Source organism: Melanotaenia boesemani, chromosome 18 (assembly GCF_017639745.1).
Source record: "Melanotaenia boesemani isolate fMelBoe1 chromosome 18, fMelBoe1.pri, whole genome shotgun sequence".
Lineage (NCBI taxonomy): Eukaryota > Metazoa > Chordata > Actinopteri > Atheriniformes > Melanotaeniidae > Melanotaenia > Melanotaenia boesemani.
Genome location: NC_055699.1, coordinates 24,963,085 through 25,204,156, shown reverse-complemented (window position 1 = coordinate 25,204,156; position 241,072 = coordinate 24,963,085). Strand labels below are relative to the sequence as shown.

General features: G+C 40.7%; 3 protein-coding genes and 2 long non-coding RNA genes across 8 annotated transcripts; 4 read left to right on the top strand and 1 right to left on the bottom strand.

Annotated features, from left to right (window-relative positions):
• Positions 1–8,019: 8,019 nt before the first annotated feature.
• On the bottom strand, positions 8,020–176,752 carry mpp7a (membrane palmitoylated protein 7a). Of its 3 annotated transcripts, XR_006008187.1 has the most exons (18): positions 176,486–176,752; positions 144,022–144,190; positions 125,069–125,187; positions 104,441–104,518; positions 92,685–92,765; positions 79,741–79,872; positions 64,386–64,467; positions 63,859–63,944; positions 62,931–63,005; positions 60,123–60,319; positions 59,441–59,505; positions 34,882–35,052; positions 29,272–29,352; positions 26,580–26,673; positions 21,195–21,303; positions 20,079–20,222; positions 11,277–12,721; positions 11,005–11,035 (listed from the first exon to the last, which is right to left on the bottom strand). XR_006008187.1 is itself a non-coding variant. In XM_041967556.1 (17 exons), the coding sequence occupies exons 2-17, from the start codon at positions 144,056–144,058 to the stop codon at positions 12,542–12,544; spliced, it is 1,731 nt and encodes a 576-aa protein (XP_041823490.1). In that variant the 5' UTR covers positions 144,059–144,190; positions 176,486–176,752; the 3' UTR covers positions 8,020–12,541. The 3 variants fall into 3 exon arrangements, 2 of the variants coding, with proteins under 2 accessions (XP_041823490.1, XP_041823491.1); XM_041967556.1 differs by having other exon boundaries at positions 8,020–12,721; XM_041967557.1 differs by lacking the exon at positions 176,486–176,752 and adding an exon at positions 150,971–151,034 and having other exon boundaries at positions 8,020–12,721.
• On the top strand, positions 66,897–80,262 carry LOC121628513. The gene is made up of 3 exons (XR_006008188.1): positions 66,897–66,909; positions 74,503–74,507; positions 80,161–80,262. It is a non-coding gene; the product is annotated as an uncharacterized LOC121628513 (long non-coding RNA).
• Positions 156,283–172,463, top strand: LOC121628514. The gene is made up of 3 exons (XR_006008189.1): positions 156,283–156,410; positions 166,223–166,228; positions 172,453–172,463. It is a non-coding gene; the product is annotated as an uncharacterized LOC121628514 (long non-coding RNA).
• A 1,957-nt stretch (positions 176,753–178,709) lies between the features above and the next one.
• On the top strand, positions 178,710–207,814 carry waca (WW domain containing adaptor with coiled-coil a). Of its 2 annotated transcripts, none has more exons than XM_041967559.1 (13): positions 178,710–178,967; positions 179,162–179,192; positions 180,387–180,579; positions 190,903–190,994; positions 191,616–191,731; positions 191,839–191,954; positions 197,334–197,588; positions 202,830–202,952; positions 203,037–203,185; positions 204,031–204,155; positions 205,614–205,809; positions 206,083–206,210; positions 206,292–207,814. In XM_041967559.1, the coding sequence occupies exons 1-13, from the start codon at positions 178,927–178,929 to the stop codon at positions 206,359–206,361; spliced, it is 1,635 nt and encodes a 544-aa protein (XP_041823493.1). In that variant the 5' UTR covers positions 178,710–178,926; the 3' UTR covers positions 206,362–207,814. The 2 variants fall into 2 exon arrangements, with proteins under 2 accessions (XP_041823493.1, XP_041823492.1); XM_041967558.1 differs by having other exon boundaries at positions 203,034–203,185.
• A 6,869-nt stretch (positions 207,815–214,683) lies between these two features.
• bambia (BMP and activin membrane-bound inhibitor (Xenopus laevis) homolog a) lies at positions 214,684–219,112 on the top strand. Its single transcript, XM_041969040.1, has 3 exons — positions 214,684–215,264; positions 216,402–216,683; positions 218,104–219,112. Exons 1-3 carry the CDS (start codon positions 215,189–215,191, stop codon positions 218,517–218,519), a joined length of 774 nt encoding a protein of 257 aa, XP_041824974.1. The 5' UTR covers positions 214,684–215,188; the 3' UTR covers positions 218,520–219,112.
• The last annotated feature ends 21,960 nt before the right edge of the window (positions 219,113–241,072 follow it).

Sequence of the window (241,072 nt, the reverse complement as noted above, 5' to 3'; positions counted from 1 at the left end):
GCTCTAAAAGCCAAGAGAAATTAATCAAACCTTGATGCAGGAAGGCTGCATCAGACATCTGAGTTCTTGCCAATGACTTCAAAATTGCAATATTTAGAACATTAGTGCTTTTAATTTAGGATGTTGCCAGTGGTTTTTGTACACTGACCAAAATAACAGAATACGGGCTATTTTAGCCTTTTTTCTTTTACACAGGAATACAACCATTATAGGGCTGTTAAAGCTCTTGCATAACTCAACATCTTGGCTGAACTGTTCGCTCTCAGGTCTTCAAATAGGAACGTTTATAATGATAAGAGTTGAACCTTTAGCATCAGGTAACAGATAATCATTGTTCCCAAAAGTAGACTCAAAAACCAACCAAATGGAGTATTCAAAAAGCCACTTTGAAGTTTAAGAATATTAAGTGTTAAATGCACCTTTAAATGCTCGCCCCTTGAGCTGCTACAGCAGCACCACCAAACCCTGCTAAATCATGACACACAGGCTCAGATCACCCACCCAGAACATTCTCATTGGCTCTGCTGCTTGCGTCTAACAACATCCTTCCCTGACGCCTCTTTTTTGACCTCCTGCTGCATTTCAAACACCTCAAACTTCTGAAATCATCTCACTGGAGAACGACACTGTTATTAGCTGACAAAGGCATGCTGCATTACGTTTTGTCAGGGTTTCTCTCCTGTGAGTAACGACTGCTTTGGCAGTTTGAATATGTTGTATGGACGTCCTCTGTCCCCCCAGTCTGGCCTGGCCAAGACCTTGTAGCCCAGTCTTCTGTCTGCACAGCACATAATATATTGGCGTCCTTACTGGACCTATGGCCCTTTACTGGCTATTACATCACCTCATAAAGAGACACAACCCATTTCAAATCACATTGCCACATTCTTTCTTTACAAAGTTAAAAAACCTCTCACTTTACTTTCATCTGATCTCCTTTTAAATCTTTCAGGCCTGATTATGTTTGTTTTTATCAGGTGAGTTTCCATCGTACCTTCATGGTGGGCAGGCAACTCTTACAGGACATGAACTTGATTAGAAATGTGTCCTTGTGTCTAACCATCCTGAAGCAGGATGACAACCTGTCAAAACATTGTGTGTTCTACATAGGTTCAAGGGCCAAGCATCGGCTTTAGGCCCTGAGAACAAGCTATGAGATACGACTGTCAGCCCTGCACTGTGTTGATTCAGAGACGCCAAAAGCTCCCAATATGTCAGCCTGTTTCCCAGAACATGCTTAGCAATAACAATGTGATGTCTGCATGTCTGTTACAAGGTTTTGCCTGCAGCTAGAGCGCTTGCCGGTGACAAGATATACATTCTCTAAACCTCTAGGGTTTCGTAAGTGCACTTGTTGCATCCATGAACACGGCTCATTGAGTGCATGTCTATTTTTTTAAATGCACAGATTCATAATGTGGTGATGTACAGCCTTGTTGAACTTCGGTGTATGAAATCAAACTTTTGTCTGCATAGTTCTGCACATTTTCCCCTCATTAGTGCACACATGTATCCAAGCTGTTAAGGCAACGCATGACCTTCATGTTAGATTTAGAAATCCAGGCAGCTGTGCAAAAAACTTAAAAACTATGAACGTAAATGATCTGATATGTGTTATATGATATATTCCCAACAGAACAAACATTTTTATCATTTGATGGAAAATATGAGCTGATAGTGAATCTGATGGCAACAACGCTTCTGTAAAAAGTAGATCCCGGGTGATGTTCTGCTTCCATGATGCTCCAGATGTTGAGTATTGGTGAAACGTCTGGACTGCAGGCAGGCCAGTTCAGCTGCTGGACTCTTCTCCTGGGAAGCCATGCTGCTGTGATGGATGCAGGATGTGGTTTAGCATTGTCTTGCTGAAATCTGCAAGGTCTTCCCTGAAAGAGACGTTGTCTGGATGGGAGCAGATGTTGCTCTAAAACCTCCATGTACTTTTCAGCATTGATGGAGCTTCACAGATGTGGAAGCTGCCCACGCCATAGACACTAATGCAGCCCCATCCCATCAGAGATGCAGCTTTTCACCTGTCCACTGATAACAAGCTGGATGCTCCCTCTCCTCTTTAGTCTGCAGGACACGCCGTCCATGCATTCCACAAACTAGTTCACATTTTCATCCAGGTTTCCACTTTGCCTCAGACCATTTTAAATGAGCTTCTTTGCATGATGGAGCTTTAACCTGCATTTGTGGATTTCAGGGTGAACTGTTTTCACAGACAGTGATTTCTGGAAGTCTTCCTGATGCAGTGTGTCTCAGATTGGTGAACCTCTGTCCATCTTTCCATCTGAGAGACTCTGCCTCTCTGAAATGCTCCTTTTATACCCAGTCATGTTACTGACCTGTTGCCAATTAACCTGATTAGTTGTCAAATGCTCCTCCAGTTGTTACTTTTTTTCCAGAATGTTCCAATGTTTTGGTGATGTGAACTGCCATAAATCAGAATAACCTTTCTAGGTTGCACTTAGGGCTTTGACAATGAATAGTTCCAAGTCCTTCCAGAAACATTTATCCTAATAAATTGTCAAATTCTCCTCTAGTGGCTTTTTATTTCACCCAAAGCCTTGTGTTGCTCTTTGTTGCCAACCTTTTAAAGACGTGATGCTGCCATAAGATTCAGAATCAGATCATATTTTCCATGAAATGGTAAAATGTTTCAGTTTCATCACTTGATATGTTGTTTATGTTTTACTGGGAATAAAATTAGTGCTGATGAGATTTATAAATCAATGCATTCTGCTTTTATTTAAATATATTTTATATATTTAATAATTGCAAGGTTTGATTAACTTGCAAAACAGCTGATAGAGGTAGGAAAGCCAGTCAGACTTTAGTCAACAGATTATTATTAACCAGCCACAATCATAGCTTTGATAAGTCCTCAGCTAGTCTGCTTATTGTCAGTTGGTAAACTTGTTACACAAACATACATTTTTATAACAACTCCCATCAGCAAACTATCAAACCTTCTTCTTATGAAAAGCAGCTTAATAGCCGATAAATTACTTCTATTGTGAACTTCTTAAATACAGAAAATTTCATCTCTGATCTTTGATCTCTCACAAGTCTTTTTCAGTTTTGGGTCTTCCTGCTCATCTGGGGCCCTACACAGAGCAATAAGCTTCTCAAGTATCATGGAGGGTCCGGGGCTCCCTTCCTGTGGTGTAGCTGCTGCCATATAGAAGTAACTCTAGCAGACTCAGTATTAATGACCAGTGACCAGGGGCTTCTTGTAATCCACTTACCATCATTACTCAGGGTCAGCTTGGCTGCTGCTGCGGGGCACTTACTGCACACCCCAGCTGGACACTTGGATACATTCCCTTTGCCTGGAAGACAGAGGAGCTACATTTTACTGCTAAGTAGCATGAATTTATCCAAGTGAGTGTTCTGCAGTACACCTGTCATGTTAATACAAATGATTTGAAGAATGTGGGGATTTTTTTTAGTCTTTCACACAATCATGGTAGTGTTGAGACTAATTTGTAGCACACACAAGGAAGGTCCTAACCTCCCGAGAACTTTAACTTACAAGATGACAGGTCTGAATCTGTGTAATTACAAACTGATTCAATAACGCTCAGGGGAACGCCACTGCGAAAGTTTAAGAAAATACAGGTGGACAGCTCTGAACTCCTCTACAACACAGCTGATGGCGCTATGCAGCCTCGGCCCCAGGACCCTGCTTTCACTCCACATGTCAGAGGAATTCTTCAGCAGCGAGGACCCTACACATGAACTTCTATCCCTTACTCTCATTTCCAAATGCACACACAGTGTGGAGTTAACCTCCACAGCCCAGCAGGCAGCGCATACATATGCCACCACGTGTTAATGACCAGCTGAACCCTAGCTATTAGACCAAGCATGTTGTTATGATTTCCATATATTCTTTTAAAGGGTGAAAAGGCATTTTCAGGCCAGGAGAGAATGAAGGGCATCCTCTGTTCACTTCTCACTTCCTATTACTGCTGTTGATTTAGTCTTTTAATTGAGAAATACGTCTCATGATAACATGGCCTAAAGACCTTTGCTTGCAGACATGAGGTAATGCTGAGGCTGATTAGGCTGAGGAGACGTAGTGGGCGGAGGCTCCAGACCTGCAGCCCCATCCGTCAACAGTATAGTCTCCCTTCGGTCAAGGGCATTTACCCGGGGATGAGGAAAACAGAGGAGCATCGCAGGCTGGTTCCTATGGTAAAATAATGGTGATGGGCTGAGTAACCACATGAAAGGCTGGGCAAGAGGCTGGATGGTGGAACGGCACAGAAAGAGCAGCAAGCAACTCAGAAAGAAAGGTCCTTTCAAGAAAAGACCGGAGCTCTCAGCAGGAGTCCCGTCTTTCATGCCCAAACTAGAAACTTCTGAAGCTTACGCTGAACAATTACAGACAGGTTTTATCAGACTGAGCCCTGCTGAAGCTTTCGGTTCTGCCAGTGTGTTTGCAAAGCTGTAAATCAAAATGATTGCAGCATAGATGGAGACGTTTCCATTTAATGGTTCCCGAAATGCTTCAGGAGGACATTGAAGGAGCCCTGAGGACAAGTTGCTGGGTCTGGGACAGGCTCTCTGAGTTTTCCACATCCTGTTCTCCTCGTCTGTATCTTGACCTCTTCTCCTAAACAATGGGATCTGTTAATGCATGGATTTATGGACATTAAAATAAATACATCAAAAGGAAGGAGAATGATTCATGAGGCCTTTCTACGGCGCAACGGGGGTCGTATGAATCTCCCAGATCTGAGATAAAAGCAGAGCTTTACTTCCTATAAATCCTAGCATTTCTTGTGCGTTCTGTTAAACTCTTATAGTCATCAGTAGGAGTGGGAAATTAACTCAGAGCAGGTCTTTGATTCAGGCATTGGTGTTCATGTCGAAGCTGGGGAAGCCATCGCTTGGCCTTTACTCACATGGCGGCTCACTCCTCAAGGGATGTCAAAGAAACACGAATAAAGGGAAAGAGAGAGATTTGTTATTTTAACTCAGTTAAGGCCAATATGCACTTTCATTGAGTTATGTGAAGATTTATCTGCCATTTGCTGCTTTGTTTCTTTGTCATTTGTACAGACTTCATAATGTATTTTTTAGTAATACATCATCAATCATCTAAAAGTATCTTGGCATATGTGGCTGATTCCTTATTCCTGATTCCATGTCAAGGGCAACCTCATCTGTGAACATATGTTTCTGTCCTCCTCAGCTGGAAGCACATTAAAAACAGCATCCAGGCCGATGCTTTACTTTTTTACAGGCCGCTGTTGGAGGTGCAAACTGATGGCGTGTTAATGAAACAAGAAGTGAAACAGTATGTCCATCCAAACCGCTGATGACACTACAATAGAAGCTCATCAGTTTCATGGGAGTCCAGGCATCGTCACTCCCTTTTAGGGCTGTTGGAGTGCTATGAAAACACAGCCTGAGACCCATGACACTTGATGTGGAGCATAGTCAAATAAACACATGGAAAAACTCCAGCAGATAAGACAGCTGGTGATTTAAGACATCAGTTTGTCAGAGTGAGGAGAGAAATGATCTCAGAAGAAAATGTCAGGACTGCAGGACACCTTTACCCACATGCTTCTGGCTAGAAAGGTCCACAGCACTGGCCCACTTCTGGTTTTCCAATGGGAGAAGAAGCAGGTCAATTAATACTCTCTTGGAATCCCTTGGAACATCACTTTCCAATCTTTTCCTAAAACACTGAACCACTTAGGACAACTCAGGACTGCATTTGCTGTTGATCTTGTGTTGTGGATCATTGGATTTGATGGTTTTTGGAGGGGAGATTGCTGTTTGCTCAGCCTGCCTTGGCTCAAACACAATAAGAACTAGCGACACATTGGTGTTTGTAAAGGCAGCAGCCTCCCAGTCTCCTTTCTACACTCTGTTATCCCAATTAGGAGGAAAAAGTGAGAGAAAGATGGGAAAGGAGAGCAAGATGTGGAATAACTGCTTCCTCCCCTCAGTCTGAATGAGTGCCATTACCTCCTCCTGACCTTCCGCACCACGTCCTCTTCCCCCCACCTTACTGTGTCCTTATCCATCGTGGCTGTAATCCCCTGTACAGCTATCACAGTGAGCACTGGGAAAGGATGAAATTTGAGGGCTGGGCGACCTGATTTGGACTGGTGGGGGATTTTTTTGGAACATTATCAAGCAGATGTCGGCTGAATTCACCGGCTGATTGCTGGTTTAAGGCCATGCTTCTCAAGAGTCCCCTTAACTACCCCCACTGACTCCACCCAATCATTTCCACTGTTTTCAAAGGGACATCTGAGTTAATACTTTGGCCCAGAGCACCAGCTGGACAGTGGGGTTTAATCAGGCTGAACTGCTCCAGGAGCTTCAAGAACCTTTAATTTAGACATCTGATACAAATTTATTACAACAACTTTTTAGTGTCTGTTTCCAGGTAGAGAATAACAGAAAAGAGATATTCCTGATCACTACTTAACATTAAAAACTCGCCAGGGTCTCTGGGCGCTATCAGTTCTACCATCACAAGTGTCTCAGGAGTGGTAGTGTGGATCTCTGTGGGGTAAACTGTGATGGATAGCTTACCCTGTACGCGATCTACAGAAGTTTTCCAGACATTTATATCCCGTCCAGGAGGTTTTACACTCCAGCCACAAAATGTAGTGTTTATTCAGAAAGTATCTGGTAAATCACCAATAATCCATGATAACAGCATTATTTATCACATTTTAATGAAAAATATGTAAATTTTCTAATGAAAAAAAAAATATTTCCATGTTTCCACTTTTTCCTCATTTCCAGTTATTTCTGCTACTATTTACCTGCTATCCTCACTAAAACAACTCCAGCTCAGCTGCTTTGTGGCGCCACCGTGCATCAGAAACGTCTTCTTGGCTTCATTCCAGCCATAGAGGAGCATTATTTTTCTTCTTTTCAGACACACATAGAACTTTCTGCTCACTGGTTGATCTTTGGCTGCTCCTGAATGGACATTACCGTCAATCTAAGCTCTCTGATTGGTGGAAAGTTTGACAGGAAGTGGCTCCGTCATCATGTCCAGGTCTGAATAGAGGTCTCTTAGCAACATAGTAGTGATAGTGATCTTTTTATGATGAAAATGTGATAAATAATGCTGTTATCATGGATCATTGTGGGTTTACTGATTAAAGAGTACATTTAGTGGCTGGATTGTAAACCTCCTGGACGGGATAGAAATTACTGTTGCTGAGAAAGTGCGGATGATATAAGTGATCACGCCCAGGGGCGCCAGCAAACTAGCCGAATTTCAAAGGTTAAGTTTCTCCTCAGATGAAGCTGGTTGTCTGATTTTACTTTTTTTCTTTTATCTTTTATATTGTTGTCTCCCTGTTTAGTTGGGCATTATTATATGATTTAGCAATAAAGAAACAAAAGTTTTAAAGTATTTGGTACAACACTGACATGATGCTGGACAGGACCGGGTAAAAATCAATTAACAAATAAATAAAAAGACACACCCATGGTCAGTTTTTGATTATCAGTTTATCAACTGTATGTAATTAGTAGCAACTGGCCTCTGCTTACTCTCTTCATTCCTATGAAAACGGGTCATTAACAGTGTGGTATGCCATTTTTGATTAAACAGATTTTTCAAGACCTGCTGAAGATCAGATGTTTTTATTATACCTTCAAAACTGAAAGAGGGAGTATTTTCCCATTAAGACGACAGGTTAAACTGTAGAAGCAAAGAGGTAGAATGCCAAGTAACAATACGTAATTCATAAATTAAAAGTAATTTCATTGTAGGGAACATATTTAAATTCAGTTGGGATTATGTGAAAGTGAGAAAAGCATTTTTATTGCTCTCTTGAGCTGCCATTTAAAAGATGAAATGTGTTAGTTGGATTTTTTTCTAAAAAAATCTGAGAAAGACAGGTCTGAATGGCACTCGTGAGCATAAATTCCTGAAATCCCAGACAACGTTCCTGAATCCGTTCCACCTCACTCATCACCGGCCTCCACCACCGCTCAGTTAAGCACATAAATTAAGAACTTGGAAAAGCTGAGGAATTTTCTTTATTATAAAATGTAAGCATAAATTCATACAACTTGCCTCATAAACATTTCATTTACAGAGAGAAATTTAAAAATATTTCCCAGAGACTGTACAAATCTAATTCTGATCAATGAAACAGGCGACAGTGGGGAGATATATACTTATACTATTAATAAGCTGACATAAACGTATTGCATGAAGTCAGTAATTTAGTGTTTGGTGGATAATGTCTTTGTTGTATCAAAGCGTCTTACATCTCTGGATGTTGTCTATTACTATTGTAAAACATGGTAATTTCCCTTTTAAATTGAGCCATATTTGTAAGGAAAATGCATTTGTGGGATGAGCAGGAGGGTTGAGTCTAAAAAACTTGCCAAATCTTCTCTACCAACTTATAAACCGAATAGCTTACTAGCAAGAGTCAGTAGGAAAATAAGCTGTTTGGCATTAGCAGAGAATGCCAATGCCAAATTTATCAGGTATCAGATTGATATAAAACCTTGCAGTATCACTCACCCTACTGTTTGGTATTGGCAGAGAAGTTCATTCAGTTTGTCATGGGAACAACCCACATACTCAACCCTGCAGCTCATCCCACAAATTAACTTTCCTTACAAATTTGGCTCCATTCAAAGGGGAAATGAACAGCTTTCCAATGGTAAAGGATTTATAACAAATAAGGTTTTACAACAAAAATCCACCAAACACTCATCTGATGTGTATGTTCAGCTTAAAGGCTAAAAACACTGCAAAAAATTTGCTATCTTAATAAAAAAAACAACACTTTTCTAGTCTTTAGACAAGTGAGAAGCATTTTGTAACAAGTTGTGAAACACTTGTTCCAAGTCCTTTATTAAGTAAAAACAACATCCAAACCAACCTGATGATGCTTCTTTTCAGTGTAGTCTTGGTCTACACTAAAAAGACGAATCTACACTGAAGTTGTTTTTAATATGAACGTTTCTCTTGTCTAAAGCTTAGTATTTTCTTATTTCAGGAAACCTTCCCGAGTGTAAATATCCCACTGACCAGCAGATTATTTCACTTTATTATAGTTTGAATCTTCTCAGTTTAAGTGTTTTTCTTTTCATTTTCTGCAGTGTAACAGGACAGTACAGAGTTGAATGTTATTAATCACTGAAAAGTATAAACATTAATATTACCCTTTTTAAAAACAGAGATAAAACCTGTAGATGTCACAGTTGGTGGAAAAGGTTTGAAGAAATATTTGGGAAAAGCAGCCTGATGATAAATGGTAATAGGAGTTTAAACTTTATTGGTAGGCTAACACCCCTTTCTTTCTGTATGCTAGGTATGCAGCTAGTTAGCTTAGCCTAGCATAAAAATACACTTAGCATTGAACTATCTAGAGTTTAAAAAGGAAAAAAGTAGCACAAAAAGCTTAGAAGTGTTGCACTCGTGTTGTAAACATCTCTGAAAGGCTAACCACTTACATTGTGGCTCTAAGACAGAGTTTCTCAATCCTGGTCCTCAGGGACCACTGCCCTGTATGTTTTAGTTCTTCCCAACTCCTGTACACATGATCCAGATTATTTTGCAAACCTGCTAATGAACCATTAATTTGAGTCTTGTGTGTTGAAGCTGATTACCTCCAAAACGTGCAGGGCAGTGGTTCCCGAGGACCAGGACTGAGAAATACTGCTCATTTAGATTAAACCTCTACACACATATCAGCTATCTCATCTTAGCAAACCCTAGATCTATCAGAGAATATGCTAATCAATTTCCCAGAAATTTAGGTATTTCTATGATAAATGAAATGTGAAAAAGAATTAAATTAAAAATAAGTAGCAGTTAGTAAGACTGGGTGACTCAAATAAGTCGTAAATTCTTGATCCTCATAAAGTCTGGAGTGGCTTCTTAAGTTAAAGTCCTGGAAGTGTGCTATGGAGTCACTGCTAGGAGCCTTGCTGAAGCCATTTTTATGTGAATAAAAATAAAGACTCCACCCTAATAAAACACAGAAAGTGAACACTTTCTTCTAGCAGTCAGCCAAAAGGGTCCAGTACTGGAACTGTAAACGGTGAAGCTGTTGTACTGGGCACCTTCTGTGAAGGGTGGCTCTTCCAAACTGCTCCCAAATGAAATATACAACACCTAAATAAAATAACTGCGTATGTCCTTCACTGGGGAAAAAAACTGGGTCGGGGCAGTGAAATTACAACACTTCAATGAAAGAAAAGATGCCTCAGGTGTAAAAAAAAGAGTTGTGGCTACAGTTGAGATCAGGTTGCTCTTAAAGTCAAGATTTGGATATAAAATCTATTTAAAAACCACTGGAAAATATTAAAAATATATTAATTTCTTTTAAATAAAATAACTGTTGCCCTTTCATGAGAATAATGTACCTATTATTGTTTTGTCTAACAGTCATGGATGCATTTCTTTTTTAAAACAGAAACATAATAAGGCATAATTTATGTTCTTTTCTCCCCGTTTTTCCCTCAAAGGCTGTTCTTTTGCAGTCATACATCAATCCCTTTGGTTACTACAGTTTTAATACAGAAAATATTCTAAAGTTCGAATCCTGGTTGATTATACTGGCAGAGTTGGTGGGGCTGTGATGGTCTAAACTTGTTTATCATTCTGATTTGGATCAAAAAGCTCCACATTGTAGCCTTAAGGCCCATTTTAGATCCCTTACATGCGTGAATAGCGACGTCCGTTTCAAACGTTGTCACATGACCTTATGCATCTTTTGCATTGCCGTTCTTTTTAATTTCTCCACTAGTAGGCAGTGCTGAGTTTAGAGTTCAGTCCCATCAGCTGACATCAGTTTCAGACTGTTTAGAAGTGGTAATGCTTCGCTAGAAAGTTGTTTCTAACTGTACACACTCGAAACACTTGCATATAGCCTTTCTTCAAAAGCTCACACAACTTCTACTGTTGTTGTCCTCGTCTTCATTCTTCTTCTGCCTTTTAGTTTCCTTTCTATTTTTCTTCTTCTTCTCTGGCTTGTTTCTTTCACTGGTCACATGTTAGCTATACTGCTCAGCACTGCCCCCCCCCCAATTTACGGTGGTATTGCTCCGTCTTCTGCGTCAAGCAACGGATAGCTAAGCTCCCTGAAAAAGGAACCAAATTATGTACGTAACTGACACAGGAGACGGACGAAACTGTCTGTCCATCTGCATATCCCGCTTCTACATCGAGCATAAATGGGCCTTTAGTTGTTAGACCCAGAGCCAATATTCTGGACAGAAGCTCTTAGTTGCAAACCTTTGAGGCTTGGACAGACATGGAGGTATACATCCAGACTGCAGCTAAAGTCTAAATCCAATCTGAACTGAAGCAAAAGCTTATTTAAGCTAGGTGCAGCTCAGGTACACTCTGCACTTATATGTTTTATTGGTGAAATATGGAGTGAAATTAGTGTTATAACAGCTACGAAAGCTTAAAAACTTGCATATGTGTTTATAAATCCACACACAAATATCAAGAAATTTTAAATTGTGTAAAATAACTTTACGGATGGACATTACAAACTGCATAAACATGAATATTTTACATGCCTCACAGATTAATATATTTTTGTGCTCAAAAAGCTTCATGTGCATGTCACAAAGTGCATGAATGAGTTTGCGTTTGGAGTTTAGAGGGTGTGAAAGAAACTCCTCACAGTTCCATTCAGCCAGGTAAAACAGAAAGTGGCAGCAGCACCCTGGACAAGTGGGCACAGTCACTGGTCACTATTATTTGGTTGATGGTTGATACAGGAGATACAAATGAAAACAACATATGGAAAAACCCAGTTAAAATCTAAATGACCCAGCTTTCTACCAGTACTTAAATGCAGCATGTATTTCTGGAACTGTGAGGAGTTGTGAAGTCTCGAATCTTCACATGCACAAACAAGCTGCACATAGAATAAAGTAAAACATTATTGTGTAGACTTTTTTTGTAGGATTGTTAGTTCCCATATTAGCAGCTAATGCTAACAGGCTCAATTATCACATCTGTGATCTAAGGGAAGATATTTGAATGGAAAATATTAATATTTGTGCAGTTTTTGTAACATGTTCATGTGTAAAGTTAGTTTACATATATTTAAATGCGCATTTATGAAGACCTTAAATTACTCATAAATTGTTTTATAAGCTTGTAATCATTTTTGAGGCTAATTGCACTCCACAGGTGAAGGTCATTTCTTATAGAACTTTTTTAGCCTTGTTGGAAACTTGAAGTGGTTTTATACTACAAGCCGCATTAATAAATTCATACACATTCACAGAGCACTTCTTAGTCGATACAGTGTTTTTTTTAAGCCTTACTAGAGCTTTTTTAACTAAACACACACAGACATGAATGCTTTGGGGTCTATGAGGGGCTCACTGTTTTCAAGGACACCAACATGTGGACTGGGGTGGCCAAAGATCAAACCCCCGACTAGTTGATACCCCCTAACCCTACAGCACCAGCTCCAGCAGATAAAAAAAAAAAGTTACAAAAAAAGCACATGATTTGAAGCCCTTCCCTTTTCTCCTTTTACAGCCAGGATGAATCTCAGGAGTAAGTCCAGCTGACTGAAACCCAGTGAGTTTCCGTCTCCACTTGCTTTAGTGCCAAATGCAGCTCGCTAAAGGCCACAGAGAGGTCATCGTTGACTATGACCTTCTCAAACAGATGACCATACTGACTCTCCATCATCTGGGCTGTGCGCACCATTTCCTGAAAGTCTTCCTCCTGAAGTGTGAAAGATAAAAACAGAGGTGCAAATCAGCAGATATTTAGATGGACACACCATGAGAATCTGTTTATTTAAGGTTGTCTGTTTACAAAGAGAAGACAAGAGTGGGGATAAATTCAGATATTGTAAACACAAATTATGTGGCCTCTATTGTGCAGATTGACAGAGTAGCCAGTGTGCAGCCTGTTATAACCTCCCAGAGACATGTACCCACATATGAACCCTGGCACAGAGCATGGATTGAAACCTCAAGGAATTTTCATTATTCTCTCCAGTGAATACACAAGGTTATCCAATTCACAAAGAAAACAAAATAAAGCTCAAAATAAGCCGAGGACAAAACATAATCCTAATTTACAAAAGGCAGGCATGAAAAACATACATTTTGTTAGTCTGCGTTGTGTGTGTGAAGGGGGAAATGACAGCTTGTGGACGGCTCTCAGCTCAGCCCGCTTCATCCACTGGAGAAAACCTGACAGAAATGGATATGACACAGATCTGGTTTGAGGTCTGCTGGTTTTTCTGGATGCAGTAGTCATTCGGTCTGACATGAACCTAAACCGGAAGCTCCAAAAGTCATGAATTACTTTGTTTTTGATCTAACCCCGATGCTAAAAGCTTGAAGTATATCCTCCATCTGGTGCACTGAGGTCTGCAGATCAGCTCCTCCTCCTCGTTCCTAGATCCAGACTTAAAACTAGAGGTGACCGAGTTTTTTCTGTACTTGCTTGCAAACCCAGATCCAACTGCCCCCCCACTCTGGAAACTTTAAACCCTTTAATACTCTATATATCATCTTTGCTACATGCCGTTTTAGAGACCTTTTGCATCACTTTATGATAAAAACTAGAAGTTTCTCCCCATTTTTTCTTGGGTCAGGCTTTAAAAGGTTAAATCGAGTCGTAAAACACATTTTTACTGTTTCGATTGGCCCAGCATAGACTGTGTGTCTGTCTTTTATTACATTCTAGTTTTTTTAAATTTCTTTTAGTGTATTTTTTTTATTTTTAGATTTCTTTGGTCTATTTCAGATATTTTAGTGGATTTTCTTTCTCAGGTTGTTTTTTTATGTCTCTTAGGAGTGCAGATGTTCTGACTGTGTGTGGCATGTCTCAATAATTAGATTTTTATATGTACAGCACATCGGTGAACATGTATTTTATAATGTGCTATATAAATAAAGTGGATTGGATAAAAAAAAAAAAAAAAATGAAAAAGTAAATTTCACCCTCAAAAGTATTAAATAGAGGTTTTTCATCCCTGAATTGCATTTTTATGAATTTGTGGCTTTATGGACAGAAAGCGGATTTCATGCATGTCACATGTCTGAAACAACATAGCTCTCTATGTTTTAAAAGGGGACTGACTTCCACCTGCTCCATCTCAGCTCATCTGACTCCAACTTATCCAGGAATTTAATCATTAAGCTGAGCTTTATTTGTTTTACTTCTTCTATAATATCAACAATATATAAAAAAAAAAGAATGGCTTAATGTTAATGTCCAACAGCGGCCCTAAAAGGTGAGATCTATTTCTGACTAATGTTTGACCACAAGTTTTCTTCTCTACCGGGAAGATGTTCACACTGCAGGTCTTGATGCTCATCAGTGTGATTGTTCACATTATCATTTGCATCACCTGCATGCACAGAAGAAGACATGAAGTCATGCAGCACGCTGTGTAAATATGGATGCTACACATGTTCGTGTAATCATTTGGAAGTTCTTAACCAACAAAATTATGACCAACTTAAAAAAAAAAGAATGAGATTGAGAAAAAGAGAGAACAGATCTCAACAGCGTTTTCAGTTCGTGTTCAGCCTGAACAGTTGCTTTAAAAAAGATGGGATATGTACCAGATTTAGTAAAACATACAAAAGTGTTCTGGGTCGGATTTGTGCTTTTCAATCTGTAAAAATAACAACAAATATCTTCACGTTTCTGAGGAAAATTGAGGAGGAAACTAAAACAACACACTGCACAGTCTTCTGGTCATAAATATTGCATGTATTACTGATGCATAAAGTTAATGATATGACAAATATGATGCTCAATGTTGGATTTTTATTAGAAATTCACTTGCAATCGGTTGAAACGTTTATGGGTAATAAATATGGCTCACTGATGGAATACACAACATGCTCTGCATTTGGCTGGGCGTCAGATATTGGCCAGACATCCACATTTCATCAGGAAAGCTTTTGTCCGTGAACATGGAGTCTCATCCTGAGGTGGAAAGTTTTCAAGTTGATATTTAAATCAGCCACCTGGCGCAGTGCTTACTGTGAGGAGCAGCTAAACAACATATTTTTATCAGTTTGGGGGTAAATATTTCTGACCTGGGCTCCTGTATTCACAGAGCGAGTGTTCAGGTATCTCTGCGGTGGTCCCTCTGAGGCCTTTCTGGTTTTAGCTTTGTGGGTTCTGGCTGATCCTGCCCTCGCTGCAGCAGCAGGGTTAACGTGGCTGCACTCATTTAGCCTTCTGTTTTTACTGGGAACAGCCAACTTTAGATTTCTGGACCGATATGGTTTTATAGTGAACTGCTTTGCCAAACAGACAATTTTAAATGCACACAGATGCACATTCATGCTCAGAGAGTCAAACACAGATGCACACACCACACACAAACATGTAAAGTGGAGCTGAGTGTGCGCAAAGTGTGTACGCACATAAACACAGACTCGTAAAAGCTTCAAAATCCTAACCAGTTCAGTTTTTAGAGACGCTCCTTCCAGCCAGAACTTACTTCAGAATGTTTCTGGTGGTTTTCCGCTTCATAATGGATTAGCTGTGCAGCTAAATATAAACACTCACTTGCAGTGACGGTCAGTAAAAGCCCGTCTGCTGCTTCTGCCCATCTGTCTGGCATGCATCAGCCTCACAAACACCACGCCGTGCCATCATATGCTCCACTGTCTCCGATGATTTCTTTAATCAGTTCTTTTTGTACTGAAGAATGACAGAAGGAGCACATTAGGACACGTCTGAGGGAGGAATCTGTGACTCTGCAGCGTTATTGTCTCCGTCATTTGCACCGAAGCAGCCGCAAGGCTTCCCTTGTTGGATCAAGGCTTACTGATGACCACTGCAGCCAACATCAGGAAGACAACCCTGCTGACCCTCTCCTAAACGAATCCAGGACACTGCGAGTTGTTTTGTGTGATGTTTCCATGTCTACGGGCAAATATGTGTTGAATTAAGCTATTCCAGGTAAAAGAACATGAATCAGAGCAGGAAAGCTGCTAAAAGAACAAAAGCTGGAGAGAGAGTCGGAAGAAGACAAAGATAGGAAAGATGGCAAACTGAAACTTGAGTGAGCTCAAGAATGTGGACATTTCTTCGCATTTCCTCTTATTTCCTAGCAGAGAGAAAAGTGGAAGAAATTCTAAGCATTTCTTCCAACTTGTCTGATTAGAAATGTTAAACTAACAACAGTGCTAACAAGGACACACTTCACTGAGAAGTGGCTGCAGGATCATTTCCTGGTCTCCAGTTTGTGCCGATTGAGACAGTAAAGTTGGCAGAAAGCTAAAAGTAGGAAGTCCTGCAGCACTTTTCAACTTGGACGCATCACAGTAGAGGAAAAGATCTGCACCCGGGACGTTGGACTGTTTGCAGTGAGGTTTTGTCCATAATATCTTTCAAGAATGAGCATCAAGGAGATCTGGAGCTCCTGAAGCCCAGAGAAAAATACTGCAAAGTTGAACATGATGGACAACACAGTGAGGAAACAACAGTGTTCAGCCAGAGGCTTCTTCAAGTCTCTTACAGATCACTCCTACACTGCAAAATAATCAAACCAAGTGTGTCTTTTATATCCAATTTCAATGCCTCCCACACTCAATTCACACACAATGCAATCATGAACTGTTTTAATATAGGGGGGGGGGGGGGGGGGGGGGGGGGGGGGCATATTTATTGCGCTTTAACACTACACATGTTTCTATTAGCAAGGTCAATGATCTTCCTACAGATGATTCAAGTTGATTTTAGCCTGAATCTTTTCAAGTTAATTGTTTTTCTCCTTATATTAAGATCGATGGAGACTAACCCAATTAAAAATTTATTTGTTTCCATTTCTATTACAATTTTAAATTATTTTAAATATAGTTTTTATAGCCACATGGGGTTTGTAATATCTGTTTTGGAGCTGTGGGCTATTGCAAAAGCATCTTGTTTTTTGTTTTTATTCTTTTGTATTTTTTTTGACGTTCTTCTAATTTTTTTTACCCCAAATGGGTATTATACATTTATATATTTAGGATTTCTGCTGTGTGGCTGATGGTTGCTTGTAGATTCCAGTGGTTTGTTATTGGGTTGCATGGTGTATTGATGTGGTCCAGGCAGCTAATGTAACAGTAGGGACAATAAAGCGTATTGTAGCTCAGCCATCTGCATTATATATTATATAAGAAATGATAATTTCCCCTCGTGGGATAAATTTTTTTTTATTAAGTATTTTTAATTTCATCCCATGATTTGTGCTGATCATTCTCCAAAGATGAACAGTTTGAAAACATCCAGGATTTATTTGTTTTTCTTTTGACTCTAGATGTGGTTTAATTACTGATGTTTTTCTTCTGCACAACATTTATGAAATTAAGTGTATTTCTAATCATTTTTCTGTTGTATTTTGTCTTTGCTGCGACTTTATGGTGCTTTCTTCACTGTAAAATCTCACCAGTCAGGAGAATTGTCCTGGTGGGACTGTAAAACCTTTCAGCACATCAGTGTCAGCTGAAGGTATCATCTTTTAAAAGCACCACACAGGTCGTCCTCAGCGGGACGTCAGCTTTATTGTTTCAGTAAAACACACCTGTCCAGGTCGGTTTCAAGTCCTTGTTGATATTTCTGATATTTTACCACCTTTAATGCAGCCTTCATTACATAGCCTGTTTTTTTTTATCACGCTTTCAGCTCTAAAAACCTACTTGGAAGAGTCTCAGTCACAAACAACCGTGCAGACGTCAGCCTGAAACAATGACAGCCCTGTTTCTCAGGTTTTAGCACTAAAGCAGACCCGTTTCTGTCTCAGAGAAATGCAGCTGGCGGGGGACACAATAAGTCTGAGATTACTCTCCCAACAACACCTTGTAGCAAATATGTGGTTTACATCCCGTCAGCGTGCATGAACATTTACACACAGGATCTGGTTTGTTACCGGCTAAAATATGCCTCTCTGTCACAGTTTTATGGCGGGCGAGTTAGTATTACTGGAGAGAATAACAAAAAGCTAATAAAGGGACAGTGAGTAATAACAGCAAGGGATTGTTAGCATTCTCATCTCTGAGGCTCAGTGTTCCCAGGGCCTCGGCTGGGAAATGAGTAACAGACTGAGGAAAATTATATTTACCTGTGGGAATGATCCAAGCTGACATTGTGTCTGTATCAAGGTCAGAAAGTTGGCGTTAGAGCCGACAGTCGACTGTGAACTGACTAAAGGCTGAAATTATAATACAAGTTTCCCATCCTGTTAACACAGAACATGTTCAGATCTAAGTGTTGTTGCTCCTTAGAAGCTTTTTCATTAGATTTAGGTACCGAAAATAAAGCTATTGATGTATCACATAACTTCGCTGATCTGCCGCTTTGGTTCAGACATTATCTTTTATGGAGGGGGAAGACATTATGGAATATTTTCAATTAATAATAATGGCGTTTAATTCTGTGATTACTTGTGAAATTAAGTGTTCTTGACATCCCTACTCCAGGATGACAATGCTTCCCCCCACAGAACCAGGATCATCAGAGGATTCAATGACCTGCTGGGAATCTAGACCTCAACCCAAATGAACACATTCAAGCTGGGATCAGCTTAAACGTCAACCAGGCTGGCTGACATTTAACCAATCCTGGCTGAGCCATTCCACAGCTATGTGACCAGCATGAGGAGGCGAAACCAGCTGTTGTGGCTGTGTATGGATCTTCGTCACTACTGAGGTCCCTGACAGTGGCAAATGAATAAAGTGTAAACATATGTGTTGTTTTTTCATTCAGTCCCACTAAGAAACCAGAGTGAACACCAACAGGAGATTATTCCAGGTGATTTTGGTGCATTTTGGAGTAACTGCTCCCATGTTTTGCTGTGTAGCTCATGCCACAGAAGCTCCATCCTTACCGGTTCTAGCTAGTGGTAAAGGTAATCAGGCTTTTTATCCATGTATAAAACAACACCAGCTAAGAGGATTAAAGAGGAAAAATAACCCACTTAACATAAATTTCCTTACTTTTTCTGCTAAGTTTATTATATAACTATTCCTCTATTTGAGCTGCATTTTCACTGTAAGTCGATGATATGAGCAAAGATTTTGTACTCGTTGGACCTTCAAAGTGATCTCTGAAGATGAGGAGTGATGAACCTCAAACAGCACAGAAAATAACTCAAAGCAGCAGCCAGAGAGCTTTATTCATCTGTTCTGTAGAGGCAGAAACTGAAAGTGACTGAAGGTTGTAAATATGTTTACATCCACCTCCACCTCCCGGTTTTGGCTGTGGCAGCTGTCATTGGTAAGGAAGGGGGTTCCTTCACAGCCCTTCTCATGTCCAAATTCAGGTTAACCTCCTCAGGGTGGTGATGGAGTCAACTTTTAGCTGCTATCAGTCCAAACTGGTGCTGCAGTTTTACTTCTATCTGCTGCTATCTCCATCTCATTCTGCAGAGGTTTCCAGGACAGGCTGGCATCCTTCCCATTCGGGTCCATCAGAACCCTGCTGCTGTTTTTCTAACTCATAACAACAATAAGTCAACATCTAAGGTGGGATATTTCCAGCCAACGAAGAAGTTAAAACGCATTACCAGTTGTAAAATTATTGAGTGTTTGTGCTTCACACTTCCTCAAAAATAAGATGTATTGTCCAGTTACATGAAGGATTATGCTTTAAATCGCATCTACAGACCGTAGTTTGCACCCCATGGTCTTCCGTACACTTCCAGACAGCTGTCAGTCATTCTCTTGGCAGCATTCTCTGCTTTCTGGACATGCTCCTGACTGGGATCTGGGCTTTAACACCGTCCATGGTGAGTGAGACATGCGAGTGAGACAGCTCAGAGCCCGATGGTGCTGGGAAACCCATCATCCAACCTTACTCCCCCCCCATCACCTGTCAGCTTCACAGCACACTGGCTAATTGGTTTCATGTGTGGACTCCTTCAGGTGTGGAAGGAATGACCTCATCACTCACACAGCGAAATGTGGACACAGAGGGTCCAGATAGCCTTGGTGTAACACCTCATGTCAGCCACTGACTCCCTAAGATCCATGTTTGTAATTTCTAATCACACAGAAACTATATCTAAATTTGTCTGGACCCTAATGGATGCAAAACCTGGCAGAGATTCTGCGTGTCTCACCGTAAATGGCTTGGCCGATCCCTTGTCATCTTTGCCTGATATGATTTTGGCGTTCTTTCTGGTTTCCCTCAATCTCTCGATCGTTGGAGGCTTGACAAACACCACAAATGGCTTGAACTCAGCAACTCGAAGATGCTTTATTGTCTGAAAGAAGAACAAATACGAAGGTAAAAAAAGGAAAAAAAAAGGCTTTTTCCTACTTGGGAGAGACAAGCTTAAACCTGAATGCTAAATACTTTGAAAAAATAGAAATTGATGAAATTGATGAAACTGATTGATTGTATAGACGTTTAAATGAAGGAAAAAGTTGATTTATACAAAAATAATTAAATTATTTGGTTTTTATTAACAGATTTATTTTGCTAATGAGATGTGAAAATGTGCAACTGGACGTGAAATGATTCATTAATCTGTGAATAAACAATGAAAGACGTCTAATATTTGTACATTTAGCTTTACATTAAATAAAAACGTCAATATTTTCACTTAAATTAATATCTAATCATAGCCACTTTAGCCAATGTTGATTTTTTTCTAATTCTGCCATAGAAACATGGCTTTCTGGTGTGTCCACACCTAAAGAGGATGAATGAAAACCAGAAGCTTTCAGCTTTAATCTTGCCACTGACATGATTCATGGATCATGCTGGGAAAAGGGTTGTAGTGAAGCTGTGTAGTATGCGTTTATTTTTACTGGTCAAGCTGGTGTAGTTTAAAACACTGATGGGTATGTAATGGTGCTTTTAAGCCTGTAAATTATAATTCACTAAACAAAAACAGAGAAGGGAGAAGCTCTATGCTTACAGGTTTGTTGGGACTCAGCTTTAAGCTAGACTGTAGGGTCTGATCACCACCACCCAAGACATATAAGCCAAAAAGGAAGTCTTCAAATAGAGGAAATTAGCTGTAATTTGCCCTTGAAAATGACCCCTCAAATCCACTTTAGAAACTCAGCAACAGCCAAGGCCTTTAGGAAAGCCAACAAAGAGGGAGATCAGATCCTGAAATCAGTGGGGATAAAGCAACCAAGGGGCTGCAACCAAGGGGCTAAAAATCCAAGAAACGGAGGAATGGCATGGAAAAACGGGAAGCAGAGGAAAGGTTTGAGCCACTTACATGAGGCTGGACATCCAACAGGCAGACTTTCTTCTTGGAAAGGACGGAGCGTACCGAGTCCAGGCTTGTCCCGTAGTAATTCCCTTTGTACTCACCATATTCAATGAACCTGAGATGGAAAGAAGAGAGACATGCACATGGTTGAGCATTTTGATCTGAAATCAATGCAAAAAGCATCCCAGTGGGAAAAATTGGAAAAGTGGGTTGGAATCTCCAGCCCAGTTCTACATAAAAGACAGAGTAACCATAGATCATGTGGAGCTCCCCAAGGCTTTATGTTGGGCTCCCTGTTGTTCAGCATCTACATGCTCTCACTAGCTCAGATCATGGAAAGAAAGAAAATATCTGATCATAATTATGCTGATGATACTCAGCTCTATATTACTGTCTCAGCAGGAGACTCCCAGAGATGGTCCCAGAGAAAGCTTCAGTTTGACATTGGTCAAATCAATATGTGTATGTTCTAAAATTTTCTTCAGCAAAACAAAGATAAATCTGAAATTATTGTGTTTGGAAACAAAGATGAGTATCCAAAGATTAATGTCCAGCCTCAGTCAGCAAATGGATTAATGAAGAAATCTTGGTGTCGTTTTGGACTCTGAGCTAAATGTTAACAGCCACATTAAAGCAGGAACCAAATCAGCCTTTTACCACCTGAAGAATATGTCTAGAATAAGGGGACTGGTGGCTCAACATGTTTAGAAAAGCATTTCTTTTACAGGTCTCTCTAAAAATCACTAAGACAACTGCAACTAATCCAGATGCTGCTGCTCGTTCCTTACAAAAAACATGAAAAAGGAACATATCATTCTGGTTCTAAGATCTCTGTTCTGGCTTCCTGTGAGACGAAGAGTTGATTTTAAAATGTTGCTGCTGGTGTACAAAGCTCTGAATGGTTCTGGTCCAGAATCCGATTTGCTGACGTCATATGCGCCATTGAGACTTCTAAGCTCCCCTGGGTCAAGTTTGTTTTCCATCCTAAGAATGTAAAGGAAACATTTAGTTTTTCTGCTCCTGATATCTGGAACAAACTACCAGAAAACCTGATGTCTGATCCAAATCAGAGTTCTTTAGACCCTTAAAACTCTGCACATCATTCTCTCAAGTCTTGGCTTTCAGGAGAAAAAATATTAGCACTGAAACAAACACATTATTTACACATTTCCACTTTTTCCTCATATTTAGGTATTTCTGCTACTATTTACATAAACCACCGTGCATCAAAAATTTCTTCTTGGCTCCATTCCAGCCATAGAGGAGCATTATTTTTCTTCTTTTCAGACACACATAGAACTTTCTGCTCACTGGTTGATCTTTGGCTGCTCCTGATTGGAGATTACCGTCAATCTAAGCTCTCTGATTGGTGGACAGTCTGACAGGAAGTGGCTTCATCATCATGTCCAGGTCTAAATAGAGGTCTCTTAGCAACATAGTAGTGATAGTGATCTTTTTATGGTGAAAGTGTGATAAATAATGCTGTTATCATGGATCATTGTGGATTTACCAGATAGTCTCTGAAAGAAAAACTTGTAAAATAAACAGCCAATTATCTATTTTATCAACATGTGTTTACTTTTGCTGCTAAAGGTCTTTTATCACTGCTGCACAGACATTTACATTTCAATGATAAAAAGAAAAACCTGATTTTATCCAGGTCATCAGTTTACTAGAGTTTCTTCATCAATATTTGCTTATGAATTTTAATTTGGTGTTTTTATGACAGATGTTGCCATGCAGATGGTTGGTGAAATGATGCTGGATGGTGATTGCTGGTGATTAATCATGATAAAGTATTTTCAAGCTGTGATTAAAATTTTCAATAATTTGACAGCCCTAAATATAATATAATATAATATAATATAATGATTGTTTGTATCATGTGTACATTATGGATTTTCTTGTCTGTTTCTGCTGTTTATGTACAACACATTGGGTTTCCTTATGTATGAAATCTGCCATACAAATAAATTTGCCCCCAAAAAATGATCCATAGACGGGAGAATACTGTCTTAACCACCAACTGACCTGAAGATAGCATTCTTCTGCAAAACTTATATTATCTCCTATGCCACCAATTCAATCAATAACACCAGTGTGTTCCAGAAAAACCTCAAAGCCCTTAAATACCAAGACCTGCCCCGATTAAACCTTAAAGGATTTCAGCTCAGCAAACAAACACTTTTTCCACCAGATCCTCTTCTCCCTGTCACAGAGCAGCCACCAGAGGATTTTTTTTAGGCTGGACGGGGGGAGGAAAGAAAAAAAAAAGGAGAGTTAACGGCGTGGAAAGAATTTTGAACTAATAGGACGGGATGGTATGCTCAGTCTGCTCATGACGAGGGTCAGACAGAATGACTGCCTCTGTGTGGCTGATGCCATGTAAAGAGAAAGTTTTATAGTAATTGCCCATGTTAGAAAGTTTTACTCTGCTTTTAGTCTGAAACAAACCTCGTATACATTAATGGGAACTTCATTTAAAAGCTTACAGTAGCCTGTGTACAAAAACTCACAACTTGGAGCGAGAAAAGGTACGTAGTTTACAGCAAAGCATGCCAGCAGAGGGTTGGCTGGACTCACAGAATGGATATTTGCCATTTTTACACAAAACAGGGCTTCCCTTGGGAAAATAGTTCAAGCTAAACACATGTTGGTGTGGCTGCTTATTTCGGTGCTGAGCGCATTGTTTCTGCTGCATGCAATGAGGCACAACGCAAACAAGTTCATCTCGCTCCTTCTCTGCTCTGCTGCCTTGTAATTTCGGCGTGGAGTTTTCCCTGCATCCACCCCACATCACAGCTCTGTCACTCACCCCTCCGACTCCCTGAAAAACATTGCATGCCTCGACCTGCACCGCAACATGGCCAAAATATACAGTTCCCCCTCCCGTTCTGTTCTCTGCATGCGCTGACATTCTATATGCATTCACTACCACATGCTGCCCTGTGTCACATACATGTGTGTGATTGCGTGTGTGAATGTTTTGAATATGCACCTAAAAGTGCGTTGTCGTCTTCTTCTTTTTTCCAGCTCATGTGAGACCAGCAGAAAGCCATCAATCATTCTTCCGACCATTACAAGCTGCATTTCAATTTGTTGGCCACAAATGTCAAGGCGGGCCGTGGTGTGGCCGGAGTCGGAGAGTGACCGAGCAGAGACAGGAGCCCTCGTGGGCCACCGTCTGGAGATCTGTTACCAGCGCTGGGCCCGGCCCTGTCATCACCAGCTCAGACTCAGTTACAGAGACACGCTGACAACAGCAGGGAGTTCATGTTTGACTGGCTGCTGCTCGCTCTGCTGCACGCTGCCTCCAGCGGTTTGAAGGACAAAACAGAGTGGGACTCAAGGCTCTCACAGCTTACATAAACTGTAATAAGGGCTGGAAGATGAGGACGTGTAGAGTTGACTTTGACAAATTGTTACATGTAAGATGATAAAGTATAATACCAAGATAGGTGCTGTGTTAGTATATAGAAATAAACTGGATAAATGGTTCAATGTTCCTGTGATTAAACTGTCCGATGAAAGTCCTGAGGTCTGTAAAAAGAACAGTGATGTGCGGTCAGGGGAGGCAGGTGAGGCAGTGCCTCAGCTCTGACTGTGCCACCCAATACAAACTGGGTTGCATGACACGTGCCGTTTTCTGTTCCTCAGCATATGGCCGATATGAACTTAACAGAAATATTTGTTATACACCATGACTCTCAACAGTATTAGTAGTAATAGTAATGTATTTAATGTATTTGTGAGAGAAATATTCCCGTTTATCGTACAATAAAGTGCAGAGAAAAGTCAGCAGGCGAGGCAAACGGTACTCTGCCTCACCTCAAGGGGGCGCACTCACACATCAACACGATGTGTGAGTGTTGCCAACTTAGCGACCTTTTTTGTTTGTTTGTTTTTTAAAGCTGCTAGCGACAAATCTAGCGACTTTTTCAGTATTGGAGACTTTTGTATGTATATGAAATTATGTGTTATGTATATGAAATATGAATATTGACGTATATGAAAGTAGTTTATTCTTCTGAATGAGGAGCGGGTGCTGCTGCGCAGGCCTCTCCTGTCCAAAAGCAACCAGAAGAGGCTTCTGGCAGCAGCAGTAGCTGCATTCAGAGCAGGAGATGATCACCTGTTTCATGACCAGGCTGAAAATGAAACGTTCAAAGCTGGTGCAGGATGATTTCGCGCTGTCTTACAGTCAGATATTAATGTCTATTAATGAAGAGTGTGCAGGAAAAGAAGTGTTCTGAAATGTTGCAGCCTCCTAATTAGAAAACAACCTACACTTAATAAAATTAAACTAGAATAAAAGAAAATATTAACCAAAGAATTTGTTTTATTTTTATTAGTTTTGCCTTTTTAAACATTTTAGCTTGTCTTTTCGTCCATTTTTGCCTTTTCCATAACATTCCTCTCCACAGCAGCCTCCATGTACCAGGCTATTATGCACATTAGATGATGTCATTTAGCGATTTCTAGCGACTTTTAGGACAGCCAGTAGCTACTTTTCTCACTGAGGAGTTAGTAACAGTGGGTGTGTGAGTGTAATTGAAAGAGGAATGCTGATAGGATATGAAGCATTACCAGTTGCATGCTGTTGAATGAATATTGAAATAAGATGCTCTTTTCAGTTCTTACAATCAGTGCCTCGCCAACCATAAACTTCACCGCACGTCACTGAAAGAGTAATACTTGGTAATTTCATTAGAGATGATATGATGATGATTTATAGACAGTTATGTGAGTTTTGTACACCGGCAAACACCACTGTATGTGAATTTAGCTTCTGTTGTAGTCAAGTTAAAGTGTCTTTGTTTAAAGCAGCTGTCAGCAACTACATTTGGCCTGGGACCAAAATATTTTAAAACCCACATACTCAATCCTGCTGCTCATCCCACAAATACATTTTCTTTCCGAATGTGAATGTTTAGAGAACTAAACAGACTCCAGATTTATATTTGACAAGAAATAACAACCAAACCCTCATTCATTGACTTTTTGTGCAAAGTTAATATAAAAAGTGCTGCTTCTTTACAAGACAGATGAATAGAAGTTGGTTTAAATGCAGATAAACATATTTTTTTGTCTTTTTTATGGTTTTTTGGATACTGCAAGGCCTTTACAATCGGCAGTGTGAAAAAATTGACATCCTGTGTTTTGTGAAAATCTTTTGAAAGTACCTAAAGAAGTACAGTCTCAGACTCAGCTTCTCTGCACCTGAAAAGATGGAATACGGTCTACAACATAAATAAAATAAGCTCAAAAAAAGGTGTTTCTTATATATTCATATCATTTTGATGAGTTATTTTATTCACGTATAACCTTTATTCATTTGTTAATATATAAACATTCGCTTGCAGCCTTCACAGGTTCCCTGTTACAACTCACTTGTTGTTGAGGATGTCGGTCTCAAAGAGATGTTTGGAGATGAAGTGGTACTCCACACCTTCACTCTCGTGGGTTTTCTTGGCCCGACTGGTGTCTGAGAGAAAGAAGAAGTGAGTACATCAAAGCCAGACTTTCTGACTCACTGCTGGGACACAGCAGTCACATTATAACAAACCTGGAAGTCTGAAAACTGGCCCTACGGCTCATGCTGCCAGCTTTTAGTAAATATTATTAACAGAACTATAAAATACACAACCTGTATTTGTGCAGCACACTTATAATACTTCACTAACATGAAGCAAAGGTTTACTGTCTCCTCTAAATGCTGCAGCAGTGCCTGCAGAAACGGAGGCTGCAGCCTTTGTTACTGCTGAAGCTGGAAACTCTCCTTTAGAGCAGGTCTTTGCATTTATTTGGCCAAACACCATTAAGTTTAGCTGTAAAAGAGGCGGTAGGGGCGGCACGTGGAGGGAACGTGAGCAAACAGCCCTGCTGGATTTCTCAGGGTCAGGGGGGCGGCTCACACTCCGGCTGCTTGCAAGAGGTCAGAGGGGAGAGGTTCGCGCCCGTCAGACACTCCAACCTGCTCCAAGACAAACTATTAAACTTTTATCACCTGCAGCCACAACGGCCAAGTCCTGCCTTCCTATCCTCCGAGCCTCTCATTTCACCGGCATGTCGACGGTGTGGTGTTGAGGCTGTGCCCCCATGGTGGACTCCTGCTTTTCCTTCCAGTGCTCCAGAGCTTTCAGGGTTATTGGAAAAGCAGTGGTGTGATTTATATAATGTGTCACTTGCATAAAAAGGAAAGGCAGCCATAAATCCAACTTTCGCGGGGAAGATACAGAAGAGGATCAGGTTAACATTTACTAAATATGCACCTCCCATTCCTAATGTTCAAGATGCAGTGCAGCCTTTCAGTTCGATCAACACCATCCACCATGCATTATTTCAGCATCTGTTTTGTGGCACAGGAAATAATTACAAAGCAGCAAAAGAATGTGAATCCGTTCATTCGCAAATCATGGAAAATATCTGCAAGCTTGGATGGGAATCCTAATGTTTAACCTCCTCCCCATCAGCTCTAATGGCTCACTCCTGTTTCTACGATGGCTGGTGTACATTTAACAGCAAGAAGTTAAAGCTGGGCCACGAGCTGGTCTCCGAGGCTCCGTTTTCAGATTAATCAAACAGACTAACAGCAGCTGAACACATCCATGTGTCCACAGGCAGCAATCAACCAGAAAAAATAAAAAAGAGAGATGAGAAAGCCTGAGTCTCTTTTCCTCTCAGTGGATTTGTGCCATACATCGTCTATATGGGTCTGAATCAGACTGTCTGGGCTCTATTAAGCAGCACCATCAGGTCACATTTGAGAACAATTAGCAGGGAAAAAAGGCCTCGCCGATGGGATTTTAATACCACAGAGGTTTTAAAGTGTCAGACTTCCACTGGGTTACATCCATTATGTGACAAAGCATGTAACAAACACAGCAATTAATATCAGAAGTTGCCACATCTCTTTTAACCCTTAAAACTCCAAGTTGATTTTTACTAATTTTATGTAAAAGTACGTGTAGAAGCTGAAGCCTTGTAATCCCAGTCAACATCCAGTAATTATTTCTCAGGACAGCCTCAGATAATGAGGCTAAACTAGTAGAAATAGGACCATTAAGGCCAACCAAAACAATTTATTACTAACTAATTTCTCCTTTTATTTCAATCCATTATCAATAAGTTTATATTATTTTTTATATGTTTTTGAGAAAACAAAGTGCAATTTTACACATTAACATAACTTTATTTGATCTATTTACATATCATTTGATATTCTTTATATATTTCATATATAAAATATATGAACATATTAATAAAAATATCCTAGAATTTGTAATTAAAATGTATTCATAAAATCAATTTTATCATTTTAAATACATTAAATATATTTTCAATTTTATTAAAAACATTTCTATTTTATAACTTTATCTTTAGTTAAATGATTTAACATATTTACACATGCATTACATCACATTTAATCCCAGGTACCTGGAACTGAAAATATCCAGATCTAGAAGTCATTTATAAAGTACACACATGTACATTTACACGTATGGAAAATCTGGGCTGACTCAGCTCATCATACAAACTGAAGTCACAGCTATTAAGTAAGAAAGATGTAAAAGCTGTTGTTAGGTCCTTAAAAGGAAAATGGAGGAGGCATCATGGGAAAGCAAGAGCAAAAAGTGGGAACTGAGCTCAGAAAGACGGAGTGAGAAGCTCGGTGCCAGTTCATGAAGCAGTGGAATGGCATGTCTTCAAGAGTTTCCTCCATGATTTGGAGCTTGTCAAGCAGACTGTGAAAAGCTGACAATTATACAGGAGGAGAAGAAACTGGCCGGGACGTCTGAGAGCCAGAAATCTCCCTCTGCATGAGCGTTTAGGTCTCAGACCGAAGCAAACTCAGCTGGAATAAGTCAAGTAAACATCCTTCACTCAAAATGATTATTTAGATTTTTCTCTGAGAGCAGCAGCATGTTTGTCTGAATGGACAGATGTACAGAGATGTTCTAAATAAAGCAGAATTTAAATGTTTTTCTCTTTTTACAACCATTTTTTTTATCTTTATAACACAAAGAGCTCAAAGAACCATTGTTTTACCAACACAAACACAGACAAAGTGAAGTGAACTTACGTGGGATAGTCACACTGAAGTGTTGGGGGTCACTGATCAATAGCTTCCTCTTAAGTTCATTCAAGCCAACACCTGTGGGTCCTGCAAAAAAGCAGAGAAGAAATACACTTTATGAACCTCCATCAGTGTTTTCAGAGTCTGTTTCACTCGTTTTAAATAAGAAAGGAAGACAGAAGAGATGTGGATGTCCTCCAGAAGGACAGCTATAACTGGTGAAATGAGCGACTGCAGCATGACAGTTTTTATGTTCATTTTTAATGTAATGGGTTATTTTGTGCTATGTGCCATCTTCCTTCATTCTTCACCAGCAACACATGTTGATATTTACACGTCCTAACAGATCTCACCAGTGTTCCCTTTACTATGGATCCAAAAGCCTTCAAACACACCTTGTGGTTGTAGAGACATACTCATTTCATTATGGGCATGCTCAGACCTTTGAGCAAATCCTTTACTAGAGCTAAGAACTCTTTAGTTCCAGCTTGAACCTGCTTTTCTCTTTTCTTAAGCAGAAGATGAAACCAGGTTCACAAAGAAGTAAAAAGAAAAAAAAAGGCTTTTTCCTGGTCTGTTGTGGATCAGCTGGGCTTTCCATCTCATTCCCAGTGGGAGAACAGAGTGGAGGTAATGAGTGGGAGAGGAGACAACAGGAGAGACTATTGAATATTTACAATATATTGATTAACGAGCGTCTCAAAAGACTGAGTTCCTTCCTTCAGTGGAACAGGGGCCAGAACGGGGAAAGAAACAAAAGTGAGTTCACTTGTTATGTTGAAGAACATGGATGCAAAGATTTCATCTATTTTTGTATCTTTGAATACAGAACATCATTTAGACTTTTTCTTTATCCTCGGCTCTTTTGCACCTCTTTTCCAGTAAACTGGTATTTGCATCTTTAAAGAAATGAACATGAACTGGTTTTGGTATTTCAGAAACTCCATGTATGGACATCTCTGTGTGTGGACATCTCCGTGCGTGGACGTCTCCGTGCGTGGACATCTCTGTGCGTGGACATCTCTGTGCGTGGACATCTCAATACATGTGTGTGCCAGGACAGTTAAGATGCAGAGTCTGATTTGGGCAGGAGATTCCTTGCATGTCTTACGTTCTGAACAGGCTGCACAATTCGTTTCAGGCAAATGTGTTTAACAGGCTGCTCCTCTAAAACAAAAGGACAATCAATTCAGTCCGTGGTGTGGGTAAGGTGGAAAGACAAGAAAATAAACAAGCTCCCAGCAGAGCGAGAGCTCCTCTTTTTGTTGGAGAATGATGGTTTTGGTGATCTACAACCTGATAAATAGGTGTGGACATTGAGGCTCTTTTAAGTCTAATCTTGAAGCACTGGCGGAGTTCAAGTACAGACAAATTCACACCCCATTCTTTCCCTGTCCTTCTTCACCGTAACACATGGTTTTAAATCTGATGGTGTGACTGCTGGAAGTGATAAAAGCTGCTTTGCCAGCGAGCTTGTCGACTACTGCAAAACGCAGGGCATGCTGGGAATTCTGTGGTTACCATCACACATAAACAGTCACATGCTCAAGTGAAGACAGCCATCAATCTCCACTGGGAAAAGACGCCTGTTCAGAAAGAGAAAAAAGTGAAGCTGAGGGCTGATTTATTAACAGGAGGAAATGGAGTTCATTGTTTCGGGAGTGCGGGAGGAATTCTGCCATGCTGTTTGAACAAGTTACTGGTCTGATGTTGTTGTAGGTGCTGGAGGTGGCAGAGCGTGGTAATATGGGGGCTTTTATGAGCCCGATCACAGCGGTGCAGACAGTCCACCCAGCAGGCTTGTTTTCCCTGAATCTGAGCGTGGCTATCGGGGCCCTGGCACCAGGGACCAACTCTACCCTTGGGATGACTAATGACTGCAATTCCTCAAACTTGTAAAACCATTTTCACTTTGTTCATCACTCCCTTGCTCGCCACTCGCGATATCAATGATGCATGGCAGCAGACCTTCTTCAAAATGCCTCAGACGGCGATTAAAGCTTATTCCAGCTGTACCACCACTTGCCAAGGAGGCCCAACAGGCCCACCGCCGGGTCTTTTACAAGCAGAGGCAGTGCTGTGTTCCACCGTCTGACCTTATACAAGGCACCTCTTTGTGCATTGTTTGTTTTGAACAATGCTCCGACACAGTGGCAGCATTGTAAATCTGAACGCCGCAATTAAAAAAGGCAGAAGTCTCCCAAATCTTTTGGACCGGGTTGCAGTATTTACATTGTGTTTATGCCTTTCTCTCCCCCTCCTCCTGCCTCTCGCTGTCCTCACAGATTACTTTGCCACTAAAAGTGTCAGACTTCATTACCGCTCTCATTAGAGAAACTGAGTTTAATATTGGGAGTCTAATAACTTCCAGGCCTAATGGGGAGAACATCATTTGGATCGTGCAGAAAGGCCGAGGACAGGCCCGGACGGGGTACGGGTCTGGGCCCCATGAGCCTTGACCCAGCCTCAAAGCTCCTCAATTTCTTCACATCTAGGGGTGGTGAGGTTTAAGATGCCAGCTCAAATGTTCCTGCAGTTAGTGCAGTGGTTCTCAAACTTTGTTCAACATGATATTATATTATAATAACTTTATAATAAAGCATATTAACCCCAAATATATTAAATTTTTGTAAATATTTAAAATACAGTTTAGTTCAGGGTCCACATTCAGCACAATGTGATCTCCAGGTGGGTCGGGGCAGTAAAATAACAACATAATAACCAAGAAATCATGAAAACTCCTAAATTCAACCTTTGTTTTAGTGCAAAAAAAGAACATTATCAAGATATTTACATTTAACAAACTATCCTTGTAGAAAACATTATGAAGTAAATTTAAGTTTTAACAATATTTTACCTTATTTACACATTAACATAATTATTAGTTATTTTATGTATCGATATATTTCATTTTGTTATTATTTTTTTTTTAAAATATTAGATATATTTACTTACAAAAATATAAATTTACTAAATAGAATTAGTTTATTTAAATTTTATTCCTAAAATTGATAAATTTTATATATATTTAAAATATATTTTGTAAACTTTATACATCAAATATATTTTAAATTTTATCATATAGTTTTATTTTATATTTTATTTATATCATGTTTTTACATTACTTTATTTTATCATTTATTTTATGTATATATTTTATTTATTAAACATATTTCCTCATTTACATTTGCTTTACAACTTTCAGATCACAATGGAGCTATAAAAAAATAAAACAATTCATCCCTGGTGTTTGGAAAAGAAGAAAATCCAGTAGTACAGACTTACAACAGGGAGAAGTTTCAATAAAGAATTCCACTTTTATATATTTAGATAAATTACACAGTGGAGAAACGTTCACTTATAACATAAAATAGGGCCCAACCCTCAAATTAAACCTTTTAATTCATCTAAACCCAACTCTGAGTTTGTGGTGTAAAGTCAGAAGGAAATGTGGGAATCTGAACAGCGTTTCTTCAAATTAAATAATCAGATTTCTCTCAAAACCATCAGTGGTTTAGTCAAACTATGCATACAGCATGTAAAAATCTATTTCCATTGGCAGTTTCATCTGAAAAAGCCCAGATAAGCATCTTGATTTGTCTTTGAAACAGATCTCAGACTTCATTCATCCAGCGTTCCTTTCATGTCGGAGAGGTGGGCGGCAGGCCGTTCATTAGTGGGTACGATGGATCCCGTACAGACATTAATGAAGCAATGCCTTCGTGCATTAGTAGGAAGCTTTAGAAGAGGGTGCTGCTTGATGAGGGCTGAAGCAGGGGTCCGGTGCAGAAGGGCCGAGTCCTGTCTGGAGCCCCTAAAGCAGACTGTACTTGGATTATTTCATAGTTTCTTTGTAATAAATCTTATACTGTTGAAAAGTCTGTTTATTTCTCTTTTAAATGGAGCCACATTTGTGAGGAAAATGCATGTGTGGGATGAGCAGCAGAGCTGAGTATGTGGGAAAAATTTGCCAAAACTTCTCTACCAAACAGCTGATTCTGCTGTTGACTCGTGTTTGGTGTTTTTTATTGGACTGGATGACTGAAGTTTGAAAACACAAGACATCTTTAATTCAACCAACATGTGGAAGAACCATACACAGCCCCAGCAGCCTGGTACCTCCTTATTACGCTGGTCCCCAGTCGAGAAGGAAGAGCTGAAAATCAACCAGTGTGGTTGTGCCGGTCACGCATTACAAACATGTTTTATTCCTTTAAACTGCATTTATTAACAGCTGTTGATGTGCTGAAGGTTTGTAGCTCGGTGCAATTTTTTTTAAAAAGTTTTATTTATACATTATAAATAAATAAATAAGATTGAATAAAATAGAACAAAAAAAGAGAGAAAAGTAAAATAAAAAATACAGCTTTGCATGATTTGCCTGCATGTGCATACTGTATTGATTGCCTTCATCTGACAAGGTTGAGCAGTTTCAGCACCTAGAATTACATTTAGCTTTCTTCATAACTACAAGGTTTGCTTTCGTGGAAATAAAGAGCAGTTATGAGAGAAAAGATTTTCTGAGGAGGTAAACACATATGCCCTGAGTTACGCAGATGAGTACAGTCACGCCATGAAAAGAAAAGGAAAAACAGGACAAAGCAGCAAAAGAGAAAAGGTTTTGTGAAAAATGAAAATGAAATAACTCCTGGGAGAAGAAGACGGACGTGGGGAGCCTGAGAAACGAAAAGCAGATCTTTTCTTGGCCCTCTGCTTCATTTTGTGTGAAATTGTCCACAGATTGTCCTCCAAATTATGGAAGTTAATTGAAAATATTTACATTAGCGTGACAGGTGGGAGAGGCTCCGTCTCCTCTGCGTAAGGCAGGAAAATGGCTTCGCTAATTAGCAATACGCTTGATAAAGTCCAGCGCTCCGTGTACCAAGGCTCGGTCAATCAGGAAGGAGCGTGCACGGAAAAGAAAACAATTCAACACCCGACCTTGTTGCCTGTGGTCTTGGAGTATCTAAAATTAAGAGATGAGGACTGGAACAGATGCTGGACTTCGCATTCCTTTGATGATTCATGGAAATATTAAAAGCAATCCCAGTGAAAATTTGGGGAATGTGTTGTTCCACCTTTGTCCGGGACATTCCTGGCGTATTTTATTAAAAGTAAACAACCTATAAAGGGAAAATGTGTAGAAGCCTTGAAGTGTCTGATGCTACGCTTCGTCCTGACAAAGATTTAAATCTGTAGTGCTGCACCTGGCGCGGCGTATTGTTCCACCATTCAGTGGCAACGCTCGTCTTATATGAGAAACCACTGAATTCATTCGGAGACCTTGGCACACACCCACTGCTCCAGGAGAGCAGGAACAATCCCATCGGCTCGAAGAACTCAACAGACACGAGAGTGAAGGTGCAGTAAGTGAACGTACTAAATGGAACTGATCAATACGAGGTCTGCTTCGTCCATTCCACCGGGTGCTAAATTCTGGGTCACGGGAAGCCGAGGCCGAGCCACCTGAGGGTTCTGAAGGAACAATAATCTGAGTCATCGTCATTTCGGTGAGGATTTTCATTAAAAATCTGGTCCCTATGGGGCCAAATCTAACAGCTGCAGAGTGTGAGGAAAGCAGTGACACCAAATATTAGTTTGATCAGTTTTACTCACCCACTAAAACCACGAGCCGGTGTTTGGCTCCATTCTGCCTCTGGTAGGGCGCGACCTCCTCGTACGTAGGGACGTCAGCCATGTCGTACATTTCGCTCTTCTTGGACTCATACATGGACTTGTTGGTCTTCTTGTCTCTTCTGCTGAGACGGAAGCTTTTCCTGAAGCCAGCTGGAGGTCAGAAGAGAGAGACAGACGTTCATCTGCAGATTCAGATACAGGAATCTGTAGCTTCCAACACAGCCGTGAGCACACGCGAGCCTGCAGCTGTGCACTTGGATTTATGCTTGTTACAGCGTCTTGGCAAACACCTCCACACAGCTCCATGTCCAAGAGCTCATATTATTTTGTGCAGCTCGGTTTGATGACAGCTATCTTTGCTGTAGGTGAATGAAGTGCAGAATAAACGTCGGCCAGTTTCCCTCAATATCACACTCAAACACCTGCCTCATATTTTCCCCTGGTGACACGTAGTCAAGAGGGTAAAATGATTATCTCTTCAACTCTGATGAGGATTTGACCTTTTTTAGAAAAGTTTCTTCATGCAGAACTTTATTAGATTTATGTTCAAAAGAAACAGCGTGTTGCTATTGAACCATCTGCTTTCTAAAGCCAGAAATTTTATGTACTTTTCAGCATTGATGGAGCTTCACAGATGTGAAAGCTGCCCACTAGTTCACACTTTCATCCAGGTTTCCACTTTGCTTCAGACCATTTTAAATGAGCTTTGGTCCAGAGAAGATGGCACTGTTTCTGGATCCTTTTCACATCTGGCATCTTCTTTTTTCTTTTTTTTCTTTTTTTAAATGGCGCTGCAAGAAACGGCTGCCTTACCAGTGTCTCTTACGCACCCGAGTGATTCTTTCTTTCTTTCTTATCGTTTTATTCCTTATTTTATATATATATATCCTATTTTTGATTCTATTGAATATTTTTTAACTCTAGTATGGCATTTGCACATCTTGTTTATTCAAGAGAGGAACTTTTTTCATGGAAGACTAACGTCGGAATGCAGCACAACGTACCGACAGAGCTGAGGAGGAAGTACAGAGGCTGCAAGTCAGGATCTAAGCTAAAGGCTGCTCGACGCCGTTTTAAGCCAGTGATCCCCTCTGTACTAATGGGGAACGTCAACTCACTACCTAACAAGATGGACGAGCTGTTGGCAAAGAACAATCAACGGAATTATCGCGCGTGCAGCTTATACATCTTCACAGAGACATGGCTCACTGATGCGATACCGGATGGTAACGTGGATCTACCGGGTTTCACTGCTGTGAGAGCTGACAGAGACATGAACGCCTGCGGTAAGAGCAGAGGTGGGGGGCTCATCATATATGTGAACAAACGTTGGTGTTGCCCAGGACATGTCTCAGTGAAAAAGGAACTGTGTTGCCATGACTTGGAACTGTTAGCCGTTAGTCTGCGGCCATATTACTTGCCGAGGGAGCTTAGTCACGTGATCGTGCTCTGTGTTTACATCCCGCCCAGGGCGGATCCATCAGCTGCCTGTGAGAAGATACACACAGTAACAGCAAGGCTGCAGACAAAGCACCCCGAGGCGTTTATGGTCATATCTAGGGATTTTAATCATGCCTGCCTGGACTCTACCTTGACCTCCTTCTACCAGGCTGTAGACTCTCCCACAAGGAACAACAAAACAATAGACCTGCTGTACTCCAATGTGAAGGATGCCTACACAGCCACCCTCCTCCCCCCACTTGGAAAGTCTGACCACAACCTGGTATACCTACAGCCACAGTACACCCCCCTGGTCAAAAGGATGTCTAAAACCACACGCTCGATCAGGAAGTGGTCACCTGAGGCAGAGGATGCTCTGAGAGACTGCTTTGACATCACTGATTGGGATGTACTGCTGAGACAACATGGTGAGGACATAGAGGAGCAGACTCACTGTCTGACGGACTACATCAACTTCTCGCTGGACGTAGTCTCCCCCAATAAGACTGTCCGTTGTTATCCAAATAACAAACTTTGGATAACACAAGATGTCAAAGCTGCCCTCAACAGGAAGAAGGTGGCTTTCATGAACCATGACAGGGAGGCAATGCAATTAGCACAGCGGGAGGTGAAACAAAGCCTGAAGGTGGCGAGGGACACCTACAGAAGGAAGGTGGAGGATAAACTGAGTGAGAGCCGTATGAAGGACGTCTGGGATGGTGCCAACACCATCACAGGCTTCAGATCAAAGGCCATAACAGCGGGGGGGACAGTGGAAGAAGCAAACAGGCTGAACATCTTCTTTAACCGCTTTGACCAGCCCACTGTCCCCCCCTCCCCCACTGCAGTACACATCCTCCCTGACTTCATCCCCTGTGCAGCCCCCCTGCCAACCTTTGCCCCTCCCCCCATCTCAACACCCTCCACACATAACAGCAGAACAGGTGAGGGGAGAACTGAGGAAGCTCCACCCATGGAAAGCAGCTGGCCCTGACGGAGTGCCTCCTCGTCTGCTTAGGACCTGCGCTGCTGAACTGGGGGAACCACTCCAGCATGTCTTCAACCACAGTCTACAGCTAGGGAAAGTGCCTACCCTGTGGAAAACATGCTGTATTGTTCCAGTTCCAAAGAAAAAACGTCCTGGTGAGCTGAACGATTACAGACCGGTGGCACTTACATCCCAGCTGATGAAGACGATGGAGCGGCTCATTCTCAATCTCCTCAAGCCCCAAGTGCAACAGGCCCAGGACCCCCTACAGTTTGCCTATCGCGCAGGTGTGTGTGTGGAGGATGCTATTCTCTACCTCCTACACCGTGTCCAAGTTCATCTGGATAAGGGGAGGGGCACAGTGAGGATCCTCTTCTTGGATTTTTCAAGTGCCTTCAACACAATCCAGCCCCTGACGCTTCTGGACAAACTGAGGGAGATGCAGGTGGACCCCTGCTTGGTGTCCTGGATTGGTAACTACCTCACAGAGAGACCGCAGTATGTCAGGCTAAAGGACATCACATCTGACACTGTTATTAGCAGCACAGGAGCACCCCAGGGGACGGTGCTGGCCCCCCTTCTCTTCACACTCTACACCTCAGACTTCTGTTACAACTCAGAACTGTGTCACATCCAGAAGTTTGCAGATGACACAGCCATCGTGGGGTGTATCAGGGATGATGGTGAGGATGAGTACAGGAATCTGGTCAGTGACTTTGTCACCTGGAGTCAAATGAACCATCTCCAGCTTAACACCTCAAAGACTAAGGAGCTGGTTATTGACTTCAGGAAGTCCAGCCCACAACCACGTCCAGTGACCATCAGGGACGATAAGGTGGAGATTGTAGACAAATACAGGTACCTCGGGTTGTGGCTGGATAACAAGCTGGACTGGACAAGCTGTACAAATCACCTGTACAAGAAGGGCCAAAGCCGTCTGTACTTCCTGCGAAGACTGGGATCTTTTAACATCTGCAGGAAACTCCTGTGGATGTTCTATCAGTCTGTTGTAGCTAGTACGCTTTTTTATGCTGTTGTTTGCTGGGGGGGTAACATGACAAAAAGGTGTGCTAACAGGCTGGAAAAACTCATCAGGCGGGCAGGCTCTGTGGTTGGCATGAAGCTGAACTCCCTGGTGACAGTGGCAGAGAGGAGAACACTAAAAAAACTACTGGCTATTGTGAATGATGCCAGTCACCCTCTGCACGCTGTCATCAGTGCACAGAGAAGCCTGACCAGTAACAGGCTGCTCCTCCCCAAGAGTAGGACCAACCGGCTCAGAGACTCCTTTGTCCCCCGAGCCATCAAACTGTACAACTCTGCATTAGGCAGGAGGGGGAGAGGGAGGGGGGAGAGGGAGGTGTGCAGTCCGCCTGATACAACACATGCACAATAACCCATACAAACAGTTGCAATAACTTATACGTGCAATAGTGAACTGGGAATCTGTACCACCTCTACTGTGTGCAATGCTTGTTTATATTGTTTATTAACTTATCTTATTGTTATTATTGTTATATTTATTGCATTCTATTTGCCTCTATTTTGCTTTGTACCTGTATATATTGTGTCTTGTGCTTGTCCTGCTTTATTGTTGGTGTTGTATTGCTACTGGTACCCAAATTTCCCTGAGGGCTCTCTGAAGTATTTCTATTCTTTACATGATGGAGCTTTACAGGCTGAATAATTAGGATTTTTTTGCTGCGAGGGATAAAAGGAAGCTTCCCTATAAACAATCTGTCTCCTACATCAACAATGTCTTTGTCAAGTTTTTCTCCTTCAAAATAAGAGTTCCATGCCGGAATAACATGGGTGCAATGTGTTGCTCTTTCCAACTTCCTGGTTCCTTAACCAATCATATGCGACTCCCCACGGTTGCCTAACAACAACAAGGTAGCGTTTGGTATTCTATGTTGGCAAAAGAGCAGCAACATGCAGGTATGGAAGCTAGTAAAAGAAGTGGACCAGAAATAGTTTCAGAAAAACCTAAAAAGCATCGGCATCCTGCTAAAAAAGCAAACGACCAAAAAATGGAATAAAACGAGGATCAATATTAGAGCATCTTTTGAAAGGTGGAGAAGTCTAAGATGGCAAAGTTTCTCCCCGACAGTTAAGCACTGGAATTTTTATTAAATTAACCGAAAAGTTTATCTTGATTTACAAAGATTTTAGTCTAATTCATTTCTCGGCACTCATTAAATGAATTTGTGTGACTGTATGGATATATTAGTGGAGTAAATTGGTGGCCTGTTAGTTTACAACAAGAAATGTAATGATGTTTGGGCCAAGTGAATAGTGTGTTTGTCCTTATAAACTTATGAAATTACTATCAAATTAATTTATTAAGTCAGACTAAGGGAAAACTGCGGCTGTGTGGCATTTGTTGATTAATGTAGCTTTTGTTTACACTCTATTTTATGCTAACGTCAATTAGCGCGTGAAATTTGTGCAAGCATCGCAAAGCATTGCAACTTACTGTGTGTGAATCACCTTCGCTCCTCATCATGATGTTTGCTGGCGCTATGTTCTCCGTCCTTCACAGACTGTATAAAAGAACCGTCCTCTCACAAACCGGCAACATACACGAAACTCTCCGAGGAGAAAGGGGGGAGGCAGGAAAAATGCTCTCCGTGTTTTTCTCTTTCGGCTGCAGTTCTGATTTGAAACACTAGGTGTCAGTGCTACTTATTTTGCCTTTAACCTGCATTTGTGGATTTCAGGGAGAACTGTGTTCACAGACAGTGATTTCTGAAAGCATTCAATAATGTCATAATGGTCAATATTTGTCAATTGTCAATGCTATAAAGTCTTTTATTTGATTTTTTCCTTTTTACATTTCTAAATTAGAGCTTATTGTCTTTGTTGTATAAGTGAGATTATAGTACCTGTCTAGTTAGTTATGAGGTCTGAACAGTTTTAACAAGTTCCTCGAGAAATCCTTCAACAAAGTTTGTAATTCAGTGTTTGGGAAAAATGTAATAAATCTATTTGACAACACCCAACAGAAACTCTGACATGAAATTATAAATAATACATATTCTAAATAACAATACCGTACAACAAATAATTCAGGAATTGTCCATCACAACCAGAATTAATAGGAGAGAAAGCTGTGAAGCACATTTCCATGATGAATGAATATAGCAACGATGCCATTCAATATACTTTTATGATAAGCAACTGCAAAGCCTTGTCCCACACACACAGAGATTCCTTCAGATTCTCTGAATCTATTGATAATATTAAAGTGTAGATGGTGGGATCTTCAAAGTCTTCATAATTTTATGTTGAGGAACATTTTTCTGATATTGTTCCACAGTTTTAGAGCCAGTTTGTCTCAGATTGGTGAACCTCTGTCCATCTTTCCATCTGAAAGACTCTGCCTCTCTGAAAGGCTCCTTTTATACCCAGTCATGTTACTGACTGGACCCAATTTGTTGTCAAATGCTCCCCCAGTTTTTACTTTTCCAGCCTTTTGTTGCTCCTGTTCCTCTTCTATCTAGAACACAAGCAGCTTTAACTGGCAGATCTCTTTAAACAGGCATGTCATTATCCTCTCTCTGCATTCTACCACTTTAATCCACCCTCACTTTCATTATTTTAGTTTTTAAATCAGAAACAAATTAACTTAAACATATGATGCAAAATGCCTCAGGAAAGATTAAAATTATGAGCTGAGAGATTCCAAATATCCCCCCGTTTAATACTCATACACCGTGCTGCTGTGCAGACAAACAGCTCAGAGAGTCTGCATTTTTCTCAGCTTGTCCTTTTCCAAACAGTCATTTAATAAGAGATGGAACTGCAGACCAACGCTGAGTTACAAATGAAACACGCTGTAAGTCATGGGAGCATAATAATAATTATGTTTTTTACATAAGTGTGCCTGTATAAGCAGGAAAGAACGCACACGCTTTAGTAATAGTGTTACTCTGAACATTTAGGATAGACTTTGTTCCACTGTGGGCTAGTTGTGGCTTATGCCATATGTGCCATCTCTCCTGTGGTTGATCAACTCATTCAGCACCGTCACCCCCACACCTCCCCAACCACGGATTATTACCCACAGCTGCATGGTGGAAAATGCACACCAATCATCTACATTTCTCCTGCAAAAATCAAACTGTAACCAATATTTCCAAAGCTGATATCATTACAATAAACATTAAGAGTGTAGTGTTGATGATATGCTATTGAAGGAAAGAAACCAGCATCTAAAAGTTCAATCCCAAACCCCCCACCTCCGGATTTTTAGGTTAATATATACACTGTTATCAGGTCCACCTTCTATTACCAAGTTGGACCCTCTTTTCCTCCAGAACTGACTTAATTTTTGGTGTGATAGATGGAACCAGGTGGTGGAAACCTTCCTCAGAGGTTTTGCTCCATGTTGACATGACAGCATCACACGGTTGCTGCAGATTTGTCGGCTGCATCCATGATGAGAATCTCCCGTTCCACCACATCCCAAAGCTGCTCTACTGGACTGGGATCTGATGACTGTGGAGGCCGCTGGAGTCCAGTGAACTCATTAGCTCTGTTTACATGGAGGACACCTGACCCAATTGAATGTCCTATCAGAATGAAAATGTGTCATGTAAACACCTCGCCTTATCCGATCGGCCTCGATCAGAAAGAATTATTAATCCAATCTAGGGGGTGGTTTAAAACTTTAAACTACTGGATCAGCAGGAAACAGAAACAAGTGGAGGAACAAACGTTGAGCATGCTTAACATACTCTGCAAACATAAGCTGTCTGCACACATTTACAAAGAGATGCACAACTAGTTGCTGCCTTCAGCCCTCCAAGCCCATTTTCCAGTCCTATAATGTCCTGAAGCCACGTAGGAAATTTGGCAAGTGTGTAAAGTAATCCCTCACAGGCCTCAGAGGCAAATTGTAATAATCCAGACGTCAATGGCTACAGGCCTGTCCCTGTAAAAGAAGTTTCTGAAACAGAGACAAATCTTCATGAAGCCTTCCTGAAACGGAGAACACTAAGAACGGGAGAAGAGGAAAAAATTGCTAGTGAAACCACCTGTTGCGAGGCCGCACTGTAGTAAGTGTTGCTGTCTAAGGGCCTGAGGCCTAAGTGTAGGAGACTGTACTGACAGCTCCAATGCCATCCTGGCTCTCCAGCAGGGGCCCTCTCTCCTCCTGGGGGCTAATGGAGATGACATCTATGGAATTAACCAGGCATGGCAGCTGGAGATTAAGCAAGTATTATGCTCTCGGCTGAACCCTGCATGCTGCGGTTTGACGCTGTAACACTTAGTCCAGTCTGTGGGCAACAAATGTGGGAAGAATTACCAGCCCTCTCTGCCGTGTTATGCATCCCCATTACTGGCTTGGCTGGAAGGGATGAAGAGGTCCCATGACAGGCAGCTCAGGGAGGAGCGGGACACTTTCCACATCGTCAGCCATTATTAACCCAAGGTTGACTAAAAGGAAGACGAGTGTTGCAGATTATAAAAGCCAGGAAGCGACCGAAGAACTGCTCTGCTTGATTTAGCAATTTGCGACGCTTAGATGATGGAGACAAACATGCCAGACTGTGGAGACAGAACATGACCAGTTTCTGGAGATTTAACATCGTTGACAACTGAGCTGAGTCATGTCACCGTTAAACAGCATCACAGAGACCACCGTCATTTGGAGCGAAATTATTTCAGTTCAATAAGGTTTAATAGGGAGGTAAAGACGGGAAAGAAGGAGGCTAAAAAATGAAAGAAGGGAAAGAAGGAAGTGGACATCCAAACAAACACTTAAATTTAGGTTTTGGGACATTTTAGGCATTGACAGTTTTACCTCAACCAAGGAAGAAAAAAAAAAAGGTCGTTGGCCTTTTGATAACAAGACAGAACAAAAACTACCCAGATTAATTTAATTAGTCTTTGTGTAAAGTTGACAAACAAGCAAAGGAACTAAACCGTTGCTCCTGTTGGAGGACAGGATCATTGAGCTGATTTAGGGACTTGAGGACTTCAGGGTTCCATCTTCACTGTCTGAAGACAATTTTTGTAACCTGTATTTTACCAGGTAAGTCCTGTTGAGATTACAAGATCTCTCTTTTCAAGGGAGCCCTGGCCAAGACAGCAGCTGTCCAATTTCCATTACAGACAGTACAAAACATACTAGTTTTGAGTAGTAACCAAAAGAATAAGATCCAGGGCAGACCTAGGACCTAATGTAGGGATTATGTATCTGTTCTGGCCTGGGAACTGCTTGGGACCCTTCATGGAGGAGCTGAAGTGTCTGGGTCTCCCTTCTGAACCATGCAATGCTTCACTACATCTGTTCTAAGTTACTGTCTCTTTGTGGGCGTCATTTAGGACTGACAGCAGCATGCTGGTCATATTTTTTTCCTTGTTTTAAAGATGCGCTGTCTCTTTGTCATGTTTAAAGTCAAAATTCTAGTATTCAGGGGCAGATCCAATGTTAGCCACGACAACCCCAAAAGTAAAATAATTCAGAGGGTAATCCGTCTACTCATAGAACTGGAGTCCAACACCTTCAAATCCAAGGCAATGAAAAAAAGTATAAGAGACAAAAGCCCAGCGGTCCCGAGGAATCAGATTTTGATGTGTGAATTTGGAATGATGGGGCAGTAGATAAACAAATAAAATAAAAGGTACCAACTTACATGAACATTAAACATGAACAAAATAGCATGAAATAAGACAATAATGTCAAATACACTGAATAATAAATAAGGAAATCCAGACAGCCTAAAATAAGTTATAATTAAAAAATATGCACATGAAAAATTAGCTAATAAACTGAGTGAAATAATCTAAATAATTAGTAGTTCTGTGTTTTAATTGTCAAACTGTAATGATTTTTATCAGAAAGCTTTGCATTAGGAATTGCTCTGAAACAATTTAAAGTTTACATGATCACAGTGTACTTGTTCATGGCAACCATGCCCGTGTACACTAATGAAAAAATATTAAACTGCATACCCAACAGCTCTGCAGGAAAAATATCAACACGATGTCAGCTCAGCAGGAGGCCGTGAGGGTTCTGGCACTCCACTTAGTGAAACTTTAAAACTGATCAAAGTCTTAATTTGGACAATCATGAACATCATTATTAAATCAAATCTGATTTAATAATTATAAAATGCTTTTATAAAAATATAAAATGCTTTTCCTGCAAAAGGCAACACAAAGTGCTACATGGTAAAAACAAGTTATGCATATTAAAGTAAAACAAGCCTTCACACACCAACGTGAGCAACATAGCAATTAAAAAACACTTATTACCTTTTTCACACACAGTCACACAGACATCCACACACATGCAACAACAGAGCAGTTAATCCCCCACCATTCTACACAAACATGAACTCCCCAATTTCTGTCTATTAGAGTAAAAGTAATAAATATCTGGTTTGACGTTGCTTTGAGAATATCTTGGGGATCTGATCACACAAGGAGCCAGCCCACCATGTCCACAGAGGCCGCCACCACAACCACCCAGATCAGGGCACGTCAGAGTCCACACCACAGCCGCAGGGCCGCAGTGCAAGACCCCCAGCCACCCGGTGCAAAGGATCCCCATGAGGAAAACACTGGTGTTAACTAACTAACTAAATAAATAAATAAAAAAATAGGACTTCATAAAATTATGTGCTAAAAAAGTAAAAAGATTAATAAAATAAAATAATAAAAAATAAAACATGAATTAAATAAAGATCAGATAAAATTCTGTTAAAAGCTAAGCTAAAAAGGTCCTGAGACTGTTTTTAAAATCATGAGCAGTCTCTGCAGCCCTGAGGTTCTCTGGCAGGCTGTTCCACAGACGAGGGCCGTAATAATGGAAAGAGGCCTCGCTGTATGTTTTGGTCCTCACCCTTGGAACAACTAAAAAAAACGGTACCAGAGGACCTCAGGGTCCGCGAGGGCTCATAATTTAAAAGCAGGTCAGATAAATAAGAAGGCCCAACACCCTTTAGGCATGTATAAATAATTAAAAGAACTTTAAAATCAATCCTGAAATGCACAGGGAGGCAATGCAGTGATTTTAAAACGGGTGTAATGTGTTCCCTCCCTCTGTCCTCGTCAGAACATGTCCCGCTAAGTCCTGAAGTAACTCTAGGTTTGAAACACACTTTTTATGAAGACCAGAGAGCAGAGGATTACAGTAATCTATTCTACTAGAAATAAAAGCATGCACCAGCATCAATATTATTGATTAGTCCATACATACATAGCTTGTTTTCTCTAAATTCTTCTAAATGTATGCTAGAGTTGTTTTACCAGCTTTAACGATGAATAAATAAAGGAACATCCTGTTCCCCCAAATCTAAAACAGTCTGCACCTTCAGCCTTTGTTTATTTTTTAACTGTAACATGATTATGTTTTGGTAAATCCCTGAAAAAAAAAAAAAAAAGAAGTCATCATCCAGATATTTCCGGCGCTAACTGGATGTGTTCTCCACTGCAACAACAGGCATCTGTAGAAATGATTGCGGGGCTGTAATAAAGCGAGCTCCATGACTTCTCTTAGGATATTCGATTGCATTAAGCATCTGTTTTTAGTAGCAGCCTGGATATATGCTACAGTAACTATACCAGCCTTTCAACGCAGCAGATTCAGGAGGACAGGGGGGAGGGGGGGTCACCCAAGTGATGCACTTTACTCTAATAAGTTTGTGTAGCATTCAGCAGTGGTGAACTCATCAAACGTGCCTTCTGGGAGAATGCCATTCTAGGAGTAGTTTCCACGTTCCCTACAATAAGAATTTGGAAAATAGTACCCACCCAAAGTGTTACAAGCTCATATGGTGGAAGAGAGCTTTAGATCTTTAGCTGAGAGAGGTCCTGTGTCAGCCACTATTTGTTTTTCCCCTCCAACTTATCCAACAGCTCTTTGGGTTGAGGATTGTCAGATTGATTTAGTTTGCTTGTTGTAGGAAAAGGCTCATGAGTGACAAAAATAATCTGGATAAATCCTTTATTCTGTTGGAAAGACAAAAACAATATACAACAAATACATATAGATGAATTTGGACTGACATTAACTGAAGGTCTTAAAGTTATTTTGCTTTTCATGTCAGACATCAGGGCATCAATGTAAACTCTGCTTCATTCAGAAACTGCTTTCAATCACTAACTATTACACACATTTACAAATCTTGTTATAATAAATTATCAAAAGTTAGTGATAGCTTCAATTTTCTATTTTGTTAGATATTTGATAAAAGTGTTGTTGTCTCTAGTCTTTACTCCACAAGACTGTTAAGACTGTTAGTGATACGTTTGATCTGCCTAACCACCTCATCATGAGTGGAATCGAACAGAGAGACATACCGGCTCAGACGTCTCCCGGTCAAACAAGGTCTGGGTCAGGTACTGAGGAAGATGGGAACAAGGCCCTGTTGGGATGCTACTACTCTAGTAACCCTAGTGAGCAAGGCTACATGAAGAGAATGTGGGATATATGGATACTCTGGTACCCACATTCCACACTGACATGAAAACAACGCGTTGCTCAATGTTCCAGCATCCACAAACGGCAATGAATGAAAGAGCAACAGACCTGAGGGATAAGATCATGACCAAGATGAGAGCCTGTCAGCCCCGACACCGAGGAAGGAGCAAAGTATCACCAGAATGTCTTCTAGCTGATATGAATGCAGCACTGAGAACAATCCCTACTAAGACCATCACTGAAACCAATGAGTTGACATACAGTACAGCAACAGTGATCCTGGAGATGCTTGATCATAACATAAATATGAAGGGCAAGAAGGAGGCACCATGGAGGAGGCTGGAATCCAAAATTCAAGGAAACTCGGAGGGAGTTAGGGTACAACCACAAAAGGGGTACCCAAGAGGTACACTCAGGGGTCCATGCTCTGAAAACTGCCAAACAAAGAAACTAAGCACTGGCTGCACAACTGGGGAGATACACAAGAGAAATAGAGGCCAGCAAAATAAACCGGCTGTTCTCTACTAACCCAGCTAAAATGTACTCCAAGTGGCAGGGTAATACCACACACGCTAACCCACCAAAGCTGGAAAAACATGGGAGAAGGAGGCATCACATAACAATGAAGCGGACCAAAGAGTGGACCACAGCACCCTCCCTGTACAAGGCCCAGTAACCATCACAGTGGCAGACATCCAGCCAAGAATCTCAGGTATGAAGAACTGGACATGATCCATGCCTACTGGTTAAAGATACTAACTTCAATCCATGAGCGCCTAGCGATACAAAAGAACCAACCTCTGAGGGATACGACCAATGAATGGCTGACCAAGGGACGGACAGTCCTGATACTGAAAGACCCCCAGAAGGGAACACTCCCATCCAACTATGGGCCAATAACCTGTCTCTCCCCAACATGGAAGCATGTCTCCCGCGCTTGGGAAAGTAGCTCCAACAGATACATGGAGAAACATCAGACATCTCCATCCAGAAGAGTGTAGTCCTAGGAACAGCTAAGATAATGCGTAGGACCCTCAAGCTCCCAGGACATTACATCTTTACACATCAGGTCCCCCAGACCAAAAACGCGCGAGTAACATGTATACATGACATAAACACACACACATGTACATAACATGATGTCTGTAACAGCGCTGTCTTACCCATCACCAAATTTAATTTAAACCCAGTTTAAATGAAAATAAATAAAACATGACTCTCAGCTACACTGCAGCCTCTTGACTCTTAGTTCATTAACATCGATTAGCATAACAAACTGTTAAACTTGTTGTACCACGATATCTTTACACCAAAATGGATAGGTAAATTTATAGTCGAACTGCTTTCAAAAATTTACTATGTTGTTGTAGAATAAAATTCAATTACTACCCCTTGTTTGGGGCAGACTGGGGCAATGACTGTGCAAGTCCCTCCAGATTTCCTTTATTTAGTTAATAAAATAGAACGATTCTCTTCTTTTCTGCTCTAACATGCACAGAAATGCCACTGCAGCTATGGTGGGGTGTCTCCATCTGGTATTTGACCAGATTCAACTATATTTAGTCAACTTCTATAAACAAGAAACCCACAAAGAAACAAAGTTCACATATTTTAAAAAGCTGGGGAATTAAATAATTTTTGTCCAAATTTTTTATACTTGCTCCACATTAGTTCCTACTTATCCAAAAAATTCTAAACTACACCTAATGAACTCGTCTCTTTTTAGAAAATAAGTACTTTTTCTTCCCATAATTGCAATGTGAGTGGCTGATAATGTCTGAACACTTATTTGGTAACCCTCTAACCAATTTGGAGTTTCTCTGTACCATAAACTGGTTGTCAAAACCTCTTTTTTTTTTTTGAATAGAAATAAATCTCTGGACCTGATGAGAAACTGCCATGACATATTTCCTTTTACTAAGTTAGGTTTTATTTCAAACTAATCTGCTCACCCCAAAGTAGTGCTCAAGGATCGCTTTTGGCAGTGGGTCTCACAGACGTTGCATCATTGAGTGAGGCATGAAGGGAAAACAAACCAAAAACTAAGGACAACAACAGCCTGCCTCCTCCTTCCTACCACCTCTTTTATTTCCCCATGCAACCTCAGTAGCATTGCAAAAGCATATGTATGTTCTAGGATTTCAAACTTTTAAGAACAGGCCAACTTTAAATCACACGACCACATCCAACAGGCTGAAAAGCCATGCAGCAAGTTCGCTCATAGGGGAGATGTTATTATAACTCACTGTTTTTTTTCCTTCTTTTTCTCCTGAGATTCTCTCGTTTCAGTTAAACCTCGTTCTGGGCTGCTGGAGTCGAGAAATGCTGCTAACCCGCTTGAGTGTTGGATGTTGTTTAGGTACTAAAGAGGAAGAGGGGAGGCTGAGGTCACCGACCTCAGGGAGCGGGCAGAGTGGCCGTGAAGGCAAGCCTGAACAGAAGAGGGTTTAGCTGGGCATTGCAGAGTAAAAATTAAGCTCAAACCTGGGATTTATGAACGCAGATGAGCTCTGGACGACCTCAAAATCAGAATATAGAGAAAGAGAGACCAAAATAAAAAGAAATAGACAGAGAGACAAAAAAAACTGATTTGCATACGAGCCAGAAAGGACGGCCTGTGGTCCTCCAGTGGGACGATACCTTATGATTTGACAGTGGTAATAAAAACACGATGGGGAACATATTTTTTTCTTCAAGCCAGGGAATTGGAAGCAGCTCCCTGGGAAGGGCTGCAGAACCAAAGCCGGCAATGGTAACTGTCATCAAGTCTGACCAGGACCACATCAACGAGACTGGTCCTAGAACATTCAGAGCTAAGCTTGGAAAACGGGCCATTCCTTTAACCTAAATTCATCCAGAAACATCCTCAAAGATGTCTCCAGACCCACAGCAGAGGCACAACAAAATCTAGCATACGCTGCACTGTCATGACATGATTTTCTGTCTGCAAGGGAAGAAAAAAGGTTCGGCTGTGCTGCTGTAATGTGTACAACTTAAGAACTATTTTTAGATGTGAGTCCAAGTCAAATAAGTGGTGATAAGAGTGCTCCAAGAGTTAGAAAAATAAGTCAAGGATGATACAAAAACCAGGTTACTACTTCTAACTGGAACAATTTATCTGTGTCCCATGGCAAACACAACATTAAAAGGCATAAATGCTGATGTATGAAGGGAGAGCTAAAGGGGTCTGGGGGGGAGTGATGGCGAAGTTATTTTTCTACCAGACATAGCCAGCTACTTTAAATGCAACAATGAGACAGCCACATCTGGAAAGAAGAGGACACAATGGAGGAAAAGAAGATGATGATGTCTCACCTAAGTGGAATCCGCTACTATAGTCAGCTTCCTCTGGTGATGAGAAGAGAAAGAGAAAAAGAAGCCAGAAGAGAGGCACACCACATGTTAAAAAGAATGACTACACGATAGAAACGGAGTATTTAACCCCCTCAGAAGACATTACAGTGATGTGGATGAAAGATGATGACAATAACGCCTCATTAACAAAAACTACAACCCCAATTCATAAAAAGTCGGACCACGGTGTAAAATGTATTTATAAATCTCATCAACTCATATTTTATTCCAAATAGATGTTAAACAACATATCACAAGTTGAAACTGAGACATTTTACTATTTAAGGGAAAATATGAGGTTTTTTTTAACTGGGGTTGTATTTATAGATAAATATGAGTTATTTTTGCAATGGAAATTGACATAATATTGACACCCATTCTGGTGTCTGTTTTCTATACCTGCTTGTTACAATGCAGGGTTATGGGGTGAATTTGCAAAGCGAGAGGCAGGAACACCCTGGACAGGTTACTAGTCCATCGCAGGGCTGACATAGAGACAAACAACCATTCAAATTCAAAATTTACAGAGAGCAATTAACCCAACATCACAGATTTTTTTGGTACGATTATTTTCAAAGAAATACTCATGATTTTATGATTATCAAGATTATTATGCATTAATTAATTATCCAACACTGTAAATGTGTAAAGTCACATCAACACTCCTGAAAATCTCCTTTGTCTTTCCCATGACTGCAACTCACCTTGAACACCTTCATGGGCGGGGTTTATATTTGCACCATAGTTGAGGCATTATTAAGTTCTCACAGGCTTAATTATGTTAAGCATAGTAGCATTTTGCTTTTATTTGTCACTCAACTGATAAATAAGTCTTCCAAAAACAGGACATTGATGAGTACTTTAAATCTTTGGGGGGGGGGGAGGAATTTCTGAGTAACGGTGCACCATAAGTGAGTTTGGCAGATGGGAATTTATGACGGGATGATTTTCACTTAGATGAAAATTAGCAGGCGAAAGATGTTGCATGGTAAAAAGCAAGAGACAAAAATGACCATGATGTTACTCGGATGTTACTCTTTATAGGCAATTGCACACAAAATGTATGAAGAGAGGGTGGGTCATGGGTGCTTTAACTGTGTGTTGCGGTGTTGGTTGGATATGATGGACAAGTAGTACCTTCAATCTCTGCAGCTGTGAGCAGAAGCAAGGAAAAGGCATTAATTGGCTTTAGAGAAAATATTAAGTAACAATAAGCAGAGGGAGGAGGTAAGAGAATAAGAAGAAACCTACCGAACTCTACTGTCACATCATCTTTGAAAAGCAAAGAAAAGACAAAGAAAATGCAAGAAGAAGAGTTAAATGTGTGTCTCTTAGGAGAAACATTATAAAACTGAGCTATAGTCCCAGTAAATAGCTACTATTTAAAGCCTTCAGCTCCACTACACTGAATTAATGAGGTTATTGCTATTGTGTCTACAAGTAAAATAACTTCACTAAAAGAAAAAAAAACTAACTCAAGGTCCATTCGTTTGATTCTTCAGAAACAAGTCATGGTCTTCAAAGTAGATGCAGATGAATTTTCACTCAGGCTGTGACAGCTGAGAAAAACCCCCAATAAAAGAACCTGAGTTAAGTTTCTTTTTCATACAATTACTTGTATGAGGCTACAAGAATTCAAATCTACTTCTACAGAACATTTACCTAGTGAGATACAGTGGGTGGTGGATGTCTGTGGAGCAGCCACTAAAACATCACAGGAAAAAACAAAACAGATTTATCAGCTTCCAAATGCCGACCTTATACAACGCCAGTTCCAAAAAACCTGGGACACCATACAAAATGTAAATAAAGCCACAATGCTATGATTTCCACATCTCATCAACCCATATGTTATTCCTAATAGAAGATAAACAACATATCAGATGTTGGAACTGAGACATTTTCATTGAAATTTTGAGCTCATTCTGAATGTGAAGCCCTGCTCAAGAAAAAAACAAGGTTTTAAATGTAAATAAAAACAAAATGTAATGATTTGCAGATCTTAAAAATCCATATTTTAGTCCCATGTGAAGCCATGCTGCTGTGATGGATGCAGGATGTGGTTCAGCATTGTCTTGCTGAAACCTGCAAGGTCTTCCCTGAAAGAGACATTGTCTGGATGGGAGCAGATGTTGCTCTAAAACCTCCATGTACTTTTCAGCATTGATGGAGCTTCACAGATGTGGAAGCTGCCCACGCCATAGACACTAATGCAGCCCCATCCCATCAGAGATGCAGCTTTTCACCTGTCCACTGATAACAAGCTGGATGCTCCATCTCCTCTTTAGTCTGCAGGACACGCCGTCCATGCTTTCTACAAACTAGTTCACATTTTCATCCTGGTTTCCACTTTGCTTCAGACCATTTTAAATGAGCTTTGGTCCAGAGAAGACGGCGCTGTTTCTGGATTCTGTTCACATCTGGCTTCTTCTTTGCATGATGGAGCTTTAACCTGCATTTGTGGATTTCAGGGTGAATAGACAGTGATTTCTGGAAGTTTCCTGAGTCCATGCAGTGGTTTCCAGTAGAGAATCATGTTTGCTTTTAATGCAGTGCTGCCCAAGACCACCAGCACCCATCCTTGTCCAATGCATACAGAGATTCCTCCTGATTCTCTGAATATTTTAATATTATTCACTTTATATGTGATGTGCATATCACATATGTGTTGCTGCCATCAGATTCACAATGAGCTTTCATTTTCAATAAAATGGTCAAATATCTCAGTTTCAAATGTTGTTTATGTTCTACTGGGAATAAAATATTTTGTTACATTCTGTTATTTTATTTACATTTTACACAGCGTCCCAATATGTTGGAATTAAGCAGTACAACAGATAAAAAAAAAAAGAAATTTTTGAATTTACTCCAGATGTTCATGCTTGCTGTCAAAACTGCACAATGAAGATGGTTTCAAAATGCTAACTTAAGTATGCTTGATTTAAAGTGTTTTGAACATTTGGAGACATTTACAGATGATTCCTCCCCTTCCCATTTTCCCTTTCCCATGTTCCTGTTTTGGCCAAACAAGGTTAAATAAAAATATATAGAACACCCTCCACCTGCATATGAGGCTCACCTTGCAGCATCAAAGATCAGGGAGATGCTACATCACAGCCAACATGAACAAGCAGCCAAAAGTAAGTTCAGAAGCTGGTTTGGGGTTAAAAAATGTCTGTCCAGAGAGCAGAGAGAAAATGTGTCTGCTTTTATCTGACATCTTGTTTTAGATGTTTGTGTTCACATCAGTTTTCTCAGTGAAGCTGCCTTTATGTTGTAACATGACATTTTAAGTCGAACCGGCACCTAAACCAGATTTAAAGTAGGATGTGAGGTAATTGTAGAGGGGGAGGACAAAGGGAAACTTGAAAGAACCAACAACAAGGGCAATATGAGAATGATAAAGATATCTAACGTCCCTCTTGGTGCTGCCTTATTACACTCTGGAAGGCTTTCATCTGGTGCCTATCTGCCACTGAAATGTCTCTAATGTCCTTGTAGCCTTGTATACCAGCATTCCTCGTCTAATGAAACACCATCCGATAAGGCGGAGAGGGGGGGGGGGCATGGCCTCACTAAGAATATAGAGAGTAAAAGCTGCACCTTCCCATTTGCTTTTTTCTGAGAGGAAACATCTTGAGAGCAGAGACAATGAGCTGAAGTCATGATCTGATGCAAGTTTATGTGGATGGCCGGGCCTGCAGCGAAGGTGGCAGCCAAGCCTATCATTTACAGAGTGCAGGGAGCACTGGCCGCCCAGGCTGCGGTTGCAGACTTTAGCAGACATCCTCTGTGTGCAGTAAACCAGTCAACCACCAGTCAGCCAACCAGCCTCACTGGATGCTGCATGCCCCCCCTGCCCCGCTGGAAAATCATACATGCTTAGAGGACAACACATGTCCCCCTACATACACCACAGAAGAGGATAAAGAGGTTGAGATGGGGATAATGATGGAAAGGAAGGCAAAAAGAGAGGAAAATGAATGGGCTATTTGTTAGAGGTTTAAACATATAAGCAAAATGTTAGACAGTTAGACATATTACACACTTTTAACTAGGACATCCTCAGATTTAATCTGACCTTTCTATATTTCACCCAGTTCAGATAGTCATGGTTATGTGTCAGTGGTGCACAGCTGTTAAAATCTTGCAGCTATCTCCTACCAGGGAGGAAAAGACAAAAGCATGACCCCTCGTCATTGCTCTGGAAACGGCACTGAGTTACGAGCTGATGTCACCCTCGCAGACAGCCAGCGTACAGATGGCCTTCAGCTTGAATCAAACTGGACGTTGTCACTTTGTCTTTTTCAACCAACATGAGCAACATTTTCCAGAGTACATGACATAAGATCTGCTTCATGCATCTTTTGCCCTTAAAATACAGAACTGATAAGCTGGGATGAGGAAATGAGAGATAGAGAGGAGCTGATCTACATTAAAGGAAAAAAAAAACTTCCATATATAAAAATATATGTGTGGCCTCCACAAGTTTACCTGTCCTTCTCCCTTTAAGGGGGAACTTTTCTTCTGCACCCAGAGCCAAAGTAAAAAGGGGTAGTGTTGTAATGTACAGAGTGAGACGCTGAAAGACCCCAAGGTGAGCGATAAGTGCGTCCACGTGTTTGGCAGGCTGTACAGCAAACTAATCAGACACTGCGGGTTTACATGTCAGACAGAGCGACCGACATGCTGTAAGAAAGCTGTCAGGAGGTTCAGAGAGAGCAGATGGGGAAGCTGGAGGGTAGCCAGGTATGGATGGGAGGGAGCTGGGGGGGCAGATATTACAGGATGATGTGTGCAGAGACGTAATCTATTAATAATCAGTTTAAACCTTAAAACTTCACTAGATCTCCGACGCCCCCCGAGTGCCATCATCTCTATAATCACCAGTGTCTCAGGAGCGGTAGTGTGTTGGATATTTTACCCTTTAGGTGATCTACTGAAGTTTTCCAGGCATTTCTATCCCGTCCAGGAGGTTTACAATCCAGCCACTAAATGTACTCTTTAATCAGTAAATCCACAATGATCCATGATAACATTATTTATCACATTTTCATCATAAAAAGATCACTTTCACTACTATGTTGCTAAGAGACCTCTATTTAGACCTGGACATGATGATGAAGCCACTTCCTGTCAACCTTTCCACCAATCAGAGAGCTTAGATTGACGGTAATGTCCAATCAGGAGCAGCCAAAGATCAACCAGTGAGCAGAAAGTTCTATGTGTGTCTGAAAAGAAGAAAAATAATGCTCCTCTATGGCTGGAATGAAGCCAAGAAGACGTTTCTGATGCACGGTGGCGCCAAAAAGCAGCTGAGCTGGAGTTGGTTTAGTGAGGATAGCAGGTAAATAGTAGCAGAAATAACTGGAAATGAGGAAAAAGTGGAAACATGGAAATAATGTCTGTTGTGTTTTTGTTTCAATACCTATATTTTTTCTCCTGAAAGCCAAGACTTGAGAGAATGATGCAGATGAGAAAAGGCTTGGTCACTGTTGATCTGTGTGTTATTTCTACAAAGTTCTGTTAGTAATAAATTCTGCTTTATTCTTCTGGTCGGTCTTCATGCTGCTATATCTATTCATACATTCATTTTACATCATTTTAGCTTCATAGTCTGACAGCTGAAGCTGGAAACATCATGTCTGCATGATGACTGGGATTAAAAGCTTCAGCTGCTGCTGGCAGTTTTACATTAAAAAAATTAACTGATGGCACTTTAAATTCCAGATTTATAAACACAGAATGTTTAAATGAAAGTAGAAGGAGAAACGGTGAGGAAAGGGGATTATTTATATCTTGCAAATGTTGGGCGTAAATGGACACGGTTAAGCAGCGTTCACTGCAGCCCCTCGCCAACATTAATATTGTTCCAGCCGATAGAGCTCCCGGACTGGAGAGAAAGAGAGGGCAGACCCCCTCTTCAATCACCACCTCTGTCTGCTCACTAACAGCGGGGTCTCCATGGTATCCTTCAATTAGGTTGTAGTTTATGGCCCCAAGGCCAAACTGGGACGGCCCCGCATAGGGGGCCTCGAGCCAAACGCTATCTCTCTCCATCTATCCTGACCCGGCCGCCGCTGCTCCACAGGACCACATCTGCTACCGAACGTGACCCCTCAACAGTTTTTCTCATCTGTTACTCTGCGAGTCTCCGTTTGGTCCCTGCATCTTCTCCTTCATTACTTTTACAATCATCACTTTTATTCTTTCAGCTCCTTGTTCAATAATCCAAAACTTTCCTCAAGATGTTTTTTCTGAATGTCCTACAATGATTCCGTGCACGCCTTCCCCAGTTATTCATCATAAGCACCTTGGGCTACATCAGGGGGACGTTCACTCAACTAATCCTTACAGTATGTTTGACTTTAGGAATAAAGTGCTGCGACAACTCAGAGGGAGACTTATACCCACATACTAAATTTTACACCTGCCCCCTGTGCATAGAGGGAGGAGGGATACAGATCCAATAACTCATGAGAGGAACTGGGTCATTAAAATGAAATAGTAAGGGAACAGCAGAGCACTGTCTGTCGAAAACCTTTCAGCCGTCTATTTTTGGCCGTCCAGCTCCACGTATGCCAGCATGCGGTTGAACATAACCAGGAAATGACTAAATCTATAATTCACTCATGGGGTTGCACCAGAGGTAAAAGAGGCTAATACTAAGTTTAGAGGTGGTCAGCGTAGCGCTGAGGTTTATTTCAGAGCTGCATATTGAAAGAGTCACGTTTCATTAAGGGCTCATGTAAAGAGACGCGAGTCAAATGGACATGTCCGACTCAAAGTGGTAATCTGCAGGGAAAATTATTGCCAGTAAGAACCAACGTTTGGTTCATTGGGGTCACTGGGAGACCAAAACAGACCCATGAAGCCAATTACAAGCGTTGTGTGTTTATCTGAGGGTTTGTATATTTGGAACAGACGGAATAAAAGGAAAGAGATGAACTACATATCAGAGGATAACTTGGATGCTTTTATTAGGACTAAATCTGTACTTCTAATTGGCAGGATGAAAACAAAATGAGTGAGGGATTAAAGAAGGGAGGAAAGGAAAGATTTGGAGGGAAGAGTGCAGCAGAGATGTTTTTACAAATAAGCTTGTAGTGGATGAGAAAGAAAGGGCATTTACACAGCATGTTAAAAGGTGGTGAAAGTGGATAATGTTATCACTATCACTTTAATATTACAGAAGATCAACCTGAAAAAAACCCTGATTCCCACAAATGTTTGGCTACTTTAGAAAATATTTATAATAAGAGAATGTGATGATTTTTAAATTTATTAACTCATATTTTATTCCCAGTACAACATAAACAACATACCAAATGTTAAAACTGAGACATTTTATCATTTGGAAAAAATGAAAGAAAAAATGAGCTGATAGTGAATCTGATGGCAGCAACACGTGTGTAAAAATTTTTGGGTAAAATACTAAACAACTGGAGGCGCATCTGACAACTAATCACATTAATTAGCAACAGGTCAATAACATGACGGAATAAAAGGAGCATTTCAGAGAGGTAGAGTCTCTCTGATGGAAAGACAAACTGGCTCTAAACATTGCGGAACAATTTTAGAAAATATTTTTCAATGTAAAATTGTGAAGACTGAACAGAAGAGTTAAAGAATCATGGGGGAATCTCTGTGCGCATTGGAAAAGGCTGGATAGTGGTGATCTTCTGCATTAAAAGCAAACATGATTCTCTACTGGAAACCACTGCATGGTCTCAGGAAGACTTCCAGAAACCACTGTCTGTGAACACAGTTCACCCTGAAATCCACAAATGCAGGTTAAAGCTTCATCATGCAAAGAAGAGGCCAGATGTGAACAGGATCCAGAAACAGCGCCGTCTTCTCTGGACCAAAGATCATTTAAAATGGTCTGAGGCAAAGTGGAAACCTGGATGAAGATGTGAACTAGTTTCTGGAAAGCATGGACGGCGTCTCCTGCAGATTAAAGAGGAGAGGGAGCATCCAGCTTGTTATCAGTGGACAGGTGAAAAGCTGCATCTCTGATGGGATGGGGCTGCATTAGTGTCTATGGCGTGGGCAGCTTCCACATCTGTGAAGCTCCATCAGTGCTGAAAAGTACATGGAGGTTTTAGAGCAACATCTGCTCCCATCCAGACAACGTCTCTTTCAGGGAAGGCCTTGCAGATTTCAGCAAGACAATGCTGAACCACATCCTGCATCCATCACAACAGCATGACTTCACAGGAGAAGAGTCCAGCTGCTGAACTGACCTGCCTGCATTCCAGACCTTTTACTAATATAAACATCTGGAGCATCATGGAAGCAGAAATCCAGCAACCAAGTTTCAGGACTGTAGAGCAGCTAGAATCCTGCATCAGACCAGAATGGGACAACATTCCTCTCCTAAAACTCCAGCAACTGGTCTCCTCACTTCCCTTTTATACTCAGTCATGTTACTGACCTGCTGCCAATGAAAGTAATTATTTGTCAAATGCTCTTTTTTGTTGTTCCTGATCCAACGTTTTCCAGACGTTTTGCTGCCATCAGATTTACTATCAGCACATATTTTCCATCAAATGGTAAAATGTCTCAGTTTCATCATCTGATATGTTATTCATGTTTTACTGGGAATAAAATTTGTGCTGATGAGACTTGGAAAACATTACATTCTGTTTTTACTTACATTTTAAACGGCGTCCCAACTGTTATGGAACTGGAGTTGTATTAAATATCCACCAGTTTTAAACTGAACTCCACTGGGTTGATCCAAATTTGTAGCCATGTCTTTTTTCTGTATTGGTTGGTGGATAAACAGACTGCCCGTGTCTCCTGTCATGAAACAATTAAGTCTTTGATTTATAAGAATAATTCAGCCATAATCCTTTCATTTAGACAGGTTATGGCACAGAGCAGCTAAGTGCATCCATGAATATGCTCCTTAGTCTTCATTGCAACTACAGGTCTAGTATTAGATCATTACGACATCATCAGGCTCTCTGATTAGCGAGGTTTAGTGAAGGTGAAGATGCTGAAGTGTTCCAGCAGGCAAACCTTTTTCTATTAAAGCTTCCAAATGACTTTGACAACATCAAAACATGGAATGCAGAGGGGGTCAGAGGAAGGAAAATCATGGCAAGACTGTAACACGAAGCAGACAGAAATACAACGAGGAAGGTAAATCATGACAGAGGACTTCCTTTGATGACAAGTGAGAAAGATGAGAGGAAGTCAGTGAACCTTCCTCATCAGCTTCCTTCATCTTCTGCATCCCTTCCTGTATGTCGCTCACCAACTCCACCCACCCACCTGTTTGAATGTTGTGTTCTGGTTTGTTGCATGCTTACACAATCGCCTGCTGGCGGTCCGCTGGACTGGGAAAGCTGCGACAGGTCGTCGCACTGCGAATCTCCTGGAAACAGAGACAGATGGATAAAAGAAGAGAGGAAAAAAGAAGGAAAAGGCACAATAAAACCATCAGTTTTCATGACTGCTGGGGGAGTAATAAACACCCTCTGCTACGCTACAGAGAACTCACCGTACAATAACCACCAGTTTCTTTCTGTCAACTGAGACTGGTGAAAGAAAAGAAAAAGGGGAGGTGGAGAGCAAACCTAACTTTGCTGTTAACACAACTACACGCATTCCTTTTAATATAAAACATTCTCAGAATTTCTTTAGTCTTCACCAGTTCTCTTTCTTTTCCTGCTGGGATGCAGGTGGATGAAGCCAGAAAAGCCTCCCGAGCTCAGTGTCGCACATCAAGTGCGACACAATGATGTGCAGTTTTCCATGGGTTTGCTGTCCAAAGTGGATCGGTACCAGCACTATCATTTTCTGTCATTATTCATTTTGGGCCAGACATTGTGCGGAAATCCAGATTATTTTGGCAACGTGAACTCAGAAAAAGGGCGGGGAGAAAAAGAAAGAGCGTGAAACTTCTGTGACAGAAGAAAAGAGTCGAATCACGCTTGTTAAGAGGATCTGGTAAGCCGGTTGTTCTAGGGAAGGGGGGGGGGGGGTTCTCACCTCTCCTGGAACTGCTTGGATGGGATCAGGCCGGCACGAGGATTGGCATAACCCTCAAGCTTGGCCTGCCACCAGGTTGGATCCTCTTGGCTCATGATCTGAAGGATGAAGCCTTTCTTGAAGGCCAGTCCAGCCTCCTTACATGGGATGGCTTTGTCGTCCACTGGGTCATAGTCAAAGAGTGCCTTCAGGAAAACCTGCAAGTTCAAAAGTGGAGGGAAGGAACTTGATTAAATGAGCATGACTGTCCCAATATTTACAATGCATGCTCTGACAATAAAATGCTAAACAGAAGCAAATCAGAGGTGAATGTCCACACAGATTTATTGGAAACTGGATGCTGGATTGTGTGTAATCAAAGAAAAGCAGCTGCAGAGGTGACTGCTGTTAGGTTTTCTGGCTTTGCCTCGACCAGACAACTTAATGTGGTTGTTTTAATTAAGCTCTGAAGGCGGAAGTTAGAACTATTAAAACCACTTCACCACTTTCTGCAGTTTCCTGAGTGAAAACACTCACTTCACCCTGAGAAGTTGTGCATTGCTGCACCCTCCTCAGTTATGGAGTGGGTAAAGCCTCCTGTATGCACCATCAGCTTCCCAGATAGCAAGATGCATTAAATACTGAAGTTGCAGCTAATTAATCTCACCACACACAAAACAGGGGCTTCCTACAGGTGATAGGAGTGTCTGATGTGATTTGCATAACAAAAGAATAAACAAATATTTGACTAATCAGCCAATCACATGGCAGCAACATAATACATTTAGTCATGTAGAAATGATGATGACAACTTGGTGAAGTTCAAACAAACATAACCATCAGAGGGTTTACAGAGAATGGTCTGGAAAGATGATAGAAAGGCAACAGGAAGTCCAATAAGCACTGGTTATAACCAAGGTCTGCAGAATAACAACTCTGAACACACAACATGTCCAGCCTGGAGGCAGCCTGGTTTAACCACTATAGTCTACCTGAGTATTGTTGCTGACCATGTCCATCCCTTTATGACCACAGTGTAGCATCTTCTGATGCTACTTCCAGCAGGATAATGCACCATGTCACAAAGCTCAGATCATCTCCACCTGCTTTCTAGAACATGACCATGAGTTCTCTGGACTCCAACGGCCTCCACAGTCACCAGATCTCAGTCCAGTAGAGCAGCTTTGGGATGTGGTGGAACGGGAGATTCTCATCATGGATGCAGCCGGCAAACCTGCAGCAGCTGTGTGATGCTGTCATGTCAATATGGAGCAAAACCTCTGAAGAAGGTTTCCACCACCTTGTTTAATCTATCACACTGAGAATTCAGGCAGTTCTGAAAGAAAAAGGGGTCCAATCTGGTACTAGAATTTGGACCTGATAAAGTGGATGGTGAGTTTAGATATAAGAAGAATTCAGAGTGAATTGGTGAATTAGAAACACATGTAAAGTGTTTTTTAGAACCTAGAAAAGGTTAAAAGATGTTATATAAATGTGGACCATTTACCATTCATCATGACAGATGCCAGGACTGATTCACCAAAGCCCAGCGGTATTATTCTTTTAACAGCAATTAGAAGTTGAAGCCTTCAAAAGTGAGCTAACGTAGCCTCTCCACGATGTCTCATCAGACCTTTGGTTGTACTAAGCCCACCACCTGTGTTCTGTTCTGCCTCCAACTTTCTTTAATCTTTCCACACTAAACCAACACAGAGAAAAGGTTGTTTTCTTGCTTTAGGTCCGATTTACTTTGGCAATGAGGTTTGTACACACTTAATCAACAGAAAGAACGTTGGACATAACAGTGGAAAACTCTCTGAGACTTTTCCTGTCGTGAAGAGCAAGCTGCATCCTGAAGCATCATGCTGCATCTTCCGTTTGAATTAAGTTCTGTCACCATGAATTATAATTCCTTGCACACTTCAATACATGTGGGGAGAGAAAAGAAATGCAAAGAGGGGGTGTGTGTCTGAGAGAAAGAAAGACTAACTTCCAATTTACAGGGTGCTTTTGTGCCGTAGAGTGAAATTGTGTTTCAGCAGTGATGTTTTGTTTGGATCATAACAGCTGCTCTGGCTGCTAAAACCTCTAGCAGCTTCTACTCAAACATCTACACTCTAAGATGTCCTGATTTTCTTCCCTTAGCTTGATTTTGCTTGGCCTGTACATGTTCAGCCACTTAGCTACACTTCCTGATGCAAGCCCACAGGGTCTCTTTATTCCAGTGAAGGAGCAGCTGACCAAATATCAAACAGATTCACCGTCAAACATCCATTAATAAAGGATGCATGCTGTCTTCTGCAGCTCTCCTGGCTGCATTATGAGAGATGATCAGCAGTTTTTCACCTTGGAGCTTAGATCCAGCCTCTCCCTGCTACTGATACATAAATAAACTATGCTAACTAAAAAAAAAGTAAATGCACAAGGAAAAACACTTTGAAATGTAGTGACACTTCCATCAACAAATGACAACAATATAAAAGCTGGGCAGAAAAGACCCAATCAGAGCTGATTTGTCTGAGTGGAAACGTGGAACAAGTTGGGAAGATCCAGTCAGGGTTAAAGTCTGTTTGTGGCGCTAACTTTAAATCACAAGCTATGGGTGATTTTGCAGGACTAAACTTAAAGATGCTACAGCGCTTTATATTGCAGGGCAATGGGCCTTAAGTCAGACTGCTCGACTGGAGCTGCTTCGTAATGCTGCTGCTTAGTTTCTGACCAGTACAAACAGTTAATTTTAGCATCACTGGTTTGCAGTTTATTCTAGGATTGATTTGTTCTTATTAGCTCTGTTGGGAAGCAGCATAATGATTAAACTGCACGACTTACCTTTGGTTCTTTGGTTGGCGGCTCTTCCTTCATGCCAGGGACAACTTTAAAAGTGATGGCTCCTTGTGATTGGGCCTAGAATAAAAGGTAAGTTCAGTATAGTGGCACAAGCATCAGGACTCCGGTGATGCATGAATAACTTTAACTTGGTTTGTTTAACTTTTTTCTCTAAACTTAGGCTCAATTTTCCCTTTTTGGGTGCGATAATGGTGAGAACTATGAAATCTTTACCATGCAAAATCCATTTTATTGTTGTTTTATGTAGCTTTTGCTTGGTTTTTCAGAAGGCTACTCCACTCCTCCCCCTCACATGCAGACTGATGTTTAACTCCCATCCCATGAGAATTGAGAACAGATTTTTTAATTCCTCAGTAAGATTTTAATGGAAATCCTTTCTATGTTAAAAATCAGACAAGTGAACATTATACTTTCTAGTGATGATTTCCCCATTACAATCATACTGAAGCTGCTCAGCAGTTTTGCTGTGCAAACTTGGGCCTTGTTGTGTATTTGTGTGCTTGTTTCAGGAGTACTGTGAGCCACCGTCTGCTTGTCTGAAGGATTTTATGTCTGAGAAGGCACAGAGTTTAAGAGACTCCCTCTATACTCTCCAGTCCACCCTTGGCAGCGTTTAGAGCCATAATGGAGCTCATTTGAGGCCTGCGGAAAAGGCTGCTTGGAGGAACTACACAGACTCAACCCCATCCAGGAACACCGTGTGGCCCGATGCATGTGGTCTTAAGGCCAGGAAACACTAGAAAAGAAAGGCTAGTATTTGGCTTTCAGCACAGTGATGTGAGGCCTGGGGTCCTGGATGAGTTCAGGGAAGTTTTTGCCATCACAAACAAGGAATCTTATTTTGACCAAGGGAGGGGAACCGAAACACCGGAGAAACCTCTGGAATAACACACACAAAGACAAGGCATACCAAAATATGAATGATTTCCTCTGGTTTCTTGTCATCCACAGGGATTCCATTAACCTCCTTCAGTTCATCCCCAACATGGATGAGCCCTGGTGCAGAAAAACAAAGATTACATATGTACGATCATTTTTATACTCTACTATCCTTGTGAAGATAAACTACTGTCTAAAAACAGCGTGTAAACAGCCTGAGGATGTATACAGTGCACTACATGAGTGTTTACAGTCATGGTGGCATTTAGGGTCGGAAAAGAATCAAAATGTAATTGTGGACATGTGTGGAAATTTGCCTTTGGTCTGACTAAAAAACAGTGGACACAACGAACACGCGCTCAAATAGCAAACATGTGGACAAACAGCAGCGCTGCCATGGATACTTTTCAATTTGGATTAATTTCATTTATGGAACAAAGATCTTTCTGAATCCATCCCTTCTTCGGTGCATGCTGGATGTAATCAGTAACTTTTTAAACTTCCACATATGCACGCACACATTGATAGAACAAAAGAGAAGAAACTGTTGGTACTGACCGCTTCTGTCGGCCGCCCCTCCCCTCATGATCCTCGCCACGAGAATAGCTCCTGTGTGTTCATCCTGCCTTATGGTTGCTCCCTAGAAAGGAATCAGTAAGAGTTTTTAGACAAGAGTTGGCTTTTTTAAATATAGTTTAAATCCCAAATAGCCCTAAAAAGACAACAGAAGAAGAAATGTGGTGAAAATTCAAGGACCTTAAAGTGCTTATAGGATGATTTTTACCCAAAAGGCTGATCACAATCCTCAAAACAAAAAAAAAAAAAACATAAAGAGAACTTTGTTCTATTAATGACAAATAGAAATTTCCCTAAGGACTCTCCAAAGGGATTAATAAAGTATTTCTATTCTATTCTATCTAATCAGGATGTTTTATTAATGAATATAGAAACTTCTCACGTACATTTTCATGACAAAATCAAAGCACATGAAAGCCAGTTCAGTTCATATATTCTCTTGAAAACAATGGAGACCTTATTCTGTGATCACACTGATACAAATTCATTATTTTTTCTCTACTAATAAAACTCCAACTCCAAAAAAGTTGTGACTTTGTGTAAAATGTAAATAAAAACAGAATATAATGATTTCCAAATATCGTCAACTCATATTTTATTCCCAGTAGAGGAAAAACATGTGAATTTAGAGTGACCAATTAATCTAACACGCATGTCTTTGGACAGGGGGAGTGCCCGAGTACCCAGAAAGAACCCACGCACACACAAACTCCACGCAGAAATGCTACCTCCCCCTAGTTCAAACCTCCCCCCCAGCTGAGGCTCGAACCAGCGACCTTCTTGCTGTGAGACCGCAATGCTAACCACCACACCTAAAGACTGAAGATCCTACCATCTACAGTGTTTAATATCATAAACAGATTGAGAGAATCAGGAGGAATCTCTGTGTGCATGGGACAAGGCTGGATGCTGGTGATCTTCTGCATTAAAAGCAGATATGATTCTCTACTGGAAACCACTGCATGGTCTCAGGAAGAAATCCACAAATGCAGGGTAAAGCTCCACCATGCAAAGAAGAAGCCAGATGTGAACAGGATCCAGAAACAGCACTGTTTCTCTGGACCAAAGCTCATTTAAAATGGTCTGAGGCAAAGTGGAAACCTGGATGAAGATGTGAACTAGTGTGTAGAAAGCATGGACGGCGTGTCCTGCAGACTAGAGAGGAGAGGGAGCATCCAGCTTGTTATCAGTGGACAGGCGAAACGCTGCATCTCTGATGGGATGGGGCTGCATTAGTGTCTATGGTGTGGGCAGCTTCCACATCTGTGAAGCTCCATCAATGCTGAAAAGTACATGGAGGTTTTAGAGCAACATCTGCTCCCATCCAGACAACGTCTCTTTCAGGGAAGACCTTACAGACAGAAAGGATGGAGGAATCTGTTCCACAGAAGATGCCGATTGTTGATGAAGGGTGAGACAGGAGATCTTAAAAGTGAAGAGGACTCAAAATACACCCACAAGTCTTCCTGGTCCTCCAACATGAACTTGATGCTTTGACAGAAAAACATAGAGAGGAGTGTAGTGTTTCATCCTGTTCAACGCTGATGCATTTACCAGTAAACCCAAAAAGTCTTCCTTCCTTTACAATAAATAACCCAATATGCCTCATGAGTGCCAACCAGTCACACAAACACCACTTGGGCATAGGTTTAGCTGGGAATTAGGATGGAAAATTACAGAGAATGTGAGACATTGTCCTCGCTCAGAGTCAGACACGAGTGTCGTCTAGGCAACACATAGTTTATAATGACTGAACTCATCCTTCTGCCCTTTTCTCACTGTTATCGCCATCATTCTCGAAGAAAATGATTAGTGGTGATTATTGGTGGTTATTGGTGGTGCTTTATTTCCACAGTCCGGTGCAACAACAGCTCATTTGATTTGCATCACGCCACTCCAGTTTGAGTCCAAACTACTTCTAGCTACCATCAACATAAAGATCTAGGAAAAAAAACCCTTCAAAGACCAAAGGAGCCTCTGGTTAGCTCTACTTTGGTGATACCATTAGCTTGTCATCCTGGTTGTTTTCACTACATATTCAAACCTAATGGTTTTCCCTCATAGATAATGGTTTCCTCAAGGCCTTTGAGGTGTGGAGAGATGTAAACGGGGAAGAAGACGTCAGGATAAGACAGCGCTTGGATCTGCACAGAGCTGCAAACCTAATAGAATAATTGAGCTAATTAAAGAATTTAAGGCGGTCTCAGCAGGAGAGGAATGAGCGGACCTGGTGTCAGGGTCACATATAACCCCGGTGATGTGACTTAAAGCAGCCGTCTGTGGGACACCGGCTCCAGACAGACACAGAAACCTTTTCAGTTTGAGTGTCTGAAAGAATAGAGTGCTGCAGGGGAAGAGGCAGACTGTGACGGACAACAGGGTGAGATCGGGAGTCAGCAGGAAATCTCCAAAGCATATTCAGACATGTGGTCATTACATTTCTCGCTCTACTTTTTTTCTTTGACTTTTTCTTTTAAGCTGGCTGATTGCCAGTGTTGTGATGGATGTTTTTATTGTATCCCTGGAGGTGCCTGCTGGCTGGTGGCAGTCTAAAGGCTAACTAAACAGCAGAGAAGCAGCAGCCTTGGACTCAGTCTGTAATGACAATGGGCTGTCTGCACAAACTCCACAGATACACGACACCAGAAGACTATGGCCGTCTATGGAATGTGCTCACATATGGTCTGTAGATATAAATCGTGTTTTGACACATATGGCTTAAATCACATGTTGAACCCCTGATGCCATTTACAAAGAGCACTTTTATGACTTTTATTGCAAATGGCAATAGTGATTATAAAGCAGCATATTTAGCATGTAAATATGAATGAACTGGGTCATGAACCCAAACGTCTGGGAAGCAGAGATAATTATATCTCAGTTTAAAAAGTAAGCTTTGGGTTTAACAGAGGTATAAAAAAAAAGTGATGATGGGTAAACGGAGTCTAACATTTTCCTTTTCTATCAGATTTATTTGAAATCGAGACTCTAAAAGGTGGTGTGTCCAACTCAGACAGGCAAACAAGAAGCAAAGGCATTTAAGATTTATGCGAGAAGGTGGAACGTCTCTTTATAATCTGGCCAGCCCCAGTTTGAACTCACATTGGCAAGGTTGCCAAATAAACTCCTTCTGATAAGGGAGAGGCCAAAACACACCAGTGGCAACACTACAGAGGCTAACTAGAAGACCTGAGGAGAGTCAGGACTGAGAACCTGCCTAGGTGAGGAGGAGTTAAGGCTGGGAGTGAAAAAGAGTTGGATATAAATGATGACAGGCAAAAATAATACAATCCCAATTCCAGAAAAGATAGGATGCTGTGGAAATTGTAGATAAAAACAAAATGCAATGATTTGAAAATCTCATAAAGTCATATTTTATTCCCAGTAAAACATAAACAACATATCAGACATTTTATTATTTCATGGAAATATGAGCTGATTGTGAATTTGATGGCAGCAACTGGAGGAACATTTGACAGCTAATCAGGTTATTTGTCAACAGGTCAGTAACATGACAGCAGAGTCTCTCAGATGGAAAGATGGACAGAGGTTCACCAATCTGAGAGAAACTGGCTCTAAAAGTTGTAGAACAGTTTCAGAAAAATGTTTCCCAGACTTTAAAGATCCCACCGTCTACAGTGTATAACATCGTCAAAAGATTTAAAGAATGAGGGGGAATCTCTGTGCGCACTGTCTCAACTCCACTATTCATAAGAAGGTCAAAACTGAATGAAGTGTTCTGCATATTTAATTTCACACAGTGTCCCAAATAAGAAAAATAAAGATGAGATTGAAGGACTACCCCACCCCCCCCAAAAAAAGAGAGAGAGAGATAGTTATAAAATTATTCTATTGATGTAACTACCCAATATGTGTAGACAAGCTATGAACACACAAACAGCATGGGTGTAAGGTTTGTCTCTGCAGACACATTAACATTCAGGGGAAAACAAGTCTAAGAGGAAAGAGAAAGGAAAGACTTCTGTTAAACTGAAAATAAAGAAGTGTGATGATAACTGGGGCTCTGGAAGTCATTATCTGCACACAGTAAATAAGAGACGAAGGTAGCAAAAGACAGAAGTACAACTTTCAAATACAAGCTGTTGCAGATTCATGTTTTTCTTTTATAATTCCCAAGATCTGGTCTACCCAGTATTTCTCAGGCCTGGATGCACTGCGCCCCCCCTCAGCTTCATTACAATCTCCAGTCAACTCTCACTCTCTCAAACCTCCGGGGGTGTATATCAGCCTCTTAGGGAGGCCTGACGAATACTCTGGAAGCACTGAGAGGCAGTTGGAACAAAGCAGGACAAATCCAGCCTCCTGAACTCAGCATCGCCTTCCCCTGTACGGCGATACCCTATGGGTGCTATCATCAGCATCCAGCCATGCGTGCCCACTAATGAGGACTGCCTGCTCAGTTAAACAAATACATAAACAGTGCAAGCAACAACCTAAATAAGCTCTGTGATATGTGTGCACCAAGATGGGCTTCTTTGTGTACAGTTAGGCAAGTCTTCAACACCCGCTGGCACATGGAAGCCATTTCAGGCTTTAACTTGTGCATGGTACCAATGCAGGAAGTCAGAATGGAAATGTCCGCATCTGTCAAAGCACATGTACGCATGAGCGACAACATGTGTAGGTGTGTTTTTGTGTGCATGGAAGCGTATCTGTGTGTGTTTCTCTGAGAGCGCAGACATGAGCTTCTACCTGAAGTCAGGCCAAGCAGGATGGGCAGAAACCTCAGAAGACTGAATGATTGATGCTGGACAGTCAGTAAGCCTGATGAATTGGCTACGCTGTGTTAGTAATTAGAGACAAGGCGCCACTTAACCATCAAGTGTCTCAACTCCACTATTCACATGGAAAAAGACAGCAAAGTGAGCACAAGATGGTTAAACAAGTTGTCTGATTCTCTCTTTTTAGAGTCTGCAAAACTTATCTGTTTAAAGAAAGAAAGTCTAGAAATATAAACCAAGATAGGGGTTATCTTAGTCTGTCAGGCTTCCCAGCAGTGGCCAATCAGTGCCAAAGTCTCCACACAACATGATAAAGTCCATACGCAGCTGTGTCCTAGCTCAGTATCTCCACTGCAAACACATAAATGTCTCAGACTGTTTTTGTTGGGCCGCACCGAATTCAGAGGCTTATTCTCTGCAGCGTGACGAAGAGAAACAGAGCGACACTGTCCGTATCACGCCGACACCCCTCCCAGCGCTACGCACACACATTGACATGGCAGCAGCATTAAGTACGTGATGACAAATGGCTAACACCTCATACAGAGCAGAAAAAAAGAGAGAATATGGACTAAAATTTGGATCCGCTCTTGTATGAGAGGGAGTGTTTATCAAAAGGGATGGAAGATCGTCCAGCAGGCTGTCAGCGCGCAGTAGTGCCATGAAACTTTAGCAGATAAAAAGTTAACTGTTGGATTTAACCCTGGTCTGCAACTACTGATCATATCCAGTGTTTCCCCTACCATTATATATCGACGACAATTCCTGCCCACCCAAGAAGTTCAAGTTCAAGTTCCATATTGGGTGTAATTTATGTTTCATTTCTAAGTTTGGTGTTATGACTGATTACAGGACATTCTGTCAAAATAACACACACTACTGTGTCTAATGAATCTTTGTTACATATATTTTATGTCAACTGTTTTTCTCAAAGTTTTGTAAGAGAAAGAAAATAAAATCCACCATATATTTAAACATGGAGCTTTTCCCACTTTGTTCTTAGCCAAATCACACAGGAAGTGATGAATATTTCGTCCAATTAATGGACAGCAGTGTGTCAAGCTCCACCCTTCAGAGTCAGATCGGTAAGATTAGGACCCCCAACTGAAGGGTCTAAATGAGTATATATTCTGGCATTCTTCCTAGTTTTTACCTGTGGACAAGCAAAGAAAAATAGCACACCATGCCCAACCCGTTGGTTTAGGTTAGCACTCAGAGGGCGTTCTACCCCCTGTCTGGATGAAAAGATGGAAGCTGGTTGAATGGATGATGACGGGGCTATGTGTGGCCTTTCCTCTGCTTCCTCTGCAGCAGAACAGATGGACACTGGATCTTTTTTACCTTCCCTACGACCACAACTGAACGGACTTGACTATTCCTAAACCGCCAGGGAAAACAAACAGAAAGCTCAGTTTAAAACTTGCAGCACCCCGTCCGTAACAACCACTCAAAACATCAACCTGGAGCATTTGACAAACATTATTTCTCCCTCTAAATTGAGAGCGACAAGGGAAAACAAACGCGAGCGGCCGGGGCAGAGAGGTGGACATGTTTTGACATGATGTCACTTAACAGCGAAAGTGTAACGCGACAATAAACTCCCGCTGACTGCTGTGTTGACTGCTATGTTTAGAGGTATAAATGTGAGTGTAGTGGAAACACATGCTGGCATCCTTCACACCAGATGTCGACCATGGAAAAACCAAATGCAAAGTGGGAACGGGCCTCCTGGACATTAAAATACAATTACCTCTAATCATATCTGGTGTTGGAGTGTGTCATTTCGTCTTACCTCACTGAGATGGCATAGAGCCCCCCCTAAACCCTGCTAGCACATAACACCCATGACCGTTCCACACACTGAGCCCAGCATATTTACGAGTTCTTACAGACTTCCTCGAAGGCCACGGAATCTGCTGCTGCTCTTAGAATAAAATCATGTAATATTAGTGCATTTGGTCAGGATCACAAAGCCCATTTAGTGTTATGGCCACCATAAAGATTAATACAGCATTGTAAAGAATTAGCAGGAGTCCAAATGAAAATCTACATTATTGCAAAGAACAGTCAGAAGTACTTGAAGTTTTATGTCAAATGATTTTCCAAAGTGATGCAACAGGGCCGCCACAGCAGGCCAATACCTGCAAGCCTCTCCACCTGTTTTATTAAATCCCCAGTCCTTGTACCCTAACCCTACAGTCTCCATGTCTGCATTAAAACAGGCTCTGGTTTCACTTTTATTTCCTTAACCTCAGTCTTGACCCAACAGTCATAATGAACAAGTATACTGGGGAAAAAGGAAAATTGCCAGCTCCTTATTATGATAATTATAAGGAGCAGGAGGGATTCCAGGAGAAGTCGCCAGGAAATGCAAAGCAGAGGGTTCTCTGACAGGTCAGCTTACCTTCATTTGTCTTCCTACCCCCCCCTTCTCTGTCTATTTAAACCTTGATGTTAGAGTAAGTCATTACCTGGTTACTATGAAAACACACTTAGCAGCCCACCTCTGTGCTTCAGACAGGTGGCGGTGAATGTGCGAATCTGTGAATAAACTTGCGGCTATCTTACAAAGTGTGCATTTTTTTCCCCATACTGTTCACCATGACTCACCTTGTAAATAATATGGTGATTCATTCAGGTGGAGAGGACCTGCCGTCCCCGTGCTATAAGCTGGACGCTGCCAGAGATGTTGTCATTATGTACAGGGTGAGAGCTGTGTGAGCACATACAAAGAGACAGTTGTGTGACGGGGAAGAGGTCTATCTCTGCTCTGGCATTGTTTCCCGTTTTCCCCGCCGTTATCCCGAGCAAAGAAAACATCACTTTCACATGTCACTTCTAATTTCCAAAGTGTGCTGGGAAACAGGGCGGCTGAGCTGTCGGCCCGACGGGCAACAATGCCTTCATTCAGACTCTGAGCTCTTCGGCTCTTCGAGTGCAGAGCGGAAAAGGCCGGGATGTGTTAGCATTCATGATTACACATGAAGGGAGGAAGACATTTTATTGAAGAGGGCTGTAAGATTAGGATCTGGGAATGTCTCAGATGTGGCTGTGGTAGCTGTGTTTTTATATTCACAACTCAACAGGCTGCAAGGGTGTTGAGACAGACACTGAACTAAGGATTGTACAAGGACAAACACAGAGGTTCTTCACCGACTGCTTCAAACAATGATGTTATTCACTATTAAATGTAGTGCTTAGGACAAATATGTACTTTATATAAGCAATCAGGACCACCTGCTTACCATGTTTGTTTTTTTTTTGTTTTTGTTTGTTTTGTTTTTTTTACAGTAGGCGTTTTTATCCAAAGCGACTTACAGTGGTTATCACATGTTGGTTAGGTTAGGTGCCTAAGGACCAAGCTGGAAGGTGTGAATGTTCCCTGGGGGAATCGAACTCTGGTCTCCTGCATGGGAGAAAGATTCTCTGCCAACAGAGCTATGCAGCCACCAACCAAGGTTAACCAACCAACTTGTTAACTCAAATCAGCCAATCATATGGCAGCATTTAGTCATGTAGAGATGGTGAAGAAGATTTGCTGAAGTTCAAACTGAGCATCAGAATGAGGACGAAAGGGGATTTAAGTGACTGAACATAGCATAGTTGCTGGTCTGAATATTTACTGGGATTTTAACCCACAACCATCTCTAGGGTTTACAGAGAATGGTCTGAAGAAGAGAAAATATACAGTGAGCAGCAGTTGTCTGGACCAGAATGTCGTATTGAGGTCAGAGTAGAATGGGCAGACTGATTGGAAATGATAGAAAGGCAACAGGACGTCCAATAAGCTCTGGTTCCAAACAAGGTCTGCAGAACAGCATCTCTGAACACACAACACGTCCAACCTTGAAGCAGATGGGCTACAGCAGCAGAAGACCACACTGGGTGCCTCCTGTCAGCTAAGAACAGGAAACTGAGGCTACAATTCACACTGACTCACCAACACTGGGCAATCGAAGATGGAGAAACGTTGCTGGTCTGATGAGTCTCCATTTCAGCTCCACATTCAGATGCTAGGCTCAGAATTTGGTGGAAACATCATGAAAACATGGATCCATCCTGCCTTGGATCAACAGTTAACCACCACAGCCTACCTGAGTATTGTTGCTGACCATGTCCATCCCTTTATGACCACAGTAGAGCATCTTCTGATGACTACTTTCAGCAGGATAATGCACCATGTCACAAAGCTCTGATCATCTCCAGCTGCTTTCTAGAACATGACAATGAGTTCTCTGGACTCCAACGGCCTCCACAGTCACCAGATCTCAGTCCAGTAGAGCAGCTTTGGGATGTGGTGGAATGGGAGATTCTCATCATGGATGCCAGATGTTGTCATGTCAATATGGAGCAAAACCTCTGAGGAATGTTTCCATCACCTTCAATCTATCACACTAAAAATTGAGGCAGTTCTGGAGGAAAAAGGGACCCAACCCTGTACTAGAAGGTGAAAGGTGAGTGTAGGTGTTAGCTTTTGGTCACATTAAATTCAACCATGTAATGCCTTAAATCCTTATTTTTAAGCTGAATTAGTGACACTATAAAAAAAAAAAACTAATAGAAACACTTGAACAAGCAAAAACTTTCAACACATAAAGATGCTCACAAAGATTTAAACCACATATGTCAAACTGGTCCAGCAAAGGGCCGTGTGGCTGCAGGTTTTTGTTCCAACCAAGCAGCAGCACACCAGATTTGACTGATTCAATCAACTGATCTCAGTCTTCAGACAGCTGATTGGTCAAACTGTGTGCTCTTGGCTGGCTGGAACAAAAACCTGCAGCCACACGGCCCTTTGCTGGACCAGTTTGACATGCCTGATTTAAACAAAGCCAAATGAGCCCATGCTGCAGCTAAAAGCAGGAGAAGGCAGTGCTCTCCATCTTCTTCTGCAACACCTACCCTCCTAGACGCAGCCCCCACCCCCAGACACTGTGGCCCAAACCATCACATATAAGATGTATTGCATTTAAAGCACATGGGTCTATCTGTAAAGCACTAACACATGGTGCGCGGTCTGCTTTAATCTCATTAGCTGCCCCATTTATTCCCAGACAGCGTCATTACTTTTCTTTCAACATTCTGGTGTAAACAGACAATAAAAAACGTCACCTTTCTAAACAAAATTATACATTTATCAGCTCTTTTCTTTAATAACAGTCCCATTTAAGAACTTTCTCCACTCTGGCTTTATTGATTGTGTTGATCTGTGTTTGTATCGGCCATAAAATGAGTGGCATTCAGGTTGAGTCAAAGAAGACAACGGCTACAACGATGTGAGTCAATGTGTTTGGCTTCCAGACAAATGGAATTGGGGCAGCTCTGATCCAAATGCCCTGATTGTGTCATTGAAGAAGAAGAGGTCTGTCTACCACAGATGGGAAAAGCATGGCATGTCAGCTTACCTATAGCTCATTCCAGGGAGCACCATTCATGGAAAACAACGTCACAAACCGAATCGATCTCGTTTTATTAAGTAAAGAAAATCCACACACATCAATCATGCAATTGGAGCCTTTACAATAATAATGTTGGACATGTCGTCTACATTCATACATGCAGTGACAGCTAAAGCTCTGAAGTCCAATCGGTGCTATTTGTGGGTCCATAATGAGAAGTCCAGCTGATTCACTGGTATCCAGTAGGCGGGGGGGGGGCTGGGTGGCCAAGCCTAGTGGTGGTAGCTGGATTGATTGGTACTAGCTGATGCCAGGCAGGACCTTATGTAGGACTGGAGTGCCAGCTGGATGGCATGGACCCTGAAGTCTACGGTTTCCACTTAGCTTCAGCCAGTGAGACTTAGTCATAATGAGAGAAGCAATCGTGTGTGCGAAACGACAGAGAGAGAGAAAAAAGGAAGAAGAGAGGAAGGTGAGTGATAGAACCTGATGCTGGTACTGTCACTTTCCTGGCAGCAGAGTTTCTATGGCAGAAGTTGATAAATAAGGAATCAGTTTTGCACCAGAATCTAAACTTCTGAATGAAAGAAAAAAAAATGCACAAGAACTATGAGGGAGAGTAGAGCCGATAGAGAAACCATCTGAAAAGGAATGGATTAAAGAGTGGGAGGGAAAGGAAGAGAAAGATGGTGTGCTAGTAGGAGGATCTCTGAAGATGAACTGAGTGGGAGAAGTGAATGAATGCTGCTCCGACAGCAATGAGAGGAGGCACCAACTGAGTGGCACTGAAATCCAACAAGAGATGCACTAAAGGAACGAGCGCTCAGCGGGGCAAACGCAGCGAGCATCTACCAGTCTGCTATTTACATCTGCGTCACAGAGCTTCCAGTGTGTCCAAACGAGCCGAGCAGAGTCAGCCACAGCAGGCTTGTTGGCCACTAATGTTCTCACAACATAGTGATGGTCACCCTGAGCAGATGTGGTCTGTGGCTGTCTTCCTCTGTGTGCGAGGATTCAGACTTCAGAGGGATGCTATGACTCCTCAAGCTGCCTACACTGTAACTGGCCAAAGTATGTCTCAAGGTAATCCAAGCACTTTTAACCTCTAAACAGCTGAATGTATTGACAATTATATAAAAACAAAAAAAATAATGGAGAACAAAATCAGGAGAGAAAAAGACCAATAGAAAAAGCCTGGAATAAAAAAAATACATCATAATATAATAATAATAATAATAATAATAATTAATAATAATAATAATAATAATAATTAATAATAATAAATAAATAAATTATATAAAAAAAGATTATATAAAATGTAATACAGAAATATGAGTGAAAAAAAGCAAATAAATAAATAAAATAAAATAGTTTGATGAAAAGAAATAAAATAAAAGACCAGATGGTTTGTTGCAAATTTGCGCCACCAGGCGTCAAGCGTTCAAGCCCCATTGGTCTTTTTGGGGTTTCGGCTGGAAAATTACTTATTATATTTTTATTTCTAAGCTATAATAAACTCTGTGTAAACCATCTTGGTATTGAAATAGAGTTTTTAAAAAAAAGAAAAAAAAGTGGAAGCATCACTGCAGATTCTACTGTTGTAAAGTAATTGAGGAAAAATTAAATCTTGGCATACTTTTTTTTTTTTTTGCATATTATAACCCCCTTTGATAATTTGCTGCATGAGACAAAAATTCCAGAAAAGTGTGATTGAACATGTGGACATTATCTGTGGAAAGATTCATGGAGCTTAAGTTACAGAGGTTTTAGTAAACAGATAGCTAGATGGTTTTCAGTGAAGTCCTCGTGATCCGATGAGGAATCTAGAACACAACAAGTTTCTTTTAGGAAGCAATTTTATCCTAAAGTAGCTAAAAAGTGGACAAAACACTACAGAAAGGTGGATCTGCGATTAAAAATTGAATTATAGTAAATACTTTGTTACTCTGAATTAGGAGGGGTAAATCTCCTTGTAGCTCCAGCTTCGATCGGCTGATTTGTACGACTGACCCTCATTCTGACTGTGCGATCCAATAGAAATATGCTGATATCGCCATGGTTACATCCATCTATAAATCATCAAAAGAAGGCAGGAAATATTTGCAATGCAGATTGATTGACACCTGCCTTCAATCAAATCCATGTAACTGGGCAGAAAATCGTTGTTTTAGACGGGAAATTGCTCTCCAACGACATTAGGGAAATAGAGCTTTTCAGTAAATGTGGTTTTGGAGGCCAGACAGCAAAGTTAAGTCACAATTCATGATTTTTTTCTTTAAACATGAAACATAAATTCAGTGTCTTCTGCTTCTGGTTCAGTGAATCTTGTTTACAAATTTGTACATGCTGTGGGATGAGTTGTGTTTTCACCTTTTTGCAGGTTTTATTTACTTGTATTTTTAATTGTTTGTTGTCTCAACTGTGTTTGGCGGTGATAAAAATGCTTTTAATGAGCTTTGATTTGAGATTCTGGACTTTTATTGGCACCTAAGAGGTTACATCTGGATAATTTGACAGCAGTAAAAGCACTGATGCTTTTTTAGGTGGATATGTTTGTAGCCTGTTACAGACCTTTGAGTTTTTTGGCTCAGGAACATGAATAATGTAACACCAGTGCCTTCAGTCACTCCAACTTCTGACTGCAGTTTCCTATTAGTCAGTCTGTACTCCAGCACTTTATCACCCGAGGCAAAGTTTCCAAGTGTATCAGCTACATGGCCTCATACTGACGCAACCCACTGAATTCTACACTTCAGACCCCCACCTGAACTATTCTGAAACCTTATCCAAAATAGCACATTATTTAAATAAAAATACGTGGCTGAGCTGATGTGTCTGCATGTGTGCACATGTTTATGCTGCTCTCCAAACCCAATTATTTCAATGCGCAAGACACTCGAGCTTGTAAATCAGCTCTTCTGGGAGAGCAGCAGGAGAGCTGGTGGTGAAACAGGAAAAAGAGGGAAGAAGACGAAGAAGACGACGAGAGTTTTTACAAACCCGCTTAAAGGTGGCATGAAGACACACAGAGAAATGACAGCAGTTAATCAGAGCTACTGAACGCAGTCCACTCAGCTAATCGCTGCTAACTTAAAGGACGACTAACATGACGAGGAGTCTGAGTGCCAGCTGCAGCTCAGTCTCTGCACGTCCAGCATCATAAAACCAGAAAGTGACACAAGAAGTAAAAAGAAATAAAGGAGAGCAAAGAAAGCACAGACTGTCAAGAAACTGGATTTTACATAACTCTGCTGTTATGATTGTAAGTTTGAACATTTCATGCTAATTATGTGGAGTTGTGAGTTCAAGGGCACATCCAAATCAATTTGGGGCAGCAGTGAATGTGGAACCTGCACAATTAGAGGGTTTTCTTGGTTACTGGGGTGGCTGGGACTTCCCCACGAGCTTCTGATCCGATGACTCCTTTCCCAATGTAAGATTTAAGAGACCATAAGCATCAGTTCCACTTGAAGGATGTACAGGACGACAGTCCAGAACGTAGACCGAAGAACCAGACCAGTCAACGTGAAATAAAAAGGTCACAAAAAAAAGGCTGAATTTACTTCCATGAAATATTTATAGTTTATTTAGATCCCAATCAGCTGCAGCACATTGTTGCTGCTGTTCTTCCTGGCCTCCAGCTCAAAATTCATTTAGTTACACTAGCACGACAAAACATGAGCAACCAAGTCACTGCAAAGCCAAACACAGGCTGCGTTCACACTGCAGGTCTTAATGCATCATCATCATCATTTAATGCAACCTTCTTCACACTTAAATGTGAACGGTACATGTGGATGGTGAGTAAAAACAGGATAAAAACAGCTGTGATTCCAAACATTTGATCAAAATGTGGCCAGAGTGAAACATCTTGTTCTTATTACTGTCATTTAGCATTCATTATTTTCTTTTATGTTTTAACAAAATACTACAATGAAGACAAAGGACGCAATCTGCTACAAGCGGGAGGTTATAATAAAAATGTGCTCTGCTTCGTTTCAAAGCTTGTAGGGAGAGAACATAACAGCTGTTGCAGGAATATTTTACTCATAATGTGGATATATATCATAAGAGCCACATTTAATGAAACCTACCATCCTGAGGTTGATCCCTGATCCCCAATGCCTTTATTATTGTGCAATAATGGACAATATAAGACAGTGTAGATGTGTTTTAGATGTTCTCAGGGGCCGAATCATTGAGACAAGAAAAGCATCACACTGTTAAATGGAATAAGATCAGCTGGATGATTAAGTTGGCTGCGGCCGGTGTAAATCAAATTATGGTTTCTGTGGAATGATCCGGCATCGGGCTGTGAAGAGGCTGGAAAAGGAAGCTTCAGCGACGACGTCTGTTGTCAGACAGAGAGGCTGAAAATTCCTCTGAGCCACATCACTGTGATCAGCAGCTCTGGAGAACATGCAACGGGCAGGAAACCAAAAATGGTTTAGGTGTGTTCCCCTTTCCTCTGGGGTGCGGTGAGAGGAGCACGCAGGCCTGGAGCCAAGATGGTGGTGAGGGTGAAAACCACAAAGTGAAAATAGAGGCAGCCGGGGCCAGGACATGTCCGGCACAGATCAAAGATGGGCAGGGCCTCAGCACACAACAAAGAGCTGGATGGAGGTCTTTGACAGGCCAATGAGGACGTTTGGAGATGAGGATATTTTCAGGTCAGTCAACAGTATCGAGAAATCACCATAAAAACACAACAGGGATGAAAAGAATAAAAGAAAATAGAGGCATGTGATGCAACCCAGTCTGGTGGTTAGCAATGCTCTGACAAAGGTCGGGGAATGTATGGAATGGTGACCATCAAACGACGCGACACCCAGGACGTCGAGGGGTGGAGTCAAGACGCGAGTGGCGACAGCTGGGGCCCGACGTCTGGTTGTTGACGTCTGGAAGGACGAGATGGACACGGGAGGCACGTTGCAATGAAAGAGCAGCGCTGACCAGGGAAGGAGAAGACGAAGCCGTTCGCAGACATCATGCCTGGTGTGGTTGAAAATACTCGTGGCCAAGAAAAGGGCAGCTTCGGTCGGCTTCGCTGTGTTTACAACTTCAAGGTTGTGGGTTGGATTCCCACAAGCTAGTACCTCGAAAGCATGTATGGTGTTTTGTTACTGCTTTGATACAAAAAGGCAGTGGGAAATTCAGAATTTCTTTTTAATATTGGAAAAACAAAATGTGACTTACAAGAGGCTCCTTGTTTTTGACCAGTCTTATAATTTTCACCGAGTCCTCGTCGTCATCTATGTCTTCAGGCAGTGGAGGTAGTTCAGGGTCATAACTCTTGAGGGCAATGGTGTCGTGGACGGACAGAAGGCTCTAGAAGAGGGAGAGAATAGAGAGATTTATGAGAGGAAAGGAACAACAGGCAGGGGTTATCAGTCAAACTGTACCTTGGTCCAATTAGCTAAACAAAGTTAAACAACAAAGGAGTTTCAATCCATCTTTTGTTTCCATGAGCTGAATGGAGAAAGAGCAGACTGCAGGGAGGATGGCTATGAATTCAGGTCTTTCCTTTAGGTCCAGGCTGAAGGATTTTAAAGGCTAAATAAGTAGCATTTTTTCTGTAAAAATAATTTAAAATGTTCTCATTTATTGCAATAAAAGGAAGCTTCCATATAAACAATCTGTCTCTCTACATCAACCATATCTTTGTCAAGCTTTTCTCCTTCCAAAATAAGAGTTATGTGACAGAATAACTTCGGTGTAGCTCTTTCCTACTTCCTGGTTCCTTAACCAATCATATGCGACTCTCCAAGGTTGCCAAACAACGCACAATTTGTATTTTATGTTGGCAAAAGAGCAGCAGCCTGCAGTAGTGATGCGCGGGCCGCCACCTAACCCGCGGGAAAAAACCCCGACCCGCGCATCACTAGCCTGCAGGTATGGAAGCTACTAAGAGAAGCGGACCAGAAATAGTTAAAGAAAAACCTAAAATGCCTCAGCATCCTGCTAAAAAAGCAAATGACCAGCAATGGAATAAAATGAGAATCAATACCGAAGAATCTTTTGCAAGGTGGAGAAGTCTGAGAGAGCAAATTAATTTCAAGATGGATGCAGAGCAAAGTTTCTCCTCAACAGGTAAGCACAGGAATTTTGCTTAAATTAACCAAAAACTTTATCTTGATTTAATAAGAAGGAAGAACGCTCTTCATGTTTTTTCTCTTCTGATTTCAAACACTTGATGTTAATGCTACTTATTTCGCCTTTAAAGTATTTAAGGCCAGAGGTTTTAGCTACATAAGTAAATTGCCATTAAGCTTGTTCTCTACTTCCATATCAACCTGATTAATCCTTAAAACAAATTATTTATCTTTGTTTCCTGTTTTTTTTTCTTTCTGTTATTTATTTAATATAAAACTGCATGTGGAAGTCTAACCCTGGACGACTGTAGCTCAGGGGGAAGCACAGTCGTCTTCCTGAACCAGGAAAGTGGGTTGTGGGTCAAAGTGTCCTTGAGCAAGACAATGAACCCCACGTGACCGCCTTATGTGCCTATTGGGGTATGAACACCAGTGAAGAAGAACACACTTATGATGTATGAATCAACAGAAGTGCTCTGTGTGTGTGACGTAGGGTTAAAATGCTTTGAGTGGTCAATCTGACTAGAAAAGCACTATATAAGTATCATCAATTTCCATGTTTCCACTTTTTCCTCATCTCCAGTTATTTCTGCCACTATTTACCTGCTATCCTCACTAAACCAACTCCAGCTCAGCTGCTTTTTGGCGCCACCGTGCATCAGAAACATCTTCTTGGCTTCATTCCAGCCATAGAGGAGCTTTATTTTTCTTCTTTTCACACATAGAACTTTCTGCTCACTGGTTGATCTTTGGCTGCTCCTGATTGGTGGAAAGGTTGACAGGAAGTGGCTTTATCATCATCATTTCCAGGTCTAAATAGAGGTGATGATGTTGTCATGGTAATGATGGTGTTATCATGGATCATTGTGGATTTACCAGGTAGAGTCTCTGAATAAAACTACATTTTGTGGCTGGATTGTAAACCTCCTGGACGAGATAGAAATGCCTGAAAAACTTCCGTTGAACACCTAAAGGGTAAAATATCCATCACAATTTACCCCACAGAGCTACAAACTACCGTTCGTGAGATGCTGGTGATGATAGAAGAGGTAGCGCTCAGGTGATCTAGCCGAGTTTTAAAGGTTAAAGGCAAGCATCTCTTAAACTGGAATTATGCATTAGGAGGGCAACTTAAGCTCAACTTAAGAGCCAGTCCTTTGCAGGGCAAGCTTGTGAAAGCTCAGAGCAGAAATGTTTAGCACTGCTCGGCGACCGGCTTTAAGAAATGAAGTTCTCAGCCACCTCAGATATTTCACATGTTCACAGGCAGACATAAAAAGACGGGATTCAGACAAGAATGATGCCATTGAGACATTCATTTTTCAAACTATTTAACGACTGCGTGTCCGGACCAAGATGCAGCTGGACGCGTGCTGCTTTTTCCGTGGTTGAAAGGGGGAAGAGAGAAGTGTGAAAAACATCTTCCACACCATGTGCCAGACAAAAGCAGAGGGAGGGGGAGAGAGGGATGTGGTGCAGAGAGAAGCGCTGTGTTTTATGACATGGGAGCATGCTGCAGCACAGCCTTCAAGATGTTGTTAACTTAGAGCAGATGAGAAGAGGAGACAAGTGGAGCTCTGTGTCCGGGATCCATACAAAGACAAGCTGACCAGAACCCTGTGTCTGGATCTCGTATGCAGAACTTTGCTAAAGTCATGAGCCGCCCCTTATTTTTCTACATGTTGCCAGGAAAAATGTGGTTCTGAGCTAGTTTGTCTGTCATGCACAGACACAACACTGGTTCATCTGTTGATTTAGGTCCCGTTTTCTGTGCTTGGATGCTTCAAAAGTCAGCATTGAAAGGATGAACACAAAACATTACTCTAAAAATGGTCACTTTAAAACACTTAAAAAAAGACTTTAGTGTACAATACTATTTTTTAAGGACTTGGATCTATTCATTGTCAAAGTTCTAACTGCAACCTTGAAAGGTTATTCTGATTTATGGCAGTTCACATCCCCAAAAAGTTGGTGCAAAAAAGTCTGGAAAATTAAAAACTACAGGAACATTTGACAAATAATCAGGTTAATTGGCAGCAGATCAGTAACATGACTGGATATAAAAGGAGCATTTCAGAGAGGCAGAGTCTCTCAGATGGAAAGATGGACAGAGGTTCACCAATATGAGGCAAACTGGCTCTAAACACTGTGGAATTTCAGAAAAAATGTTCCTCAGACTTTGAAGATCCACCATCTACAGTGTAGAATATCATCAGAAGATTCAGAGAATCAAAAGGAATCTCTGTGTGCATGGGACAGGGCTGATTGCTGGTGATTTTCTGCAATAAAAGCAGACATGATTCTCTACTAGAAACCACTGCATGGACTCAGGAATACTTCCAGAAATCACTGTCTGTGAACACAGTTCACCCTGAAATCCACAAATGCAGGTTAAAGCTCCGTCATGCAAAGAAGAAACCAGATGTGAACAGGATCCAGAAACAGCACCGTCTTCTCTGGACCAAAGATCATTTAAAATGCTCTGAGGCAAAGTGGAAACCTGGGTGAAAATGTGAACTAGTTTGTGGAAAGCATGGACGGCGTGTCCTGCAGACTAAAGAGGAGAGGGAGCATCCAGCTTGTTATCAGTGGACAGGTGAAAAGCTGCATCTCTGATGGGATGGAGCTGTGTTAGTGTCTATGGCGTGGGCAACTTCCACATCTGTGAAGCTCCATCAATGCTGAAAAGTACATGGAGGTTTTATAGCAACATCTGCTCCCATGCAGACGACGTCTCTTTCAGGGAAGACCTTGCAGATTTCAGTAAGACAATGCTGAACCACATCCTGCATCCATCACAGCAGCATGGCTTCACACTAAAAATTTACTCATATTTTCTATGAAATGGTAAAATGTCTCAGTTTCAACATCTGATACGTTGAGTCTGAGGTTTAGACTAAATCAAAAATACATTTAAATGACCAGCTTTACAGAAACACACATTAAATTATATTCTTATATCTCTAATTTCCCTCTTCTCGTAAATCCCATCAATCATCTTTGTTCTACTTTGCTTCTGTGGTTTGCTTCTTTTCCTCCAAATGATTCCCATTTTGTTAGTTTTTTTCTCAGAATATGCTTGTCCGAATGCTTTCCTGGTTTAAGCTGGCCCCGAACATAAACAAACATCTTGCGCTGCCTTGTGTATGTCTGGGAATCTTGTCATCCCAATACTGAAATATTCTCTTGGAACACCAGAAAGCAAAACATTTCGCAGATGAGAAGAAAAAATTTAAACTGGATGGGAATGGAATCCCAAACCTGCGCTCAATATAAATGATAAATCACACCAGTAGCACTTCAACGAGGCCTGTAGTGAGTGGCTGTAGCTTCCTAAACTTTTCAGTGTGGTCAGTAATTCTACATCCACCACGGCACATGTAAACATGTCAGAGCCAATGAATGGATCAGTGTTCCTTTAAGAGCGGAATAAAATATCAAAACGTGCAGATTTGTAGAAAATATCTAGCAGCTCTGAGGCCACTGTCTTTATATTTTCTTTACCTTCTTGTTCCTTGTTTTTTCTCCCACAAGAAAACCAAATTTAAATTAGCTTTGTATCAGGTTCATGTTTTCCAATAACATCCTCTAGTGAAAGCTGCACTGTTGGGTGATAGAACATGTGGAGAAAGGGGAGAGTTGGACTTTAGTCTGAGGTTGGATACATGTGGTGTTGCGGCTGCTTGACTGTCAGTCACACCACCTGATCTAGGTTGCACAAACATGAGGGTTAGCCAGCGCTATCAGCCTCTCAGCAGGGAGGGACGGACAAGCAGAACTAAGGTCTTTAATGCTGTTGCACGATCATTTCCAGAGGTGTTTATCCAACATATTAATGCTAGCTGCATGTAATTTATTAGATTTATTTATGCAAGGTGAATCAAACGCAAACAAGTTTGACTTAAATGTTCAAGAAATCTTCTTAAAAGAAAATAAAATAAAGCAAAATTTATCATTTTTGGGAAAGATTAAACACATTAAAATAAAAACTCATGGTAAAAAAATAAAAAGAAATGGCAATAATAATTAATAATAAAAAAAAAAAAATTAAACTAATCCCCTCGTTGTGTTTCTCCCATACGAACCATGCGGACATAACTCATAGAAAACATAAGAACAGATCCAGTTTACGTCATTCAGAACAATAAGAACTGAAGTCAATGCTGATTTCACACAACTCATTAACCCCTAACATCTAAATTCATTTACTGTAATATACAAACAAAATAAAACAGGAGAAAAAAAATAACAAAACAAAAAAGGCTGGAATAAAATAAAATATAACTAAATACTCAATAAATCAGTAATAATAAATATAAAATAAATAAATATAAAAATACAAAAATAAATAACTTAACGTCTTGACGTCTATAATTCATTGCCTTTTTGCATTTTTAATTAAATATTGAATTGATTTATTTCTCTATCATGTATGTTTTACTTTTATATTTGTTTTATTTATCCATTGTTATTAATTTATTCAATATGTAATAGTTTTTTATTTTATTCCAGTCTTTTAGTTTCTTGCTGCATTTATTTTATTTTTATATAATTATATCATTTATTTTATATAACAGCAAATAGTGGTGAGCCATTGCAACTATCATTAATATTATTATTTTATTTATTTTTTTTTCCCAATGATTGTGGGCATTATTTTAAAGTTAGAAGCTCTAATGGCAAAAATATACCCCATAGTAAAGAATCCTTTAAAAATTCCTGGATCCAGGTGGTGATCCGGATCACCCCCAAAATAAAATCACTTGTTCTTTATTCTATTTCTGAGGTTTCCTGAAAATTGAATCAAAAATCCGTCCATAACTTTTTAAGTTATGTTGCTAACAGACAGACAAACCAACGCCAGCGAATACAACAAACACAGGATGGAGACATAATGTAGACCTCCAGGAACATGAATGTTTGACTATAAATGACTTGTTCCTGTATGGGTGTATATATTATATCCATTAAATATTAATTTATAATGAACATTTGCATTAGTCCTTGTAAATTAAAACATTTACAACTACAAACACTAGAGTAAATGTCTGTTGGAAACTTTGATTATGTGCTTTGTTTTCTTTGTTTTCTATGTTATTGAATATGAACTTCTACTTCATTAATTTCGATTTCTTTTGCCTTTCCATATTTTTGCTTTGTTTTTTTCTTAATTATAAAATATGTTATATTTTAAATATTTCTAAAAAGAAAATTCTAAAAAGAAAAACATACATCCTCTGTCAAACAAAGCCAACATCCTGCCCTCTGAGTGGATTCTGATTAACATCCACGAATCTGCATTGTTGCCACATCATGACTCACAGCCACGCCAAACAACCTGTAACAGAAACGCCAGTAATTCCTTGTAAAAGCTCTCTTAGAAGTTGCAATAACAGCTGAATGTTAATGGGTAGCACATGGTGCACGGCCCGGCTCGTGACCACTGACATGGAGTGTAACACAGGCACAAATCTTTCTCTAACACTTGTTAAGCCTCAGTGTTGGTGGATTAGTCGCCTCATCAAATCTAGTTATATCCTCGTAAAGGCCCAGCAGCTGAAGCCTGAGGAGGAAAAAGAGGAAGAAGATGGAGAAGGATGGAAGGCAGGAAAAAACTATCCTTGTTTTCCAGGCATCCCTTTCTTTCTCGCTTGGTGTGTTTGTGTTCATTAGATATAATATAGATCCTAGAAAAACAGATCGCTGAGCTTGACTAAATAAACCTGCCTGTACATTCCTGGCAGTGGCCTCTCATTAAACACCCCCCAGCCCTGTCACCAGCCCACTACGCTTTCAGCCGGCGGCGTCCAACTGGTGCAAGGTAACTGTTTCCTCCAGGCCTGGGAGATCCTGCTGGGAATGTTCTACAAACAGGGATAGGATGCTCACCCCCACCTACACTGAGCCTTGAACCCACACCACCCTGAGTCCAATTCTACAACTCATGGACAGGCCCACAGAAACAGCTGGCCATCATAACTGGCACTTTCATCGCTGTCAATAATCGTCCTGCTGAGGGGGGTGACATGGATGAAAGTTGTTTTTTCATGTGCTAATCGTAAAAGTGAAAGTTTGAAGGAGGGAGGGGAAAAAGGAAGAGAAAGCGAGACGAGGGGTTTTTAAAGAGCCTGATTTATTTCCCCACCCAAGAAATGGACCATTTCAGCCATAATTAAGACTGATACAGTTACTATCGCACACAGACGCCATTCAAAGACAGCAGCCATCTGCTTGTGTTTTACACCCCGAGCGCTGTGATTTACACCGTGGTCGGCTGCTACGGCATCAAGTGCCCTGAAAGGACAGACAGGAACATTTTACGGGAACATTATGTACAGTCTGAACATTAAATCTAACAGTTCTGTGCAAATTATGTCTGCCTGCGCTCAAAAAACAAGTCAGAACATCAGCTTCATCAACCTCTAACTTGAAAGGACGTGGACTTGAAGCATTTAGGGAAGCTGAAAATAGTTGTTTGACAAAACAAAGAAATTTTTCTTACACTGAAAAAGGTTTTTCAGCCAACAAATACAAACCGTTGCCTTCTGTCCACACATCTGTTCCACATGCTGATCTATTTAGGTATTTAGGTCTATTATAATTGATTTAATTGCAAGACAACACTTTTTTTCTTTTTCAATCCAGTCTTTTATTCTCACTTCTAACCTAAAAAATGTAAATAAACTGAACTTTTAACTAGTTCATGAACATGCACAAAGCTGGTCTCAAGGTGTAGTCGCTGTGTATTTTCTCTGCTTTCACTGTCTTTTACTGGCTGGAGAGATCTCACAGTACAGGTAGGATGAAAGATGGATGCTGGATTAGTCATTATTAGGGTCTCTAAAAAAAGTCTGCCTAAGTTCAGTCATGCGTCTTTATGTCTGAGGCCATGGTTCCTAAATGGAGGAGGGTGGAGCGCTCCCTCCAGGCTGGGAAGGGGTCTTTGTCTCAAATAGGAGTTTAAGTATCTTGGGATTTTGTTAAAAAGTGATGTCAGGAAAGAGCGGTAGATGGACCTACAGACCGGGGCTTCATTACGAGTACAGAGGGCACTGATCTGGCCTCTTACTGGTCTGACTATATTCAGGCCCTCAGGTAGTGACTGAACGACGGGATTACAGATGCAAGCAGCAGAAATGAGAATGGTCCGGTTTAACCTGAGCGATCAGGTGAGGAGCGCTTACATCCAGAGGGAGCTTGGAGTAGAGCTGCTGCTGCTCTGTGTGGAAAGGAGTCAGCTGAGGGGGGTTGAATATGGTCAGGAGGCCTCCTGGTCGTCTCCCTCTGGAAGTTTTCAGAACACATCCTACTGGGAGGAGACCCAGGAGGGATTATATCCCTTCTGGACTGGGAATCCCTTCGGAGGAGCTGGACAGAGGGATGTTTGGGACTCCCTCTCCTTAATCTGCTGCCTCTGTGACTCAACCTCAGACAGGTGGCAAAAAATGAATGGATGTTATTTTCTTGTCCGTTATTTCATCCTAATGAGCTTCTTTTTTATATATATATACATTTATTTATTTTTCTATTCATCTTCTGTAAAATGAGAAAGGCTATTTCTCCTACACAGCTATGATCATAAGTCTCTTCCTCCACCTGCTGACAGATATAGTAGCTCCTCCAGTCTCACCTGCACCTCCTTTCCTTAGAAAAACCCTTCTGATATCTGCTGAGCAACTGAGCTACGCCAACATGCTAACAATTCCCAGCCGTGTGACTCTCCGCTGTGGCATGTAAAACACATGCATGCCAAACTTACAGTCTATGGTGCCAAGTAGTTTGAAACAGATGCTTCTTACATGCAACACAGAGAAACAGAAACAAGCCCGATTGTGTCTTTAAACACCATCATATTATTAATTCTAAGGTTTGAAAGATGACAATCTGTTTGGTTAAATGATTCTTCTTTAAATTCTGGGTTGAATTTAGTCCATGTTTCTGGGCGGTGGACCCGGACACCCACCCAAGCTTAACAGCCTCTTGTTGGAAGCTCTGATACCTTAAGGAGCATATTAAGAGCCATTATTGTTAAATAATTGAGATACATAACATTATACATAATAGATCAGGTGCATTTTTCATGATCATTTTAAATAGAGAGGGAAGGGAGAGGGTAGCTCTGCCGTTTGAATTTTAGAGCTAAACTGAAGCCCAGTATAAAAATACCTCCTGATAGTTGTAGTCCTGTTTAGTTTTGACCTAATAAGCATTTAGGGTCTCACAACAATAAAATAATTGAAAGATGGTTGTGTGAAATCAGAGCACAGTGATAACATGCCATTTCACTGCAGGTTGTCTGGCTTGGCTCGTGCTGCCCTGCTGTCGGCCAAGGTGCACCGGCCGACAGCAGAGGAAGCAGGAGCCCAATATTTTCCATTGTTTGGTGTGGAATGACTTGGCTGACCTCGATCTGCACTGGAACTGAGGTTGGCTTCGCAACGTTTGGAGTTTATGGGAGAACAGAGCCACAGCAGAGAATAGAGAAAGCAAGGAAAGCAGAAACAAATAAACACGGATGATGGAGTTCAGGTTTGCTTCTGCAGCAGGAACATTGCTTTTCTCTCACTTATGTCATCAAATGATTATTTTATTAATAATATTTTAAAAAAAGGGACATTTGATTAATTTAGACAGATTAGATTTCACTGAATTTAGTTTCATTCCAATCCAATTTGATTTATTAACATTTGAAGCGATTTAAAATATCTCTTTTTTTTTTGTTTATTCCACATATAATCACACAATACACCAGGAGATCCTTAAGTGGAGTGGTTTTAGGATTAGTCCTAGGTAACAGAAATATTTCTCATGCTGTAAAACGGCTCTGAATAAAAATAGAGTCCTGAAGGGAGATCAGCGCTACTCCAGGATTAAATGGGTGTTTTACTAACCAAATACATGTCTGGCATTTTAAAAAGTTTTTAGTGCCTTTAGACAGCTCAAACCAAAAACTGCTTCACACTACATTACCCACCATGCATTGCACACTCAAATCAAATCAAACTTTATTTATAAAGCGCTTTTCATGCTGAAGGCAACTCAAAGTGCTTTTCATAATAAAAAAAAAAAGGATTTCATGCATATTAAATATAAAACAAGATAATCAAAATAGATTACACAACAATTATTTAAAAAAAAACACTGATTAAAGTCTTTCACACAGTCGCACGCACACACAAAGCATTAGCAATGGGAGTGACCCCCCACCAACAGCCCCAAACCACCCAGATCACACTGCCTGCAGCCTTCAGGGGTCTGACTTCCCAGCAGGAGGCTAGTTGGTTAGTTACAGGTTTCTCTAGTTCAGTCTTTTATTCTCACTTCTAAGTTAAAAAAATTTAACTGAACTTTGATCGAGTTTAACATTGAACTATTAAAACTATTCAATTTAAACAGAGAACTGAACTTTGAACTAGTTCATGAGAAGCTTAACACTGATTTCCAGCTGCTCCTGAACGCCTCTTTAATCACAGCGAAGCTAAATTCATAAACGGTTGAGCTGCCACGTTTACATTTCTGAAAATAAAAATGATGTAACATTAACTAATTCAAACCTGAATCCATACGTTTCCACTAATACGGGATAAAAGTGCAGAAACCTGTGATCTGTTTCCCTCAATCAGGGGAAATATGAAAAAAAAACCACAGACGTCTATAATGATCAGAGACTAACTTCTACATTTGCCCGGCCCCTCCGTCCCTGCCGTTACCTCTCCTCACCTCATCAGTTAAAGCCGCTCGGCTTCCTGATCCATGACTTTCACAAACTCTGTGTTGTGATGGATTGAGCTTTGCCACGCCAAATCCCTTCACTGTAAGCGTAATTGAAATAATAAACGCAGATTTCTGACACGTGCATGCTTCACAGCGAGCACGGTGATTATTTATCAGTGAGTTTCACCTTGACAAAGTAAAAGCAGATCACAATGTCCCCATGAAGCGAAGCGGGAGAGAAAAGTCATGATAGATTAACACTATTAGTCTTATGGATAGAGACGTGTGAGTCAGTGCGGAGAGTTGCATCCACTATATGTTGACTGGAGATGCAGTATATACATCTGTATCTTCACTCCACCACTTGGTCTTTAAGTATAAATCATCTTTTAATTGCTTATAACAGATTGATGTTATTGTTGCAGTAAAAGTTAAGAAATGAATCATTGGCACAGACATAGAAAAATCTGAATCTTTTGGGATCTTCCATCTCTTCACATCCCTAATAATTGATATTTGGTGGGTACACATGTGTTATGGTGGGAAGGAACGTCACAGTGAGCTGTTATTTCTGGCATGAGCCAAATAAGCATGAGGACAGAGCGTCCAACTCCTCTATTATTCCACCATCATAAAGCCAGCTCTGTCTGGCTGAGACAGCTGGAGGGCCTGATGGATGGCTGGAGTAATGCATTATTAAATAAAAACATGTACATTTATTTTCTAACTGTCTACGTAAGGTTAACGAGGCCAGCGGCTGCAGCCATGAAGATACAGAAGGCCTGGATCTAAAAGCTGAGAAATCAAGCTAATAGCATCACTAAAATGATCCCAAACAGCCTGATAGTTGTCTGTTTGATGGGGCAAATCCTAATCATGTTATTATAAGAGTCTCAAGTCAGAAGATCATTACAACCTCCATTTCTTAAAAAGAAAAAAATAAGGTTTTAAATGTAAATAAAAACAAAATGTAATGATTTGCAGATCTTAAAAATCCATATTTTAGTCCCATGTGAAGCCATGCTGTTGTGATGGATGCAGGATGTGGTTCAGCATTGTCTTGCTGAAATCTGCAAGGTCTTCCCTGAAAGAGACGTCGTCTGCATGGGAGCAGATGTTGCTCTAAAACAGGAGTGTCCAGCTGCAGTCCTCAAGGGCCACAACCTGCATGTTTTTGATGTGTCCCTGCTCCAAAACCACCTGACTCAAATTACTGAGTCATTGTTCAAAACTTGACAGGCTGTTGGATCAATATAATTTAAGTCAGGTGTGTTGAAGCAGGAAACACTGAAAACCTGCAGGACAGCGGCCCTCGAGGACCAACTTTGAACACCCCTGCTCTAAAATCTCCATGTACTTTTCAGCATTGATGGAGCTTCACAGATGTGGAAGCTGCCCACGCCATAGACACTAATGCAGCCCCATACCATCAGAGATGCAGCTTTTCACCTGTCCACTGATAACAAGCTAGATGCTCCCTCTCCTCTTTAGTCTGCAGGACACGCCGTCCATGCTTTCCAGAAACTAGTTCACATTTTCATCCAGGTTTCAACTTTGCCTCAGAGCATTTTAAATGATCTTTGGTCCAGAGAAGACGGTGCTGTTTCTGGATCCTGTTCACATCTGGCTTCTTCTTTGCATGATGGAGCTTTAACCTGCATTTGTGGATTTCAGGGTGAACTGTGTTCACAGACAGTGGTTTCTGGAAGTCTTCCTGAGTCCATGCAGTGGTTTCCAGTAGAGAATCATGTCTGCTTTTAATGCAGAAAATCACCAGCAATCAGCCCTGTCCCATGCACACAGAGATTCCTTCTAATTCTCTGACTCTCCTGATGGTATTCTACACTGTAGATGGTGTATACACTGTATACACTGTAGATAGTGAGATCTTCAAAGTCTTCAAAATTTTATGCTGAGGAACATTTTTCTGAATTTGTGCCACAATATTTAGACCCAATTTTACAATTTTACATTACATTAAAATGCTCCTTTTGTACCCAGTCCTGTAAATGACCTGTTGCCTGTTGTTACCTAATTAGTTGTCAAATGTTCCTCCAGGTCCTTTTTCCAGCCTTTTCTTGCTCCTATTCCACCTTTTTACACATGTTGCTACCATCAGATTCAAAATGAGCTCATATTTTCCATGAAATGGTCAAATGTCTCAACACCTGATATGCTGTTTATGTTCTGTTGGGGAAGAAATATGAGTTGATGAGATTTGTAAGTCTTTGTATCCTGTTTTTATTTACATTTTAAACAGCATCCCAACTTTTCTTGAGGATTTCAGGTTTTATATCAACAAACATTGTGATGAACAAAGGAAGCCAAACTCACCTTCATGTGGGGTTTAGCCAGTAGGTTCAGAAGCTCTTTGACGTCTCCATTCTCCGATTTCTTTTCCAGCTCCTCAGACAGCTAAAAAGAAAAGTACACAGAATGTTCAGAAATATACAGTTACGATAATACAATGTTGTACTTTGAAGTATGGTAGGGGTTAGTTTCCATGTTTCCTCCCTTTTACTGACTTACAGAGTAAAAGTTGTGCCAAGCAGAAGATTTGCTGTGGACATTTTCCTATGAAGGTTTTCTTTAGATCGTTTATTGTTGTCAGTTTTTTTTTTATCTCCCCAGCATGGGATTTAAGAAGAAAACAAACCCCATGATAAAGAAAAGTGAAGACCGGTCCTGCAGGTCCAGAGACTGAACAGGTGCATGAGCCAAAAGGTCATCAAGAAGTCTAATTTAAATATCTACTGCACCTGATTTACCCAACACAGATTGTACTGTGACTGTAGCTGAGGTCAGATTTACTGCAGGACTTCATATTAGAACTTCATTTGAAGACACAAAGTTGAATAGGATGTGTGTTTACAGTGTTCACATATGGACACAGAGGATCTTCCAAGGGCTGAAGCTGAGGCTTCAGGTCATAACACCTCTTCAGAACTACGGAAGGAGAAAAGTGCCACAAAAAATACATAATTACAGCATTGAATAATTAATTAAATGACCAATTATTTAATCAAAATTGAAAAAAACATTAAATAAATCTTCCATATTAAATCTCCTATGTGGGAGACTTGAGTTTTAATCCCACGGGGTGAATATTAACACGTTTCAGTTGGGTCCTTGGGCAAGACCCTTAACACTACTGCCTACTGGAGAAAAGCGTCTGCTAAATGCTAATGTATTACTTAAATATGTCAGCAGTTTATACAAATTTCTCCATAAAAAATAATTAATAAAATTCAGAATTAATTATATCTGTTTTTAAGACATTTAAATTGACTAAATTGAAGTTAAAAATATTTTTTAATTATTTCATGTTTTCTGAGCTGCATCATGAACTAATTTAAACTGTCACTGAGGCTCTTTAATAGACCGTAACATCTGATTGGTTACTCTGCTTCACAAGGCACTACAAATCGATCCCAGATGAATGATCCCTGCAGAGCCAGTCAAAATATTTTGACATATTAGATGGCAAAATTTATTATTGGTGATTAGATTGATCTAAATTTTGATAATATGGATACCAACATTGATATCCATATTGATCTATAAAAGTGAAAAATATGGATAGTTTAGATTCAGTTCCTCTCCTCTATGTAGTATGTGGATTTTTAATACAGCACGAGTAATAACTTTAATTTTTATGCATTAATGTTTTAAGAAAAAAATTACCTTCTTAGAATAATCTCTGTGCATCAACACGTATCATTGATACAAAAGTATTGTGTCAGTGATACCAGCCCTTTATTTACTTGGTATCGGATCAATACCAAATCTTGCAGTATCGCACACCAATAATTATTAATACAGTTGATTACTATTGGTTACCATGATAAAAGAAGAAGAAAAAAAATATTAAATGAAGAAGAAGTAGGTCATTTCAGGAGTAGCTTTAACTTCAGACTAGGGCTGCACAATTAATCGGATTTTGATCGTGATCACGATTTTGGTGGCCACAATTAAATGAACCTGATCGTCAGCGATATTTACATTAAAAGCGCAGCTCTGCTGCTTCTCTGATCACACACATTCTCAACCTGCAGTCGGCCAACCACCAGGGGGCGAACGCGAGGCCAAAGCTTCATTAAGCTGCCTAAAGAACAAGGGCGTGCACCTTTTACAGTCGGCAGCTAGTTGTACTCAGTGTTGCTAGTTTTCACTCACCTCTAGCGACTTATTTTCAAAAAACGACTAGCGACTAATCTAACGACTTTTTCTGGTGATATTGGAGACTTTTGGAGACTGACGTGAAAGAGAGTATAGTTCACTCTTCAACAAGGGGGGGGGGGGGGGGGTGCTCCGACCCCTCCCCCGTCCAGAAGCACTCAGAAGAGGCTTGGTCCTCACGCAGCAGCTGGACTCAGAGCAGGAGAAGATCTGTTTCATGACCAGGCTGAAAATGAAACGTACTTAACTGCTGCTGGCTGGTCCCGCGCTGGCTTACCGTCAGATATTAATGTTTATTAATGAAGAGTGTCAACATTAACATTTAAAAAGTGTTGTGACATGTTGCAGACTCCTAATTAAAAAAAACATTACACTTAATAAAATTAAACTTAAAAAACAAAGAAAATATTGACTGAAGAATTAAATTTTTATTATTTCTTTACTGTTCTAAACATTTTTATGTTGTCTTTTCTTCAATGTTTGCCTTTCTCACAACATCCCTCCCACACCAGCATCCATTACTAGTGATGGATGTTCAGCTCTTTTCAGAGAACCGGTTCTTTTGGCTCCCAAACGGCTCTTGATTTAGCATCTTTTGTAGCCCCAAAGTTTACATTAACTTCTCAAAAATGAATGGTAAATGTATTTATTGCATTATTTATCATCTATTCTAATTTAAAGTTTACTTTTTCACAAAAAATTGTTGCAAAGTAGTTTGTTTATAATTGGTGCAATAAAAATACATGTTTTTCCAAACACAGTGAATAATCGCGATTAATAATCGTGATTACAATATTGATCAAAATAATCGTGATTATTATTTTGGTCATAATCGTGCAGCCCTACTTCAGACCAAAGTAATGAAAATCGTGGTTAATGCTTTTAATGTTAGCCCCGCCCACCAGGTTTGATGGGAGAGTCTGACACATAAAATGAATCCATGATGTACTGCAGCATTTGGAACCTTACAAAATTCATTACATGCCTAAAAATTATATAAATTAAATATTTTTTAATTAAATTAGTCATATATTTAATCATTTATTCATGTACTTATTTCCATTTGAATTACCTAATAACACATTCAGTGCTATATTTAATGTATTTCATTGTGGCACTTTTCTTCTTCCATACAAATGCTCACAATCTCTTGATTTTTCTTTTACTGAACTAGAGGGATGCTGGGCTGGAAATCCTTGATACCACGTCATGACACGTTTTAACTCTTGAATCCCATTTCAGTCACTGGCTTTTAACCATCCAGCCCTGTTGTCACAGCTGGATAGATGCTCTGCAGAGCACAGAAACATGCACATATGCTGCTGTACACATCTGCCTGAATGTTGTCACGTGTGAGAAATGTCCAAATTTACGTATCATTTATTACTGTGTGAGTTAATAGTAAGTCATTTTAACATTTGTGTTTTATCTTGTATTTCTAACATTACACTCGTGCACTTGAAATATGCACATTTAACTCTTGCACTTCACACAATATTTACTGGTTTGCACTTCATCTTTTACTGTTCGTACTTTGTTGCACTGTGTAATCAGATGCAAATTAGCTGCTAGGTTAACTCTGTAGCACATTTACATTTTCGCATTTGTAAATTATGTTACTGTGTAATTGTCCCTTTAAATAAATTCAAAATAATAATTTCCCCCTCATAGTGTCCATGGTCCTAAACTGTGGAGAAACCACAAGAAACCAGAACATTAATAAACTAAAGACTGAGCTTTACACAACATAATGTAAGTTCATCAATTTATGTTTGTTAGATTTTCCATCAGAGCCAGAAAATAAAAAATATTCCAATTAGAATATTTTTAACTAGACAAAAGTAGCCAGCAGATCAACCATCCAAACTTCATCAAATCGACTTAATTCAACTCCAAGCCAGTTAGTGTTGCTCTTAGTAGACTCTGATGGCCAACAACTAATGAAAAGTGTCTGTTTCAGTAAATTTATACTGTTCATCTAAATAATTGGCGTGATTTACTCTAAATGACCATACCTGGTACAGAAATGTGTAATATCTCAGATCATTCCCTTAAAAAGTAAGGTTGCAACCTCCTCTGGTCGTTTGGTTTCCTTTCAGGTAGCCCCATGCAGCGAAAGGAAAAGTGATATTGTGCTAATATAAGTAAATCGTTGTGGGAGGCAAGGTCACACTTTGTCATGGGGCCTATAGCTCCCACTTGCTGCCACCTTCATTTGATTAAATTTATGACTTTGGCAGATCATTTTTCTAAGCATATGTCAGGAAGTAAGGAAAACAGTGACCTACACTTAGAAACAATGGGATCAGAGCGAGCATCTCTGAGCTGTGGGACTCAGTTGGACTACATTAATGATGAATGTCTGGTAGCTCTGACATGGTTGACTCCACTTCAACAGGCCAAGTCACACTTCTCCATGTGTGCTCTGATGTATATGTAATCCTCCATGAACCAGTGTGGGCGTGGAAAGGAGCAGCTAGCTGGTCCTCAAAAAGACCTGCACACAATGAGGTTTTCTGGAAGCTGTAATCAGAATATCCCCATCTATAATCAATTATTATAGTTATACATTTATATTTATATGTTTTATAAAGAATCAGAAGTATATGCCTTGGCGTTATTGGTTTTTAGAGGGTAAAGTTGATATATAATTCCCATCAGCTACAGCTCATCACTGCTGATAGTCTTCCTGGGGTTTAGCTTTACCCCTTAAAATCCTTCAATTTTTTCCTAAAATGGGTTTTTATGGATAAAAGACTGGCTGTGGAGCAACTATTTTACTGGACTACTTTTCCTGGACCCTTGCTTATGTAACAGGAGTGTTTTTGTTGCAGTATCATCCACTACTGGAGTACAGTATGGCTTTAAAGATGAACTGCATTTCGACTGGTCTTTAAAAAAGTGTTTACTGGATCTACAGCTGTGATTGTAGTGTTATAAGAGAAAAGCTGAAAAAGGTAATCAAACCTCTGAATACAATGACTGATTTATAAAATGCAGTCAGATAATCATCAAGTTTGGAAACAATTAGAGATTTATTGGGTAAAGAGTCCTGTGGTGCAGGAGTCGTGTAAAGGTAAAATCAGGGGGCTGGAGGTCAGGTTGGAGTTAAGGAGGGTTGCTCTGTCACTTAATTCAGGAATGGGAACATGGGCTTCTGGCTTGGGGATGTGGGGGTCTTCATTATTTCCATTTGTTTTGAACCCCCTCATGGGGATGAAAGCATGGTATTAAATAGCAACGGAGGTCAGAGTTGGACTTAGTGAACCTCATTCAACCCCTGCAGAAATTCACTATGTTCAATTTACACAGAAAAACAAGTGAAAGGGAAATAGAAAAACTAAAAGAAATCAGACTGATATGTTGGATCAGATCAAACAAGATAGTATCTAGAAAGAAGAAGAGATGAAAGAGATGAAAGACCATCTTTGTCATCCAGTCTCCCATATTATCACATTAAAGCACACTGTCCTTTAATTCGGAGTGGACGGATGAGACATGTTTCTGCCTTCATGCTTCCCTGTTGGAATCTCATTTTCCATTCTCAGACCTTTAAAGATGAAAACACAGAGGGCAGAAAATGATGCTGCTCTCCTCCGAGACTATACTTCATTTGTCAATGTCATGGCACGCACTAAGGTGTTTAGATAAGTTTGATCCCAGCGCGTCAGTTTGTGGCTCTGTTGACCCAGAACAGCTGAGCGCTCACGTCTTTGATATATGGCTGCTAATACATCAAGCTGACCTTACAATTGAACACCATTTATTAAAATGTATTGAAATAGCTCAACGTTATGCCAAACCTGTGATCTATGCAAGCAGGCTTCTCTATGTCATGTGGTGAATAAAATTCACTTTGTCCTAATTTACTGTGTGACTGCTCAATAATGCACTGAAACCTTCTCATTGAGCATTTAGCATTCTAGGGTTTTACAAGGGCTTGCTTTATGATTTTTTTTCCCTAAATTCACTGTAAAATACTCAAAATTAAGGAGAGCAGGGGACAGATAGGCAGGGAAAATACATGCGGAGATGTAATCTAACATATATCATCCTTATCTTAATCAGTTTAACCCTTTAACATCTGCTAGATTGCTGGAAGTTTTCCAGACATTTCTATTCCATCCAGGAGGTTTACAATCCAGCCACTAAATGTAGTTTTATTCAGAGACTCTATCTGGTAAATCCACAATGATCCATGGTAACAGCATTATTTATCACATTTTCATCATAAAAACATCACTATCACTACTATGTTGCTAAGAGACCTCTATTTAGACCTGGACATGATGATGAAGCCACTTCCTGTCAAACTCTCCACCAATCAGAGAGCTTAGATTGACGGTAACATCCAATCAGGAGCAGCCAAAGATCAACCAGTGAGCAGAAAGTTCTTTGTCTGTTTCTGAATGTCCACCCTGCTCCCTAACCCCTCGTTCACTACATAGAGCTGCACTACATAGTCCAGTCATTCTCTTGACGATTCGGACACAAAGCTGCCTATTTCTTCCTCGCCACAAACTACGTGACTACCACCGTCACCACGACAACCACAACCCACGTCAAGATGTCATTCCAAATCCAATCCAAAGTTGTGTGTAAATATTTTTATTTTTATTCCTTACGTTGTATTTTTTTTTTTTTTTTTTTTTTCGCTTGTAGTTAAATTTGCGCAGCTCAATTTTTTCGCCTCCTTGAGCCATGTTGAGTATCTGCCCGCAATGCATTGTGGTCTATATTGACCCGTCTAGTGACCACCGATGCTCACTACTTTTTAAGATGCATGGGGGGTAATTTTGAGTGCCCTACTTTTTTCTCTCTGGACATTCAGACACTCCGACAAAATGGCGTGACCCCTATAGGGCACTATGTAGGGAGTTGGGTGCACATTCGGAAACAGCCTGTGTGTGTCTGAAAAGAAGAAAAATAAAGCTCCTCTATGGCTGGAACAAAGCCAAGAAGACGTTTCTGATGCACTGTGGTGCCAAAAAGTAGCTGACCTGGAGTTGGTTTAGTGAGGATAGCAGGTAAATAGTAGCAGAAAAACCTGGAAATGAGGGAAAAATGGAAAAATGGAAATAGTTTCTGTTTTGTTTTTGCTTCAATGCCAACTGGTTTGAGAAATTAACAGATGATTAATAGTCTGTGAGGCATGACCTTCATTAATCTGTATGATGATTTTCTCTCTTATATCATACTATATTACATTCTGATGAGCTTTGATTAGAATCTAGGTCTAAATCTGTGTCATTCTGGACCAACCAAAGCCTTGCAGACCTAAAGAGCCTGTCTCTCTGCCTACTTACGTGGATTACAGACTTATGCTCACTGGTGGCACCCAGTGGTCGTTCCCAGTAACAACAGAGTAGCCATAAAATTGTTGGGAAGCTGATCATTACAACTCAACGTGAAAAGGGACACAAGTCCGTCACCAGTAGAGTCAGAGTTCATATGATGGACACTGATCAGGGACATGAGGCTGGAATCCAGCTGACTGTTGATGTGGTGTGTCTGGGTTTCAACAGGAGCATTAAAGTCTGGTTAAAATCGACTGGAACATGCAGAGCTGGTCCGTATGGGAGGCTGAAAGGCCTGGTTTGATTGATGCAATGGGGTATTTTACATTGCATGATGAAGAAAGAGAGCTTCTATTTCAGTTTTGATGAGGCTTGGACAGGGAGCCTGCGCAATAATTGTGTCTGAACATTGATAAAAATGTGTTCAGTCACCAACTGGAATGTCTCCCTTTCACTTCAGTCCTCAGCCACCACTTCTGTATATGTTTGTAATGCAGCACGCATTACCAGAGCCCAGTATTGATCATGTTTCAGGCTGCACTGGTGATGCTGGTTAACTTGAGCAGTGGCAGTCACCTGCTGTGTGATCTAGACAGTGCAGCCTGGGCCAGACGGGACTGAAGTGTCATTTTATGTTAGCCTATAAATTAAGCCTCCATTACCTGAAATCCAAGCCTGAAATGAATTTCATCTAACTGTAGATCTCTCCCTTTTCACTTCAGTCCTCAGCCACCACTTCAATAGCGCTCATTTGGAGCGGTGACATGAGTGAAAAACAATCTGTTTTAGAAACACACTGCAACACTCGGGGTTGACGGGAGACTCAGGATTGCGGTGTGCTGCGAGACGCTTTGATACACCATCTCTGGGCTTTATCCCGTTACCTGATAATCCCAGAGAGACGCTTTGCAGAACATTTACCAGGAAGCATAAATTTGAAAGTCTGTAATTTGACAAAGAGAATGAGAGGGAAAATATGTAATGGGGAGGGAAGATGGAGGCTGATAGTTGGGGGTCTTTTGAGCAGACTGTGGACCCGTGCCATGACCTGGGGACACAGAGCCAAGGCTTCGAAAAGAAAAACAAAAGTGATTCTTTACACTGCTGAACTCTTGAATCTGGTGGGATTCTTGTCTTGGTGCTATCTGGTAAGTGGTGTGTTCTACTGGTGCTAACGGCGGGGATAACAAGCAGTTAGGAGGAGATATAATTCTATTCTACAGTCATTTATGAGACGTTTTTCTCCACAGCAGCTTACACCTGAAGGAGGTTAGGCAGTAGCATTAAGGGCCAAGGATCAAGATTTGAGCCTATCTAATAACCGAAATCCGATCGGATTACGTTTAAACAACCGGCCCTTAGTTATCGTATTGGTCAGTGGTTGTTTCAGAAATATCACCCCTAGAGAGCAGGAATTTTATTTTGTTTATGACTGCATGATTCAGTTCATGTAACTGCGTGACGTTCTCCAGGCCGTTTGGTTCGGTTGTAAAACCAAACCAATGGAAGGTGTGAAACTTTTTGTAATTCCCTGCTAAACTGAACTGAGTCTCCCTGACTATCCTGGTGTGAATGCACCCTTTTATAGAGAATATATTTGGCTTAATTGTCCTCATACTTTAATGTTTACTACTGGAGAATTCAACTAGTGAGCACACTGGCAAACTGGAATCGTAGAGAACTTTTTGGTATTGCATGATGTAAACAATGAATATGGAGAAGCATTTGGTTTGTTTTTGTAGTATTTAACAGAAAAAATTACATCTGGCAAATTGTTGTTGGCATTCAATCCTTTAGCTGCTGCTCAGCTGCACATTTTTCAGTGACTACAATGACATTTATTAAAAATATGTGGAAATAAACCTGCCTGAGTCATCTCTGCTACTTCACTTGGATATATGATAGCAAAAAGTGTTTGTTATCCCATTACTGTTTGAAGTTCTGACTATTCCATTATTGTTACTATATTATTATTGTATATAGAAAAAGGAAAAATGCAAAGAAACATTTTTATCTTACCATTTTATACTACAAACATTAAAAGGTTAAGGCCCCTACATCCATGATGCTGATTTCTTTTCTCCTTTAGCACTCCTTTAGCTCCTTTTCTTAGCACTAATATCTGAAGATGTGCATATTATGCTCAAAACTAGTCTTAGGTGGAATGAGCAAAACTATATATCACTACATTTTGTTAAATTAGAATGGCTTTACAGTATGTGATGCAATTTTTCCCATATTTTCCACTGTTTGAGAGAAGAATTACTGCAGTGGACTGGCTAATTATAATTTATGTCACTGCCATGAGAAATGCACATCAAAGTCAACCCTGATCCGCCTGAAAACGTGGGTCTCGGTTAACTGCAAGTGGACTACAACTTGTTTACTGTTTATCTCGTCTTCTGATTCAACAGTGCTTGATGCAGCGGCGCTTCTTGCAAGGAGGGAGTTAAATTATTCAAAAGTTTGCTTTGTCTAAATAAGGGTGCATTCACACCAGCCTTTTTGATTCGAACCTCGGAATTGGAATTGCTGGAGTTATTGTTTGGGGTTTTGTGAATGAGCAAAGGATTTCTGATTCGAATCAAGGAAGCAGACTCGGGCCGCCTAAAAAACGCAGGTCTCTGTCCATTTCAAGCGGATCAAATACAGGAAGTGGACTATAAAACAAAGTGCATTGTGGGTTCAGCACATAGCACCAAAACATATGCACGTGTGGGACGGTAGGCGGCTCTGGAAATGTCGACTCAAGACCGCTAGGATCTGATGCAGCTCCAGGTTTAGCTGTTATGTAGTAGAGACTGAAGTTGCTCTGCATTAACCAACAGATGAACATCTTTTCTTCTGGAATTCATGGTGCAGCTCCGCCTCTGGTGGAGAGTGGAATATATTATTTAAAAGGTGTTTGAGAAGTGCAACGTGAATGTAAACCCGGCCCGGAAGAATGTTTCATCCTCCCCAACTGAACCGAGTCCCCAACTGAGCCTAGTCTAGCGGACTAGTAGGTGTCAATACAACCATGTCACCTTTAATAACCCAGCTGCTCCGCTGCCAGTTTAGTGGTGCATCATGAAAAAGAGCCCCCCCCCCAAACTGTTTCCCATTGCACCATGTTCCCAACGTTGTTCAGGCTGATTAAACTGGTGTATGGCATTTGAGAAATCCATCATAAACATGCAAAGCAGAATTACAAGAACGTATATTCTCTGTCTAAGAAGCCTCAGTCATTCTGACTAAAGTCTTCCCCCCAGACTCAGTACTAATTAGGAAGATGTATGGCTGTAAGCTATTTATAAAAGAGGGAATGGGTGAATTCACTTTGATTACAAGAAATAGAGCTAGGGATTTCAAACAAAACCACACACCAATAACAGTGCTCTCCATTCACCATGCCAGGCTTAGGTTTACATAGGTGTGTGTAGTCAGTGTGTATGTACAGGACACTTGCAAGTCTATATGCACATGTGGCTTTTAATAAATAATGACTGAATGAAAAATACATAACCAAATGTCACGATACTGGACAATTAGTCAATAAATCAAACTTTATTTCTTTCACAGCTTGTTGAAGGCTGAAAGACCAGAAGAGGAAAATAATTCTCAGTTGGCGTGTTGGTAATGTTACCGTTTATGTAAAGGCAGTACAGTAATGCTGCGGTGGGGTTTGTCTCTGAGTATGAGTACTTGGCGAGTGCCCTTTGTGCTGAAATTATCGACCATTTATGGCCATTTATCTTCAGTTCTCCTCTTAGTTCTCATCCTATCAGGAGTAAAGAACAGGGTCAGTCTGTTTCTGCTAAGCTGGATGCTTGCTTTTGTGGCAAATGGTAAAAAAAACAAGCATAAAACACCAGGTTAGGTGGTGATAGAGGGGAAACCTTGTGGATGGACGTGTTTCACTGATGGATGATTGAACAGGGGCGGAGTTAGAGCGGCGGGGAGGGGGGTGGCGGCACTGGCCACCTCTGAAATCTGATTTGAACAGGCATCACAGGTGATTGACAGGTCACTGTAGGAGGTCTGAAAAGTCTTCCCAGACCTACAACAATCACCAGTATCACTACACCAGTTTGAAGTAAATTCTAAAGTAGTTTCCTTTACAAATATTGACATGTGGCTGCACAATTTCTAGAAGAGATTTTGTCCCCTTGCAAGTACAACTACTAATGTCATGTAAGGCCACTAACCTCATGTTAGCATGAAGCTACGTAGTGGTGCTAATCTATTTATATGCTAGCATAGATTAGTTTTAAGATAATGTGGGGAAACCATGTCATATTTAGCTTTCAGTGAGTGTATTTAGGGACTAAACATCAACTCAGTTCATCAAGATTTTAACACTGGAGCTGAAATAAAACTATAAAGATGCTCAAAGAGAACCACAGTTACTTAGCACTGACTAAGCACCTCCCTCCAAGACTGTTATATAACTCAGAGGTATTCAACAGTCATGTTGGACCCAAGCATCAAAACAACATCTCCATGAAAATGGCTCTCATTCCTCCTGTAGAGTTCCAGAACCTTCTGCAATGTATACCAAATGTCTGAAGACGTTCTATAAGCTCATGGTGGCTGTTGACTTAAATTCTTTACATTGCACATTGACAAACTTACTTCATGGGCCAGAGCTCCAGCACTGTCCAGCACAGGGGTGGGTTTGCTCTCCTCATAGTGCTGCAGCCGCTCATGGATCTGAAAGAACACATAGCATCCATCAGTATTTTTGGTTTGAAAGAGAAAAGGGTCCATTTGACAGCAAAGACCACAGAAAAACATCTTAAAGCAAACACAAAGCGGCAAATGTAAAATGCATGACTACATGTACAGCATCCATCCACACCTTCTTATTGACACACTCGATAAAGAAACCGTATATTATAAATCCGAAAGCACATACAGACTTTTTACTGCCTCAACTCAGCACAACACAACACAATGCTTTTAAGCGTTTCACTTTACTTAGCCGCTGTACAAACAATCCAGTTTTCCAACAAGAATTTGACACAGGCCCTTGTGGCCCGTTGAGGATTCCAAATCATTTCAACAGTCTGGTTAAACTGGCTAAACATTTCCTTATCAGCCCCAAGACTGCAGCTGCAGAGTGTTGAAAGACTAAACTGAACCTGTAAAGAGTAATAAAGATGGAAAAAGGTCTGACTCCTGTTTTAACATTTACTCATTTAAACAGAGAAACACTTCACGCAAAATCTGATATATAAAACACAACACGAGATCTATAGCAGAGATATACACAAATGAGAGCACACATCGTTCAGCCCTGACACAGACTCACCAAACCTGGACAACAGAAGATGGAAAAGCGCTGCCTGGTCTGATGAGTCAGCTCCACATTCAGATGGCAGAAATCCAAACAGTGGTGGGCAAATTTGATCTTAATTATCATTTTCAGAGGAATTCCTGTTTTATTTCATCATTAACTAAATAATGAATAGAGGTTCCTCAGGTGAATGCTGTCTGTTCTTTTCACACCATGAACAAACAGCTGAGTGTTCCTTTTCAGCTGTACTACAACCTCTTCTCTGACACAAGGAGTGGACAGTGCAGCAGTGAAGAGCGTGAATCCAGGTAAAGTAGATGGTAAAACTGCTCCTATTCGCCATTTGCATGTTCAACTCAACTACTCCTCACCTAAACACATAAACATGACAGATTGTAGTACGCAACCTCGGACATCCTGCATCATTATTCTCACTTGATGTCCTGGACGATGTCACTTGACTTTGTGCTTCTCCCTTACTGCTGTGGGTATGACTGAATGATACAATAACCTGAATGTGGCTCAAGTCTACATGATGGAATGATGAGGGAATTCATCTGATGTATTCCATAAGACGTATGATAGGTTTAACAACTTCTTTCTCTTTAAAAACCATCAGTCTTGTTTGCACAGTGTTAGCATAACTACATTCATAGGATGGACCCGTATCATTTAGGGTTTGGTGCCGCTTTGATGTGTCCAGTACTTGTCAAGTGGTTCAGGATATGTCTTGTAAGGGGACTGAAAGGTCTTTAACAACAGAAAGAAAGCCCAGTTACTTTCATTTACAAAAAAAAAAATCATTGCAGCATCACATTTCACATCTTATGTCACTTTCTGCTAAATATATAACATTATATAAGCGGCATCGTTAGTACTGATATTAACTTGGTAAAAGAGTGGAACTGAATGTATGTTAATGGTCTGTTTCTGTAAGGACTGTCTACTCGTCAACACCCCTATAGGATTGGTATGTCATACAGTATCATCTCCTTCAATCCATTTTTGGTCCTGCATCAACAGACTGATGGAGAACTATTGTTTACAGCACATTGTTTAGGATCTGATGCCATCATGTCAGAATTTAAGCCCAAATCCTACAAGCTGACCTAAGGCAGCAGCTCAGAAAGCAACTAGCTTTTCTACTCTTGGATTTTGATTAAACATCAATCTCACAGCAGTTGCAACCCTGCATGTTTATTTATACTTTCCTCTCCTAGTCTCCATGACCTGGTCTAGTCTACCTTGGCACAGACCAGAGCAGACCTGGATGGGTCGTGATACTGGATCTGCTTTGGTGACTAGATATAAGAACAGGAATGAGGGGAAGATGGTCAGCTTACCTGGTCAGAATATAAATTTTCTGAGAAGTGAACATTAACCAGAGACTTAAAGAGAAACTCTATCCAGCCTTGGATCTCCAAACCTTTATTTCTACTTCAATCAGCTCATCTTTCCGTCTCTTAAGCTTTTGCCAGACTTTAATATTACTTTGAGCTTTATAGAATGAGAGTTTGTGAGTCACGGTAAGCCTCAATGTTGACATCTGAGGCTGAAATGTAGTCGTTCTTCTTGTCCCATCTTGGATCTACCATGAAAAATCCAGTTTGAAAGGACTTAGAAATTTTTGACCTTGAATGCTTATCATCACATGGTGTCTGTGAAAGTTCTCATTGATTAGATCATGGTATAGATAGATAAATAGATTAGAGACCATTAATGATGACACACTTGTTTTTATCTCTGTCCAGCACTTTGCTGAACTAGAGTTGTTGGAAAGTGCTTTATAAATACATTTGTGATGGATGGATGGATGGAGAAAGAGCAAACTAGTGTGAATATGGAACAGGGGGGCACATGGGTCACTTACCATACATTATCACCGACATCACCCACAAATGGTGGAGGTGGCAATGTATAGCAACTGATAGTTTGGTTAGTAAATTAAATACAGGTTAGGGGGGTCACAGGGGTGACAGTATGTATGTGGGGGCAGAGTTTATCAGGGAGACTGCTGATGGGAAAAAAATGTTCCTAAGCCTGGTGGTCCTTCACCTACCAGTGGACAGGAGGGCAAACAGTTTATGTGCAGGATGATGGTATTCCCTGCATCTTGCTCACTCTGCTGAGGAATTTCTTCCTATCCTATCCGATCCTATCCTATCCTATGGTCTACACACACTAAAGACTAATATGTAGCCTTTCATCCTTTTGTTTTTCTGAGTCCTTCACGACATAATTTGGTCAGCTTTTAGAAAGCTTACTGATGCATAACTCAGCGTAGCAAACAAAGCAGTCCACCAGAAACCATCTAGGGCAGTGTTGAGCCATACATACCAAGCTAAAGGAACAAAGAAGTCATGATGTATATAACTCCCACACAGACCACCACCATCTATCATGCTACCTCTTTGTATGTCTCTTTCTGAGAATGTATATTATCTTCTCCATTGCCGTCATGTTTGCTATTGTTTGAAACTGACAGAACTAGGAAGGGAATTCTGAACTTACTCTGGTGGATGTATTAATTATAAAGACACTAAAGTCTGAAACATATGCTGTGATGTATTTAAACATGCATGTCAGCGTTCCACACCGTCTTTGTATATACTTGCTGTTGCACGATACAGGCAAAATGCTTGATACTGGAGGTCACCACTAGCACTTGGACTCTGAAATAGTGAAAAGGCCAATTTGCCGGTCACATTGTATTTCCAGGGCAATAATTTGGCAAATCAACCCCCAAAGTCTGTTGTTAACTGTTAAGGCACAAGTGTTTGTCACTGTGCAACGGGGAGGAAATAAAAATCATAAAGATGCCCATAGTTGCGGCAAGGTCCAAGAAGGGCATGCAACATGTTACCTTACATCAATGCAAGTGGCCTACATACCAAACGAACACATGGGACACATGGCAGCCATGACACACACCCAAACACGTAACAGCAAGTGTATTCCAGCCCTAAGAGTGAATAAGTGTCGTCAATCTCTGGGACAGCTGGAAGGATGCTATTCTAAGTGGTGGAGAAACAACGTCCCAGTCTACCTCCTTTGTTAAGTTAAGGCTCATTCATGATTTTTTTTTGTTTTTTTTTCTCCAGTCCAGCCTCATTGTAACTTTATTCTATTATTTCTTACCTATGTTCATGTTTCTACTCTATTTTTTGTCTTTACGTGTTGCTGTCTTTTTATTTTAGCCTGTGAAGTGTTTCTGGAAGCAAACAACTTAAATTTGAAGCCTGTGTAGAGATAAGTCACACACTACGCCTTCATAAGAGGGTTTTCATTCATTAATTCTTTCATTTACAGCATTTAAACCTTTTTTCCTGTTTTTTTTTTTTTTGTTTTTTTTGTTTTTTTTTAAAGGTATGGTCATAAATTTTGCTTAATTTTACTTAAAATTGCCACCAAATCCCATTTGAGAGTCTTCAGTAGCTCTGTCTTTGATTTGGCTGGATGACCTGAATTGCGCTGTGGTTTGAGCTAAGCTCTGCTTGGCTCAAACACACTGTCTCTCTGTTATTTTCTTATTTTTCCTTATTCCACAGGACACATTTCTGGTACTGGTGCCTGACTATGAGGACAGGGAATGCACTATGCAAAAAGTCGGGTAATGACTTTAAAACACACGACTGCGTCATGGACAGGCCATTGGAAATCGTCCTGAACTGTAAATAAAAGCATTTGAAGCTTGCTCACAGAGCAGAGGAGAAATTCCACAGTAACTAAGTAAGTGGAGGTGGTAGAGCAACAACTACCTAAGCAGATGTCACCAGGACTGTGGTATGTTGGAGAGCTATAGACACTGGCAGCCTTGCTTTTCACTTAATGTTTTCTTACAAAGATGATGGGGACAGATGAAGGAACTGGATCTGCCTGCCTGCCCTTTTACGGCCGTACACTGTAGAACAGACGGAGGACTCACTGCAGGGCGGAGCAGCTCAGACTTCAGGAACAGTTGAGTGTAGCAGCTCAAATATGACGTGGCCATGTGAAATTAAACAGATGAGGACAGAAATTTCCAGGAATTTAACCTGACTGGCAGTTTTAAATTTGTTATTCAACATGAAACACGCAGTATTTTAACTAAATACCACTGACTCACTGGGGCATCTTTGAGCTAACGCAGCAAACTTTTTTGTGTTTTTGTTTTAAATGTGTACCAACTATTATCACCAACCTTTCCATGTCATTCCAGATCTACTTCACTTTTCTGTCCACCACCTTCTGTTTAACTTCACATCTTGTTTTATGTTCCTGAGGCTTTTAGCATACTCCAGCTGAGTCTTCAATAGATTACCCCCACGACACAACTAATGCACCATGTTTTATAGCCAAGTAATGTCGGCTTTATGCTGGGATTTGAACCTCTAAACTGACCTTGAAACATGGCTGCTTTCTTGGCCAAGTCGCGGTCCTAACAGGACATGATTTATCATCAGAGACTGTTTGGATAAGTCCAGCTGAAATGGCTGTAAGTGTTTAAGGCCAAGCAGACTGAGGTGGAATGCAGATGGGCAGTAAGAGGCATATATCTGTAAAGACATTTCACACTTAGCTGTGTTTTTAAATACAAGGCGGTTATGAAACTACCTTCAAAATGCTGACATGTTAGTTTGTTTCAGGAATGTTATGAAGTGCTTGAGTCGTCTCACAATGTGCTCTGTCGCAGTGATCCCCAACCCTGGTCCTCAAGGCCCAATGTCCTGCATGATTTAGATGTTTACCTGCTACATTGCACCTGATTTAAATTAAACAAGTCTGCTATTGACCATTAACTTAAGTCAGGTGTGTTGCAACAGGGAAACATTGAAACTGCAGGATAGTGGACCTTTAGGACCAGAGTTTGGTATCCCTACTCTATTGGATTGAGATACATTGCTGTGTCAGAATCAACATATGTGTTACTGTGTCAGAGTAAATTCACCTGGAAGACAGTAGAAAATGTAAATGGTTATCTACTCCTAAAAGAAAACCACATTAATTCCAGTGAAAACCAAAGGATAGCAGCCCAGCTCTAGGAATGAGTAAAGTAATATCTGATGATGAACTGTGCTACAAAAAGTGAACCTGAGCAGGTTTCTAGATGTTTCATAGAGGTGTTACATCTCAGGAAACCATCAGCCGATGATGATGATGATGGACACCTCTGTCAGTGGTCAGAGTCAGGAGAACCCAGGGATAGCCCCCAAATTCACCTTAGAAACACCATAAAGATCCAGAAAGAAGTGAAGTGGTTTGTTTTATGTGGAGAATTTAGCAGAAGCTCTGAAGTGGACAATGCTGTTCTCGCTTTTTTTTTTTTTTTTTTTTACATTATACTATCTTGGGGTTTTAACTGTGTTTGGTTTGGATGCCAAAGATTGGTAGAGTCTATGCAGCATGCTAGCATTGCTGCTTCCAAAGATCTTCTGTACTGCAGATATCTCGTGTTGCCCACTGTGCAGGGGGCTTTAATGATGAAGAGGTTTAACAATAGCCCAAAGTGTGCCCCACAACATTACACCACCACTAGCAGCAGCCTACAGGTTGGATCCATACTTTAATGGCTACTTCAAGCAAGATAATGCACCATGTCACAAAGCTCAAATCATCTCCACCTGCTTTCTTAAACATGACAATGAGTTCTCTGGACTCCAATGGCCTCCAAGCAAGAAATCAAACAGGAGGGGATGTCATAATTAAGTGGTAGTCTGGCTGCTGTGAGTCCAGTTGGAGACAGGTGCTGTCATTTACTGCTAGAGGCAGTGTATTTTTTTGCTGTTGTTGCTGACCATGTCCATCCCTTTATGACCACAATGTAGCATCATCTGATGGCAACTTCCTGCAAGATAACACACCATGTCACAAAGCTCAGATCATCTCCACCTGCTTTCTAGAACATGATGGTGAGTCCACTAGACTCCAACGGCCTCCACAGTCACCAGATCTCAGTCCAGTAGAGCAGCTTTGGGATGTGGTGGAACGGGAGATTCTCATCATGGATGCAGCCGACAAACCTGCAGCAACTGTGATGCTGTCATGTCAATATGAATGAATGAAAATGAATGAATGAATGAATGAAAAATACTTTATTAATCCCAAAGGGAAATTCAATATTGTAGTAGTAGTAATTTTTTTTTTTTTTTTTTTTTTTTTAGTAAAACAATCACATTAATTAATTAAGGGCTTTGTTCTTCAGCCTGATAGCTGCTGGAAGGAAGGATCTTCTGTATCTCTCTGTCTTGCATCGGACTTGAACAAGCCTCCCACTGAACACACTCTGTTGTTTCGTCACGGCGTTGTGTAGAGGGTGTGAAGGATCTTCCATTATCTTCGTCAGCTTGTACAGAATTCTTTTTTTGATGATCAACTCCAGCGGCTCCAGAGTTACTCCAAGCACAGAACCGGCTTTCTTGATCAGTTTGTTAATTCTTTTCAAGTCTCTGGTTCTGATGCCGCTGCCCCAGCAGATTGCTGCAAAGCTGATTGCACTTTCAACAACAGACCTGTAGAACATTTGCAACATTTTGGTGCAGACGTTAAAAGATCTCAGCTTCCTTAAGAAGTAGAGTCTGCTCTGACCTTTCTTGTAAATGTACTCAGTGTTGCTTTTCCACTCAAGTCTGTTGTCCAGCTGAACTCCAAGGTACTTGTATTCCTCCACCACCTCCACCTCCTCTCCCATGATGGAAACACTTCTATGTGTGTTCTTGTTCCTCCTGAAGTCAACAATCATCTCCTTTGTTTTCTTGGTATTCAAGATGAGATGATTGTCACCGCACCATTTCACAAACTGACCGACCAGTTCTCTGTACTCTGCTTCTTGTCCATCACTGATACACCCAACAACTGCTGAGTCATCAGAGTATTTCTGCAGATGACAGAACTCAGAGTTGTACTGGAAGTCTGAGGTGTACAGCGTGAATAGAAATGGTGAAAGTACAGTCCCTTGTGGTGTTCCAGTGCAGCTGACCACCATCTCAGACATACAACCTTTCAGTCTCACAAACTGTGGTCTGTTTGTGAGGTAGTCGTAAATCCAGGTGGTTGTGGAGGGATCCACCTGGAATTTCTGCAGCTTCTCACACAGCAGAGCAGGCTGAATCGTATTAAAAGCACTTGAGAAATCAAAGAACATGACCCTCAAAGTGCTGCCTGACTGGTCCAGATGAGAGTGGGCTCTCTGAAGCAGGTATATGATTGCATCTTCAACCCCAAGCCCATTACGGTATGCAAACTGTAATGGGTCCTGAAAGGTGTTCACCTGCTTGCTGAGGTGAGCCAGTAAGAGTCTCTCCAGGACTTTCATGACGTGAGATGTCAGGGCGACTGGTCTGTAGTCTTTTGGTTCAGCTGGTTGTGGTTTTTTAGGCACTGGAACAAGGCAGGATGTTTTCCACAGCACCGGGATTCTTTTCTGGCTCAGGCTGGTGTTGAACAGGTGCTGGAGAATCGGACATAGCTGTTTTGAGCAGGTCTTGAGAACTCTGGGACTGACACCATCTGGACCTGCAGCCTTGTTCTGGTTCAGTTTCACCAGTTGTTGCATGACTTGGTTACAGGAGACAGACAGAGTGGAGGTGGAGGCAGAGGAGGTTTCAGGAAGTCCTGATGTGGAGGGAGATGAGGTTGTGTCCAGGTCCTTGACTGAGCTGCAGGGTGACAGAGTGGAGGTGTGACAGGAAAGCTGTGGGCTCATGGAGGGTGTGTGGCTAGTTGGGGTTGAAGCAGGAGGTGAGCTAAACCTATTGAAGAACATGTTCAGTTCATTCGCTCTGTCCAGACCTCCATCAGTCTGATCCTCCTTTATCCCGAAGCCAGTGATCTTCTTCATTCCTGACCACACATCCCTCACATTGTTTTTCTGAAGCTTACTTTCCAACTTCTTCCTGTAGTCCTCCTTGCACTTCTTCATTTGTGTTTTAAGTTGTTTTTGCGTGGACTTCAATAACTCCCTGTCTCCATCCCTAAAAGCTTTCTTTTTGATGTTCAGCAGCTTTTTCAGGTCACTGGTGATCCAGGGTTTGTTATTGGGGAAGCACCTCACTGTTCTTGTTGGAACGGTGCTGTCCACACAGAAGTTAATATAATCTGTCACACACTCAGTCAAGGCATTGATGTCATCTCCATGAGGTTCACATAGGACGTTCCAGTCTGTAGCCTCGAAGCATCCTCTCAGAGCATCTTCAGCTTCATTAGACCAGGTTCTAATAGCCTTTCTAATGACTGGTTGTTGCTGAACGATGGGCTTGTAGGAGGAGGAGAGAAGAACTAGGTTATGGTCTGATCTTCCTAAAGGTGGCAGGGCAAAGGAGCTGTATGCATTTTTAATATTTGCATAAAATAAGTCCAACGTTTTGTTTTCTCTGGTGGAGCAGCTGACAAACTGTTGGAAAGTTGGTAGAGTTGCAGAGAGGGAGATGTTGTTAAAATCTCCAGAGATCGCCACAAATGCGTTTGGATGTTGTGTTTGAAGCCTGGCCACTACAGAGTTAATGACATCACAGGCTGCGTCTGGAGCGGTACCAGGTAATATATATACCGCTACCAGAATAACGCATGTGAACTCTCTGGGTAAATAATACGGGCGGAGACTCACAGCTAGCAGTTCAATGTCTCTATTGCAGATCTTCTCTTTAACAGTGACATGTTCAGGATGACACCAGCGCTGGTTTACCAGCACCGCAATTCCACCTCCCTTCAGCTTCCCGCTGAGTTGTTTATTGCGGTCTGCACGGACCGTCCTGAAGCCGTGTACAGATGCATTACAGTCTGGGATGTGTTCATGCAGCCATGTCTCAGTGAAGCACATAATACTGCACTCTCTGTATTCTTTAAGAGACCTGGTTAGCACCTGAAGTTCATCAATTTTGTTAACTAGCGATCTCACGTTTCCCATAACAACCGTTGGAAGAAATGGTTTGAATCGCCACCGTTTTTCTCTCTGCCTCGCTCCTGCCCTGCATCCTCTTCTCTTTCTTTTCAACTCCGTTGGGATTTGAAGTGTTGTTTCACTGATAATCTTGAGTTTGGAGAGTTTTATCAGTTGATCCCGATGGTAAACAAGTCTCGTTGCCATGGAGACTCACAATAACAAGTCTTGCAAAAAGAAAAAATATTCAGAAAAATCTCCCGTATAGCACAGCCTCTGACCAGCGCGAAAAAATCTACCCGAACAGACACAGATTGACAGCTGATATCTTAAAAAAGACGGCTATATTGCAAAAAAATCATAAGTTAAAAACAGAGCTACTACAATTGCTGCTGCCACCTAGCGGCGCATTCTAGAACCCTATTCTAGAATATGGAGAAAACCTCTGAAGAAAAATGGGGTCCAACCCTGGTATTAGCAAGGTGGACATACAGTTTCAAAGGGATCCAGACTCTCAAATTGAGAATCACTTTTTTAGACTTTATGTTAATGTAGAAATATTCCCATCGTTGCTTTCTTCACATAAACACACATTTGCAGCACATTTCCTTTACCAAATCCCAATGCAGAGTAGCTTGTTACTTGTTTGTGGTGTACAGGATGTGAAGAATGTGCCAGCGAATTAAGAAGTGGCAGCAGATCCAACAGATGAGTGAGAAAGAAAAACCAGGGCAGCCAGCCAGCCAACTATGACAGCCATATCAATTAGACAGGGGATCCAGTTTCCTCCTGGAGCTCTTGGAAAACACAGCTGAGGCCCTGACATGTCACCATAAACTTGTATTTCACAAAACCAGGACAATGAAAGGTAAAGTCGTGCTCATGTACATACAAAGGGTCTCTTGAGAAACAGAAAAAAACCCTATAAGTTTTCTGTTTTCGTTTACTCTGTCTCCAAATTTTAAAAACCTAAGACGGGTGGTGTCCATGAATCAGGCAACTCATTCATATTATTTACAGCTGTCCTCATGTTAGGTAGCAGTATCAGAAATGATGGAGGGCCTAAAGACAGGACAAATGCATTAGACTTACTGAATCAGACTGGTTTCAGTACTCCTGAGGCAGTCAATCACATATATAAATTTGCTCAGGTCATCTTAAAATGCTCCAGGTGAGCACATTAAGTCTTTAGGCAGTTCCCAGGCCGTAAGGGAACAATAAATACACAAACAGGACCACTAACCTCATTTTCCATATTTTGTGTATTGCTCCTATGCTCCAGCTCTTCTTAACACCAGTTCTGACTTGTCTTAAATCTTCTGGCTTAACAGTGAGCCATTATTTTTCACAAAAATTCAAATTCAGGTTCAACAAACTGACCTGAAATAATTGTTATAGGATAACTCCAGATATTTTCCCCAATGTGCTAATATTCAACTAATAGTTGAGACTGATAGACTCGTCTACTGTTATAAGGAATTTTAGTTCTCATTTCCACTTCTCTATCACGATCTGGGCACTGAGTATAATCTTTTTGACTCCATGCTGCAGTTGACCACTATACGCCAATACAAACGTCTGGAAGGTAAATGAAGCACAGAAAGCTTTTTTTTTTTGTATATAAGGAGGTGGTTCATTTCACAATGATCTCCCAAGTAAAAAATTTTAATCAGAGTTTATCATTTTAACCATGCCAAAGCTTCTTTTGTTATCATTATTTGGAGTTAAACTTTATTTAACTACAATAAAATCCCACTGAGATTAAGATCTCCTTTACAAGGTAGATCGCAAGAGCTCAGCAGCACACATCAAGAAAAGGCATGCATCAAAATACATTATAACAGTAAATTAAAACAGCCAATAATTTGGCAATTTTTACGGTTTAACAGATTTTGAAGAAGCACTGCATGACTTTCTTTTAAACTTGTCAGCAACCCAAAGCCAAGAAACCAACTTTTTTTCCATCCCAGTACTTCATTTTACAGCAGTATTTCGCTTTGCAGCATCTCGTCACACATGAGCACCTGATATCAACACATTGGCCATTTTGAATGCACACCGTGGTTGATTCAGCAACAAAACCCAAGAGGGCATTGTTGGAGCAAGAGGGGAAAAGAGGGAGAAAGTGATAAAACAATAGATAAGACAAGAGTCAACATGGTATTAACTTTGACAGGAAGAAGATGGATGCTGGATTAACAGTCGTTAGGGGGCGCCTCACGGAGAAAATGTGCCAAAATTCAGTAGTAGGGCTTTAAAGTGTTAAAGTTGAGGTCAGCAACAAAAAACACAGACACTGCTCAAGATTCTCACTGTCTGGTAGGTAAGAAAGGAAGAAAAGGTTGAAACACCTTATCAGATGATGCTTCTTGCTAAATTTCATGGTGAACTCTTATACAATGACAATAAAGGCATTTTATTCCATCTTCTCATCTTATCCCATCTTCGCCTATCGTCTTATCTTATATGAAATGATTTTCAGTTTAGATTTGAAGGTGTTTCAAGCAGTGGGGGCGGCAAAACTAAAAGCTTGTCTCCCTAGTTAATTCTAGGGCAAATAAGTTACTGGTTCTTTCTGGATGGCAAGACAAATAAGAAGGAACCAAACTTGAAGAGCCTTTTACACCAGTGTTTAGGAGTGGGTGTACCTCAGGGAACTAAAAGAAGACCACCGGACTTCAGCATACAAGTCACAATGGCAAGTGAGAGAGTGATGGGACGGGGGTGGACTCTGTTGGAGAACTTGTGGAGAAGCACATAAGGAGCAAGTTGCAGGCCTTCCTCAGGAACAGTAGTCACCCCCTGCATGACACTCGCCCAGAGAAGCAGCTGCAGCAACCGACTCCTAGTCTCCGTACGCTGCTCTGGAAGTCGTTGATTCAAAGGTCGCTTTAAGATTGCACAAAAAATCATGTTAATGTGCACTTTAATCCTATTGATAGTAGTTTTTAACTTATTTTATTTACTGTTGTCATGGTGTTGTCGTCATGTTGTGGTTTCGTGTGGTAGAGAAAGTGCCTGATTATGATAAACATTGCATGCTGCTGGATACCTGAAATTCCCCCAGTTTAGGACGAATAAAGTAGGTCTTCACTTAACCTATGATAAATCTTAAAGCACAATAATAAACCATATTTAGAGATTGAATGCAGATGTAGCAGTCATCCAATGGCAAAAAGGTAGCCAAGTCAAGATGCATCTGAGAGGTAAGAAGGATTTGTTGTGATAGTAAAACCTGAACTACACTTTTTGTTTGTGACACAACTTGTGACATGAGCTTGGAAAGAAAGCTCATGATTGAGCAGAAAGCCTGGGTACTGAAAATCTGGAGACTAACCATCAAATTGCTTTGGGTAGTTGTTATTGGCTGAATGGTTTAGTTTTGTCTGCATCAGTGTTGTTTTTGTCAACGATGATTATGACGAATTTATTTTCTTTTTGCCACGACGATAACGAGACGGTGACGACCTGAAAATGGCTCTTTGATGACGAAAACATGAAGAGACATTTGTGAGATTTCGTTGACGAGACTAAAATGTTCACGGGCTGATTTTCCAACATTAAAAATGCACAACATTTCTGCCTATTGTGAGCGCAATCTGTCAGTCAGCAATGCTGCTGCACCTTGGCCACGCCCACCACCAGACGTGCAGCGTGCACACAAACAAGCAGTTCATTCATTCAAAGATGAATCATGGCAGCAACGTCGACGAAGGGGTTTGGTGGTCGGAAGCGAAGAATCGATATCTGGACATATTTTAATTCATCATAATTTCACTGGCAGACCAGGTCAAGTTGAGCATGTTGAGCATCCTTTGCTCATATTTGGGCATGTGTATGTACAAGGTGGAGTATTTCACTTCAGAAAATTCTCAGAGATAAAGCCACATTTACATTTAGTGAGGATGTTGTTGCTCTTTGCTTTTTTAGAGTAATTGATTCTACAATTAGCACTTTAACCCTAAGTAGATCAGAAAGTATTTGCTGCTGGTTGGGAAACCTTCTAAGTCTAAAACCATTCCTTTTAATTTTGTAATTATTGATAAAAATAACCAAACACGAACTGTTATTTTGTTGTGTGACATTTTTGTAGGATGAAGTAGGGCAACAATTCATGAAAAAAAGGCGAAATATAGAAATAAAAGGTTTCTGCCCATCAGCAGTTAAGTATAACACGGCAGCATTGCATCCCTGTTGATGGAAAAGTCTCGGCTAAAGCTGTCAGTCTGGTAAAGGATGTGGTTATTATGCATTAAGGTTAACTTGTTTTATGAATAGCAATACTTGTTATAACCCATCAACCTTGATTCCACTTTTTAATACGTATTATTGACCTTAATTAATTTGTTAAAGGTCCCATATTATACACTTTATTCCCAATCTGAGACCATTCATTAATATCTAAATGAAATATTTCCGCCATGGTATGGACAAATCGACCCTCAGTTTGAGTGCAGCGGCTTCTCTTCACCTCCCTCTTTTTAGCAGCTTCAGAATTGTGCCGTTTATGGTGGGCGGAACCCTGGTGGAGCAGCTCAGCTGTTGGCTCCGCCCATCGCATAGCCCGTCATGAGGTGATTGACAGGTTAATATATTTTCAAGCTATCAGACTAATAAGGCCGAAACGATAAAATAACTGCCAGCTCTTACCTCTCCAGCTGTGTCACGGACAGTTGGTATTGAACCTGGCTTCAGCTTCAAACGGTTGGCGAAGCCTGCTTTCCATGCCCCCATGTTGTGGAAACAGTCCTCTTTGAAATGCTGGCCACAGACATGCAAAACCTTTGGAAGTTTTCCGGGTCCATTTCCTCCAAAAATAAAATTAATCCACTCAGTCCTCGTGGGTTCAGTGGATGGAAGTAAAAAAACGTTTTCGTGTTCATTTATGCAGCCACAAACAGAACAGTGCTTCTGTCGCTTAGCCATGTCCGCTAACGAGGGTTGCCGAAGAGGGAAAAACACTGGGCGCTAGGTGATTTTTAGAGGGCGGGCTTTGAGAGCCGGTAGACGGGTCCATCGCTCTGTGGGGAGTGGTTATTGTCCCTTATGACGTCATAACGTACACGCTTTCAAACAAGCTCATTTCAGCACTTACTTCCCTAGAGGTGGAGCAGGGGGGAGAGAGAGCGCCTGAAAGAGTTTCACACTTACGGGTCTCCTACACATGCGGGGGGACCAGTATGACTGTTCCAAAACCATTAAAAAGTGAATTTTGCATAATATGGGACCTTTAAAAGACAAATACTTTTTTTTTATTTGACTAAAACCTTTCTGAGTTTTCGTCGATTAAAACTAGACTAAAACTATCAAATTTAGAAATGACTAAAATGTGACTAAAACTAATAAGCATTTTCGTCCTGAAGACTAAAACTGAGATGCCTGCCAAAAACACTGGTCTGCGTTTCAAATTCAGGTTTAGCTGACCTTAGTTTAATGTGCATTTCTGCAGTGTGAATAAGGAGGCTGACTTCTACAAAAAAAAACAAAAAACAAACCAAGGTTATTTGTTTTACTCTGTCTGCAGTCATGAGTGGATGTCCAAGGTAGTTTGGGTCTACAAGGTTAAAACAGAGCATCTTATCCAGAATTTCTTGCTGCTTACAGAGAGAAGAATGACTCACAAACGGACTTCTGCAACAAGGTGAGAGGTTTTGACAAGTTTCTTTTTTCAGGAATTCTCCTCTGAACATGAAAAATTGAGGATTAATGTGTGGAAAGGATAAGTGCCCAATAGGAGAGTCTATGGTGCATTCAAGGACTACAGTGGACAGACATCACGAGGTGAGTCATAAAACTGGGAGAGCTAGCTAGAGCTGGATCGTTATTCAGTCTGTCTGGTACTCAAGGAATACAGTCCAGCTTGTCTGAAAATTAGCTCATTCATCAAAAATAGCTCAAACTTTCCACTAGGGTTCAAGGATCAGCTGCAACGCCGTTACATATCATTAAAGTCCTGCAACACTAAAGACCAAACTGGCGAGTCCACATCAATAATGCTGAGAAACAAGGAAACAAAAGCCAAGGCTATTAGCAACTAGCAGGAGAGGAATTTATGGGAAAATGACTGACCACAAAATGAGGGATTTCTGAGTCTGCCTGAAGGCCCGCTGACAGAAACTTGGGATTAGAAAATAGCCCCACCTGAAGCAGGTGGAAATTGAATATTGTATTTTATTTCCTGTGGTTTTGTTGAGGAGCAGGAACTTGGCAGCAGAACAATGAGCGCGGAAGAATTTCTAGAAAGCAAACTTGAGTCGATGGGTTTAATTGAAAAGATTCAGGCTGTCTGTGTCGTTTTAGCTATGCTCGTATACACACCAGCACTCATCTTTCATGTCAGTTCTGATGAAAAGTGTGCACAATGAGGCAAACCGATGAGCGACCAGCCTTGCTGAAAGACGATATGAGGAAATATTTCTTTAATTTCTGTGACATAATCAGATTACAATTGATGTGAGGGGCTGTCCGAAGTATCTGATGAGAAGACAAAGTCTGCAGACCTAAATTCTCTTTTCTTGTCTCTCTTTCCATCTCTGACACCTCCTCCTCTGGTCCTATCCTCTCCCTTCTGCCAGTCTGACCAGTAACCGATTCACCATGATTACTCAGGTGAGGACTGAGTGATTCCATATGAGTAATCTGGGATGCAGATCCTGTCAGATTAACATGATGTGCGTGTTTTCTCTCTGTTTCCCTCTTCATAGTCTTTTGGAATGAAAGGTGGAATCTTTTGAGAGTTGGTGGTGGGGCTTCAGAGGAAGGAGACAATTAAGGTTTTATTAATGGTGTGCCACTGACGTTAGCCATGTTCACCTGAACGTAGCGTCTGATTGCTGGTCTCTGCTGTAAGGTGAGATGCTAGTTCTGTTACTTGTGTGTGTTTCACAGTCAGCCTGTCTCTACATTTGGCTGACTAGCTGACAGGCTGGCTTACATCTGAGTACCAAGTAAAAAGCAGAGGAAACACAGTTCTGCTTGTCTGGAGCAGGGCAGTCTCCACTTATGCCTCCTCATTAACTATAAGAGACGCTAAACAGCTTAGGCTCTCTTCGCTGAATGAAAGAGAAGAAAAAGGAGTATGGAAGTATGTGGAAGAAGCTGATTTCTTTGAGGAAACCATGCCAATCTTTCATATAATTGTCATGTAAAACTGATCATTTTAAGACTGAAATGTAAAGAGTTCACCACAACTCTGCTACATAAACACCACATGAATTACCCTGACTGATGCTTCATGACCCCCTCAGTATCTCATGTGCACATACAATCACCCTCCACTTCATCAGCTCCACCTGTTCAACTGCTTGGTAACACAAATATCTAATCAGCCAATCACGTGGCAGCAACTTCACACATTTCATCATATAGACATGGTGAAGACGACTTGCTGAAGTTCAAACTGAGCATCAGACTGAGGAGGAAAGGGGATTTAAGTTACTTTGAGTATTTCACACACAACCATCTCTAGGGTTTACAGAGAATGGTCTGAAGAAGAGAAAATATCCAGTGAGCAGCAGTTGTCTGGACCAGAATGTCTTGTTGATGTCAGAGGTCAGAGGAGAATGGACTGACTGGTTGGAGATGATAGAAAGACAACAGGAAGTCTAACAAGCACTGGTTCCAACCAAAGTCTGCAGAATAGCATCTCTGAACACACAACACGTCCAACCTTGAAGCAGATGGGCTACAGCAGCAGAAGACCACACCGGGTGCCTCCTGTCAGCTAAGAACAGGAAACTGAGGCTATAATTCACACACACTCACCAACCCTGGACAATAGAAGATGGAGAAATGTTGCTGGTCTGATGAGTCTCCATTTCAGCTCCACATTCAGATGCTAGGCTCAAATTTGCCGGAAACATCATGAAAACATGGATCCATCCTGCCTTAGATCAACAGTTAACCACCACAGCCTACCTGAGTATTGTTGCTGACCATGTCCATCCCTTTATGACCACAGTGGAGCATCTTCTGATGCTACTTCCAGCAGGATAATGCACCACGTCACAAAGCTCAGATCATCTCCACCTGCTTTCTAGAACATGACAATGAGTTCACTGGACTCCAACGGCCTCCACAGTCACCAGATCTCAGTCCAGTAGAGCAGCTTTGGGATGTGGTGGAACGGGAGATTCTCATCATGGATGCAGCCGGCAAACCTGCAGCAACTGTGTGATGCTGTCATGTCAACATGGGAGAAGGAAGGTTTCCACCACCTGGTTCCATCTATCACACCAAGAATTAAGGCATTTCTGAAGGAAAATCCGTTATCGTTACATCCCTTCAAAGAAAACCCCTTTTTGTTGATCCTTTAAGACTCAAGGCTTGATAGGCATGCCATGAACATCCCTCTCATGATGCCTTCCTCACCATAATAGTCCAGCTAAACACCACATTGATTTGTTGTTCTCCCAATCTGCATATTATCATTTCTTTTGTACATTCACATTCTCAACAATTGAAGGCAAAGACTTACACATACGGTTTATTCAAAGCTTTCAGTCCTGAAAGTAAAGAGCTGAACACATAATCAGTGGTAGTTGTAAAAAAACAGATTAGGCTCCACCCCTATGCCTGGCTAAATATCACAGAAACATAATGCTACCGTCATTAGTATTACTGTTATGCTGTGTTTTCTTTGGGGCCTGAGAGAACCAGACCCTGCCCATCATTATACATGTTCAACAGGCCTTATTCTTTGGCCATCCATAACAATCCAGGCATCAAATGAAACCCTTCTGGTTTCCTCAAGCTCAGACGTTGAAACTGATGTGTTACAACTTTGGATCCTGAACAAAAATGCCAACATAGAAAATGTTTCTTTAAAGGGAGGGTTGAAAATTATGTCAATTTTTCTCCCTGAACTGTCTCTGTGAGGGGCTGTAATGACTACAGCCTTAGAAAGACGAGCAAAGTGGGAAATATATCATGGCAGCGCATGAAAACAGAGTTGGGTATTCTTTCAAAATTAAAATAATATACATAAGGATCCAGCCAGATGTAGCTCTAACAATTACAGATGTTTTCTTAGTAATTGAGCAATAAAACATTCTCAGTTCAAAGACGAGAAAGAGGAAGACGAAAAAGAAGAAGAAGGTGTGTTACATTCATCATCGACCGCCTGCAGGAATATATAGTTGTCAAATTTGCTCATCTTCACTTCAAACTCTGCAACTCCATTCAGGCCCACTGGTGGAGGGAGGGGGGGGGGCGGGGGGGGCGTTAAAAAGCTGAGTGGGTAGACGAGTGGAATAACAATACTTCCTGTGTTGTATGAATGGAGGTGGTAGGCAGGAGGCTGTATAAAGGAGAATCATGTAAAGATGCATGAGTGTGTTAATGTGAACTTAAAAACTTGTCTGACAGGACGAAGGATGAAGGAGGAGGGGTTCGGATGCTGCCCCCCTCCCATAACAGGAAGGATGAGACAGGTCTCAAGCCAAAAAATGGAAGACCCTTTTATTCTATTGAGTTACTGGGAATTTAAAACTAATTAAAATGTTTCATTAAAATAATAAACAAAAATTTTTATTAACTTCCACAGAAGGTAGAATGCTGAAAAAGTTTGAGAACCCTTGCTGTAGAGGAACTTTACTCCCTATAATTATAAGCATTTTTTCTTTTTAAATTTGAGAGCAGGATTTCTTATTTCCCTCTGTTTCATCTCAACATTGTTACACAGAAATCTCTCCAGTTTAAGTCAGCTTTTTTTTTTTCTTTCTCCCAGGATTCTTGTTTGGGCCAATAAAACTTTTCCTCTTGGAGTTTCTCTGCTCACGCTCAGATTGCTGTGAAACAAAACTTCCAACTCACAGAGTGCTAAAAATGACACTGACATCACTGCATCCTTATGGGTCCACACACATTACATATTACAATACATAATCCCCTCCACATGATTAATGGTTAACTGAGTTCAGCAGATGTTTTGATTTGAACAGAGTTCAATTCAGTTGTTTTTACATGTAATAGATAAAACTAGATCTGAGTCCACTCTCATTTATTATAATCCAATTCAGTGCGGTTAATGATGATGTAGCTGATTCTCTGCACGTCAGTATTCATGAAATGAAGGAATGATACCAGCTAAAGTGTTGCTGGATTTCTGCTTCCATGATGCTCCAGATGTTTAGTATTGGTGAAAGGTCTGGACTGCAGGCAGGCCAGTTCAGCAGCCGGACTCTTCTCCTGTGAAGCCATGCTGTTGTGATGGATGCAGGATGTGGTTCAGTATTGTCTTGCTGAAATCTGCAAGGTCTTCCCTGAAAGAGACGCTGTCTGGATGGGAGCAGATGTTGCTCTAAAACCTCCATGTACTTTTCAGCATTGATGGAGCTTCACAGATGTGGAAGCTGCTCACGCCATAGACACTAATGCAGCCCCATCCCATCAGAGATGCAGCTTTTCACCTGTCCACTGATAACAAGCTGGATGCTCCCTCTCCTCTTTAGTCTGCAGGACACGCCGTCCATGCTTTCCAGAAACTAGTTCACATTTTCATCCAGGTTTCCACTTTGCCTCAGACCGTTTTAAATGAGCTTTGGTCCAGAGAAGACGGTGCTGTTTCTGGATCCTGTTCACATCTGGCTTCTTCTTTGCATGGTGGAGCTTTTTACACATGTGTTGCTGCCATCAAATTTAAAATGAGCTCATATTTTCCATGAAATGTAAAATGTCTCAGTTTTAACATCTAATATGTTGTTTATGTTCTGCTGGGAATAAAATACGGGTTGATGAGATTTGGAAATCATTGCATTCTGGTATTACTTACATTTTACACAGTGTCCCAACTTTTTTGGGATTAGGGTTGCAAGTCATATCAATACATCTAAGTTGGAGCCACCTCTTAAACTAAATGAGTACATTTGTATATGGGTTACTGGTACCACACACACTTGATAAAAAGATGATTTACTGCACAGCCGAGAATAAAAATGACCGTTTTCATGGTGTTTCCTTATAAAGTAAACTTACAAAGAAATGAATTGCCTCAAGTGCTGACAGAGTTCTGGCATAAGCCTGCTGGGTGTTAAACAGAGCGGTCTATAAATGAACATTTAACAAAACTTACAGTAAGTACACCTCTTGATACTAACTTCTTTTTCTTTACCTTAACTAGCAAGTGGAGGCCTCTCTCCCCAAACATGTGCTGAAGGAAGGTGTTGTCCTCGGGGCGGCTGACATGAGGCTGCAGTTGGGATGGCAGGGCTGCCAGAAGCTCATACAGACCTGCACAAAGAGAGGGGTCATCATAGCAGTGGGAGGTCTGATTGCATGCATGCAAAGTCACACACAGAAACATGTACTCACACAGATGTGCATACCTCTGGAGTCTGATAATAAAGGACAGAAGCTTTTTAAAGAACACATGTGCAGGGTCAACATGCATGTAACAGCCTGAAATTGAATTAATCTTTAGAAGAAATACAATCAGACAAAAGCTACCAAAATAAAAACAATTAAACTCTAATAAGCAAAGGAAACATCCTGTCACCTTCACTTCCTGCTTTTGTCCAAGCTTTTCCTGTTTCTGAGGAACACTGCTGTCCCCAATTAGAAAACCCCCAAAAACATCGATATCAGGCAACTCACAAGTTTCTGATCAGCTAAAAAGTTCAAAACAAACCTTTTTCCTACACATGCCTTCGGAGGCTTTAAATCTACACATCTTCTCAGCCTGTAAAGACAGAGGCGCATGTGGGCCTGCTTAAACAAAAGTTTTGTTCAGGATAAACTGTCTGCATTGCTGCTCTGATTGTATGTCAGCACTTTATTTTCTTGCAAACTGCAGAAAAGCAACCGAGCTTAGAGGAATCTGAAGCAAGCCAACTGAACAGGCTTGGCTGCAGAACAGATGACGTCATGACTTTTGTATTTATCCAGACCAATGTGGCCCATTTACAGATCATCACCATAGCATGACCCAAATTTGTTGGTGACAGTGAGAGAAACAGGGTTCACAGGGCAGCAAGACCACAGCTGAATCTGAATCGCTCAGAACAACACGTGCTGAAATCCACAAGGCCTTTTGGGGGTTTACTAACCCAGCTTACACAAGGAATGAATATTTCAAATTCATTTTAAAGAGAACCAGACTGGAGAGCTGATGGTTTCAACATTAAGCAGAGGGGGAGGCGAAACACTTAGAGGGAGAGGGAGCAAACACTTCCAAACACAACAGAGTCCTGCAGCCAAACTGATGGAGAGGAGTAGCAGATATTTGTTAGTTGTTCAGGTCTTCAGTGTCGCTGTGATCCATTAAACCAGGGGGTACGTTAAAGGTCAGGCACTGGAGCTGGGACATCAAACTCTCATTTACTAATGGATCTGAAGAAGGTTCCTCAGATTCTAACTCCTCAAATACAGCCACACTCTGTCTGAGACCCTCTGAATAAACGATCATCATGTGGAGAAACAATTAATATATTGATGGTGGAGCAGCCTGGCCAGCTCTGCAGGAGGATTTGATCAGTGAAAGGCGAGACAGGGACAACAATAATAACTGACTGACTCACCTGGCCGGCTCCGAATAAGTTAAAGCTGGTTGGTCAGAAAACCACAGTTAACTAACTCGGATAGATGGACTGTCATCTGCAGCTCAGATTAACAGAATGAAAGACTGATGCTCTGAGCAGAGAATACATCCCTGTTATAACATCTCCTGCCTTCCAGCTCCAAACACAGATCCAGTGTAGTGTCAGCGCTTCATACCTCACCACTACAAAGAGGATTACTCAGGACAGATTTAGGAACTCGTGTTTGGGACTTAGACTTTAGTTGCATTTAAGCTGCATGCATTGACCTTTTAACACACCTGGAGAGGTTAGTCATGGTAATACAAAAGCTTAGGGGCGGGAGGGGTGTGCTAGTGGTTGGAGAAGTGGACTTGGACCTGGTAGACTGGGAGTACATTCACACCAGCCCTTGTGATTTGCTTGGATTCGTTTGGAGGTGTGAATGTGCAAACTCTGATGCACATCAAAGAAGTGACAAAAGTACCTCTTGCGTTGCTTCAAGTGACCCAACTGCAGGAGGTGTACGATCCCGGCTCTATGATCAACTCAAGACCGCTAGAATCTGATGCAGCTCCATGTAAAACTCTGATGTGGTGGAAACACCAGTTGTCCTGCATTAACCAATAGCTGAAGGAGTTTTCTTCATCATTGTGTGTCTTCTCTTTCCTTAATTCTTGGTGTAGCGCCGCCTCTGGCGAAGACAGAAAAAGGTCCAGTTCGTTTGAGTAGTACAGCATGAACGCAAACTCTGGCCTAAAGAAGAAACTTTCACCCAAACTGAACTGAGTCCCAAATCGTACCAGGTCTAGTGGACTGTGCTGGTGTCAGTACACCCTATGGTGAACCAACTAATGTTAAGGACCTTGCTCAGGGGCCCTGAGCAGTGTGAAAATAACCTCCAACTGCTCCCTGGGTGTTGTAGCATGGCTCCCCACTACTCCTTGTGTAACTACAGTGCATCAAATTCAGAGAAAGAATTCGGATTAATCAAGAATCAATTATTAGAATTAATGTTAGCATACATGTTAGCAGGTTTAAGACCCTTGTTTTACTTAACTAATGTTAATGTCCATCAGATTAGCTTCATTGAATATGTTCAGAAGAAGAAAGAGACATTTATTGAAGCCTGAGTTTGGAAACTGCTGGCTGCTGGTTTTGTCATGACCCACGTCGGATAAGATAACATTAATCTGAGACCAATAAACCATCAGACCCAATGGAAGCAACTGGTCTTACTGGGTCTGTTTATCAGAAAAAAAGCTAAACATTGTTGCTGCTGTGCTAGTTAATGTTAACAATGTCTATTGGGCCTGGATCTAAATCAATCAAAATATTGAAAAAGATTGTTTAATTACATTTTTAAAAGTTTAATGTCCATATGTTTTTGTCATTCTTCCATTTTTAAAAATGTATTAGACGTTTTCTGATGCACTAGTGTGTAACTTTTTGGCCATCCTTTCTACATTCAGGATGAAATGCTATAAAGTAGTGTTAGTTTAAAAAACTCTTTCTTCTGGGTTCAGATGGATTTTAGTTCTCATTAAAAACTCTTAGTTATTTCATGTTACAAGCATGTTTACTAACCAGGATGCATACAGAAATGTTTAATTCCTTGTATATTATAATGACTTGTTTCCAAGCAGACCAGTCAGCAGAATACTTATTACAACTAAAAGTGACTTGCAAAAAATAACATCTCTAAACATCTCTGACAGAGAACATGAAAGCTTTTCTATGTGCATCTCTCTATAAAACTGCACAGAACTGACACTAGTGCACATGACGTTTAAGGATAAGGGGCTGGAAATGCAGCGCGTCAATGGACTGACCCCAGTATGACATATTATGGGAAACCAACAAGCTCCATAAACTGGTTGACAAATAACAATAGTAAAGGGAAAAGAGAAAATAGGAAAAGCTGTCATTGCACTTGCCTCATGAGGTTACTGTGTCAGTTTAAATCAGAGTTTTCTTTGGGTCACAGAGTTCACACAACAACTCAGTCTGAGAACTGAAATTAAATATACAAATCTAGGTTTGGACATTCAAAACGAAGAAGAGATGGAAGAAGGCTGGGAAAAGTGGGACACAAGGCTGAAAATCACTGTGTGTGGACACAAGCCAGTGTATGGACATGCTCATATGATAACTGTGTTCAGCTCGGACAATGGCAGAAAAAAGGAGAAAATAGAAAAAGCAACAAAGAGAGAGGGCCAAATCTTTCCCACTAAAGGGTGGACCAGCTCATTTCTTGTAAGGCTGGTCTGGCTTCATTTCCTTTGCTTTGGCCAGACTATTCTGGACCCTCTCATGCGGTGGCTGTGTGTAGTGGACCTGGCAGTGTCTAGTGGTGTGGACCACTACAGTTCTGTTGTGGCTAGAGCTAGACCAACCCTGGTCCAGAGGTCCTGGAGTCCAGCGTGATGTCGCGGAGGAAACAATCTTCAGAGAAAACAAGCGCGGCCAGGGCCTCTGAAGCGTCCCGTATGGAGGAAGTAACCACTTTAACTGCCAAACAGCACTTCCCCTCTCACACACACACCACACAGCACTCAGAACAGAACCGTCAGCTCCTTTATGTAAAACACAGACCATAAAAACAGACACAGTGTATTAAATATGATATGCATCAGATTACAAGTCACATATCTCAACGTCCACAGGGAGTTTTTAAGGGCTGTGCAAAACTCAGACTAATCTAAAACTGCAAAATTAATTAAATAAATTACCCAGAACAACTTCAGCACTGCTTACTTAACCTCTTCATTAAGCGGCCTATTTTTTCTGCCTTCTCTCCAAAATGACAAACCCAAAATAAATGAAGTGTGTCTTCACAACTACCAGGGCTGTATGTAGAATATTGGTCTTTACAGAAAGCTGAGACATGTGAGATTACTACAGAAGTGTCAGAATCAAGATATGTGTTACTGTGTCAGATTAAAAGTACCTGACCTGGAACACAGTAGAACATGTAAATGGTTATCACCTCCAAAAAGAAAACCAAATTACTTTCAGTGAAAACCAGAGGATAACACCCCAGTTCATCTAGACCAGGGTTACTCAGATCGGTCCCACGAGGGCTGCAGTCCTGCAGGTGTGTCTCTGCTCCAACAAACCTGATTGAAATAAATAAGTGATTGCGTAAAACTTTACAGGCTGTTGAATCCATTTAATTTGAGTCAAGTGTGCTGGAGCAGTTACACATTAAAAACCTGCAGGACTGTGGCCCTCCTAGGACTGGATTAAGTAGCCTTTTCTGAAAAGGCTTTTCCATTTTGGTTGCTACTCTTTGGTTACTAGTTAACAAAGTTTTTGTCCTACAATGATGAATTAGTGAAGTAGTCTTACATAATTGGCAAAGTAATCCTAGGAATGAGTAAAGTAATAATAGGAATGAGTAAGATAGCCCTAGGAATGAGTTCAGTAGTCCTAGGAATGAGTAAAGTAATCCTATAAATGAGTAAAATAATCCTATGAATGACTAATGTAACCATAGGAATGAGTAAATTAATCCTAGGAATGAGTAAAGTAATCCTAGAATGAGTAGGATAGCCCTAGGAATGAGTTCAGTAGTCCTACGAATGAGTAAAGTAATCCTATAAATGAGTAAAATAATCCTATGAATGAGTAATGTAACCATAGGAATGAGTAAAGTAATTCTATAAATGAGTAAAATAATCCTATGAATGAGTAATGTAACCATAGGAATGAGTTCAGTAGTCCTAGGAATGAGTAAAGTAATCCTATAAATGAGTAAAGTAATCCTATGAATGAGTAATGTAAACCTAGGAATGAATAAAATAGTCCTAGGAATTACTGAAGAAGTCCTAATAATCTGTAAAGTAATCCTAAGAATGAGTTCAGTAGTCCTAGGAATGAGTAAAATAATCCCAGGAATCAGTAAAATAATCCTAGGAATTGGTAAAGTAGTTCTAGGAATGACTTAAGTAGTTCTAGGAATTAAAAAAGTAGTCCCAGGAATGAGTAAAATAGTCCTAGGAATTACTAAAGAAGTAATAGGATTTAGTAAAGAAGTCATAGGAATGATTAAAGTAACCCTAGAAATGAGTTCAGTAGTCATGAATGATTAAGTAATCCTATGAATTAAGTAAAGTAGTCCTAGGAATGGGTAAAGAAGTTCTATGAATTAGTAAAGAAGTCCCAGGAATGAGTAAAGCAATCCTAGGAAGTAGTTCTTCTGTCCCACAGTGATGAGACAGACATCTTTGTGACCAGCAGAGTCTCTTTCATGTGACTCCTTGTTTGTGTGGTTTGCTTGAAGTGGAGAACTTAGCAGAAGCTCTAAAGTGGACAGAGCTGTTCTCATGGTTTTCTTACATTCCCATGTAATTGCTTGGGGTTTGAACTGTGTTTGGTTTGGAGGCCAATGCTTGGTAGAGTCTTTTAGCTGAGTTTCTCCCCATCATGTTGCTATGCTACATGTTAGCATTGCTGCTTTTGTTGTGTCTGCAAACATCTTCTGTACTGCAGGTAAGTCATGTTGCCCCCTGTATAGGTGGCACTCATGATGAAGAGGTTAAACACACCACAATAATGGCAGCTGGAAGACAAATATACTAGTACATCTGTAACTTTACATGTTGGACTTTATGGGTTGGATAATAAAAGAATCCACTGATACAAAAAGGCAAACTACATGCGTGTCTGGTGAAAATGAACAAGTTTAAAAACAGGAAACGAACGCTGGGTTTCGACTCCGTTTCCTCCGCCTGCACTCTCCCAGGTGCTGAATGAGTTACTGACCACCCTCGTATATCTTTTTATGAAACAGAGAGCGCAACGTTCACGGGGTTCACCAGACCGCTCTGCAGCAGCAGCGCTGCGACATGTGGGAGCTTTTTCAGTAGGTTAGCAAAGAGGACTGTCAGTGAAGAAAAACGGTGGCAGACATGGGTGGCAGCTGCAGACTGCGCTGAGTAATCTATTCAGGCCTTGATTTATTTCTTAGTCTTCAGTTGAGTGAGGAGGAAAGGCCACTTTAAGTGTAGTAAAGGAATATATAGACAGAGCATGAACTTCGTAAAGAAGCATAAAATTCAAGGTACACGTCAGTATAAATAAAAGAATAAAGCAGACAGAAGAATGATGACACTAGTCATCAAAAAGGGGAAGAATTGCATTCTGCAAGAGAAAGAAATAAAAATTACAGCAATGATAATTCCTGAACATACCCAAATATGCTTTAATCCTTTGGGAAAAAACTCTAGACAGACAGTGGGAGGGAAGATTACCAAAATGAGGAGCCAAACAAAAGGAGAAGTGTTTAGGGCCCCTTATTCACAGCCAACACAAGACAGGACAGAATATGTCATCAGTCCATCGACCCTGATGCAGGCAGGAGAGCAAATCTAATTCACTGACCATGTGGCATCACCAACCAGGCGAAGAAATATGTAGAATTATGACATGTATTAGCTCAGTAGACACTCTGATCTTTAAACACAACATGCAACGAGTCCAACGACGTTCTACTTGGGATACAACAGCAGCAGACCGTGGAAGAGCGTGGGGAGAGGTAATATATGAGGCCTGCACTGGAACATAACAAGAAGAGTTTGTTCTTCGAGCCCACAAGCCTCTAAAGTCCAAACTGCTTGTCCACATTTAAAAAGTCAGAGGGATGGAGCCCTCCAATATCATGTTCACTGATATTTCAATGTCACGCTCTCTGATAAATTCCACCCTTCTGGGAGAGAAGAAAAACCTGAGTGGCTTTTTGCAAGATGTTAGTTAGGGCTCCTCGGCATGGAAAAATGACTTCAGAGAGTAGCACGGAGCAGTCCAGGTGCAATCAACCGTCACTCCAATTACATACCGACCGCTTCACCACCACAGGTTAAACTTCAGATGCATGGCTTTCAGAATCTGAGACTGAAATCATGCATGTTGTATTTCAAACCGGGACAGGGTATGTCTCTAAAAGACTTTAATTCATCTCATTCTCAACATGCCATTAAGAAATTGCCTTACTCATCCATACTTCATCACATCTTTACACTTCAAAACCGAGCAATGGACGGGTTTAATAAACATCGGTGACTGTATACAGTCTGCAGGATCTAATCAGCACCTGAGGAGCCAGCAGTGCTTTCAGCTACACTTTTAATGGTTACACCATAAGTCAAGCTTAAGTGAACGCAAGTAGTTGCTGTGATTGCATGACTCGGTATCTTCTTCAAGTCTGACTGGTTCATCTGCCCTCCCTCCTAAAAAAAAAGTGATATATTATGTAAGGAAAGACAAAGATGGAGAAAAACAGGCTACAAATGTTTGGGCAGACAAACACATGATGACAGAGACAGTGTCAGGGATAAAGACAGATATACGATGTGTGGCAGCTGGAGCGTACAGCTGAGTGCCAACGTAGTGTTTATTGGATACTGGGGTTGTTGGTCTTGAAGTTGGTTGGAAGGCTGAGTTTGGCAGGAGTCAAGCAGAACTTCTCTTCCACCAGATGGGGATAAAAGCCATATGGTCCAGTCTATGTTGGTTAAGTTTAGTTTGTCTCTAACAGAACAGATAAAATCGAATTTAAAGCAAGATGCCACCTCTGTTTGGACCCGAGGAATGGATCTTTCAGGTCAGACGATTATAGCACAGATTCCTAAACAGTTGGGATACTGTGTAAAAATTAAATAAAAACAGAATACAATGATTTCCAGATCTCAACAACTCATATTTTATTTCCAGTAGAACATAAACAACATATCAGATGTTGAAAATGAGACATTTTACCATATGATGGAAAATATGAGCTAAGAGTGAATCTGAGGGCAGCAACACGTCTGGAAAAAGTAGTTCCAGGGTGATGTTCAGCACCGTGTAGCATCCCCTCTTCAACTGGTGGAGCACTTGACAACTAATCAGGTTAAATGGCAACAGGTCAGTAACATCACTGGGTATTAAAGGAGCATTTCAGGGAGGCAGAGTCTCTTAGATGGAAAGATGGACAGAGGTTCACCAATCTGACCCAAACTGCCAATTTCCAAAGGGTGCGTGTGCACTGCGTTCCAGCTGTGCTGTGGCCTCCGCAGCTATTTGCGGCCGTTTTAGTCAGTGGTTTGGTTCACACTGGGCGCGTTGTGGTGTGAGTCAGAAGCACCTTGTTGCGGCTCTCTGCTAAACATACGCGTCAAGCCTAGTTTTGGCAGAACATGTCAAACTCAGCAATTTAGATGGGGCCAGACAGGAAATGAGACACAGGGGCAGTGCAAAAGCTTCTGGTAATTTTCAAAATAAAATAGATAAAATCAGATTCACTATCAGCTTATAGTTTCCATGAAATGATTAAATGTCTCAGTTTTGTCCGTGTCCGTGTTCATGCTGTCGGGTGGACACGGGGAGACATATTTCACTTTTTTTTTTTTTTTTTTTTTTTACTTTGTTTAGCTTGTATTTTAATTGTTGTTTTAACTGTTTGGTGGTCACAGAAATGGTTTTACTGAGCTTTCTGGACTTTCTGTGGATACCACACGTTTATAGTTGCATTTACAGACCTGACGCTACACCCGTAAAACTGGATGTTAACCCCTTAACTCCCAGTAGCGGAGAGTGCAGGCACAAGAAGTTAAGCTGAACAGTCAAGCTAAGAATGCAAAGTTAGAGAATTTATAGGCCAGACATCTGGATAATGAAGCACAAAAGGTGCATGGATGGAAGTTATTGTGCATATTGTGAATATTTGTCTCTCCTCACCATCTAGAAGCTGTGAGATTCTCATCCTGCTTTCTGTCTGTTCACCTGATGCTCATATTCATCACATATTGTTCCTTCCGTGTTTAGAAGGAAGCAGCTTCACAGCTTTAAATTCATCCTGCTGACTTTTTACCTTTTAGTTAGTAAATCCTGAACATTTCATCCTTCTTTCTCATAAAGATTTGATTTAATAAATATATATGAAGAAATATTTTAACTGTTGCTGTTTAAAGAGAAAACTGCTGCTAAATCTGTTTGTGTTTAGTGCAGGGGTCTGCAACCTTTCCAATCCAAAGAGCCATTTTTCCCTCAGCCAGCTAAATAAAACTACTTTAGAGACGCAAATGTTATGAGACCTTTTTAAAAATGACAACTTAGAAATTTTAATGAATATGTACCATAGGAAATTTGTTATTGCTGAAAAACCACATTTTTATTTCTATTTTTAGGTTTTAAAATGGAGAAAAACATAAAACTTTTGCTAAAAGAGGATAGACAGACTTTCTTCTGTTGGATGTGGATATTTGTGGAAAATGTATATATAAATAAATAAGCCCATAGTTTCTAACCTAATAACAATAGAAATAATAATAATAATAAAGAAATATTCCAGGTACTTTTAGTGTCATTGTGTTTTGGAAATTCAATGCAATTATTCCATTAAAAATCTGAAACATTGCGGGAAATTTTGCATGTAACAATGCGATTAATCGTAACGTTTCATGCGATTAATGATTAAAAATTTTAATCGTAGCCCAGCACTAAAAAAAAAACACTTTAACAACAGTACTTGTAAAAGTTCTTTTAGTTTATTGTCACCATTACTGAGCTGTCTGCTTGTCAAACTGAGCATATTGTCTATAAAAAAGTTTTAAGGTACTTTCTAATGCAAGTGAGCATGTCCAGCCCTCCGACAAGCGATTTAGTACCATGTGGGCTTTGGACGAGAACACTAGAGGATATCATCCTAATTCAGGCAAAAGAGAAAGAATTTTCTGTATCCAAACAGATAAAAATCATCATTCCTCTCTCTCTGTTGAACTCAGTTGATTTTTCTCTTTTACATCTGCTTCCTCTGCACTTGTTTTATATATTTTTTTTTTTTTAGTAAGACGATGTGGAAATTTGACTTCTGATGCAACTGGAAACAGGGAGCTCTTCCAGTTGCAACAAATCCTTGTGTTTCAGTACTGTATCAGTGCAGCACCAGGCCGGTTACTGGCCATCAACCACGACAAATGGCTGGAAGCTCCCAGAGGATCCTCCATTCTCCTCCCTCCCCAAACACAGACGAAGTCAGCCCCCAAGCCTCCCTAATGTCTCCCACAAGTCGAAACTAACTCAGGCCCAGATGCTCAGGATTCTTGACATCAGGATGGAAAAATTTACTGTTATCCTTGATAGAGGAAAAAAATGCCATATTCTTTTCATAACTCTCGATATTATTTAGAGATTTGTGCTTGTATGAAAGCCTCTGTCCTCCACCGGAGTGTGTGTGCGCGGGTGTGTGTGTGAAAGCAACATTACTTGCAGCATATTTCACTTTAAGAATATCTGCATTTCATTATCCGGTGTCATTATACAGCAATCACTTTCCCAACAGGACAGACTCGAGATTGGAAAAATAGGAAGGCTGGAATAGTTCATTTACCTCGCTCGCCTAAACATAAACAAATACAGCCAGTAAGTTATTAGTGCGTCTGGTAAAAACATTGTCCCATCAAAAGATTTCCATGTGTAGTCTTTCATGTGGGTGTCGGCCACCACCTCTGCAGCTGTGCACTGTCGAATCACCCTTACCTTTAAATGCTGTACAGGGGCCATAAACCTTGATACAACATGCAGGTAAACCTTGAAATAACACAGTTAACTTTAATAAGGTTAATAAAAGGGCATCAGGGTCTTTGAATGGAAGAGTGCAGGTAAGGTTCTGGCCTGACCTTGGGTGTATGGTTTAATGGGGCACCATGCTGGAACAGTAATGGTACATAAGGGACGACTTGTCAGTGAGGCTCTGGCTTGTCTGCAGCCCTGACAACTTCATTCATGTCACCAATAAGTGTCTCGTTCGATAAATCACGCAGAGTGAATAACGGATACAATGCTATTTTATTAGCATCTCATTATATGTACAGTGTCACGTTTGAAAGAAAAAAGTCATCCTGGAAATGATCCTGGACGCTTGGCACACCCTTTGTTAGGAAAGTTTCTCCTTTTATGTTTGTCAGAAATATTCAGGATCAACATTTTTTAATGTTCTCTCTCATCCTGTAGGTTAGAAGTTCAAGTATTTTAGGTCTTCTTCATGAATGAGGGAAGGATGGAGCGGGAGATCCACAGTCCACACAAGTGCATTGGTTTGTTGTGGTGAGGAAGAAGCCGAGCCAAAAGACGAAGCTGATGATTTACGTTCCCACCCTGACCTATGGTCAGGAACGAGACTGTGGAAACAAGTGGCCGAAATGAGTTAGAGATAGAGTAAGAAGTAAGAAGTAAGAAGCTCCATCATCTGGGACGGTCGACCGGTATCGATGGCCACATCCAAGTTGACCTCACAAGGAGAGGTCAATTGGACTGGAGTCTTGACTCTGCTCAGGTCATATAATAATAATAATAATAATAAAACAATAAAACGACAAGAAAAACTGACTAATTAAAACTCGTAGGACATAGTGGACATTATGGGGCTTTAGCTTTGCTTTAAATACCTCTACAGAACATGCCTGCCTAATGTCTTGAGGAAGACCACGAAAAAACAGAACAGGCTCACCAACTTTTTTTTTTTTTTTTTTTTTTTTGTGGTCCTGCGAATCCTTAAAAGACCAGTTCCCTTGGTGTGAAAAACATGAGAAGGAACATAAGGTTGCACAAGGTCAACAAAATAAGATGAGCCTGAAATCAGGTGGAACCTGACAGGGCAGCCAGTAAGGAGAGGTCAACACAGGAGGTCCTGGAGTTCTGTGGGGGAGAGCGTTGTCAACCTGGAGGATGGAGTTATGTCCCTGATGCTGCAGATATGGATCCCCACCGGATCCAGAACCTCATTACAATACATTTTGATTATCAATCTAGTCTGTGACTGATGCACACCTGGCAGCACCAGAACCAGATGAACACTAACAGGAGAACATTACAGGGGATTTTGGTGAATTTTTCTGGGCACTAGCCCCACGTTTAGCTCTGTTCATTCCACAGAGGCACCATCCTTACAGGTCCTGCCTGGTTGTAAAGGTGACCAATCAGACTTTCCAACCGTGTATTACACAACACTAACTAGAATTATTAAAGAGGAGAAATGATTTACCAAACATGTTTTTTGCTTTTTGTGCTTAGTTTTTATTTTTGTATTCATGTAGAATTAGATTTAAGTTATGATGTCTCCAGCTCTAAATGACCAACATGGCTGCATCCTACCTCTCCCCCACAACTGAACCTCTACAGTATAATCACATAATTCAAGAAGCAGGGAGGAAATGGGGCTACAAGGAGCAAACACCCACTCTCCCTCCAGGAGGCTGACTGACCTCTGAACGGTGTAAAGCAGATGCTGAATGTCTGACGGAGCAGAGACGTTAACCTTGGAGTAACGACGGGTAAATTATCACCGGGTTTCACATGAATTCTCACGTCAGAGCAAGCAACTCTGTCAGAGTGGAAAAACTGGGAGAATTTCCTAATATGTGTTTATTTAAAACATGAAGCGTATTCAAAATGCCGCAATTGACTCTTCAGTGGTAAATTTTGTCAGCACAGAGGGGGTCAGTCTGTTCTGGAGGTTTATTGGAGACGCTGTAGAAAAGTTTTGATAGGCCATAATAAAAAAAATCTTCAGGAAAAAAAACGGAAAAATCCTGAAACTTAAACTTGTAACTAATGAAGTTGAAGGGAGATGAATCGTGTGCAGCAGACAGAGGAGTGGGCCGGGTTTGTCCGTCTGGATATCTCAAGAGTGGGAGATGAATCAAAGCGAGATGAGCCAAACGGAGTGGAGGCGGATCGGTTATCTGTCCCTGACTGAGCCTGCAACCCAGATCCATCACAGCTGAACAGGAGGAGAAACGACTAAACAGCAGCTGCCTGGCAAATAAAAAAGCTGGAGTACAGCTGCCTGAGTCGGTCAGGTTAATCTGGACTCACTTGTGACTTATTGCCTGAATGATCCTGTGAAGCAGACTCCCCGCTGTCAGCCCTGTGAGGTGTGAGGTGCAATTAAAACCTCATTTTCCATCTCTTCTTAGACAATGTAAAAAGAAAAACCCAGAAGTCAACAAAATGTCCCAATCTAGGATTGTGGATGAGGATGTCGGGTGATGGAGGTAGAGGCTCAGACAAAGAGCAGCAGCAACTAAACCTGCTTTATTATTATTTAATGAAGCTTCTAGTAACCCAATCACCCACACAGCCGCTTTACAGCTTCGTTTTAAGGCCCGTTTTCCAACATTTTTATTGTGTTATAAGTTTAATTTCTCACTATTTGATTGAATGTATTAAACCAATTCACACAGAAAGCTGTTGTTTCTTTGGGCTGAGAAAGGGAGAAAGAAACGGAGAAGAGGTATGGTCTTACACATGCCCCCCATTCGTCTGCTGATGTGTTTGCTCTCCAAATACTCCAATTATGAGCGTTTTAATGAATTCTACATTCAGACACGCAGTCCAGCCTTCTCCTGCTCGTATCTGGTGATGAAACAGGATCTCTGCTATTAAAGAAAATTCTATATTAATGATAATATTTACACAATGTGTTAAAAGCCTGAGTGGAGTACTTTATCATGCAAGAGTGTGCAGCTTGTTCGGTGATGGACGGCGTGACTACCACACATGCAGGAGTTGCTGTTAGTCTGTGTTCATACAGTTATACAATATAGTCTATGCATGCTCAGACAGTGTTAGCTAATTCTGTAATTCTCTGCTTCGTTGAATAGTTTTACGTGTTTCATTGTGGGCTGCAAGAGCTACACAGTGATGGCTTTCAGGTCCACTTGTTCAGATGCTTGTTAACACCAATATCTAATTAGCCAATCACAGCTCACAGTGCGTTTAGTCATGCAGACATGGTGAAGATGATTTGCTGAAGGTCAGACTTAGTGTTAGAATGAAGAAGAAAGGGGATTTAAGTGACTGAGTATTTCACACACAACCATCTCTAGGGTTTACAGAGAATGGTAGGCTAAGAATTTGGTGGAGACATCATGAAAACATGGATCCATCCTGCCTTAGATCAACAGTTAACCACCACAGCCTACCTGAGTATTGTTGCTGACCATGTCCATCCCTTTATGACCACAGTGTAGCATCTTCTGATGCTACTTCCAGCAAGATAATGCACCATGTCACAAAGCTCTGATCATCTCCACCTGCTTTCTAGAACATGACAATGAGTTCTCTGGACGTGGTGGAACAGGAGATTCTCATCATGGATGATGACAAACCTGCAGCAACTGTGTGATGCTGTCATGTCAACATGGAGCAAAACCTCTGAGGAAGGTTTCCACCACCTGGTTCCATCTATCAAACCAATATTTCAGGCAGTTCTGGAGGAAAAAGGATCCAAAATGGTACTAGAAGGTGGACCTGATGTATGCAGCACAGGGAATAGATACGGTTTGAAGATATCAGGGAGATTTGGGGTTGAGTCAGAGACTATCTTCAGCAAATCTAAATTTAATAAAGACCTGATCACCTCATCACATCTGTTTTCTTTTTATTTTTTTTTATCAGTTTATCTGCAGCGTGCTTTAAGAACTTGGTTCCCTTTTCAGGGAAAGGGGGAGGTCACTCCTACCGACAGCTGCAACCTCTTCAACGTGCTGCTGTTTATTCAGATATTTTTGGAATTAAGAAAACAAACTGAAGCCTTAAATTCTAACTGATCTAAGAACAAATTCAGATCCCATGTTTAACTTTTTGTCAAGCATCATAAATAACAAGAAATTTTCCATCATCCGGACAGGCCGTCTCTGTAATACTACCAGTGTTCTGCACAAACTCTGGTACGAGGCCGGGCCCAACTCCAAAGCCAGGCCAGCCACAAGTATTTGTGACTTCACCAGGCTTAGAGATCAGTGACTCACCATTCATGCATAATGTTCATCATAATTCACCTGTGCAGACAACTTCACAGGACCATCAAGGGGGAAGTGGAGGAGATGGGCCGGAGGAGTCTTTACGCGTTTTATTTGGAAACCTGAATCCTTGTCGGTAATTGCCCAAAATGATTGTAAGCGTAACTGACGGTCTGGCTTTCTACTTTGCCTGCACAAATTTCCACAACGACGGGGGCTTCAGTAATTCTGTTAAAAATCTGGATGCAGTAACCCACACACTCTTTATCCATCAGAGCAGGACCCGATGTCTGCCCGCCTTTCGTTCCTGTGTTGGGGTGGCGGAGGGGATGTAGGCAGCCATCAAAGCCAGGCTGAGAGGAAAATACTGGTCCCGAGGGCAGAGGTGGTGCTTTCTGGGAGCTGCTTCAGTGATGACAAGCTTGATATGTTCCTCATTTTGACATCACACTCCACAGAGGAGGCGAGAAAAACAACGAAAAAAAAGAGGGGAGATGCAGAACTGTGGATGTATTAAACATAATTTTGTTGTTCAGCTCTGAATTTATAGGGGTATGCTTCACATTTTTCTGGGCACAAAACAGGCTGATTTCTTTTCCAACCACAGCCTGAAATAAATGTTAGGCATTAACTAAAGTGGTGGGCACACAATTTTACCCTTATAACACCACTATATCGCTTATCATCATCAATTTCTCAGGAACGGTAGTGTGTAACTTTGCGAGGTAAATTGTGAGGGATAGCTTACCCATTAGCTCACTGATCACCAACCTTTTTAAGCGCAAGATCTCTGACCTTAGCATGGGGGACAGAAAAGATCGACCCCACTGAAGTGTCGAGTGAAAAAGACTGTCCAGATGATTCTCACAAGTTCAGGCTTTTTATTCAGGCTAATTGTAATTAACATGCATCAAACACTTTGGTCCAGCTTTCAAATAGATGTGACCAAGAACACACTGGAACACTGGTATAGTAAAGCCATCACTCTTCTTACTATAATTTAACACCACAACTTATATTCCTAAACTCTTATTATCAGAGTATCACAAAAACACAAGCATGTTTCCCATATGAGGAAATTATTAATAATAAAGAAAACACTTGCAGTGAGAAGATCATACAAATCCCCCATTACCCATTTAATGTTTAGCAAATGAACTTCCAGATGAGTGCAGTTCTGTGTTTCATACTGTTCCATCACAAGGCCAAACTGATGCCGTCTTGTTACTTAAATCCGTGTGATTGTGACTGAACAGTGTCAGTGAAGGCCTTGTCATTCAGCTCATAACTACAAACAGCCAGTTCGAGGCAGTCTGTGAGGTGCCTGTCAGAAAGTCGCCTCCTGGACTTTGATTTAATTATTTTCATCTGTGAAAATGCCATTTCACAGAGGTAAGTGGATCCAAAGTAGGCACTCATGTTTAATGCACATGCACTGAGGAGAGGAAACATCTCTCTGCTGACAAGTCCCCAAAAGTCCCTGTCCCTTTTAGCTCCACATCATTCTGCAAACCAACCATCTCCATGTCAGTTCCACACGGCAAAGCAAATACCTGCTGGAATCTGGCTGCTACCTCCTCTATACGAACAGGCAGGAATGGGTTTGAGATAAATGCAGCAGGATCTTCCATGCTGTCTAACTCACCAAAACGCAGACTGAACTCTGCTACAGTTGATCCAGGTTCACACAGCACTGCTCAGGGTGAAAATCATGTGACATTTTCTCCAGGTTGGGAAAGTGTGTCAGCCTCCCTCTCTTGAGATGTGTGGTCCAGACACTGAGCTTGGTCTTGAACGCATTCACGGCGCTTATCATGTGGGGAAGGTGTCGGTCTTTTTCCTGGAGCTCACTGTTGAGCAAGTACAGTTTTGCCGTTAGGTCTGTGAGAAACACCAGGTCCGGTAGCCACGCATCATCTGATAGTTCCTCGTGGTCCTTGTTCCTTGTTGATAGAACCAACAAGATGAAGAGAAATTCCTCCTCCCATTCTGGATGGAAATAGTAGATTTTGCTTTATGTTTCGTGGGGCCTCATCATGCTAGCTAACTGTGTAACAACATGTCTTACCGGGGTGCCTTAAATGATATATGCAACAGTTAACATTGCGAGGCTCTTATGTCATTTGTCACTTCAGTGCAGAAAAATACAACCCACTGAACACTGCTACACTGAAGCTACACTGGAAAAATACTAACTGCATTAAAAGACAGATGCTTGCACAGACTGCTTTAGGTGATCTACGGAAGTTTTCCAGGCATTTCTATCCCGTCCAGGAGGTTTACAATCCAGCCACTAAATGTACTCTTTAATCAGTAAATCCACATTGATCCATGATAACATTATTTATCACATTTCATCATAAAAAGATCACTATCACTACTGTGTTGCTAAGAGACCTCTATTTAGACCTGGACATGATGATGAAACCACTTCCTGCCAAACTTTCCACCAATCAGAGAGCTTAGATTGACGGTAATGTCCAATCAGGAGCAGCCAAAGATCAACCAGTGAGCAGAAAGTTTTATGTGTGTCTGAAAAGAAGAAAAATAAAGCTCCTCTATGGCTGGAATGAAGCCAAGAAGATGTTTCTGATGCACGGTGGCGCCACAAAGCAGCTGAGCTGGAGTTGGTTTAGTGAGGATAGCAGGTAAATAGTAGCAGAAATAACTGGAAATGAGGAAAAAGTGGAAACATGGAAATAGTTTCTGTTGTTTCAGTTTGAATATTTTTTCTCCTGAAAGCCAAGACTTGAGAGAATGATGCAGATGAGAAAAGGTTTGGTCCCTGTTGATCTGTGTGTTATTTCTACAAAGTTCTGTTAGTAATAAATTCTGCTTTCTTCTTCTGGTCGGCCTTTATGCTGCTATATCTATTCATACATTCATTTACATAATTTTAGCCTCATAATCTGAAGCTGAGGCTGGAAACATCATGTCTGCTTGGTGACTGGTTTATACTGGGATTAAAAGCTTCAGCTGCTACAGACTGGCAGGCTGGTTTGCATTAAAAAAAAAAAAAATAAACACAAAACAGAGTGACCAAAGATCAAAAAAGGCTTGTTTTAAGGATTAATCAGGTTGATATGGAAGTACAGCACAAACCTAATGACAGTTAACTTATGTATCTAAAACATCTGGCCTTAAATACTCTAAAATCCTTCAGCCTGGACCTAAAGGAAAGACCTGAATTCATAGCCATCCTTCCTGCAGTCTGCACTTTCTCCATTCAGCTCATAGAAACAAAGATGGATTGAACTCCTGCGTTAACTTTGTTTAGCTAATTGGGCACAGTACAGTTTGACTTATAACCCCTGCCTGTTGTTCCTTTCCTCTCATAAATCTCTGACCCTGAACTACCTCCACTGCCTGAAGACATAGATGACGATGAGGAGCCTGTGGTAGACTTGAGAGAATGATGCAGATGAGAAAAGACTTGGTCACTGCTGATCTGTGTGTTATTTCTACAAAGTTCTGTTAGTAATAAATTCTGCTTTCTTCTTCTGGTCGGCCTTAACGCTGCTATATCTATTCATACATTCATTTTACATCATTTTAGCCTCATAATCTGAAGCTGAGGCTGGAAACACCGTGTCTGCATGCTGACTGGGATTAAAAGCTTCAGCTTCTACTGGTATTGTTTTTATTAAAAATAGAAAAAATGTATCTTCTAGTCAGAGGCACATTTGTTTTACCTGTTGTTGTTTCTGCTGGAGGACCTACATATAAGTGCATTTTACTGAAAGTGTTCCTAGCTAAAAGGTCCGTACCTGGCTCGTGGCCGGCTCCACTGGCCAGGGCAGGCATGTCTCCTGCCGACTGCTTCCTGGTTCCCCTCAAGCTGTGGAAAATGGCAGCAGTGCGTCAGAGCGGCGAGCTTCTCCACAGAAATCCCCAGAGACCAGCTGAATCCCAGGATGGGCTTTATGCCATGGAGCCCTGCAAATAAACAAGATTTTAAAACCTACTTGTCAAGAATCAGAAAGGCTGTATGTTTACTATCGTGTTTGTGTTGTAGGATGTACAGCAATCCGTAACCATGGATATGAATATCTAGGTGTCTGTTTGTCGGTGAGTCAGTGATATTCACTGCTGACTTCTTCCACCAAACTGCTGAACATCCTGCTTTCTACTTGAGCCAACCACACACGGCCTGACGTCCATTCGCACATCTTTATTCAGCATCCAGCGGAAACAAGAGAAACTTAATCCACACGGGGAAAGTTGGAAGTACATTCAACAAACCTGTGAAAAATCCTTCAGGAGTGGAAAAAAAAATTCATGGTTTGCAAATAACGACAAATAGAAAACCATCCAGGAAGAGGAACAGAAAAGATGTAGAATACAAATACAAATAGAAATCCCTCCTCACATCAGATCCAAATGTGCAGAGACACGGAGAGCTTAAATAAGGGCAATTTGACTTATTTTTCTTGGTTCTTAATGATAAAAAGTAGTTCCAGGGTGACGTGAGAAGAAGATCAGTTGCTGGAGTTTAGTAGAGGAATGTTGTCCCATTCTGGTCTGATGCAGGATTCTAGCTTCACATCTGGCTTCTTATTTGCATGATGGAGCTTTAACCTGCATTTGTGGATTTCAGGGTGAACTGTGTTCACAGACAGTGGTTTCTGGAAGTCTTCCTGAGTCTGTGCAGCAGAAGAGAATCATGTCTGCTTGTAATGCAGTGCTGCCTGAGAACCCCAAGATAACCAGCATCCAATTTTGTCCAGTGCATACAGAGATTCCTCCGGATCTTTAGATATCATATCCTTTAGATCAGGATACTCAACTAGAGGTCAGGGGCCAGTTAATAAACTACATTCATCATACAAAATTAGCAAACGTTTAAAAAGGCTGCTAGTTTGTGCTCATATTTTTATGCATTTTATTAGCTCCACTGCAATTCAAATATATATATATTCCAAACCATCCTTAACAGCATATTTGGAACCATTTTTTCTTGTGCAGCCAAATGCATAAATTCATAAACAATCTATTAACAAGTAAAAAAAAAAAAAACATATTTCAAGATGTAGAAAATGTAACAATTCAATTAACATAAGCATGTAGCTGCACAGCACAAACTATCAAATATTGGAAAACTTCAAAAACATTTTGTGCATTAAGACAAAAACATACAAACAAAAAACCCAAACAGTTCTGTCTGTACCAGGTCTGAACCAGGAAACGCCGGTACAGGATCAGATGCTCAAACTTCATGGATCACACAGTCAGCTGTTGAGTTTAATGTGAGCTAATATCTCAGATGGCGGCTCTTCAAAGAGGAATATTTTTCTGAAATTATTCCACAACTTTTAGAGCCAGTTTGTCTCAGATTGGTGAATCTTTGTCCATCTTCCCATCTGAGAGACTCTGCCTCTCTGAAATGCTCCTTTTATACCCAGTTAACCTGTCAAATGCTCCTCCAGTTGAAGAGGAGATACTACATGATGCTAAACATCACCCTGGAACTACTTTCTACAGACGAGCCATCAGCTCACATTTTCCATCAAAAGGTAAAATATCTCAGTTTCATCATCTGACATGTTATTTATCTTCTACTGGGAATAAAATATGACCTGATGAGATTTGGAAATCATTGTATTCTGTTTCATTTACATTTACACAGCGTCCCAACTTGTTTGGTTTTGGGGTTGTAATAGCTGCTGATTGTTTTCACCTTTTAGTCGTTTACCTGCATGATTAATCTGTTTGGGTCACAATGTCCACCTGGAGGAGTCATGGCTGCATTGTAGATGCTGGGATGGTGATACCTAAGACCGCCTCCTCTGTTCAGAGATGGTTTTTCCAGTTTAACATAAACGGCCTCCTTTACACCTCTCTTAAACCAACTTCTCTGTCCAAAATGTGGACATTACTCTCCTTCTCTCCTTAAGAAGCAGGTGGACCCCTGAATGTGTTTATGAAACCACCACTTCATAAAGTATCTCTGAGGAGGTGGATATGCAGAAACATACCACTAATGTCTTTTCTCTGTAATGAATTTCCCACTCAGCCCCCTCTGCTCTACAGAACTTTCCTGATGTTTTGCCCAGGGTTCATACAAACACATGCAGTGGCTTAATCCCCGGCAAGACAACAGCCCACGTTGCAAATTAGTAGCGTGCCTGTCTGATGTTAGCAGACGCCAAGTTTGGAAAAAGCACAATACCCAATCCGGTGCAGCCTTGAAGATGCTGGAGTGAGCAAGTGCACACATCACTGAGAACATATCAGAAAAGGACTATTTGTTTTCTGGATTGAGATGTACAAAATATGGTGCATTCATCAAACAGCAGTTAAGTGAGAATCGATTTTCCAACAAGCGGAGATCTGGGAGACAAATTCAAAATCCCGCCTCGATCGCATGCCAGCATCAATTTGTTTAGCAGATTTCTCGGCCGGCTGCATGAGCGTAAAGTGCAAACGAAAAAACCCGATGAAATCGGAGTTCATTGCTGCTCAACCCTTTGTGTCCGTCAATAAAACAGGTTAAGAGGACCAGCAGAGAAGGGCAGCGGCGCCTCAAGCCACGACCACAAAATCTCTCCAGCAGGCCAATTTGAACAGGGGACTGAAGCTAACAGCCACTGAGCTCACGCCAAGAGCACTGACCCATGTTAAATCAGTTCAGTGTTTCACAGAGAGGGCTCTGCACGGTTTAGTCATAAACTCTGTGATAGGAATGACAGACTTAAGGAAAGACAAGAGAAGGAGGGCATGAATAATACTGAGATACAATGTGCTGTTATATCAGTGGATTACCTTCAGTTGCATCTGAAAGGGAATAACCACATGGATTCATCTTTCCTTGCAGCAAGCTTTCTGCAGGCCAGAGAGCGTGTTGCCAAACTGGGAACACCTGGGACTTTTAACAAGGCTCAAAAGGCTCATAACGGACAGACTTAAAGAAACATTCTCCACTCTAAGAACACTCTGACCAGGTCTGTTCAGATCACACAATATCAGATGGTCATCAGGGAAGTAAAGCAACACTTTGCCATGTGGAATATAGAGATGGGAGACAGTTAATTGCAGTGAGGTATTCCTCTCTCTGTCCATGTGAAGCCTGATAAGAAATGGTTCTGCCACCATCTAGTGGGAACTTTCCCAACTGCAGGGTTTTGGTTTCTCCACTCCTATCTGGGACATGAAGCTAGGAGTACCCATCTGTACCTGCTTAGCCTCGTCCACAGTTTGAAACATGAGGTTGAATCAGTATTTAAAGAGAAAATATCTCTGGGTGATGGATGGATGTGTAGAGGACTATTATTCTTCCTCTCTTTCCAAAAACAAGTGTCTATCCGGCTAGAGGGAAACACAACCAGAACCGTCCGACTCTCAGCGGGATGTTGTTGAAGCAACCGGGGGATAACAGAGTCAGGAGGTGAATGACTGACAGGGAAAAAGATCTCTCTATGTACCTAGCAACCATATAAAAGTCTGCAAAAGAAATACTCAGAAAGAAAAATCTTTCATGCTCTGACTAGTTCATGTCATCTCCATGTGGACCTGGACAGGAAGAACAACCGGACACAGGAGAGGTCAACTTTGGCATACAGCACTGCTTAAGTCTCCCCAGGCATCCTGGTTCATTTAGGATCAGGTAACAGGAAGGCTGTTACTGGCACCAGGTTTTTACAGGGCCACCATGTATGACACCGATCATCCTCATCACATGACCGACACTCGTCCAGAACCTTCCCGTCACACCTGCTCCGGTTACACCCCACAGCACTAAGTCCCTGTAAAGCAATCCAGCAGCTTCAGAGCCTGGTGCTCAGCTTCAGCCTGATTTTATCTGGACTGGTCCTCAGTGATATGATAGAAAATCTCTTTGGCTGGATGTGTGACACCTGCTCAGATTACCCGACCGCACAGCCATGTTAAGGTTGCTGCTCTTAGCTTCATTAATCTATTAATATCTATTTTAAGATTCATGCTTTACAGATAATAAGACATCCCACCCAGTCAATAACTATTTAACATAAACGTTCATTTCCTGTGTTTTTACTTCCTGCATGTTTTTGCCACGTATTTCTAATTCTTCCTTGTTTGTCAAGATAGAAATATTGCAAAAGAGAAATAAAAATCAGAATATTGCTTCTACCTACCTACAGATGATAGTATCATATTTCTATCACCACAAATGCAATGAATCTGATGGCAGCAACATGTCTAAAAAGCTGGCAACAAAAGGCTTTGGGTGAAATAAAAAACTGGAGGAGCATTTGACAACTAATTAGGGTAATTAGCAACAGGTCAATAACATGACTGGTATAAAAGGAGCATCTAAGAGGAGCCTCTCAGTTGGAAAGAAGGACAGAGGTTCACCAATCTGAGACAAACTGGGTTTAAACATTGTGGAACAATTTCAGAAAAATGTTCCTTAACATTAAGTTGTTAAGACTTTGCAAATCTCACCATCTACAGTGTAGAATATCATCAGAATATCAGGAGGAATCTCTGTGCGCATGGGACAAGGCTGGATGCTGGTGATCTTCTGCATCTGCATCTGTTTCCAGACAGCTGTTAGAAGAAGAGGGGATGCTGCACGATGCTGAACATCACCCTGGAACTACTTTTTCCAGACGTGTTGCTGCCATCAGATTCACTATCCGCTCATATTTTCCATCACATGGTAAAATGTCTCAGTTTCATCATCTGATATGTTGTTTATCTTCTACTGGGAATAAAATATGAGCTGGTGAGATCGTTTGCATCCTGTTTTTATTTACAGTGTCCCAAATGTTATAGGAAATGGGGTAATGAACACCTGCATGTTGAAGGGAGAACAGCATCCTAGTTTAGATCGGGTAACGAGAGAGATTCACTACCGTGAGGATTTAAAGGGAACGTTGAAGTTGTTCCTTTCATGGAAAACTATGTTTATTTTTCTTGAAGCCTCACTGGTAAGCTACAGCTTCAAGTGTTGGTACAGGACATGAGTGAAGACAGATTGGATGTAAAATCAATTTGTATTTCAGCTCCTCTACATCATATTGGCTTGCAGCGACCGCAAAGTGCAAAGTCAGACAGACAGAAGTTGATAGAGTTACAGCCACATGCACACAACCATACATGACACAGTCATAAGAGCATAATTGCAGCATCTCCAGCTGTGGTAAAAGGCGAACATTCGTTTACATACAGGCGCACAGTAGGACAACATTTCAATGGGCTGTGCATAATTGCAGAGTATTAAACTGTGGTCATGGGGAATGTTCATCCACAGGACTTTTTGAGATGGAAATACTGTTTGAAGGAGGGAAAAAAAAGAGGAAAGAAATGTAAAAATCCTCCAGTTGCCAGCACCGCACAGGCAGCTTTTTTTTTTTTTTTTTGGTTTCTTGTGGAAAAACACATTGTTGAATAATTTCTTTCTCCTGCCTCGCTGCAGCGCTGCCAAAATGTCACCACGTCGATGCTTATTAAGTGTGAGGCATGTGACACTGGTGGGACAGGCTTGTGTTTTCTGGACCGAGCCATACGCCTTCTGGTTAATAGCTGTTAGCTTTACGAGGGATGAGGGCAACTTAAACTAAGACTCGGCGTTACCTGGCACAGCGGATATTCCAGGAACATCTGCAGACTAGCAGTCACAACAACACGCAACAGGAAGAATGATAGAATGAAAACGCAACAAGAAAAGCTCGAGAAATGTGGAATAACAATGAAGATTATTGGCCCCTGACGAAGAAAAGTCTGTCCAGTTTCATCCAATTTGAGAAGTTAACAGAGAAATGGAAAGAAAGAGCTTCTCTTTGTCTCAGGTGAGACTTTTTTGACAGCTCTGACAGAATCAGGACTTTGCCACGTGTGGCTCATAAGTGTCCAGGGTTTCCATATAAAATGCATCATATTACGTGCACACGCAGACACACACACACACACACACACACACACACACACACACACACACACACACACACACACACACACACACACACAGATATAAATCTGTGTTTAGGTCAACCTGTCTTTCCAGAGAGGGCCGTTCTCCCCCTCCAGTCCTCCCAGTGCACAACTAGCTGCAAAGCTAAAAAGTTAAAAAAGTGTTTGTGGGATTCATAATTTACAAGAAAAACTGAAATATGTATTTAAAACACAAAGGATTCACTTATATATTACATTATTTATAATTATTCTAAACTAAACTTACGCTTTAATCAAGTTTTCCTTGATTAAAGTTCATTTTAAAACACACTTACCCTAACATTTCATGTGTGTTGTTACAAATTAATCCCAGTAATCAATATTAACTGGTTCAGTCCACATGTGTTCATCTAGAACAGGGACCACCAAGTCCAGACCTCTTGAGCCTGCAGGTTATCGATGTGTCCCTGCTCAAACACACCTGACTTTTGGGTCCAAAAGCCTATGAAGTTCTGCACAATGACTCATTTGAGTCAGGTGTGTTAAATGTCAAAAACCTGCAGGATACTGGCCCAAGAGGTCTGCATTTATTATTCCTTGATCTAGAAAACAAATCAATTATATTAAAAAAAAAAAAAAAAAAGAAAACAAATCAAAGAAATAAATAAAAATACAAAGACCAATAAGGAGAGGTAACTTTCCCTGTGAGCACTGGGAGACTAAATCAACAACATAAAAAATCATCCAATAGTTGAAGCAGAAACATGAGCATTTAAAGTAGATTTGATACAAACTGACGCATGACCTGAACAATCAGGGGAAAAAGGCTCTACACGGACTTACCAGGTGACTTTCGTCCTGCCTCAGAAATGCAGCGTTACACACTAAAACACATCCACACAAACACACTCCTCCCAAACAGGAAGACAGTCGCCAGCCAGGTGCCTTAGCCCTCCTGAACAGACCTGAAACTCTAGTTTCTCCTCTTCTTTTTTTTTGGTTTTGGTTTTGTCTGCCTGAAGCCTCACAGTGCCACACCCTCCTTTATTTCACCATGTGGCGCAAAAAGTAGAAGATTGTCCTTCACTTTTAAATACATTTTTAGTATTTTGTTTCAGCAAATGAAGTAGTTTGATGTTTGGTGTAATTCTACAGAGCTGGTTGTACTATGATGGGGATGTAAACTGGTTTTGATAAACCTTTGCTACAACAAAAACCAAACAAGCTGATCACTACAGTTGTGACTGCAGAGCCAGTCAATAAGCCAGAATGTCCCCAGAACGTTTCCCTCCTTACACCTGCAACAATATCCTCCAAAAGTTCCAGATATAATGGGAACTAAGCAGAAATAAAACCTATATAAATGCTTCTTTAATCTAAACTATAAACATAAATCAGGATGTTGTGAAGCTGAAATTAAAATCTAGTTCTCACAATGTAGTGACAACAGATGTCCACTAGATGGTGTGATTACCCTGTCCAGTGTCTGGGTTTAACACGTCCACTTTATCAGGACCAGGTTGGACCCTGTTTTTCCTCCAGAACTGCCTGAAATCTTGGTGTAATAGATCCAACAAGGTGTTAGAAACATTCCTCAGAGGTTTTGCTCCATGTTGACATGACAGCATCACACAGTTGCTGCAGGTTTGTCGGCTGCATCCATGATGAGAATCTCTTGTTCCTTCACATCCCAAAGCTGCTCTACTGGACTGAGATCTGGTGTCTGTGGAGGCCGTTGGAGTCCAGTGAACTCATTGTCATGTTCTAGAAAGCAGGTGGAGATGATCTGAGCTTTGTGACATGGTGCATTATCCTGCTGGAAGTAGCATCAGAAGATGCTACACTGTGGTCATGAAGGGATGGACATGGTCAGCAACAATACTCAGGTAGACTGTGGTTGTTAAACCAGGCCACGTTAGTACTAAGGGGTCCAAATGTAGCCCATTATTCTGCATACCTTGGTTGGAACCAGTGCTTATTAGACTTCCTGTTTCCTTTCTATCATCTTCAACCAGTCAGTCCATTCTCCTCTGACATCAACAAGACATTCTGGTCCAGACAACTGCTGCTCACTGCATATTTTCTCTTCTTCAGACCATTCTCTGTAAACCCTAGAGATGGTTGTGTGTGAAAACTCCAGTAAACACCAACAACAACCATGCCACGTTCAAAGTCACGTAAAATCCCCTTTCTTCCTCATTCTGATACTCGGTTTAAACTTTAGCAAGTCATCTTCACCACGTCTACATGGCTAGATGGACTGAGTTGCCGCCACGTGATTGGCTGATTAGATATTTGTGTAACAAGCATCTGAACAGGTGGAGCTGATGAGTGGATGATGAGCTTGTTTTGGGAAGTCTTTGTCCTCATCATGACCTCAGCTGTGCCTCAGGGTCACACCCTGCTAGTGCACATCTTCATTACAAAAACCCACCTTTTTCAAATATTGGTTAAAGGAAAATATGATCTGAAGGAAATATCCAAAATCAGGAATATAAAGACTACTCATGAAAGTAATAAAAATAATTATACTGTAGTTGCAAATGCACTATTGTGGTCTCTACTTCCTGGTCTTAACACCTCTTCCTCTTCAGCGCCCCTGTCCCATCTCCTCTCCTGTGGTTCCCATGCAGACACTGCAGCTCTTTGTCTCTCTTTGACCCATTAACAAGGAGGGGAGTCACAGTCACTATCAGTCGTCATACACACATTCCTCTGTCTCTTTCTCACAAATATACACAGTGCAAGTACAAGCCTGAACACGGAATCACTCATGAACCTTTACACTGATCCTGGGAAGTGGAAAAATAATTAACCTTTAATATTTACAGAAGGACAGAAAGGCTGGATGGATGCTTACTAAAGAAAATAATTATAATATACAACACTACACATACAGTATGAACTCACTCAGGTTAATTACAGGACGAGGACGGGCTCATGTAGCAGACAATGAGAAGGGAACTGCAGAGAGACATAAGCCTCACTAATCTGAAAGTCCTTTAAAATGCCATTGTTGCTTAGTAACCTACATCCTCATCAGATATTACTGAATTACTCTACCTGCAGTGCACAGGCAGCTGGTTTCAGACAGAGGAGATAAAGCAGATAAGAAAGCAGTGATGCAACCGACAGAGAAGTTGGTGGGATAAAACTCTTTAAACATGTGGGATGCATGTGCACGCGTGTTGTGTGTGATTACAGGATGACTTAACATCCGCAAGTGGAAGTGAGCCTGTTACCTTGTGAAAAAATTGATGGCTCTTTAGAATGAGAGAGGAAAAAGGAGAAAGAAAAGGAACTCCTGTCATCACAGCTGCAAAAATAATTTTTTTATAATATTAACAATCAGTTGTATCAAATTTTCAACATTGGATCCACAAAGGCAAAAAAAAGCTAGCATTAAATAAGTCCATATGAGCTGTGATAAGCTGTGATAAGACAGTGATTTCTGGAAATCTTCCTGAGACCATGCAGTGGTTTCCAGTAGATAATCATGTCTGGTTTTAATCCAGAAGATCACCAGCAACCAGCCTTGTCCCACGCACACAGAGATTCCTCCTGGTTCTTTGAATCTTTTGATATTATACTGTAGATGGTGGGATCATCAAACTCTGAGGAACATTTCTGAAACTTTTAGAGCCAGTTTGTCTCAGATTTGTGCTCCTTTTATATCCAGTCATGTTATTGATCTGTTGCCAATTAATCTAATTAGCTGTCAAATGTTGTTACTTTTCCAGCGTTTTGTTGCTCCTGTTCCAACTTTTTACAGATGTGCTATTGCCATCAGATTCAAAATGCGCTTTTTTTACATGAAATGTCTCAGTTTCAACATCTGATATGTTGTTCATGTTCTATTAGAAATAAAATATGGGTTTATTAGATGTGGAAATCATTGCATTCTGATTTTATTTACATGTTACACAGTGTCCTATCCTTTGTTGGAACTGGGGTTGTTTATCCTCTCTAAACCATGCCACGGCACTCTGGTGCTGCTACACTGATCATTTGTAACTACAGAACACAGAAAGGTGAAAATAAATTCACTATATGTTAGTAAGTGAGGGAGCATTCTGGTCCTGATGTTAAGATGTTGGAAGCAGAGGATAAATGGGTCAATATGAGGATATGAGGGAGTTTAACACGAGTTAAAGGCAGCTGGATTGTAGCATCCCCACAGATGCAGCTGTTGGATGTTTCCAGTTTGAAATGGTGTAAAAGTGGTCCCAGAAGAAAAGCCATCAAATCAGTGGTAGGGTCATAGGTCACCAAGACAAATGACAAGTGAATGATGGTCAGACGAATAAAGATTGTAACTTGGCGTCATTCTTTGAACAGTGATATGCTGGATAATCGTAGGGTGGTGTCATTCATGAGGACGCTACTTTACCATGTACCACCTCCCTGAAATTACACCACTCCATTGAAGTAGCATTCCCTGATGGCAGTGGCCTCTTTCAATAGGATAATATTCCCTGATACACTCTAAAAAAATTGTTTTAAAGACAGAGGCTAGGTAGGTTCAAGGTTTTAAATCCTCCATACCTCATCAAAACATGCTGCTTGGTCCAACAATTCCCACATATGCTCGATGAGTATATGTGGGAAGTGTTGGACCAATGAATCCAACTCATGGAGGCTCCACTTCATGACTCCCAGGCCTTAAAGGTTCTGCACAATGCTAGCTATAGTACCACTGTATGCCTTAAAAGGCCATTTGAAGACTCCTCAGAGCTGCTTAGGCTGCAAAAGACAAACTTACACATCACCAGGCAGATGGTCATGATGTTATAGGTGGCTGGCATATATTTCATATTTTTGGAATAATGCTGCAAACTAACAAGATGACACCATAATTAGTGCAGCTTCCGTACTTTGTCTATATATGTGGCTTGTTCAGGCAAAGTACTCAACTATGGACCACCAATGTTTGGGTTAGGTTAGTGAAAACCCAAATATCCACACTATCAGAGCCTGAAGAAGAAAATATAAGCCAAAGAGCCTCTGAAACATGACCAAATAAACCACTCGAGAGAAGAATCATAACCATGGACCTGACATTTTACATTATGATTCTATGAAATTTCACTCATCTCTACAGATGCGATCTTTTGGGAATGACCAGGATCTTTATACTGATGCTAAATATCCTGGGATATTAAAGCTCAAATTGAAGTGTATTGATCATTTTACATTTTAAGCTGTCCAGATGACTCCAGTCTAGTGTTATTTAGATGATCCAAGGTGTATAAAAGAAAAAATCATATTCTAACAGCTCTCTTTGTGCTGCGTTTGTGATTTATTGCCAGTATAACAGTCTGCCTCTCACTGTTGTGGTTCACGTGTGTTGCATGTTTAAACAGCACTCGTGCATTCGTTTGTTATTTTTTGTCTTCACTTTTACCTTGAAAACAAAGCCAAATATGCTGCAGCCAGATCTTACCCCACCACAGTTCCTGAGACGGGTAAAACAAAGCAAATATAGGCCCAAGTTTCATGTTTAGACTGAGCAGAAAGGCCTCTGCTCTGTCTGGTAAATCCACATCTTGTTGATGTCAGATGTTAAAGGAGAATTTTAAATGCAGGTAGTTAATGTAACGTTGTGACAAATCAATGATGCCGTCTAACACATCTGGTATAACATGGCTGAAGGTTGGCTGTGATATCCCCAACCTGTCAGCCAGGTTCCTCTGGAAGGTGCCGGTTGCCAGAAAACCCAGTGTAGGGAGCACTTGCAGAGGGAATGTTACGGCCTGGTCCTGGTGCTTCTCTGTAACGCCGGGCCCATAGCATCACAGAGGTCTAAGACCATCACAGAGGTCCAACAGCACAGCATGCGGAGTCGGAACCGGTTTATGAGCCATGCAGTAAGTCTTGTTGGTCTTTAAAAATCCGCTCACTCCGGAGCCTCGCGTCATACTACCCAGCAGTGCCAGATAAGGCATCACGCATCTTTACACACTCAGGTGCCATTTTATATCCAACCATCAATTTTATCAATAGCTACGGGTGGGGAAATTGTAGCCTCGCCGATGAGCAAGTTTCCACTAGTTTATTAATAATATCTCCCTTTCTTCTTTAAAAACAAACTTTAATATATAACACGTGGTGTGAAAGGTAATAGTGGATTGTGCGCAAATGTCTCACATCATTTTCTTGATTTTATTCTGTACTGTTGGTGTCGCAGTTTCCCGTTTTTCTAGATTTTGTACGTACGCCAGGGTCAGAGTTGCCATGGAGGTTGGGACATTCTCCCACCAAGTTTGGTTTTTATAAATCCTACGTTTTTGTACCTACGCCAGCTTTATAAATGAGGCCCCAGATCTCAGTCTAACAGAGCAGCTTTGGGATGTGGTGGAACAGGAGATTCTCATCTCATCGACAAACCTGCAGCAACTGTGTGATGCTGTCATGTCAATATGGAGCAAAACCTCTGAGGAAGGTTTCCACCACCTGGTTCCATCTATCACACCAAGAATTAGGAAGAAATTCTAACCCAATCCTAGAAGGTGGGCCTGATAAAGTGGCCAACAAGCTGGTGCTATGAATTCATATGAGTCCAAAACTTAACTACAAAGCAATAAACACGTTTTGGATTGATGCAGTGAAAGTACAGCACTGGTTTTCTGCAAGAGAGCAAAGGTATTCTCCGTATTCTCCGTATTCTCCGTCCAGAAGACAAGAAGAAATGCTTTTCAGCCACAGAGTTTCACATTTAACCCTGAACAAAGATTATTTCTTCCCTCTGTTTTGGTGTCACCATGCACCCACTGTTGCAGCTTGTCCTTGTAAGCCTCCACATTCCTGCTCATGACACAAACACATGTATAAATTAGCCATGGTGGCAGCTCTTCTATCCACACAGTTCCTCACTCTGACAGGAAAGCTACACAGCAGCTAGCATACGTAATCTAACCTCTCTCTCAGTCACACTTCCTCACCCTCTCTACAACCAGTGATAAATTCTGTTGAATACCAAGACTGTCCCAGAAAACCCCTGATACTCCAAACAGGACCTGCCACTTGGTTAGAAATATGTCTCAGTGGACAAAGACTGTCCAACACAAGCGGAAACTGAAGTGAATTTAAGGTAGCCGCTTTTAACCATAAAGAAAAATGCATGTCTAGATGTCTAGAATATTTTACCATGTCCTCCATGAACCTGAGGCCGCTTTCTCAAGCTGCATGAAGTAGGCATTACTCACTTTGAGGTGAGGCTCTATCAATTCTTAGACCAAAACAAGTCAAAGTAGCTTCAAATAAGACATGTCATGGTGCCTCCTGGTGTTGTTCTACTAGATGGAGAAGGTCTGAGAACAGATTTTTTTTTCTGGAAGCACATTATGCATGAAAGAAAAGCAGCTAAACTCTTACAACTCCAGCAGATTGCCAGCATCACTGAGCGTTATCACCTCTACCATCATCAGTGTCTCAGGAGTGGTAGTGTGTAGCTCTGTGGGGTAAACTGTGTTGGATATTTTACCCTTTAGTTGATCTACAGAAGTTTTCCAGGCATTTCTATTCCATCCAGGAGCTTTACAATCCAGCCACTAAATGTAGTTTTATTCAGAGACTCTATCTGGTAAAACCACAATAATCCATGATAACATTATGTACCACAGTTTCATCATAAAAAGATCACTATCACTGCTATGTTGCTAAGAGACCTCTATTTAGACCTGGACATGATGATGAAGCCACTTCCTTTCAAACTTTCCACCAATCAGAGAGCTTAGATTGACGGTAATGTCCAATCAGGAGCAGAAAGTTCTATGTGTGTCTGAAAAGAGCAGAAAAAACTGGAAATGAGGAAAAAGTAGAAATATAGAAATTGTTTCTGTTATGTTTGTTTCAGTTCGAATATATCTTCTCCTGAAAGCCAAGACTTGAGAGAATGATGCAGATGAGAAAAGGTTTGGTCACTGTTGATCTGTGTGTTATTTCTACAAAGTTCTGTTAGTAATAAATTCTGCTTTCTTCTTCTGGTTGGCCTTTATGCTGCTATATCTATTCATACATTCATTTTACATCATTTTAGCCTCATAATCTGAAGCTGAGGCTGGAAACACCGTGTCTGCATGCTGACTGGGATTAAAAGCTTCAGCTGCTGCTGGCAGTTTTACATAAAAACCAAATTAAAAAAAAAACAGGCGACCAAAAATAGCAAAAACATAACCTTGAGTTTTAGGGGTTAATACAACTGGCATCCAGGATTTCAGGTCTGTGCTGCACCAAACCTGCATCAGAGCTGCTCGCAATTCTGAACTCATATGAGAGGGAAAAAGCAAACTCAGCTAAAATAACAAATGATAAAATTACATTCCATCATCTGATGCCAGAAAAACTCAAATTCAACACATCTGTGATACAAGACATTTGGTATGGATCTGGTTTATATCAGTCTTGGCACATTAATATGAATCGTGGATACGACATGAAAGTGACTCTGCTAGAACTTTAATGATATAAATGCTTGTGCCAATATCTGATTGCAGATTTTCGCAGTCCTGGTTAGTGATAAAATCATAAATCATAAAACAAAAAAGCCGAGCTCTGGATGTTTGGCTACCTGACAAAGCATGTCAGCGTGAGTTTCACAGAAATCTGAACTTCTTTTTTACTCTAATGCTCATTTGATCTGTTTGATGTCATTTTTTGATGCATGATCAGGCATGAAGCATCACATCATCACATGTCTCTGCAGGTTCTGTATGATCCTTTATGTTCATATTTTTGCTTTGAATGAACTGAGTTGAGCAGATTACATTCATTATTACGTTTCTGAACACTTAATTTGAATGGAGGGTCATCATTTCTTAACACAAATTTGTTGTACTTATGTATTTTTTTTACTCTATGAACATTTGAGCTTCGACATGTCTGAGCAAAATCAACGTTTGTGTCGTCTTCTGTTGTTCATTTTTTAATAATTCTTTAGCAACGTTTGATCATTTACAAAGCATTTTGCTGTTTTACAATAAATTAATTAACTGACATGTTAATTTAGTTTAAGCTAATTGTTAAACGTGCCATCAATCAATGCTTCCACCCACTAAAAATGACCTTTCTCTATCACATGTTTGCTGTTCCTGCAAGATATTGTGGATCTTGTAACACAGAGGGAATGATCTTTTATGACCATGCAGATTTATTTGCAGACAGTGATGGGTACTTATCTGGATGCTTAAGGCTAGGGTGCAGTCTGGTTTCTGTTTCTACTTCAGTGTTCTAATCTAATGTGGTTTTCACCAGAATCTGTCCAGTATGAGCAGCAGGAGAGGAAGCGAGATATAATCCGACATGTTTCACATGCTTCTTTGGTCCACATCAAGACTGAATGAGTGTTCACACTGCTCCAAACGAACCGTACTAACTGTGAAAATGGACCAGGGTTCATTTAAAGCAGACCAAACAGAACTTAAACCGGACCAGACATCAAAAAGATGAAGACATCCAGCCTTCAAATGATGGAGTTCAGTGTGATTAATGGGAAACAATCATTTTCCCTTCTTTTGGGGGGATAATATTCAGTGCCTGCTGCTACTGAGGAGAAGCATGAAACTGGTTAAAGATGCAATGCTAGTCACGATCCACATTAGACCTGCACAGTGAGAATATTGGATTGCTGTAATTCTACATGGAGGAAAAGGCCAACATTAGACAAGTTCCTGCGTGCAATCATCAGATGAGTATCTGAGATGCTGTTGATGGTATGCACAAAACTGATGAAAACATTTTAGCTAACCAAAGGCAGGAAGCCCTACTGTAAGGCCAACTTTTTCATCTCACCATCAGACCCACCAATTAACGCATTCCTCCACCCTGCTATGCTGCATGGGACATATTAGACTATTGTCTGAACATATGGGTGTAACCTCATTTCTCTGTACCTCAAAACACTTTGTATGGGCTCCAGTTGCTAAGGAAGGGGTGCATAGGCATGACAAGGGGGGGGGGGGTGGGGGGGGGTTCAAGAACAATGCTTCAATTGAGTATCAAAAAGAGGGGCCCCAAACTTTAAATGTGACACACCTCATTGAAATCCCATCAGTCTTTAAGTGAGTGAAGTTCATCAATGTGTTGAAAAGAGTCATCCAGGAATTCAACATGAGCCACTAATGCATGCTTGTGGTTTATCTTATGGTTCCTGTAACTGAAGGGAGGTGTTTTGTTTCCTCTTCTGCCACATTTATCAAGATGGTGCTGAGTTAGCTGAGATCTAAGATATTTCGTTTAGCCAGTGATAATCTTCACTGTCCTCAACAGCCTCTGTACGTGGCTGAGCAGCACCTGTCAGCGCCCTGATTATCACACACAGACGAGAGTAAAACACACACCTCTCTCCCTCTTTACTTGCTCTGAAGCATCGTCATCTTCACTCCAATCCAGCAACACGCAGCGAACCACTTCCTCCTCCACTCAAGCAAAGCAGATCTCTTTCTACCTCAGCCCGACTCTCATTTCCCTGCTGCTTTGTCACTGAAATCTGAGCCCAGGTGAGGCGAGATGCTTACACAGCAATAAAAAAAAAAAAGGTTGGAAGTAAGCAGCACACCTGAATCTAACCTACTGACCTAAACTCTGCTGCTGTTGCTGCTTCTCTTCACCTGATTTAGTGCAGAAGTCAGAAGTTCAATTACATTTGTTCCAAATGGAAACAATAGAAGCACAGATCAGGAGGAAACTGGCTGATTTATGAGCTTTTAGTGGTGCTAAGGAACTGAAAGCTGCCTCTCAACCAAATACAGCCTCAATACTCTCCTAGAACTTCAGGTAAAGCATATTCCTAATGACAGATTTCACACCTCTGCAACTAAGAAGTAGCTATTACTGTAAATAGGGCTGGGCGATATGAACCAAATCTTATATCTCAATATTTTTTACCTGAATTACGATACACGATATATTTCTCGATATTTTATTTTATTTATTTATTTTTTGTCAAGTAACGAATGAGACTGTTCTAATTTACAGTCTTCAGTGTTAAATATTCTTTTATTAATGATCAGCAGCACATGTGCATTAAAACAGCAGACTGAAACAAAACAAATTAAAAATACTTTTCAATGACCAAAACAAAAACACAGCTGTGCAAAATGCAAAACAAAAGATGCTTTTAACTCAAAACAAGCTATCTCGATATAAACGATATTCCCTCCTTCTATATTGCGTCTGATAAAGTCTTGATATATTTGAAAATCTTGATATATTGCCCAGCCCTAACTGTAAAACAACAAAAAATGCTCATTTATTGTCTGAAAATCCCAAAATACAGAGCCTGTTAACCTGCACACCAAAAATCTGACCATTACCTGATTTCTGGTGTTATCAGATAATTCAGGTGGTCATGAAGACCAGGGCTACCCAACCCTGGCCCTCAAGGCCCACTATCCTGCAGGTATAAGATGTTTTCCTGCTGCAACACACCTGATCCAAATTAAATGGATCTCTGACAAACTGCACAGGTCTGCTATTGAGTCATTAATTGAGTCAGGTGTGTTGCAGCAGGGAAACATGGAAAGTCTGCAGGAAAGTGGTCCTTAAGGATTCCTGATAAAAACCGCATAATCTGATTATGGGAAATCAGATTAACACATCTAGATTTCTCCCCAATACCCCATTGTCTTTGTGCATGTAGACCCGTTTATCTGACTCATTTAATCTTTCTAGATCTGAACATAAACAAAGAGCTGTGTTGCTTCCAACCAAAGTCAAGCTTCTCTCGCCGAGATGACGCCAAGTTTGGATTTTTAAAACAGCATTCAAAATAACTTTGTTTCTGGACACCCGATGATAAAGAAAACTTCATATGTAAGGCTTGAAAACCATCAAAATCTTCAGAAATAAGGAGGGTAGAGTGGTTTTGGTGGATTCTCCTCACAGCAGTGACAAGTCATCAGCTCCTCTCACCGAGATAATAGCAAAGATTAACTTAAGAACGATGGTGCGTTCCAGTTGTCTCGTAATTCTGAGCGGCCTTAACGTTATTACCATGTAACTGGCGTTCCCACTGCACCGACTTGGAAAAAATACACACCTCCAAAATACTTTTAACTGCTTCGATATGAACTCACAAATGAACGCTGCAGTTACCAATATCCCAGTCATGTTCCAGTAGAGGACTAAGTTGCAAGCATTGCTGAATATATTAAATTTACATTCTCAAGCTTGTATGTCCTAGCTGCCGAGGATGCACCCAACTTATGGCGCAGCATTAGCATGGCAGCAGGAGCCTCCGTGCAGCAGTTGCTATAGTGACATTTTAGCTATTTCTAATAAAAGTTATTAGAAATACCAAAAGAAGAATGAGGCAAGTGTGAAGCATCATCTACGGCAGCTCTGCTCATTAATCTACTGATGGTCCACTGAACGTCCTGAAACTTCACTTCTGAATGCAGAAGTCAGGTTTTTTCCCAACAAACTGTCATTATCTAAATTCACGCTTTACAATCGCCGTCTAATTTCTGTATTTTCCAGATATGGTGACTTCTTCTTCACAGTCTATGCCAGGGATCACCGGCTCCGGTCCTCAAGGGCCGGTGCCCTGCAGATATTGAATGTTTCCCTACTGCAACACACATGTTTCAAATAAAATAGATCTCCAACAGCTTGTTGTCAAGTTCTTCACAAGCAGAACCTGCAGGACAACAGCCTTCGAGGACCGGAGTTGGTGATCTCTGGTCTTTGGTTAGGACAGCTCACAGTGTGACTTAACATAACAGTTCCTCTGTACACTGGTTATTCTAGTGTACCAGAACATAATAAACATACAGGACTAAACACTCACAGATTAACAGATGTAAAGGCAAAAAGCCTTTGTCTGCAGATCTGAATCTATAGATCTGAATCTGCAGTCCGCTGCTTTTGAGAATGTTGTGTTCAGGCGTCTGCTGTTAAAATAGAACTCTTAACCTCGACAGATTTTTACACTTCAACACATTTCATCCTGTTAAAATATCCTGTTGTTACCTCTGCAGCACTCTGTCAAACAATACTCTTCTGTTCACTGGATGCCAAATGGTCCAGTCATCACCCTCCATGCCACCCCCACCCCAGTACTCCAACCCCTTCTTTGCAATCTGTCTCAGTCCTTTGTGTCTGTATCTGTCTTTCCCTGACCGAGAAGCTGCTGATGGTCAGTCAGATTAGCATCCAGCCACTGAGGGGCAACTTCAAAACGGACAAAGAAAGAGCTGCTTTGTTTTTTCGGTTGCTGATGAGCCCGGAAATGAGAGAGGAAACTGGGTGGAAAGAAAAAGAGGCATTATGATGACCAACACTGAGGTTATGTTCACAGGAGAAGTAAGAAACCAGCAGCATCATGGTCATTGCTTCTGTCACATCAGGCTCCTTAGTCTGAAAGTTGTGTTTTATATGGTTTAATGCTGCAGTGTAGAGGTTAGATTTTTTTCTATTTCTAAGAGTTTTTTTTGCATTCTTGATGCAAGCAAACAATTCTGCACTGATGCGAGGAAATACAGTAATATAAGAGTGATTAAAACCATTAACGGGTTATTTTTCCACTGAGAAGAAAGTCGAAGCTACAATGGTAGATTATGGTTTATTGTCATGTAACACCAAAGACAAAGATAAACAAACAAATTTAGTAAAAAACACCAGAGAAGAAGGTGCAATGCTTATGTTGCTCTGAGGGGTAATATGCCAGAGGAATACAGAGCCATGAGTGAGAAAAATGCAAACATCATTTTTAAAGCTGACATCTGGACACACGTTTCATATTTTATTTTATTTTATTAAAGTAAATAAAAATAACAATCACCAAATGTCTGCAGTCACTAAATGCATCAAACCCAACTAACTACAAAATAATTAATAAAATACTGTAAAAGATAAAAAATAAAAAATAAGAAATGTTGGATTCTAACTGCAGAAAAATCACCAAATCAGCTGATTTAATGATATAAGGACATGGTTGTTGAGAGTCCATAGAAAGTTTGATCTTTTGATTTAGAATTTTTCATGAAGCATTTTAATTCGATCCAGCTGTTGATCTGAATACTTCTGTCCATTTAAACATGGCTAATGAGACTCTGGTGTGTTGAAGTAGGGAAAGGTTACAGTAACTAGACATGTGTGCTTTACAGAAAGCTATGGCTGCATCTTACAGCCATGCTAAGGTCTGTTTAAAGGATTCTGTGAGTAAAACTAGTCTAGTAACCAGATATTTGATTTGTGGAATCAGTTTCAACTCCCCTGTATATCAGCCAGTTCCAGGCTTTACCCCCCAAACACCAAAATGTGTTATGTCCGCTGTTTATTTTATGATTTGTCAAGAATAAATTAGCAAAATGTGGTCTCTTGGTATGTGGAGATGTTTCTGGATGTGTGAGTGTATATGTGTGTGGGGGGGTCAGCCATGTACCTTTTAGGGGGGCAGTCTAGGTCGATCTGGGGCCGGCAGGCCTTGGGTTTGATCTCACTTACTGTGCCAGCTGTGCCCCCTGGTGTGTTGCGGGTGGGTGTTTTTCGGGGAGGGCGGCGGCTCTTTGGTCCTGGGTATGAAGACATCTGTCCCTAGCTCGTCCTGTCCTTTGGGGGATCCCGGGGAATGGGGGTGCCTAGTACCACACGGGTTTGTTGGCTCGCTCCCTGGGGGACGTTTCCTACAGCTAACTTGTGGGTTTCCTTCCCTCCAGTCCTGCATCCACAGGCTGTGTTGCTCTTGGGCTTACAGCTTGTCTGTCTGTTTTATTGCTGCTGGTGATTGTCGGTTTTGTTTTCTTAAAAATGCTGCAGGTGTTTCTTGTTGTTGTTTGTTTCCTTCCAGGTGTAGCAGCTGGGTGTCTATATATTTCTGCTAAGACTGAACAGCTGATGTTGTTACCTTATATCTGGTATATCCTTGTCTTTTTTCTCTTTTATTTTCTCTCATCTCTTCACTCTCATTTTCTCTTTCATCTTCTTTCTTTAGTTTACTTTCTCCTTGCTTAACCCCCCAAGCTTCTTGTCAGGTCCAGCATAAATATGCAAAAATAGCAACAGACAAATTGAAAAATAAAGAATCATACTTAAATTATCCAGAGGGGCCTAATATCTATAAAGCTCCCTTTGGCAAAGCAAATTTGTTCAGCACAACACAGAAGCCAGACCTTCATTCTGCTGTTTGTAGGGCTGCCACAATTAGTCGACTAGTCACGATTATGTCGACTATTTTAATTGTCGACAACTAATTTAATAGTCGAAGCTTCGTTATTTTAAAAAGAAACCTGCAGCGGCATTTTCCACTGCCGCCTCTGCGTTTCTGTCCATGGCACACATGCGCAGTAGAGGTAATCGGGGTCAGACGTGATGTCACCGGAAGTAAAACCAGACGGGCTTTTGTATCATCATGGCTACCCGGCAACGGACTTCTAAAGTGTGGGAACATTTTAAGAAAACAGAAGAAAAAGCTGTCGAATGCGTTATCTGCAAGGCAAAACTTGCCTTCCACAACAGTACAAGTGCGATGCACGAGCACCTGAAAAGGAAGCACATTGTGGCTGATTGCGACAACGAGGAAGGTGGACCGTCGTCTAGGTAAGCTAACTGGCTAAGCTAACAACATTAGCGTAAAACTTACTTTCTCATACCGATAGCTGCAAATGTTAACAGAAGTGATGACGATTTGATTAACCTTAGTTAGTACACACGTCACATGTTTCCTGTAAAGTTATAACGGTGATGTTTTGGCCAGTGCCTTATCCTTATTCCATCAACTGTTTGCACTTTATGATACGTGTTTGTTGCTACAGGCTGCATATTTCATTAAAGGTTTAATGAACTACCATCTTAATCGTCTTTATTTTAGTTAGCATATACCTCATAATATAATCATATGTAAATTAGATGTAAAATCTAGGTTTTGTATCCAATTTATATATGATCCGATTAGTCGACTAATCGAAAAAATAATCGATGACTAATCGATTATCAAAATAGTCGTTTGTGGCAGCCCTAGCTGTTTGATGCTAGACAGGACAAGGTTAAAAAAAAAGTTAAATAAAGAATAATAAGAATACATTTGCAGAAATCTCCCAGGTGCTGTACAGAAACACTCACATTGGTTGTTTCACACAGTCAGTCAGAAGTTTAAAGAAGTTGGTAATTTATGCATTTCTCCAGGAGCCGTGGAGAAGAAAAACTTCAGCTTGGAGGATGAAGGTCCGAACAAGAGTTGGGCCTTCAATAGAAAAGGGCTCCGATATCGATGTGATTCACGAATCAGATGTTGGGCTGAATTCCTCGATCCACCTCACCGATCCACGGAGGGGGATTCATGGTCCAGCGTTTGCAAATTCTAAGTATTATCCAGGTTTAAACCAAACAAAATATGTTGATACAGAATCAGATCCTGAAAGATTTCCATTGAAACTTGTATACATAAATAATTATATATGATTTATTTCTTTACTCCGAGTTTGATATCGGAAAATATCGGTATTGGACGATTTCCAAAATTCAGATATCGGGATCCGAAACCCAAAAAGGTGGGTCGGTGCATCTCTAGTTCTAACTAGACTCTACTGTAACATCAAGTAAAGATAATGCATCTGCAGAACTTGTAGACCAGCAAGATTTACTCAGTCACACACAATAAATGCATCATAAACAACCGTTGCCAAGTGACCCTACAAACCAAATGCGGACTCCACCCTGCAGATCTATTCAAACTCTATTCAAATCAGTGGTGTACCCACCATCTTTCCCCACATACTGCTTCTGTTATCAGGAAGGAACAATCCCAAACTCACTATAAATATCACGCTTTAATTTCACCAGAGCCAAAAACAAATCTGCTCCAAGTCATTTCAGTGAGGGTACTTAGCAATTAGTGGTGAGCTAGGAGTCAAGTCACCAAAGACATCTGCTGTTTGATATGAGAGTACCATCTGACGGGCAGAAGAGAATGATTACAGCCGCCTATATGTCTTAAATAAAGGACAGATGCCAAATTACATCTGTAGTAATGTTAGGTTACCGTTATGTCAGGCATGCATGTTAATTTTACATCAGCTTTGCCACGTGAAGACTCAGCTACTGGTGTCATTCTTAAAATACTAAGTAAAATATAAAAGCCTGAAATAGTGCAAACAATTACCATTTGTTTTAAATCCTTGCTAAAGTAGCTCCTAGCAGTAAGCTAACCAACAAGTCTGACACAATTCCTGACTTTTGAATAGCACTTAGCTCACCAGGATTCCTCCATGATTTTCCAAACAGAGAGAGCATGCAAGAGAACGGAGAGCATAGCCTGCTCTCACCATGCTTACACTTGGGCCACTCCAGGTCACAGTTTTCTCTGAACCAGTGTGTGTTTGCAGCTTCAAGCCAAAACTTGTGGAGCTGCTGCTCTAAAACCAGCCCACAATATACTGTGTTGTTGTAAACAACAACCAAACTGCTGTAAAACGCAAATTACACATAAAATACACAAAAAAGGACAGAAAGTACAAACATGTGCAGCAAACCAAATCGGTTGTATCTGGATCTCTAAATGTCACTCAGGAGTGGAAGTGTAATCAGACACGTCTGCACTCATCAGATCCCACATGGCTTACAGAGGACCAGAAACTGGGATGTCATGTGTCCAGTAAGAAAGTTTTCCATTCAGTGTAAAGGTAGAGCATGTTAAATGCAGATTTTTATACAGACATGTCAGAATTCTGCAGCTCTGTAACTAAAAATAAACGGAGAACGTGCTGTAAGCAGCAGTTAACGCTCAGATCCATGATACGAAGCTTTTGTTGCGGCTAAGTTTCTGCTTTAGTCACAGACTTTTAATTGAATCATTACCCGGGTCAGGAATGTCTCAGGCGGTCTCTCTGTTGATCACAGGGGACACCAACTATCCGTTTTGTGCACAATGGTCAGATACCTAGTACAGCGTGCAGTAACCACAAAAAAAATACCAAGTTTGTTTTAGTCCAGTTAATTCATAGTTCAAGAGAAGCCTTCTCTAAGCCAGGGTGGAGTTGAGGACGCAGGGCTGCCTTTATAAGCCTCACTGCCTCGACCGACTGTTCTTTAAAGCTCTCTGTTAAATCTTGTTGAACCTTTCAAATCAGTGGAAATGACAACTTTTTGCATTTCTACATTAACTACTTCAAATTTTCAACCAATCACACAGTTGTTTTCAGATGCCAAACAGTAAAAAAGTTTTGCTCTGGCAACGTGTCGAGAACAAGCCACTAAAGCTCCCAAACCAGGACCACGGGAGTCACCTTGAGAACAAAAACAAAAGGCTTCATTTACCAATATCTTCTTAAAGAAAAGTAATCGACCAATCTGGGCAAACACTGGAAGTAAACCATCCGCCATTGCTGAGATGGCAAAGAGACAAGGGTTAAGATGAGTCTGTCTTTTACTGACTGGGGAGCTCTCACAGTGCAGGTAGAATGCAAGATGGATGCTGGATTAGCCGCCGCTAGAGGGCACATCACTGAGAAAATTGCAAAATATCTGTAGTGTGTCTTTAAGAACAATTTTTTTAGTAAGAATGGTAGGTGAATGAGGCCTATCTTCCATCCCACCTCACAGGTAAACCTTGTCGCCTCATACCAGAGTGGCCATATCTGGCTAAAGGGTGTTTGTCAAAGCACAGGCTGCAAGCCATAAAAGAGCCCAATCAAGCCACTCTTAAACCCCAAAAGTGACACTTGAAATACTTTTAGCCCTGGCATGCCTCTGTTGGACCAGTCCAAGAAGCTCACCATCATACCTCTTTGTCTTTTACTTCCTTTAGCTTCTTTGCTCAACTAGTTTAGCTACCTGACGCCCCATTCTCCCTCATCTGTGCTGGTTTCATAACGTTGATTGAGCCATCAAAGAGTGAAGATTGCATAGCTAATGGTTATAATATGCTGCTCTAAAGGGGTATTCACAGCCAAATTGCTCTAATTGTACTAAATACGCAACAAGGGAATAGACCCAGTGGGCCAAAAGATGAATGAAGACCTGTCCAGTGCACACACACAAACATACTCAGATTAGCTGGAGAGTGTGCTTTCACGCTCGGAGATAAAAGGATGCATTCACATACACACAGACTTCTTTTAGCCATTTAGCAAACATTTACATGCTGTTGAGTTGGGTGGTGAATGGAATAAAGGGGCTGAGAAAATGAACATGCAGCCTTGTGGGGCTTTGGAGACACAAGGAAGTGGCAGGAGGCGAGGCAACAAGTGAGCAGAGCTACAGCTGTCACGATTTGAGACACCAAACACACAAAGAGAGGATTTACCCATGAAAACCAGCATTACTGAAAGGAAACAGTGCTTGCCAACTAACAGAGAAGAAGCATCGAGTCTTCAAATCCGAGTAGCAAAGTCAAAAGTAGAGCAGGTATCAAAAGATTTATCCAGGCATCCATTAATTAAACAGACCAGATCAGAGAACTGAGCAACAATGGAAGATCTGTGCTTCCTGCCTGACAGAGGTTGATCTCAATCATTACTGAAGCTCAAAAGCCAAGAAGCCAAGAAGAGAAAGATCCCTTATCAGAAGCATAAACTCAATTTAGATCATCTAAACCTCTAAAATGTTCAATAGAACTTGTAGAATTCTCTTTTTAAAATGCAAATCTCTTCTCTTTACCATAAGATTAATAACAGTTTACATCTAAAGGTCAAGTTACTGTCACTTTTATCTGCAGAGATCATTCAAGGAAGGAAAACATGGGTTAGGACCCGGTTTGGTAACCACTCTAAATATCAACATCAGGACCGGATCGTCAGTAATAGACATCACACACCCTGTCCTGACAGAGTAAACAAAGCGTGTAATTCTCATCTGCATACAGAGTCCCTGAATCAAATTTCCATGCACATGCACACAGAATCCAATCAGAACTTCAAGGTGCATTGATCCAGATCTTCAGCAGCTGCTGTGATTTATTGGACTGAGCCATAAACTACAAACACATTGAGCTATTTCGGTTCTGTTTGCCCAAAGTGTGTTGAATTATTCACCGCTTGCCATAAGGGAAACAGGCTTAGTAAAGCTAAGCAGAAGCGGAGAATGGAAACCCTCATAAATAAAAAAAAAACATTAGACAAACAAGCTCAACGTCAATCACGTGAACCCACCATGTGAGACCATCCTTTCCTAACAAGCCTGAACAGTATTTATTAATTTAAATAATTGACTTGCAAACCCTTAAAACAGATTATTTAACTTTAGTGATGGTGTTTGATATAAAGCCCTAAACTCCAAGCCATTTCTTGCCATTTCTTTTTTTTTTATTTGTTTTTTTAATGTAAAACTGCCAGTAGAAGCTGAAGCTTTTAATTCCAGTCAGCATGCAGACATGATGTTTCCAGCCTCAGCCTGGAAAACTTCCATAGATCACCTAAAGGGTAAGCTATCCATCACAGTTTACCCCACAGAGTTACAACCTACCACTCCTAAAACACTCATGATGGTAGAAGTGACAGACCTCAGGAGGTTTTAAGGATTGACCATGATCCGAGTTACTGTCCTTGTCAGAAAGGCTTTACATTTTAAAATCAAGGGATTAGACAGCAAATGTACATTAAAAAACTGGTGTTTTGGTTCTGCATGCCTTAAAGCAGGAATGCAATGGTGCCCAAACAGCAGTCTGAAACAGTGTGTATCTTGTTATCAGGACTGTATAAAACCTGATTTTCATAACAGTCCTGTTAACACAATATAGTTTTATCCCCTCTCTCTGGTTCACGATGTAACTGATTTTCCCCATGCGCCTACATCCATGCTTTCTCTGCTCCATCATATCAGCCCACAATGAGTCAGGAGTGCTGCATTTTATGTAAACAAGCTGGAGTCCAACACAGCCAATGTCGGTGTCTGATGGCTGGCATCTGCTGGGTGGGCTCATTCCACCGCAGCCCTGCAGAGGCTCAGGGTGGAAGTGAGCGCAACCCTACACCTCTGCAGCACAGGCAGGCAGGCCGGCGCAAAGCAACACAACATCACTATGGGTGATGCTCATCGACTGAACAGAGACACAGCCAAGTGTGTCACTTTAATCTCTCCATCTGTGATCAGCAGGGCAGCACAAGTCACCGCCTCTACGCAGATTAGTGATATCACACAGAAGGACGGGGATTATGAACGGAAAGCGGGATGGATGGATAAATATTAAAGATGAATGGAATGTAAGCTAGTAAAGGAACAGAGTGAAATACTGCTGGAACTGTGCCTACGGATATTTGGTTTGACTGTTCTTAGTTTACATACTATGATCACTGCAACCACAACCAAAGCATACTGACTCTAGGATATCTTTGTCTTTGAAGGGATATCCTAGAGATAAGTTCTTGTCTTTCCTGGAAAATACTTCTAGTTCCTGGAATTTTGCTTTTATTAATTACTCACTTAGCAGCTGTAAATTTTGCAGCAAACAGAAAGATGCTGTGCAGTTATCATCACCCTGACATTTAAGGCCTTACTTTGACATTTTGATCGTTCTGGCTTCAGACTATGACTGGGTTATAAAACTATTTCAATCAGTCAGTCAGTCAAATTTTATTTATAGAGCACTTTTCATGCACAAAGCAACACAAAGTCCTTTACATAAGAAAGACAAATTCTGCAAATTAAAAACAAAATTTAAAAGCCATCACACACCAGGGTTTATAACAGAAAATTAAAAACACATCTCATTGCAGTTTCTTTCACACACAATCTCACACACATGCACTCACACACATACAAACAAAGCGCATGTACCCTCCTACCACCCACCCATACCCCATTCTGTACAAACATGAACTCCCATCCCAAGTTACTGTCTCTTAACTGAATGTAAGTATAAAATACCAACAGAATGAAAACATCTGGCTCAAAGCTGCTGTGAGGAAACAATTTCTTGGGGATCCAGTCACACCAGAAGCAAGTCCACCCATGATCACAGAGGGCTCCACCACAAGAACCAATCAGGTCAGGGCAGGCCGGGGTCCACACCACAGCCACAGGGCTGCAGTGCAGGACCCCCAGCCCCCCAGACAAGAACTGTCACTGTGAATGCACGATATTTAATGGACCGATAAAATATCGGCCGATATGGGGATTTTTTTGACAAAATGATGGAGCTACCGGTGTGGAGCATCCCCTGGAGGAAAACACTGGATTTAAAAAGTAAAAACCAGATTAAATAAACTTAGAAACAATAAGAACTGATTAGAGTGACAAGAATAAAAATTCAGATAAAGGAGTCCAGGAAAATAAAATAAAATATGGTGATGTAACTTCCTGTTATCTTCAAAACATCCGGTCTTTTTAAACATGGTGACGTCCATGGTCTTAGCATTGGCCTCTAATATGGAAGCTAATAAGCTGCAAAATAGACTATATGTGGATGTTTTATTTTGTTTATACCCCAACTTCCTGCTGCTGCATGTCATGTTTTTCTGTTGCGCTCACTTGGTGACAGTGTTGCTACCGTTATTTGCACATACAAAATAAACTAAATAAATAAAAAATAAAGAGTCTACATGCATGAAGACAGTGTATTAGGGACAAGCCAGGTGTGTTAATACAATATATTATAATCAGATAACTGTTGTTATCTGTTAAAGAATAATCAGATTATGTCTGTTGTTGCTGTCCCCAGCACACAGAGATTCCTCCTGATTCCCTGAATCTTTTCACTATATTATTCACTGTAGATGGTGGATCTTCAAAGTCTGAGGAACATTTTTTCTGAAATTTTCCACAATTTTTAGACCCAGTTTGACTCAGATTGGTGAACCTCTGTCGATCTTTCCATCTGAAAGGGTCATTTAAATGGATTCTGCTGTCGTTATCATTTAAAAAAAAAAACGCAACATTTTAATAATAAATGGCTTTGCCCAATGGCTAACCATACCTGCAGTATGTTTTTAAGAAAGAAAATAACAAGAGAATTCTTCTTCAGCCAATATAATGTGAGCAAACTGCTGCAGCATCGTCCATGAAGTCATATTGCATGTGATTCCATGTTTAGCAATGGCTGCTTGTAAAGTGGGCTCGCCTCAATATGTCTGGAGACTTCGCTCGGAGACCTGAATGGAAAGAGCCCTCAACGCTTGATGAAGACAAAACAAAGACTTTTTTTAGCCTGTGCTTTATTTCAAAAGCAGAAAGACTGCATTCTCTCTAGACAGAAATGAGGATATGAAGTTATTTTATCCTGCTCATCCTTATGTCATCATCTAAGAATTCACTAAGTATCTTTGATAAAAACTTTTAATGATCAATTAAAGCTTTAAAAAAAAGAAAAAATGAAAAGCTGGGTAAAATAAAGACTTTAGGGTAATATGTCAGCAGTTTTCTTCAGACGAGGTCATTTCTACTGATTCTGAAAGCTGAAACTGATCCAAACTAATGCTGCATCCCAACCTCCTAAACCCCAAAAGACAAGCTGATACGAGGGCCGGACTCAGCTTTGCCTCTTTCATTTGAGAAGAGGAATGTTTGCTGACAAGTTTGTCACCAACGCAAGCCTGACAAAAGCAAGAATTTGACTATCAGCAGGTTGCTTTGGGTGAATTCTGGGAGTTGCCTCTTGCAGGCAAAGCATTCTTAGCTCCTACATCCCCCCTACGCAGTGACCATCCACATGAGGAAGAAAAGCCTGGGAATGTGAGGTATGCAGAGCTGCAGCTCGGAGACACCTGTCCAGACAACCAACACTGGGTCTCGTCTGAGCCGCCACATTCAACCCCACCCTGACCTTGCTTTCCCTGCCTCCGGATACTTCAGCGTGTGAACAAAAACAACTCAAGAGACAAGCGTCTGTTTCCTTCCCACAGGTACTCACAAAGGTCAGCCAGGTTAGGCCACTTTTCAGGTGGTAAACCTTTGCAGCTCAACACCTTCAATCATCAGCGTCAGGTCTGAGAACACATTCGTCAGGCTTGATGAAACTATCACAACCATGTCGGGAAGCTGAGCTGTTGAGCTCACATTCAAGACATAGTAACAAAAAGATGAAAATGTTTACAACCAAAGTCTCCCGAGAGACTCTTCCTGCCCATCTGGAATGCAAACTAAAGCTCCCCCACCTTTTTCCAGTCAGGATTTAAAGCCATAGCCTGGTGAGAGCAGCATATCTGGACAAAACTGTTAATAAATCATTCAGATGTTATAGTTCATGCAGAATAATCTCACCTGTCCAAAGAGTTTCCTCAATGCTCTTCAAGGACAAAGGAAAGATGTTCTCTTTCTGTCTTTGTCCTTTTTTGTTTGCAAACATAACAGTTTTAGTCCTCTCATCTAGTCAATTTACATGTCCTAAATTTCCCCAAATATCTTATAGAAACCCCAATTCCAAAAACAACTGGCACGCTGAGTAAATTGTAAAAAAAAAACAGAATGCAATGATTTATAAATCTTGTCGAGCCATATTTTATTCCCAACTGAACATAAACAACATATCAGATGATGAAACTGAGACCTTTTACAATCTGATGGAAAATATGAGCTGATAGTGAAACTTAATGGCAGGAACGCGTCTTGAAAAAGTTGGAACACGAGCAACAAAAGGCTGGAAAAGTAACATCTGGAGGATCATTTGACAACTAATCAGGTTAATTAGCAACAGGTCTGTAACATGACTGGGTATAAAAGGAGCATTTCAGAGAGGCAGAGTCTCTCAGATGGAAGATGGACAGTGGTTCACCAATCTCAATAAACTGGGTCTGAACATTGTGGAATTTAAAAAAAATGTTCCCCAAAGTAAAAAAAAATGTAAAGATAATTAAAATAAACGTTTTGTATATTCAAACAACGCTCTCGTGTAAATGAGACTGCATGTCCCAATGTGACTATAAATCCAGGTTAAATAAAAAAAATAATAAATTATAATAACACCAACAGTATAAATGTCATCAAACGATTCAGAGAATCAGGAGGAATCTCTGTGTGCATGGGGCAACTCAAAGCTCATTTAAAATGGTCTGAGAAAATGTGGAAGAGTGTTCTGAGGTCAGATTGATGAAAGTGTGAACTAGTTTCTGGAAAGCATGGACAGCTAAACCAATGCTAAACCACATCCTGCATCCATCACAGTAGCATGGCTTCACAGGAGAAGAGCCTGGCTGCTGAACTGGCCTGCCTGCAGTCCAGTCCTTTCACCATAACACAACATCTGGAGCAACATGGAAGCAGAAATCCAGCAACCAAGGTCCAGGACTGTAGAGCAGCTAGTATCCTGCATTGGACCAGAATGGAACATTCCTCTCCTAAAACCCCAGCAACTGGTCTCCTCACTTCCCGGATGTCTCCAGACAGCTGTTAGAAGACGGGGGGATGCTACACCATGCTGAACATCACCCTGGAACTACTTTTTACAGACATGTTGCTGCCATCAGTTTCACTATCAGCTCACATTTTCTATCAAATGGTAAAATGTCTGTTTCATCATCTGATATGTTGTTTATCTTCTCCTGAGAATAAAATATGAGTTGATTAAATTTAGAAAACTATTCCATTTTGTGTTTGTTTTGTTTTTTTGTTTTTTATTATTTTCTACATTTTATGGAGCACCCTGACATTTTTGGCATTGGGGTTGCAATACAAAGACACAGCGTCTGCACCATAAACTAAATGCATAACTAACAGCAGAGTTGGGATGTAAGGGCAGAGTCTCCCACGACGGCAGCCTTGTCGGAGGCTTGTCGCTGTCAGCCAGTGACAAGCTCCATGTCGCCACACTTGACTCTGCAGGGCAACAAGAGGCTCTGTTTCACCTCTGACCACAATACATGGCACACTGACCGCACTTCCTGGAGAATAGGAACTGCGTTCAGGGAGTGTGTGGGTGTGTTTTGGGGAAGCGGAGAGTTGAGAGAAGGGGAAACTGTGTCATGTTTGGCGTGAATATTAGCATACCAAGATTATCTTGTTTTCTCGGCTAAGCTGAGCCAACGCAACGGTTTTAGCCACTATGACGACTTATTGTAGCAGTTATTAAACATTATGTCGGTGTAACGTTGAAGATGCGTTCACTTTCCCTCTGGAAACAAGGCGGCAGGTGAAGTTTTATTGAAACAGGATCTAAAGCGAGTTTGAGTTCATTTATTTTCGTTTTAAACTGATTTGGGGCGTATAAAAATAGGTGAGGACCTCAGGAGGAACATGGAGGATGAATGTTCAAGACTGCAGAAGTTGTTACCCTGTAGCCACAGATTATTTACCACCAATGGGCATTTTAGTTTCAGTAACACACACCATGTCTAGTTATGCTGTTCCGTCATTATTAAATTTGCCCCTTTGTATTCCAAAACATAAACATAATACATGTTATTGTTGTGTAGAATAATCACAAAGAAACTGACTTTTGTTCTTCATTGTTCTTACGTGTTTCTAAATAAATACAATAAACGTGTGAGTACTTACTTTGTATCTGAGGTCGGAACTGAATGGTTTCTTATTTTGGGTCACTGTGTTGCTATTCCAGCAGTTCCTTCGAAAACAAAACTTCCTAATTCTTTTGCTTATCCATTCTCGAAACCGTATTCTTTGTCTTCAAACTCTATTAATTTAAATCCGTCTTTATGGCTATGTGCTGAGTAAAATCTTTCAAAATGTTACGCCTCGAGTGTACCAGGGTTCAGGACAGAAACACTGGTTTGTTAACGTGCTGACTTGGGAGCGGTTTGTATATTTAGACACAACGTTAGCTTCTCGACGTGCCTTGAAATAAATCTGTTCTCAGATCAGTAGAACACAGAGAATGCAGCCCAGGCTCCGCCCAATCTGCTCGGTGATTGGTCAGAATTTTATTAAGGCGGGTTCAATTATATGGTTTTGTATTTTTATTGGTTACATTTATTATCAGTTATCGTCTAATTCCGTTCTTAAATCCGTCTTTCTGCTGACACGAGAAAAAGAAAACACTCATACCTAGAAAGAATAACCCTTCAAGAAACACGATTTAAAGGCTCAATCAATTAAAGAGCCATGCCTTGTCTTACTTTAGTCATAATAAATGAGTTTTTCTGTAGAATTACATTATTTGCTTGCTTTTCCCATCCAGAAAGAGGGAAACATAATTCTGAACATCACTTCATTTTTAGAATAAAATGTTCTCAAAAAGCAATTTGGTACATCTTTATCGAGCTTTGTAATGTTGGTGTTGAAACTTAAAAGTTGTACAACATTGCCCCCCACAGGTCTTATCGAGATTTAAACAGCAACAAGTGCTCAGGAAAAGGAAACATGCATTTTTAGAGGATGTGAATTTATTCTCTTTTAATACATAAACAAAGAAATATATGCTTTCAAATAGATGGACTGTTTTGTGTCACAGTTAAGTGATTAAATTATATTTCCGTATAATTAATGTATTTATTTATTTAATTATTTGTTTATTCATTCATTCATTCATTTTAATTATAAAAGCATGTACAGCTGAACAAGTTTCAGAGATTTGTTAAGAACATTACCCCCACCCATGCCTCTTTGTATGTTGTGTATCGAAATGCTGAGACACCTCTTTTGATGTCAGCGTGGGATATTATGCGGGATGTATTGTCTGTGAACACTGGGGCCCAGCAGCCCCCATCTGGCTGCTCACAGTATTCATGCATACACATACATATTATATATATACATAAATATATATATACATACACGCAGACACATGCCCGATTTAAAAAAAATTTTTTAATGCAAATACAACCAAAATCCAATGATGGCAAAAACACATCTCTAGAAAGTTAGAACAGGGGTAACAAAAAGCTGGAAAAGTAACTGGAGGAGTGTTTGACAAGTAATACCCAGGAACATTTCGGAGAGGCAGAATCTCTCACATGGTAAGATGGACAGAACTTCGACAATCTAAGACAAACTGGTAATAAAAATTGTGGGATGAAAATTGAAAATCATTGCATTCTGATGCATAGATAGATAGATAGATAGATAGATAGATAGATAGATAGATAGATAGATAGATAGATAGATAGATAGATAGATAGATAGATAGATAGATAGATAGATAGATAATTTAATTAGCTAATTTTTCAATAATTTATGCAATGTCATTATTTAACCACTAGATGTCAGAACTGAACAACTCACCACCTTCCTCTTACTAAACGCAAACAAATCTTACGTTGACAAGGTTTATTTACTAACATAACAACATCACTATTGAAATTTATTTATTTGTTGTTGTAATTGTAAAGATTTAAGGGAATCTTTTAACTGGTGGGTTAACACGTTACTTTTTTAGACTGCTCGAGTCTTATCACTGTGTCTCCTGACTTGCCATCACAGGGGGGAGGAGGAGGTAGGGATTGGGGGTTGCCAGGTTTATATATTTACATGATTTATACAAAACGTTTAAATTGTCTTTACTGACCGCTTATATAAACAATTAAGAAACTGTATAGATCATTCGCGATTTTTTATCTCTCCAAAATTAAATTTGGTTTCTATTTTGTATTCATTGATTTTCAGTTGTAGCAGGAGATGAAATTGAAATATAATATGAAATCAATATATCAACAATATGCATGAGCTTTTTTATTTTAGCTATAATTACATGTAGCTGCTTGTCAATACTTCTAAATGAATCGGCCGTCCTCCCAATTGGTGGATATCTATTATCTGGCAACCCCGCGTGCAGCTCACTCACTGCTACGTTCTCGATTGCTCGATAGCGACACGACTGTTTGTATGAGTGGGGGCGCTCTTCAGAGTAGCGCTACCAACAAGATTGCTATACACAAGCTAGGTTGAAATAACAGACGAATTCAGGTCGCTGAATCAACAAGAAAATATAGTATCATTATCAGTCTTTCACATCCCACTCTAAACACACTAACACGGCATTGATGGTAATGTATGCGAGGAAACAACCGAGACTCGGCGATGGGTAAACATCTTTTTTAACGTGACTTATTCTGATTTTTCCTTTTCCTCGTAGCTACGCTTTGACAATCCGCCATTTTTACTGAAACCAAAATAAGTGTCTGGAAACTTGCACGCTCAGCTGTTGTGGGTCTTTCAGCCATTTCTCAACACTGACATTTGAGGCCTCTTATTCACAACTGTTTTCTCTTTTTGCAGGTGCGACCGAAGAGATTCTCAGCCCTATCAGGTACTTGTTAGCAAACCATAGCCTGCTAGCTGGCTAGCAGCAAATAAGATTAAAATGGACACTCTAGTTCAGGCTTCTGTAGAACACAACGGGCCCCAGTTAGTGCGGAAATATCACGAAAAGTAGTAAGAGTTTCGTTTGAAATGACAATTTGAGTTCAGTTAATAATCCTAACGTAAATATAGTAAGGTTAATGTGACATACACTTATTGCATTCGTCGAATTAAACGATTGAAGCGAGTTTTATTGCGGCTCAAAGCTAATGATAGCTTGTTACTGTTAGCTTGCTAGCTAGCCAGTCCGATTAGGGCCTGACCGCAATCTGTCATTTTAAGGATATAGCCAGCTAAGCTCTTTTAACAACATACTACTTGAAATATTACTAACAGAGAACAGTATTAACAGATGTAAAAGACCATAATAATACAATTTTGGGAGCAATTACCTATTTTCATATGTTATTTGAAATTATATGTACCAAGAAATTAGTAGGATTTTAAGTATACATTCTTACGTGGTTACTAAATAGAAGTCTCGAATAGCTAATATGCCACTTTAATAACAAAGAACTAAAGACTTTATTAGTTTATTTCACATTAATACTTAGCTGTGTCAATCGATATTAAGTCAGTTTATTTCTGCAGCATCAAAACTGAGATTCTGAGAGGAACTTATGACTTTAAATATAATAAAATATAGCTTGATTTTTCATAAAGAAAATAACAGGAATTTAGTTTTCTTTTTCTGATAAGATGCCATTATAGATAGGTTATATTATTCCTCCTCCCTTTTGATTAATATTGTGCTGAACTGAAATTAAAGGTTAGTTTTTCATCCTTACAGGGAAATTACATTGTTGTAGTATGGAGTAAATGCTGGACAAACATTTTTAGTTTAATTAATCTATTTAATTTGGCTTATGGCAAGATGCTCAGTTTTCCTTAGGTTGGTGATAATAGAAGTTAATTAAAACCTTATTTTAAAAATTAAACATCTTGGGAGACATGATTGTTCTGTAAAACCATAGCAGAATGAATGGAGCCAAAAGTTGTAACAGAGAAATTATGTAAAATCTGACAGACTTGTTATCACTAGAAATTTAGCAAAATATTGACCAAAGTTGTCAGTGGTTCGAGACACCCTTAGATCCTTAAAAAGCGGAACTGTTGTAAGATGTTTTATTTGTGTCTGCAGACTCTCAAATACTCATCCAAGAGCCATTCAGGAGGAGACCATCGACATGAAAAGACACGAGACTCCACAGACATCACTCCTCCCTGCAAAATGCTCAGGAGGTCTGATAGTCCTGAAAACAAACACATGGACAGCACAGGGCACAGCAGAGCGAAGGCTGTCCATGCACACCGGGCCAGAGACAGGGACGGAGGTGAGACCGTGGTTACTGGGGAGGAAAGTTACTTGGATCTAAAAACAAAATATGTATGATGGCTTGAAGTAATGCTTTCACATAAGCCGGACACAAAGAGAGCGCTTTTTTACCTGGTGGTGTACTGTTTTTACAACAGAGTTAGCGATGAAATGTTGGCGCTTTCGGCCTGTTTTATACCTATTTATCAGATGATGTAGGAGAGTTTCTAGCTGTTGTAGATTTGGGTTTAGCTAGGCACAAATGAGATGCACCAGTTATCTCTGAACAAATTAAATATAATTTCCCCAAGATGTATTAGAAGTTGACTTTCCAGCTGTTATGTTGAGGCGTTTAAGGACATATCTTTGCCATATTTATGGTGTTTTGGTCTTGTTTGGCATTTATATCTTTAATTTTAGTAGAAAGAAAATTATTCTTTTTTTAAAAGTTGTACATTTAGTTTATCTGTATTTTTTTTTTTTCTTAGATCGTGCAAACATGCACACAAAACTTTGCCCAGTTTTAAGAAGGAATTGTAATTGGCTTGCATGGTTTCATCTTTGTTGCAAATGAACCAATCTTTGCATATTTATAGCACCTACAATATTTTAATCTAACACAGACTTGCTAACAGCAGCTTAATTTTATTTTGAAGTTACTGAAATGGCTGATACTCCACTTTATTTTATGACTTAGGTATTAAAGAATTCTGTCCATTAGTCATTTAAGTGCTTAGACAAGTTTGAACTTTTAATATTTGCATTTTGTTGTCTTTGGCTTCTCCCTGCTTACTTGTTTTTTTGTTTATTTATTTTAAAAAATCCCCATTAGCTGACAGGAAGACCTGGGGTCTAGACTATAAACTAACAAAAACAAGCATTACAGTCTCGTGTCAAAAGTTAAAAGGAAGGAAAAAACAAAACAAAACAAAATGCTAAATATCAAAACACAGTTTGGTGAGCTTTTAAAAGAAGATGCACCCAACCCACTGACGTCCTTACTGGTGCCATTGCACTGATGCTTTATCAGTGTTTACAGCTCTTTACTTTGAGTACTACAAGAAAAACAATAACTTTCATCTCAGAATTTTGGCATCTTGATTAAAAAGGCAAGTCATTAAAGTAAAGATATCCAACAAACAGCTGAGGAGGAGCCATGTTGGTGTTCTTTTTGTTTTTTTAAAAAATGGGATTGTCTGTGGGATTTGTCACAATACTGATGAATTAATGTGACTCAGAGGAACACAGATGAAATTATTGAGTGTTTCTCAATCCTGGTCCTCAGGACCCACAGCCCTGCATGTTTTAGAGGTAACCCTACTTAAACACCTGAATGAAATCAACAGCTTGTTAACAGGCTGCAAAAAACTTGATGAGGAAGTTCAATAACCTGAATTAAGTGTGTTGGAGTAGGAAGAGTCCTAGCCTAGTCTTAGCCCAGGTATGCCGCTTTGGTGGCAACAAAGTGTTTCCTCATGCCTTCAACTCAATAATAGTTTAAGGGTTACTTTTTGCTTTTAAAATAACTGATATAATGAAAAATGACGCTTAAATAAACCTATAATGAAACAAAAGCTCATTGAGTTTAATTCATAAATATCCTTATTTAATTTGCACTCTTTTCTGCACAACCATCAGTAAACTGCTTCTGTAAATGCCTGCTCTGAGACAGGTGTTTCTAACAAAATGTGTGTTTTATACTTGAATGAACAGCAAAATATGTTCTCAATGTTTCTGTTGGAGCATGTTTTCTTTTACTGACATATCTCAGAGACCCGTTCTTTTCAGTGGAAGCAATTGTTTATATTTGCAGGCTTCTAAAATACAAGCAGCATCAAGTCATGTTGTTGTCTCTTGACTGCTTCAGCTGTCTGATGCTGAAACGTTGGGGGGAGGGCTCTTTGTTGGTCAAACCGTGGTCTCTGCAAACTGTATTTCTTTGAAAAATTCAGCGTTTCAGTTCTGAATAGTTATCAGTCATGTTTTTGGCATATTCTTTGCAGTAGATGAAATCAGGTATTTAATCACACCCACACTACAAAAACTGGGCATGAATTTTTATTATTGTTTTAATTGGGCTCTTGCGCCGAGTCTGATGCTACAGCTGAGTAACTACTATGTTACCCGAGGCACTGGAGGCAGATGAGTGAAATTTTATTTTTTTGGGTGAAAGCGCTAGGCTGGAGCTGTCAGAGGTGGAAACTGCTGCTTCTCTACCTTTTATTCTGACCTGGATGATGGTTTTCTATGTCTGAATAACAGACAAGATGCATGAATTTTTAGGCACCAGTGCAGCGAATGGAAACATTTTGCTGCATGCTAAAGATTTTCTGTTGCATGTGCAACACACTGTTAAGAATGAGGAGATTTTATGTCCTCTGACATTACCTGCGTTTACATGGAGCACTTCTGATCCCATTAAATGTCCAAACAGGAAACAAAAATTAGCTTTTGTGATTAGCCTTGATCAGAATGAGTTTTCTATTCAGTTGGGAGGGTGTTTCAAACCTTTTCACAATCTGATCAGTAGGAAAAAATATCCATGCACATACTCATTCTGATTGTTTCCGTGGTTCATGTTCTTCCTATAAACTAGAAGATTTAAGAATTGAACATCTTGACGTTCAAAAGGCTTGAAATAAATTAATAAATTTTATTGCAAATTAGTACACGTTGATCACTTTATCCAGCGTCCATGTAAACATACCAGCTGGATTCTGATCAGATTGATTTCAGTCAAATAGAGTAAACATCTGTGCATGTAAACGTGGGTAATGAAGCTGTCTGCCGAAACAAAACTGGAAAAAACAGATCTTTCTCTACTTTAGCCTTCTTTTGCTCTTACTTTGTTACCTTGTGGAAAGATAATTTTTACCCTGTGATGCTTTTAAATATCTACTTGATATTGAAGGTGAAAATGGTCATTAAAATAAATTGAATTTTAACTCAATGTATAATGTCCACTACAGCGGACGCCTGTTTAAGGACTTAAATTAACTGGCAAATCTCCTTCTCTGGTGATGCACTTCCTGTCCATCACACAGGTGTCATTGTAGTAAATTCTGAGTTGTATTGCAGCATAAGATGGATCTGATATTCTTTGTAGGTTTTATTAACATCAACAGATTGAGTGAAATTTAAGAATATTTAAAGCGAATCTACTAAATGAAACTGTGCCGAGTGTTGTTTTTTTTTTTTTTGTTTGTTTGTTTGTGTTTTTTTTAAATCATAAAAAATTGGTCTGTGATGAAGTTTGAATATGACGTGACTTCACAGCTGCAGGGATCATGGGAATCCAGTGTGGCAATTAATGATTGGGGAAAAAAAAGGCGAGCTACAATCGTGGAAGGAAAAGAAAATCGGTGACTGCTGAATGGAGACCTCTTGCTCTCCACCATAGCTGTCATTTAACCATTATTGTTTCTCCAAACGCTTTCCCTCTGTTGTTGTCAATGACACCAATGGGCTTGTTTGCAACCAGTTTGGCGTGCAGCTGCATGTGATGGAAATGTAACTTCGACTTCAAATTAGTCTATTGGTGCTATTTATGGCAAGCCTTGGGAGTTAGTGGGGAAAAAAGGACAGAATACCTGTTTCTGCACATTATGCTCTAGAAAACTGATATACGCCAGAAGCGGAAAAGAAGTTTTGTCACGCCATGAGTCTGACAGCGTTCATAACGTGGCTGTACGAACTTTGGATGTGACTCGTTTGCCAGGGGCCTTGGACATACCGTGCAGGGGCCTTGGACATACCGTGGGCGGGCTATACTTTTCATGCTGGGAGGACTCGACACCGACGCTTATTTTGCTGTTTTTTCGTTGCTGCTCCAGTCGCTCTGCGTCTCTGTGTTGCACTACTTCCTTCTCTCCTCCTCCCTCTCCTGTTGCTCCTTGAATCAAGACTCTCTTGTTTATCATTCAGCTCATGCTGAGGAGAAGCTAGCATGATGTTGACACAAAGCGGAAGCCCGTTTTAATTAAGCAGCCTTTTGTTTGCATTTATTTAATCTTATTTTCATTATTATTTGAGATTTGCTGGTGACACAGCTGTAAAACCTGCTGGTCATAATACAACCAGATGGATCAGATTCAGATATCTAACAAGTGTCGAGATTAAACAAGAGGAAGGTCTCTCTAAATCATTGGTGCTGTGCAGATGTTGGATGGGCAGGTTTATCTTCTAGGAGCCATGAGTGTGGTGAAGGTACATTATGAACATGTTCTGAATAAAAATCAGAGCAGGACCTTCTCTATCCAGGTGGTTGACAGGTAATAGGATTTATATGCAGGTGCGGGTCTAGAAAAGTTCTGATAAGGGGGTTGGGCAGGGGCACTGACCAGGAAAAGGGGGTTACGAATGAGAATTTAAAAAAAAAAATCTTTAAAGTCTAGATTTCAGTAAATAATTAGCTGATTGTTAGAACTAAGCTCTCACCAGATGTTCAGTTTGGAAAAGCAAATGGCCAATGATGTTTTTCAGTGCTGAACATGTAGACGTGCATTAATGCATGCTGCAGTCATGGTGTAGATGTGTAATTCTGTAAAAGAGTGATGGTTAAACTTAATCATCAGGCACATCACAATTTCAGCTTTTTCAGAGTTGATAGTCAAATTGGACATATTGATCAGTGATAAATGTTCCTCTATGTGATGTCAGCTTGCATTCGTAGCTGGCTTATTGAGGCATCCCAGTACAGAACAGCCACTGGTTAGGAATTATTTAATTAAATTTAATTAATTCCATCGCTGTTTTCACTGTATGTGAGTCTAGAGTTAGACTGAACAGTTAATGTGCCAAACCATGCAGCCACACTGTATCTTGGCATGATCTCAGGTTGAGCCCCAAACAGCCTGAATCTGGGTAAGAAATTAAGCATTTGAGCCTATCTGCAGTCTGGATCAACAGATATGAATTTTTTTATGGCCGATGCTGATTTTTCTTTTTTTTACAAGTCTTGTTTGAAAAACAAACAAAAAAGGAGCATTAAAAGTTCTGAAAGTTCTTAATAGACCTGTTGCGATAAAAAAAAATTCTTGTGCGATTAATTTTATCAGAAATTTTTGCGATAAGCAATAATATTATCATATCAATATCAGAGCATAAGAAGCTACTCAAATGCGCGAGTCTCACAGCCAATGCTTGAGAGTCGGCAGCCTTGTAAAACAAATACACAGTCTACTGTAAAGTAAGAGAAAAAAACTGATGAATGATCGCGGCCAGCAAGCTCATTGCGCTCATTTTTTCTTAGCGTGCAGTTAATTGTCTCATTGCTTATCGCGACAGGCCTGGTATCGACTTGATTTTTTTTCTCGTTTTTCTTTCCCAACTGCATTACTAACGAAGATTTTAACAGATAATTTGTAAATTACTTTTCCTTCTTATAATAAGACTCAGAACTTTCTTTCGCAGATTGATAATTTTGATGAATTTATTAATTCTAACTACATTTCTACATGAGTCTTTGTATTGGTATTTTATATAAACTGTGTTTTCTCATACGTCTGCCCACTTCCATCTTTTGAGATAGTGATTTGATAAACAGACAAGACTAATTTATTTACAAGTCTGCTTAGTTTGACAAATTTAATCACATTCTCTCAAGAAATTGTGACAAAATTAGAATTAGTGATGACAATTAGGTAGTTTTTGATGCTGTAACTGACTTCTCATTCAGATTTTACATTGTTGTGCACTTTTGGCTGGATTTTCTTTGTTTCTGGTTGCTTTTTATCAGTGCTATTCATCCATCATTTATTAATGCATTACTAAAGCCCATTAAACCTTTAGTGCTGCATCACAAGAGTCTGCAGTAGGACCAGGTATTTATTGCTCTGATCAACATTCATGGGAACGTCATATCCCAGAACACATGGTAATTTACAGCAAGGGGGCTGCACTTGTAAGAGTGGGCACACTCTCTTTAAAGAAAAAGAAACACATTTACTGATTAACTTGTCTGCCTTCCACCATCCAGTCAAATCCAGCTAAAAATAGTGAACCAGCCTTGTTATCTCAAAGTTGTGATGATCAGAAACTGGTCCAGCACAGCTTTTAGGATGCAGAAGTTACTGAAAGTAAACATGCTACTCCTGCAAAGTGGGTGGTGTCTACACATTGTTTACTTGTTTAAATCAGCTATTTTTGTGTTAAAATTATACAACAAACCACATCAGAGAATAATATAAAGCACATCCGCATATAGGCCTGTCGCGATAACAATAAGTCAATAATTTGCACGGTGAGGAAAAAATGAGTGCAAAGAGTTTACCTTAACGTGCTGGCAAACTCGCACATTTGAGTGGCTTCTTACGCTTTCACCCTAAACCTCCGATTTTTCACGCTGAAATACACATCCAGAGCAATGCCGGCTAATCGAGAGGTTCGGAAGGATTTCTAGTGGGCTGCATTACTTTTGGGCCGGTGTCCCGGTGTACGTGGAAAAAAACCGCTGTGTCGCGTCGCAGCAGCGGTTCATTCACTGCTCGTAGATCAGTCTGACACACAGTGATGAGGGGATATTTCAGCTTCACAAACAGCAGCGATGCGCAGAATATTCTTTCCTAATTTTTCTTTAATACAATGGTCCTAACTGGCAGTTTTACTGGGTTTCCCTGTCTGAGCCCCATGTTTAATATTTTTTTTTAATATATTTTTTTAAGGGTAATTTTATTTACAGAACAGACTTTATTATTTACCATACTTATTGTTTTTGGTTGTGTTTGGTTTTCATTCGTTGTTAATGAGACAGAGTCTCATTAAAGTTTATTGATCTTTGAAAGGGTGCATTTGCATTATTATGGCATTGCCATTTTATTAGTTGAAAATGGTTTAAAAATGACAACACATGACAGCTTTGTGCAATATTTTCGCTAATTTCTGAGAAAATTTATTGCACAGCAAAATTTGTTATTGCGACAGGCCTATCCACATAGATGCAAAGTAAATCTTTCCCTAATTCATGGTGAGTTGTGGTTGTTTTGGTTTCTTTGGAATGACTTGCTGTCTTAGAGGCTCAAAAAGCCTGGTACACACACAACGATTTTTTTAATCTTATGAGATTTTTTATTTTGTATATTCACAGTTTTAATGAAAACTGTGTTAGCCACATTAAAAAAAGATGTGTTTGTAAATATTATCACTATCAACATATTTAAGAAAAGCAACAAGTTGTGGATTTCCACTTTCATCTGTGGATTCGTCCATCTGGAGTGAAAATGAGTCTCCAGGTTTTACAACTTGCTCAGTACTAGACACAAGACACAAGTATTCAGAGTAAAAGCCTGGCCAGAATAAAAATGCTGCATGTAAATGCAAAATTAAACTGAATACTGAATATACATTACAGTTGATAAACCTACATATACATAACTATAAATGATACTTTTTTATTTTTATATTTCTCAAGTACCCCAAATGGTACGTGTACCTCATTTAAGAAACTGAGATAGAGAATGCATGGGCCGTATCAACGTGGCTTTTTCTGCCATCTTGGGGAGATCCGGCCACTGTGTACATCGACACTTTCAGGTTTCTCACTAGAAAAACTTTGTTAAAAATGCGCTAGAATAAGACGATGCAGAAACACTAATTAATAACTTAGACCCTTAGACCCCGACAAGCTGCTGAATAATGAATGAAGTTCAGGTTTAGATGCTTTTCCACCAGTTCCAGTCTGAGACGTCTGTGAATACCTGGTGTTTGGAAGTTCCCACACCTGTCATGAATTTAAAAACTCCTGATCAATAATGTTCATGCAGCCATTTTACAAACGGATGGATGAAGACCTGAGAGTCTACAAACTGTCGGCTGCAACTACACCATCATCCTGAAAATTTATCTAACTTTAAAAAAAAAGTGGGCCTGAGCTGGGAGGTTTTTACTTTCAGGTCCCCGAAGAACACTCCTCTGCTACAGGAAGAGGGGAGAGGCTTAAACTGGCTATGCTTTTTATGCTTTCAAAGTAGTAGAAATTCTTTGCTCTTTTCAAACGTAAACACGGGAGAATTTCTGAAGAATGTGTGAAGAATTGGGTCTGAATGTTGCTGCTCAAACACTCCACAGCAGGAGCTTATCCTGAAGAAGTGTCTCACAATAAATAATGTGGTGGCAGATTAGTGCATGGAGGAAATCACTGTTTCGTTTCACCGTGTTGATAATAGAGGATGATACTTCATACTTTATCTGTAGTGGGTGTTTTTTGCTTTAATGTCAGTACCACATGTTAACAGTTCATTTCAGCTCTACTGAAAGTCATTTTTGCTTTGCTTTTTTTTTTCTGGTCATTGTGGAGACTTTAAAATCCTCCACAATGACATCCAAGTCTTTATCTACTAAAACAAAACAAAAAAAAAAAAAATTAGTAAATTTTAAAAAAACGAAAATCCAGCAAGGATGACTTTTATCCGTTTGGAGGGAGTATCTCTTCCTCTGCTGTAGTGTCCCACTCTAACACGCCACTTCTATAAAACAAAGCAACAGAAGCGACAACACGTGGATGCTTCTTTGTTTTCATTCCATGCAGAAGTCGTGCGGTTCTACTTCAGACATCTTAAATAGAAAGCTGCTGAGCTGCTAACTCACCTCAACAGGTGCCCAAAACTGAACAATGCTGTCAAATGGTGGCCCGAGTCAATAAAAATTAAAAATACAACTGAGCAGTCACTAAACACCGCATAGAAAAATAGAAAACGCGTTGCTCAGGACATGAAGCTTTAGAAATAAATGTTTATTGTTCACTGTAGGCTAAATGCATGTTGCAAAACAAATAACCTGTGCATTTAGCACTTGTATACAGTAAGTATACATAAAAATAAATAACATATACTAATGAGAGTGCATTACTCAGCCACAGCATCATTTCTCCATACTGGGTCAGGCCACAGGACTTCATTCACATCTCAGGCCACATTTTGTCTGGCCAGACAGCCATATCCGTGTGCCATATATGCTCATCCTGCTGCCCTAACAGAGCATCTCGTATGTGATTGTGGAAAATGAGGAGCAGGTGAGTGTCATGGGGTTGGCATGATAGTAAACAGCCCCATGATTGCTGATGGCAGCACGCAATGTGACATTGCCATCACGCTGCCCAGGGGCACCAACAATGGTCCACTGGAAAATCACACTACGGCCTCCCCTTCTCCTTTTGGAGAGATTAATAAACCCAGCTTCATACATGTAGATGTATTCATGCAGTCTTTCCATTGCATCCAGTTGAAAAAAACTGTAGATATAGATATAGTTTTGTAAGTGATACAGCAAAAGTGATTTAGGTCACTACAGTAAATCACTACTTACAGTACAGTAAGTAACTTACAGCTGTACATACTGGAATCTTTGCTCTTTGAGTTGGGATCAGAGGGCATCTGTACACCTATTTTATACGCAGTCTGTTGTGCTTGAGGAAAATTTACATGGTCCTCAATGATCTTCTGCTGAGTTTCACAGTTTATTAGTGTTCTCATGGACCATATCGACAATTAGGGTCTCTTGGTGTAGGGACAACATATGTCTTCCCACCTCGATGTGGCAGTCTTTCAATTCTACAAAGAGAGAGCATGCAGTTACAGAAATATACATCTAATACTAGGCCTACAAACAGACCAATACTACAGTACACTGGCACAGTGATGTACTGACACATTTACTTACAGTATACTGTGGTACAGTATTATAGACATACATTAATACTGTCAACATTTACATACTGTAAAATAAAAAAAAGGTAATGTCCTGTTGTCTTCTCTAAATCTTCAGATTATGGTGGACACAGACAATCTACTGATGTTTGGTTGTACCTTTTGTCCGGCCTCCCTCATGCTCATAACATGGACAAGAACATGGTCAATCATAGTAGATCTGATTTCATCAGATATTACTGTTCTTTGTCTTCAGTGACCACCTCCTCAGATTTATTTCCACTGTAGTTCTTTACCTCTCTGAACTGGCCTATATATGTTCCCTCACATCACTGGCCACAAGTGTTATCAGTTTTGAGTTGTTGTGTTCAACCAGTGACACCTGTACTTTAATTGTGTTTGACTTTTGCCACCTGTGCTCACCATTATGCAACACAGGTGCATCACAATGAAAACGTGTTGGCAAGTTGTGTCTAAACACGTGAAAAGTGCTCGTGGCTTTGCCAAAAGAGTGACTGATTCAGTCAGTGGATTCAGGAAACTGAGCATTTGGTTTAGTGTTTTCGGAATTGAGAAAAAACTGTATTGACAGATTTTAATAAAAGGCAATGTCCTTACTGGTGGAGATATAAAAGGAATTCATTGTCTTGAAGCTGATGTGACAAACACGGTTGCTGATTGATCTTATTGTTTTGTTTCAGGGCCCAGCTATTCACCACAAGAAAACTCTCACAACCATAGTTCCCTTCATAGCTCCAACTCACATTCTAATCCCAGCAAGACCTCAGACACAGTAAGTACTACCTCTGTAGCAGCCTGGAAGTTGATGACAGACTGCATTATTTTTATAGTAATTATGTCTGCATTTCTCCTGAAAATTGATGCTTCTGCATAATTTCACAGGATTCTTTTAAGGTTTGTTGTACCTTCATGATCTAAATATTCAGCTTATTTTTAAGCTGAATACTTGCAGAGAAATCTGTTGGATTCTACTCTTATTCTCTATGCCCACTGACATGGTTTTTGTCAAGCTGTTCCAAGTTTTCTGTTGTAAAAATTGTTAATCATGGCCATTTGGCTCACAGAATTGTTTAAAAACGAGCATTTCAAATGATGAAGACGTAGGGTTATGTTGTAAAATTTCCAACTGAATGCTGGAAATGAGCTCTGGATATTGTGACAAGTCATTACCCAGAAACAATCGGAAACTCTTTGAAATAGACCTTCCCTCACACCTAAAAGGCTTCTCTGAAAACATCCCAGTCGTTGTCTTACGCTTTCATCCCAGTATCTCTTATATATTTCAGATTAGATTTCAAGCTCTTACATCAGACGCTTGCACCACACACACAAACACACTCACACACTTTCTGTCTGGTTAGTCTTGCTGCTAAATATGCGTTCCTCATCTCAGCCTTACGAACCTGGTGAGGACTGGTCAGAGCACATCAGTTCCTCTGGAAAGAAATACTACTACAACTGCCGGACGGAGGTGTCCCAGTGGGAAAAGCCCAAAGAATGGCTGGAAAGGTAGGTATTATTTCTAAAACTAAAAGCATTTACATGCTTGATTTTTTAGTAACAAAAATGTATTGTGCATAGATGGCTAATGCTAGTTTTGTATATGTGTTATCCAGAGAACAGAAGCAAAAAGAGGCGACAAAGACTGCTGTTGTCAACAGTTTCCCCAAGGACAGGGACTACAGAAGGGAGACTATGCAAGCAACGGCAGCTACTGGCTTTGCTGGTTCTAGTAAGTGTTGCGTGTACCCTTACAGCAATCATTAATGCAGCTGACTCACATGTGCTTCGTTTGTATATTTTTATTGTTTATTATTATTCTAAGCATGATTAGCCCAAATTATCAAAGCTGTAGTCTTCCTTATGTTAAACCCTAGTAGAGCAGCTACTTGCTATATGAAGACGAAGGAGCATATTGAGGTTTTTAGGAGACTGCAGAGCCGCTTTCCTTCTCTTGCCTGGGCAAAATTCAGCATTACAGCTGGAAGTTAAAATAGGATGAAGTCTTCAATTGTTTAAAATCAGTTTATTTGAAGATAAACACACACACATTTCCCCAGTGAGTTTTTAAATGTAGACCAGGAATCTGCAACGTTTACTAATAAAAGAGCCATTTTTGCCACCAGTCTCACCGAATGAACAAAGTTTAGAGCCGCAATACCTGCTTGACTTTTTAACCCTTTAACTGGGGCCTAATTGGCTACTTTTGATTTTACCTTCATATTTCACCGTTAAGACATAAGTTTGTGATACCTCGTTTTGTAACATTCTTCAGCACAACCACACATGTAATTTACAGCTGTTTTACACATTTTAAAAACCCAGAGAGTAACCTAGCAACAGCATTGTAGATTGATAGATTTTAGATAGTCTGAACCATAACGGTAGATCAGTGCGACTATAGGAAACAAAAAAGACTCTGGTGTCTTTGTGGAGGACGGCTCACCAGCCTGTAAAGCAAGACACAAAAAGTTGCAGATAAAGGAGGAAATACAACGTAAATACAACTTAAAACTGAATTGTTGTTTGTCAGTTTTGTAATTATGTGTAACTGACTGGGTTTACAGCAACGTGACTCGCTCAGCAACATTCACTCAATGTTACATTATACAGATAAGACAAACCCATATTTTTTTCATGGTTTCTCTGTTCCAACATAACAGACTCCGCATGAAGTCAAAGCTTTATATAGTAAGTCTAGGATTTTTTTTTTAAACCTGTACCTGGGATGATACCAAAAGCCTCTTTATACATCACATTCACCCATTCACACACACATTGACACACTGATGGCAGAAGCTGCCGTGCAAGGCACTCAACCACGACCCATCAGGAGCAATTTGGGGTTCGGTGTCTTGCTCAGGGACACCTCAACATGAGCTCAACAGGCCAAGGATCGAACCGGCAACCCTCAGGCTACAAGACGACCACTCTACCCACTGAGCCACGCCGCCCCTTTAGTGGTTCTAGTTTCTTTATTTCCACTCTTCCAGTATTTATCTGTCGAACAGCAGTTATTCTGCTTAAGGACAAACTGAAAGTCAGAGCTAGCTAGATGTTTTTCTTTAGTTTCTGTAGTTTTCTACAGGTCCACCTCATGTTGTGCTTTCATGCAACAAGGCGGCATGGCAGCACGAGAGCATGATGCTGTGATGACGCATGACTAGGGCTATTGATAAGGGCGATTAATAAAATTTTAATCTCAATTACGATCTGGGTTTTCATTGATCATAAAAATAATATGATCTGATTTTTTGTTCCTTCGCAGTTTATTCTTGTGCTGTTTTCAGTTGCAAATCAAGCGCCACTGGCATTGCAGCGCTCTGCTGCAGACTCCTCCCACAGCCCCAACCGCTTTGGTTTCATTCAACGCGAGTTCCCAACACCTCTCAAGTTAGACTGAGAGTCACCCCTAAACAGTCCACCAGTTCCCAGAGACACAGAGAGATAACAAACGTTATAAACAAACATAACTTTTTTTTTCTCGCCAAAGGCCAGTACTCAATTAACACAGTGAACAACCCAGGATTTAAGTGCTCGTCAACACTTTGGACAAACAGTATCACCGCCATGTCGTCACCATTTTAGTCGAGTGTCTCTCCCTGCCCTGTATGAGTGTTGTGAGGGTGTTGTGAAGGATGTGGCTACAGTCCTGATGGATGGATGGATGGATAGAAAGAAATTCACATTAGTAAAGGGAAGAATAAATAATTGTGCTAAATAATCGAGATCTCAAATTCAATCAGAATTATTGTGATCACCATTTTTGCCATAATTAAGCAGCCCTACGCATGATGTATGCAACTAACCATGGACAGTAAATCAGAAGCACATTTTATACATCACGCTACGCCAACATCGCTGTTCTGACATCACTGCTCTGATTCCACAGTGGTGTAATGATTGTGAAAGGACATACCAGTGTGGATTTGCCCTCTTGTTTGGTTCATTTAAAATCTGCACCGTTTTCCACTTTTTCATCACTGTGCTTTCATGCTTTGCTGGCCTCCTCTTGGAGCTGTGGCTCACACAGGTGCAGATGGTTCATCTAGTCTGGCTCATGAAGTTGAGTTAGTGGTGTGTTCAGGTGCTGTTGTTTGTTCAGACACCTACGGTGCAAGGAGACCCAGCAAGGGGCCTCGTGTTGGCTCTGCCTTTCCATGTCAGTTTGGTTAAATGACTTGTCTCTGTTCTGTCTCACTGGTTCAGTAAAATCAAATCACTTCTTATCCGATTCTTTATAGAGCCTACCTAATATTTATTCTAGTGCCAGGACTGAAACCACTGTGGTGGAAAAGGGGTAATAATGTAAATTCCTCTACGGAAGAGGTTCATGAGGTGTTTGATAGGAACATGTTGGGTTTAACTTTTTGTTGTTTGGATCTGAGTTGCTGCTGCTCAAATGTTACGTACTGTGGTTTCCTAAGAGTTTATACTGCCCCTTTAGAAATAAACCAGTTCTTATGAGGAATCAGTTTAAGCGACAATAGACAGTAGTCATACTGCAGAGAAGTGGTTTTTGGGATAAGGGTAAGGGCTTCTCAGAATATGATGAGAAAAGTCCATTTTTGCCACTGAAAACAACTCTAATCTAAAATGATCACAGTGGTTCGAGTGATTGCTGAACATGGTTAAAAATATTGCTTTGTTTTGTCACCGTAGCTTCTTTCCATTAATCTGATGGTCACTGACCATGTCTGGCATTTGTGAATCGTACCTGGTAAGGCATGTGCATCTCTTTAAACACAGCAGTCACAATGACAGACATTTGGCTAAGGTGTCTTTTATCAGCCGTTCAAAGGAATCTAGCAGGTCGTGTTATTAAATACCAGCACTGTCCAAACTCTGTTTTCATTTTTCTCCATTAATAATAATCTGCAGAACTGAGTCATTTTGTAACGCAGCATTTGAGCCAAGCGAATAAGAGATGTGTATGAGCTGTAACTGAAACATAACTTGTACACCTAAACCCTCATGAGTAAACACCAACTGTTCAGCAAGGTTGCTCATGTAGAAAGTTATTTTAACAATATCTTCCACCTGCAGCCACAAATTTTTACACAACCACTAAAGACCCAGGACCAAGAGCGTGCAGAGACCTCGAAACGTGCTCCAAGTAAAAAACAAAAAAAAAATGGGGGCACATCTAACTCAATTGTAAAAGACAGTGAGGCAGAAATCTGGCAGTGACACAGCTGTTAAAGATGCAATGAACTACATGCATCTAAAATGTAAACAAAACACACTGCAATGTAATGTCTATGAGAAAGCAAAGTTGTTTTTTTACCTGTTCTTTCTAACCCAGTTACTCAGGAGTCAACTGCCTTTAGCTGCCTCTTTTCTTCTTGCTGAATGCACCTCTCTTTGCAGGGTGTGTTGCGCTAAAGAATAAAATATTATTATTATTAATTGAAAATGATTGAATGAAATGTAACAACACACACACAATGCATGGCACGGGTACTAACGATGTCTTTTCATTCATGCACTGACAAGCGCCTGCTGGCTAAACGTCATGTCAGCTGGCGGGTTGTGAGACTAGAAAGTGAAAAGCTCCTTGTCAAGATGAGATCAAGATGTTCGTTTGCTTTTTAGTGTTTATCTCTTCAGTTGGGTGACAACTCATTATCATGCCGAGATGATTCGACATCACTGGTTATACTGGGCTGGTGAAGCTAGGGCTGAGCAATGGTTAGGACCCTATGAAATCATCAGTTTGTTTTACAGTGCCTTTGGACCAGCCACAGCTGAAATAAAGTGCTGTACAACTAGGATGAATAAAACATAAAACCAATTAAAAGTCAATGCAGACAAGAAAAACATTAGTCTCCATGTGCAGCTCAAACACACGAGGTGAGTTTGATGGAGGCTGCTCTGGTTCCTCCTTGTTGATCAGTCAGTATATTCTCAGCCTGATGCTTCATCAGAAACAGATGCAGCTTTTTCATTTTTTTCTAGAGCAGACTAGCTTTTAGTTTATACATTTTGTGAACAACTTCTGTGTTTCTGCCAGCCTTTTAGCTGCTGCTGAACAACTGGAGGAGACTAGAGTCACCTAAACTGACGGGGCTGTACTGGTAGAAATGTGTTCAACTCTGATCTAACTCTTCTTGTTCATTTCCATGAAAAACAGATCACACGAAATGCGAGCAAATTCCATTATATTCCATGTTTTACTGTTGATTCCAGTTTCATTATTATAATATATTTTTATAATATTATTTTATATAATTAATTCATTATTATTATAATCTGTTAAATTACATCAGACATAGTTTTATCTAAATGTGCTTAAAGAAAATCATGAAACTAAAAATAAACTGGATTAAACCAGCAACGTTTCTCCAGTAGCCCATCTGCTTCAAGGTTGGACATGTTGTGTGTTCAGAGATGCTGTTCTGCAGACCGTAGTTGGAACCAGTGCTCATTTGACTTCCTGTTTCCTTTCTGTCATCTCCAACCAGTCTGCCCATTCTCCTCTGACCTCTGACATCAACAAGACATTCTGGTCCAGACAACTGCTGCTCACTGGATATTTTATCTTCAGAACATTCTCTGTAAACCTTAGAGGTGGTTGTGTGTGAAAATCCCAGTGATTGCCATGTGATTGGCTGGTTAGATATTTGTGTTAACAAGCATCTGAACAGGAGGACCTGATGAAGTGGGAGATGAGTGTATAAGTGTAGACCAGTTTGTATATCACCAGTCATTCAGTCTTTGTTCGTCAGCTTCATAAACATATTTGGGAATTACACTGAAAAGCCTGCAGGTTTCTTTACTGTATTCCTGCACTTCAAGTTGCTGCAAGATAATTAATTTCTGTTATTTCACTGGTATTCATCACACTAAAGTTGATCCATTCTACTGGATAGGACAACTTTTGGGAGTGAATATTTCTTTTTCGTTATACTCTAGTTGTGTTTTTAAGCAGAAATTTTAAGCAAATTACGGCTGGATGAAAATTATATTAACATGAAATCCGTGTTGTAGCAGGATGGACTTGCACGATTTTCAGCTGTTTGAGCAATAAACTAAACTTTATGTGAGTAAAGGGAATGCTGTAATTAAATCACTTCTTTCTTTTTTTTTTTTTTTACTTCTGTAACTGTAGAGCCAGCCCAGATGGAGAAGCCTTCAGCAACCCTCACCACCCAGTCGCAGTCCACATCCTCAGGCTCCAGCAGCTTGAACCCAGCATCGGGGCCACCAGGCTCATCGGCCTCCACCGTGCCTGTGTCCCCGGTCCTTCAGTCCCCCGCGCCCCCACTGCTTCAGGATCCCACCCTCCTTCGCCAGCTTCTACCAGCACTTCAGACTGCCCTGCAGCTCAACAACGCCAGTGTGGACATGGCTAAAATCAACGAAGGTAAAGAGCAGATGATGCAGACAGACTGTGGGAATCCCTGTTTTCTTTACATGTTGACAATAGCTGATGAAGCTCTTTGTTGAAATGATATGAGAACGAGATGCATCTGTAGTGTCCACAACAACACAGAAGTGGAACTCATGTACCGGTCAGCAGAAAGGACAGAGCTGCAAGACGTTCATACACAATTTCACCTGCTGATAATCTAGAGATTTTATTCTGGGCTTGGATTGAAAATAAGAAATTTCAGAGCAGAAATTTATGTCCTTACATGCCGCTGCTCTGGGCCATCCCTGAAATGTTTCAGGACTTCAGTGCATGCATGAAAGTGGTTTTAATTTTAAGTGGAAGCGTGGAATAGAGTGGTCACAACTTAACTGGATGATTCTTGGTTGTATAATCCAGCACTTTGAGCTGCTGTAATTGTGAGTAGATGGAAGTTTTTACAGCAGAATGATGTACATGGGCTAAGTGAAGGTAAAGTATTGTATTTTATCTCATGCAAAATCTAAGTAAAGCCCTTTGATTTCCATGATGTGGAAAAAGTTATTAGAATCATGGAATTTGCTCATACTGCCAAAAGTATTGGCTCACCTGCCTTGACTCTCATATGAACTTAGTAGACATCCCATTCTAAATCAAATGAGTTCAATATGACTTTGGCCCACCCTTTCCAGCTGTAACAGCTTCAACTCTTCTGAGAAGGCTTTCCATAAGGCTCTAATTCATCCCAAAGGTGTTCTGTCAGGTTGAGTTGAGGACTCTGTGCAGGCCAATCAAGTTCATCCACACCAAACTCCTCATCCATGTCTTTATGGACCTTACTTTGTGCACCGGTGCACAATCATGTTGGAACAGGAAAGGGCCATTCCCAATCTGTTTCCACAAAGTCAGGAGCGTGGAATTGTCCAAAATCTCTTGGTATGCTGAAGCATTAGAGTTCCTTTCACTGGAACTAAGGGGCCAAGCCCAGCTTCAGAAATACACTGAATGCAGTCAGACAAGTACTGTTGTCCTGGTAACTGCCATACCCAGACTCTTCCATCAGATCGCCAGATGGTGAAAAGCAATTTGTCACACTAGAGAACGCGTCTCCACTGATCTAGAGTCCAGTGTCGGCGTTCTCTACACCACTGCACTGACCTTGGCTCACTATGCACCTCAGCATCCACAGACCCCACTCAGTCATTTTACGGGGCCGACCACTTCGTGGCCGAGTTGCTGTTGTTCCCAATCGTTTCCACTTTGTTATGATATCACTGACAGCTGACTCTGGAATATTTAGAAGTGAGGAAATTTTACGACTGGACTTGTTGACAGGTGGCATCCTCTCACAGTACCACACTGGAATTTACTGAGCTCCTGAGAGCGACTCATTCCTTCGCAAATGTTTGTAGAAACAGTCTGCATGCCTCTGTGCTTAATTTTTATACACCTGTGGCCTTGGTAGCGATTAGAACATCTGATTTCAATTATTTTGAGTGAGTAAATACTTTTGGCAGTATAGTGTATGAGGGTGTGGTCTTCCTTCCCTACTAATTGAAGAGTTTTTCATGGTGTCAGCCAAATAAACAATAAAATGAAGACGAGAGTCAAACGTATTCTGACCGTTGCAGCTTCCTGTCTGCATGACATCACCTGAGCTGGCGGGAAGTCAGCAACAGCTAAAAGAGCAACAGAAACACCAAAGTTGTTCAAAAAATGAAGAAATTTTTTCCTAAGTGTTTCTAGAATGAATGAGAAAGCCTCAGTTTTTGGTGAAGAGTTACAAATAAGGTTGTCAATGTATATGGCACTCTACTCCACTGGTTGAGCAGACGGCTAAAAAGACCACAGCTAGTTGATGCAGCTGGCATAGGTTCACTGTTTTCACCATAGAAACACTGTCAGAACTCATAAACAACCCATATTAGTAATATAAATCCTCAGTAAACAATGTCAACACAAAATGTACGATCGTACATGTTAGAGCCCGAATCAGAACCCGAAAACTCTGCAACCCACAGCGACTCAAACTCAGCAACCTGCAGCAAGAAATGCCGCAGGACGCATCTGTTTGGTAAACACTCTGCTTACCAGCTGTAGTCCGATATAATGTCGTTTGCCTGTTAATAGGTGTACATGTGGCAAATGTACCACAATGCCAGCAGAGGTGGACGACGTCTGCTGCCAAGAAATAGATAAGCTAACGATGCTATTTGCTAACAGTTTCATGCGTTGTTACTCTATAGTTTGCTGTATTTCTAGTCACTCCATGAACATCTGTTGTTTCCTGTGGCTAATCAGCTGGATGTTTTTAGCCTGGCTGTTAACATTTGTAGCGTTTCAGTGTTGATGCTAACTTTCTGCTCATCATTACATGTGTGTTACCTGCTGGTAGCGATCAGGTAAAGTATGTGTAGGTTAATTTCTTTTTGGTTTGATTGTTGCTCACACACTATGAAAACAGAACAGACAACTTATTCGGTATTAAGTACAGCTTGTGGCTCAGGATTGGAAACATGGTCCTTGATTCTAGGAACAGACCCTCAATTCAGTTAAAGCCTGGAAGTAAATCCCTCGTTGTACCGGCCCTTATTCATCCAGCAGTCTTCGGTGAAGTGCCGGTCACAAATGGTGAAACTCTTTGGCTGGCTCCCAAAAACAAACTCCATCCATCTTACCGTTGTTTCCTTTTGGAATTTGAACAATTGTGGCTTTCCCTCACAGCGAAGAAGCATTTCTTGTGTGACATGTTACACTGAAAACGTTGCCGTGTCCACCGTGGTGTCTTTTGCCTTACACTGAGCAGTGAAGGTGGGTGTGACTTTCTTCTCATGAACATGTACAATCTGGAGAAGATGACCAGCCACTGAGTCCCGTTCTCTCTTCTCTTAAATAAGTTACTTTAAAGAAAACTTAGCTGAATAGTTTCAGATGCTTCTTATAGCTTTAAAATAGTCTCAGTAGGTGACTGAAAAACAACAGATAAGCATGCAGGTGTATATTTAATATGGCAGCTCAGAAAGTGTGTGTTTGAACACCGCCTGCTAAACACACTTTACGTACACCCTGATGACCGACTCCAACGACCACTGCGACACTCGATTCCCTCAGCAGCACCAGGGAAGCACCACACATTGATACCTGGTCTGTAGTAAACACTGCATTTGTAATCCAAGGCTTCCAATAGTTTACAACGTTGTCCATATTCTGCTTCAAAATGAATGTCAGTTTTCCCATCACATAAACATCGTTCACCACATTAATCCAGTCTTAAATTGTGAGAGTCCGTTAACATCCATTTCCTCCTAAGTGCTTTCTTACTAGCTATCAGTAACACGTCATAGGCAGATCCTTTCAGTCTGTGGCCTCAGGCCCAGATACAAAACTTTAAAAGAAATGGGAGTTGTTTGGGTTATTTTTGATTAAATATAAAGTTGTCTTTATTTACAAGTGATTCTGTTTTCATATTATCTTTTTAAAGAAACAGGTTTGTTTGTTCCAGGACAGTCAACTTCCTGTTAACACAAATATCCAACCAGCCAATCACATGGCAGCATGTAGACATGAATGAGGAAGAAAGGATTTAAGTGACTTTGAGCATGGTAAGGTTGTTGGTTGGAGTATTTCAGAAACTACTGGGATTTTCACACAACTGGGGGGATACTGAATATGCTTGGTTGTACTTCAAGTTGCTCTGCGTGCGATATATAAAATGGCTATATCACCAACGTTGAGTGGAAATTTTCACTGCAGTATTTTAAGTTGTCTGCATGGGATTTTCTTCATAGTTTGGCTTCTCTCACTCGCAGCAGACGCAGCTCACTCCCCCCTCATCCAGGAAACTCCTTCATCTGTGTTGTTTCAGTAGAGACAGGAAAGAAGTGTGGAGACGTGAAGTACGTGCATCAAGCTAGTTTATGAGCATTAAGAGTTGGAAGCTGAATGTGAGATGTCCGTTTTAGCCATAATACGCCTCAGGAATTACTGCAGTCATTTAGCTGAATGCTTTCTCGTGATGTACATGCAGTACTTAGTACTCCTCCAGCTGCTCTGTGCAGGAGCGAGTGTTTCCACCCCAGGAGGTTTAAAAATAGAGATATTTATCTGTTATTCAGGTGGTTGACGTGGCTTGATTTCCAACATGCTCTGTCCACTGATGGGAGTGTAGCTTGTAGTGACATGAGGCGACGTAATAACATGTCATCATGGAAACGTAAAACAAATTAACTCTGTGGTCAAATCTAGTTTTCTCATCTACGGCTCTTGAGCAGGGTGAAATCATATCTCCCTTTTAAAGATTTAGAGAGGTATTCACGCTTTTATTACCTGCCATTCAAATTATTGTGACTCTTATTTTGGGATTTATCGCTGCTACGTCCTTTGCAAGTTGTTCAGAATTCAGCCGTTCGTCTTCTTACAGGGAGGAAACGCCGTGAGCATACTTCTCCGACACTGGCTTCCTGTACAGTACAGGATCCAGTTCAAGCTTTTATTGCTGGTTTTTAAAAGTCTTTATTGCACAGCACCACCTTACCTGTCAGAGCTTTTAACTTCTCATTCTGTTGCTCCTCACAGTTCCTAGAACCAGGTTAAAAGGCAGAGGTGATGGACTGTCTTTTATGCGTCTGTGTTGAATTAAGCTGAATTTACAGGTTTTTGGTGGAGATTTCAAAATATTGAGATAAATGTCATGTAAAGCTAAAAAGTATTGCAACATTAGATTTAGGCCAAGCCCTACTCACAACCATCTCTAGGGTTTAGAGAAGATGGTCTGAAAAGAGAAAATATCCAGTCAGCAGCAGTTTTCTGGACCAGAACGTCTGGTTGATTGAGTCAGTAGTTCGGGCTGATGCAGGTGTAGTGACGTTGAACTGGGGATTCTCATCATTACGTGTGATGACGTGTGATGCTATCGTGTCAACATGGAGCAAAATCCCTGAGGAATGTTTCCAACACCTTGATCAATCTATGACACTTTTTATTTGCTCAGCATTGTTTTAAATTAACAAGCAAACTTTGTTTTTCTTAATAACTTTGCTTCTCATCAGTACACAGAAAAATCTGATGTGTGCAGGAACTAAATGTTTTCATCTGTCCATCAGGCCATGCCCTCAACGCTTGAGTGTTCATTTAAAGTTAATCTCTATCTATTGTTGATAAAGAATCAAAAAGTTCAGAGTAATGTGTTGAAGCTCAGAAGTCAGTGTAGGAGACAGACTTGTCGCTTGAGATCGTAACAGTGTTTTCTTTTTCCAGTTCTCACAGCTGCTGTTACACAAGCTTCATTACAGTCGATGCTGCACAAGATCCTCACAGCTGGACCGTCAGCTTTTAATATCACTACTATCCTCTCTCAGGCTGCTCAACTCTCCAACCAAGGTAAATGAAGCCCTGCAGAAGGAAATCTTTGGACAGTTAGCTTTTTTGGTTTTGTCCTTGACATTGTTTTTGTTTCCTTAGCAGCTCAACAATCCAACCAGTCACCAATGTCTTTAACGTCAGACGCCTCATCACCTAGATCTTACGTGTCTCCGAGGATCAGCACACCACAGACTAACGCTGGTCCTTTAAAGCCCCTACTCAACACACAGCCCGTCATCTCACAGACGAAGGTTGGTACCTAAATACTCAGACACCAAGCTTCATGTTGGGACATTTGTCCTAGAATAATTATTCCCTCCATGGACAAATAAAAATGAACAAATGTCAGATGTTGAACTGAAACATTTATTGGGTTTCTTCATACCTGTTGAATCTATTAAACTAGGTTCTATTATTGGAGATTAAAACTATATTTGGTTTTGTCCTTTCAGGTAATTTCCCCTCATTTTAAGCCGCCTTTCTGCTTGTTTCTCCATGTGGGAATGATGTTGTTCTAAGTTTCTCTTAAACACCAGGGGTACATTTACTACGTCTCCTCCTAAATACTGCTCAAAGAAACGGCTCGGTTCTAATCAAAATGACCAAATATGTAAATATTAGAAGTGTTTTAACCCTTTAAATGCCAGTTTGGATTTTTTTCCTTCATTTAAAAGAAAGTGACATTTTGTCATCAGATTGCCGTTTAAAATTAAAAATCAGTTGAACAATTGTGCAGTTGGTATTTTTGATTTGGACTTGAGCTGATATAGTGAGGAGAAAAAAATGAGTACATTCATGAAACAGTGACATTGTTTAATTAAATTAGTGCTTTAAAGGGTTAAAATCATTTTAATTTCATGTCTGATAGTTTTGAATATGACTGAAGTTGATTGACAGATTTTGAGGAAGAAAAAATTGGGTGAAAAAAAAAATCTGTTATGTTTTTTATAGCAGTTTTGGGGAGAGGACTGTGTTTTTTCCCTAATGACCTAAATGGAGGTGATCCACATGGGTTAACAAGCAGAAAGTAACCTTCACGGCCACGTAGGCCAGTGTTCTGTTTAGTGCTGACGTGACTTCCCTGACTTGTTTACAGGTGAGCACAGCAGCAGCAAAGCAGGCTTCTCATTCCCAGCCCACATCCCAGCAGCCCCTCTCAACTGACAAGTCACATAGTCATGATGCCACCGCAGCCTCCCCGCGGACTCTACAACGTCAAGGGTCAGTATATGAATGAATGAACCTATGAAACACTGAGCAGATTAAAGTCTCCTGACTGAGTCCCATCTTTGATGATGTGGTGGTGTTGCACCATCTGCTGGTCATTAATGAAACAACAAGTGGCTCGTTCCTATTGGTTGCAGATGTCGGTGTTCAGACTACATCTGTAATCACTGATGGTAAAAGAATATGTAATTTAATGCATTCAAAGATGTCAGAAAATTCTTGAGCTTTAAAACAAACCAGAGAGATCTAGTTTTTATGTCTGGTACAGCACCAGTAAGTAGCGGCTAATAACTGGTTACCTTGAGGATAGTTGTGTGCTGCCTGTTATCTGATGGCTCTCTGTGGCGCCTGCCTTTCTTTTCTTATTCTGACACAAAGAAAGCTGTCATTTATCTGTCATATAAGTAATCGAATGTTAAATAGTGAGTATTCTGCACCTATATACTGCTGTTAGGCCTTGTTTTAGGTGCTACACTCACTGTTAAATCATACACATTTAGTTGAATAGCTACTTTTTTTTTCTTGTAAACAAATGGACATTTCAGGAACAACGTGGTGTTCAATGTCTTTGCTAAGGACATTTTGACAAGTAGGAGGGGTTGGGGATTGAAACGCTGTCCTCGTAGTCTTTAGTCTGTGAGTGTAACAAAACACACACACACTTCTGACTCGTGTTGACTGTGGAGAATCTACATTGACACAGCACATTCCCTAGCCCCTCAACCAACCCTGACCATCACAGCTGAATGCTTAGCCTTTACCCTACACCCTAAAACCAAATCAGCTGTGTTGCAGCAGGGAAAACATGTAAAACTTGATCTTTACTCCTCAATCTGTCACCCTCCACAGAACCAGAACCAGGTCTTTGCCTGTTTGGATTGTGATGCCATTGCTTTTGCGGTCATCAGTACCTCTAGCAAATACGTCTACAAGTGACATCTGACCTAGTGTCCTCCACCTTTTTTCGATTTTACCTGAGAATAAGGTGGTGCAGCTATTTTATATGGACATGATCTTTAGTAACTAGTAATTTAGTCCACGTCCGACCTTTTAAAACTAAAGTATCTCCAGACAACAGATACGTCATCATGTTCAATTTCAGTGTCTTCCACAGACGTCACTTTCTGAACTTTCTCCGTCCAGTTTCATGTCTCAACATCTACAATAACACACCTGCTCTGCTGCAGGTTTAGTGGTGCAGCAGTGAAAAAGGTCCTTCCTGCTGCACCACCTTCCCAGCATCGTTGAGGCTGTTTAAACCTGTAAGCTGTGAGACATTTGTATAACTGGCACCACATAATCATGACTATAAATGGTAACTAGCTTAGAAACTGACTTGGATTGTGTTTTTGCTCATTTCTGTCAAAATTATCAACAGAAACTTTCAAGGAACCACAGTAAAGAAGTTTAATGTCACTAACAAAGAACTTGTCTGATCTTTGTTACATACAGCAGTCAGAGGAGTCCCTCTCCAGGTCCCAACCACGTCGCCCCCAGCAGCAGCAACGCCCCCAGCTCAGCCTCCGCACCCCCAACCACCTCAGCAGCCCGGGCCTCCTGCTCCTTCACCCCCACACTTGCTGCCCACTTCAACGAGAACCTTATTAAACATGTGCAGGGATGGCCAGCTGAACACGTAGAGAAGCAGGTCAGTACCACATGTATCTAACCATTTTTATTTATTTTATATATAAATTTATTTAACTTTTTATGTTTTAATTTAATTCGTATTGTGTTTTTTAATCTATTTTATGTATTTTGTTATTTTTAAATGAATCAAATATTTCTTTATATAAAAACTTTTTTTTTACTTTTTTTTTTTGTGAGATTTTTCTGTTTTTATAATTTTATTTTCATAGTATTTTACTGCAACCAGATTGCAGTGTATAACAGCCTAAAGAGCTGATTGATTGTTTCAAAGGCGTCCAGACTACGTGAAGAGGCTCACACCATGGGCAGCATCTGCATGTCTGAGAACTGCACTGAGCTAAAAAATCTGCGGTCTTTGGTCCGAGTCTGTGAAATACAAGCAACGCTGCGCGAGCAGAGGTAAGAAGACACGTTTCCTCTGCTGGCTTGTCTACTTTTAGCAGTCTCCTTTTATCCCCTCTTTCTCTCTCTTTTCCACAGGATATTGTTTTTGAGACAGCAAATCAAAGAACTTGAAAAGTTGAAGAATCAGAATTCCTTCATGGTCTGACAACTCTGGGCTGCGAGTCAAAGCGGGCATTGGGAGGGAACGAGGCGGCGGGGGGAACCCATTGCACATATTTGGAAGTTGGAAAGAAAGCGGTTCCTCTCGAACCCGGTCTTAACATGCAGGATTGGAAGTCGGGCTGGCTTTGGACTGTTGAGCTGGGATGCCAGAGAGGGAGAAACGAGGAGCTGTCGGAGGATGGGAAAAGTGGGGTTGATTTACAGGACCCTGTGGCGAGGGGGGAAAATGTAGATTTCTTGTAGATGTTATCTATGTTGTAAATATGTTTTGTAGATTGAAGCCATGGAAAGCCATGCCTATCGAAGCTTTTGACATCCAGATTAATCGACGCCTCGGCGGCTACCGTCATTAGCTAGCCTGTCCTTCATATTAACTCATCTGCAGACTCTAGGCTGCATTTGGTCCGTGCAGAGATCATTGAACCATTGCATCTGCATGTAAATGGAGGAGTGAAGTCATAAAGCCGATCCTCTTCAAATGTTCGGACTCTCCTCCCTCCACCCGTCGGGATGAACATGTTCTCAGGCATGGCGTCCATCCCCTCGGTGCAGATCTTTCCCAACTGCTCAATGGTTCAGTGATCTGTCTACAGCTTCTGGTGGCCCTGCTTCACCCGGTCTCGAGGGGGGCGGTTCAAAATAAAAATAAAAGAAAAACAGTGCCTGGTGGTTGGTGGAGTGAGTGATAATAAAATGGAAAACATGGAATGAGATGGCGTGCTGCTTTGGACCATTACCGCTACCCTCCCCTGGCCTCGACCTTGCCCTGCCCCCCATCACACCCCTTCTTTCATTTTATATTATTTTTCCCTTTTGTCTTCCTCCTGTTCCTCTTATAAGCCTAGGTGGTACCTCTGTTTCATTCCTTTGTACAGATGCTAAAGTAATGGAGTTTTAACAGGAAGACAGAATAAAAAGGTTTTATTTATAAGAAGTTGTAGTGAGTAAACAGTAAACAACCACATCCAGATGTTCATGGGGACGGTGGTAGCGGGTCAGAGGTGGGCGTGTGAGCGCGGAGCATCTCTTCAGTGAGCGCAGGGCAACAAGAGGTCAAATGTGAAATGTATGTATTGTAATAAACATGTTAAAGTACAGCGAGCACTGGTTGTTATTTTCAGCGGAGCTTCTAGAGTGCCTTGTTGGAAGTCTGCAGACGCCATGTTTTTTGATCACATCCCACCAACAGGAAAAGGAAACTTCAACAAGCATGTCTGTCCCAGTTCTCCTTCATTTGTTCCCCCACTGTTGGAGGAGAAGAGCAGGGTTGTCAGCTGCTAAAGCTTGTTTACCCCCCACCACCACCACCATCATACTATCTATTGAACTGAACTGCACCACATCCAGTAAAGGTGACCACATCATTGCTTTGTATATTGTTTCCTGAAGTATATTGACAAATGAAATAAAATATGCCTCTCTGGGGCCGTCTTGTTCATCGTCCTTTCAGGCTTCATTTCTTGTCTCATCTAACTTGTGTTTGGGGTAATAAAAGGAGAAAGGCTCGGGATTTTATTAAGATTTCATAGGTTATTAGCAAACTTTAGCACTGATAATGAAATAAAGTAGGTAAGGAAATCCATATGAAAATATTTTTAATGCATTCTGTTATTTCCCAGAGTTGAAGTTCAGGACATCTGCTCGTATTTCATATTTACTGGCCGTCCCAATGTCAAGTCAAAGTTTGGTATTGATGGTATTGATGTATAAACTTGCCACAAAAAGTAAGCAATGTTTGGTGGATAAATTTTCCTATTTAATAACACAGGCTGGTGTTGTGTTATACATGTTTGGAAAGCCTGATTGGTCACCTTTACAACCAGGTAGAACTGGGAAGGATGGAGCTCCTGTGGAATGAACAATACAGCTAAATGTGCAGGTTTGGCCCCTAAAACGTACCAAAACCCCTGCAACATTCGCCTGCTGGGGCCAGAGACGTATGACTAGCCTGACTGTTGATATCGAAATGTGGTTCTGAAGCCAGTGGTGATCCCATATCTCCAGAATTTGGGACCTAGCTATCCTCTAGGATGACAACGCTGGCTGAAGAATGGGATTCCATCCCACAGCTAAATGTGACGAGCACGAGGAGGAGGAACCAGCTGTTGTGGCTGCGTATGGATCTGTAGCACCTACTAAGGTATGTGATGGTGTCTTATCTTACAGAGAAGATAAAAGCAGGTGAAAAGTGGGTGGAAATGTCACAGCATTGCAGTGCTTCTACTTGTTAAAAGCCTATTTAAATAAGTTTGAAGTTTATATTTTGAAAGCCTCAGAGGCCTGTTCCAGAAAGGAGGTTCCTCTGAGTCTAGTCAGAAACTCTGGGTTAACTGAGCAACTCTTGAGCTTTTGGTTCCTTCTGTGAGTTGGTTCATGAGTATCTTTACCCAGAGTTGGAAACCACAATGAAAGGTAAAATGACTGGCTTTTTGTCAGCGGTTGCCATGGTGAATCCAGGTGTGGAGGTTCTACTGATGATGGCTTGGGTGGAGCAAGAGGTTTTTATTTAAGAGTCAGAAAGGACTGCTGCTGAGGAGAGAGAAGAATCATGAATGAAAACAGCTGCCAGAGTCAGTGTGGAAGTTGGAATTTACTGGTCCAGTGACTGAATATTTCACTTTATTAAAACTAGAGCATGTGGGTTAAAATATTGGTGGATAGCTTTCTTCTGGAGAAAACCACAAATGCAGGAAGTAGCGTTATTTTTTAGAAAGATAAGGTATTGTACTAGACCATGACTGGACATCTTTTATTTCACACTGGTTGACATACAAATAAAAATTCCAGTGGCTGTTTCTACATCTGCTAATTTAAAATGAGTTTCACATCTTGGGAACAGCAACAGCTAAAGAGAGACATTTCTGTTTTTCTCAATTTATTTCTATTTTTTACATGATACATGCCTTTGCTTCTTTCTTATAGTGAGATAAATGCTTCTGCAGAGCAGTCAGAATAGGACCTCTGTCCCATTAACAGTGACAAAAGTTAAACATGTAAAATAAAAACATTTTTAAATATAGTATGATCAAAGACTTTTGCAAACTCAGCTTTTCCATTGTACAGATTACCAGTCATACCAACAAACTACCTGCAGAGGGAGGAAGCTGCATATTTTCCCTCTAGAGATCAGAAACAAATCTCAGCTGAGGCCTTTTCTGTGAGGAGTTTGCATGTTTACTGACCATATTCTTTTTATTTAAAAATATTTCTACTAATAATGCATAAAAATGGATTACAGTCAAAGATAGAAAGAAAAGTTTAGAAGATACCAGTTCTGGAAGAGTCTATTCTCAGTTGGAGTTGGGAGGTTTTAGAATTGAGGAAAAAAGGAGCATCAGAATTACACCAGCAGCAGTCTCAAGCATTGATCCAAGGCAGGATGGATCCATGTTTTCATGATGTTTCCACTAAATTCTGAGCCTAGCATCTGAATGTGGAGCTGAAATGGAGACTCTTCAGACCAGCAATGTTTCTCCATCTTCTATTGTCCAGTGTTGTCATCTTCACCATGTCCAGATGACAAAGTGCACTGAGTTGCTGCCATGTGATTGGCTGATTAGATATTTGTGTTAACAGGAAATTGAACAGATAAACCTAATAAAATGGACGGTGCGGGTACAGCGTAGATGATGGTAACCTTGGAGCCCTCAGCTGGCAGTGCGTGAGAAGCCGTCAGTCCATCTTGATCAATCAGAAAACCATAGCTTACCCATCAGTCTGCAGCTGCTTCCAGAAATATATCCTGAAACTGTTCTGCAGCTATTTTTTAATTTTCGGGGCACGAGTTCATCCCACATGGACAGAATAACCTCAGTCAGACAAGTTCACGTTTCACCTCGAGACTGAGAAAAGACTGGTGCCAAAGACGAGAGAACTATCCAGACCAGGGATGTCAAACTCTGGTCCTCATGGGCTGCTGTCCTGCAGGTTTTAGATGCTTCCCTGTTCTAACACATAAATGGGTCATTGTGAGAAACTTGCTAACAATTTGAATCCATTTTATTTGAATCAGGTATGTTGGAGCAAGGAAACATCTAAAACATGCAAGACAGTGGCCATCGAGGAAAGGAGTTTGACACCCTTGATTCAGAAAGGGGGAAAAAATGTCTATCACCAACCTTAGATCTCTTGGGCCAGTGACCTGAGAGGTTTTAGATGTTTTCCTGTTTCAAAACACCACATTGAAATAAATGGGTCATTGTGCAAAACTTAAAAACAAGTTGGATCCATTATATTTCAGTGAGGTGTGTTGGAGCAAGGAAACATCTAAAGCCTGCAGGACAGTGGCCTTTGGGGACCAGAGTCTGACACCCTTGATCCAGACTCTGGAAGGTAAAAAAAGTGAGCATCGATATCTGGGATCACCAACTCTGGACCTCTTGGGCCAGTGTCCTGCAGCTTTTAGATGTTTCCCTGCTGCACCGGACTCAAATTAACCAGTTGTTAAGATGTTTGTGCAGAATTTGACAGCAAGCTGTTCGAGAACCATTTCATTTGAATCAGGTGTATTGCAGCAGAAAACATCTAAAACCTGCAGGACCCAAGAGGTCCAGAGTTGGTGATCCCTGGTCTATTAATAAGGGTGCACGAGTACGAGTTCGCCCCTAGCATGGATTACCTGGAAATGACTGAAAGCACCACTCATACATATTGGGGTATTGAAAAGACACATGGTGCCATTAAGATTCAAGATGTTTGTGTCACATCTACCACACAAAATTGCTGTGCAAGGAGAAAAAAAAGCCACCATGAGGGGAAAAAATAACGACCACTGTTGGTGGTTATTTTAGCAGGATAATGTGAAACCTCAATTAAACTAAAATAACTTTTAAGACAAATTAATAAATGACAGATTTCACTTTTTATTGCACTTAAATCATGCACTTTAGGTACAACAAAAACATCAGAGAAAAAACATTTTCCAGTCAACTGCTTCAGATCAGTGATCGACCACAAATCTTCTCAGTATGAGGATGAATTTTCAAGTCAAGACAAAGATGGCTGCCATCAGTTTCTTGTCTCTGTTTAGCCCTGATAAAGCTCAGAAAGCTGAGCCTTTAACCTGATCTGAAACATCAAAGCCGCTGTGAGCACTTCCTTTCGTACCTACTGTATATATCTCCACAGAGGTCGCTCTGAATATTTGCTCCATTATGCTGAGGAAAGTAAACTCAATCATGGAGGACGGAGACAGTCTGCCTGCCTCTGTTTCTTCACAGACATGATATGACTCACATCAAAGAGACAAGAGGAAGCCCAGGAGGAGGTACTGGAGGAAGCCTGTCTGCACTGGTCGGCAGCCTTCAACCTTTCAGGTTCGGATCATTAGAGCTGGGATATGTGAGCATGACGGCATCATTTAGAGCCTCTGGTCTAAAGAAGAATTGTTAGAAGGTGAAAATGAGTTTTCAGGGAGACTTCCCCTCCCTAATACCTCAGCAGTAACCTAGCAGTCGTTGTCACAGCTGCAGGGGGGTTCCTTTGTTAAGCAAAGACCCTCTCGTCTGTAACAGTCACACCTACAAGTGTCTCCTAATGTGTGAAAGCAGACACAACCTGTGTCACAAGGACCTCACCCCACTGAGTGAAACGCTTGTTGGAGCTCATTCTCTCAGCGGGAAACACACTCTGTTTTGTTTTCTTTCTGGTTAGGATGGGGATGTGCTTTCAGTTATTTCCTTGTGTGCTAATTGGGATTACATGTTACATATGGATGCTTGTAAAATCTGGGATATGAATTAAAACAACAATATTTAACATATGTGAATCTTTATAACATTAAAGGAAAAAGACCTAAAGCAAAAATATCCCTGATGTTTTCAGTCAGCTTTTAGGGTTAACCTGACCTCGGCTTGAAAACAGTTTGCATTTGCAAAACAAATTTGTAATAGAAAATATTTGCTTAGTTTGCATTTGATGGCAACAACACATCTCTAAAAAGTCTGAACAGGAGCAACAAAAGGCTGGAAAAGTAACAACTGGAGGAGAATTTAACAACTAATCGGGTAATAGGCAACAGTAATATGACTGGGTATGAAAGGAGCATTCAGAGGTAGAGGAGAGGAAGCATCCAGCTTGTTATCAGTGGACAGGTGAAAAGCTGCATCTCTGATGGTATGGAGCTGCATTAGTGTCTATGGTGTGGGCAGCTTCCACATCTGTGAAGCTCCATCAATACTGAAAAGTACATGGAGGCTTTAGAGCAACATCTGCTCCCATCCAGACAACATCTCTTTCAGGGAAGGCCTTGCAGATTTCAACAGGACAATGCTGAACCACATCCTGCATCAGAACAGCATGGCTTCACAGGAGAAGAGTCCAGCTGCTGAACTGGCCTGCCTGCAGTCCAGACCTTTCACCAATACTAAACATCTGGAGCATCATGGAAGCAGAAATCCAGCAACCAAAGTCCAGGACTGTAGAGCAGCTAGAATCCTGCATCAGACAATTAAATTGCCAGTGACTTTTCCAGCCTTGTGTTTCTCCAGTTCAAGCTTTTTACAGATGTGTTGCTGCCAAGAGATTCAAAATGAGCTCATTTTCCATGAAATGATAAAATGAGTTTTAACATCTGTTATGTTGTTTATGTTCTGCTGGCATAAAATTTAGGTTGATGGAATTTGGAAATGATTGCATTCTGTTTTTAGTACATTTTATAAAGCATCCCAACTTTTTAGAAATAGAGTTTTTTGTCTTTATCTGGCGATCCCTTGTATTTTCCTTTCTCATTTCAAAATATTAATTTAAATCTCAAAAAACATTTTTGAAGGGATGAAGAAAAACAGTTGTTACCAGCTTTGACCACGACGTGGCAATATTTAGCTAACTATATAAAGAGAGACAGACAGATAGAGAGAGAGAGAGAGAGAGAGAGAGAGAGGCGTTAAGAAGTGGAAGCATTTTTTACAGATTAAAAGTACATTTCTGATCATATTTAGATGAAAACGTGTCTGTTATTTTTAGACTAACTGAATTTAAAAGAGGTTACAAAATGAAGTTTTCAGGCATTGAATCAACGTTATAATAATTGCTTACTACAAAACATGTAAATAAAGTGACGCAGCACTTTGAATCTGCTCACCTTCACCCACTCACTCACTCTGCGCAGATAAGTGGTGGAACACCAGCCGTGGACTGGCGCCTCTGTGAAATTGCACATAATTGTAGTAATTGCAGTGCGCAGTCATTCTCTCCCTACAGCTAGATCCGCATCCTGTTGTCTTTGGGCCACAATAAAGAGCCATTGATGTTTCATTATTTCTGCAGGCAGAGCTGTGTGTCTGCAGACTGGAACCTCTGCCTGATGACCTCCACTGACTCAGATTAACTCTTGTCACAGCGGACTGTCTGCACCGGAATTCACTGCTGGGGGTTGTTTATAGTGAAACTGACATAGAACATGAAGAAAACAATCCTTTATGTCTAAAATGCGGAGATTTCATGCAATTCACGTGTTTTCCCCACTGGCGACTAAAAGGGCAAATGTGTGCGTGCGCGTGCGCTGTGTCCCTTTGAGCGTGCAGTCTCGGTGGCGCCATGCGCCTTTTTGGATTGCTAATTTCTTAGAGTGGCTATCCGCTCCTCCCTTCAGCAGCAGTCTGGTAGCCTGGAGGAAGGAAGGCGGGTCAGCGCGGCGTCAACCTGGCTGCCTGTGCGGTTCCTCTGCAGGTAGCTGCTGGACCAGCTCGCCCCACCTCATACTGCACTGTGCGTGGGATCATCTCCTCTCATTCATACCTGGAGAAGTTTATTTAACTTAAAAACTAAGGACATAATATACATATCTGTTTATGTGTTAAAATATTTTAAAATATCGATATCGAAATTTCACCGCGTTATTTGAGCTTATAAAGTTAGGTGCTGTTAACCTGCTGATTGACTCCTGTCCGGAGGACATATGGAGCATGCTATTATGAAAACAAGGGTCTATGAATCAACGAAAATGACCTAACAAGTAAGAAAGTGTCAAGAGGGAAACAAAAACGCAAATCAAGTTATTTTTGTAGGAAAATAAAAGCTTCAAGTTCATCACGAGAGAGAGAGAGAGAGAGAGCGAGATGAAAAGAGCTCATATTTTCCATGAAATTATAAAATGTTTCAGTTTCAACATCTGATGTTGTTTGTGTTCTATTGGTAAAATATGGGTAGATGAGTTTTGTTAACCGTTAAGGTGTTTATTTTCGACTTTAGTGTTTTTCTTTATTGGCTTACTTTATTTTGAAAAGAATTTACAGGATGTGGTTAATGACGTTGCCGTCTTCTTCTTCTTCGGTGTTCTGTCCAATCAGAGGAGAGGAGGCGGAGCTCTGTCTTTGAGCCTCTATCTCTTCTGCTAAATAGTTCCTGTCCGAAGTTTGTGCTCAGTCTCTGCTTCTTTGCATTAGTTGCTCCTCTTTTTTTAAAAATCCAGTTTCTTCTCCAGGAATACAAGTGTGATGCTTCAATGTGACCGCGCGGACAGAGAGGTAGAAGAGGATCGATGACGGCTTAAAAAAAATCACGCATTTTCTAAAGGAGTATGTTTTTTCATTTTTCTTTCTCACCATTCCGACTCGGAGAGAAACTTGGTGTCTTATCGTAATGTCGGACCGCATCTTGAAAGACAAAAGTTAATTTCTCCGTCTTCATGAGGGAGAGGAGGCGTTTTGGATTGATTCTTTGTTCCTATCAGGTTTATGAGCTGCCCTGTTTTCCACCTCAGCTCAATGTAAAACTTTTTTTCTCTCTCTGTCTCGCGGATCTCAGCCTGGTGCTCTCTTGCTGCTCCTGCCACTGGAAAAACGAGGACTTTTCTCAGTAACTGGGTGTAAATGGATCGCCAGTTAAGTTTAATTTCCATCTGGCTACAACTGGAACTGTGTGCCATGGCCGTTCTTCTGACTAAAGGTACGTTTAGACTTTGCTCTGCTGACGGGGCAGAAATCCGGATAAACAGCGATAAAAACCAGGAATGTGCTTTAAAAAAGTCTAGGAGTCTTTATCTGGACCTCACAATAAAGAAATAAAGTTAAAAAAAAATAAACAGCAGCGTTAATTTTTTAGAATTAGATTTACTCATAATCACTCTTATGGCTTTAAAACGCGTAATATTTGTAGTAAAATGTACTTAAATCACCTTAAAACGTAAAATATTTTGCACTGACTAACATAATGATAAGTAATGCATACATTCACACAATTTCTCAAATAATATCCACCCATTTTCAGACGTAAATATTAATTCTTCGTTGTTGTTTTTGTGCTCTTCGATACTGCCATTCATACCAGACCAACGAGGCTAAAAAAGCCTCAGTTCTCGGCCTGCCCCCCTTCCTCCTCTTTACACTCCTCTGCCCACAAAGGGGCCTCTCCTCTCTAATGAAATATTCTCTAAATGACCTGCCTGAGCCCTGCTGCTCCAATCATTCACCGGGAAAAAACTGATCTGATGACTGCGCCCTGCGCAGCAAGTTGGCGCAACCGCAGGCGAAGCGCAGACTGTAAAAACAGGCAGCCATAATGTTGCTGGGAGCTCTTTAGATGGGGACCCCAGAGCGTCCTGCCCCCACCGCACCCCAGTCCCCAGTCAGTCCAGACCACAAGTGAAGCTTTGCGTGCAAACTGGGGAGGGAAAGAGATTCATCGCCACTCCCACCCCCCTTTTCCTCCTTACATGTTTCCATGTGAGTTGAAAGAAATTGACTTTGGCAAACAACCACTAATTATAAGCTACGGGGTTCCTGTTGGTACAATACGGCCAAACAGAAGTTTGTACATGGATGCAGAAAACTGGAACGTCCCTTAAAGCTCTTTAAAGCCACCTGGTTGTTTATTGCAGCACTTAGCAGATACTTTGAGAGGGTCCGAGGTGATAAACGTGGAACGTGACTGGCTGTGGTCGTGATAAAAGTTGACCTAAGGAGCAGGATTGTTAAAACAAACTGGCTTAGCCTAGAAAATCCATCATGATTGTTTTTATTTTTTTTTTTTAGGGATGTCTGATATCAGCTTGTTTCTTTAACTTTGTCTTTTTTCCTTCTCCAGGAGAAATAAGATGTTATTGTGACGCTCCGCACTGCGTGGCCACTGGATACATGTGCAAATCGGAACTGAACGCCTGCTTCACCAAGGTCCTGGACCCGCTCAATGTCAACTCCCCCCTCACCCACGGGTGTTTAGACCCCGTTGCCAATGCTGCAGACATCTGCAGCAGCAGCCAAAGGGCCACAGATGCCCTGACAGGGGCCCTGGCGCTGGAGTGCTGCCATGATGACATGTGCAACTACAGAGGCTTGCATGACCTGACGCACACCAGGGACTCAGCAGGTAAAAATCAAACCTGGTGAACATGAACCGGGGGCTGTCGGGATGCCCCCCCTCCCCCCGCCCCAATTTTCCAGTTTTATAGTGATTCAGTTTGACTTTTAATGGGCTCCAGCTCTGCGTCTGGAAAGGAAAGGGAGCAGCTAGTTTACCTTTAAGCCCTTGGAAAGAGATCAGATATGTTCCTCTTTTTTTTTTATTATGTGTGCACCATGTAATTTTCCCACTGAGTAGGAATGTGCTTCCTAGAATGAGTATTCCCATGTAGAAATACCGGCTTGTTGAGTAATGAAAAGGTGCATGGAAAGATGTGAAGAGTCCAGAGGGGATTTTCTGTTGTGACCATGAGACTCAGCAGCTGAACCGTTTATTAGCTCAAGTTAACTCTAGAAACTTGCTATCGCTTTTTTTATTTTTTTAAAAACATCATGAGTGTCTCAGGGGTGGTAGTGTGTATCTCTGTGGGGTAAACTGTGATGGATATTTTACCCTTTAGGTGATCTACGTAAATTTTCCAGGCATTTCTTTTCCATCCAGAAGGTTTACAATCCAGCCACTAAATGTAGTTTTATTCAGAGACTATCTGGTAAATCCACAATGATCCATGATAACATTATTTATCACATTTCATCATAAAAAGATCACTATCACTACTCTGTTGCTAAGAGACCTCTATTTAGACCTGGACATGACGATGAAGCCACTTCCTGTCAAAATTTCCACCAATCAGAGAGCTTAGATTGACGGTAACGTCCAATCAGGAGCAGCCAAAGATCAACCAGTAAGCATGAAGTTCTATGTGTGTCTGAAAAGAATAAAAAAAGCTCCTCTATGGCTGGAATGAAGCCAAGAAAACGTTTCTGATGCACGGTGGCGCCAAAAAGCAGCTGAGCTGGAGTTGGTTTAGTAAGAATAGCAGGTAAATAGTAGCAGAAATAACTGGAAATGAGGAAAAAGGGGAAATATGTTTCAATGCCAATATTTTTTCTCCTGAAAGCCAAGACTTGAGAGAATGATGCAGATGAGAAAAGACTTGGTCATTGTTGATCTGTGTGTTATTTCTACAAAGTTCTGTTAGTAATAAATTCTGCTTTATTCTTCTGGTCGGCCTTTATGCTGCTATATCTACTCATACATTCATTTTACATCATTTTAGCCTCATAATCTGAAGCTGAGGCTGGAAACATGTCTGCTGCTGACTGGGATTAAAAGTTCCAGCTGCTGGCAGTTTTATGTAAAAAAAAAAAACAAACAAAAAAAAAAACAAAAAAAAAACCAGCAGAAAATGTTTGGAAGTTTAAAGGGTTAATATCTGCTACTTGGTTGGGATGTGACTCATGTTTTTGCTTTTATTTCCTCTTGTCGTTCTTGTTTTTCCTCCGTTCTCATCTTAAATAAATGGTTTGTTTTTGTGTGTGTGCAGATATCCGGTACCAGTCTGACAACAGCAACAGGAACCTGGTGACCCGGGTTCAGGAGCTGGCCTCGGCCAAGGAGGTGTGGTTCAGGGCAGCAGTGATCGCTGTGCCCATCGCGGGCGGCCTCATCCTGGTGCTGCTCATCATGCTGGCGCTGCGGATGCTGCGCAGCGAGAACAAGCGGCTGCAGGACCAGCGGCAGCAGATGCTGTCGCGCCTCCACTACAGCTTCCACGGACACCACACCAAAAAGGGTCACGTGGCCAAGCTGGACCTGGAGTGCATGGTCCCCGTGACGGGCCACGAGAACTGCTGCCTGACCTGCGACAAGATGAGGCAGGCCGACCTGGGCAACGATAAAATCCTGTCTCTGGTCCACTGGGGGATGTACAGTGGTCACGGCAAGCTAGAGTTTGTATGACTTCCTGTGGAAATAACCAGACTCATCTCTTCGAATACAGCCAGGACTGCCTTTTTTTAAAGCTTCAAACAGACATTCCTGTTTTTCCTCCGTCAGTTTGTTTTTGCGGGGACGATGCAGACTGATCTCATGCCATGTGGTTTTTGCTAGATGAGCACTTTACTTGAAACTAAAAAGGCAGAGCTGTATTTAAACCTGAGCGGGCAGGACCGAGGTGGAGTCGGGAGTCTTGTTCCTGCTCCGGAGGATCCTGGACTTCTCCACACTGAGCGCTGAAGGATTCCAGATTTGTCTAATTTGCACATTTGTGAAAAACAGAAAAAGATGAGGAGAATTTTACACTGACCAGGGTACAAAAAAAGACTTGAGGAGTAAAAAAAATTCAGTGTTTGACTGTAGGTGTGCACACTCCTCCATGTACGTTTCATGATTCAAGCTTATTGTAAAGATTCTAAATTTATCTATATATTTTTGTTTGATAAAACACTGTGTGTGTGTGGATGTGTGTGTGTGTCATTCTCTCTGTGATCAGACTAAAAGCTTGATTGAGTGTGAAAGAAAAAAAAACTTCCATTAAAAGTGATTTTTATTTATTTGAGGGTTCACTTCTTTTTTTCTGCTCAAACGACTGCTGCTGATTCCAAATTAATTTTGTGTAAATAAAACCAGGATGCAGTGATTTCCTGATCTCATCAGGTCATATTTTATTCCCAGTAGAACATAAACAACATATTGGAATGAAACTGAGACATTTTACTATTTGATGGAAAATATGAGCTGATAGTGAATCTGACGGCAGCAACACGACTAGAAAAAGTAGTTCCAGAGTGATTTTTAGCATCGTGTAGCATTCCCTCTTCTAACAACTGTTTGGAAATGTCTGGGAAGTGAGGAGACCAGTTGGAGTTTTAGGAGAGGAATGTTGTCCCATTCTGGTCTGATGCAGGATTCTAGCTGCTCTACAGTCCTGGACCTTGATTGCTGGATTTCTGCTTCCATGATGATCCAGATGTTTAGTATTGGTGAAAGGTCTTGACTGTAGGCAGGCCAGTTCTACAGTGTATAATATCATCTACAGATTCATAGAATAAGGAGGAATCTCTGTGCGCATGGGACAAGGCTGGATGCTGGTGATCTTCTGCATTAAAACCAGACATGGTTCTCTACTGCAGAGGTCCCCAACCATAGTCCTGAAGGCCCACTATCCTGCAGGTCTTAGACATTTCCCTGTTGGAACACACCTGATTCAAATTAAATGGCTCTCTTGCAAGCTCTGCTCAATTCTGCTAATGAGCCATTAATTTAAATCAGGTGTATTGCAGCAGGGAGACATCTAAGACCTGCAGGATAGTGGGCCTTGAGGACTAGGGTTGGGGACTTCTGCAGTAGAGAACCATGTCTGGTTTTACTGCAGAAGATCACCAGCATCTAGCCTTGTCCCATGCACACAGAGATTCCTCCTTATTCTATGAATCTGTAGATGATATTATACACTGTAGATGTTGGGATCTTTAACTTCTTCACAATTTTATCTTCAGGAATTTTTCTAAAATTGTTCCACATTTTTTAGACCAAGTTTTTCTCAGACGGGTGAATCTCTGTCTATCTTTCCATCTGAGAGACTCTACCTCTCTGACATGCTCCTTTTATACCCAGTCATGTTACTGATCTGTCAAATGCTCCTCCAGTTGTTTTCAAGTTACATTAAGTACAATTGGGGGATAAACTAAATAATTTTTCAGCTTTTTTATTGACATTTTTTGCAAATTAAACACCACTATATTTTGTGTTTTTAAATAAAAAGTTTTTATTACGAAATAAACAAACAGCATAATAATGTAGCAACTATCATCATTCCATTAATTTGTTCTTTAATAGAGAAAATAGACCATTTACTCTGATTCCACTTCGTGTGCAGTTCAATATGATCCTGTGGTTTCCAACCTATGGGTTGAGCCCCTTCTGTTGGCTCTCTGTCCGGCTTTCTACTCACTCGAGGCGAAGCTGCGTTCCTACTGAATTCTTGCAAAACACGGATGCAAACAAAAACAAGCAGAGGAGTAAAAGGCCAGCCGGGACAGCTTGTTTGGAGTCTGAGGTCAGGTCTCCGTCGCATCCTTCATCATGACTTTCCAAACTACTTCTGAATATTTATATTTCCAGGAGTCCCGATGCGGCAGCCACAACAGTTGGTGCATTATGCACTGTGTGCGTCACAGAAAAGAATCATTTGAGGCGGGCATGGGTTGAAAAGTTCACACCCTATGGTTTCTGTGGTTACTGTGGCAACTACAAATAAGCCATCCTGTAGGGCTTTGGAAGCAGAGGTCCACTTCAGTGAATGGTGGGTGTATTAAGGCTGAGTCTTGTTTCTTTTCATTAGGACAACAGGAAAATACTTTTAACAGCTCGCCACTTAACAGCAGTTTGCATTAGCAAGGCTCGGCCCAGGCTCAGAGCCTCCCCCAGGACTATTACCCTACTAATAATAATGTCCTGCAGCTGCCTGTAGCAGGCTAAACGAGACTTCTGTTTTCTTTAGCCTGATTCCACTTTGTTTGCTCACTCATGGGTACACTGCAGAAATGTTACTTTCTCTGCTTATAAAGAGATGTTCTGTTTCATTTTTAACTATCTTCACTACTGAAGACCTTAACCCATAAATAACCTCATCTCTACTCCTCACACCAAACCCGAACAGGAGGTCATCTCATTAAGACAGGGCTGTGCTCGCCATGATGATAATTGGTCTTAACAAGGTCAGTATTTGAATCTAAAAAGGTTCCAGTGAGGTAACAAAAACAAGTGCATGTGCCACGCCAGCTGCCACAGCTCGACCCCTCCCCTCCCAACAGTCATTAGCATCAGTGTTTTTATGCAGTACAAGCCAGTTAAACTGTTTGGATTCACATGCAAATTTAAGTATGTGGCACTATCGGCCTCCCACCAGCCTCCATCAAAAGCAACCTGGTTGGTTTTAAAAGCAACTACAACCCCCTCCCCGCCCTATCCCACCATCAGTTTGCCATTTGTATAGTTGATTTCCAGCCTGAATGTCCATGTTTTCCCTCAGACTTGGTCCTCAGGTGGGCCACATTCCTACAGCGAGTTAAATCGGCATGGCGCTACCTCTGAGTTTCTCTCACAGCCTCATGGTCCCGAAAAGCCTTGTGCCCTCTGCGGCGGGAGCAGCACATGGAACAATATATGAAGTGTGAACACACATGGAACCTGTTAACACCTGAACATGGTAATAGAAACACACCTCCCAGGGTAGTAACAGGAATTTCCTTAAACCCTCACACGTTGCTTTGGTTTTCCTTCTCACCAAGCTCCACTGGAGTGGATAAAAACACTTTTATTTCATCTGTAAAAGTGTTTATTTGTTAAAATCTTTAATCAAACTTAAATATATCTTTTTAAAAAGTCCAAAAATGTAGATTTTTTTTATTTTTACATTTTTACTAAAAGACCAAATAAAAAAATATAAATGTTCTTCTTATGTTTTTTCTTGGGTCGGGCTTTAAAGGGTCAAAAACCTATTTAAAACAAAGCTCTGTTCACACTCATTCGGATCAAATGTTTCATTCTGATTAAGACAGGTGGGTTATGTTGATTTTTAAACACATACTCTGAATATCAGGTTACCTTCGATCCTTACGTCATCGTACATATTCCTACAATTTACATTACAGCTTGTATTTTAATGTTCACTTTATTCAATAAAGTTTACATTTAAAGAATTTTAAAATTGTTAATCGTTAAGATGGTTTCAGTCTGCAAAGTCAGACAATTCTGCATGTTAAAATGATTTGATTCCTTTTAAATGTGTTAAATGTTGCTGGTCTGATGAGTCTCCATTTCAGCTCCACATTCAGATGCTAGGCTCAGCATTTGCTGGAAACATCATGAAAACATGGATCCATCCTGCCTTGGATCAATGTTTCAGGCTGCTGCTGGTGTAATGGTGGGGGGACATTTTCTTGGCCCACTTTGGGCAGAGGTGTTGAGGGGATCCAGTTTGGTGGCCTCAGGATTGGGTCTCTGCTCTTTGCGGATGATGTGATTCTGTTGGCTTCATCAGGCCGTGGTCTTCAGCTCTCACTGGAGCGATTCGCAGCTGGGTGTGAAGCAGATGGGATCAGGATTTCCAAAACAGAGACCATGGTCCTCAGCCGGAAAAGGGTGGAATGCTTTCTTCGGGTTGGGAATGAGGTCCTGCCCCAATTGGAGGAGTTCACATATCTCAGGGTCTTGTTCACAAGTGAGGGAAGGATGAAGCGGGAAATCGACAGGCGGATCGGTGCGGCGTCTGCAGTGATGCGAATGCTGCATCAGTCTGTCGTGGTGAAGAAGGAGCTGAGCCAAAAGGCAAAGCTCTCGATTTACCGGTCGATCTACGTTCCCACCCTCACCTATGACCAGGAGCTGTGGGTAGTGACCGAAAGAATAAGATTGTGAATACAAACGGCCAAAATGAGTTTTCTCTGCATGGTTGGCCGGGCTCTTCCTTAGAGATAGGGTGAGAAGCTTGGTGATCCGGGAGGGGCTCAGAGTTGAGTCGCTGCTCCTCCACATCAAGAGGAGCTGGCTTGGGGATCTGGTCAGGATGCCTCCTGGAAGCCTCCCTGGTGAGGTGTTCCGGGCACGTCCCACCAGGACATGCTGGATGGACTACATCTCACAGCTGGCCTGGGAACGCCTTGGGATCCCCCTGGATGAGCTGTTGAATGTGGCGAAGTCTGGTTTTTCTTGCTTAGGCAGCTGCCCCCATGACCTGACCATGGATAAGCGGTAGATAATGGATGGATGGCACTTTGGGCCCCTGAGTACCAACGTGGCCTGGTTTAACCAGCACAGCTTACCTGAGTATTGTTACTGACCATGTCCATCCCTTTATGACCACAGTGTAGCATCTTCTGATCATGCACCATGTCACAAAGCTGTGTGGTTGTTTTGGAAAACACAAAAAAATATTCTTATTGTTTTATAATGTTGGCAAATGGCACAATCAGTTGATATTTAGAAACTAACACCTTTGCACTGATCTTTAATCTGTTACTGGTTAATTATTTAAATGTTAAATTGATGTGTTAGAATATTTTCATTTCATAGACAGCACAGGATGCTTTTAAGCTGCTGGATTATTCCACAGCAGCTTCTGCAAAGACTCCAGTGTGAAGTAGCTGCAGTCTTCAATCATATCACTGATACTTGAAAGCTGTTTAGCATTTCCAAACCCCAAACAAACAGAGACATTCCAGAAAATAAACACAGCTAGTCATTCCAGGATACAAAGAAGGAGGATTTTTGATAGAGAATGTAGATGAGTGGTGAGACAAATCATCCTCTATGGTGACAGACATCCGCTGGAATAAGATGTGATCTAAATATTTAGTCCATTCATTTCCTTCCGGTGGATAAAACTACATCTTCAGTGTATGTCATCATTACCCTCCCACCCCCCATCTAAACATTTACCCCAGCTTGTTGTTAACATTTAGATATAAATCTGACCCAGAAGAAAAATAATAATGTTGGGAATGTTTACAGGATGGATTGAACCTCTTAAAGTTAAATGTCACTGTCCAGAGAGAGCAAATAGAAAAGTTTTTCTGTTTCTAAAACCTGAGTTTCCAGCAAAGACCAGCAAGGAATGGCAAACAAAATGTCTCACGCTAACACGCTCATGTTAACAGAATCAGACTTGTTTGCAGAGCATGGTGATTAGCTGTAATTCTCAGGGGCAGATCCACTTTCCCAGGAGCTGTGATCCACCTCGTCCTCCTCAGGATGCCCCTGCCTGTCAGCCGAGGGCCCCTGCCGACAGATGGCCGAACAATGTGACGCTGCTTCGACCGCCAGATTCGCTGACAGTCCCCTTAAGCACTCGTCTACTTCCAGATGACATGAATAGGATCCTGTACATTACTGCCTCATTGGATCGTCTCCTGCAGTAATAGAATTACTCAGTTTAGTTTGAAGTTCTACATAACTGTAGACCTGTGACATGATCTGTGTGTTTGGCTTTGGGTTTTGTTGGATTTCAGTCTGTTCCATCTCTTCTGGTTTGTCTTTGAGTCCTATTTCCTGTTTTATTTTGGAATTCATCCCCTTGTGTATTACTTTCTGTAGACCAACAAGAAAGAAGGAAATAATCCAGCGTGTTGATTGGCCAGGCTACGTCACTTCCTGTTTGGCTCACATTATGGTCTGTTCTCTTTGGTCTTAAATGCGTTCACACCGCTCCAAATAGACTGTACTATCCATGAAAGCAAACCAGGGTTTGCTTAAACCGGTGCAAACAGCGTTGGTGTGAATGCAGCCCTAATCCCAATTGTTTTCACCCGTCCACACACCAAGAGTTTCCAGGAGATTTTCCATGTTTTCAACTTACTGGTCTTGTAGAAGCTGGTCTGAAGCAGCAGATCCTTCCAGACATTCCAGAAGTGACCGGATGGGTATTTCAGTTGATTGGCGGAGATCTACACTCTTTGAGTTCTTCTAGTATAAACTCTATAAGATCTACTCATCACAGCTGTCATAGAGTGGATTCACACTTGGTTTTGGTTTTGAGATGCAAGCAGAGGTGTTGCATTTAATTTTTTAGGCCATCTACACTTTAATTTTTAATAATATAGTAACCTTTATTCAACAGTAGCTGCATAGGAAGGTGGGCAGAAAGGGGGTAGATAAAATCAGGAACAATTGGCTGGGACTTGAACCCATGCCAGCTGCTATGAGGACCTTAAGCTTCTGTTTGTGAAGCACATGATTAACTACAGGACCCCAACACCATGCATGGCTTTAATTATGCACAGGAACAACGTTCTTATTACCACATGGCAGTGTTACACACTCAGGGTCCAAAGTCAGTCGTCGGAGCTGGAGACCATGGGCTTAAGTAATGGTTTATTTATCATATTTAGTTATGTGTTCATTTTCTCAAATGTACTAATGTCTTAGTGGATAATTTCTGTTCTGAGGGGACTTTTTTAACCAGTAGTCAAGTTCATTATAAGAGTTTTATGTCTGAAAACAAAAATCTAGCATGTTTTCATTGATAAACACTTAAAGAAACATTAATCGGTAGCAAGAGGAAGAGCATCCAGAGGTGTGGGGACCTCCTGAAGCTTGCGTGCATACTGAGGACTGACAATAATGGCTCCCTCAAAGCCTTCAGGCCTGGCAGATGGCAAGATTTCTCTACCAAATAGAGATGTGTAGTTTGAGCTGGCAGCATAGCCTTGGGACATATACTCTATGCGGGCTGTGATGTGTGCTCATTGTGAGTGTAGATCCTGGGGATTACTGAGCTGAAAGCACAGAAGCTTGTTTCTTTTTGACAGCATCTCTGTATGAGCAGGACTCTGCTAAAGACACGACCAGAGTTTAGGAAGTGGCCTGAAATAACATGTGGTTGGTGACATATTGTCTTCCAGACTTTGTACATTAAAGCTGCTGTTACGGTTAAAAGTTGGAGCTCTAATCCTGCACAGATGTGTGAAGTCAGACTGTCGCTCTGTTTCTTAACAGTCACTGTAACATTCCAGTTTATTTTATTTATTTTTTTACATTCTGCATAAATAGTGTACTTTGGACAGCCTTCATTTAGCACATCAGGTATGGTAATTCTAGCTAGCATGGCTGAGGTTAGTGTTGGCCTGTATGGGACAATAAATAGGACAAAATAAATGACCCAGAAGCAGTGAAAGCCATATATGGAGCTTTTCCTTTACAGTATATTAGAGTGGAGTATGGCTTTTCTCTCCATCATTTTCCGTTACATACAGTACTATCAGATAAGATGTGCAACTTTAAGATAAACAGGGCGCTTATTACACTAAATGACAGGCATTTAGTTCAGAGAAATTTGAATATCTGCTGCCAGGGATTATAATAAGAAACAAAAATCAGCCGATAAATGCTTTTTCACTAAACTTGCCCACAGTTTGTGATCTGTGAACACAAATATCCATAATTTATGTTGTAGTTTACACCCACAGGTGATGAATCTCTGTCCAGTCAATGACATTTCAACATCATCGTATAGTATCGGTTCAGCCTGCTGAGAACCACGACTGAAGTAACAAAAAAACTTAAACCACATTTCCTCAGAAAACAGGAAGACAGTGCAGCTGATTGAAGAGAGAAATCAAAATGAATCCCAGATAGCAAAAAATGTTTGGTCCAAATATGGCTCAGATGTTTGGCCTTGACTTACAGCGTTCACGCAACATGAGCGTAGCTGCCGAAAGTCAGTCACATGACCATCACATGTGGCCCACAAGGACACTGCCGAATAATAAAGGCTTCCCGTAATAGGACCACTTCTGGCCAACAAAATACTTGCCAGTGCCGTAACTGTAAGTTTGGTTAGGGGATTCTGATTGGCTGTCATGGTATCTGGGTTTTCTGCTTAGTTTCTGGCTTTCATTGTCTCTGAGTCATATTTTTTATAACCAGGAAATAACCTCTTTTTGATTAAAATCTCTTTTCCAAGACTTGCCTTGCCAAGACAGCACCAGGGCAGCTACAAAATTTACACACAACAAAATGCATTCAAACTGGCAAACAGTTTAAGAACAAGAACAATTTAAAAAATAAATAACAATTTAAAATCAAAGAACATCTACAAAGAGATGAAACTGCTTCCAAAGCATCCATCCTTTTCTTAAAAACCTTCAGTGAGACCATAAAGTTTCACGTCTTTCTGCAGTTCATTCTAGTATCTTGTTTCGAGTTTTATTTTGTAGGTTTATCTCATTCTGTATTCTGTTCTCTTCACTTCCTGTGCATCACACCTGGTTTTTGTAGCTGCTTGCCTCACCTGCAGCTCACTTTGTAATTAGCTACCTGTGCATATAAACTTTTGCTTTTCAGTTGACTCATGTTGGATCATTTTTATTTTCTTGCTGTGGATAATCTGTTGTCTCTCACTTTATTTTTGTTGTTGAAGACCCCAGATACAGTTGCTTAGCTGCAGCTTCTCCTTCACTAATCTACACAGGGGTCCAGTTCCAACCCCATGGACTATAAAGAAATCTAGAAATCTACCCAAAAACAGTGGCTGGAAATAAAAATAAAAGAAGTTAATTTAGAGCCCTGTTTGTAACTGGCATGCCAAGCATGACTATGAACAACAACCATCCTGCACATCCAGGTCTCTGCAAACTACTTGATTTGCACATATACCTACCTGTAAAATATGAAAATGTTCTTAGCAATTAGAATTTTGTCCTTTTTATTGTGTTCTAACACAGTGGTTTTCAAACTTTTTCTAAGATTGCAACCCCTGTGGAATGTTTTTTCAGCCAGAGAACCCCTAAACCTGGGTGCCAGTTTAAATTTCAGCTCAGGGGCCACATCCAGCATGACCATCATAAATAACAGAAGAAATACATGAACATTATCATGATATTTACATTTAATGAATAATCATCTTATAAAACATAATGAAAAACCTGAAATTTCTGGAGAAACAAAAATGCAGTTTCCACTATATTTTGCCACATTTACATACTTTTATTTATTTACATTTAAAAAATATATTACATAGATATATTAATAATATATTGAATATATTTTGGTTTTATTAATATATATACATATGTATATATATATTTGCAAACTAATATTTTTAAATGTACAAAAATGGATCAGTTTGATATATTTTCTGTCAAACTTGAATACATTAAATATATTGTATCCATTTTATTTAGTCTATATTTAATATACATAAACTGTTATAAACTTATTTTTTACTTATTGTACATATATTTTACATACATACATTATTTACTTCTAAACATGTTCATTACCAAATCCAAATGCATCTACAAAATCACAAAATTTCTGGAAGAGTAAAATCCACTATTTCACATTATAATCAGAGTAACTTTTAAAGAACTAGAAGTTATTTTAAATGCACATACGTGTACATTTCCACATGTGTGTAGGAATCCTGACCACCTGAACTGACTCACCTCATAATCCAAACTGAAGCAGATCTATAATGTAAGACAGAAGGATGCGCCCTGAATAATAATTTGAGACAGAATAATCTATTGGACGCAGTCTTGTTGAGCCCTGCTTTTCCGTTTGAAGGACACTCTGCTGCAGCTTTACTGGCAAATACAAAAACATTTGAACCTGACGGATGTTTATCTTCTAACCAACTTCCCAAAAAGAGGCTGGTGTAGCTCACCCTGATATGTCCCTATCTTGCAGACTGTGGGCTGACTGTGTGTCTAAACATAATTTAGTACTCCCTTTTCATCTACTGTTTATTCTGGCGTTGTCGAGTGGAGTCGTTCAGCATGTTCGTAGAAAAATGCTGGCGTGTATTTTGACAGAGAAGACACAACACTTTACACCAGCGAGGGAGTCTGGGTGATAAAAACAAGTGGAGCACTAAAATCCCATCAGCTTGACAACATGAATTTATCTATTTGTTTATGTTTGAGTGCTTGCTAACTCACACAGCCATACCACATGTTGAGTGTAGTGCCTCAGGGCGTGTAAAATATGACGTTTAGGAGTTGCTGTGTGAGGGGAATGTTGGGTAATTATTCTCATCCCGGAGTGCTCTATGACATTTCCTTGGGAATGTTAAAACTTTGGAATTTGTTTTTGGGAAAATGTCTACAATAACCATGAGAAATCAGCTTATGGTATGGCGCTAAGTGAAACATCAGACCAGCAAAATATATGGGAAATAAACACAGGCAGGTTTTATTACACCAGGGGAAATAGTGCATGTTGAATAAAATGTATTTCAGTGGTAAATCACCACTGGCTCCCCATCCAGAACTGCCGGGTTTTCTTGGGAAAAAGCCGAATATTTGCTAGATCCAGCACACAGTTCTTATCATAGCACAGACACAAGACAGGCTGTTTCACTTAAAAATAAATAAATACAGTTACAAACAGGCCCACACATCTTTTAAAGGAAACAGACATATGTCTAGGCTGACATTTATTTCTAAATCTTTCTATTGCTAGCTTTCAAAGTGATGGAAGTGGCCTTTCTTGTGATGGTATCCAAGATGTATAGGGGTAGGGGATTATTCTGCCACACATTTCTAAGTGATCTGTCACATAACTCATTTCATCTTAAATACTGTTTTCCTATTGGAAAATACTTTGTGTCTTGTACGTAGATTTAAACGTTGAACTTCACTGTCTCAGTTGCAGCTACCAACATTTGCCGATCTCGCCATTATTACCTTGACCTTCTTGGGAAGGGGTGCCTAAAACGGTAGGGGAAACAGTGGATTACATACGACCACACAAAACCACTTTGGTTCCACATGTAATCCCACAGGATGATTAACATCGTCATATGGCTTTCATATATCATTACCATGATAATGTTCCAAAAAAAATATATTTCCCATGTGCAAAATATGGGGAATTCACATGGGTTTCACGTGTGATTTATAGAAGTTTCACATGGGAATTTAACTGGGTTTCACATGTGATTAAATGGGTTTCACATGGGAGTTTACAGTGGTTTTGTTGCACCGTTAAAGCAGACAGGACTCTGTCTTGATTTTGGCAATTTGCCTCACGCTGCATGTATTTTTGTAATATATGAATTTTCTTGAGGCAGCCAGGATGTGCAACGTTACCACAATACACATGAGAACTAGCAGCGACACACGTCGCACACACACACTGTGTGCAGGCTGATGATGTACTTACATGTTCCTGCGGCATACACACCAGAAAATACAGAGCAACGAACAAATGACTTGGCCCATATCTAAATTAGAACACATTATGCCTCAATATTTCAAAACAGTTTCACATGTGATTACATGGATTTAACATTAGAATGTAGACTGGGTTTAATATGTGGTCATATGGGATTCATGTGGGAATTTACATTGATTTTACCACTTCATGTTACAAACCATATGGATAGAGATGAAAATTTCCATACCTGATATTTGATAAATAAAAAATGGACCAACTCAGCAGAGATTTTTTTTTTATTTTCATTCCCTTTCCAGCGTGGAGAAAGTATTAACACTGGAGCATTTCCGTTTACTAAACGCATATTACTGGTTGGATTGTCGTCATTGTTCCTCTCTCACAAGGAGCTACAAGTGTTGTCCACTCAGTTTACCCCCAGGTCTCTGTGTTGGTACGATTCTGTGTCCTGTTTGGAAAATGAAGAATACAGAGATAAACAGCCCTGCTTGTCTGCTCCATCTGTTACTCAATTAGTTATAAGTCAACAACTCAAAGCCCTCCTCGGTCAAACTGCTGTCCAGCAGGGAAACTGATGAGTCAGGCCAGGTTCTTTCTTTATGTGGAGCTGTAGATGTTTTCTCTGGGCAGGTTTGGTGTGGTCAGTGGTTTTAGTGTTAATTGACCTCATCCCTAACTTCAATGTCTGAGGATCTGAGAAGGCCGCCTCTGAAGTGTGTTCATTTTAAAACGCTATCTAAATCTCAGCACAGTCCTGGTATTTACCTGATACATGTCCTCAGTGCGTGTCACACTCTGACTTTTCTTGGAAAAAAAAAGCCACTCATCAACAGCACCGTACTAGAAGGCCTAGAAGGCCTTCCTTTCTTCAGGACAGAGGGTGGAAGTCGAACTCTAAACATAAATATGTCAAAACGCAGGCTTGTCTCTGTGGTCTGCCACTGAATAGGTCAGGCTATGCAAACAGGCAGCTTCCTCTATCCGCTCTCTAAACTGGGAATTTAGGGGTTTCCTGTTGTTAACACCATCCCACAAACGCAAAGCCCCTTTAGAAGAGAGCATCATATCATACTATCATACTGTATCATACTGGTACCTGAACACCCAGTATGGTGGAGATTCTTAGTATTAACAGAAAATTTGGGGCATCCGTGTAGTTCATTTATTCTGAACCTGTTAGAAATTCTTACTTTCCTTTTAATGTTCTATGTTTGTTCAATGTTTTTTCTATCAACAACATGAATTCTGGACAGATGGACAATTAAACAGATGTAAATAATTTGTTTGGATTCTTTTAGCCTGTGAAGCCATGCTGTTGTGATGTGGTTCAGCATTGTCTTGCTGAAATCTGCAAGGTCTTCCCTGAAAGAGACGTTGTCCGGATGGGAGCAGATGTTGCTCTAAAACCTCCATGTACTTTTCAGCATTGATGGAGCTTCACAGATGTGGAAGCTGCCCACGTCATAGACACTAATGCAGCCCCATCCCATCAGAGATGCAGCTGTTCACCTGTCCACTGATAACAAGCTGGATGCTCCCTCTCCTCTTTAGTCTGCAGGACACGCTGTCCATGCTTTCCAGAAACTAGTTCACATCTTCATCCAGGTTTCCACTTTGCCTCAGAGCATTTTAAATGTGCTTTGGTCCAGAGAAGACGACGATGTTTCTGGATCCTGTTCACATCTGGCTTCTTCTTTACATGATGGAGTTTTAACCTGCATTTGTGGATTTCAGGGTGAACTGAGCTTACAGACAATAATTTCTGGAAGTCTTCCTGAGTCCATGCAGTATTTTCCAGTAGAGAATCATGTCGGATTTTTAATGCAGCGCTTCCTGAGGAACCCCAAGATCACCATCATCCAATGTTACCTTCAGCCTTGTCCCATGCACACAGAGATTCCTCCTGAGTCTCTGAATCTTTCGACAGTAAATGGGATCTTTAAAATCTTCACAATTTTATATTAAGGAACATTTTTCAGATAATGCTCCACAACCTTTAAACCCATTTTGTCTCAGATTTTACCTGTTCCTTGTTAGTCCATCTGTGTATATATACACCTTGGTTTCCTTTTCACCTTGCCAGTTCATTTAGTCTTCATGACATGTACCTGTCTTGTTTCCCTGTCTTGTTTTCCGTGTTCTCCAGTTCTTCATAATTAAAACGTTTATTTCTGCATTCATTTGTTCAGCCTGTGTTTGGGTCCACTTCCGCTGCACCGTGACACCTCGGTCCATCTTTCAATCTGGGAGACTCTTCCTCTTTGTAATGCTCTGTTTATTCCCAGTTATGTTATTGACCTGTTGCTAGTTAACCAAATTAGGTGTCATTTGATTCTCCAGATTTGACTTTTCCAGCCTTTTGTTGCTCCTGTTCCAACTTTTTACAGATGTGTTGATGCCATCAGATTCACTATCAGCTCATATTTTCCTTGAAACCATAAAAGTGGCTGGATAGCTCAGTTGGCAGGGCATCTGGTTCCCATGCGGGAGACCTGAATTCGACTCCCATAGGGACATATTACAATGATGTGAATATTAACACCTTTCAGTTGGGACCTTGGACAAGGCCTTTAATGCCACTGCCTACTTTGGAGAACGGTGTCTGCTAAATAACTGTAATAAAAAACATCTCAGCTTCAACATCTGATATGTTAATGTTCTACTGGGAATAAAATATTGGGTTGATAAGATTTGCAAATGACTGGATTTCCTGTATTAAGTGCAGTGTGTTTTTAAAAGTTTTTGGGACAACAATGTACTCCATAGAACAGAGTAGAAAGACACATCGGGCTCAAATTTCTTTTCTCTCTAACTGAATATCTGAGCAGAGGGAAGGAGAAGGAGCAGACCTCTCCTCTGCGCCTTGCCCAGCTCTGCTATTCATCATCAGGTGGAAGGACTGTTTACTGCTGGGGTCAAGGTCCCAGGCACATGTTTACGGGCTCTCTCAGAAGAGCCATTGTTGTTAAAATGCACCCCGAGCATGCAGTGGGTACACTGAAGATCATATCTAGCAGGGCCCCACTGCCCTGGGGCCAAACGAGGGCCATTCTAACCACATTCTTTAGTTCAAGCCACAAAAACTCATTTAGGGTTTCAGGAAAAGACTTCCCTCACACTTTGTTTTCTATGTCTTGACTGTTATTTATTTTTCCATATGAATGTAAATTTGATGAATTTTGCTCTTTAATCAGTCCTGAGACATAAAGCCTCCATGCAGATCGTTTTACTTACACTACAGCAGAAGCTCTGGCTTTCATTTGTCAGAGTGGGAGGTTTTGTGACCATTTTAACCTTTTTAACATTAAAGTTTCACCCCTCTCTTAAGATCTTTGTGATAATCCTTGCCCCCCTTTAACTTACTCCCCTTTCTCCAGCCCTAACCAGCTCGGCTCAGTCTGGGAGCCCGGGACGTCCTGGTGTTGTTGAGGCGATGGTGCCATTCATCACCTGTGGAGCATTAGGAGCGGGAAGCACGGCAGATTTCTGCTGTCCGAAACCAGAATACAGAGTGGAACAAGAACAATGATTTTATATATACTTGGATTATTTTCAAGTCCATTTTAAGGGAATATTTCAAACATTTTGGAAATTTTCAAATGATGAGTGATGCATCACATCGCAGCCTTTCATACAACTGCAGCATATTTTTTCCGCTCTGCGTGCTAAGCTAAATTACTTGTTTCTGCAACTGCGTGTGCCAACTCACTGAGACTCTGCAGATGTGCACACTGTCCCATTCATACTGGGCTGTAACTGGGATACAGTACATTGTAGAGGATAATGGGGACCCTCCTGCAAAGGTTTCTGGGAATCTTTTCAGTCCTGCTTTCATAGGAGTTGTGACAAGGGGGAGGGGAGATGTGGGCACAGGCATGATAGCGATGGCAGGGTGGGGGCTCGTGAGGCAGTCTGGGACAGACAGACATAATTTAGACCAGAGGTGGAACCTGAGAGCCCTCCAGTCTGACAGGAAGCACTGGATTAACTCCTGTCCCATTTGAATGACAGGAGGCCTCGCCTGACGCAGTATGGGTTAGCTTTGATGGGAACTGGGTTAGCTTTACGCTCAGACCAACTAAGATTCAAGTGGATTATCAAAGAAAAGTGAAAAAAGACACATTATTGGAGAAGTTTTTGATCTGAAAATATGTGACATATGAGCTGTGGTTGCATGACCTACATTTATATCTTTTAAGTTAAATGTGATCTCAAGGTAAAGACTTGAATCCATCCATGTACAGGTTATATAATTTGGCTCAACTAAATCTCAGTGACAAATTTAAATGAAAAAAGTGTTTTATTTTTTTCTAGCAATGACATGATCTTATTGATCTGACAAAGGAAACAAAAATATATGTGAATAAAAGCAGCTTTGTGTGGATTTTACATTAAAACACACAAATTTCTTACTGTTTTTACAAAAATTATGCAAAACATGGAAGTTTTAAGCATGTGATTGAGCTATTTGTGGTCTTCACTCTATAGTTTAAATATAAAAATTTTAGAGTTAGGTGGGTGAAAATACATCTATATAAATGAATGTTTGAGCGTGCCTAGTTGGAATGACAGGATCTATGTCAGTCTCCTTTACCTGCTTCATTTACCTCGCTGCTCTCTTTCTGCAAGCTTTACAACCAAAATAAAGTCATTTTCAATTTTTTGTTGATTTTATTTGAAGAGTTAAAAGAATTCTTTTTAGCTTTTACATTTTAAAACAAAATAAAGATTATTTTTTGTTTTGTTAAGACTGACCTCTTAAAGGAAAATCCAATGACAAAAACACACACTGACCTTATCATTAAGAAAATCTGATGTTTTGGGATGGGATGGGAACGGTAGCTGCTGATGGACTGCAGAGGAAATTTGGAAGGAAGGTTTTGGAAAATGCCTGTTTAATCAAATTTAGACATTGCTTTATCCAATTTAAGGTGTTACATAGGTTACACTATTCTAAGGTTTGATTGCATAAAATGTTTCCTGAAACCTGCATGTGACAGATGTGGCCAAAATGATGCCAATTTACTTCATACTTATGCTTTATGTCTAAAGTTCCACAATTTATAGACAGGAATATTCTCTGTATTTTCCTGTTTCAGACACAGAATCATCCAGATTTGAAGTTAATTGTTCTTGCTTAGAAATTGTAGATGGGCTTCAGAATAATCAGCTAAGTGAGTAGAAGTCATATGTGATCTTGGTAGTGTCAATGACAGTAACCACTACCAGGGGTAGTGGTTATTTCCCTTGGTGAGGTCACAAAGGGAAAGATCTCAGACTCACCTGTTTGAGCACACATTAATTAAAAAGTGGAGCAAGTGAGAGAAGAGACAGAATTTTCTCATTTTTGGGCCTCATACACAGGCTACGAGGACACATATGACTGTTAGAAAACCTTTAGAAAGTGAATTTGGCATAATATGGGACCTTTAAGAAAAAGTGAACCAGCACATGGAATGTCATTTGATGTACACTGGTCCCTCGCTATAAGACGGTTCACCTTTTTTTCAGTGCAATTTTGCATGTTTTTTTTTTTATTTTATTTTATTTTATTTTTTTTACAGCGCATTGTGTTCTGCATCCTGAACTTTGAGGGTATTTAAACATGAGAAAAAGTGTGAAAATGTTAATTTCTGTCTGAGAAAAATGTATAAAATGTGCAGTGAGGGGTTTTACAACCTTAAAATCTCTATAATAATTGTAAAAATTAAAGTTGACTACTTCACGGATTTTGCCTATTGCATGTTATTTTTTAGAACGTAACTCCTGCGATTAAAGAGGGACTACTATATTCTGATATGCCTTGCAGTAAATATTTGTAAACAAGGTATTTGTCCTCCGGCTGTATTATCTGGACATGTTAGTCTGACTATGAGTGCTTTAGTTTCATGCAGTTTTAGTCAGACTAATACTGGGCTTACACCAAATCATTTTCACAGTGGCAGACTAACAACTGAAAGTCTTTAGGAAATCTTAGGAGTCTTACTGGAGTCATAGCGCGCTCCCGTCATCTCGATCACGAGGTTTAAGGTGGTAATCTGCACTGTTTCTAATCAGTCTTTTCCTAGTCGTCTGCGACAGTATCAAATGTGTTTGATATTATCGCAAGTTGCAGAGACTTAACACAGCAACAGATGAGCTCTGACAACAGCAGAAACAGGAATCCTGACAGTCAGAACAATGGAAAAAAAGAAGAAGAAGAAAAAAAAAAAATAAGGATGAACAAGAACCAGTGATGAAACGTTGTAGGTGGACCATCCAGAAATATGATAGTTTTCCCAAAGTCTTTTCCAAATCTTTTCAAAGTCTTCTGATGTAAGCCCAGCATTGTATGTTTACATTAAGAAGTTTTCCACCAACATTTCCAGGATTTTTTTTTTTGAGTAAAAGAATTCCTGGTAATCTGTGTTGTTTGCAGCTCTACACCACAAAGTTCTAGAAAATTTATTCTAATCAGGCAGATACTACTTGTTGCCCGGTGGTCTTCAGCTACTTCAGCTTCTTTTAATCTTGTTTCAGTTTCTTTAACTTTTCCTGAATGTGTTTGTGTGTGCTGTACAATCAGCTTGTCCACTTTTCTTCCATACAGTCTGCTGGAAATGATAAAAAATGACCAAAACACAGATTTACGTTTATAGAAGGAAAATAAAGATAAGGTGTCAAAAGCATTTTCCACCAATCAGAGTCCTTCAGCACATAGCCCCGCCCTCAAGAATTCTTGGGAATCTGAGAAGTCCTATCCCTGTACTAGCTGTGTTTTTTTCAGGTTGGGGTGAGATAAAGTTTTGTACCCAGATAACGTTGGTGGAAAACTGCTGAGGTTTTTTTAAAATCCAGGGTAAATGAAAAAACTTTTTGTGGTAGAAAAAGGGGGTTTTATTCATTTCTCACTTTTCTTCATTCTTGTAAAGCTGCTCGCTGAGGCACAATAATGAGAAGGAGCAGAACAGGTTCTACTTTTTTACGAAGTAGTTTAAATCCTTCAGCTTTTGCAGCGAGATATTGCACACCTTTTATAAATAGAATAATAAATAATAAACTGCTTAAAAAGGTAGGCGTGTCTTGTTCCTGGGTGGCGTTTGGGGCTTTAGGGTCTCAGATGGAAGTGGTAGATCCTTCTCTGGGCTGGGTTAATGGAGATCTTCAGCCTGCACACCTGTTTTCCATCTAACCATCAGTACCGGATCAAGCTCCATTCGTCACCAGATTGATGTCTCATGGTAATCAGGCAGCCAGTTTGCTCTCGTGGTTCAGTATCTTGTTAATGGCCTTGTTTTCTCCCCACCTGCTGAGGAGCGTTCAGACCATTTATCAAGAAAAATCTGCTCCCCTTTAGCTGGTTAACTTCCAAAACATTGGTTCCGCACTAGATACCGACCTACTCTCTCCAGGCTCGCTCCTCGCTGCCTATCCTCTTGAAGGATCTGAATGTAGCCTCCTGTTCTTGTACCTCTACCTGTTCCACTCTACAAGTATGAACTCCTAAAACTCTTTTTAACTTTTCACAGTTCTGGGTTTTGCTTTATAGTCCATTATTGCCTAATTTGAGATAAAAATGCCCTGTGCTGAGGACTCGGGAGCTTAGGATGCAAAAGAGACTGCTGCTTTACATCAGGGACTGTCATCATCTCCTACATTGGTTTATTGGTGAGTCTAAACTGACTACAGCATCAGCGGTTGTTTCTCTGGGCCGTGCTGGTGACCCATCTGGGGTGTTCCCTGTCAGCTGGAATAGGATACACCCTCCTGAATTGGATTAGACAGGTATAAAGAATGGATAATTGTTTTGAGATACGATTTCAGATGCTGATCCTATTTAAAAGTTAGAGTTTAGAGTCTATGTATAAAAAGTCTCACCCCAGAGCAAACAAGAATACATAATATGATCTTAACAAAGAGGTGATATGATCTTTGCATTTTCTCCAGGTGGCTCAAAAAACAAAATACCCGAGTTGGAAAGACTTGTCTTAAACTAAAAACAAAGCAACTTTTTTTTTTTATAGTATTTCCCTTCAAATATGATAAATAATGGGCTGTAACAATTCCATGAGTCACTTGCAGGACAAAAAAAAATCATCATAAATATAAATTATACTTGCAATTATTCTATCACACATTGTGCTCACAACTGTAGATTTGATTTGATGGCATGATGGACAAAAACGTAAAAAAAAAAAAAAAAAAAAAAAATTGAGAAAAGGATTGGGAGTAAAGTGAAAATATAATGTATAGTATAATATGTCTATTATATGTCCATTCCATCCTATATATTTCTAAAAAAAACAAAAAACTTGTAACTTGTAACTTGTATTCATTATGTTGAAGAAATGGTGCCGACAGTCTGCAGAAATATTGCTAATGCCCCACTATGCACTGCGTCGTATTCCATTAAATTCTAAATGGGACGTTTGATGACTACCAACATGATTATGATAAAGTTTTGCAGGACTGAGTTTGGAGGACTCATGAGAAAACAAAAATAGCAAAAAACAAACAAACAAACAAACAAAAAAAACTAAAAAACAACAACAACAAACAAACAGTAAAAGCACATGTTGTTCAGATCCATCCTCTCTTCGTCTTTCTTTGAAACACTGACTGACTCCATCACTGATGCTGTGGTTAATGAGTCCATTAACACTGAGAGCTGTCAGACTGGTGCCACTTTTCAACCTCTGTCTGGCATTGTGGGGGAAAAAAAAGAAACACGAGGCTTGGCTAACTGGATTTGCTTTTTATATGGCATTACAGAGAGAATCTGCTTTCATTAAAGTAGAAGAAACATTTAAAAGCATTAAAAGTCAAGCTGTGTTGAGCTGAGGGAAGCTGGAGTGGAGCCTGGCAGCTTCACAGTCGACCCTTTAAACTTGGTTTGTGAAAATGGTCAAAGCTTTCTCATTGTTTAACATTTTTTTCTATTTTATTTCACTAATTATCCCACATTAGGCATGAAAAATTAATGAATAAATATTTCTTCCTATAATAAAGTAATGTTGAGAAATCCACAATCTCAATTTCAAGAAAGTTGGGGCACTGTAATATATAAACAAAAACTAAATGTAATGATTTCCAAATCTCACCAACCTGTTTTTAATTCCCAGTAAAAGATAAACAACATATCAGATGTTGAAACTGAGGCAATTTGCCATTTCATGGAAAATATGAGCTAATTTTCAATCTGATTGCAGAAACACATCTATTAAAAGTTAGAATGGGAACACTAAAAGGCTGGAAAAGTAACAACTGGCTGCATTAGTGTCTATGTTGTGAGCAGCTTCCACATCTGTGAAGCTCCATCAATGCTGAAAAGTACATGGAGGTTTTAGAGCAACATCTGCTCCCATCCAGACAAAGTCTCTTTCAGGGAAGGTCTTGCAGGTTTCAGCAAGACAATGCTGAACCACATCCTGCATCCATCACAACAGCATGGCTTCACAGGAGAAGAGTCCGGCTCCTGAACTGGCCTGCCTGCAGTCCAGACCTTTCACCAATACTTGTTGGAGAGGTCGCTGATGTATTTTGGTCTGAAACCATTCAGAGCTTTATAAACCAGCAGCAAAACAAGCAGCAAGACAGGCAGCCGGTTCACACTTCAGAGCTGGACTGATGTGGTCCACTTTCTTGGTCTTGGTGAGAACTCTAATTGATTTTTTAGGTAGACGTGTAAAAACACAGTTACAATAATCAAGCAGACTAAAGATGAAAGCAGCTGTTTTACATCAGGGTTAAAAACTTTTCTATTTGCTGCCTATTATCAAAATAACTGGTAAATTTCCCACACTGGAACTTTATTTCTTGCATTTTATCTATTTTATTTTAGCTTTTTTCTTTCTGTTTTTATTCAATTTCCTTAATTTATTGTAAAATTTGTTTTTTAATGCACTTGTTATTGTGCTCCCTGCACCCAGCTGTAATGCTTTTAATGTCTTATGTAAAGTACTTTGAATTGTCTTGTACATGAAATGTGCTATACAAATAAACTTAACTTGCCCTGCCTTGCTTAGGCCGACTTTGTGATTCCCTTAATGTGTTTTTCAAAGTTTAAGTCTGAGTCCATCAATACAACCCAGTTTTCTGGCCTGGTTGGTGATTTTTAGGTGTATAGACTGTAGCTCTGATGTGACCTTTAATTCTTTCTCTCCAAAGAGAATCTTCTCAGTATATGCATTTACCAAGAGCCTCTATGGGATCTCCTGGTGACATTGTAATATGTATCTGTGTGTCATCTGCGTAGATATAGTAACTAATTTTGTTTTTATTTATGACCTGTGCCAGTGGGAGCATGTAGATGCTAAACAGAAGAGGCCCCAGGATGGAACCTTGGGGAACTCCACATGTTCTTGTCTGCTCAGTTGTAAAGTTACCTATTGACACAAAGTACTTTCTGTTATCTAAATTAAGTTTTGAACCAGTTAGAGGCTGACCCAGTTCTCCAGTTGTTTTAATAATACATAATAATACATTTTTCCATCATCTGTATTCAAACATATGTCATTAATGACTTTGGTTAGAGCAGTTTCAGTGCTGTGGTGCTGTCTAAACCCTGACTGGGAGACATCATAGCAATGGTTTTGCATTAAAAAGTCATTTAGCTGATGAAAATCAGCTTTTTCAATGATCTTATTTTGAGATTTGAGATTGGCCTGTAGTTGTTCATTTGTGTCTTGTCTATTATGTGTATGTACCAGTGTGTCTGAGCATGGGATGTATCCGGTGTTGGCAGAACCATCTTGTTCTCACAGTAGAGTCCAAGATTTTTTTTCATCCATTTCCCTGTTTTTATGACCAAGGGTGTGTATGAAGTCAGCTTCATGAATTTCAAACACTGTGACTGT

Coding starts and splice junctions, on each gene's coding strand:
- mpp7a (XM_041967556.1), bottom strand. CDS start 144,058: ATGCCTGCCCTGGCCAGTGGAGCCGGCCACGAGCCAG. Junction 63,945..64,385: donor AGGGGCGGCCGACAGAAGCG/GTCAGTACCAAC, acceptor TTTCTGCACCAG/GGCTCATCCATGTTGGGGAT. Junction 21,304..26,579: donor ACCGACATCCTCAACAACAA/GTGAGTTGTAAC, acceptor TTTCCATCTCAG/GTTCATTGAATATGGTGAGT.
- waca (XM_041967558.1), top strand. CDS start 178,927: ATGGTAATGTATGCGAGGAAACAACCGAGACTCGGCGATGG. Junction 178,968..179,161: donor CAACCGAGACTCGGCGATGG/GTAAACATCTTT, acceptor CTCTTTTTGCAG/GTGCGACCGAAGAGATTCTC. Junction 203,186..204,030: donor CCGTCATCTCACAGACGAAG/GTTGGTACCTAA, acceptor ACTTGTTTACAG/GTGAGCACAGCAGCAGCAAA.
- bambia (XM_041969040.1), top strand. CDS start 215,189: ATGGATCGCCAGTTAAGTTTAATTTCCATCTGGCTACAACTGGAACTG. Junction 215,265..216,401: donor GGCCGTTCTTCTGACTAAAG/GTACGTTTAGAC, acceptor TTCCTTCTCCAG/GAGAAATAAGATGTTATTGT. Junction 216,684..218,103: donor GCACACCAGGGACTCAGCAG/GTAAAAATCAAA, acceptor GTGTGTGTGCAG/ATATCCGGTACCAGTCTGAC.